Source organism: Podarcis pityusensis, assembly GCF_964106645.2.
Source record: "Podarcis pityusensis genome assembly, chromosome: 11".
NCBI lineage: Eukaryota > Metazoa > Chordata > Lepidosauria > Squamata > Lacertidae > Podarcis > Podarcis pityusensis.
In genome coordinates, this window is record NC_138036.1 from 16,887,786 (window position 1) to 17,125,996 (window position 238,211).

The 238,211-nt window shown below is 43.0% G+C and overlaps 6 protein-coding genes and 1 long non-coding RNA gene across 20 annotated transcripts; 3 read left to right on the forward strand and 4 right to left on the reverse strand.

Annotated features, from left to right (window-relative positions):
- Positions 1 to 2,041: 2,041 nt before the first annotated feature.
- On the forward strand, positions 2,042 to 19,940 carry IL7R (interleukin 7 receptor). Of its 2 annotated transcripts, XM_080973562.1 has the most exons (8): positions 2,042 to 2,379; positions 6,770 to 6,905; positions 7,675 to 7,832; positions 10,099 to 10,250; positions 11,999 to 12,155; positions 13,574 to 13,670; positions 14,916 to 14,991; positions 17,317 to 19,940. In XM_080973562.1, the coding sequence occupies exons 1-8, from the start codon at positions 2,286 to 2,288 to the stop codon at positions 17,809 to 17,811; spliced, it is 1,365 nt and encodes a 454-aa protein (XP_080829688.1). In that variant the 5' UTR covers positions 2,042 to 2,285; the 3' UTR covers positions 17,812 to 19,940. The 2 variants fall into 2 exon arrangements, with proteins under 2 accessions (XP_080829688.1, XP_080829689.1); XM_080973563.1 differs by lacking the exon at positions 2,042 to 2,379 and having other exon boundaries at positions 6,830 to 6,932.
- CAPSL (calcyphosine like) lies at positions 19,938 to 33,761 on the reverse strand. Of its 3 annotated transcripts, XM_080973690.1 has the most exons (6): positions 33,275 to 33,460; positions 30,155 to 30,200; positions 28,633 to 28,769; positions 26,446 to 26,623; positions 23,478 to 23,687; positions 19,938 to 22,147 (listed from the first exon to the last, which is right to left on the reverse strand). In XM_080973690.1, exons 3-6 carry the CDS (start codon positions 28,767 to 28,769, stop codon positions 22,046 to 22,048), a joined length of 627 nt encoding a protein of 208 aa, XP_080829816.1. In that variant the 5' UTR covers positions 30,155 to 30,200; positions 33,275 to 33,460; the 3' UTR covers positions 19,938 to 22,045. The 3 variants fall into 3 exon arrangements, with proteins under 3 accessions (XP_080829816.1, XP_080829814.1, XP_080829815.1); XM_080973688.1 differs by lacking the exons at positions 30,155 to 30,200; positions 33,275 to 33,460 and adding an exon at positions 33,570 to 33,761; XM_080973689.1 differs by lacking the exon at positions 33,275 to 33,460 and having other exon boundaries at positions 30,155 to 30,298.
- A 979-nt stretch (positions 33,762 to 34,740) lies between these two features.
- On the reverse strand, positions 34,741 to 62,098 carry LMBRD2 (LMBR1 domain containing 2). 2 transcript variants are annotated; one of them, XM_080973486.1, is made up of 18 exons: positions 61,676 to 62,098; positions 57,539 to 57,766; positions 56,129 to 56,217; positions 54,458 to 54,553; positions 53,915 to 54,082; positions 52,966 to 53,176; positions 49,198 to 49,272; positions 48,394 to 48,507; positions 47,610 to 47,793; positions 47,108 to 47,289; positions 46,161 to 46,294; positions 45,367 to 45,472; positions 43,184 to 43,281; positions 41,398 to 41,501; positions 40,710 to 40,756; positions 39,861 to 39,966; positions 38,799 to 38,928; positions 34,741 to 38,577 (listed from the first exon to the last, which is right to left on the reverse strand). In XM_080973486.1, exons 2-18 carry the CDS (start codon positions 57,710 to 57,712, stop codon positions 38,517 to 38,519), a joined length of 2,079 nt encoding a protein of 692 aa, XP_080829612.1. In that variant the 5' UTR covers positions 57,713 to 57,766; positions 61,676 to 62,098; the 3' UTR covers positions 34,741 to 38,516. The 2 variants fall into 2 exon arrangements, with proteins under 2 accessions (XP_080829612.1, XP_080829611.1); XM_080973485.1 differs by having other exon boundaries at positions 38,799 to 38,931.
- A 917-nt stretch (positions 62,099 to 63,015) lies between these two features.
- Positions 63,016 to 77,798, forward strand: SKP2 (S-phase kinase associated protein 2). Of its 2 annotated transcripts, none has more exons than XM_080973497.1 (10): positions 63,016 to 63,298; positions 65,962 to 66,212; positions 66,683 to 66,791; positions 67,275 to 67,418; positions 68,573 to 68,707; positions 69,953 to 70,051; positions 73,461 to 73,588; positions 74,132 to 74,183; positions 75,596 to 75,703; positions 77,275 to 77,798. In XM_080973497.1, exons 1-10 carry the CDS (start codon positions 63,291 to 63,293, stop codon positions 77,486 to 77,488), a joined length of 1,248 nt encoding a protein of 415 aa, XP_080829623.1. In that variant the 5' UTR covers positions 63,016 to 63,290; the 3' UTR covers positions 77,489 to 77,798. The 2 variants fall into 2 exon arrangements, with proteins under 2 accessions (XP_080829623.1, XP_080829624.1); XM_080973498.1 differs by having other exon boundaries at positions 63,079 to 63,298; positions 66,680 to 66,791.
- A 1,213-nt stretch (positions 77,799 to 79,011) lies between these two features.
- On the reverse strand, positions 79,012 to 104,531 carry NADK2 (NAD kinase 2, mitochondrial). 3 transcript variants are annotated; one of them, XM_080973546.1, is made up of 12 exons: positions 103,955 to 104,531; positions 96,027 to 96,115; positions 93,659 to 93,747; positions 93,144 to 93,225; positions 92,051 to 92,134; positions 89,103 to 89,239; positions 88,670 to 88,748; positions 86,861 to 87,004; positions 84,871 to 84,926; positions 84,721 to 84,774; positions 84,235 to 84,358; positions 79,012 to 82,772 (listed from the first exon to the last, which is right to left on the reverse strand). In XM_080973546.1, the coding sequence occupies exons 1-12, from the start codon at positions 104,393 to 104,395 to the stop codon at positions 82,634 to 82,636; spliced, it is 1,518 nt and encodes a 505-aa protein (XP_080829672.1). In that variant the 5' UTR covers positions 104,396 to 104,531; the 3' UTR covers positions 79,012 to 82,633. The 3 variants fall into 3 exon arrangements, with proteins under 3 accessions (XP_080829672.1, XP_080829673.1, XP_080829674.1); XM_080973547.1 differs by having other exon boundaries at positions 86,861 to 86,956; positions 103,955 to 104,530; XM_080973548.1 differs by lacking the exons at positions 96,027 to 96,115; positions 103,955 to 104,531 and having other exon boundaries at positions 93,649 to 93,747.
- A 3,004-nt stretch (positions 104,532 to 107,535) lies between these two features.
- RANBP3L (RAN binding protein 3 like) lies at positions 107,536 to 158,585 on the reverse strand. Of its 7 annotated transcripts, none has more exons than XR_013977612.1 (16): positions 158,075 to 158,584; positions 141,376 to 141,482; positions 139,963 to 139,999; positions 136,542 to 136,619; positions 135,952 to 136,026; positions 135,703 to 135,774; positions 134,290 to 134,426; positions 131,531 to 131,613; positions 130,031 to 130,115; positions 129,368 to 129,464; positions 127,425 to 127,558; positions 126,944 to 127,064; positions 125,664 to 125,806; positions 123,099 to 123,285; positions 110,971 to 112,851; positions 107,536 to 110,615 (listed from the first exon to the last, which is right to left on the reverse strand). XR_013977612.1 is itself a non-coding variant. In XM_080973518.1 (15 exons), the coding sequence occupies exons 1-15, from the start codon at positions 158,277 to 158,279 to the stop codon at positions 112,808 to 112,810; spliced, it is 1,605 nt and encodes a 534-aa protein (XP_080829644.1). In that variant the 5' UTR covers positions 158,280 to 158,584; the 3' UTR covers positions 110,847 to 112,807. The 7 variants fall into 7 exon arrangements, 5 of the variants coding, with proteins under 5 accessions (XP_080829646.1, XP_080829644.1, XP_080829647.1 ...); XR_013977613.1 differs by lacking the exon at positions 107,536 to 110,615 and adding an exon at positions 119,077 to 119,230 and having other exon boundaries at positions 110,839 to 112,851; positions 158,075 to 158,585; XM_080973518.1 differs by lacking the exon at positions 107,536 to 110,615 and having other exon boundaries at positions 110,847 to 112,851.
- Positions 158,586 to 159,268: 683 nt separating this feature from the next.
- On the forward strand, positions 159,269 to 180,475 carry LOC308458826. Its single transcript, XR_013977706.1, has 3 exons — positions 159,269 to 159,337; positions 168,532 to 168,655; positions 180,223 to 180,475. It is a non-coding gene; the product is annotated as an uncharacterized lncRNA (long non-coding RNA).
- The last annotated feature ends 57,736 nt before the right edge of the window (positions 180,476 to 238,211 follow it).

Consider the following 238,211-nt stretch of genomic DNA (forward strand, 5'->3'; position numbering starts at 1 on the left):
AAGGCTGCCTGGGAGTGGGCCCCAGCCAACAGAATGTGTGATGGGCTCTGTGGGGTGGTGAATGCTTCCCTCTGTGAGGGAGCCTTCCCAGACCCACTGAAAGAGATGATCATTAAACCACTTCTAATAATAATAATAATAATAATAATAATAATAATAATAATAATATTTGGACCCGGCCAATATGGCTATCGCCCAGTCTCAAATCTTCCATTCTTGGGCAAGGGATTGAGCGGGTAGTTGCTGAACAACTCCAAGCACACCTGGAGTATGTGGACCATTTGGATCCCTTCTAATCAGGATTCAGGCCTCATCATGGGACTGAAATTGCCTTGGTCACACTGGTCAATGACCTCTGACGGGCTAGGCACAAAGGTCAAAGCTGTTTCCTAGTTCTGCTGGATCTCTCAGCGGCCTTTGATACAATCAACCATGACATCCTCCAAACCGTCAAGAGGAGCTGGGAGCTGGGGGCACTGTTATGCAGTGGTTCCGCTCCTTCCTCCTGGGCCGTGTCCAGAAAGTGGTGTTGGGGGATGAGTGTTCGGATCCCTGGGCTCTCACTTGTGGGGTGCCTCAGGGTTCTGTCCTCTCCCCCATGCTTTTTAATATCTATATAAAGCCGCTGGGAGAGATCATCAGTGGGTTTGGGCTGGGTGTTCATCAGTATGCAGATGATGCCCAGCTCTACCTCTCTTTTAAATCAGAACCAGTGAAGGCGGTGAAGGTCCTATGTGAGTGCCTGGAGGTGGTTGGAGGATGGATGGCGGCTAAAAGTTTGAGGTTGAATCCTGACAAGACAGAAGTACTGTTTTGGGGGGACAGGGGGCAGGCAGGTGTGGAGGACTTCCTGGTCCTGAATGGGGTAACTCTGCCCCTGAAGTACCAGGTGCACAGCCTGGGAGTCATTTTGGACTCACAGCTGCCCATGGAGGTGCAGGTCAATTCTGTGTCCAGGGCAGCTGTCTACCAGCTCCATCTCAGATGCAGGCTGAGACCCTCACCTGTCCGCAGACTGTCTTGCCTGAGTGGTGCATGCTCAAGTTATCTCCTGCTTGGACTACTGCAATGTGCTCTATGTGGGGCTACCTTTGAAGGTGACTCAGAAACGGCAATTAATCCAGAATGCGGCAGCTAGACTGGTGACTGGGAGTGGCTGCTGAGACCACATAATACCAGTCCTGAAAGACCTACACTGGCTCCCTGTACATTTCCAAGCAAATTCAAAGTGTTGGTGCTGATCTTTAAAGCCCTAAACAGCCTCGGCCCAGTATACCTGCAGAAGCATCTCCACCCCCATCGTTCAGCCCAGACACTGAGGTCCAGCTCCAAGGGCCTTCTGGCGGTTCCCTCACAGTGAGAAGTCAGGTTACAGGGAACCAGACAGAGGGCCTTCTTGGTAGTGACGTCCACCCTGGGGAACACCCTCCCACTAGATGTCAAGGAAATAAAGAACACTCTGACTTTTAGAAGACATCTGAAGGCAGCCCTGTTTAGGGAAGTTTTTAATGTTTGATGTTTTATCGTATTTTTTAAAAAAAATTGTTGGGAGCTGCCCAGAGTGGGCAAGGTATAAATAATAATATTTTGTTTGTTTGTTTATTATTTTTTATTATTATTAATTACAGAACTAAAAAAAATGAAAGAAGAATATTGGTCTGGTTTCTGAGGATTCTGTTTATGTTCTTTCCATCTTTGGACCACCTTTTTTTATTCCTATTTAAACTATCTTTCTTAAGATATCAGTGCAGTTGGGCAATGAATGCTCTTTTCATTACCAGAGGACAGAAACTGCTTTGCTTATGCAGCAATATTTGTCATGGTTTCATAAACGCAAGCAAAGCAACACAGCAGCTGTGATTTTATGTGGGTGTTAAAAAAAATATCAACAGGAATACCCCTTACATGCACCTATTTGTTTATTTATTTGCCAGCCAGTGCATCCATTGGCCTACGCTGCAGAACTTAGCTCCGCTCCTGTCCTGACCCTGGAATTTATGATCTGCCTCTAGTGCAGAACCAGGAGGTGATGCTAAAGCTACGGGTGTGAATCTGTAGACTGTGGTGGTATCTTTTCATCTGATTTCCCTCTACAAGAACACACTCCTTGGTTTCCTGTTTCGCTCTGTGCCCACTCGTCTCTGTGTTTATGTTTCCCCCTGCCTGTGGTTTGCCTTATCAAAGGCTTCTCTCTAAGAGCGAGGATATAAAATAGCAAGCAAAGCTGTTTCTCCGCCTTTGTCTCTCTTTCACAGAAACAGGGGAGAGAAGAATGTGAAGTCAGGATGGCCGTTGCAAGCCCGGCGCTCTGTGCTTTCTTCTTCATTCTCCTTCCTGCCATTGAAGCTGAAAGTGGCCTGGAAGACTATTCAGGCTCTGGTGAGTCATCTCATGCTTTTCTCTAAAGTGCAGAATAATTCCGAAATTCAAAATTCAGAGGATGGCGGTGTTTCAGTTTCCATGTTGCTCTGGAAACTGTGAATTCGGTGGGTTCACCTTTAAATGTGGGTGGAACTGGATTGCTTCCTCCATCCCTACTCTAGAAGGTTGTGTGTATGACTTCACTCTAGTATGCCATTCCTGCCCCACTTGGTGGCCCCCCTGCTCATTCTAATTGGTGGGGCCTGGACTTCCACCCCACTGTGAAGGAAAGGAATCCAGTCACCCAAAATGTAACAATATTTTTTCTAGAAAAAGAGGTGTCAGAACTCACCGTGAACGCCTCCCTTGTTATCTTTATAATGCCAGCGGTACCCACCTGAGAGGTGCTGGAACTGAGTTCCTGTGAGTTCCCGTTGGGGGAAGCCCTGCCAATGGTATTTTTGGCTATGCCAAGCTGCCACAGAGTGGTCAGATTTGGGGCAAAACCCTCTAATCCCCAACAAATAGGGCACACAGTTTTTTCCCCTCCTTGACAGTATAACTTTCGGGGTGTTCACAAATTGACATTCAGCAAATATACGATCCCAGCACAGAAGTCAAACTGTGCTAATAAACATGGGTACACTTTTACCCAAACAGTGGTACATGTGTAGAGACATTTGTGTTCAGTGTAAACTGTGAACAAGCCTTCTGGTACTTGTTCTACCCTGGAGTTCTGCCAGAAAAGACCAGAGTTCAGCACTTCATGAATAAGCATTCATAGAAAGCTCCAGCCTTCTAGCTGAAAAGCTGTCTAGTCAGACCAACCTTTCTAAAGAGTCAGGAACCTGCAGCCTCACAGGTTTAATTGGACTCAAGCTCCTATTAGCTCCAGCCAACATGGCCAAGGCTCAGGGGTGATAGGGCTCTGGAGGGTCACAGGAAAGAATTAGTGGCAGCCAAAATTCCCATGACTTTATTTAACCTCCTTGATAACCTGAATTCATGTCATCCTTGTTAAGACTGTTGTTGTTGTTTAGTCGTTTAGTTGTGTCTGACTCTTCGTGACCCCATGGACCAGAGCACGCCAGGCACTTCTGTCTTCCACTGCCTCCCGCAGTTTTGTCAAACTCATGTTAGTAGCTTCAAGAACACTGTCCAACCATCTCTTCCTCTGTCATCCCCTTCTCCTTGTGCCCTCAATCTTTCCCAACATCAGGGTCTTTTCCAGGGAGTCTTCTCTCCTCATGAGGTGGCCAAAGTATTGGAGTCTCATCTTCAGGATCTGTCCTTCCAGTGAGCACTCAGGGCTGATTTCCTTAAGAATGGATAGGTTTGATCTTCTTGCAGTCCATGGGACTCTGAAGAGTCTCCTCCAGCACCATGATTCAAAAGCATCAATTCTTCGGCGATCAGCCTTCTTGATGGTCCAGCTCTCACTTCCATACATCACTACTGGGAAAACCATAGCTTTAACTATATGGACCTTTGTTGGCAAGGTGATGTCTCTGATTTTTAACCAGGGGCAAATGAGTACAGATCTCCTTGTATCTATGACAGTTATTTCAAAGGGCCAAACTAGATGTGGTATTTCCAAAAAGAATTGCTGTTACGCTTATTTATTTATTTTGCAAGAAAATAGCTGGTGCAGGGGAGTCTGAGCTGGATTGGGTGTGGAAATGGAGGCTTAACTTGGGGGTGGGGATCCTGTGGCTCACCAAATGTCATTGGACCCCAGCTGCCATTAGCCCCAGCCATAAACCCAACTGGAGGGAGGCAAATTCCCCAACCCTCCTTGAATCTTTTTCCCACCCACCTCTGCTGTCCCAATCCATCTTGCCCCCACACCAATTATTTGTTGTTTTACATCAGCTGCATAAGGGCAACTAAGTAGGTGGCAAACTCTAGGCCCAATTCAGATGGACATCGTGTCCAATTTGGCCCAAGGAGGTGCAGATGTTCTCATCCCTTGCTAAGGCTGTTGGTCCTGGTACAGCTTGGTCTGAAACGCCAAATCCTCCTTTTCTTGTGTGTCATGCTATGTATGCTGCAACTGGTGAGTTGCCCTTGATTTGCCATGAAGTGTACAAATGCACAAGCAATGCTGGTTGCTCCCAGGTCAGACTATAGGCTGATCTAGCCTGGTGTTGTGTATACCAGCTATGGGTGGATGAATCTATCCACTTCAATATTGCCCTGTTTCTAATTTTTCCTTTCTAAAAATGATTTCTCCACATTCCCAAAGACATTTGTCAATTATTTGTCGTTGTTGCTTTTTAAAAAAAATCCTCATGAAAATTCATCAGCATTTTAGTGCTCCTGATGAACATTTTTCTATGCAGTTTTGACACAACTTTGTGCAAGCAGATTTTCCTAATACAGTGCATTTTAAAATAATATATGACCTGTATGCACATTTTTATCAAATATATGCATTTTAATGCTCACATTTTCTTACTACGTGCACTTTTGTGCATATTGGTTGAAGATCAGCTTTGAAAAATTCAAGGAAGTGAGACTTTCAAAGGATATTTGTGTTAAGTCCGAATTAAGTTATTTCTCGCTCAAATGCAAAAAATAAATACCGGTAAACTTTCTCTTCCATTCCTACTGGCTGCAGCTCTCAAGGGACCTCTCTGGCCGAGATCTTACCTGCTTCCTTTTAACAAGCAATGCCACTGTCATAACCTGGGACCTGCTTACCATGTTGCTTCAGCCAAAATACTACCTTTCTCTGAGGATCCCAGTCCCCTTCTGTATCTGGTCACCATAGCACCTATCCAGAGGTGGGGATCCTGTGGGAGCCAAAGTCCCATCAGACTACAGCTCTCTTCAGCCCTGGAGAGCTTAGCCAATGGTGAGGGATGATGGGAAGTGTAGCCCAACCACATCTGAAGGGCCTCACGTTCTCCACCCCTTTCTCAAAGCTTTCAGATTAAATTAGAGGTAGGGAACCTAACACCTCTCACACGTCTTTACCATGTGGTGCTGAACTTGTTAATGCTGTGAATTTAAAGATAATCAACAGTGCTGTGCAATCATTCTAGGAAACATGCAAACGAAAGGTGTAATGCAATGACAATGAGTCACTGAAAAAAAATCTGTTGTTGAAAGTTCCCTTGCTACTCTCAGGTGCCTCTTCTAGAGGGAACACGTTGACTAAGAGAGAAGTGGTCATGCACCCCACATCATACCAAAAGCTGGTGCCCTCCAGATGTTTTAGACTACAATTCCCATCATCCGTAGCAATTGGGCATGCTGACTGGGGATGATGGGAATTGCAGTCCAGAACATCTGGAGGGCACGAAGGTAGGCTGTATCAGAGGATTGTCCTCTAGCTGAAGGACTGTCAGGGGATTTAGATTTACCAGTCCAAGTCTGGTTTGAACATAAAGAAGCATAAGAAGCAAGAACAGGAGGCACTTTGAAATTACCCCAAGGGGTGGCAAGCAGACAGGGGAAGCACCCAGTTTCCCCCACTAGGGTAAGATGTATTGTATTCCTTAGAATCTTCAGAAAGATTTGCTTTGAATGACAAAGACCCGGTATGGGTTTCCTCAAAAATGAGTCATGCCAGACAAATCTCATTTCTTTTATTGTTAGAGTTACAAGTTTGGTGGATCAGGGGAAGGCTGTGGGCATAATGTGCCTTGATTTCAGCGCGGCTTTTGCCAAAGTCCCCCATGATATAAATTATATTATTATTTTTTAAAACTAGTGTTTATACATACAAATTAGCACATGCAAATTAAATGCACATTAGTGCCTTGGCCCTTTTTTCTTGGCAGTGCATAAGCCGCTATCCACACCACCTCCCAGCCTAGCCCCTTTCCAGCAAGCAAGCAGTAAAAATTGCATTTATGTACTTATTAAAATATGATTTTCCCACACTTTTTTTTTTTTAAAAAAAAGAGTACAAAAATTTAAGAAGAGATAGGACTGCAGAAAGAGTGAATTGGGTAGACTTGTCTTTAAATGTGAACTGAGCTGCATTTCATCCCCATCTCCAGCTGTGTGCCTATGCTGGCTGCTCACAACGCCCTCCCCTCCCGCCGCCCCATACCATGGAATTTGGCGGGGCTGGGAAGGGTTAAGCACAGATGCCGGCACACAAGATTTCATGTTAGCTCAGCAAAGGCTCAAGGCAAACATGTGATTCTGCCAAGATTCAGGCAATCTGGCCCCCTGCAATCTCAATGGATATTTCTCAGCTTCCCACCACCACCATCTATAAGAAGGTAAATACAAAATGGAGCCATGGACCATCAGAGAATGCAAACAGAAGGGGGAGGCTGAACTCAAAAACTAAAATATTAACGGTATATTATCAGAGTGCATTCCTTAAGAAGTACTTACAACTTGTCAGACTGCAGTCCGCAGCATTCCTTTTATAGTCTTCTCTCCTCAGGCACCTGTGCAGAAAGTGAAATGGACATGGACTTCACGTGTGTCATTCGAATGCCAGCGATCCAAACAAGTATCTTGCTTTGCAACATCACGAAGACTGGGATGAACCTGAGTGAGGCTAACGCTCAGTTTACTCTGTAAGAAGCTTTCCAGTGCATTAAAATGTGATTACTTTTTTGTAATAATTCCTGAATCAAATTATCTTAATAGTTCAATGTTCCAGTGGACTTTCTTAGAATTTCTTGATCTTGACAGTTCATCAAGAAGAATTAATCCAGTATTAGATGCTACTGCAAGGATGTGCAATAATATTCGAAGTAGTGTTGCCATACGTCTGGGAAATCCTGGACATGTCCTCTTTGGGGGGGGGCAACATAACCCTCCAGGGGGATTTTTACATTTTAAAAGAAATTTAAAAGCGTTGAGAAATATCCTCTAACACAGGGGTCAACAAACTTTTTCAGCAGGGGGCTAGTTTACTGTCCCTCAGACCTTGTGGGGGGCTGGACTATATTTTTTGGGGGGGGGGATGAACGAATTCCTATGCCCCACAAATAACCCAGAGATGCATTTTAAATAAAAGCACATGTTCTACTCATGTAAAAACACACTGGTTCCCGGACCGTCCACAGGCTGGATTTAGAAGGCAATTGGGCCAGATCCGGGCCCCGGGCCTTAGTTTGCCTACCCATGCTCTAACGCCACTGACAACCACCCAAACAAGAGATTCCCCAACACCACATCCAACACTGTGATGAAAGGATTGTGCTGAAATCCTCTCCTATTCTGTATATTTAGGACCATTAGGTTGATTGTCAGTTTCCAAAAACAGAGTCATAAATTGTTATGTTTTCATAGCGTTTGAAAGCTTCAACTATTTCATTTCAGCCCTAATATCCTTCACAGGTATGGGGGGGAAACCTCCAGTTGCTTAATGGAGAGCCAGCTGCAAGGCAAATGTCCTTTCGAAAATGTTGAATTCATTAATCCCGTGGAAGTTTGCTTGAGCGTGACGACGATACAGCAATGTGTGGAATGCCAGACCTTGAAAGCAAGCGATATCAGTGAGCTCCTTCCCAATGTTATCATGTGCATGATTTAGATTTGTTTGCAATTTCTATACCTAACAGTTACCTCTTCCAAGCCCACACTTGACCAGTGTGTTCACAAGAATATCATGGGGGACTTTGTCAAAAGCCGTACTGAAATCAAGACACATTATGCCCACAGAATTCCCCTGATCCCTGATGCACACTGCCAATACATATAGCACAAATAAACACTCCATAGGCTCATGACCGGTTGAGAACTGTCACTTCCAACGCTACTAGGCTTTGCCATATCTGAATGTAGTCCCACATAACCACTTGTTGCATGAACGTTGGCTGTAGATTCACATTCACATTCCATCTCCTTTGCACGAAATCTGGAAATATGCAGTCTTCAGAAAGATTTGCTTTGAATGACTAAGACCCTGTATGGATTTCCTCAAAAATGAGTCATGCCAGACAAATCTCATTTCTTTTATTGTTAGAGTTACAAGTTTGGTGGATCAGGGGAAGGCTGTGTTCATAATGTGTCTTGATTTCAGTGAGGTTTTTGACAAAGTCCCCCATGATATTCCTGCAAAGACGCTGGTCAAGTGTGGGCTTGGAAGAGGTAACTGTTAGGTAGATTTGCAGCTGGTTGACCCAACCCAAAGAGTGCTCATTAATGGTTCCTCGTCATCCTGGAAAAAAGTGACAAGTGGGGTGCCACAACATTCTGTCCTAGGCGAGTTGTTGTTCAAAGGCTTTCTGAACAACTTGGACAACGGAATTGAGGGGGTGCTCATCAAATTTGCAGATGAAAACAAACTGGGAGGGGTAGGTAATGCTGCAGAAAACAGAATCGGGATTCAAAATGACCTTAATAGATTGGGAAACTGGGCCCCAACTAACTGAATGAATTTCAATAGGGACAGATGTCAGGTTCTACACTTAGGCAGGAATGACCGGCTGCACAAATATAAGATGGGGGGGGGGCACCTGGCTTAGCAACAGTACATGTGAAAAGGATCTAGGGATCTTAGCAGAACACAGGTTTCACAAGAGTCAAAAGTGTGATGCAGTAGCAAAAAAACAAAAGCAAAAGGATAATGCTATCCTAGGCTGCATCAACAGACATATAGTGTATTGATCCAGGGAAGTTATAGTCCTGCTCTATTCTGCCTTGGTCAGACCACACAGAGAATACTGTGTCCAGTTCTGGGAGCGAGAATTTAAGAAAGCTATTGACAAGCTGGAACGTGTGCAGAGGTTGGCAGTTAAGATGATCAAGGGTCTGGAAACCAAGCCTTATGAGGTTCAGGATACTACCAGAAGAGGCCTATAAAGTTATATGGATTAATAGATGCAAACAGTTGGATAAACTTAAAGCACCATACTCTGTGGAGTTTCCTGGAAATAAGTTCCACTATGTTCATTGAGGCTTATTCCCAAGTGAATGTGTACCTGAAAGATTATTGATGGATCAATCCATCAACCTCTGATGGATGATTTAGATGGATTGGGTCCGGCATCACTTTCATTGCGTGTGTGTGCCAGTATCCATACCCAGCAGAGTTACATCTCAACGCAGCTCCTTCCTTGGAAGCATCTTCGGGGTTGAAGGTACACACAGTAGACCACAAACACTCATGGAAGCCATGAAGATTCAGATTACTTGATGGGCATAAAAGCATATTGGTAGCAAATATATATAGACATTCACCACTGCTGTGGTCAAGGCATGCGTAGAGTCCAACAAGAGTCTCTCTTCTTCTCTCACTGCAAGGCGCAAGCAAGAGACTCACAACAAGTTACAACAAGTTACACAGAACCATTGTTATTGGTACTTTCTGTCACACTACACATGTCCATAGAACAGCTCCCACATAAAATGTCCTTGCATAAACAAAACAATCTCAGCCTTCTGCTGCTTCTTGAAACTATTTCTTTTTTCTCCTCTGTTTCTGGAACAAATTATTGTCTTTCACACACACAGAATATCCAACAAGTGCCACGTTCCTCATACACCCTACTGATCACTAACACTTCTCAGGTGAGGACCTCCTGCAAATGCCATCTTATCAGGAGGTCCGTTCTGCACAATATAGGAAACAGGCCTTTGGTATTGTGGTACGTGCCTTTTGGAATTCTCTCCCATTAAACATTAGACAGGCGCCATCTCTGTTGTCTTTTTGGTGCCAACTGAAGACCTTCATCTTCCAACAAGTCTCCTTACTAAAGAACTTTCTCAGTCCGCTTCCATACCAGAATTCTTTTTAGATTTCTATGTTCTCATTTACAGTTAAACCCGAAGCACCATTTGACTTAGGAATTATCTACGAAGAAGAGGCAGATGAGTATTTCATTAATTTCTCAACTCCACACAATGGATGGTATCTTGAGGGACATCTAACGCATGAACTAGCATACCGGCAGCAAAACAAACACTGGACTGTGAGTAAGAATGTGTCATTTTAATTGACCATAAGTGTGCTCTTTCCATTTTCAGTTCTGTATGTGTCAAAAACAGATAATATTTGAGATCTGTCTTTTAGTTGAAAGCTACATGCAGTTAGATCCAGAAATAGTTAGTTGCACTTTGTTCCCATTATAATGAACAAGATTGGAGTTAGTCATCATGGCTAATTTTTCAAATTGTTGTCAATGAATTAAAAAAGTGGCTAAATTGCAATGCAATCCTCTGGCTCCGGCCGGGGAGGGCAGGGTACAAATAAATAGATAAATAAATGATGACAATGATGATGATGATGATGATGTATAACTGCAGGAGTAAGTCCTATTTAATTCAATGAACCTTAGCCCTATATGTTTATAGGGTTGTGGGTGTGCTCTGGATCTAACCTGTGAAAAATATCCACTGCCTTATATATCCACAGTGGACTAATTTATGTAGAAAGTGGGCTCCTTAATTTAACCCCGTAGGTGAGGGAGTTGTAAGCAGGTAGTAGAAATGGTTGAAATCAATTTGGAAAAATTATTTAACATACACTAGAAGAAAACCAGTAAATGTATTTCAGCTTATGAGAGGTGTAAGCCTAACCCACAAATGATATTAAAGGAAAATCAGAAGTACTTTACAGTGGTACCTCGGGTTACATACGCTTCAGGTTACAGACTCCGCTAACTCAGAAATAGTGCTTCAGGTTAAGAACTTTGCTTCAGGATAAGAACAGAAATCGTGCTCCGGCGGCATGGCAGCAGCAGAAGGCCCCATTAGCTAAAGTGGTGCTTCAGGTTAAGAACAGTTTCAGGTTAAGAACGGACCTCCGGAACGAATTAAGTACTTAACCCGAGGTACCACTGTATACATAAATTAATTGTGGGGAAGGGAAAATACAAGGAACGATGTAAGCAGGGTAGGGTGGGATTAGGATACAATTATATGGAAGTGCGAAACAATTAAAGCATCAGGGAAAGAGGCTATTACATAGAAGGGCTACAGATGTGAAAATTGAAATCAACTACAATTTAACTATTGCTTTAGCATACACTGGACCACTTAAATCCCTCCAGTCAAGGCTTCTAAAGCTATGACATTAAACACATTCACTGAACGCCAGAGCACTTATTTGTGACTGAGCAGTGCCAAGGCCTGGTTAGAACAAGCCTTGTGAAATTTGTATTCCAGGTCTGTCCCTCTGTTGGTTCTCAGATGGTAGACCTGCGCTCTATCTATGGGTGGAACTGGCATCCAAACTCGGCATCACTGCTGAAACCCTGAATTCTTTCCCTGGCTCCCTTCATGTCCTCCAGGCCTTCATTCATTGCACTGCTGCTACAACCAACTTCACAGCCCTTTCCCCATTGCATTTCTCTAAAAAAACCAAAACATTCAATGCCACATTCCCTTCAATAATATGGGTAGAACAATACAGGGGTACTTTGCAGGGCTGGTGTAGCCCACACTTTCTCAGCCACTCTCTCATACAGGACGTGGGGTCAGCTCACATAAATATGAGGACCAAATCAAATTCCCTTCCATCCGTCCCTATAATCTGGATTCCAATAAAACAGCTTTGGAATGGGCTGTTGTTCCCACTGCCAGAAGGCTTCTCTTAGGCAGGAAGCTTTGAGGTAAATAAATGTTTCGCTATGTGCAAAAGCTTGGAAACCTACTGGTTCTCAAAGCGATTTTTGTTTCCTGACTTTTTGATAAGCAAAAATTTATTCCCCCTTTTTAGTCCAGACAGACCGATTTCCTGACATTAAAATTTCTGGCAAAGGAATTTCAGCTGGGAACATATGAGATGAAAGCCCGGTCAAAGCCCAATGGCAAACTTTTCAAGGGCACGTGGAGTGAATGGAGCTCTTCGAAATCCTTCGAAACTGCAGCAAAAAGTAAGTACAGACTTTTGCTTCACTGCAAACCAAAGTGCATCACGTGTAAGTATCTCATTACAAATATATGTTAAATGTAACGACACATCCAGTAAAGAGCTTCATTGCCATTCAGTTCGTAAAATTCTGATTGGAGCTTGAGACCGGGGGGGGGGGGAGCCTTGTTGCATAAATTATCACTGATCTCCATACCTCAGGGGCTTAGACAAAATCATGAAGCTATCGGTGGTCCTAGTAGCCATGTTCTCCCACCCTCTGAATACTAGTTGCTGAGCATCCAGTAACCCCTACCCCAACAGTTTAAAAGTCCACAGATTGTTTAATTAGCCAAAGGCATGGGAGAAGAGGAACTTTTTTTGGCCTGGCACCTAAAAAATGTGGTAGAGCTACTACAACATCCTCAGGCTGGCATCTGCACTGCACCAACCTCCCCAACGCCTTGATCCCCCATCCTGGTAAACAGGTCAGCAAGGCAAAATGGGACAGTCCTGAGCGTAGGTGGGTAGAGACACTGGTGGAGATTGACTAAGATCTACTACCTGAGACCATGGTCTCCTTGTGGCTAATGGGATGGCTGGCCATGCGGTCCATTAGACTCCCTCAACAAAATGGCGGTCGCACTGGATCAAGACAAAAGGCTTTAAGCGTTAGCACCTGAGCAAGAATGTGCCTGATATGGATTTATTCTTGAATGTAGAAAGCCGGGGCAATTGAGTGTGACATTTTACACCACAATTCTCTCACAGTTTCTCCTCAGAGATGAGTAGCAATTTTTGGCGGGGAAATGGCATGGTTCCTGATCCCTTCTGCAGTTTCTGTTTCAAAGGCAAAACCATTGGATAGGTGATGAAGTATTGAACATACGTCCAACATTCCTCAGAAAATAGGGACATTCTATTGTTAGGCCTGGGGCCTAGCAGAATCGTATTGGCCGCCAGAGGCATCTAATCCAAACGCCTGCAATGCAGGTATATTTTGTTCAACTTGGGGCTCGAACCCACAACCTTGAGATTAAAAATCTCATGCTCTACCAAGAAGCAGAGCAGCAGGTCACAACGGAGGTCTTATTTCAGCCTAGATAAAGTGAGGACCTGAGGCAGGACATGAACAGGTTGGAGGTCTGGCACTGGACAGGTATGGATGGCAGCTGAGGAACTAGCTGGGAGGGAAAGACTTTATAGCACCTAATGTGATGTCAGCTGGCAGTACTTAAGCTGCGACTGTAGCCTAGAGAGTTCCTTTGTCCCTATAGGCCTAGCCTGGCTGCTGAGAGCTGGTAGCACAGGAAGTAATGTTGCCTGCAATAAGTTCTGGTTCAAAACACACATCCTTGGCATACATGTTTAGTGTCATATCTAGTTTGGTTCTCAGTCATCATCATCATCGTCTATAAGCCTGTTTGGTTTTTGTTTCCTCAGATTATAATAGCAACATTAGAGAGGTGACTGCATCCATTTTATGCTTCTTTGCGCTCTTCGCTGTGATCGCTCTGATCCCAATACTTTGGAAAAACAGGTAATCCTAAACACTCTTCATCAAAAGAGTGGTCCTAAGAACACAATTCACTTCTGGAATTTCCTCCCATGCAAACCTTCATGTTGTGAAACCTTCATGTTGTGACGTTGCAAAAAGCAGAAAAACATGGAGTCAGTACAAACTAACGGCTGTTTCAGACATGAAGTTCATTGTAGCTACAGTAACTGCAAACCCAGAAATGTAATGAGAGGTGTTTCTCAAAAGAGATGCGTTACCATAGGGAGCTGGTCTTGTGCACCGGCTCTCAATTCCTATACTAGTAAGGGTAAAGGTAAAGGGGACCCCTGACCATTAGGTCCAGTCATGACCGACTCTGGGGTTGTGCGCTCATCTCGCTCTATAGGCCGAGGGAGCTGGCGTTTGTCCGCAGACAGCTTCCGGGTCATGTGGCCAGCATGACTAAGCCACTTCTGGCGAACCAGAGCAGCGCACAGAAATGCCATTTACCTTCCCGCCGGAGCGGTACCTATTTATCTACTTGCACTTTGACGTGCTTTCAAACTGCTAGGTTGGCAGGAGCAGGGACCGAACAACAGGAGCTCACCCCATCGCAGGGATTTGAACCGCTGACCTTCTGATCGGCAAGTCCTAGGCTCTGTGGTTTAACCTATACTAGTACGGGTGGACAAATCACAGCAAGCAGTTGGGGGTTGGCATAGTTGACTGCTGGCCTGGACTGTTTTGTGTGGAAGAACTTCCACAGATGGTCCAACCACTAACTGTGCAATGCACAAGGGGTTTAGGATATGGCATAACCAGGGTTTCACTGGTACAAGGGAGCCTAGACTGGCAAAAATATCCCCAACTTTTAACCCAGGGGCTGTCTAATGAGCAGAACCCACCGCCAATCTGTCTGGTGCAACATCCCTAAAAGTGGCATGCCAGGATGAGTTTGCTCAAAATATATCTCCAGTGGATACTGGGTAGACACTGGGTTTTCCATCCACATCTGAAAGTTTCATTGGTAGAATCCAGTATAGAATAAGATATTCAGTAAGAGGTAAGGCCTGCAATGTCCCTCACTGAGGAAAAGGGACTCTCAAATGGAGCTGCCCAAAAGATGTTCCCAGCAGGTTCTACTGCCACAGAATTTTATGGATTTAGAAAGCTGGGAACAACATTTCCATGGAGGGCTGTTGGTGTTCTTCATGGCTCATTCACAAGCAATGTTGTAAGAATGTTCGTCATCACTTCCTTTATTGTGTTATCTCTTCTTTTTTCCAGAATAAAGCCTGCTGTGTGGCCCACCCTCCCTAACCACAAGAAAACTTTGGATAAACTCTGCCACAAACTAAGAAAGGTTGGTGCTTTTGCCTCTTCTCATTGCAGGATAGTAGAAACTAGTACGATCAAGTCCTTAGCAGTTTTGTGTGGCAGGATGGGGGTTGGGGCAGATTTTCTCCCATTATCAGTTTTCTTCCTTGTAAAAATTGCCTTTTTTTTATTGGCTATATTTAAAAAAAACCAAAAAGATTCATATACCTCTTAATTGATGAAAGCTTTCAAGCCATTTACATAAAACAATATAAAATATGGATGGGGGTAAAAATCAAACTTTAAAAACAAGTAGATCCGAAGTATATCAAAACGTAGATAATATTTGCAGTTTTAAAACTGATATGTATAATAAAACTACATGTCTGGGTAGGCTTCCTGTCAGCTGTGGTGGAAGTGCAGTGGCAGAAGTGCAAGATTAGTTCAACCACTGCACTCTCTGGTCTCTCCACTGCCTCACTCTTCCAATAAGCACTGTATTGGGGCTGATTGGAGTCCAGGCATATTAAGCAAATTAGGATTAAAAGATGTGTGTATTTGGAGAAACGCATACTGACGTGCTGACGAATTTTCATAAGGGTTGGTTTTTGTTGTTGTTGTTGTTGCAAACTGATGCAGAAATGTAAGAATGAGAAAATGAAAGACAGCACAATCAACAGACTTGCCTTTCCCCAGCCACAGCAATGACGCCCTTATTCTGATTCCATAAAGGAGAGCTCTTAGGGCTAGGAAAGTGTCTCACAAACCTTTACTTTCCAATGGAGGAGGTTTCATGTGGTTTTTCAGGCTGTGGTACTTCCCACATAGGAAATTTACTGCCTGCGAAGCTCTCTCACCCTGAACTGGGTGAGTGGTCTTCTTCGTCACTCTCTCCCAGCCCTCATTTCCGATCCATAAAATGTGGGAAACAGAAAATGAATAATAGCTTGTTCATTTTGAGGATGAACTAGAGGAGGGCCCAGAACCGCTCAGCACTTGGGAAGTTCTCTCAGTAGAAACGATTATTGTTTATTTCAACTGTTTAAGTGGAATGCATGCGGAGAGCTCAAAGTGTAGTCTCATAAAATCATAGAAAATCATAGAATCATAGAGTTGAAAGGGACCCTGAGGATCATCTAGTCCAACCCTCTGCAATGCAGGAATACGCAGTTGTCCCATATGGGGATCGAACCTGCAACCTTGGTTTTATCAGCACCATGCTCTAAGCAACTGAGCTATCCAGCCTAGTCTCGTTTACCCTGAGCAGTAAATCTGCCAAGAGGGCCAGTGTTACGATCTCTGAACAGGCTGGGAGGACACAGCTTGCCTGAGGCGGCCCATCAGTGCCAGATTTACGTACAAGCTAAACAAGCTATAGCTTAGGGCCCCACTCTCTTGGGAGCCCCCAAACAAATTTAAAGGGGGGAAAACTGGATGCACAATTCCAAAATACAAGATGAAAAACAAATAAAATAAAACCTACATACAGCAACAATGTTTTGTTTTGTTTTGTTTTGTGTTGTGTAGGCTCCTATTTGTTATGTACAAATGGCTTTAGATACCTATTAGGTCCAACAAAATGAACTGGACTCATTGGCAGGTTTTGAATAAACATACACAAATTTATTATTGGTAACATATAGATAGATAAATTAAGGATCTTTACAATTTTATAATATGCAGAGAATAACTTGTGCTGAAAAAACAGAGAGAGGAGCTGAGGGAAGTCTGGGGGGAGGGGGGTTTCTTTTATGGAGGGGGTGGGTTAAATAGGGGGGAAATGAGGATGACATGTTTTTGATAAATTGTTATGTTGAAATTCCTAACAGATATATATATATATTTTAAAAAGATACCTATTTGGTCCATAAATTACCATATAGCATATATTCAACACAAAAAACAGCGACAAATTGTTGTTGACAAAGGACAGCGGGACATATAAAGGGCCCCATTACCTTCAGTAGCTTAGGGCCTCATCAAACCTAATCCGGCCCTGCTGTCCATAGAGGCCTACTCATGCCTTAGACTCAGAAGGCAGAATGCTGAGGTGGCAGAATGACCTGCTCCTTCAAGTTAAAAACTCCCAACAAATTATAAATCCATACAGCAGTCAAAGCCCACTGTGCCATGAGATGTTAGTTTCCATTTGCACACAGTTTTGTTTTGCTTTCACATCTGGAAGTAGCATTCTCTACCTGCAGTCTGAAGTGGTGCAGTCCATTCTCTCTCTTTTTCATATTAATTTTTATTAGATTTTTCAAAGGTTTTAACAAATTTACATCACAAAAAACTATAACAGTCACTGATATTTTTCTTTTTGACTTCCCACCCCTCCCCTGTCACACGAAATATCCCCGTATCCCGGTAGAATTCCGAAGTAAGCTTCTTCAGTCCCGAGAGTTTGGAATACGTCCCCATCCATAAGGTGGATAGCATTCGGGCCAAGTCAGAACGTTTGCTGCTTGCCTGGGATTTTGATGTTCCAGAAAAGATGGGGAAAGGACTGGAACAAAAGAACCTGGTTCATATCAACCATGGGTGGCTGAAACTGCCTCTGGCATATGAAGGAATGTGGCCAGCTGAGACACTGGATAAGCATGTGGACAGAAGACTCCTCGCTCCTGAGGATGACACATTAATCAATGCCAACCCATACGAGAAAGGTGGTATTGGAGACCAAGATGGCGGTAGTGATGCTCTCCTCAACCATGCCAGTTCTTCTACGCATCCCGCTGCTATCCTGCCTGGACCTGAGTCTGATAACTGTCTTCAAGCTTACGCAGATGTAACAGTTCCAAATAAAGAAGAGGCCTATGTCACAATGGCGAGTTTTTTCGAAAACAAGGGGAATTTTCAAAACTAGCAGTTCTGGCACATGGCATGATTGGACTCTCCAAGTATCATTTTTGGGCACTGATCAGTGAGAAGATTACACCAGTCTTGAAGTTAACCACTAGCCTGGTAACCATAGGTGACTCGGAATGCCATGCAGGTGAGTGCTCCCTGCATGGAAACCTTGGGGGTTGCTCGAGGAAATAAGTCTTGTCCTCAGTGTCCAGCTTCTGTCAGCCATCAGCAAGCGACTTTTCACAGAATCATAGAATTGCAGAGTTGGAATTGCGAGGGTCATCTAATCCAACCCCCTGCAATGCAGGAATCCTGCCCGCAGCCATCCCTGGGTGGGCTCGAACCTTTTTCCAGGCTAGTAACTTTTGTGGACTTGTTTGCAAGGCTGAATTACATGACCTGGTTTTCCATGCTGGCATCTCTTGCCCTGCCCTGGCTCTGAAGTTTGCTGCTCAGCTTTGTAATTGACGTGGGTCAGGGACAGGTTCTGGTTTTCTCATCATTGTAGCAACACTGGGAAGCTGCACCAGCAGAACCACCGCCTGCTTCAAAGCTCTTGAATGAAAAAGTACTATAGGTCAGGTGGGATCTGAAAAACCTATATTTTAGCCTAGCCTCCAGTCTTAGGCAGCAGTGCTTCCAAATACCAGGAGGGGAAAGTGTTATTGTGCTCAGGTTATGCTTGCAGGTTTCCCCCAGGCACCTGGTTGGCTCATCAGAACAGTATATTGGATTCAATGGGCCACAGGGCCTGATCCAGCAGGTCTTCTTGTGTTCTTATGTCTGCATTTAGCTATTTCCCTAAGGTCAAGTTGCCTGTTGCTGTAAACACGAGTCACTGAAAATATTTTCTTCTGAGCAATGCAGTAAAAATGCTCTGGAAAGAACAAGTACTTACAATAGTGCTTTGTCAGTTTTTTCAATGGAGACTTGCCAGAATAAGGGCTGCATTCTAAAATCATGGATGTGTACAAAACACTGGGATGTTTGCAGAGATTTCATTAAACCCAGACAAGTTTGCACCTCCAGAATACTGGATTGCACCACTTTGGAGTTTTTAGGACACCCATTGGCTGTATCCACCACCTCAATTGACTTTTGTGAAGAAACAGCCGAAAAGTTGCACAAGAGCTCGTTGGTCGAAATGGGGTTTCCATGGGAGAGGCTGCCAATGATTTGTACACAATCGGGGGGTTTTTTAGCCTTGCTGCAAAAATCCAGTTCTCCAGTAATCCTGAAAAGAGTGGCTGACAGTAGAAATATTTTTGATCTTTTAACAGCTCTCTTCCAAATCGGTCTGGCACATGTCATGCTGTTGAATTGTGTAGGATTTTTTTATTATTGCAAAGTTGGCTCCTGGCTGATCAACATAGCTCTGATAGATGGATCTGCCCTTTATTAATTTGTCTAATCCTCTTAAGAACACAAGAACAGCTCTGATGGATCCGGCCAGTGGCCCATCTAGTTCATCATGTTGTTCTCATAGTGGCCAAACAGGGGCCTGCAAGCAGAACCTAAGCGCAACAGTTCTTAGTGGTTGGCATCGCAACTTCGGCAATGAATTCTGTGTATGAATTGTGTTGTGTGAATAACTCTTGGTTACATATGTTACTTCACTGGTGCATTTAATATGTACTGGTTGATACAGCTATCAATTCATTGCCTGCTACTGTAGCAACAGTTAAAACTTGAATTCTGTCATGAATTGCTGCTTAATTTCTCACAAGGCCAAGGATCCTGGAGGCTGATAGTGCAATCCGGTGTGTATCTGCTCAGCCACATTCCAATCATTTGCTGTTTACTGATGATATGTTTTTGCTGCTGAAGATTTTGCTGAAAATGTATTGGGTTGGATATAAAGATTACTGTGTGGTTTTTATTGCAGCGTATTGATATTCTTTCTGATTTTATGGGCCAGAAGGGGCACATTCAGCTTCTAATATATATGTGTGTGTTTGTGTGTGTATATAAACATAAACACACAGACGCAGCCGGACGAATACAGATATGCTAGAATTTGCTAGCATGTATATGTGCTCATCTTTCTACTGGTGAAAAAGGTCTCAGGCATTTGAAAATGTTTTACATTATTTTTTTATGTATGTTTGAAAATGAAAATGAAGTAAACTCTTGGCGTCAGTGTTACCCAGTGAATGCAGTTTTAATTCATATGCACTTGACATTACTAAGGAGTACCAGAAGCGGTTTTTCTCTGTCTCCTCCCTGCCTCACTGAAAGGCAATGAGTCATCCTACCAACAGCCCGTTTAATTGTTTTGCTGACATATTGGACCATAAAAATCTGTATAAATGCAGGGACTTTGGAAGCAAGGGGGTCACATAGATTTCTGAGCCAAAGCAGATTCCATATGCAAAAGGAGAAATGGCAGGTAAAAACCAAAAGATGCACTCTGGCAAGGATTTCATCACTCGTCTTTTTTACTTCAGGTGCCCATCTTCTTGGGGGGAAACTAATTGTGGCTTCAGCAATCAGAGTGGGTTGCATTTCAACACTGGCTTTGCTTTAGCAGAAAGTAATTCTGCTTGCAAGGGATGCGGGTGGCGCTGTGGGTTAAACCACAGAGCCTAGGACTTGCTGATCAGCAGGTCAGCGGTTCGAATCCCCGTGATGGGGGACCCTTTGTTCGGTCCCTGCTCCTGCCAATTTAACAGTTTGAAAGCACATAAAAGTGCAAGTAGATAAATAGGTACCGCTGCGGCGGGAAGGTAAACAGCGTTTCCGTGCGCTGCTCTGGTTCGCCAGAAGCGGCTTAGTCATGCTGGCCACATGACCTGGAAGCTGTACGCCGGCTCCTTCAGCCAGTAAAGCGAGATGAGCGCCGCAATCCCAGAGTCGGCCACGACTGGACCTAATGGTCAGGGGTCCCTTTACCTTTACCTACTTCTGCTTGCACAAGTCGAAGCACCCCATTTTTACTGTTCTGCCCTCCATTCACCTACCACAAACCTGTGCATCAGTCTCCATGCTCAGTCCCACAATCCTCAGGAACAGCTTTTCAGTGGAAAGGGAAATTAAGTGGGTATGAGGGATCAACAAAATTCAGGTGCCCGGCCTTGTTCATGCACAAAGTCAGGAGTGGGGAACCGCAATTGCAGCCCTCCAAGCTTTTCTATCTGGCCCTCACATTCTCCCCAGGCCTCACACCCCTCTCCTCAGACCAGACCCCTCACTGAGCTTGCTTCCAACCCCAGGTGTTTTTTGCCTGGATGAAAATGTCCTCCAGCTCTGATAACGCCTCGTTTGTCTAACTAGAGCAGGGGTCAGCAACCTTTTTCAGCCATGGGCCGGTCCACCGCCCCTCAGACCTCGTGGGGGGGGGCGGACTATATGGGGGGGGGGAATGAACAAATTCCTATGCCCCACAAATAACCCAGAGATACATTTTAAATAAAAGCACACATTCTACTCTTGTAAAAACACACTGATTCCTGGACCATCTGCGGGCCAGATTGAGAAGGTGAATGGGCCACATCCGGCCCCCAGGCCTTAGGTTGCCTACCCCTGGACTAGAGGATATAGAGGGTTGTGTGAATTGTGTGCAGACTCTAGCCTGCTGCATACAAAGGTAACTTCTTCATTTGTTGCTCCACCCACTTTTGCCTCTGGCTCCACCCACCACTGCCATGTGGGCCCCCTGGAAGGTTGGCCAGAAGGGAGTGTGGCCCTGGGGAGTGTGAAAAAGCTTCCTCGCCCCTGCGCTAAGGCAAAACCATCATTGGATGCAACCCAGCATTCCCAACCTTGTGTTTGCTGAATAATGTACAGGGAGGAATTTCAGGTGTGATGCTTCCCCACCCACCACTTTTCTTCCTGCAACCCCTCCCCAGATATTGCTTCCCCCTCTTATTGCTGATCTCAGAGCCTGACTGAGGGGGTAGTAATGAGGCTAGGAAACTGGGGGCAAGGAAAGGAGTTGAGGAAAAGCAGCAGGTGGAGGAAGGGCTTATCATCCCTGACTCAAGCAGTACTTCTGTCCTCCTGACCCCTGTTCACATTTGTTACATTAGGAATCCCTGTTTGCTGAAACGAAAATCACAGTTCCTCAGTGAGTCTTCCCAAAATAATAGGCACGGTGATAATTTTGGCTATTGCTTCTTCTAATTCACTCCTAGGAATGGAGCAGCTGGTTACTGGTCTGAATACAGCAGCACTGTCCTGTATATGATGAGGCTTAGGAGATGTTTACAATGACAACAGCAGCAGCAGCACTTTGCATTACAATAACAAAATCAGATTTTCCAAGCGTTTTTCATCATCACAATGAAGTAGACATCTGTGTCTATTGAAGCGCTGACACCTGCGTAATAGTTCATAAATTCTTCTGGTGTAACCTAAAGTAGAGGAATTGTAAAGGGGAAAAAATTAATATCTTTATTTGTCTCGCCTTGTCTTACCACAGACAAGAAATCAAGAAAGAAATTGCTCCACATGGAATGTGTATTGATGCCTTTCCCTCTAGATGTTTTGGACTATAACTCCCATCATCCCTCACCACTGAGTCCTCCTGTCTGGAACCAATGGAGGTTGTAGTCCAACTACATCTAGAAGGCATCCGGTTTTCAGAAGGAACCTTATCAGAAAGGGGGAAATGCGGAGTCCATGACAGCAGAAAATAAAAAGCTTAACATGAGATGGGAATTCCCATTATGGAGTCCTTCTTTCCCTTTCCCTACAGGAAAGAACACCTCATGAGGGTCATCCAGCTATTATTTGCAATGGAAGGCCTTATTAGTAAAAGGCACATTGAGCAAGCAGATGTGTTGATCCTCCTTAGAGTCCCAGGGCACTGGAACATAGAAAACAGTTGTGTTGAAAGATAATGGTAAAAAAAAAGTGGGATGTAAAAGCCATAGGAATTTTGCATGTTAAGGCGTACAAACACAAAGGTTGTCTCCTCCACTTCTGCTCACTGGTCAAACCCCCATGGAGTTCACATACCCCATTCCCACCCCCCATCTGACTAATGTTCATGAAAGAGCAAGAGTATAAGAAGAGCTTGCTGAATCAGGCCCATCTAGACCAGCATCCTGTTCTCGCGGCAGCCAGCCAGATGCCTGTGAAAAACCTGCACGCAGGACCAGAAAGCAATAGCTTCCTCCTGTGGTTTCCAGCAACTGGAATTCAGAAGCCAGTCAGCATCCATCTGCATCATGGCTAGTAAAGGTAAAGGTAAAGGGACCCCTGACCATTAGGTCCAGTCGTGACCGACTCTGGGGTTGCGGTGCTCATCTCGCTTTATTGGCCGAGGGAGCCGGTGTACAGCTTCTGGGTCATGTGGCCAGCATGACTAAGCCGCTTCTGGTGAACCAGAGCAGCGCACGGAAACGCCGTTTACCTTCCTGCCGGAGCGGTACCTATTTATCTACTTGCACTTTGATGTGCTTTTGAACTGCTAGGTTGGCAGGAGCTGGGACCGAGCAACGGGAGCTCACCCCATCGCGGGATTCGAACCGCCAACCTTCTGGTTGGCAAGTCCTAGGCGCTGTTGTTTAACCCACAGCGCCACCCTTTAACCCACAGCGCCACCCATCATGGCTAGTAGCTATGCCTAATTTTCTGCACTGTGTGTAATTATTGTGCCAACTGTCTTGTTCTTTAAAGCAAAACCCTTAAATGTTACAAAGGCGCCACCTTTCTGTCAACCTGCAATATTTCACTTGCCTGTCCATCTTTATCATAAGGCGAATCAAAGTTATCCAGAAACAGCCTGAAAACTTGCTCTTCAGACCATTCCCCATTCTGGTACTTGGGATGGTGTTTTGCATTGTAGACTCCTCGTAAATCTTCAATGGTGACAATCCCATCCCCGGTCTTGTCTAGCTTTCGAAAGGCTTGCATGATGACTTCTTTTCTTGCGTTAGACATGGGTGGCTTTAAAACAACAACACCAACAAATGAACATAGTAAAGTCATTGGATTGTCACCCATGTCCAGCAGGGTCTTTGTACCGACCAACGCTATTACTGTAATAAAAATATCGGCAGATTGGCTGCATTTCCTTTAATGTGTTCATAGGGCTTTGGGTCACCAAAAGGAAGGTTGCAGGACCCATTTGATCATAAAGGACTTATATCCTGCTTTATAGACCTGGGATAAATGATAGAAAGGATAGGAATGCCGATTCACCATTGGAAGACTGTGTTCATAAAATCAGAGGGGTTGCCATCTGCAGGAAAAGCAACATAGTTGTATGGTACCTCACAGACTAATATATTTATTACGGTATAATCATTTGTAATCAGGGTTTTAAATTGTATGGAGAGCCTTCCAGAGTACAGGATGTTCAGAGGTTTGCCCTCCAACTTGTGGAGGGCACTCTCAGCCCCACTTCCCCCCACAAAGGGGGGAAATGTAACCCCGGAAGGAGGCTAGTTTGCATACAGTTAGATGGGCAGGCATAAAATCCTGTTCACATGACAACCAAGCAGTGTTTGAGGCAGAACTAACAAAACGAACCCCATCCCTTCATGTATGGGCATTTACATAGGGCATGGTGGAATGCATACAGCCATGTGAAAGGAGCTTAAAACGGATTTCAAAGGATTGGTTAATATACTGAGGCTACTAGCCTACATACACTTACTAGTGAGCAAGGCCAATGAACAAACTGGGACCTGCTCCAGAGTGAATATGGGCTGCATATGATTGTATTTTCATATAACTTACTTTGGCCTTTCATGACTGTTTCATTTCACCACAACGGAGCTTTTTATGAATCACCATCCACAAAAGGAAATGGTACATTGCAGGTGGGTTTTCAAAATAGAATTCATAAGCTTATATAGTACCATATTGGCCTGAATATAAGCCTCACTTTCCCCCCCAAATTCCGACTGTGAAATGTTAAAGTGTGGCTTATATTCGCGACCTTACGGTATGCAGCATGATTTCCAATCATCGTGGGAAAGGGAGGTCATTAATGAGGTTCAATCCTGCGGATTGTCTCTCCTTTACTTCGAGTCTATGACGTACAATCAAGCTAGAGCTGTGATCTCCCGGAGACTGAATGACATTGCCAGACAAGAGGACATAGCCCAGGTAAAACCAGGGATGTTCCTAGGGGACCAGATTTATCGGACCATACCAGCCCCCTACCTTGCAGAAATCCACTATGTGGAATACCGTAGACTTCTTACAGTGGCTAGATTAAATGTCCTTGACTCTGCGATATTGTGGGGAAGGTACAGGGGAGTACCATACGCCCAAAGAACCTGTCATTGTGCCATGGGGGTGGTTGAGTCCACCAAACACATTCTCTTGACTTGCCCTTCTTATGCAGAGCTTAGACAAAATTTTATAGACCCACTCCTATGTCAACTTAGCCTCCTACCCGGAGAAAACCAGGCTTTACACTTGCTGAATAACGCCACTAGAGCTATACCTTCCTTGGTGGCCAAATTTCTCTTCTTAGCTTTTAAGCGTCGCAAGACTATAATTGACTGTATTGATATGGGGCTATCTGTTTAGCCCATTTTAGTGTTGGCTAAGTTTTAAAATCTTCCTGGATGTTTTTAACTGTGTATTGACAAAATGTACTTTTTTCTGACTGACGGTCGAATAAAAAGGATGATGATGATGATTACGGTATGCAGCCAGGAGAGCATGGCAAACAGCACCAGGAGTGTGGCAAAGCAGTGCCCACCCTGTGCGTAGTCCCCGTCTTCCCCCAAGGCCGCCGCCAACGCAGCACAGTCCCCCCTCCCCAGTATGCAGCCAGGAGCAGCAAGGAAGGGAGCAGCTTATATTTGGGTATTTTTCCTTTTTTCCCCCCCTCCTCCAATTTTAAAGGTGCGATTTATATTCAGGTGTGGCTTATATTCAGGCCAGTACGGTAGCTATTGCCTGGCTCACATGCAATGGGAAGCCACTGTTAACATTAACTAAAGTTTATAAGCCAACAACAAACCATGGCCTATGTGTGTGGTTTGTTTGTGACTAATAAACCATGGTTAAGCTGCTGAACAGAGTCCAGGTGATCACAGTAAGCCATTGTTTATTAAACAATGGTTAAATTATATTTTTGTTACACTTAAGACCAGTGCTTTTTCCAAAAAATGTTTAGAGGTACTCTCATTTTCCTGTTTATATTTAAATACTGCCCCTCAATGAGGCCAAACTTAGATTCACAAAATGCTTAGGGGCATGAGCCCCCCTGTGTCCCACCAGAAAAAAAGCACTGCTTAAGATGCGGGTGGTGCTGTGGGTTAAACCACAGAGCCTAGGACTTGCCGATCAGAAGGTTAGCGGTTCGAATCCCTGCGATGGGGCGAGCTCCTGTTGCTTGGTCCCTGCTCCTGCCAACCTAGCAGTTTGAAAGTATGTCAAAGTGCAAGTAGATAAATAGGTACTGCTCCAGCGGGAAGGTAAACAGCGTTTCCATGCGCTGCTCTGGTTCTCCAGAAGCGGCTTAGTCATGCTGGCCACATGACCTGGAAGATGTACGCCGGCTCCCTCGGCCAATAAAGCGAGATGAGCGCCGCAACCCCAGAGTCAGCCATGATTGGACCTAATGGTCAGGGGTCCCTTTACCTTTACCTTTAAGACCTTTTTGCACTAAAGTTACCATTCTATATTTCTATGACACAGAAAGCATTTCTTTTAAAAATAAAATAAAATAAATTAGCCTTACCCTTAATGTTATGAGAAATTCATCAAAGTCTATTGTTCCACTCCCATCTTTATCAAAGATCTTGAAGATCTTTTCAGCTTCGTCTTTGTCAATCATCACAGCGTAATCATTGAGGCCTTTCAAGAACTCTTTGAAATCGATAGTCCTGCTGTTGTCATCATCCATGATTCGAAAGACCCTGAAGAAAAGAAGGGCCACTTTGAAGAAAAGAGTACAGTGGTGCCCCGCAAGACGAATGCCTCGCAAGACGAAAAACTCGCTAGACGAAAGGGTTTTGCGTTTTTTGAGCTGCTTCGCAAGACGAATTTCCCTATGGGCTTGCTTCGCAAGACGAAAAACGAAAACGTCTTGCAAGTTTGTTTCCTTTTTCTTAACACCGTTAATACAGTTGCGACTTGACTTCGAGGAGCAACTCATAGAACGCGGTGTGGTAGCCTTTTTTGAGGTTTTTGAAGACTTTGGTGATTTTTGAAGCTTTTCCAAAACTTCTTTTAAACTTTTAAAACTTTTTGGGGGGTTTTTGGATTTTGGGTTGGGGTGTTTGGAATTCAAGGACTTGGTGTTGGGGAGGGGTTTGCAAGAATCTGGAAGCTTGTGTGTTTTTTTTCTGCATTTTAATGATTTTCTGTGACCATTGGGCCACTCTGCTGTTTTTTTAAAAAAAAAATCTGGATTTGAATTACTGTGTGGTGGGTGGCTGGGGGAACAGTTGAGGAGGGGTTTGCAAGAATCTGGAAGCTTGTGTGGTTTTTTTCTGCATTTTTATGATTTTCTGTGACCATTGGGCCACTCTGCTGTTTTTTTAAAAAAAATTCTGGATTTGAATTTCTGTGTGGTGGGTGGCTGGGGGAACAGTTGAGGAGGGGGTTCTTCAGCAAGAAGCAAAGAGTGGAAGAGGAACCTTCTTCGAGTTGTCCCCCAGAGTCTTAGAAAATGTACTGTACACTTTGTTGATTTTTAAATGTTTTTCTGTCATGTTTAGAAACTTAATTTATTGTTCCTTCAATTTTTGAAATGCTCTTTACAGTATGTGTGACTTTAAAGAGCACTTAATAAACTCTTGTTGTACCAAATTTGGCTTTGTTTGGACTTTTTTTGACCATAGGAACGCATTAATTGAATTTCAATGCATTCCTATGGGATTTCGTGCTTTGCAAGACGAAAAATTCGCTAGATGAAAAAACTCGCGGAACGAATTAATTTCGTCTTGCGAGGCACCACTGTAATAAAATAACTCTATGATTCTATGATTCTATGATTCTATGAAAAGAGGATGGAAGAGGAATAGAGAGCAGACACTGATATCAAGAAGTTAGGACACAGGCATTCAAGAGAAAAGAAACAACACAATCCTTTTTCATCCAATAGGGCAGCTCAGTCAGCTCCTACGCAAAAATAAATAAATGTGTAGCATTCATCTGAACTGTTTCCATTCCATCCTCCCTCTCTCTTTCTCCTTTTGTGTCATGCCTTTTAGATTACAAAAGACCTGTCTTGTTCTAACTGTATATAAGTCATTCACGGAGCCCTATCGGCCAAAGACTAGCATACCAATAAGTAAATCTGGACTCTGTTTTCAGATATTGCAAATGAAATGTGCAGCTTCAAGTCCTATAGTCCCCCAAATAGTTAATAGTTAATGTTATTTCTAAGGTTCAAGGCAGTTGCTTGAGTTTGCTACAGAAAAAAACGCCTACTTTCATTGCTTTAATTCATCATCAGTACTTCTGACAATCATGCATTTTATGCTGCCTTTTGCAAGCTACAGTTGAATAGTTTTGCCCTAAGTGATGCTGTTAGGGGCCTATGACTTTCCTTCCCTCATTCCTCATTTTCCAAGCCCTCTTACCATTGCCTTCAGCCCATTTCTGAAATGCAGGGGGGTTGGACTAGATAACTCACTGGGTCCCTTCCAACTCTACAGTTATATTTAACATTACGTGAGTTCATGAGCTGTGAAGTGAATTCAGGTGTAATGAGGCCCCTGCAGCCTTCAACTGGTTCAGGTAAGTATTTTCTCTTTCTTGACAGTTTGGCTGCCTCATAACATCAGTGCTTGAGGGCCTCTGGAAACAGAACACGGAAATCCAAATGTCTATTAAGCAAGGCCAGCTGTGCTTCAGTAATCTCCTGGCCTACAGAAGAATGTGGGCTGGTTTAATAATTTACCTCATGAACTCATTTTACCTGGCGAGGCCTTTGATGCCAGCAGAGCCCCTTGCTAGGCACTGAAGGCGAAGTCTCTCGATTGGATCTGTAGTTTTGGCAAGGTCTCTTTTGGCCCGGATTGCCATCTCCCGGTCGTGTCTCGCTGTACCAGGCATCTAGGAGAGAGAAAAATGGCAAAAATGTTGGCAACCGTACTCATAAGAAGGAGCTTCATTTACTAGAGCGAAGATGTTCTGTTTGTATGTCCAGAAACGTACATAAAAAGTGCATATACATATCTGAGTCTGGTTGCAAAGGCTTTTGCAAGGGGAGTTTTAAAAATAAAACAGAATGGATGAATGTAAAAATGCAATGGATGAATTCTGAGATGCAATGTGTGAGTCAGTCAACTGAAGAAAAGGATTCAGTCACAATATTCGGCCACTTTTCCAGAATGTATAAGTTTTGTAGAATTTTATGTGCGTCGTTTGTCAGGCTTGGAGGGCAGCTTCCTCAAACCTGGCCGTGCCTCTGCAGCAACGGAGGTTCGGTGAATAGTAATTTACAAAGTATACAACCAGAGCTTCCGAATGTTTGCTTGAAAATGACTCCTCCTATATTTCACTGAAGCTTATTACCAAATCTGTGCATTATGTTGCAGCCTAAATGATTTAGCATCTCTTCACTTGGGAAATCTCTCATTTGGCAGAGGACGGATCTGGCATAGATCTTTTCCCATCCATCACCAAGATTCCCTTTCGCTAAATAATCCAGAATATAAATCTCTGTGTGTGTTGGAGTGAAAAGAAAAGGAGGATTTCTTCAAGGTGTGTATGTACAACTCAAGAATGTTTGCAAAATATGCAAAATATGTTCTGCTGTTATATCTAGCTAGCAGTGAAATGTAGATTTCTTTTTTCCCCAAAACAGCCAATTAATGAATTCTCAGAAATGGTTTTGCAACCCTCTGATAGTATCAGTCCAAAAGTTCATTGTGCTAAACTGGAATTTCAACCTTCCCTTAAGAAGAAATACAAAGATCTACTAAGAACATAGTACAAACATATTAGGTTTTGAATGATGCACACATTTTTTCCTCAGTGTAGCAACACATCTTAGACTTGGAAACCCAAGACGCTGCTGTAAGTAGTATTTAAAAAGTGGAAATCTTCTCCAAAATGCTAATTAATAATATATACATATAATATATAGGTTAAGATAGCCCCCCCCAAACAGAAATGGACTGGACTGGCAGCTGAACCTTACTTCAACACTGGTGATGGCGCATCCTCCTCCACAAAACCTCAGGCAGTAGGCCAAACAAGGGGTGCCAGGGCAAACCATTTGGGAATAGAAAGGGGGGTTTTCTACCCTGACTCAAAACAAAACATAATATTGATTTCCCCACTTTCATGTGGGATTTCTGTGTTCCACAGACTCTTTTCACAGCACATTTAAAAACATCTTTCTTTTTTTTACTATGTCCCTAGTCCATGTCAACTTCATTGTCAGCATACTCTCTAAGTTTGTCAAATAATAATAATATTATTATAATTATTACTTATACCCCGACCATCTGGCTGGGCCTCCTCAGTCACTCTGATCAGCTTCCAACAGGATATTGAAAACACGATAAAACATCAAACATTAAAAACTTCCCATAACAGGGCTGCCTTCAGAGGTCTTCTAAAAGTCAGATAGTAGTTTATTTCCTTGACATCTGGTGGGAGGGCATTCCACAGGGAGGGCACCACTACTGAGAAGGCCTTCTGCCTGGTCCTCCCTCATATATTTCTCTCTGCTTAATTTCTCCTTGGCCCAATCTTTTTCATATTGTGGAAGTCTCATTTTTCGTTTGTCTCTTGTATATTTTTAAAAATATTTATATTGTTCTTTTTTCTTTATACGTTTCTTGGACAAAACTTTTCTGACAAAACGTTTAATGTTTAAAAAGAAAGTACCATACTTTTCCGTGTATAAGACTAGGGTTTTTTTACTTTAAAATAAGGTAAAAAATCTGGGGGCGTCTTATACACGGATAGTGCATATGCCCATTTTCTAAATTTGGGGTTCCCAAAAGTAGGGGATGTCTTATACATGGGTGCGTCTTATACACCGAAAAATACAGTAGTTTCCAAAGGGATTGTGAATATAATCCTGTGGCAATTTTTAAAAGAAAAGAAAAATGTTCAAAGCACTTCTGCACCTAAGAAACTTAACAACAACCCCATCCTTTTTTGTTGGGGTCAGGGGTTGATTTGGGCCGAGATGTTCCTTTGCTGAGCTTGGCTGGCCTCCACTTGCAGATTGATGCCAGCATCATTCCACTGGTGCTAAGATCCTGCTTCCATCCACTGAAGTTGCAGGTGGATCGAAGGCAGCCAGTGGAAAGCCCTGAAATAGGATATTTAGGGGTAGGGGTGAGAGCAGCTGAGCTGCCCCGGGATCCATTGGATCTCTAGCAGGCCCCACTGCTATCACAAGACAGCCTCAGGCCTGAACTGGGTTCAATCACTATGCCAGCTTCAGATTGGGGCAGCAACCTGCCTGACCAGCTTCCACCACTACGTTAACCCACGCCAAGTGAGGATTGTACCCTAAGAAAGAAACATGGGAAGTAGTCCTATTCCGAGGCAGGCCTTCGGTCCATCTGGCCTAAGATTGGCTACTCTGGCCGTCGCTCTTCAAGTGAAGATGCTAAGGACTGAACAGGGGAACTTTTGCATGCCATGCATGTGCCCTATCACTGAACCTCCTCTATAACAATTTGTTAGTCTTTCTGGTGTCACAGTGTCTTTGTTGACTTTGCCTATACATGTCTATTCAGAATGAGTTATGTGGGACTTACTCCCACATGCATGTACATATAGGACGGCAGCTTCAGTGGCCACGGAAAGCTATTAAATTTCTTCAAATGGAAACCTTCAAAAGCTGCGTGAGAGAGGCTTGGTGTTGCTTCCTTTTTAAAAGTTTTGTTTCCTAGTCAGTTGTTCCGTGGAGACGTTATTAAAGAGCATGGCCACCTATGAAGGCATTTCAAAATGTGTGGCGAATAAAATAAAACTACTTATGGCCTTCAGGTTCTGATACTTCTGTTTTTAGAATGTGCATAGCTTTGAACACTGATGAATTTGCAGGAAATGTAGTATATAAATTAATTGATTAGTACTACAACTGGAATAGGGACGCGGGTGGCACTGTGCGTTAAACCACAGAGCCTAGGACTTGCCAATCAGAAGGTTGGCGGTTCGAATCCCTGTGACGGGGTGAGCTCCCGTTGCTCGGTCCCTGCTCCTGCCAACCTAGCAGTTTGAAAGCACATCAAAGTGCAAGTAGATAAATAGGTACCGCTCCGGAGGGAAGGTAAACGGCGTTTCCGTGCGCTGCTCTGGTTCGCCAGAAGCGGGTTAGTCATGCTGGCCACATGACCTGGAAGCTGTACGCCGGCTCCCTCGGCCAATAAAGCAAGATGAGCGCCGCAACCCCAGAGTCGGTCACGACTGGGCCTAATGGCCAGGGGTCCCTTTACCTTACAGCTGGAATAACATGGCCTCCAAGTATACGTAAGTCAGCCATTCCTCCTTTACGTTTTGGCTCAGATGCACTAAAAAGAAAAAAGTTCTAGAAAGTAGATCCTTACATGAGCCATCTCACTTAATATGGCACAATTGTGCATGCCTTTACTTCTGATGTTTGTCTTCAACATCTGTTATCCATAGAGGCGCTGCCATTGAACATGGATGTTCCATTTAGTCATCATAGCTAATAAAGGGGTAGCACAGACCCTCTGTTTATCCATTCTTTAAAGCCATCTAATATTAGTGGGCATCAGCATATCTTGTGGCAGTGAATTCCGTAAGTGAATCATAGTTGAGGAATACAGGAGCTGCCTCAAAGAGGCACCAGCTCTTAGTTCTTTGCTGCTTGATGCCATTAGTTAGCATGTTTGGCAGCATCTAGGGAACTGATGACGTGCTATAAATAAGTGAGTCTTATCTCCGTGATTTGGGAACAGTGCATTAATAACCCAGTTGAAAAGGACCAGATTCATCGTCCTATGCACCAGCTTCTTAAATACTTATATAACAGCCGAAACCACATAGATGGCTATTGCTTGAAAGCAAAACTGTTTTGTCGAAAGAACCCAGTGGGAAGCTGCTGGCCTTGGCTGCAGCCATTTTTACTGTTCCAACACAGCCTCTCTTTTTGCACTGGCATGGTGAAAATCCCGAGTCGTGACAAAACTCTTCCAAACACCTTTCTACATAGTGCTGCACAACCTCTGGACTCAACAGCCCTTTGAACGCCAAGTCTGATTTAGACAGATGGTCGATCAGGATGAACAGCTGCCTTTGCTTTGTCCCCCGACAGTAAGTCTGGTCTTAAATGAGGAAGCAAAAATGGGCAAGGTGGAAAACGTCTTTCTTTACACAGAATAATCCTGTGCACTTTCTTGTGCATTGATTTCCAAAAACATGCCATAAATCTCCCTCTGACTACATGGTAATATTTATTTACTGCTAATTCGACAGACGGTCTGCTTGTTGCATTTTATTGTGTTTTGTCTATTGTATTTTTAATCTGGTCTTCGCTGCTTTGGAGACCTTCGGGCCCAAAAGCAGAATACCAATGAAGTTTAATAATAATGTGGTGGTAAAAAAGTAGAGATAAGCACACTCACAAACTCCGAAGGCAACATGAGGAGGTCCCGTTTAAACCCAGCTTGGTTTCCTCCCCTAGCGCTAGAACCAGACCGGTTCTTCCTCCAATTTTGTTCACAGAGCTTATTCTGTAAATAGAAACAGCTTCCTGGCCCTGGAAGCATACGCTACTATATTTCTATATGCACCAACTTTTAAGATAGGCAGTATCTTTAAAAAGTAAAGAGCAGAGGAAAGCTGGACTATATCAACCTAAATTAAAGGATACTCTTCCTGAGCCAATCAATAAAGGAATGAAGAAAAAAAACCATTTACCTTTAATTTGTTACCTGTTGCTCCTAACCTGAAACTACAGACGCTCCCTTGTACAGTTTGGGGAAAGTGGGCCTGTCTCTTCCTAGCATCTCTTCCCGCCCCTGGTCTACACCTCCCCCTTCTGATTGGACAGACTGTGGTAATTAATGCAGAACCATGGAGAGCACCGAAGGGTGACTGGAAGACGGGAGTGTCCGTCCATCTCAGATTACTTGTTTACATAGTGCTACCCTGCCTAGAGTTTATCACCTTGTTTCCACGGAGACATGGCTTGCTGTGAAAGGCCTAGCACAACCTGCCAGGGATTTCATTGTTCCTGCGGCTTGCGGTGCTCCTCCCAGCCCTTTCCCTTCACTTTGGCTTTGCTGTATTCAGGAAGAAAACGCTTTCTCTGAAACACAGGGGCAAAGCAGCAGAACAGAAGCCCTTGTGTGCTTTTTGCAAGAAATGTAGTATTGTGCTCAGGCACAGAGGGAGCTGGAGAGGTTTAAATGATCTATCCGCTGCAATCCATATACAGACAGAAGTACAGAAACTTAACACTGCTCCTTAGCACATTCCATATCTTACTTGGAAGAGCCTTCTTTCCCATGGGATGTCTGTCAGCAGTGAGTGTGTACAAGTCCAAATTTAGTACAATAGAGCAAAACACAACAGTTTCAGCGATGTAAAAAATAAGTTGAAAGCGAGCTTCTTAAATGATATACAGTTGTACCTTGATTTTCGGACAGCTTAGTTCTCGAATGTTTTGGCTCCTGAACACCGCTAACCCAGAAGTGACCGTTTGCGAACTATTTTTGGAAGCCGAACGTCCGATGGGGCTTCCGCGGCTTCCGATTGGCTGCAGGAGTCTTGGTTTCCGAACGTTTTGGAAGTCGATCAGAATTCCGGAACGGATTCCATTCGACTTCCAAGGTACAACTGTATTTGGCTGGTACCAGAATGGCAAAGGGAACACTACAGATTCTTAAGAACAGGACAGCAAATACATTTGTCCCTATTTCTTTTTTTAAGGAAAAAACAAAAAAAGTGCATGGATCCTGCTCATGAATACGACTCTCATTGCATCTTAAGACTATATGCTCTGCTAATTTACTGAATTTTCTGTATTCAGTCTTGATAACCTTTCTGGCATTTCACAATTACACAGCAAACACTGACAAGGGAAGCATGATGTAATAAAGTTAATTTTAATTTCAACCAATATACAGCATTACATTTTAATTTATTAAGATAGTGATTCATTTATCCCTTGTTAGATATAAATAATTATACACTGGCAGCAAATATACATCTCACTGTTCATGACTCCAAATCCTAATGCTGTTTACATAGCAGTTATTCCTGTTCCCAATAGGAGAGCAACATGTACCTTAACCATGAATGAGGCATTAACAGGGAAATAAATCAGTGACAGTAGCAAAGACAAGTGTTGCATGATTGCAGAAGCTAAGAAAACTGTATTCTCGCTTATCTGAGTTGAAACAAGAAATCTAAAAATTCTTATAAACACATTAAGTGTAAGGTTCCAGAAAAATATTACAAGTTCAAAAAAAATTGGTCAGCATAGAATCTCAACACAGTAACATCCAAGTACCACTAGAATTTTTAGAAACTGTGACTTGAAAAACTACATTCCTGTGCATTATTCTGTTTGGTGGCATGTTTTGCTACCACCAGTGTAGATAGAGAGCTCTAAGCAAAAGCAAGAATGTTTTCAAAAACATAGGTTTTGGTTTGAAGTTCCACAGCGGTGTATAAAGAGGAAGACACTAGAATCTTGGAAATATTAGCATCATGCAGTTTAAGTCTCAGGGACACCACCCAAGCAGCCTTAGCCTCACTCTGAAAGTGACCTCAGACACAGGGCTGCCTTAGTATCACTGCCCCCCCAAGCCCCAGGCAGCTCCAGTGAGACACAGTGTGTTTCGCGATAATGTCAGTTCATCTCACTTGTATTGAAAACCATCCCATATCAACCAGTTTCAGCAGGACTTGCCCACCTTGAAGATCTCCAGTAAATCTCTGCTTACCTTCCAAAACATGAGAGGTAAACTACAATTTGGCGTTTCACCCAACATCATCCAAATCAAGTACTAGGGAGCTTTCAGAAGTCTTAATACATGTGTTTTCTTATAACAATGTTTTCATCAGTTGAAAGTTGAGTTGGGGAACCTGTGGCTCTCCAGATGTTGATGGGCCCCCAATCTGCATCAGCCCCAGGTGGCAGAGCTATTGCTCAGGGGTGAAGGGGCTTGTCCAGCAACACCTAGAGGGTTAAAGGTTTCACACCCTTGCTCAAAAGAAATGAACTATTAAAAACATGACATCTCTGGTGCAATATTTCATATATCCCCCCATATCAGTTTGCTGATTAGCACTAGTTAACACAACTTCATTAAAAGTCCCAGCATTTTCAACACATGAAAATCCTTTTTAATATCATAATCCATTGTTTTCCATCAGTGTTTTGGATAAATAAAACATTTAGGGCTTTTTATATTAAAAAAAAATAGCTTAAAAAATATGTTCTGTGCCATGTTTAATGGATTATACGTACTTAGGATATATGAGGAGCCCACTGATTTTCAAAGAGGTGCATGCACTGGGATTCAGCATCAGACCATTTATTGGATTGAATTCCAACATTTATGAAAGTGAAATCACAGTTAATTGAAGGGACAGATAACATGCTTTCAACAGTCATTCACTTTCAACATATGCATTACTTATATGACACTTCACTGAAGCTACTGTGAATCACATTAACACTGATTTCGCGCACCCCCCCAAAAAACCCCCTAAATCCTAAAATGCTTAACTACAATGTGATACGAGATATGGATAAATACCACTACTGTTCCCCCACTCCATTCCTTGTAACATCTGTGCATGACATCACATAGACGTGTCATGCCTTGTCCTCCTTTCCAAGAGCCAATGATGCAAGGCAGGACTGTAGCAATGCACAGTATGAAATCACACATTCTTTGTTTAGGTATGAAGAAGGAGAAAGCAGCAGAGTCTACCCATGCCTAATAACATCTAGTTTAAGCACTGCAATCCTGCACAGTGTTAGGCTCCTTAAGTCCTATCAAAATCAATGGAATTTGAACAGCCTGTCTGCAGGATTACAGCCATGCTATTCAATATACAAAGCACTCAAATCCTTTGCTTTCCTAAAATACCCAAGGGTCTTATAATAAGTTAAAAAGCTCCTCCTCATATATGAAACATGCTGGTAAGAAAGAGTGGATATCTGTCCTCGTAGCTTTACAATATATGGTCACGGCCAACCATTAGCCTTCATTTTAAGAAAGCAAGCAAGTGCAGTCCTATACGTGTCTACTCAAAAAGTAAACCCTATTGGGTTCAAGGGGACTTACTCCCAGGTGTCCTACGATACTGCCAAACATCCCTCAAAATGACATTTGCTTTTTATTTCCTCCAGCCCCATTTATAGTCACATATTTCCACCCAGCACTGATGAAGCCCATTATGTAGCACATTCACTGGCGTTTCCTGACAGACATTTCTGTTTGGAAAAAGGAAGCATTTATTCTTTTGCAGTGAAAATCTGCACTGAGTGCAAAAAGCACATGTATCGTGAAAATGTGGATTCCTTGTGAAAGGCAATAGAACTAGGTTGCCACCAGTGCTGTTTACTATTAAGGAATCTTACTCTGCAGAGTTCACTTCTTCAAAAGAAAAGGTCCAGTTTCATAAACTTCAAGAATTATTTGAACAGTGCATTATTTTTGAAGTGATGAGTTTGCCTCCAGTAGAAATTAACACTTTGCACAGACAGATCCATTAAGTGTGGTTTAGCTGAAATAGATTTTCATCTGCAGCTATTATACATAAAATCTCTGTGGTATATTTTTTCCTCTTCAGTAAGCATGTGCCAGTATCTATGAATTTAAGTCAGTGCTAGTGAACATTTAAGATTCTACTGGGTCTTTCCTATCATGCATGCTAATACCATTCAAATGCATATAAGGCTGACAGAAATCATTCTCGATTCAGATGGTTGATGTGCAGGCATTCCAGATGATGAAGGTATTTTGCAGAGATTTGCCCTTAAACCTCTCCAGCTTTTCCCAAACTTGAGGTGAAGGCCAGTCAATGATAGTCTATGACCTAACCAGAGTGGCTTCTTTAATCACGCCCATGGTTTGAATTGAAGGTAGGCCATGCAATTGCATCAAGCTATGACTAAGTTGCACTTACAATGACCCAGCTGCACTGCGATATTTTTTTAAAGAGCAACAGCCTTCTAAAAAAGAAAAGAGAAAGGGAACAAAGGAAAGGGGACAGAAAGAAAACCCAAATAACCTCCAACATTTAAGAATGGTAACTCCAGCTGAGCCCTACATTTGTTTATTTAAAACTGAATCTACAGTGACGATTGACAGACTGAGAATTATTTCCCTGATTCAATTGTAAAAGACCCAACAGAACGCCTTTATGTATCAGTGGCTGCCTACACACAAGTGAATCCAGGAGAGGATTCTAAGCAAAATCAACACAAGGTCTTCCAGTTCAGAACAAATCATACCCAGAATAAGACTGACCCCCCCCCCCAATGGCTCACTGCCTAGCATCCCATTCCCACCCTCCAAATCCCTTCATTTCCTTCCCTTCTGGGTCACTCTCTCTGTCGCCATACTGTTCTCTACCTATGGCTCACAATTCCCATATTATGGGGAGGGGCATTCAAGGAACGGGCAGAGATGGGCAAGGCACAGCTGAGGTGGTTCCAGTTTCAGAAGCCAATGCTCTAGCCCAGCACATACTGGGCAATTAATTACACAAAGTGCATTTTGAAAGGGGGAAAGTTTCTTATTTCCCACATTCTGTTTTCTGTTTGTAAAGTGAGGTCGTGTTGGTTGCAGAATGCATTACTGAAAGAACATTCACCACAGCAATGGATGCAAGACTGTTGGTTTAGACATCGTCAAAGATTCTGCTTCGCGACATCGACAGGTATCTTCCACCAGGCTGGTACCTGTAGAGTATATAAAGAAACTATATGAAGAAACTGTGTTAAACAACTGTAAGATATGAAACCTGAAAAGGAAGAACAAGCTATAATCTCTAAAAATTTATGCTCTAATTTTGCCTTATAAAAGATCCTAAATATAAGTTAGAATATAATGATGGCTGGAGAAAAAGAATAAGATATTTATAGATACGTGATCCCTTTGTATTTATTGCTGAATTTCTCACCTTCCTGAATCGGAGTCGAGAGGATCTTCACCAACTGAGTCAGCATTAAAGTCCAGAGGTTCGGCATCTTGAAGCAGCTCAACTCTGTCCCTTTCATTCCTTCCATTTGATCGGGTGTACTTAGAAGCTACTGCTGAAAGAAGAAAAATATTTTTAAACAAACAAACAAACACATAAATAAATGGTACTGTCAATACGCCATCAGGGTTTCCAAAGCTTGGAGCATATGGCTTTGAGGGGTTAAGAGCAGTTTTTTTCTCTTCTTCTTCAAATGAGAATGTGTATTTTCCAAAATCAGCACAGCATATCAACTGGCTTTAAGGCAGAACTCAGCACTGGTTCATAAACTTATTTAATTATTTTCAAACTTGATTCCAAGTTGCTCATACTCAAGTCTCATCAAAATCTCTAGGAGGCAGACTAATCCACGTATAGCTGATTGCGAGACCGGAACCAAAATACAGAAGACTAGCCATGATCCTCAGATAAATAAAGAGGTGGTCAGGCCTGAACTAGCAGGTCACTCCTCACTTAAGAAAGAGAAGAGATCATTTGCCAGGAAAGAGGTGAAAATGCTCTTGTCTCGGTTGCATGACGTTAATACAGAATGTAGAAGCGAGGAAAAAAGCTAGCAGGCAAAGGCCCTATCTGGGCTATCCATTGAAAGCAGTATCACACCACTTTAAACAGTCAAAACTTCCCCCCAAGAACAGCGTTAACTATACTTTTCAAAGGTGCTGAGAGTTGTTAAGAGACCTCTACTTCTCTCATAGAGCAACAATTCTCAAAGTTCCCTAGGAAGAGGGAATCGTGGCTCTGTGGGGGGGGGGCATAGAGGTCTCTTAATGACTCAGTACCCATTACAAACTAGTTACCCGGATTCTTTGGAGGAAGCTATGTTTGTTTAAAGTGCTAGGATGCTGGTTACACAATGGATAGTATAGATGCAGCCCAATTTACTGCAGTGCTGGGAAGTACCTAAATCTGAAATATAGAGGAGCACCATAATACCAGTACTACTTCTGTTAAGCAAAAGCCATGGCAAACAAGATAAGCTCTTACATCTAGTTGTATTAGTCTCTGTGAAGCTAGACTCTTTTTGGTCTGCTTGAACATTTCTGTTTCTAGAAGAATCTTCACGGTTGTTCCCATATCGTTCTTTCCACTCCTGGTCAAAAACAAAACAAAACAAACACATACAACAGACTGTATACATCCTCTAACACATGTAATAGCAGAATAATATTGTTTGACAATTATTCTTATTGCAATGATATTAAATCACTCTCTCCAATCTTCTGAAATCTTTATAGATCTCCGGGATCCTTATTAGAGATTAGTGGAAAGACTGGCCGGCATAACAGAGGGGTAGACCTGCCTGCTACAAGTCTAAAACCTTTCCTGTTCCTTAAGTAGGTCTGCGGTTGAACTCTGTGGGGCACAACTTCAGCTGATAAAAAAATAGCATCGCCTTATTTTAAACCACAAAAGGTGAGCAACTGATGTTCTACACAGAATGCAAGTTTCAAATGTGCAGTAATAACCTGGTGCACTCCTAAATCGTATAACTATACAAAGCTAGGCATGCCATTGAGGATAAGGCTACCTATGACTATAAGCCACAATGGTTATGTTCTACCTCCAGTGTCAGAATCTGCACACTTCTAAATACCAGTTGATGGGGAGTGTCAATTGGAGAGAGTACTGTTGCACTCAGGTCCTGCTTGCAGGCTTTCCTAGGACATCTTTTTGGTCACTGTGAGAACAGGATGCTGAACTAGGCAGGACACTGGCCTGATCCATCAGGGCTCATAGGTTTTTAAGTTTCACTCTGCACATAATTGTACTGTGTTTCAATTCTGACGCTATCTCTTACTGACTATGGAAAAATAATGAGCTGGTCATATATACCCTTCTCCTGTTTTCACCATCTTCCTGTCTTTGCCGTTTTCTTTTTTCTAAAGAGAGAGAAAATACTTTCATTTACTTTTGATTCCTCTGTAAATTTAATCTGAACTCGTACTTTTCTTTTTACTTATTTCTATGGATTCATATAAACTTACAGAATTTCAAGCAACAATGCTCTGTCCTAGGTGGTTTTTGCTGTTTTTTCACTTTAACAGTGAAAAAAGACAATCAGAGAAATGGGGGGGGGGGGGAGAGAAACCACAAACTTTTATAAAATTCACTTTTTCCTAAACTGCACTTAATGCTTCATATGGTCCTGCACCTTTGAGTTCCAGTGCACAATATACTCATTTTTCCATTAATGCATTATCAGCCTGTCTTGCTTCCCCGACTAACAAAATTAGATAATTCAATCATGCACAAAATGTTTCAAATTTGCAGTAGCCCTGAAAAGTCAGTTTATCTTTCTTTTCTCCCAATTTTGAGAGATGCTAGCAGAGGTACATATATAGTATTAGGTGCCATATTAGGTTACATTCCTAACCTTGCTTGTGTGGGAGTAAACTTTACTGAATTCAGTAGGACTCACTTCTGAGTTGAGATGGTTAGGACAGTGATGCTAGCTTCCGTCTATTTCCCTACAGTCGCTTACAACAATTAAAAACCATAAAATATTTCTTCTTCTTTTTACCTCTTCTGATTAACTCTTTTCCTTCATCAATTAAGTCCGAAGTCATCTCATTGTCTCCCATGAACTGCTGGAATCCCAAAAGATTCAAACATCGAGTTCCTAAACTGATAAAAGGAGGGGGGAAAGTTTTTTCCATTGCCAAAAAATAAAAGCATAAGACATCAGCCGCAAGGTGAGATTTGACCTACTGCCTTTTTGGGGGTTTGACTTCAAAACTGTTTTGACCTCAATCCTAGGGTGAGATTGGAAGGCAGCTGAGCTTATGACTTCCCTTTCCTGACCCCATCTCTGCTCTCTCAGCCAGAAAAAGAATAATATGATGAATGAAGGAGGGCACTCGTATGTTCACATAAATGCAAATGCACTAGATGATCCTTGGGGTCCCTTCCAACTCCACAATTCTAAAAAATGTGATTTGGGAAAAGTGATCCCCCAACTCACTTCTAAAGCAGAAATGAACATAAATTAAGTCAACCTATATGGTACATGAGGGACGCGGGTGGCGCTGTGGATAAAACCTCAGCGACTAGGGCTTGCCGATCGCATGGTCGGCGGTTCGAATCCCCGCGGCGGGGTGAGCTCCCGTCTTTCAGTCCCAGCTCCTGCCCACCTAGCAGTTCGAAAGCACCCTTAAGTGCAAGTAGATAAATAGGTACCGCTTTATAGCGGGAAGGTAAACGGCGTTTCTGTGTGCTGCGCTGGTGCCGGCTCGCCAGAGCAGCTTCGTCACGCTGGCCACGTGACCCGGAAGTGTCTCCGGACAGCCTCTTAAGTGAGATGGGCGCACAACCCTAGAGTCGGACACGACTGGCCCGTACGGGCAGGGGTACCTTTACCTTTACCTATATGGTACATGTGGAAAAACTGTGGGTTTTTGGGGGGGCAATCTGAAGTCCAGTTGAATATAAAGAAATGAAAGGCGAGATCCTTTAAAATCCTTAAAATACATTTTATGCTGAAGTGTATGTACCAAGAACCATCATCAACTTATGAATACCTACAATAGAATATAACTGCTTGAGTCACAATTTGTAAAATATGGGAGAAGACACCAGTTATGGGGTGGGTAGAGTATAGTAAAGGTAAAGGGACCCCTGACCATTAGGTTCAGTCGTGACCGACTCTGGGGTTGCGGCGCTCATCTCGCTTTATTGGCACAGCTTCCAGGTCATATGGCCAGCATGACTAAGCCGCTTCTGGTGAACCAGAGCAGCGCACGGAAACACCGTTTACCTTCCTGCTGGAGCGGTACCTATTTATCTACTTGCACTTTGAAATGCTTTCGAACTGCTAGATTGGCAGGAGCAGGGACTGAGCAACGGGAACTCACCCCGTCGCGGGGATTCGAACCGCCGACCTTCTGATCGGCTCTGTGGTTTAACCCACAGCGCCACCAGCGTCGGGTAGAGTATAGCTTGCTCTAAATTCTATGGTACAAATTCATTCTGGTCACTTATTACCTGACTATGAGCTTGTCTTGCATCCCATCTTTTTCTACCCACGCTAACTCAAGAGGCTTACTCTGCTGGTAAACACTAAGCCTGCTATCATAAATGAACTTAACTGGAAGCAGTGTTACAAAAACAAAGGAAGCATGGGTGACTAAGCACTTGAAGGTTGATGCTAACAAAGAATGTTGGTATTTCTATTACTGTGCAAGGATGGCATCTGTTTAATTAAGTTTTCCCAACCTTTTTGGAAACACCCAAATATACGGGTGAAGGAACAGACTAGCTATTTCAAATATCCCAGCAAACAAAATAAATCTGAATTACTTGTTACTTACCTAAAGTATGTAGCAACACAAAGAATGACAACCAGCATGGGATAATAGATATAAAATCCGTCTGCTATGAAGGACAACACTTTCATGGATCCCATAATCTGGAAGGCAAAAAGCAACAGAGGTTTAATATGGCGATTCTGATCACCGCTCAGGTGTTTTCGTTACTGCAACTTTTAGGCATTAGAACTTATATTGTACTAATGTACATCTTGCATATATTCCATCCTTCATATGAAAATCACAGGGCAGGTTACCCTTTAAATTAAATCCACAGCCAACAAAAGCAAACAAAGCAGTAACAAAATCAGTAATTAAAACCCCAGATTGCCATTCTAATTAGAGCTATAGTAGGCTAACAAAAACCCTTCAAAGGCTTGGGCTAACAGGTATGTTTTTACTTGGCGCAACAGTGCTAACAATGCTGGTACCTGTTGTGCAATTCCATAATTGGGACATTGTAGTACTACTGGCAGCTACTTACCAAAGAACAAAACTGGATTATAATTTGCCACAGATGACAACCAGCAAGGATGTTGGTTTTATGGTCTACCTCTTCATGAGCTTGTATCAATACAATCAACTGGAATGGGAAGTCTGATGCCCATTTTAAATAAAGCAACTCAAAGTACTATTTTTAAAAAATATATTTTTTATTAAAGATTTCTTGGTTTGCAAAAGTGTGTGCAATGTCACTTTTTTCAAGTTACGTTTTCTACAGGTCAGTTTCATTTGTTGAGACATTAAGTGTTACATTAGGAAGAAAAGGACGGAAGAGGTGGCCATGGTGGGTGTTTAACTTTTTTAACAGATAGCTTTTAGATGCAGATCTAACAACTTGCTCTGTGCTACCACCTGCTGGCAGAAAAGTGGCATGTTCCGTTTCCATGGCAGTCCTGATGCAATTCAAGGAGCTGCTGCTAACTACTCAATGCCTCAAGTAGGTGGGGGCTGCATATTTCATTGCAATGACCTTGATCTGCTGCAAGTGCCATTTCATTATTCTGTTTAGACTCAAGCTGTGTACAACAAAAGTGCACAGAGGGGTGCTTTTGGTAGTTACCGTCAAACCACAGAACTCTAGAACTAGAAAACATTCTTTTGTGGGGGCTGACCTTCAGCAGGAAGGATAAGCCGTCATGGAGCCATTTTGCACATAGTATTTTATTGCACTGGTTTTTATTAAGAATGGGCAGGCTAGAAATCTATGATTATGCTAGATGCCTAAATAAATACAACAAAAAGGGGTAGAGCAATGCAAATCATTGCACTGGACTTGGTGTTTATGTTTATGTTTATAGGCATTCCTCCACCCAACTCTGCTGGCCTCTTGCCAGCCACTACCAATGGAGTGATGCCAGCATCACTTTGCTAATAAAGGGCTCTCTCTTATGCTCTCCAGGACAGGTGTGCCGCTGGGAGATCCCTTCAGGTGGCATTCCAGAGGTGGGGAACGGCTGAGCTAGCTCAGGATCTATTCAGCTGCCTTTGTGTGGTAAGACCTGGGTGGATTACTGTGCCAGCTCCTGGCTGCTGCAGAGATCATCCTCCCACTGCCCCATATTTCATTCTGCCACTATGTACAGCAGGGCTGTGGGTATGGTCCTGCTGCTCCACAAAGCCCCACAAGTCAGTGGCTGGGCTTTGGATTGTAGCTGTAAGTTTTTCCCAGTTAATTCGGTGGAAGAGTTGGGCCTCTTCTATTGAGATTAATGGGATTTAAGAGCTTCACCGTGAATGGATGTAATATTATGTAATGTAACATAATATGCCAGTTACTGCTAGCAGAAACAATGTCCAGCGTAGAGGTACACATATTTGAACTAAAGAAGAGCTTCTATCTGGTATAAAGCAGCCAAAAGAGAAGTCAGATAAAACCCTACAAAGTTGAAATCTTGAGCTGAAATCAACAATATCCAACTGCAGCATTCTTCTTGTGCAATGGACTTCCACGTGCACAAAAGGAATTTTCCAAGCTTCTCCTTCCCAGTGGGGAGACCTTCCAAAGCAGGATGGGTGTGTGTGCAAAAGGCAGGAAAGGACAGACAGAACATCACTTCTGGAAAGTTGGCTCTTACCCAATGAAACTTTCATTTTTGGCAAAACACTTTCAACTTTGATCTGTGAACACCATTTAACATTTACTGTTGAAACGCATTACATCAATACATATTCTGTTTACTTACAGATGTATATGCAGTTGGCTGTTCTAAACTCTTTGCAATTGTTGAATCCATATGAGTCAAGCCCAAGAAATTCAGACACAGTGGAGGAGTCAAACGGCAAAACAGCCTGCGTGAAAAGAGTTGGCAATTCTGAAGCATTTTCTTCTGTATTTGGCATCTCCATCTTCCTTCCACATTACTAAGATCTTATCAACCAATGCTAACTATCAAAACATCTAGGAGCTGTATCTATATTTTTCATGTATGCCTATTGCATGTTTTGAGCACTCTTTGTCATAGATTCTTTCGATGTTTAGTAGTAAACAAAATAGCCAATATTTGTATCTGTTCAACATGCAATTGTCACCAACTATCAGCATTCATATATTGGGGTGGGAATCTATTTGGTTAGTTGGCCTGATGTTTAATTGAGGTCAGGACACTCATTTTCCTTTCCATGGAACTTTATGGATCCTGGTGATCGGTTGATTGGCAGTGCCTGCAAATCCTACTTTTAGCAGGAAGCTGTGTCTTCACCTGCCTCACATCTGACATCATACATGACCTCAAGTGTAGGACAGGTGGGTGTGGCTTGATGGTATCATTGGCTAAATGGGAAGGCCTGGCAGACCTAATTAGGCTAATGGACAAGAGACTTCCCAACACTGATATATTGTATTTGAGGTGAATCAAGGAAGATAGTGTTCTCTGGATGTACCTGGGTTATGAACTAAGTATGTTATAGTGTAATTTTTGCATTGCCTCACCTCTAACTATTTAAAGCTATCCAAGAAATACATTAATTAATTACTTACATGCCACTGAAAAGCAAACTATACGCATCCGTCTGATGGTGAGAAGCTAAATAGTAATAGTTGAATACACGGATCCTGAAGACAGTAGAGTAAACACAGATACTGAGGAAAAAGATGGTCAAGAAACAAGCCATCTGCAAAACAAAGATTGCATTCACAGTCAGGTAAGTATAATCTGCTTTGTTAGCTGCTTTATAAACTGATCATGCATTCTTTATACAAAGGGTTATAGCATGAGAACGGACTATGCAAATGTAAAGGTGCAAATAACACTGTTTGTATGATGCACAAAACAAGGGCCGACTTATTCATACTTCTACAGATGTATCTTGGATTCCAAACGCCCTGGAACTTGCAAGTTTTGGGTCGTGAATGCCACAAACCCGGAAGTGATTGTTCCGGTTTGTGAACGTTCTTTTGGAACCGGAACATCCAATGGGGCTTCTGGACTTCCTGCAGCCAATCAGAAGCTACGATTTGGTTTTCAAGCATTTTGGAAGTCAAATGGACTTCCGGAACGGATTCCGTTTGACTTCCAGGGTACAACTGCATATTTTTCTGCAAGGTGACAAGTCACTGTACTTGATTGCATGGAGAAAAGTTAGTGAGAATAAGCCTGTACCATGGGATCAGCTGCCAATCAGCTGCATGACCATTCTACTTTTTTTTTCCTGACAGAAATAGCTGTGGGATCACTATGTACAGACATTTCCTCACTTACATGGTGGGTAACATTCCTGTACCACACATATACATGAAATTGCATATTGTGGGGAACACCATCTGAAAAGCCAAACTCCACCCACAAAAATCCCCTGAACTCCACCACAATTGCTCCCTCCAAACATCCTTTCACCAGCTCTAAAACGATCAGAAGATACAAGCATTTAAGAAACAAGCAAATTACTCTAGAAGTCCCAAATGTCATTAAGAGTTGATAAACTGACCTCTATGTAGAAATAGTTGTAATTCTTCTCTGCCAGTTTTATGAAGACTGCAAACAGAGACAGAACTGGCCTTGTGCTGAAGAACGTGCATTCCGACCATACGACAATGATAGAAAATGTGGCCAAAATAATTGCAAGGATTCTGTGAAACCATGGCCTCAGCAGACACTCCCAGTACCACTCTGGAAAAATATACACGATTACTGAAGAGGTTATTAAACGAGGAAATAGCAAGGGAAGGAAATGTAAAAATCATTTCAAAGCAGCTCATTTCCTCTAACAGCCGCTGTAGAAATGAATAACTACTATTATGATGAGAAAGAGGACTTTAAGTTGGGAGAAATGAACAGACATCCTTTTTTCCCGCAGCCTATTGTAACTGCTTGTGCGTGCGCTGCTGGCACAGGTTGGAGTGATCTGGGCAGGGTGCTGTGACGAACTTTTGTTTTTTCTATTTGTTTTCTAGCATTTTGTATCCTATAATATGAAGAACAACACTTACCAACAGTTGGTGTATAAAGATACCGAGCAATCTTGTTTTCAGGTTCTTGAGATGGAAAAGTATGAACAAACTGATGAGTTGCACTGGTTTCATTTTTTGCCACATCCTCCAGGTAAAAGGCTTGCTCTAAAAGAATTCTCCACTGGACCTGCGTACGACGATGCCTTTGAACAGAATAAATTACCTACGGAAACAAAAACAACATTCTAATTATCTATGGCAATAGTTCCAGGGTGGCGGTAGAGAGATAAATAAACAGAACAAATGGCTCAAATATTCCACCAAATGAGTAAAGTACTCCTTAATTAAAAATGCACATTTTATTATTATTCTATTGCCTTACTCATATATCTCAAAGCGATGTATAACACACACACACTAATGCACACACCAAACTAAAACTGAAAACAGTTTCCCATGCACAGCAATGTCTATGGCCACCAGTTATGTCTTATGAATTCACAGTTCAAAGTTGCAAAGTAGAATTCTTACATGCCATTAAATGCACAGACTTCTCTTTCACTGTAACTTTTTTTTGGATTTATTAGTCTTTGATTAATTTTCTACTGCCTCCCCTGCAGCACAAGTTTTTACAACCGCACTGGAAATATTTTTTAAAAAATCAATTATTTGTTCAGATGCACACCAGCTCTATTAGAAAAACAAACTCTTTTGGAATGAGTATACAAACCACGTTAGTTGACTTCAGATGTCTGCACATGTGGATTTCCCTAGAAATGGAATAGCTCTACATAAATTTAAGACACTTAAGCTATCTTGTTACCTGCTTATGAAGTTTAGCCAGGTTTTTCTCTGTCGGATAAGTATTGGGCCTTTCTTCAAAGTCTTCATAGTCATCCATGTTCCTACCCATTCTTTCCTGATACTCAACAGGACACTGAAATGGAAAGATAATAGTCTCAATACATATTAACAGCACTACACATCACCGCAGCAAAGCTAGCTAGCCTGAAACCCTCATAAGAAGCAGCTGAAAGGACACTCGCCTCCTTCCTTTTTCTAGGCCAAGACTTTCCAGCCAGAAAGAGAATAGGGGTTGCCTCTCATCTTCTCCTCTTGACCCTCTAAAGTGGCAACAGGAGCCAGAATAGCTCCCTGTAGAAAAGAGTGTGTTATAGGATAACACCATTTCAGCCAGAGAAATTGCTGTGATGAGTGTTGCAGCACTCTTCTTGGCTACAAGCGTTTGCTGCTGAGATGGGGTAGTAGCAGGTAACAGCCATGAAACAGCCTTTTTGTGATTTTATTTTTGCTGCAAAAGCTGTTGGGAGGGGGACAGAATATTAAATCAATAAATGGAAAAACTCTACCTTCCATTCTTCCACACATTTTCCATGCATCCCAATTGCCCCAAAGTACTACTGCTGCTTCTGCACTGTGATTGGTTGATTGATTTAGGACAGACCCCAGCCAGTCAAGCTGACAATGTCATGGCATAAGGGAAAGAGGAGGGAGCAAACTCCTTGCCCAGGCAACTAGGCTGACAAGCCTTGCCATGCTGAGTGGTATTTTCATTACCCGTGATAAAACGTGATATTCAATAATATTGCAAAGATAAATTTGTTACCTTCTTTAATATTGTGTCCACACATTTTCTCAAAGGGTGGTTGTATTTGAAGCTTTCGTTAACTTTGCGAACCTCCTGTTTAAGAGAGAGACCAGAAACACTTATTAAAAGTATAAGGTGCCGGCCTTGCACCTTATATGGATCATTGCCTTGCCGTTGCGAAGGGGCTTGAATAACTCAGAGAAGCTATGAGCTATGCCATGCAGGGCCACCCAAGATGGACAGGTCATAGTGGAGAGTTTTGACCAAACGTGATCCACCTGGAGCAGGAACCGGCAAGCCACTCCAGTATCCCTGCCAAGAAAACTCCATGGACAAAGACAACAGGCATATAAAAGTTATGACGCTGGAAGATGAGCCCCTCAGGTCAGAAGGCGTCCAACATGCTACTGAGGAAGAGCGGAGGACAAGTACAAGTAGATTCAGAGCTGATGAAGCGGCTGGGCCAAAGCCAAAAGGACGCTCAGTTGCGGATATGCCTGGAAGCGAAAGGAAAGTCCAACGCTGTAAAGAAAAATATTGCATAGGAACCTGGAATGTAAGAACCATGAACCTGGGTAAGTTGGATGTGGTCAAAAGTGAGATGGCAAGAATAAATATTGACATCCTGGGTATCAGTGAACTAAAATGGACGGGAATGGGCGAATTCAGTTCGGATGACCATCACATCTACTACTGTGGGCAAGAATCCCGTAAAAGAAATGGAGTGGCCCTCATAGTCAACAAAAGAGTGTCAAAAGCTGTACTGGGATGCAATCTCAAAAATGATAGAATGATCTCAATATGAATCCAAGGCAGACCTTTTAACATCACAGTAATCCAAGTTTATGCACCAACTACTGGTGCTGAAGAAACTGAAATTGACCAATTCTATGATGACTTACAACACCTTATAGAAATGACACCAAAGAAGGATGTTCTTCTCATTATAGGGGATTGGAATGCTAAAGTAGGGAGTCAAGAGATAAAAGGAACAACTGGCAAGTTTGGCCTTGGAGTTCAAAACGAAGCAGGGCAAAGGCTAATAGAGTTCTGCCAAGATAACAAGCTGGTCATCACAAACACTCTTTTCCAACAACACAAGAGATGACTCTACACATGGACATCACCAGATGGGCAGCATCGAAATCAGATTGATTATATTCTCTGCAGCCAAAGATGGAGAAGCTCTATACAGTCAGCAAAAACAAAACCTGGAGCTGACTGTGGCTCAGATCATCAGCTTCTTATAGCAAAATTCAAGCTTAAACTGAAGAAAGTAGGAAAAACCACTGGGCCGGTAAGATACAATCTAAGTCAAATCCCTTATGAATACACAGTGGAAGTGAGGAACAGGTTTAAGGATTTAGATTTGGTGGACAGAGTGCCTGAAGAACTATGGATGGAGGCTCGTAACATTATACAGGAGGCAGCAACTAAAACTATCCCAATGAAAAGGAAATGCAAGAAAGCAAAGTGGCTGTCCAATGAGGCCTTACAAATAGCGGGGGAGAGAAGGCAAGCAAAATGCGAGGGAGATAGTGAAAGATACAGGAAATTAAATGCAGATTTCAAAAAAATAGCAAGGAGAGACAAGAAGGCCTTCTTAAACGAGCAATGCAAAGAAATAGAGGAAAACAATAGAATGGGAAGAACCAGAGATCTGTTCAAGAAAATTGGAGATATGAAAGGAACATTTCGTACAAAGATTTCCATAATAAAAGACAAAAGTGGAAAGGACCTAACAGAAGCAGAAGACATCAAGAAGAGGTGGCAAGAATACACAGAGGAACTATACCAGAAAGAAATGGATGTCTCGTATAACCCAGGTAGTGTGGTTGCTGACCTTGAGCCAGACATCCTGGAGAGTGAAGTCAAATGGGCCTTAGAAAGCACTGCTAATAACAAGGCCAGTGGAAGTGATGGTATTCCAGCTGAACTATTTAAAATTTTAAAAGATGATGCTGTTAAAGTGCTACACTCAATATGCCAGCAAATTTGGAAAACTCAGCAGTGGCCAGAGGATTGGAGAAGATCAGTCTACATCCCAATCCCAAAGAAGGGAAGTGCCAAAGAATGCTCCAACTACCGCACAATTGCACTCATTTCACACGCTAGCAAGGTTATGCTTAAAATTCTACAAGGCAGGCTTAAGCAGTATGTGGACCAAGAACTCCCAGAAGTGCAAGCTGGATTTCGAAGGGGCAGAGGAACCAGAGACCAAATTGCAAACATGCGCTGGATTATGGAGAAAGCTAAAGAGTTCCAGAAAGACATCTACTTCTGCTTCATTGACTATGCAAAAGCCTTTGACTGTGTCGACCACAGCAAACTATGGCAAGTTCTTAAAGAAATGGGAGTGCCTGATCACCTCATCTGTCTCCTGAGAAATCTCTATGTGGGACAAGAAGCTACAGTTAGAACTGGATATGGAACAACTGATTGGTTCAAAATTGGGAAAGGAGTATGGCAAGGCTGTATATTGTCTCCCTGCTTACTTAACTTATATGCAGAATTCATCATGCGAAAGGCTGGGCTGGATGAATCCCAAGCCGGAATTAAGATTGCCGGAAGAAATATCAACAACCTCAGATATGCAGATGACACAACCTTGATGGCAGAAAGTGAGGAGGAATTAAAGAACCTTTTAATGAGGGTGAAAGAGGAGAGCGCAAAATATGGTCTGAAGCTCAACATCAAAAAAACGAAGATCATGGCCACTGGGCCCATCACCTCCTGGCAAATAGAAGGGGAAGAAATGGAGGCAGTGAGAGATTTTACTTTCTTGGGCTCCATGATCACTGCAGATGGTGACAGCAGTCACGAAATTAAAAGACGCCTGCTCCTTGGGAGAAAGGCGATGGCAAACCTAGACAACATCTTAAAAAGCAGAGACATCACCTTGCCAACAAAGGTCCGTATAGTAAAAGCTATGGTTTTCCCAGTAGTGATGTATGGAAGTGAGAGCTGGACCATAAAGAAGGCTGATCGCCAAAGAACTGATGCTTTTGAACTGTGGTGCTGGAGGAGACTCTTGAGAGTCCCATGGGCTGCAAGAAGATCAAACGTATCCATTCTTAAGGAAATCAGCCCTGAGTGCTCACTGGAAGGACAGATCGTGAAGCTGAGGCTCCAATACTTTGGCCACCTCATGAGAAGAGAAGACTCCCTGGAAAAGACCCTGATGTTGGGAAAGATTGAAGGCACAAGAGGAAGGGGACGACAGAGGACAAGATGGTTAGACAGCGTTCTCGAAGCTACAAACATGAGTCTGACCAAACTGCGGGAGGCAGTGGAAGATAGGAGTGCCTGGCGTGCTCTGGTCCATGGAGTCACGAAGAGTCGGACACGACTAAACGACTAAACAACAACAACAAGGTGTAGTTGAGTCCCCGCCCCCACTTTCGATTCATGTGCAATTCAGCAAGATGCAATGCTGCTAAAGTTAAGAATATTTTTGAAAATAAGATTGCAGTAGGACTTCTACCAAACTGCCAGCAATGCATTCTTATTTATGACTTCATTTTATCCTGGCGGCAAAAAATGGTAGAAGAAATGGTGGAGAAGATGGGCAGGCGGAGATGGGGGAAGACACAACTTGGCTGCTTTTGGCTTATGAAACAAACTGGAATATCAAACCATCGGGGAGCAGGGAATTCCCCTTGCATAAGCAAAGCGTAGGATATAATCTCAGTTATTTTGTGACTTTTTTGCTTTAATGTACCGTAATTTCCAAAGCAAATGAGGGTCTTATCTACCATCCACACTTAGGTTGCAGAATTAACTTGCCTCCATTATATCCTCCAAGTTTTCTTCTGCGTCAGCCTTCTCAGTCATCAGTTTAGCAGCCTTGAAATAAGTCTTCATAAGAAGGTAACCTTTCTTTGCTCCGTTCCAGTGAGAGCGTGGAATTTCAACCAGGCCATACCCTAACAGCAGCACCAAAAGGAAAAGGCCCCAGGTGTTGGCAGCAGCTATTCCAATTGTCTGAAGTTGACTCCTAACATAGAAATAATTACTAATGATCTTTATACAAACAAAGCTCACTCATATATTTAAAAATAGAAATTCACTCTCTCTTAAATTATTTTTAATTTAGATAAACATTTCTTTTGCAGATGACCCCCATTATGTGTGAAGCATTAAATCAGGGATGGGGACCCTTTTGCCCACTAGGCCTGCCATCATTGTTGATCTGTGAGGCAGTTTCCCACCAGCTGTGTCCACCTGCTCCACACTATAATAATAATAATAATAATAATAATAATAATAATAATAATAATACCCCAACCATGTCATATGTAAGGCCACGGACTTAGAGGAACAATTAGGAGCCTTATAATGTGTTTCTGAGGGTTCTTTTGTGTCTGGCTTGCATTTGCCACCCTTTGAATTTGGCAATGCAAGCCCTGCTTGGATTGGTTCTACTTGCAAACATGATTGGAGCTTCTGAGTGGAGTCAATCCCTGCTGAAAACAGAGCATGCTGTCAGCACTGAAATGAAATTTCAGGGGCAAGGGGAGTGACAAAAGTTTGGCAATGCCCAAATTAGCTTTTGGTTCCCAGTCTGACAATTTCTTTTAAAATCCAAGTTATGAAAATACTAAATGTATTTCACTACATGTGACACAAAATATTTCCTCTAAACCCCATAACACAGATTTAAATCAACTGTGTACTAAAATAAAACCCTCAATATATAAAGATCTGAAGTATAAAAGTGTATGGCAAAACTTACCATTGCAGGTTGAATTTTGGATTTATAGCCACATATATTAAGAATGCTCCAAATATCAGAAGGTATGTCCCATAGTAGATTGCATTTTCAATTAGTGCTGTTTTAATCTTTCCAGTAATGGAAAAGCCTCCTGACCTAGCATATGACTGCATAAAGGGTAACAGAATCCTAGAAACAAACAACAAAATTAATGAACAAAACCATTTCATCTTACCTATCCACTATTCATTTGTTAGCATAACATGCTTGAAACAAAACATAACTGTAGGCCTTGGAAAAATAGTGACTATAACTTCTGAAATCTTATGGACTACATCTCCCATCTGCCCCAGCCAGCATTGTCAGGGATGTTGAGAGCTGTAGTCCAGCAACATCTGCAGGGCACTACATTGGCTAACCCTGGATTAAAGTAACCAAAAGTTCTACATTGAATGGTCAGCCACCTAGTACTACATATTAAACAATACTAAACACAATGTTGTTCCTTTGAATGTATTCATTTGAGCTGTTTCAAATATTCCAGAAGTTTCTCCAGTTCCTTACCATGTTAAGAACTGTGATGTCCAGTATACCACCCGCCAAAATATTGGCATAATTCCATCAGGAATATAACTCCATGGTTTGAAACATTCATGTTTTCTGTAAAGAAAGAAGGGCAGATTTACGTATAACAAAGAAGAAAGCATTGGTTTTTTTCTCCTAAAGTCATGTTTAGTTGTTTCAAAAAAAGATTATGTTATTGCAAAGTAACATTAATTATTTTGTTCAGAAAATCACAAATTAGTCAGAAACGGAACACTGTGATATTCAGAAATCCATGCTGCTTTGTTTTTTAAAAACCCCCAGAAACAACAATCATAGAAGCCTTTAAAAAAAGGCCGAAGTAATTCACATAATGGGCACTATTTAAGAGTCGTGAAAGCAATACATGCAAATTAAATTGATTTCTCTGAGTCAAGCTGAAGCTTAGAATAACACCTCGGCTATAATTATTCCATCATCACACATGAATGCAAATTTCCACCCTTCTCAATATGGGTTATACATCATAACTGTCAGGGAACTGACATCGGAGCGAGAGGCGAAGGGGAGGCTCCTAGATGATGCTGGAGAAGGACCCAGCAGCAGGGGGAGAAACAGCTCAGTGGAGGGGGAAGCATTTAAGCGCAACACCAGGGATAAAGGTGGGCAGATGGGGGAATCGGAGAGAGGGCTCCAGGACTCTTCACTGGAACTCAGTGAGGAGGGGACAGGTCCTCCGCTACCCACGCCCTCCCTGCGCAGAAGACTCCCGCGCAGTGAGAGGAGGAGGAGACTGGGTGTCAAACAACTCTTATGTTGGAAGAGGTTCAAGAAACGCCCACTGACGGATTCTGCCAGTGACTGAGCCAGTCACAATTAGAAAGGGCTGTGCAGTCAGAAAGGTTTAACAAGGCAAATTAGCCTAGAGAGGCACCAGTTTACGCACGAGTAACTCATACTCATCACAATAACTTTTGGATTACTCAGACTTTACAATGATTCTTTAACTTCAATCTTCTTCCTGAAATGCATGCCTATGATGTTTCATACAGCAGAGGAGGAATCAGAGAAGAAATTTGGTTCACAGTGATCCAGTGCCTACTCTGGCTTCCCGCAGGTTTGCAGGTAATCTTACTGGCCAACTAAACCTACAAGCAACTGATGTCAATGATGTGCCAAAGGCTTTGCAGGCTATAAAGATTGCCTTCCCCCCACTATATATCCCATCACAATAATTAAGAGTGGTGTTTTGCCACCTAGATCTCTTAGGTGCAGAGCATTTTCAGCAGCTACTCCACAAACTACAAACTGACCCTTCCTAGAGGGACACCAAGATAATCTTAGGCATTTGTGAAACCTTTCCACTTTAAGATGTGGTAGTTAGGAAATAAGCCAGGGGAAGAGGGAAGGGATACTCTAACTAAACGTTCCCCCCCATCCAAATTTTCCAGTTAGAGCAGTACTTGAAATAATACAACTTCTAAAACACAACCAGATTTTAAAATGCATAGAAACCTTTTAAAATGAGAGGTTTACCCTTTTCTCATTTGTATACTGATGAGTGCCCATGCCACACAGAAACTGAACTTTAGAAAAGAGTAGATCTTTTACTTGTTTCATAAAGTAACTAAGGCATTTTCTAGTCACAGAAAAGAAGTAGTTTAAGATTGCTGTGCATAAGAACATAAGTACCTGGGAGCAGGAGTAGTGTATGAAACATTACTGGTGGTACTTTCAGGTGGACTAGAATTCAGATTAACCTTGCATCGATTGTATATAGTCTAGAGGACAACAACAACAACAAAAGAGTCAGCCATTAGAGAAAAGTGAAATGATATTTCTGGGTGGGGGGAAGGGTTATAAAGAAGTCTGCTAATTTAGTTGCATATTTAAATCTAATACAGGCAACTCCCCATTTACGCATGCTCTATTTGCACGTGACCATGCACACATGCAGTATCGGGATCCCAGAAACATCTTGGAGAGGAGTCCTAGCTCGTAAGGAGACTTTTCCCAGAGGAGATCCTCTTCAGGCTATGGGGAGGGTCTCCTCGCGAGAAGGCTTCCCCACCTAACTGCTGACATGTGTGGTAGCGCAGCAGCAGTCGCTTCCCCACCCATCAACTGTGTGAGAGCCACAATGTCCGTCCACTCACACGCAAGAGCCAGGGGGACAGAGTGGCTCTCACACAGCTGATGGGTGGGAAAGGTTCTTCCCCACTCATCAGCTGAGCTGATACAGGCAACTCCCCATTTTACGAGACTTCGCATATGCGCATGGGGGTTCGGAATGTAACCTCCATGTAACTGGGGAGTGACCTGTACTCATTTTCACTATAAGGTCAAATAAATTAGCTTTACTTATAATGCACCATTTCCAGGTATTTTTTTTTACAGCCATGTATTAGCATAGAACAGGCATAGGCAAACTCGGCCCTCCAGATGTTTTGAGACTACAATTCCCATCATCCCTGACCACTGGTCCTGTTAGCTAGGGATGATGGGAGTTGAAGTCCCAAAACATCTGGAGGGCCGAGTTTGCCTATGCCTGGCATAGAAGGAATCCACTGATCAGAGCAGCAGAGCATGGGTCTGCATGTCCAGACCTGGTCCTGTTTACTGTGGATCATAACCATCAGCAGTCATGCTCATGCTGGGGAAGCTTCCTACATGCAAGCAACTTCGTCAGAATGGGGAGGGCACTGCTGGAGAGCTTCAAAGAGGTAGGGCTGGGAAAAGCTGGTGAATTGTGCCTCATTTTAACCACTGTAACTTTTGTAGCATAACAGCTACAAAAGGGATGGGGGGCTGTAAACACCAACGATCAAAATGGAGCCGAGCTGAAATTTCATTTTAGACAGAGCAATGGCATATAGTGGATGTCCAAATCCTCACTCACTCTTTATTTTTAATTGTTTCCAATATTGCCTGCTGACAAAGGATTATTTTGAAAATCAAAGCTTTTATGCAATTTGATACAACTTTTTAGAAGTATCAGTACTGCCCACTTAATAAAAGAAAATCTGCCACTCCTACCTAGAACACTTTATGCATAATAATCAACTTTCATACAAAGTGGGGAAATAAAATGAAATTCCTTACCGTTGTGACATCCAAAGGCAATATAAATACTATGAGAAAACAGAGGTGCCAAGCAAGTAGGGTAGCTACAATCACAAGCTTGTGCTGTTTTTTGAAGTCTCCATACCGATGTAGTATGATTAATGCCAGAAAGAAGACAACTACTATCTCAATGCCCAAAGCTGCACCACTCATTATTGTCTGCTGACTCCAACCAGGTCGTATAGCTCATCTATAATAATGTCATAGCTATAATAAAAACAAACAATGTTTAATTAAGTTCTCTGGTCGATGATTTGCAATAAACATCCTGGCTGCATTCAGATCACAACTTGGATTAATAGGTATGAATGAACCATATGGCCATGCATGCAGTCACTTTGCTACTCCCTTCACACAAACAAACATGGAAGTCTCCCGTTACCTATAAGTTCCCTGTTTTATCAGAACCAGAAAATGATGATTAACAGCTTTAGATATTAAGTCGACTGCAAACCATGGCTTAATGTCCTTGCTTGTTCTGTACCAGTTAATCATCACTGTGTGCACCCACCACAAAATACAGGTCTACTTTGAATCCTAGCTATTTCAGATGAAATGCTAAGGAAATGAAGAGCAGATGGCCATAAATACATCAAAGTACCCAAAAACCCTTTGCAGTCAGTTGATTTCATTGTTTGCCTAGTATTTAGTTTTGGACCACAATCCAAAGTGCTTTTTTTAAGGCTTAACTCATAGCTCTTGCCAATTTGACTTTGGGATGTGTATGATTGTGCTCTTAATCTGCATCTTGGCTGTTAATTCTCTCCCACGCTGCTTTACAGCACTTTAATTTGATTTCAAGTCATCTTACATTATGATGAAACAGTAACAATGCCTTCAGAATGGCATTAATAGCCTTTAAGTGCAATTTAAGTCTCTAAAAACACTCACCCTGGCTATGGAAGTATGTTTGAAAATAAGCAGCATCACTAGAAGTCCCCTTCTATACATGTTTATTCTATTTGGCTTGGGGTACCTTGCAATTCCCTGTCAGCTGAAGGAGTGGCCAATTTAAATGATAGAAAGGCAGAACAGATGGAACATGCACTCTCTCCCAGTTTCTTACTCAAACCCACTTATTTTTAAGCTGTTCTTCTTCCAGCAAGGCTACTTCCTGTTTCAGAGCCTAGCTAGAGGGAAAAAGGCTTTCTAAAAAGCAAGAGGGGTGTATAGGTTAAGCAAGGGTTCAGATTCCCGGCATGGTGTGCTCCAATCATCCCTCACCGCTTTATCTGGATTGTGGAAATAGACTTTATTCTATGTTCAGCATGTTGCCATCATATCCAGGTTGGGCCCCAAGAATGCTGTATAAACCTGAGTGGCTAACCTGTGGCCATCCAGATGTTGTTGAATACCAGCTCTCATCAGCTTCAGCCAACATGGCCAACAACCAGAGATAGCAGCCCAACAACATCTGACAGGTCACAGGTTAGTCATCCCTACTCTGAACTTCAACATTGCAGACATACACGAGAGCGGAAAGAGTGGGAAATAGTTCATCTAAAGTGTAATGCAGGTTGAAGGCAGTACTGGAAGTTACAAAGAAAGCAATTCTGGACAATTTCCATAATTAAAATATGGTGTTCAAACATTTTCCAAACAGCTTCAGACCAGGATACCTAAAGAACTGCTTCCCACCATAGTAGCATGTTTACTCTCTGAGATTGTCTGAAGAGGCCCTATCACATATCCTGTTAATATCTGAGGCTCATTTGACAAGAATGTGTAGTAAGGCTTTCCCTGTTGCTGTGCTCAGGTATCAGAATGCCTCAGGAGATCCATTTGGCTCCCTTCCCAGTGATAGTCTGATCAAGACAGAAAACCTTTGGTCTTTTAAGATGCTTCGATTTCTGTTCCTAACTTTTTTCCTGTTGTTATTTGCTTTAGATTTGCAGTGGGTTTTCTGTTTCTTTTTAATGTTTACATTTTATTGATTTTTTCAACAGCCCAAAGTTGCTTCCACCTGTCAAAGCTTATTAAGTCATTATGCAATGACTGCAAATTGCAGTTATATAAACAAGGCATACTTGGGTGTACAAAGGCAAAATTTACATGAAATATTAAAGTCTGGTAACATATTTTTACTCTACCATTTTTACAGCACAACGAAAAGGTGATGCAAAAATGCTAAAAATATATTAACAGCCTTCACAATGGGATGTGTTCAGTGAAGGTTAAGTGATTGAAAGCTTTCTGAATTGTAGGGTGAAGATTTCAACACTCCTTACCTGTATATAGGCTTTCCATGCCTTTGAAAAGGGAGTATCATAAACACACATGAAAAAATTGCTAAAATTAGACCTATTCCTATTCTTTTATTTCTGTTCTGTATTTAACAACTAGCCTGCCAAGCTATAGGCAACCACGAATTCCATAGAAGTGAGTGAGCAGCTGTTTGGCAGAGGAAAAGACAGATTGCTTCATCCTCCTTCTGCCAGCAGGCCAGACAGAAGGCAATTTTGTTTACTAGCTTGCATTTACTGCCTGGGGAGAAGGGGATTCTGCTCCTCCAGTAAGAAAAGGCAGGCAACTAGCCTCTTGGTCGACTAGGGAAAAGGAGCAAGCTAGTAACCTTTGGCAGCTTTATTTATCAGGCTGTTTTAGTCCCCTCTGGACTTCCAATATGAAACGTTTAAACTGAAACATCAAATTCCATGAGACCAAGGCAGCAATCCAAAGGGGCATATTTATCCACTTTTCATATGCATGTCCAATTTTCTGCCTTCACACAAGTTTGCCTTTCAGAAGATGCTCCTTAAGTTTCGCTGATCTGGGGAAAGGACTTTTCAAAGGGAGCATTTCCCTTCTTCTTTGTGCCAGAACCTCTCCTTTAAAAACTCACTAATGTTTAGGTTAGCTTTTCTCCGACGTACACGGACGGAGCTTTTACATGGGAAGAACTACGGGAAAAATAATATGACCCACTTCCCCTAGTGCCTGAAGTGGTAAAGTTAGAATTTGACCTAATGTTTTGTAGGACAATCTTCTATGCTTGGCCTAGGCAAGCTACAGAACAAGGTAGTGGATTGTGTGGCAGCAGAATAAGCTGTGCTATTTCGGAGTACTGATAGCGGGAATGCCATTTTTAAGAGATCCATCATGCTATTATGTATCCCCCTACAATTAAAAAGTTAAAAGCACCATAGATAAAAGTTCAAGCTTACCCTGCATACCTGCTCCACTAGTTTTCTACTTGTGGGAAGCTGGTGCTGAACATTTTGCTCTGATTTCATTTGAGCCACATCAGTGAGGCTGATCAGTGGGGTCTTGTCTTCTGGGCAGCCCAGGACCTCCATACATATCGGGGGGTATTATCGGGTTATTGTTCTTATTTTGATTTTATATATTGTGATCTTTTCTGTGAACCGCCCTGAAACCTCTGAGTATAGGGTGGTACATAAATTCAATAAATAAAAATAAAATAATGCCGCTGTTTGACTTCATCCCTGGAAAAGCACTCCATTGTCTCTCAAGACAAGATGGATGTCAACAATATATTATTACTATTACTAGTATTAATCACTCTAAGTCCACAGGGTGGTTTGCAACATAAAGGGGGGGGGCATTCAGAAATTCAGCAGCCAAGGGCACAACCCATTTTGCTGCAGAGTGGCTGGTGTGTCCTCATGTCCTCATTTTTACCTATCAGAACTGTTCTCTCTGTTGCAAAGGCTGTCAGGAGACAATACATACCAGACGTCCGCTACCAGAATTTAGAGTGGCCATACCCCCTGTATTAATTATTATTATTATTATTATTATTATTATTATTATTAATTTAGATTTACGTACCACCAGTCAATCCGAAGATCACAGGGCGGTTTACAAGAGTACAAATTGAAGACACAAAATACACAACAACAACGCCCCCTCCCCTAAGCACAGCTCATCTACAGTATTTTTTACACCTGACTCTCTCTTTCTGGCCCACGTTCACAGGACCACGAAGACGAGGCGGCGAAGCGGTGCCCCGAAGCCCACAGCGAGAAAGCAGGCTGAGCGGGTCGCAGCCTCCGCCGCTAGGATAGATGGGGCGCATCAGGGACCCGCTTAAGACTCGTGGCATCTGTTTCCCAAATTTGGGGAGAAACGTCTCTTCCCACCTCGGGAACTTACTCAGCGCTGACGGGGCGAGGCCTCTCCCGGCTCCATCGTCCGCCGCTCGCCTCTCAGCTGAGCCACTTGCTCCGGCTCCGCGCGACGAAGCGGCCCCGTCTCCCGAGTCGGCTTCCCCTCACAGCAGGCTCCCGCGTCTTTCGGCGGACTCTCCTCAGGCACCAGGCCCGGCTCTCGTCAGCGGAGCAGTAAAGCCGGCTGCCGGCAGAGCCACGGCCGCGCCTGACATTTCCTGTTTCGCCCAATCGCTCGCCGCCGCCTTCTCGTCACGACTCGGACTCAAGCCCGTGAGGAAGTATGGGTAAACGGGAGAGAGAGAGAGAGAGAGAGAAAAAAAATCAACCCACACAAATATACTTGGAAAAAAATAAAAACCCTTTCACAGCACGGGACTACAACACCCAGGAGCCATTGCGGGAGCTCCCCTGCTGTGCGCATGCGCAAGGAGTCTTACGCCCGTTCGGTTATGTAATAGGACTATAATGCCCAGGAGCCATCGCGAAAGCTGTTATTGTTGATGCCGTACCTATTTGTATTTGTTTTACTACGGCTGCAGCAGCCCTAAGCACGCTTACTTGATTGTAAGCCCCATCTGAAGTGAACGTGGCTTGCTTGTAAGGTGTGCAGAGGGTGGCCATATGTCATAGATGCTTGAGTTGACATTCCAGCATTGCAGGGGGTTGGACTAGATGACCCTTCCAACTTTACAGATCTAGGATTGCACTGTGAGGCTGCAATCCTATGCGCATTTAACCTGGCAGGAAGCCTTGCGTGACATGCATGGGAGACTATTGCTTGCTTTCAAGCTGAATGCCAAAAGTGCATCTTCAGCAAAAGCTAAAGATCTGTGTGGCAAGAGCATGTTGTTGTTGTTTAGTCGTTTAGTCGTGTCCGACTCTTCGTGACCCCCTGGACCAGAGCACGCCAGGCACTCCTGTCTTCCACTGCCTCCTGCAGTTTGGTCAAACTCATGCTGGTAGCTTCGAGAACACTGTCCAACCATCTCGTCCTCTGTCGTCCCCTTCTCCTTGTGCCCTCCATCTTTCCCAACAGCAGGGTCTTTTCCAGGGAGTCTTCTCTTCTCATGAGGTGGCCAAAGTATTGGAGCCTCAGTTTCAGGATCTGTCCTTCCAGTGAGCACTCAGGGCTGATTTCCTTCAGAATGGATAGGTTTGATCTTCTTGCAGTCCATGGGACCCTCAAGAGTCTCCTCCAGCACCATAATTCAAATGCATCAATTCTTCGTGGCAAGAGCATATTTATATTTATATTCAAAAAAACCATGTCTTATTGTTGCTGGGGAGCAGGGACGCATATGGCAGCCCATTGGTTTTGTTTGTTTAACGTTTTAACAGATAGCAAAGCAGAATGCGTTTCAAAGCGCTTTCCACCGCAAGGTACTACAACTCCCAGAAATCATTGCGGCAGCCGGGAGAACGTTGGCCCGGGCGGGTCGAGCGCGCGAGCTTCTGTTGCTGAGATTTCCGGAGCTGCCGGGGACCTGGGCTTTGCTGCGATCGGTGTTGCAACCGGCACTGCAGCGCAAGGCGCGGGAGCCAGGAAAGTGGAGGGATCGGGGATCCCAGCTCTCGGTGCATCTTCGCGTCCGAGCGCCATGCACAGGTAAAGGGCGGCTAGGTAGGGGAGCGGATGCAGAGAAATATCAAGGGCGAGCGGATCCCGCCGAAAGCTTAAGGCAGCTTGCGCGCGCTTTTGCCTTTCCTTCCTCCGCTAGGTTCTTCCAGTTAAAGGCTGCAGCCGTCCACACACAGGGTAGAGTAGTCCAGCTGCAAAGAGTAAGCCTGTGCCCATAGGATGGGGCTGCAATTCATTTGCGGATTGCACCATCCCGCCCACACTCTGCTATTTCTGTAAACACGTTAGCTTCTCTAGATTGATAGCATCCATAAACATCCCTGTTTAAAGTCCTGTCATTCTCTGCAGTCTGCAAGTGCACAAAAGCTAGACTGCGTAGAGTGCTACTGGTCACACTTCAGAGCTGTTGCATTGCCACTGAGTGCCAAAGCTTGGTCAGGTTTTTAGAAAACAACAACAATAAATGTTTATCTGTACCTAAAGCTTAATGGTTGTGTGGCTGCTCTGTATGCTTTCCTTCTCCCCTTTTCTTACACACCAGTGGAAAATGTGCATATGGGAATCTGCTCAGCAAAATAATAATAATTAGGAACAGATTGTGGGGGACCCTCTAAACCCTAGAAATTACGGTAATAAATGGTAGGATTTTAATGATTTGGGATTTGAAGGGAGAAATCTAAACTGCAAAGGAATACCTAAGCTAACTCATGCAAAACAACTTGGCCAAGCTAGGGCCATTAAGAAACAATACAAGGCTATTGAGGGCCATTGGCAATGCAAGAGAACTGCCCTCCCCCCTGCCCTGAGTTGTGAAGGGGGGGCTGGAAGGTTGCCAGGGTTACTGTGTGTTTGAGGTGACAGGGAAAAGGGAGCAAGTGGTTCTGGGAAGAAGGCTGGGGTCCATGTTGGGCAGGCTGGCTGCAGGCTGGCTTGGAGAGATGCCTTGGCTTGGTCTCCAGGGCTGCACTGCTGTGGGGTACAAGCCTCTCTTGAAATAACCATGCTGTAAGATCTGGACTCCCTCCATGCAGACTGAAGGTATAAATAGGTGAATAAACCATATTTCTTAAAGCTACAACAGTCTCTGCCGTATCTCAGTTCTCCAAAGGACCACGAACCCTGGGTGAGTGTCTGGAACCCCATGGGCTCTTGCCACCGCGAGGCACCCGACTTTTGTAACAATACAAAAATACTTTGTGTGTGTGTCAGAGGCCTCAGAACACCTGTCTAAGGTGTCTGTGCAGTAGCTGTATGCACAAACCCTTGATTCCATTTCTTCAGGGACTACATGTTATGGGGATCGTGCATACATGTATGTTGGTGTGTGCTGTCATATGTTACCTCCTGTGTGAAATGAAATGGATGTTCTCATGCACTCAGGCCTACTGCATAATTGCATGGGATGCTATTTTATACTGAGTCATCCCTTTTAGCCTCTACTGCATGGGTAGGCAAACTAAGGCCGGGGGCCAGATCCAGCCCAATTGCCTTCTAAATCCGGCCTGTGGACGGTCTGGGAACCAGCGTGTTTTTACATGAGTAGAATGTGTCCTTTTATTTAAAATGCACCTCTGGATTATTTGTGGGACCTGCCTTGTGTTTTTACATGAGCAGAATTGGTGTTTTTATTTAAAATGCCTCTCTGAGTTATTTGTGGGGCATAGGAATTCGTTCATATGTTTTTTCATAATATAGTCCTGCCCCCCCCCCAAGGTCTGAGGGACAGTGGACTGGCCCCCTGCTGAAAAAGTTTGCTGACCCCTGCTCAGCTGCAACAGGCAGCAATTCTCCAAAGTTCTCAAACACAAGCTTTTCTCAGTCCTGTGTCCTGAAGTCCCCTTAGCTGGAGATGCCAGGGTTTGAACTCAGAAACATCCAGGGTTAAAGACCATATTGCACCACTAACACATCCCTCCCTCATCCATCTATGAGTTCTGTCCAGCAACTCAGTCAATGCAAGGGCTGTTCTTGAGACATGTGAAACAAGTCATCAAAAGGCAAAAAGGGTGATTCCCTCCTATTCAAAGCAAGTCCAACTATTGACTTGCTAGCTGAATGCCATATTGTGCAGTATTCAATGGGTTTGTTTTTGGGTGTGTTTTTGGTGAGCAGGCAGCCTAACAGTTTTTCAGGCTGTCTAGGACATGTGTAAACGACCTGTCTAGTTTCATACAGTTCTAAAAAATGGATCCCTATTATCTGCTCCCACCACCATCTCGGCCAGTCCCTCTGGTACACCCAGTTTGCACAAGCAGTAAAGTCCTCATTGCCATATTTTGAAGAGCAAAAAAGAGGATGCTATGATGACTCATTTTAAATACCCCTACTATATGTAGGCTATAGAAGCTGTGATATATTGTTGAGGGGGGCAGGAGAAGAGAAGAGGAAAGCAAGTCTTTAGTCATCAGTTATGTCTGCGTCTCATGCCGAAAGAGAAGACATATCCTAGAAAATTACGATTAATTTGACCACCATGGCTGGAATATTTGACCACCATGGCTGGAATGTGTGACCACTAGCCTCCAGGAGAAGACCACATTTCCCTTTCATGCAATTTTAGAAAACTATAATTTCAGAGGCTATCTCTATAGTTCCTTTTTCTGCCTGTGTTGACATGTCTGCTGAATTGCAACCATGGCTTGATACTAAGAGTGTGTCAATCTGTGTCTGGGCCTTTTTATTTCTTGCAGGAGACATCTCCAGGAAATTCCAGATTCAGGCAGCAACGTCAGCGCTGGTTTCACATGGGGATGGGATCCCAGCAAGACTTCGGAGCTGCTCTCGGGCATGGGAGTGTCTGTTCTTAAGGATAAGCTAGGCAACGAGAACACCCCCCAGGAACTGCTCATGTGCGTGGGACCACCCGCAAAACGGCAGAAAGTGAAGGAAAAGGAATTTACTATTGCCCGCAGACCTAGGCTGCTTCGAGAGGCAGGAGCAGGTAAAATGCGATAACAACAATACATATTCAAGATATAGCTAATTGGTAATGTTAAAGATTAAATGGATGCAAACCTTGCTAAATAAATAAAAGAAGTTGTTCTCTATTTTGTTAATTGCAATACATCTAATGTTTTAATTATTTAATTATTAAGTATGTGTTTTTATTATTGTTAAAGGAAGATTTTATATTATTTTATGTCAACTGCTTTTGATTAAGCAGCATATAAATCTTGTTAAATAAATACATTTACAGAGCCCTTGGGTGTGTGTGTGTGTGTGTGTGTGTGTATGTGTATACATATATATATATATATATATATATAGGCTAAGGAGTGTAGGAGAACTTCACAGTTTGTGTGTTTTAACAGTATGAAATGGCTTTATTTTAAAGCTTTTAGCCTTAATAACAGTGTCCCCATTTACATTTTATGTATGGTATCTGTTTTCCCAAACTTCTGCACACAGGAGTCTCTTGGGATTCATTGCCTGATGAACTGCTTCTGGGAATTTTCTCCTATCTGTCCTTGACTGATCTGCTGAAAGTTTCACAGGTTTGCCGGAGGTGGCATCGCCTTTCGTAAGTGCTGGCTGAATACTTAACTCGTATTATTTATTTTTGAATTTATGCCCCAACTTTCTAATAATAATAATAATACACAAGTCAGTAGAGAGTGACTGACTGGGATTGCTGCTAGCCAGTAGGGAATGCTTGCAGGGGCTGAGACCCAAGAATATCTGTTGGACCGCAAGTTCCTCATCTCTGCTTTAGTGCATGAAAGAGGGCGTGGTCAGTATGCAAACAAAAACTCTAGAACTCAGCCAGAATGGGAGAGCAGTGATCTACTTCCATCAGAAGTTTTAAGCAGTGAAGAGGAAGCCAGAGCTTTGCTATCAGAATTAGGCTGCAATCCTTAAACTAGGGAGTGAACCCCAATAGACACAACGAGGCTCAACTTCTGAGTAAATATGAAGAGGATGCTGTTTCAAGAGCTTGCTAATGGCAACACCTGCTGAAGCTTCCAGTTTGTTTTCTAACCACCCCACAATTTTCCTCCTTTAGGATTGACGAGTCACTCTGGCAGACTCTTGACCTCGCAGGAAAGAATCTGCGGCCAGGTGTGATTGGCCATCTGCTGCCATTGGGTATAACTGCCTTCCGTTGTCCAAGGTCCTGTGTTGGCAACCCTTTGTTCAAAACAAGCAGGTAATACTGTTCCAAATCCTCCTTTTTTCCCATTTTCTTGCCTTGTATTCAGGCCTGTGCTACCTACTCTCTTGCAAAATAATAATAATCATCATCATCATCTTTTATTTATACCCTGCCCTCCCCAGCCAAGACCGGGCTCAGGGCAGCTAACACCAAATATAAAACAATTGATTGAAATACAACTTAAAAAACAAGATTAAAATACAACATTAAAATGCAGCCTCATTTCAGCAGAAACTCAAAAACTTTTTTGGGGATGAAAACGTCAAGTCTTCACCAAGGCTAACTATCCAGACTGGTCCTACGTGGGCCAGAAAAAAGCCAGGGAAGTCCCCAAGTAGGAGTTCCGTCACAGAAGGAAAAAGGAAAAAAGAAAGAGGGGGAGGGGATCAAGTTAATTCCAAGCCAAAAGCCAGGCAGAACAACTCTGTCTTACAGGCCCTGCGGAAAGAAATCAGATCCTGCAGGGCCCTGGTCTCATGAGACAGAGCGTTCCACCAGGCCAGAGCCAGTGTTGAAAAGGCCCTGGCTCTGGTTGAGGCTAATCTGACTTCCTTAGGGCCCAGGACCACTAGGGTGTTGCTATTTATGGACCTTAAGGTCCTCCGTGGGGCATACTGGGAGAGGCGGTCCCGAAGGTACAAGGGTCCTAGGCTATAATAGCATAAAACCATGATAGTAGTTATATTCCACTACACCGGGAGCCTTAAGAGAGCTTGTCTACATTTTGACACTGAGAACCAGTGTAGCATTTTGTGTTGGATGAGATAGTGACTGGCCCAAGGCCACCAGGGAGCTTCATGGACTGTTTGAATCTCCCTGGCCTTTGTCCCAAACTCTGACTACTGCACTACATTAATTGATGTTTCTAGATTAATGGTATTTCAATATTAATATGCATTAGCTTGTTGGGTGGCTCATTTTGAATCTTTTCATTGTGGACCCACATTGCTTTATGCAGCAAAATGAGCTAGTGAAGGCTTGAGATCAGGATTCTGTATTCTACCGAGAAGAATACACCACTTCAGATTGCAAAGAGTGTGTGTGTGTGTGTGTGTGTGTGTGTCTTCTTTTTTGATTATATTTTAAAATTGCATTCTAAAACTCATTTTGCTCTTCCCCATCTCCCTGCTTCTCCCTTTCTTTTGTAGACCTCTTCGGGTACAGCATCTAGACCTGTCGAATTGTACAATAAAAGTTGGAGATCTCCAAAGTATTCTGTGCAGGTGCCAGGAGCTACAGAACCTCAGCTTAGAAGGCCTTGAGCTTTCTGATGATATAATTAAGTGAGTGGGCAAAAAACCAATCTTTTAAACTTTTTGCACAAGTAGACCTTACCAAATAAATCTGTGCTCTTGGGATTGCTGCATTTTAGGCACACAAGAGTTAACAGATGAAAGCCCCAAAAGCCCAGGAAGCATACAAGAATGTAGACCAAAAAGAAGAAGAAATGTATTTCAAAGATGCTAAAACAATGGAATAGTTTATTGTTGAATGTACCCAACACATTTTGGCAATAATGGCTTATTGTCTCACTTGTGTACAGACTGATCCCAAAATCTGTGTTTCAAAAAATCTTGCAGGGCCAAAACCTTTCAAATTTTTGAAAAACAGGCTAAGCCAAGCTTGGGAAATTGTAGTTAGCTTAAACTATGGTTTGTTTAGGAGTTAGGATCAGAAACCATAGTTTAACCAAGAGTTCCTTTGAGGACATTCCCATCTCTTCCTCATTGTTGTGCCCCAGTAATGGAGGAGAGTGGAGAGCATGAGAGCTCAAAGCTCATAGTTCATTACTATAGCACTAAACTGCCTTATTTAGAAATCAACCAGTGTTTGCCTATATCACAGGTGGGCAACTGTTTCTCTGTTGAGCACTACATTCACTTAGGGATACTCTTTAGAAGGGGAGAAGTCAGAGCCAAAAGTGAATGGGGCAACCCTGTCTTTTCACCTGTTCCTTCCTCTGTACCCAGCAAGCTGCCAGGCCAGAGAAAGATCACACTCACAGATCTGAACTGCCAGCTTGCAGAGGGCTTTGGAAATATTCTGGCTTCAGAACATTGTAAAAAAGGTAAAGGGACCCCTGACCATTAGGTCCAGTCGTGGCCGACTCTGGGGTTGCGGCGCTCATCTCGCTTTATTGGCCGAGGGAGCCGGCCTACAGCTTCCAGGTCATGTGGCCAGCATGACTGAGCCGCTTCTGGCGAACCAGAGCAGCGCACGGAAACACCGTTTACCTTCCCACCGGAGCGGTACCTATTTATCTACTTGCACTTTAACATACTTTTGAACTGCTAGGTTGGCAGGAGCAGGGACCGAGCAACGGGAGCTCACGATTCGAACCACCAACCTTCTGATCAGAACATTGTAGTTAATGCTTTAAAATGTTTCCATGTGAAGGAGTGCAGTGTGGACATTGGAAGGTATATCATCAGCCTCTTGCAGTTTTCCCTACTGCTCCTGCAGTTGCTGGTGTGGTGACTGGCTTTGTGCACAGGCAGTTTAATGTCTTATTTCTTCTCACCTTTCAGAAATATAGCACACAACCCCTGTTTGGTGCGACTAAACCTGTCTGGATGCTCTGGGTTCTCTGCAGAAGCCTTGGAGACAATGCTGGACAGTTGCCCCAGGTAGTAAAAGTTCATTGACTTATGCAAGAAGCAACAGTAGATTTAGCACTGGCACGATGCAGACAAACCGGATATTGCAGAAACTCTTTTTTTTTTTTTTTTTAAATAATCTTTATTAAATTTTCAAAAGGTTACAAGAAGCAAAACAGAAACACAAAAGAAAACACACAAAAAAAACAACATAAAAGATTCCACCTTTTAGATCTCATTTTCAATTACTTCTTTTCAAGACTTCCCCACGCCTCCCCTTATTGTATTCCAACTCCAATTGTTTGTTCAAACAAGTTTTTATCCTTAATGTCCTAATCATAATTTGTTAGTTTACTTAACCATCATTTGTTAATATGATTCTTTATAATAAGTTTAGACCTTAATTCATTATTATCCATCAATTTAATTTGTTTAACAGTTTTTAAGATATATACCTTAATCATATATAAAAAAAGAAAAAAGAAATATAGCAACAAATAAAAAGATACCTTTCCTAAGATTGTCCCTGGTTCCCATCCACAGATTCCCCATTCTTATAATAATAAAGAACATATAAATTTACACTACAAAGTAAAAATCAAACCCCCTTTGGACTCCTAAACCCCACCCTTCTCTTCCCGGTTTCAATCCCAAATCAAAGTCCAATTAGTCCATCTTTTTAGCCTGGTGACCTTACGTCCGAGGCTCTCGAATCTCTCTCAGTCCCTTTCAACCGGCTTCTTCGAAGATCTTTCATATTGGACACCCCAAATCGAAGAGATACCTTCTCAATGCTGACCATATTTCTTCCAGCCAGGCCTACTTGTTTAAAGGTGGAGCTCCAACTCTGTTTCTTAAGTCTATATGTCCCAAATAGTCCAGTTTTCATCTTAGTCACGTTCGAATTCTTCTTAGCAGGTCTCCGGCTCTCTTTCATCTTCTGTAACTTTTCAACCATCCCTTCTTTCTGTTCCTCCTGTTCAGCTGATGTCTTAATCTTTGATTTCTTTTCTTGTCTAGCTGCCTGTGTTTTGAGCATCAAGTCCCTTTCCAGCTCAGTAAATATATTTTCTGTTAACTTCGGTTCTGTAGGACTTGTAGACAAAACATGGCCTTGCTCGATCCTCTCTTGCAGCTTTCCCATGAGAAAGGTAAGCTCTTGCAAATCGGCTCGTATTTCCCGACCTAGCTCCATTCTTGTAATATCCTAGAATCCCCTCTAGAGGGATTCTGGTTACTTAGTATTCTTTTCCCTTCCGATCCAAAAGTCAGATTTGTTTGTAACAGTCTTTCTTTACTTTCAATATTTTGTAGCAATATCACCGGTTAAAATTTAAACTTTGTTTTTCCTGTCTTTGACAGCTAGTTTGACAGCTGTCAAAAGTTCTCTAAATCCTCGCAGGCTCTTTTCACGGGTTACTCCCGGGCTTGAGAAAGGTGGTACTTAATCCAAACAATTAAACTCTTGTCCTCCGGCACTTTAACTTAGTCCAAATCTGTGGAATTTATATCTTTAATCCAATCACCACAATTCTTCTCACAACCTTAGCTGACAAATCCTTGCTTCAAACTGTTTACAATAAGGGGGAGGCGGACTTCCCTTTTTTTCACCTCCCTCACTCGTACCGAATCCAAAATCAAATTATTTGTAATCCAATTTCCAAATTACTCACAGGTTGTTGTTCTTGATTTTGAGTCCAAATTTTAGTAGGAAGAAGTCAGCGCTCTCCGACAAATGGCATGCGGCTTCGCTCGGCAGGGGAAGCAGAAGACTCACAGCACCACGCCACTCCCCGGCACCCGTTCTGTAGCCTTTAAAAAGGCTCCTTCACGCGTCGGGAGGGCGCTAACGGTGCCCGCCGAGTCACCATGTCCACGAGCTCCTATGCCCGTGGTTTTTGAGGGTCCCCGTGTCGCCGGCACGGCAAGACCCAGCCCCTGTCAAGCCGATTCCCTCCGGAGCTCGGAGGGAATCCGCCATTAGCCGATCGCGCTAACCCGGAAGTCCGGATATTGCAGAAACTCTTAACCAAGAAATCTGTTTTCACTCTGCTGTCGTTCTGCTGAGCCATAAAATGAGTGTTAAATAGTTTTGTGTATACAGTGGTACCTCGGGTTAAGTACTTAATTCGTTCCGGAGGCCCGTACTTAACCTGAAACTGTTCATAACCTGAAGCACCACTTTAGCTAATGGGGCCTCCTGCTGCCCCGCGCCGCCGGAGCACGATTTCTGTTCTCATCCTGAAGCAAAGTTCTTAACCTAAAGCACTATTTCTGGGTTAGCGGAGTCTGTAACCTGAAGCATATGGAACCTGAAGCGTATGTAACCTGAGGTACCACTGTAGACTGTTCTTGCTTATTTCTGCAAAGTTTTCTGCAAAATTTATTTCTGCAAATTAGTTTTTGCTCGACCTGTTTGTTCCTTTAAAGAAATCAGTTTTATTACAGGCCTTCAACATATAATACAATATAAACCAAACAAAGCTAACATCTAAAAAGAGCAGAATAATAAAAAGGAAAAGAGGACACCCACCCAACTTGTTTGCTCTGAATAGTCTTTTAAAGTCGACACTTAGTTCTGATTAGGCTTGTTCATTCACTTTCCTGGCAATGAACATTTCATCCACTTATTGGTAGGAACAAATTAGCCCATTTCTCTGTAAGCTTAAGAGCAAATGCAGCTTTAACATCTGGTATTACTGGGGCAAGAGGGATTCTCATTTGCCTTAACAACATGACAGTGTCTTGGAACATAGGAGGCAGCTTTATACATAGCCTGGCAGTTTATCCATCTAGATTAATGCTACCTACACTGACTGGCAGCAGCTGTCCAGAATATCAGACTGGTTTCCCCCCAACCTTCCTTGGAAATGTTGAGGCTTTGTCCTTCTGAAAGCTCACAAGCAGGACAGGAAAGTGATAGCCCTCTCCTTTTGTTTGTAAGCAACAATTTGGAGACATGCTGCCTTTGATCCTATAGGTGAAAAGCCATCCTGAATAATAGCCCTTGACAACTTTCTCTTCCGTGAATTTGTCTCATGTCCTTTTGAAGCCATCAGATTAGTGGCCATCAACATGTCTTATGACAGTGAATTGTGTACCTTCATTATGTGTGGGGAACACTTTCTATCGATAAACTTTGTTGTATAAACCTGGGTGTGTATTTTTTTTAAAAAAGTTAGTTAAGATTTCCATTTATATCGTGTTTGGGTTTTTGTTTCTTTCCGGCACCTAGAAAATGGATAGTGAAGCTGTGTCCCTCCAGTCTTTTTCTAGATTACAATTTCCACCATCCCTGACCATTGGCATTGCTGGCTGGGCCTGATGGGAGTTGGGAGTCCAGAACATCTATCTGGAAGGCCACAAACCCCCCACCATAATAAACAAATAATAAATGAACATGTGCCTTGAAAGTAATGTTTTCTCAACTTGTACACAGGTTGGAAGAGCTGAACTTGGCCTGGTGTGACTTCACAGTTGATCACGTGAAAGCAGCAGTCAGCCACATTTCTCCAACGGTAACACAGCTGAACCTCAGTGGATACAGACAGAATCTACTGATGCCAGGTGAGAGGCCAATTTCGGCTTGAAACCAGCTAGCTCAAGTAACCTACCATCCATACTTGGAAGCCTGCTGTGCGAATAACTCTAGTCTTCTATTACAGTAATTTTTAGGAATGAAGCAAACTTGCAAGAAGGAACGTTTTAAGATACCGTATTTTTTGCTCTATAAGACTCACTTTTTTCCCTCCTAAAAAGTAAGGGGAAATGTGTGTGTGTCTTATGGAGCGAATGCAGGCTGCGCAGCTATCACAGAAGCCAGAACAGCAAGAGGGATTGCTGCTTTCACTGCGCAGCGATCCCTCTTGCTGTTCTGGCTTCTGAGATTCAGAATATTATTTTTCTTGTTTTCCTCCTCCAAAAACTAGGTGCGTCTTGTGGTCTGGTGCGTCTTATAGAGCGAAAAATACGGTAATATGAAATGTATGCCTACAGCTGCAGGAATGAGAGTATTGAAATGCGTAACTTTAAGGCATTTTTATCTCTAGGCAAAAACTGTACTGCCTGTGGCCGTGTGATGACCAGATTGCATTTGACTTTTCATTTCAGATATCAAAACATTAACTGAGAGGTGTTCCAGTCTAGTCCATTTAGATTTAAGGTAAGAATTTGAGTGTTAACAACACACACACACCCCGCCCCATAGTTGTGTCTCTGAAGTCCAGTTCTAAGGAATAAATCAAGGTCATCAACACAAGGATTCCTGCTAGTGCAATGGGACTTTCCTGTGCCCTCCCCAAATTTGCTCCAGAGAGTTGGGGGAACCCATAGAACAAATTTATGGGTTATGCAGTGGGCGGAGGGGGAGAATGTTCCACTGTGCAAAAGTAGAAACCATTGCACCAACAGAATGTTTACATAGCGCTACTTTCGCTACAGCCCAATAGTACTACAGTCGTACCTTGGATCTCGAACGCCTTGCAGCTCAAATGTTTTGGCTCCTGGACGCCGCAAACCCGGAAGTGAGTGTTCTGGTTTGCGAACGTTTTTTGAAAGCCTAACGTCCGACGCAGCTTCTGATTGAGTGCAGGAAGCTGTGCCTTGGTTGTCGAACATTTTTGGAAGTTGAATGGGCTTCCGGAACGGATTCCATTCAACAACCAAGGTACGACTGTATTTTGAATCAAATCATGTACCAAGTCTGAGTAGCAGAGCAGGCTAAGGGCTGCATGGACTTGGGGTTCAACCCATAATGGTCTATATGTCAAAGTGGGTGTGCACATTTAAAATAACATTCTGTTTTGAAAGTGACAGATCAGGGGGTTTCAGCTGTCCAGATTTACAGCAGGGGACTCATGGGGAGTGATCAGTAAAAACCTGTTTTCCCAAAATTAATTTTCTTTTTTTAAAAAAAGGAATGGACAGATTTGTGAGGCCACAAAAAAACACTTTGGCATCGCAGGAGGGGAAGGGAAGCATGTTTCCTGCTTGGCAGGGGGTTGGACTCGATGGCCCTTGTGGTCTCTTCCAACTCTATGATTCTATTCTATTCTATGATTCTATGAAATGCCTGCAAGTTCCTGTGTGAGATTGGGAGGGGTGGTCAACGCAACTGTTTCTAAGCAGGCAGCGAGGGCCAGTCTTGCTGCTCAAAGCAACTGTGGAGCCTCTCTTCTCCAAAGGAAATCTCCTATTTCCATCATCTACCCAAAATCTGCATGAGTGCATACACAGCGTGAGGAACTTTTAAATGGGGATTATTTTGGATGTAGTAAGTGTCTTCTTGTGATGCCCACTTGCTCCAAGCCACCTTTTAGATGGATGAGAGGTTGCCCTTTAGTGACAGAGTGCCCTCCATAAAACGTCAGCTCCCATAGACCTCCCTTCTTCCAAGCAGTCTCCATAAATTCAGTTTCTGTACAGAGTCTGGCTATAAAAGTACTTGGGATAACTGGAAACTAGTCTGCAAAACTATGATTGTGCTAAATATGTTCCTTTATTATTCTACTAACCTGCCAGGCTTATATATGCAGAGGTTGGCGTTCTTAAATCAGTTGCTGTTTTTCATTACAGTGACAGTGTTATGTTGAAGCCGGATTGCTTTCAGTATTTCCACCATCTGGCATCTCTTGAACACCTGGGTCTTAGTCGATGCTATCAGATACCTCCTGCAGCCCTACTGTGAGTAATGTTAACTACTTCAAGTCAATAAAAGCAGAAGGTGTTATTCAACTTGAGTATACCTAGTGAAAATAGTCTGCTCCAGTCTTCAAGCGGTGTGAGGGTCACTCCACTATGTACTAGACCTTCTGCATGAAAGATAGCAAACATGGACTGCAACTCCTTATCAGCCCCAGCCAGTTTGATCAATGGTCAAGGATGGGAACTGTAGTCCAACGTCTTAAATTAGATACCCCTGTTTCAGAGTCTGATGTGGCGTTGTGAGTAGGATCACGTGTGCCTCTGTGCAACCCCAATTCCCAGGTATCCATCCTTTCATGCAAGCCATATCTGCTCCCCACCCCCCACAATATTTGCGCTCTCTCTTCCTACTAGCTTATCAGGGACATTTCACCATTGAAAGGCCTGCTCATCACCTTAAATCTTTGCTGCCAACGTTTATTTCCTAGCCTGTTGCACCAACACCTTCTCCTGAGTTGTTTTATATCTTAAATCTGAGTAGATGTATAAGACTGTGTTATTAAGGAACATGTAACAAGTTAATTGGGACGCGGGTGGCGCTGTGGGTTAAACCACAGAGCCTAGGACTTGCTGATCAGAAGGTCGGCGGTTCGAATCCCCACAACGGGTTGCTTGGTCCCTGCAACCTAGCAGTTCGAAAGCACGTCAAAGTGCAAGTAGATAAATAGGTACCCTCCAGCGGGAAGGTAAAGGGCGTTTCCGTGTGCTGCTCTGGTTCGCCAGAAGCGGCTTAGTCATGCTGGCCACATGACCCGGAAGCTGTAGGCCGGCTCCCTCGGCCAATAAAGCGAGATGAGCGCCGCAACCCCAGAGTCGGCCACGACTGGACCTAATGGTCAGGGGTCCCTTTACCTTTACCTAACATGTTAATAAAAGGGTGTCCATAGGCCTGTTATGAGTGCGTAAGTGCGTTTTGTCATTATTTAGTATAGTGGAACCCAGTTCTCATTGGCATGTCATCCTCCAAATGTCCACTTCGTTAGCAAAGCCCAAACCACAAGGTACATATTCATCAGTTTGCATGCCTTGTAATGTTGTTCGACAGATGGATGTTGGAGTTTCTGTAGCTTTGCTAACCTGTGAACCGCCTCCTGTTATGTGGCAACCAGATATCTCAGTTTCTGCCTAAGGGGTTTCTTGTTCATTTTAAGAGGGGAAGAGAATGAATATTCATCTCTCAGTAACATATATATTAACCAAGCTGTTTACAAGGAATGGGGATGCTGCAGAGCAGGGTGGGTTTGGGGTATCTTGCCATCCTCCAGTCTTTCTTTGTTTGGCACAGTATGACATGTGCTGCTGTACCCTTAATCCAACCCCCAAGATCACAAACTCCAGAAACACTGCAAAGCATTTGCTTGGGCGAGAACCCCCTTCTCATGCAACCCATTCTGTCATCTGGTAGTAAAATGGACCTTAGGCAAGGATGGTTAGGGGCACAGCCTTTGCTGTATGGCTCATGCTGCTACTCTGTATTTCAGATCTGACAAATTGCATTATCCAGTTCCCTGTGGTTCTATTCACTTAACTTTCCTCTTTTTTTGTTGTAGTGAACTTGGTGACATAGCCACACTCAAAACACTCCAGGTTTTTGGAATAGTGATTGCCAGCTCCCTTCAACTCTTGAAGGCAACACTTCCTCGCCTAAAGATCAACGTCTCCCATTTTACACCTATTGCAAGGCCCACCGTTGGCTGTAAAAGGAACGAACAGATTTGGGGAATCCAATGCAGACTGAGCTTGAAAAGTCCAGCTGGTTTTTAAAATGGCTTGAAAGACATTTTTAGCTACTACCAAGAGCTGTGATGCATCCTTGAAGGACGGTCGAGTTCATAGGTTGTGTTTTAATCTTGTTTTATTTTGTGACACGCGCTGCAGTCCACAACTTTCTAACTGGACTTAAATCAGTTTGTGTGCAAGCGCTGTCAATCATACTTCTGCTGAACTGTATTAAAAACCTGCTAATTATGTACAAATAGTTGACATTAAGCAACATGAACCCCATGCTTTTCGAAACACTATTGAAAAACAAGCTAAGTGTGATTTTTAAATATTAAAAGGCTCAAAAATTTTATATACTGTTTCAGCTCTGTAGCTAAACTACTCCTGTGGCAATCTATCAATGGTCTCACACACAACTGCACTCTTGTAAGAAGGTGGCTTCAAGTTCTTGGAACTACCATCTTCAGAGGTTCTCCCCTCTTTTCTGGTTGAGATGATATATTGATCTGAGCTAGAGAATATTTGGAGGGAGTGGGGGTAGTCTGTAGTTCTAACTGGCACTAGCATTTCTTACTGTGTTCAACCTTTTTCTCTGTGTGGAAAGTTAACTGAAGCCAACTTTGGAGAACTGTGCACACAATCCCAATATAGTCTTAGGTGAAAGAATAGCAGGCTCTGTTAAATAAAATAAAATAAAATGGAAAGTAATGATGGAAGGCCTTTAAAACTATGTGAGATGAAACTTTACTGGCAATAATCTGAATATGTACTTTGAAGTTTGTGCTTGGAATAAGGCATTTAAGCTGAACTCTTTTATTCAAAGCACCACTGAGATTTATGTTGCTCACTCCTCACTCATCCTTTGAAGTGTAATAGCTGTCAAATAGCCAACACTACTGCTCTTCTTTCTTAAGAGAGAGGAGTTAGTGCTGTGTTCACTCTTCATATGCTTTATAATTCCTCAGAATGTGTTTATCTGTTTCCTAAATTCACAGATACACTGAGGCTATTTAAATCTTAGTCAGTGTTCAGTGATGGCAGTTGAACATCACATCATAGAAGAAAAAATCTTCCACAATTGCACAGATATGTGGCTGCTCTCTTTCCCTGCCTCCAAAATGAATAACGAAGATGTGGGAGGTAAAACTGAAAAGCAGTGGGCAGTGTTAGCATTTTCTTTAAGATCTATTTGTTCTCCCCAATCTAGACCAATCTGTGTAGAATACTTTTAATTGTATACTTTATACTGACAATTGATGAAGAATCACTATGGGGTGGTTTTTCCCCCACTAGTAGCACTGACAAGTACATAATTTCAGTAGTAAAAGCAACTTTCACATTTAAGATGGTGCTATTGGGATTCATAAGGAACTGCATAGGTTTGTGTTTTTACCTTGTATTTTCATGTGAACTGCTCTGAAATTTACAGATGAAGGACAGTATTCTATCTATATCTACATCTGTATCTATATCTATATCTATATATATATGGCCAAGAACACGTGTCTAACAAGTATTGGAGATTTACATCTGAAGTGGTATTCAAGCATCAAAGACACATAAAATACTTCCAAAACACTAGCTCACCTTTATTACATTAATTGCTATCCACCTCATACATTATTTCTCAGTAACACCAAATATCAACGCCTTTATTTTTAGTAATATGCGGAATCCTGGTTAAAATATTAACAGGAACACTTTAGTCCAGGATGCTAGAATTAGACCATTTTAGGAGGGGATAGGTTGGCTTTCATACTTGCACACATTTCACATATAAAATTGCCTTATCAGATCCCTTAACACCAAACAATTTATATAGAAATACGTCTTTAAATAGCTTGAATTGTCTTTCTAAAGATTGTCTTGTTTTTATGAACATTCTTCACCCCCTGTTCCCATTAGAGCCAAAGTACATGTTAAGCTGTGAGACCTGTGATTGATCTGGATTTTTGTGTGTGTGCATTTTTTAATCACACCAAATATAGCCATGGTGGTTATAATTAGAGCAGTCCAACAGGGGACCAACACCACAACTGCCCACACCGCTTTCACATTCTATATCCTACTTTGCAGGGCAAAAGGGTTGGGGAAGAAACAGATGAGCCTGTAATGTAACCTGTATTTCCCCATTACTTGGAACCAGATTTGTTGTTTCTAGTCATCAGAACAAAGTAAGTGGATCCACTTCACAAGCAAACAACTTGCAAAGGTGGCGCTAGCACAAAGTACAGTCTCTTTCAAGCAAGGCTCAACACAAATTGTGGCTCATGTCCTACCTCTGTTCTTATACCATGCAGCACTAATTTCCAAAGATTTCTTTTTTAAACTAGAGGGGAAAGAAAAGGTCAAAAAGCACCTCCACGCACACAGGAAAGTGCCCATGATTTGTAGCAGGAAGTGCTCTAAGCATAATCTGCCGCCACATTCTCAAGTCCACAGGTACCTTTTCAATGGCTACTATCCCCACTCCCCATAATAATGATTTTTTTGGCTTAGGAAGGGGGTTGGCTGAAAGAGAGAGTGGTTGAATAAGCTCACTTTAACAAAACAGCCCCCCCCCCAAAAAAACCCCCACACCTTATGATTTTATAAATGTTTGACACAGACACTCAAAAAACTCTAGTACAATGCTTGCCTGTCACAAACCAAGACCAGTAGAGGGCACCCAGGAACACTTCAAATGTGCAATAATAGTATAGTATTTTATTTTGTCATCTGTGCAAATTCACATTTCAGATCACCCCGAAGGACAGCTATCGTTTGATCTTTTTTCCGTTTGAAGGTCTGCATTACATTTAAACTATTGTTTTTGGCTAATAGGTTTGAGTAAGCAATTTCCCTTGCTTACAACTTTGTAAGCTTCTTGCCTAAGTACTTGTCTTTATATAAAACACTTTAAAGACTTCATCACTTTGGCACAGTAGAAGATAATAGAGTATTTTATTTTGAGAGCCATGATCTATTTGCCTCATGGGTACAGAATCCCCACACAGCCCTGCTTCCCCATCCCTTCACTTTATGTGTATTGGCAGTGGGACAGAACACAGGAAACATGGGGTATGTGCATATGTAGGGGAAGGCTCTGGTGAGACTTATCAGAATTTTTCAAGTACAGGCATTAGCCCCATGGTGTGGGTTGATCATGCTCCAAGTTTAGTCATTTAAAAAATTTAGATCGAGAAGTTCATAAAACAGTTGCAATCTCGGTGGACGAATTTCACAGCTTTCTCCATTTCAAATTATTACAGCACCTTTTCACATTCTGTGGTTACTATTCCTCATCTTAAATTGATTTACTTGGAAGCAGGTTCCACTGAATTCAGTGGACCCACTACATTTCCAAACAACCTGTAAACCCCCAGCCGTACCAATACAGATCACTGGATACTTCGACTGATGGGAAATTTTGTACAATACATATTTTAAGTGGGAGCTTTCAAGACTCCATTAAGTTCTTCACAGTGCAGTTTAAGGAGCTAGTATAATGGCTTCACTTTTTCTTTTCTTAAAAGGTGGCCTTGTAAAATAGACTTACACCATCTTTTCAAAAATGCTTCTGAACTTTAACTTTTGATGTTATGTTCTGAAGACATAAGGTTATTTGAACTTCTTATTGTGTACTTTAAACAGGCCTCATCATTTACCTGACTCACGCTGAGGGTTCATCACCACTATTTAAAATGTAAACAGTGAATGCATTGGGCAGTATTCTCAAAAAACTGCACTGTGCATGGGTTTAGTAGCATCAACCAATAAACTACACAATACACTACTGAATACCGTGTTTGCAGATAATCATATGGCTAGTTCAAAGAAACAATGGTGAGTAGTCAGCTCTAAGTCACAGTTCTATGGTTTGTAATGCCTTATCTACATAGCAAAAGAACATGAGTTCCAGCAATGTGAAATTTGCTCAAATTGGTCACAATCATGTACCTTTAAAAAACACTGAATACAGGCTGCATTGAAAAATGAGTACTTTTCAAAATGTCCAAGTATTTCCTCAATGCACAAGTGGAGTTTTCCCCCCCGTTGTACCCATTTCCTAAAGCATTCAGTGTCTTACAAACTGCATTTTAAAAAGGAATGGTATGTATTTTCACTAATTAGCCCTGGTAAGCAGGGGACTTATTTGTGCGGGAAGGGATGGTAGAAAAGCATCCTTCTGACATGGCTGGGAGGCTTTGTAATTTGCCTTGTCACTTGGCTATGACATTGCTCACGCTCTTCCCCCAGCAAAAACAGGGCTTCAGCATGGACCACAGGAACCTCTCCCTTCTGGTCTACTCCTGGGTCATAACTTAGAGGCCCAATCAGGAACCCAGACAGTGCCGAATTAAATAAATGGAAGTTCAAGACCGAGTGCCAAAAATCATTACTATATGCTTTCTGGTGGGGAAATTTATCACAAATCTACCATAACACATTTTTCAAAACACAGCTGAAACTGTTGGCAAGCCAGATTTTCAACAGGTAGTGGGGATAATATCAAGTGAGTTTTATTCTTGCTATTGAACAGGTGGACAACCTGTGGCCCTCCAGATGTTGCTGGTCCCAGCCAGGGCTGATGGAAGTTGCAGTCCAGCAACATCTGGAAAGCCATAGGTTCCTCACATAGAAAGTAGGCACAACATCAAACTGGTGAGGTTGGGAAGCTTAGACACAAGATGCTGGGTTTATGGTACTGAACTGTAGAAAAACTAAAGCAATGGAAACCATTACAATCAAACATGACCAATCAGAAAAGTAAAATTCTTGGGTTTATACAAAAGGGTTACTTTTGGGTAGCTAAATTCAAAAACTGACCTAACCTTTTTGCTTAATTACTTTTAACATAATTTGCTTTTAGAAACCAATGAAATACATATGGGGGAGGGGGGAATCAAGGCATTTTGCAGAATCAGTACTAGATAGCTACTACAGAACTGTACAGTTTATTAACACCAATTTGTTCCAAGCCCTGTCTTAGGTTTTAAAGTATCCTGTCAGATTCATTAAGATTTTGAAGAGTCGCGATTTTGCTGGCTTCACAAACACTGGTTTTCCAAGAATTACTCATCCAAAAGGAATGAAAAGCCGTTTCAGTTGTTGCTTCCCAATGTCTGTCTATATGAAAGAGCAAGTTTCACATCTGAAATGAGGCAGCATCCCTTCTTTGAACTGTGAGTAGTTCAAACTTTTTCTTCATTCGTCTAGCAAAACAGTACGCAGTGCATCTTCTGTATTGATCAATATTGACGCTATTGCTCCATCATTAAATTCAAATGAAGTTCCTCCATCTACAACCATACAGGCATCCCAGCAACGAGAGCGAATGCAAACTCTGAAAATACATTTAAAGAACACTACTACAGACCTACAAATCAAGCAAACAGTTTCATTTACAATGGGAGCTAGAAGGAATACACTATTTTACAAAAATCATGCTTGAGTAATTTTATCACTATTAATCTCTACACTATTGGAAGTAAAATCAGGTCATACCTACTTAACCAATTAAAAATGAAAATCCATTTACTGGTATGCTAGTTTTAAGATCTCATCTGTCAAATGACACCTACTCAGCTGCCCAGTTTAACCAACAGCAAACTACAGATACTATGACAGAATCGTATTCCACAAATGTGCATTTGCTCCTGATAACTTATCTTTAAACTTTTTTTGGAGAGGGGGTGCTGTTGAAAAGCTTCATGCTTCAGGATGTGTAGAAATGAAAGCAGTATTAAATAAAGCTTCCAACCGTTGAGGGATTCATGACTTGTTCACATACATGTACATGCATTTGGGATGAGCAACAGTATTAAACCTGCAGACTGAAAGTCCCTCTGAACTAATGCAAAGTAAGATCACGCCATGCTGGCTGGGACTGATAGGAGTCTAACAACATCTGGAGAGCCACAGGCTTCCCATCCCTGCTTTAAAACATTAAACCATATTAATATCTAATGATATAATTACTATTCTGTGTTTTGGATGAGGGGAGGGAACCCTGGTGTAAAAACTTATTCATCAGAAAAACCAGGAAGATATTTTCTGCTTCTCTATAGCTAAGCTAAAATGAAGGAAAGATAATACTGGCAAAAATATTTTTTTGGGGGGGGGAAAGCAAGATTATAGGATAAGGCTAATGTTAACAGCCCTGCCTTTAGACTTGCTAGGCAGAGCTACCCACTCTAAAATGGCCTTCTCCATAGACGCAACAAGACAAGATCTGGCCAACACCATTAGGAAGGAAAGAAGAAGAAGAAGAAGAAGAAGAGTAGTTTGGATTTGATATCCCGCCTTTCACTCCCTTTAAGGAGTCTCAAAGCGGCTAACATTCTCCTTTCCCTTCCTCCCCCACAACAAACACTCTGTGAGGTGAGTGGGGCTGAGAGACTTCAAAGAAGTGTGACTGGCCCAAGGTCACCCAGCAGATGCATGTGGAGGAGCGGGGACGTGGACCCGGTTCCCCAGATTACGTGACTACCGCTCTTAACCACTACACCACACTGGCTCATGGAAAGATCCATGGAATGGTATACTATGAGTTAAGGAAACTCTAGATTTAACTTTTAAAACAGTATTTATTCCTCATGATTTCAAAGATGCAATGGGTCACCTTGATGCTTACTGGATAACAGCGTCAGTCAAACTGGGAACCATGATTATGATATGGTAAAATGAAATAAAAAATCCATTTCAATCACAGGATTGAAAGTAGGATTCCTATTCTCTGAAAAACTGTAGTTACATATTTTGTCACAATCTTGAATTTAAACCAAACACCTGCAGTCAATACTTACTTTGAAGCAAAACCCCGTTGTCGACTACTTGAAAAAACACGGTTTGAAATAGGTTCTCGTATACTAAAAAACATCTTGGGTTCCTCTGGACTATACAGTAGTGATTCATTATATCCATTTGTTACTGAAAGCACACAAATTAGATAATCAGCTTCTGCACGTGTGTGAAGCAATAAATAGTAAGTTCTCAAATCAGTTGAACTTTTAATGGCTAGACTTTTGTTTTTTAAATAACAAATGACTTACACTCCTATTCTGAAAGATTTGTGAAAATATATTTGCCTGCATATTCTATTTTCACTCTAATTATGAGGATTTAAAAAACTGTTAGCCTGTCCTATCGAAGAACTGAGTAACATTAGATGTGAAAGCTAAATACATAATATAATGTCCATTTCTACAATTCTGAAAAACAAAGTCCTGTGCAAAAGTTAAAAGGAAACATATTGCCCATAAGCTCAGAAACTATGATAAAGTCAAATATACCTTTCTGTACAAGTTCCTTGTTCAATGGAAGCCTTAAGCTCTCATAACTTTTAGCTGTTGAAAAAAAAGGAAGAATTAGACACAATTCTTCTATTAGATACAATTATCTTTTGCATTTGCTGGTCAATAGTTATGGTGCTGGTAACTCACCAATCTTAAGGATTTCTTCCACAGCCTGATTTGCTACCTTGTTGATATTAAAAGACCTACAAACAGAAATAAAAACAAGGATTTTATTATACAGTATTTTTATACGGCTGCCCACCAACAAATGTTCTTTGGGTAGCTTACTGAATAATATTAGGATACATTTAAAATGCAACAAAAACTGAATTTTACTGTCCAAAAAGCTTTGCACCAGTAAAATAAATAAATAAAATCATTAGCAGCTCAGATTAAAAGTTGTTTTTAAAGCCCTTCATCTGACACTGAAAAGATCACAGATGAAGTGCCAGGTGACCCCTCTTGGAGGCTATAATGTAGCTAGGATGCTACCATGGAGAAGATCTCCCCAGTTGCCACCTGCTTCCTTTCACTTGGCAGGGACACATGGAGCAGGGCTTCTGAATAGAATATTCAGATACAGGAAGTATTTATGTGGAAGAAGGTACTTCTTAAGGACCTGGACTAGCTCCAGCTGGGAGACCTCCCAAACCTTTCTCTAGCATTCTCTACTGTCTTAAATGTAGAGGATTTTAAAAACTGGGAGCCAATTTCTAGCTGAAAAGCAGGAGAGAAAAAAATACTTGCATAACCTCAATGGAACAGATTTTATGTCAACTGGAAGCAACACTAACATTTCCTTTCAACCCCTTACTACAACTTCTGACTTCAAAAAAACCCTAAACTTGAAATCTCCTAAACACTGGAAAGTATCAACCCAACAGGAATTTTTCTTTTATTTCATTATCATATTAAATGCTGTATTTTTCTTATTCAGTTTATATTCCACTTTTCAACTAGAGTCATCAAACTCACTAACCTTACAAAACACATGAAAGCTCATAAAACAAAACAACAAGCCCCACTGGAGAAGAATAATCCTTTCCAAAAGGTCTGATTATTATTTTTAATAGTAGTAGTAGAAGTAGTAGTAGTAGTAGTAGTAAATTTCTATACTGCCTTCATCCAAAGATCAGAGGCAGTACAATTTTCAGTCAAGTTACACCCAGCAGTGTGAAGACTGAGCAGCTATTTCTTTCCATAATGGGCCTGCTATCCATGTTTGAGGAGTTTGTGTTACATGGGGAGCATTCAAGCATCCTCACCTTAATTTTGAAGAGCTACAGTCCCAGAAGTGTACCATGTAAGGTAAAGGTAAAGGGACCCCTGACCATTAGGTCCAGTCGTGGCTGACTCTGGGGTTGCGGCGTTCATCTCGCTTTACTGGCCGAGGGAGCCGGCGTACAGCTTCCGGGTCATGTGGCCAGCATGACTAAGCCGCTTCTGGTGAACCAGAGCAGCGCACGGAAACGCCGTTTACCTTCCCGCCGGAGTGGTACTTATTTATCTACTTGCACTTGGACATGCTTTCGAACTGCTAGGTTGCATGGGGAGCATTCAAGCACCCTCACCTTAATTTTGAAGAGCTACAGTCCCAGAAGTGTACCAGGTATTAGCATTAAAATTGGTTATTTGTCTACACATGTAGCACACTCAAACGTTATTACAGAATTTAGAAACTAAAACCACAATTTAATGAATCACACAACTTTGCATACCCATTTTTAAAATTACCACCCCCCCATTTTCTGTTTCCCTAACAACAGTAGCCACCAGTCCTGCATTAACAAAATGCTTTGGAAGCTGGAATTTCAAAAGAAGCCACAATTTAGCATGGGGAAGTTGCATCCTTTGCAAAGAAAAAAAAAACCTGCTTGGCACCCAGAAGCCAAACAACTCAACACAAGACATGCCAACTCAAAATTAAGATTCACTGGATTTAATGGATCTAATTTCCAGGCAAGTTGGTATAGAATTGCAGCTTGATAGAACTCAAGTGGACTTGACCATTTCATGAGCTGGTTCTCAACTTCTTCAAGATGATACAACATGTTCTATCTTCTATGAAAATGTGTTTACCGATTACTCCTATTGGAAAAGCCAAAGAACTAACATTTTAAGGCTACACCAAACTTACCAGGCTTTTGATCCTGTTCCAGTGCATATGTTGAGACCTGAGCTCTTTTGTTTCTCCCATGGACCACCATCAACTGATATTTCATAGTAAGAGGCCCTATGAAGGGAGAATTTAAAACTGGGTTTGCAGGACTTATAGTTCACCCTGAATAAGACAGAACACAACCCCACATCAGGCACGTACCAATCTAAAAGGGCAATTTCAAACATGGCTGAAAATTTCACATTAAATTTAGTACAGCAGTTCTTTAATGAAGCAAGAAGGTTGGTTTTTGATTGGTAAGTTTTCATCAATTTTCAAAAATACAGCAAATTGTTAGTAAGATAGCAAGCCATTTTGAAAGCCTTTTAGAATTTTCTACCTTAATTCTGTGGGTTCGTCTGTAGTTAATTGGACAGGGTATAAGTATTTCCCACACTGCAGCATTAGTGCACACAGCTTTAGTAATTTCTTCCCATATGTATGTGCCATCAAAATCAAAAAGGAATTTTAAGACTGAACTGAAAGTAATAGAATTTGTGCCTGCAACTTGTATACCTCTGGCCCTCCAAATACTGCTGGGCTACAGCTCCCATCAGTTTTCTCCACTAACTATGATGGCTGGAGCGGATGGGAGCTAGAATCCAGACACTTCTGGTGGAGCATGGGTTGTCCACCCCCAGTTTTGCTTTTCCAAACTATTCATTTTACTTAAACCAAGGCTAGTCAACATGATGCCTTCCACATATGTTAGGCAATGACTCCCAGCAGCCCCAGCAAGCATGGCTTATGGTCAGAGATAAGGGAAGCTGTAATCCAACAAAATCTGAAGAGCAACAAACTGGCTACCAACAACCAAAAACTCAATTTGGCATCTAAACAGATATTTCTACCACACTTCCCTACTATACTTCCCAAATTTAGACCCCATAAAATATAAAACGTCTACCATGCCTAACATTCACCTTTTCATCCACCACTTGACCAAGCAATCCCATTCCATGATCATCATTCAATCATCTCCACACACCTCAAATTCTCAACTCACAAAACACTTATGGGCCTGCTCATTCAAAACTCTTCAATAATCCCCATTATTAGATGGAACTGGTAGTATTGCTCCCATGCTTAATCCCTTCCAGCAAGGGAAAAGGAATGATCTCCACAATCTTTCATGCCCTTCTGCTTAATATTTTTTGGGGGGGAGGGGGAGCAGCAGGCTTCAATTCTCCTTTCCTACATAAAACATACTGTGTTAGGAAGCACAAAGCAAGGAAGAACTGAAAGATGAAAAAGTGTCAGCAATTAAGAGAAATATGTCACAGTTTTAAACACTATGATTAAAAATAATTTCCCCATTTTTACTAATTATGTACAATGTATTATATGTTTTAGCCAGTAACATGCAGAGAGGTGTTGTCAGACACTGTGGAAATGGAGGGTGATAAATAGTTAGTGTACTATTAGATAACCCTTCAGGTTGTTTTACAGTTTGAGCCAGTTACGAAAAATGGTTGGAGTCAGTGATAAACAATGAAGACCAGAACTTCAATAACATATGCTTGATATGCAAGATGATACACTACATGCAGGAAAAGAATCCAAAGTTGAATGTGTGTGTCCAAATAAGACCTTTTGAAACATGATAGGAAAATATATATGTAGAACTATGCAGTTTTCTCACAGATTTGGGAAATTGCAGAAATGTATAATTTGGATCCAGTAATTAAGTCTGAATATATTTGCATACATTATTACACACAGAAGGGGAAAAAGGATATTGAAGTTTACAAGCAGTCCCAAACAAAAATGCTTATGATTCTAGCATACCTGGATGAGAGAGATTCTCCAATAAACACTTCATTTAATGATCTCACTGGCAAGAGGTGTGGTTCAGATATCTGAGACCCTGCAAATATAGGCAAATCAGTGCTGACAGGCTAACAGGATAAGCATCACCAGAAAGCAAAACGGTAAGATTATTATAGAGGTGTGTGTGGATACAGACAGATATGGAAGACTACCAGGAGCAAAATAAAGAGGTTCTTGATGTACACACTTGATGTGAAAGAAATCATTGTACAAAAGTCTGGCTATTCATTTATTGAAGAGGGCCTTGCACTTAATCGACGAGTTACCTTCTACTCTGAACATGTTTCTCTTACATATTTGAGATTAGCATTAACATCACATCTCAAGATTGAACAAAAGATCATTGCACACCAGTGAGTGGATTATATTTTAGGATTGAAACTGTACTCACTTTGATCCTGAAATCTTCCATTAACATGGGCCCTGCTGTGCTGTTCTTGACTCAACTGCTGTTCATGCAAGTCAACAGGGACAGGGTTAATGCCAGTCCCTTCAAGATATAAACGGATTCGTTGCCGCCATTGCCATCTTTAAAAAGGAGAAAATAGCACAAGAATCAAACAAATTGAAATGTCTGGCAATTTTTCTGCATGAATCAATAGTTCAAGAAAATAAAACCTTTACTGGGCCAACCAAAATGTTACAAAATACAATGTAAGCTTTTAAACTCTAAAACTTACTATGGGGGAAATTATGAGACATTCAACGGAGACCATTCCAGGGGTTAGGTTTTTTAGTGCAGGAGTTCCCAGTGAGGCTAGCTGTCAGCAAGCCCTGCTTCAAAGAGCCATCAGGAGTTTGTATGTTCTCAGATGTGGGCAAAGTCTGAGGGAAACAGTCTTGTGGGCCAAATAAGGACTAGTGTCCAGCCTAATTAGGCCCATAAGCTGGAAGATCCCTGACCCTGAAATGGAGGGTTCCTCATCTCTCAAATCAACAACTAGTTGTAATTCAGTTCTGCCTCTGCCCCTAGGTGAAACACAGAAGTTCTTGCGGTGAATATAAAGGTATAAAGAGAACCTAGGTAGTCCCTGATAATATCACCTAAAGGTTATCACTGTTATCTCTACCTCTGTTTATTGCACACAACAATAAAGTTATCTTTTAAATTTAATATTTATCATTACTGATCAAGTTATTTTAAAATTTAATATTTATCTTTACTGATTTTCATTACATACAAAACTTAGTAACATCAAACAAAAGCAAGTCCCAACTTCATTTATAAGATCACATTGCAGAAAGTCACCCTATTTAATTAACCAGTTTTATGGTAGTGGTGTTCAAGCTATACATATTAAACCAGTTGATAAAAAACAAATCCCAATCCCATTCGTTCTATATGAAGGTATTATGACTGATATAGAGTTAATGAGAAATCTGTGTCCCTCCAAATTTTGCTAGGCTACAATTCCCATCAGCCTTGGCTACTGGCCATGTAGGTTAGGGCTGAGGGAGTTTGAGTCCAGCAGTATTTGGAGGGCCACAGGTTTCCCATCCTTGGCTATAAAGATATCTCCAGTATCTTATGCTTCAGAATTAAATGTCTCTTGTTGTGTGTGTCAATAGTAAATGTTCCAAAACATGAACATCTAAAATTTGCCTTGCCGGGTATTGATTCTTGCACACCGATCAGCAATAGCTATGATGAAATCATTCGTGTCAGATATCTCTCTATAGTTTTACTCAGCTGATCTCCTAAAATGTGTCCATGCAGCATAACTAAACGCTGAGTCTTCAAGAGATTGGAATGAATCAGAGGCCGAGCTTCATGCTCCAGCACTGGGGGCGGAGAGCAGGCGGGAGTGTGGCTGGCGGCGTCCTGGGGGCGTGGCATGCCTCCCGCAGATGGGGGGGGCAGCCACGATGGCACCCCACCGGGATTGCGCTGCCGGGGGCAGTACGCTCCCCCTGCACCCCTCTTCCTCCACCAGTGGAATGAATATCCTCCCATGTAACTCAGCATGAACTAGACCACTCAAACATCAATGCATTTATTACCTAACAATCTTTAGTGAAATAAGTGATATTATTTTATCTGTTTCAATAATTAACACAAACCCCCAAATGCAACACATTCAGCAAAATGTCAACAATTCTGTAAATTCCAACATTATCCAGACTAAATGATGATTGATTACATTGTGCATTTAATGCCATTTTATAGCATTAAACTGATATTAAACAGCTTTTTTGTGTTTTCCTCCATCTGAACCAGAGGTTGTCAGAAGGCGTGTGAACCGGGAAATCTTGATAGCCTAGCAAGGTGCTCACCACAAAGTGAAGGATCACTTTCTTTTCCCATCCTCCTGAACAAACTGAGCTGTAATACTGGAAAGGGGGAGGAAGAACTCACCATCATTTAAAGCTATTTACAAGAGGGACCTGTTCAGCATTCCAGTCAAGTCCTCCTCCATGCTCCATTCCACTCCCGCATGCCTTTACAGATTCTTGGCATTCTGTGATCACTGAGCATGCTTAGTCCTCCTTAGGCTGTTTTAGGGTTTTCGTTCTTGCTGTTTTAAACCACACACACATACACCAATTCTTTTGTATTTTAGCTAACTCCGGGCTTCCTTTAAGTGTGTTGATAGCTCCCTCTTATTGCTCAGTGACCCTGCATTGTCTATAATCCTGCTGGGCACTTACAGTTTGCACAAAAGAATCAATCCTGCTTTAAGGCAGGCTTCAAGAAAGGAAGGTCTGCTGTTGATAACACTGTGGCCAGGCTGCTTGTAGGGTCAAGCATATATAAATATCTTATCTGTGAGATCTGCACTGGCTGCTTATCTGCTACTGGGTCAAATTCAGTATTTTAGTACTAGTATAGAAGGCTCTATATATGTATACATTCTATGTTTTAAATGCATTTTAATTTTTAATTTAATTTATATGCCATCCTTCATCCGAAGACCACAGAGTGGTTTAAAACATAAAAACACAAAATGATAAAAACAACAATAAAAACAATACAATAATCAGCCCAAGACCTGGTTGAGTATAAATGTTTTTGCACTACTTTGATATGGACTGCAGACTCAATAAATTCTAGGGATGTGCAGTGGCCCCTTGAATCTGTACATTTAAAAAAAAATTCTGCATCCGCGTAACTCCTTCAGCTTTCATCTGTGCTCCCAGTTCCAAGCCATTCTGTATAAAACAGAAATGTGTGACTGTTCCACAAATCACACTAAGTACTGTTTTGGACACATTGGTTCCCACATTAATGCAGAGCTGGAACAAATAGTCTTCAGGTCTGTTCCCTACTATAGCTGTATTAATACAAAAAATTACATTTCTTTAAAACAATTGTCTAGAGATATGTAAGCTCTAACCTACCTGAACTCACCACGATAGAGTTTCTGTAGGGCATCTGGAAATGAGTGTGTATATCGTACAGGTAAACACAAATGGCCTTCAGATCTGAATATAACATAACAAGGCGAGAATAAGGCATGAAATCACAGTATTCTGTTACCTCCTTCAGGCAAAGATCTGTTCCCTCTCACCCATTCTAAAAAAAGGGAGTAAGTAATACAATACTGGATTACATTATTGTAGCTAGCTGGGCAATTTTCACTTTTAGACAGCATTCTATGCAAGATATGCCTAGGCACTCTATTTTCCAACAATTGTTGTTCATGTATTGAAGTGACTAAAAACAACAAAATGGCTGCCATGGGGGCATAACGCTAAATTAGAGAGTGTACAATCACGGTGAAGCCTTTCACATAATTGTGTTTCCACACGAGAAAAGGATTAACCTGTTGAAATTCTGCCTAGAAAATAAGCAGGGAAAGTGTATTAATTGGGAGGGGGAAACAGCAGCTCCTTAGGGTCCCAAGGATTCATATTGTGGGCTGTCTAAACAACTCATTTATCAATCACTGCTCTGACTTCACTCATTGGCTAAAAGCACTGACAGGCAGAAGCAGCCAGGCTTGCTCATTTTACAGAAATGTACCTGCACATTTTGCTTTATAACTTTTTTTGTAGGAGGTTTAAAGTCTTGCTATGTTTTAAAATGAAAGCTAGGGCCCTGCCTGAGGACAACAATGAAGGTCTTTGCAGGCACCATGGACCCTGTGGGCGCCAGTCTGGCAATCCCTGATCTACAGTCATAGTTAGCATACTACACAATAGCCCAGTTAAAATATATTCTAGATTAGCAGGACAGTATAGTTAAAATTCAACTTCTGTCCATGCTACTCTTACCTAGCTTTGACCATTTAGACCCATGCAGAAGTCACAAATATGCAATCAATTTTGTGATAAATAAGGAAAAACTATGAATAATGTGCATAATAAACTGGCAAAGGAAGTCACTGTATGCATATCAATGACAGAAAATGCCCCACATGGCACTCACAGGCCACTAGACTTTTAATGATGTGGCTTACAATATGACAAGGTATCTAAGTCTTAGGCTCACCTATCTGGGTCAGTGTTTATTCCAATAACTGGTTTTAACCGATCCAACACCTTACTGGCTGCCAAAAGCATTGTGCCATCACCTAGATGAAAAATAGTTTGAGATCAGATTACTTTTACATAAGATTTAAATATTCCAATGGAAGTATCAAGTACAAAGAATTTTGTGCTCAAACTTTTAAACCATTATTGTATAAAATTAAGAGTGAAAATAGATTTTGATGTGGAACTCAATTTGCCATAAGGAAATTATACCTTTGAAGAAAAAGAAAAACAGGTGCACAAAGCCTAGGTAACAACCTCTACAGAATGTTTCAGAATTTGTATACAGGCAATGAGTGTTTTGTGCAAGGGTTAGGTTCCAGACCCCTGCATGTGTTGACACTAAATCAACTTTATTCTGGTAGTTCAGGTTAAGACTTATTTATTGATAAGCCAACTGTTCATACTGCTAAACAATTATTGCCACAAGTTTGTTGTAATTCAAAATACCCATCCCCACTCACAAGTTAATACCTCCTGCTGCTACAACAGCATCTGCCCACCGAACTGTCTCTTCATCATATTCTCTGCGCTTCACAAGTCGGACCTCAATCTTCTCATTCCTGAAGATTTATGGAAATGCAAGTGATTATTAGTCAGGTTTGAAGGGCTTAAAAGGAATGCAAACTGTCAAGTTAAAAAGCTAGTTTATATAACTTTGATAATGACCTCAGAAAAGGGAAGCAAAAAAAACACCACAAGTATGAATATTGGGTTATTGTGACTTTTTATATAGGATCTGATTGTTACTATTAATGTTCAATGTTTTATTATGATTTTGTGTGTGTGTTGGAAGCCACCCAGAGTGGCCAGGGCAACCCAGCCAGATGGACGGGGTATAAATAACAAAATATTATTATTATTAGTCCCATGGAAGATAACTATCACTTGCATCAAGTTATAGTTACTTACTATCACTCTACTTACCAGTTCCCTGAAAGATTATAATTATTTTACACCAGGAACAGCTGGCTTGTGTCACTCCAGATATTGATAGACTACATCCCACCTTCCCTGTCTATCAGCCATGCTTGCTGTGGCTGAAGGGAGTTGGAGACCAACAACTTCAAGGCCAACAGGCTTACTACTCTTAATTTACACAGAAGGGGTTTTGCTATAATGCTTCCCTTTCATCACCTTCCTCTGCTAAATCCGATATACTAACACAGGATTATGTATCAAAAGTTTTTGGGTTGTTATTCAGGAAGAGCTCAACCTAGAGTCAGCAAAACCTGCGCATATATACATCAAAACCTATAGTGTAAACTGTAGTTAAAATTGTAGTTAGATTATTGCTGACTTTAATTATCTTTTGAATTTTTTTAAAACACCTGCTTCTAACCATCTTTTAGTAATTGTAGGGCTTTTTGTATAAACCACTTGGAGGTTTTATGACAATCAGTGAGAGTGTGTGTGTGTGTGTGTTGTTGTTGAAAGAAAAACAAACAAAAATAGTTTGTGGTTGTTATTATGTTGTTCAATTTAAAACTAACTCAAGAGTGAAACTGCCGGTTATGTTCTACTGATTACAAGGTCAGTCAAAAACTCAACAATATCCTACTGTTGTCCAGTTTGGTTAAATGATGCAACAATAGCTTTGAATGCACACTGACACTTGTGTATGCAGAGAACTGCATACAGATAACCTTTGTACATCTTTTTCGACAGAGAAAATAAGAGCCCTGTGGGATCAAGCCTAACGCTATTCTGGTCCAGGACTCTGTTCTCACAGTAGCCAAACAGATGGCCATGGGAAGCCCACAAACAGAACCTGAGTGCAACAGCGCTCTCCCCTCCTGCGATTCCCAGAAACTGGTATTCAAAGCAACACAGTGGGGGTAGAATATATCCACTGGTGGCTTTTTAAAAAGGATTAGATAAATTAATAGAAATAAAGCTATTCAAGTTGGTGGCAATCACAACCTCTTGTGGGAGCAAATTCCATGATTCAACTATATGCTATGTGAAGTATTTTCTTTTTTCGATCCTGGATCTTCCAATATTCAGCTTCGCTGTATGTCCCTGAGTTCTAGTATTATGGGGAAAGAATAATTTTGCTCTCTCCATTTCATCCGCACCAAGCGTAATTTTATACACCATTATCATAAGTTTATATATCATTATCACGTCCCCTCCTACATGCCTTTCTCTAAACTAAAATGCCCCGACTATCTTGTTTGAACTACAAGAAACTTCTGAAACTGAATGTGGAGGGCTGCTAACAGAAAAAGAAGCAAAGAGTCAGTTTTCCCTTTCTTTTATATATACAGTCCCCTTCATATGTATTAGGGCTGGATGATAAATCACCCCAAACCGTCCATATTGTGATATCAATTTCATACTTTTTGACCTAGGAATGTATCGTGAATCATAATGTGTGCTATGCAAAAATCACAATGTGGGAAAAACTGTGAAGCCAGCCAATGCTTCTCTCAACTCCTGCAGCTCCCATTAACTCTGCCAGCTCAGCTCTCCCCTGCCTCCTGCAGGGTGCAGCAAATCAAAAGAGCAGGCACCAGCAAAAACCATGATGTGGGAAAAACCATGAAGCCCCCCAATGCCTCTACACAGCTCCATCCTTTTTTAAGACATTGTGATATATCGGTATATTGTGAAGTTTAGCTGGTGATATATCATGATGTTGAAAACCAGATATCGCCCAGCCCAAATATGTATAAACATGGTTATGAGTAATTATACATGGTTATAGAGTAATTATAATTTCATATACTGGGCATTAGAATAATGTGCCAAACTTCTAGAACCTCTGCTCTCTGAAATTATATATTATATTATATTATATTATATTATATTAATCATTATTATTGATACATACCCTTACCTTAAACTATCTACTACATGCTCCACGTTTTTTGTATGAATCCGATGTCGCTCCAGTAGTCCACTGTAATTAGAGCCTTTTAATGCAAGCTGTGAAAGACAAAAATCAAAATCTAATGAAGTTGGCAGTAATTTTCTAAGCATGTGAAAACAGTATGTAAACAGCTAAGCTTGAAAAAGCTAAATTTATTTATGGAAAATTGGAACTGTCAGAAACATGAAAATGATTTATTCTCTAAAACCAAGAAAGAAAGAAAGAATTTAAATGTTGCCCAAAATTCAGAATCTGCATATAAGCATGTGGAACACTACCATTTTAATGAAAAGTTCCAGTATACAATTCTGTTCTACCAGCCATATGTATTCTGACATACCAATCAACCAGTGTTAGAAACTCAAATACATGAGCTAGGTGCAAAACGGCTCCTTAAACCAGGGTTATAGTTGCCCAAATGGAATGCCTAGTTGCCATTTGGGGGCATTTTCAATACGACTTTTTGGTTCCCAAAATTCATTCTGATTGTGCCGGTAAAATATAACTAATAGTATTATATAGGATGTGTTGTTAATGTGTGGAAACAGTCAAGATCCGAGGCATGCACCTCCAGATCATTTGGTCACAAGTGGTCAATAGCCAGGTGCAAAATGTGCCTGGTGAATTTCAAACGCTGCAATCAACTATAAGATATAACCTAAAATAAGTTTTACTAAGAGTTCTGAATTGGGATGAAATGAGAGCATGCAGTTTAGAACAAATTAGGAGCAGTATCTCCTGTCATGGTGCATTATAGCATTTCACTGGTAACTGTTTCTAGTCACTAAAGAAGCTTGGCTTTGTTACTTCTCTATCTAATACCTGGCAAGAGGATACTGCACGAAAAGCACGATGACACCATACTGAAAGAGGCACTCTGTGTACCTATACTATTGCCAGCTTTTAAAAAGTTCTTACTCCTGTGGTTGTGTATTTTGAGGCCTTTGTCCTCTAGTAACGAAATTAAATTTCTGGCCACCACTGGCAAGCTTTTCTGGGGACCACGGAATATACACAAAAAATATTTAAGTAAATTTTTATCCCAGTATAACTCTTAGAAAAGTGCCCAAGGTGACAAAATGATCGAAAATAAGGAAAACATCAGCAATTAAACCACTAAATGCTTAAGAAAACTTGTAGAGAGTAGGGAGAAAACCTGTAGAAAGTTAGGAGTTTCACATGCATCAAAGAATAAAAAAAGAGAAACATCCACTGATGCCTGCAAGATTGCACAAATGATTTCTGTTTGCACAACATGACTTCCTCTTTCTCTCCTTCGCTGCAGCATTCTGAGCACCAGAAAAATCAGCTCCAGAAAAGCCACCATCCTTCTGGAGCAGATTTTGGAGGAGCATGTATGGAGGAAAAGAGGAAGTCTGTTCATGTGAATGTCACCCAAAACAAAATATAAAATAAAATCAAGTAAGTCACTGAGCTTACAGAAGAGAAGAGGGAAACAAAATATGCCTAAATTTGTTTTTACGAATGTCACCATCTTTTGTGAGAACACTTCATTGTAATTCTCCTTACCCTTCAGAATTTTGGCCTGCCAGCCTGTTTACTTGATTGCAATTCTTAGCAGGTTTCAATCTGCTTACAAATACTTGCCTGGATAAACTGAGAATTTTGTCTCAATTCTCTCAGTACTGTGTGTTTAAAGTAAGTTATATTCTTAACATACAAGCTGTACATGTTACAAACATATAGTAACAGCACATAGGTCTGTGGGAAGGTGGATGAAAAGCTGCCACTTAATTTTGTCTTAGCTCTGTAAGTGTACATTAGAGTACAATGTGTGACAGAGTACAATGAACGCCAGGGCAGGAACTAAACTGAAAAGATAGGAACAGAACCATCTGCTTCCTTCATGGCACATCTATGTTCTCTAAAAATCCAGCAAATGTATCACACTATACTCAGTGGGGAGATGAGCAAAAAGCCAAACAGCAGCGAGTTGTATACACAAGGCGAGAATGAAATGGAACCATGTAACTTAAATGAACCAATCTCTAAATTAATCCTTCCACAGGAACAGTGGAATTTGCTGCCAAGGAGTGTGGTGGAGTCTCCTTCTTTGGAGGTCTTTAAGCAGAGGCTTGCCAACCATATGTCAGGAGTGCTCTGATGGTGTTCCTGCTTGGCAGGGGGTTGGACTCGATGGCCCTTGTGGTCTCTTCCAACTCTATGATTCTATGATTCTATGATTCTATGAACACCCCAACAGAAGTAACACACATACTACATTACATTCTCAATTGTTTTCATCCCAGCTAAAGAAGATTGGCAAGTTAAATTAAAGGAATATGCTGAAATGGCAAAACTGACAATGAAACTATGTTGATAAATAATAGAACCAAGGAAGGGACTAGAGGGAAGTCAATTTGTTTTGTTTTGTTTTTGTACTGTTGTTTTTATTTTTGGAAAAGTAATAAAATGTTATAAAAAACAACAACATTTTCAATTGCTTTAAAAAAGAATTTTAGTGACCATAAAAATTCTGAACACAAAAGGATGTGTGATAATGTGATGCTAATGACCAATACCAAGATGGTCTACAGGCTTGCGTGCTGAGCCCGCTGCTGTGGACAACTTACACCCGCCAGGAGCGATGCCTCAGTGCCTTCCAAATGAACTGCATCAGAAAGATTTTGGGCATCACATGGCAGGACATTCCACAACCTTGTGTACAGCACCTTTGTTTAAAGAGAGTTGCCATGACAATAGTTTGAAGATCAAGTCAATTCATGTACGTCAAAGATTCCAAAGATTGTAATTTCAGAGGTCAGTTTCTCAAACAAACCACACAATGAAATGAATTTTGTTCAGTGAAAATATTGCTTCACTTGAAAATGATGTCTTCAAAGAGTCTGAATGTTGGATTGTCCTGTCAGAAGACAATGTAAACACTCATTATCACAATCTTTTTCATGAACTGCGTATGTACAAACCAAAGTAAACTCACAGTGTTAAGAATGTCCTGGCAGAAACAAACTCCAGAAAGGAAAGAGAGTCCCAGTCTTTCTGTAATCTATCCTATCATGTTCTGCTTTTAAGATGCTCAAGTAGGAACACAAGTGGAAAATTTGCAAGAAACCAAATCAGCAAGGTTAGCAAAGATTTTAAAATATTAGTTTACAGCTATGCTACATGCCAAGGCAAATAAAATAAAAATTGGAGCCTCCGTTCTTTTGCATGGTGTAGACTCCAGACATATTTTTTTAAATCACCTTTTTTTTTTTTTTTTTTTTTTTTTTTTTTTGCTTATTAGGTCTGCGACTGCAACATTATTTGAGCAAAGTTAACACGATAAAAGGGCACAATGTAAAAAACCAATCACAATATGTGCAAAGAACTGAACTAAGGTAACTTAACAGCAAAAAGCCTGTGATATCCTGGGATACATCAAAATACCAAAAATATCAGTGGTGAATATGCTATGGAAGCACACTCACTATGTTTGCACTACATATATGAACTTCTCACCAGGATGGGATTTGCAGTCCAATTTACAGTACTGATTGGCTGACCAATATATCAAGCAAAAAAAGTGCAAGCCCTTCTCACCTAAAAGTTTATTTAGAAGGGCTGGGAGAGTGCTTAAAAAAAAAAAAATTTAATGCTTCAAGCAAGTTTTTGAACAGCCACAAAGGAAGGTACTTGCAACCCACTGCTTCCAACCCCTCAAAACAGAACAGTCCGTTGAAGGATAGGAATGATTAGAATAAGAAAAACTGAAATGTTTGACAAAAACCAGTTGAGAGGCTAAGCATTTGGAGAAGTACATCACAAAATAACAAATACACCCCTACGAAACTGTATGAAGAACATGCAAGGTAGGAAGAAAAACTCTGTGCTTCTCTGTTAGTATGATGCAAGATAAGGAAAATATGTAAAGAGAAAACTACTGAGAACAATGAATATGGCAAAAATTCTGAAACACCATACACATTTCATAAGATAATGCAAAGAAGACTACAACAGTGTTCAAAGAAGTTACTTTTGTATCTACTTTGCTGGGAACTGAATATACAAAAGTGTTTCACATCAGTAAGAGAATTTCTTAGGCTGTGGGAAAAGAAAGCCTAAGAGATTTTGCCAACTGGCAGAATCAGAGCAGAATGAATATCACTGATTAAGAACTACTGTTTCCAAAGCCAAGGCAGCCTCTGAAGAGAATAGAACCTGAGGAGTTATACTACTTTAAAGGGCTGCCACCACAATCCCCTCTGCTGCCATCTCAAAAGCAGAGCAAGACTAGAATGACAAGAGCGAGCTTAATGGCACCATATTTCCTACAAAGAAGCCAGTCCTTGGCTCCACAGCAGCCAGTCACTGATGACTGTGTGAGAGTACTGCTCTATAGCAAGCCACTTATTTTGTAGACACAAATTGTTTTGAAGCTCACAGAAAAGCAGTAGTCAAGCAACTGGAAAACCTAAAATTTCCAATTTCAAAGCAGTAGAAGCAGCTAGCAAATGACGTGGCAGAACAGTTTTATATGACAAAATGCCTGTTCACCGAGGTGAGCACTGTGTATGAACCTCCGCAATCCTATGCATGTTTGTTAAACATTTTGATCCTGCTGTTCATTTTAAAAAGTATCACACGGATAAGACAGTCTGTGTTCCTAGGCTTACAATGTAAAACACAAGACACAAAGGAAAAAGCATTGGGAGGGAGGAGGAAAAAATAAGTTAGGCCTAAGACAGGTAAATGTGTATACATTTAGAAACTTAATTATAAACAGTGTACATTATCCTATTATACAGGATGCCGTTTCCTGGGAATAAAGGGCTGGATCCTAGTGCTCCCAGTATCAAGCCCACAGTGTAGTACAGGAATTCCCAAACTGCGGAGCTTCGTGCAGGTGGTCTACAGTATGTCTGTAAAAGTACAATTAAAAACATCCAGCATCTAGCATAGTGCATTACAATTGCTACAACAGACAAGGAAGGGGAAAATCATTAAGTGGTCTGCAAAGACTCTCAGCAATTTCCAAATGGTCCATGGAGGGGGGGAAGCGCCTGAGAACTATTGCTAAGTATATGACTAGTTGTGTGACATTTATCATGCTTGACCATGCTTCTTTACATACTTAGAAAAACACACTTTAACCCTAATAGAGGCCACTGATTCAGTGTTGAGATATTATAACAGTTTAGCATATTATGATTTAATTCTAACAAGCTATTATTTTTAAGCCATCATTTTTATCCATTCTGATCAGAAGATATTATTGAGAAAACCTAATGGTCATAACAATATATATTTCATAAAGAATGAACCAGGAAGCCTCACTGACATTGCTGGAAGTTTCATGAATACAGAGTCTCTAGTGCAGTTTGATAGTTCATTCTGTATACCGACATGAACCAAGCTGCTCTCAATTTTTTTTCCTAACGTGTAAACCCCACCTTCCCCCTAGCAATCTGATCATTGTTAAACTGCCTAAAATTGTTAAAATAATACGTGCCCTGCTCACAGAGTCACTGTACAAAAGAAAGGACATAATACATTAGATGAAAAAGGGAAACAAGACAGAAAGTGGGTCAATCAGGAAAAAAGCAGGATGAACAGCTGTGTCTTTATAGAAAATATAGCTGGAATTATCAGATTACTGGCTAACAACATAGTGAATCTGGCCTGTGATATAATTTTGCGTGGGTGGAATGAATCTTTGTCAGCAGCATACAGTAGTCTATGACTGCTATAGAGAAGGTGTGCTAAGATGGCATGAGGTAGTAAATGTATTACATACACTATACTTATGTGATCAATTATCTCTTTTATAGCCTCAAAGTATATATTTAAGACCAGAAGGGAGAAAGACAGCACTATACACACATCGGGAGTATGCAACAGTTCATTTAACTTGCCTTCCCTTCAGAGCCAATAATTTTAGCCTCACATGGCTGCAAGTTAGGTAGTTGGACTGGGGCTGAGTGCTACCAAAATAGATGGTACTTTCCTGAAGAGTAAATAATCAAGATGAATCTGTGTTAGCAGTCACTGCCATGTGAACCTGTGGGTGTGGAAACATGTATAACTGCCACTTCCTTAATCAAATGATTCTGTATTAAAGTCTTGATCTTTCGAAGCCTGAGTGCTGGCCAGATAAAACACCTATTTTCTTAGTAGTAAAAGTTATTAGATGTATCAAAGAGCAAATAGCTGATGGTACTATCATAATGTTGTGAATGGTACTATCATAATGTTGTGACAGTTGACAATATCCTTGGAATAAATAAATCTGTATGCAATTAACCAAATAATAGATGGCAGCATAAGGTCAAACTGCACAAGTGTTAATACCCTGTGGTCATTTTTTGTTCTTTTGTTTTATTAACCCTCAGATGCAGCCTTGAGTAGATAAAACTAGGAACAAAAGGATGAGGTCTTTTCCTTATTAACTCATTTTCTGCTCCAGTTGTACACATGCCCTCCAAAAAAGTTGCAAGGGGGAAAAAGATGGGCAACCATATCCAAATACTCCAAATTGTTTTGCTAGTTAGGAATTTGAACTCTGAACCACCCATCCCAAAAGTGTTCTCTGCCAAATTCTTGTACAGTGGTACCTCAGGTTACAGACGCTTCAGGTTACAGACTCCGCTAATCCAGAAACATTACCTCGGGTTAAGAACTTTGCTCCAGGATGAGAACAGAAATTGCGCTGCAGCAGCAGTGGGATGCCCCATTAGCTAAAGTGGTACCTCAGGTTAAGAACGGACCTTCAGAACGAGTTAAGTTCTTAACCCGAGGTACCACTTACACTTAATGGGCAGACACATTTTTATTTGTTTCTCAAGTTAAACTGATTTATGGTAAGCATATAGAGCACGGCTCTGGAACTTGTGTCCCTTCAGATGTTGCTGAACTACAATTGACCATACTGGTTGAGGCAGATGGAGCTGGAATTCAACAAATTTGGAGGGCCACAGCTTTCCCATTCTTGATGTAGTAGACGATGGCTTCATTCAAATTATACCTGTTGATACTACACAATCACTATAATAAGGAGGGAGTCAGTTTGGGTGGTCCCCACTACATTTATGCTTCTTTCATACTGAGTTGGTACGTAGTATAAACAGGCAATCACCAAATACTGTTACTAAAAAGGAACTCCTCCCCAGCCACACACCAGCTTGAAAAATTGCCACTACTACAAACCACAAAAAGTGTTGTTGATTGGGTGCTGTTTGGGGTGTTAAGTATCTGCCGCCAACAGTCACCTCCCTGTGCTAACTTACCTTGTTATCAGAGAAAGAATGTGTGTTCATGTCAAGGTCTGGCTTTTACATGCACAAAGATGAGGCTGCCTACTGGACTGCAAACACCAAGACTTATTGTGGTATAAACTTTTGTGCACTAAACCCATATACAAGCCCAGTTAAGTGGGCTTGCTCAATGAAAGCGCATGCTACATCTGTTTGTATCTATTGCCTCTTTTTCCTGTATGGACACAACCTCTTCCCAGTTTTGTTTTTTTTTCCCTTTAAGAGGAATATTCAGCACATACACAGCCAGCATTTCTCCCACCCGTGGAAGTCAAGGCCATAACGGTTTCCAGGTGACATAGCTGTCAACGTTTCCCTTTTTTTAAGGGAACTTCCCTTATTCCGAATAGGATTCCTCGCAAGAAAAGGGAAAAGTTGAAAGCTATGCCAGGTGGTCTCCCAGCCAGCCTGAATAGCTCAGTTGGTGATTGTGGGGTGCTGATAACCCCAAGGTTGCAGGTTCGATCCCCTTAAGGGACAACTGCATATTCCCTGCATTGCAGGGGGTTGGACTAGATGACCCTCAGGGTTCCCTTCCAACTCTGCCATTCTATGATCTCGGCCCATTCGCAGGCCGAAAGGGGAGATTTAAACACGCATTTCCCCGAGACCTCCACTCACCAGCTGCTTGAGGTCTTCCTCGGAGAGCCCCGCGTACCGGTACCGCTGCTGCTCGAACTCGTAGCGGGTCGTCTTGGCCACCACCACCACCCGGGCCGGGCGGAACCCGACGCCGCCTCCCGACCGCGAAGGGAGCTCCGACGAAGAAGCATCCGAGCTGAGGCAGCGCTGCGAGGAGGAAGGGGCGGACGGAGGCGGCGGCGGCGGCGAAGACCCTCGCCCCGCCAGCGCTAACGGCTGAGAGGGGAGCCCGGACGCGGCGAAGGCGGCGGCGGCGGCTGAAGCCACCGACGCGGCCAGGCGGGCTGCGCTGGGCGCTAAGGCGAGGTGGCTGTGAGGCGGCGGCGGGGCAGGCGGCTGGTGCCTCCGGGAAGGCTTGAGCAAGGCGCGGAGGGCGGCGGAGGGACTGCCGCCGCTCAGGTAGCTCGGGAGGCAGGTCATAGCCCGGGCTCGCGGGGTTCCTGCTGGAGCCGCCGCGGCCGCCACAACCACCACAGCCGCGAGGGAGGCGAAGGGACAGAGCGGCGACCTTCCCTCGCCTCAGGTTTTTGCGCCACAACAGCGCGGCGCGCGCGCTCGGGAAAGTGGCGGGGGCGGGGTGAGGCAAAGCAACACACAGGCACGCACGCACAGCCCCGCCCCCTTCTGCTCAGCGCACGCCGCCTGACGCACGGACGCATCCGACGTGAGCGCTCCGACCCTCGCAGGCGTAAAGGGGAGAGGGTGTTAGTGAGCGGGAGGGAAGGGACACTGTGCGCAGGCGCCGCGAGCCCGCTCTCTCTCGCTCTCTCCCCCCTCCCCGTTTTTGCCACAGAAGTAAGACATCGCGCTCCCACGCGTTCTAAAGCCCGGCTGGTCCAATACGAGCCTTCGACGTCGATTTGCTTTCTGCGCCTGCGCAGCCGTCGCCCAATCCAGAAAACGCCCATTGGTTGATGGCTCCTCGGTGCGACATTATAGCCGCGCGGGGCACGAAACGGGCTCGAGCGCCTCCCGCCGCGACTGACCAATAGGAAATGCCCTTGTCCAGAGCGCGCCGGCGGAGAACGTTCCGTAGTTAGGAAAAGAATAAAACGGGGAAGATTGGGAGAGGCGAAGGCGGCCGGTGGGCGCCGTGAGCTGTCCAGTTCCACCTTCCTGCAGGAAGCTGCCGCCTTTATACAAAGTATTGATCTCCCTCGGTCTATCATCTAACTCAGTACAGTATTGCACGCACGGACTGGCAGCAGCTCTGCAGGGCTTCACACACGGAGAAGGGAGGCTGTTCACTGAAAGAAGGAGAGAGGCGCTCACAACCGAGAGCCAATTGTGATTGGAGCAAATCCCTTCCAGCCCTGAAAGCCAGGACCGACATAAAGGATCACTGAAATACACCAAGCCTAGGGTGGGTGGGCTGTTTGGAGGCTATGCAAAATCTAGGAGCCAGCAGTGCTATCCCACAAATTGGCTGATGGTGCGCAAGGGTGTGTGGAACCATGAGTTACTTGCAGGAACAGTGTACAAAACTCGTTTTGATATATTTTTTTTAAATCCCGTGGACATATATTTCCAGACACAATAAAAGTATACATTTATCATAAGCAACAGCCAAGCACTCAGTTTATTAGCACTGTACATTTCCTACCTAAGAGCTATTTTTACAAGATAAAAATTCCTTCAAGTAGTACCTTAGAGACCAACTAAGTTGGTCTGCTTTGATTTTAAAGAAAAAAAACATTGTGGCTACAATCCAGAAAATGTGTTCAGTTTAATTATATCTTCCATGCTATAAACAAAGCACACATTCAACAACCCTGCTGGTGATTTAAAAGGTGACTAAATCTGGGCTGGGTGAAAAATGCCACTTCACGATCTAAAAGGCCAGAAGAAATTGAAGCTGTAACTTGCCATAGTTACAGTGATAAAAAGAAAGTCTGCCAACATTCTGGAGCGAAGAGAAATGTATGCCATAGGTCATTTGCTCATAATTCTTTTTAAAACTGCCTACCGAAGTTAAACAAATATCAACCAAGCAAAGGTGGAGCTCAAAAAAGTGATCTGTTGGCTTAAAACCAAGGGGAGAAGATTGCGCAATTAACCTTCATTTTCTGTATCCCTGTGATCATCTATCTTAATGGTTTTTTTTTTTAAAAAAAGGAACACTTTCACATACTATTAAAACTGAAAGAGGAAGGAAATGGGATTACAGCAAGGAGGGAAAGAAAGTTTTAAGCATTGGAATGCGTAAGCAATATGTTGCTTTTTTTCAAAATTACCAAGAGCATTCTTTGAGCCAGCTGATGAGCTGGTGGATATGGGACAAGTGCTGCTGAGTAGCAGGGCAGGGGACAGGTTTTATACTACTGGAGGCCTCCAGTACAGCCATACTCTGCCAGAGTTTGGAACCCAAGCAGAAGCATATTAGTGGTGCATCAAAGGAACATAAGACACTGTCTTGTACAGTGGTACCTCGGGTTACATACACTTCAGGTTACAGACTCCGCTAACCCAGAAATATTACCTCGGGTTAAGAACTTTGCTTCAGGATGAGAACAGAAATCATGCTCCAGCAGCACGGTGGCAGCAGGAGGCCCCATTAGCTAAAGTAGTGCTTCAGGTTAAGAACAGTTTCAGGTTAAGAATGGACCTCCAGAACGAATTAAGTACTTAACCAGAGGTACTACTGTATTGTTAGACATTGGGTTTATGTCTCATCTTCTGCAAGGAGCCCAGGGCAGCAAACAGATACGCAATTTAAAAACACAAACATTATAAAACAGTTAAAGCACTCTTTGAAAAACCAATTACAATTAAAGACATCTAAAAGTAGTTACAGATGAAAACTTTATTCCATCCAATGTTCTTGGGGTTGCCAGGAAAAGTATTCTTCAGCCACTAACTGATGGCTGAAAGTTAATACAGCAGTAGAGATAGGTGAACCTCACTAATGAGGGTCTATGGTGCTGGAGGAGACTCTTGAGCGTCCCATGGACTGCAAGAAGATCAAACGTATCCATTCTTAAGGAAATCAGCCCTGAGTGCTCACTGGAAGGACAGATCGTGAAGCTGAGGCTCCAATACTTTGGCCACCTCATGAGAAGAGAAGACTCCCTGGAAAAGACCCTGATGTTGGGAAAGATGGAGGGCACAAGGAGAAGGGGACGACAGAGGATGAGATGGTTGGATGGTGTTCTTGAAGCTACCAGCATGAGTTTGATCAAACTGCGGGAGGCAGTGGAGGACAGAAGTGCCTGGCGTGCTCTGGTCCATGGGGTCACGAAGAGTCGGACACGACTAAACGACTAAACAACAACAACAACATTGGGGAAGGAAGTTTTTAAGGAATAGTGACTAAAATAGTGACTCGGACCTTTGGTCCACCTAGTTCAGTATTATCTACACCAGGGTTGGGAACCTTCTCAGCCTGAGGTGGTGAGAGAGTAAGCACCCTCACAGGTCACTTTGACAATTTAGGAAGTTCAGGAGGAACCACATACAATGTTTAAAATGATGTATTGCAGAAGATAGACATGCTATACTTTATTGAAAATAAAAGCCAAGGCTTAATTTTGCCACTCTTATTTTGCCACTGTTATTTATTCTGTTTATTATATAATAATATCCAAAACACAGCATATGGAATACTTTCCTAACTTCTTGTATATGAATAATAGTATGTTACCTTTTTAAATACCTTCATAACAATGCAATAGTACTAAAGCAGCACTTTTTTTAAAAAAAAGTATAAGATGGTCAAGAATAAAAGCTGATCCCATTCATGTAGGGACCTTTCAGCACAGTATTTTAACTTTTCCCATATGGTTAAAGTGTGGGGGCAAGTAGTAAAATACTTGCATTCCTCTGCAACCAGTACAAGTAGATTATTCAGTGTTAACCTACACTGATTTATTAGTAAGCTTCAGTGAGAAATTAACATGTATTTGGAACTAGGGATGCACAGACCCATTAAAGTCCAGTCTATCCCAGTTCTGCATGGGTGCAAAGCCATTTCCGTCTTCTCAAACCACCTTGTAAAGAAATCTGCTGAACTGCAGTTTCAGAAGTGCACTCATTCTGATCCAAGTTACAGTCTGCCCAAACTGAATTACACAAGTTCAGCCAATTTCTGGAAGTAAGTGCAATTAAAATCTGTAAGACCAACTTTGTGCTTATTATTTAAATATTTTATTTAGGGACTAGAAATTTGTTAGAGTCCTATTCCTGGACTCTGATTGGTAGCTTAACAAATCCTGAATTAGGCTGAGAGTGCAGTGGAGATGCAGCTGAGAGACAGATTTGATGGACCATATCCTCAATATGACTGGTTACAAAATAAACAGACCGTTTTGCTTTGCAAACATGGTTTATGGCTTTGCGTTTTGATAGGAACTGTTCAAAAACTGTTCTGGAATTAATCTGCTTGTTATGGGTGGCAACTTCTACAGAAGGGACATATAATAGTATGATCTAGTTGGGCTTTGCTTTTGCTATGTTTGATCATCCATATACACATTCTAAAACTGTGGACCGCCTTTACAATTTGATAGTTGTGCTCTCCTTGTCAGTTTGGGGATGATAAGAGTAGAGTCTTTGTGGAAACTTAACAACACTTAAGTCTTGCCAATATTATTTTTGGCCAAATATTTAATAAGCAAATATTTTTTGACTAAGCACAAATAAAAAGTTTGTTTGAAAATTGATTGCCATTGTGGTTGCTGGCAGGAGGCTCTTCTCTCAACTATCCTACAGAAAGCGTGATTTGAAAAAGTAATGTTTGATGAAGAAAGTATCACTCGTGGTGTGCAGGAGCATCTTTTCTGACACCCCACCCCCCTTTCTAAATCTTTAATTTGTTAGAGGTAGATTGCCTATAAGTTATCAAGAAGAGTTCAACAAAATTAACTGATTGTGTCTATATAATATAGTGGAGTGAGCTGGTTGTGGCAGAGCTGCCTTATGAATTTGCTAGTTATTCTTGAGCAGATCACTCACTGTTAGATGTCTGGGTTGTGTTAGCACCTGATAAGGCTGTATAGGACTCAAGACCCATAGATGGTTCAAGGGCTTTGCCCCTGTGCACCTAACATCAGGCTCTTCTGATTTTCCCCTAACAGTTGCATGAGCCACTTGTCCTTTTTATACAGGATGCCTAGAACAAATTATCCAAGACGAGAGGCTAGCAAGGACGATGGATTAAGGATGACTAAAGCGTGAAGCAAACAGTGCAGTCTTTCTGAGGTGAACACCCATTGTCTGGACTCAGGCCACTTTCTTATTTGTAATAGGATTGCATATAGTTGAACTATGGAACTTACTGCCACAAGATGTGATTTTGCTGGAGAACGCAGGTGGGGACAGTGCTCTTCTGCTCGGGTCCCGTTTGTGGGTTTTTCATAGGCATCTGGTTGGCCACTGTGAGAACAGGATGCAGGAGTAGATGGACCACTGCCAAGAGGCTGTTCTATGTTCTTAAGTGATGGTCACCAACTTGGATGGCTTTAAAAAAGATTTATAAAATTTCATGGAAGATAGGGCTGTTGACGATAACTAGTTGTGAATCATGGCTGTGTACTACTTCCAGTGCCACTGGCTATTTCTAAGGAGGCTTTCCCTGTTCCTGTTTGGAGAAAGATCTATGTATATCAGTGGGTAGAATCACAGAATCATAGAATTATAGAGTTCGAAGGCAACACTGGTCTTCTAGTCTAACACCCTGTGATGCAGGAATCTTTTGCCCAATGTGGGGCTCAAACCCACAACCCTGAGATTAAGAGTCTCATGCTCTACCAACTGAGCTATCCCAGTGAATACTAGTGGCTGGGAAGCATGATTGTGGCACCCCATAACCAGCTTGCGTGCATCTTACATTCCTATGAATAGCAGCCTCAATTCCTCATACAGCATGGATGGTATTGGGGTTGCAATCCTGAACACATTTAACGATCACAGTGGGATCTGCTTCCAAGTCAAGAGGAGAAAGGTTGCACTGCATGAAACACTTTATATACGAAAGGTGTCCAAAAAACAGGAAATGCAGATGACCAGGAAAACCATGGCTCATTTGGAAACACAAAGAGCACAGCCCTGAACATATTTCTTCCAAAAACACACAGCAACTTGTGGAATTATGGATACCAATACGAGCTTTGGAAATACTCTTTGGACTGTTGCATGTGCTAGGCTGACAGATACAGCCTTCGCAAACAAAAACTAGCTTTTAAGTGTTCATGTAGTTAATGATGAAGCTTTTACCTTTGGCAGCAGGATATCCCTCACATCAGGCAAAGTTTTCAGCAGGATTTCAGAAGCATTTTTGATGCGTTCCTTTGCATTGGAAAAATATTTAACTGTCTACATATCTAATGATGGCAAATAGGTGTGTTGGCAAACATTTCTGTCTTGTTTCTTGCTGGTTTTGAAAGCTTGAGGTATGATTTTCAGAAAATGGTATTTATGCAAAATCTGGCCTCTGCTCTGTGAGAAAAGGTTACAATATCTGGGGCTTTTTGGATGAGAAAAAGGCAAATCCGGGGTGTGGGGCATGAGGTATAAAGTGTGTAAGGTTATGCATGGCATGGAAAAAACCAGACAAAATATTTTCTCCCTCTAATAATATGAAAACTCAAAATCATCCAATGAAGCTGCATGGTGGGAGATTCAGGACATAGGAGAGGAAGTACTTCTTCATACTACTACTAATAATAATTTATTATTTATACCCCACCCATCTGGCTGGGTTTCCCCAGCCTCTCTGGGCAGCTTCCAACAGAACACTAAAATACAATAACCTATTAAACATTAAAAGCTTCCCTAAACAGGGCTGCCTTCAGATGTCTTCTAAAAGTCTGGTAGTTGTTTTTCTCTTTGACATCTGGTGGGAGGGCATTCCACAGGGTGGGTGCCACTACCGAGAAGGCCCTCTGCCTGATTCCCTGTAACTTGGCTTCTCACAGCAAGGGAACCGCCAGAAGGCCCTTGGCACTGGACCTCAGTGTCTGGGCAGAACGATGGGGGTGGAGACACTCCTTCAGGTATACTGGACCAAGGCCCATAGTTAAACTATGGAACTGACTACTGCAAGATGTGGTGATGGCAACCAGTTTAAATGGATTTACAAAGAGGATGGATAAGGCTATAAAATGGCCACTAATCGTGATTGCTATATGTTGTCTCTAGGATCGAAGGAAGCAAGTGATAGGCATGGTTGGTATATAATGCTAAGCCATAGTTTGTTTTAAAAAACCACGAGTTTACCATGCATCAACCACAGATGCTTTTCATTTCCAGCTGCTGTTGTCTCCTACCTTTATAGTTTGGTGAGCACCTGAGACGGTTAAACAAACCATGGTTAAGGAAGGGTGCTGTTCCCATGTAACATAAGCCACTATTAAACCAAGGTTCACAAGCCAACAACAAGCCATAGATTCAGCTGTAAGACATGGTTCGCACATAACACTAAGCCATATCTTAATAAACCATCCGTTTAGCCTTATGATTGAACCAGGGTGAACACCACTTGCCAGACAATAACAACAGGAGTTTATTGTGCTTATATACTGCTTATGGGCTTTCCATAGGCATCTGATTGGCTGTTGTGGGAAGCAAGATAGATAGGCTGGCTAGAGAGGTCTTTGGCCTGAATCTGTACGGCTCTTCTTACATTTTTAATCCATGGCATGCAAGTTATGTATACAGTGGAACCTCGGGTTACATACGCTTCAGGTTACATACGTTTCAGGTTACAGACTCCGCTAACCCAGAAATATTACCTCAGGTTAAGAACTTTGCTTCAGGATGAAAACAGAAATCGTGGAGCCAGCGTCATGGTGGCAGCAGGAGGCCCCATAACTAAAGTGGTGCTTCAGGTTAAGAATAGTTTCAAGTTAAGAATGGACCTCCGGAACGAATTAAGTATTTAACCCGAGGTACCACTGTACCTTCTTATATGGTTACATATCGAAGGAAACAAAATGGCAATTAAGTGCAATTGTTGCTTAATTGTTGCTGGCTAATTTGCAAGCTTGTAGCTTAATCCAGTGCTCAGATTAGTTACTTTTCATATATACAAAATTATTTTAGAGATTTTTGGCCCATTTCAGAATAGGCTGCTATCCTCCCTAGTTTAAAAAAAAAGTTCCCAGAGCAAAAGTTTTGGTTACATGGGGGATCCCTACGTAATAGGAGGTTTGTTGTTGTGCATACATTACTAGGTTGCTGAATGCACACACACACCCCGTGCCCCACATACACACAAACATACACCAGATTTGTGCACATAGTACAACCAATTGCAAACAACTATTTCTACATTCATATTCTATTTTTCTGGATCGGGAAAATTCCCTAAAATAGCTTACCATGCCGAAAACTTCGCAGAAATATCAGCTGCTGAATGCTATGCTGTGACTGCTAAGAAAAATATTTATTATATAGCTGTACTCATAATAGATTTTTGTGGACAGTCATTGTGTAGATAAATCTATGTGGAATTAACACAGTCAGTAATTCATGGATAAATGATGGATTCCATCAATATGATGAAAGAACTTCAATTAGGATTCTCTTTTTCTTTAAAATTGTCCTTAAAGATCATTTGTTCAAAAAACTGAAGTCTTTTTATTTAAAAAATTCTTAAAGAGCTGGGGCCATTCTCTAATTCCTGTATAAGTAAAAGGAAGGACGACTGGAACCCATAAAGTGCTTGTTTTGTGTATCCTCTGTGTGCTAAGTCAACCCTGAAAAGTTTTTGCCCCTTAGTCATACAAAAAGTGTGCAGAATTTCCTCACACACTGATGTCGTAAGAGCTTCTTGGGTATTTTTTTTTAAAGATGTTTCTGGGTTGTTTTTTTACTTTGATTGGAGGTAGCAAGTTGTCACGAACAGACCACAGGCTGTCGGCGAATCCACTGAGAATGATCTGGAGAAGAATGGAAAGCAGTTGGTTACTTCCATGGTAAGCGATTGGTACCACGTCATCTATATGTGCTAATATCACTTGGAGACTTCAGGAGCTTGTGCTTACGCAGCCCAAACAGCACCACTGATACACGAGAGAGAAGGACAAGTACACTTGGGGGTAATTTCAAGATAACCACAAGTACCAAAATAATCTGCAAAGATTATTTCTTTAAACCAAACCATCCCCACAGTGCTTTGGAATGTGGCTTGGAATGTACACAATCAGCTTTTTCCTATGAGAACAGGTTCTTCCTGACCTCAGCTGTTGAGAGAAAAGAAGAAGAAGAGGAGTTTGGATTTGATATCCCGCTTTATCATTACCCGAAGGAGTCTCAAAGCGGCTAACAATCTCCTTTACCTTCCTCCCCCACAACAAACACTCTGTGAGGTGAGTGAGGCTGAGAGACTTTAAAGAAGTGCGACTAGCCCAAGGTCACCCAGCAGCTGCATGTGGAGGAGCGGATACGCGAACCCGGTTCACCAGATTATGAGTCTACTGCTCTTAACCACTACACCACACTGGCTCTTAATTTGTGCAGAACATGGTGATATCTATCTATCATCTATCTATCTATCTATCTATCTATCTATCTATCTATATCATCTATCATCTATCATCTATCTATCATCTATCTATCTATCATCATCATCATCTATTGAGTCACACTGACTCATAGTCAACCCTTCAGGAGCCACATGTTAAAGGGGGCATGACTGAAATGTAAAAAAGCAATTGAAGATTGATGGTTATATTTTTTAAAAATGGACAAATGGTGTCATTCCCAAAACTACAAAGAGAACTTATTCATAACTTGTGACATACATTTCCGACAATGAAATAAACATGCAAATAAAAAGCTACGAGATTCATTCCTCAAGATGTAGTGATCTTTACAAACTTGGATGGCTTTGAAAATGAGGTTAGATAAATTAATGAAGGATAAGGCTATTATTGGCGACTAGCCAAAGGTGGCCGTGTACCACCTGCAGTGTTGTAAGCAATATACTCCTGAAAAATACCACCTCCTGGGAATCACAAGTGAAAAGAGCGCTATTGCACTCAGGGTTGGCTTGTGGATTTCCCATGGGCCTCTGGTTGGCCACTGTGATAACAGGATGCTCAGCTAGATGGGACTTGTTTTGATTCATCAGGGTTCTTTTTATGTTCAGGTGAAGGAAAACTAATTTTGAAGGATGAGCTGATTAATCATTTTTAGCACAGCCTAAGGGATCGATTTATTGAAAGAAAGCAAATAGAATTGCATAGAGTATGTCTATATCTAATAAGATGTTTCAACTGATGCCAACGTTTCGTGGAAGGGAAAGTTTCCAACCACGTCATTCTCAGAGTAAATTCACTGAAATAAAATCCTAACTTGAGTCCACTGCTTTCAGTGAATCTACTCTGAGCATAACTTAGTCACGATATTGGTCGAAATCAGGACATAAATGAAGTGCAAGTAGTCATTTATCTGCAAGGAATTTTCTTTTTCTTTAATGCCATCAGCCTTACATGAAGTGTGGGGTTACTGATTATGCTTTTCAGGAAGAGTGTTTCATAAACAAGTGCATTGCTCTGGTTATTTTTTCCTGTGGGAACCTAGCAATGGGGGGGGGGGGGAAATATAGATAAGCTTTTCATTTGTCAGCATACAGAAGCTGTTATACATGACTATTTTCAGATTAATGGAACTTTCCTGCATATCACAGTGCAGCCCAGTTGAAGCTATCTATTTAATAAAGCTATTTATTATTTATCATTTTCTCTATTTTGCAACCTTTGCAGCCATGTCTCCACCAGAAGAAGGAGGAGTTTGGATTTGATATCCCGCTTTATCACTACCCGAAGGAGTCTCAAAGCGGCTAACATTCTCCTTTCCCTTCCTCCCCCACAACAAACACTCTGTGAGGTGAGTGGGGCTGAGAGACCTCAGAGAAGTGTGACTAGCCCAAGGTCACCCAGCAGCTGCATGTGGAGGAGTGGAGACGCGAACCCGGTTCACCAGATTAACAACTCACTTCCACCATTAATTTAAAAGTGGCTCAATCCCATACATTTTTACTATGCACTGTGTGCATAGGATTGCAACATTAGTTTGACTGGCATCAGAAATAAGGCTGCCAGCCAATCAGAAGAAAGAGGCCTGGCTGGGATTTTGCTAGTTGCCAGAAAAGAAAGGGGGCGGTGCCAGAAATGGCAGAACTCTGGCACAGTCCTTCCTGAAACGACAGGGTTTCATTTCCTGGCTCCACCATAGACCTGAGTCCCTGGATGTCATCATCAGGGAAGTTTAGGGAAGATTTTAATGTGTGACATTTTAATGTATTTGTAATCTTTGTTGGAAGCCGCCCAGAGTGGCTGGGGAAACCCAGCCGGATGGGCAGGGTACAAATAAATTATTTATTATTATTATTATTATTACTATTATTATTATTATAGCCCCCCAGGTACCATAATTTTTTTTAATCTCAAGAGTTATCAGCTGTAGCCACAGGGTTTCATGCTCACACATCTGCTGCTATGCTCACAGAACAACTTTGTTTTCAATTGTATCAGTGGCCTATTATGATTCATGTTATAGTTGCATTTTTACTTTATTTTTTCTGGTCCTTTATTAAAAATAAGTGTAATACAACAAAACACACAATTATTATTCACTTGGCATAAAAGATTCCTGCATTGCAGGGGGTTGGTCTAGATGACCCTTGTGGTCCCTTTCAGCACTAAGTAAAGGTAAAGGGACCCCTGACCATTAGGTCCAGTTGTGGCCGACTCTGGGGTTGCAGCGCTCATCTTGCTTTATTGGCCGAGGGAGCCGGCGTACAGCTTCCGGGTCATGTGGCCAGCATGACTAAGCCACTTCTGGTGAACCAGAGCAGCGCACGGAAACGCCATTTACCTTCCCGCCAGAGCGGTACCTATTTATCTACTTGCACTTTGACATGCTTTCGAACTGCTAGGTTGGCAGGAGCAGGGACTGAGCAATGGGAGCTCACCCTGTCATGGGGATTCGAACCGCCAACGTTCTGATTGGCAAGTCCTAGGCTCTGTGGTTTAACCCACAGCGCTACCCGCGTTAGCACTACAGCTCTATAATTCTGTTATTGTAATAACAGTTCTCTGTATGCTGGCCCTTAAGTAGCCTTAACAGGACCATCCATACACAAAAGGGATATTTCAGCAAGCTCAAGGGAAACCAAAATTATATAATGGTACAAAATGTTTAGAAAAAACCCTGGGGTGTAAGAGCCAAACAACCTGTAATGGTTCTAGGGGTTGCTCGTGCGTAAGCCGGTGCAAACACCTGGCTGGGTTGCCTGAGTGAACCTTTCCTGTCCGGACAGCCACTCACCCGTGGCTGCCTCAATCGCTGGCAGAATCCGTCAGTGGGCATTTCTTAAACTTCTTCCAGCAAAGAAGCTCTTTGACGCCTAGTCTCCTCCTACTCTCTCTGCGCGAAAGCCTTCTGCGCAAGGAGGGCGTAGGCAGCGGAGGACCTCTACTCTCCCCGCTGGTCCCCGGCAAGGAGTCATGGGACCGCCTCGCCGCTTCCCCCATCTGCCCCCCTTCTGCACTGGTGCTGCGCTGATTCTCTTCCCCAGAAGATGGGCTGCCTCTCCCACTCCCGGGACGCTCTCCGGAATCCCTCTGGATTTTGCTCTCTCCCTCCGGCACTGATGGCAGTTCCCTGACACAACCCAATAATGGTTGAGCATGCTGAATGGATGTGGAATGCAGACTGGCCAGGAGGAGGGGGCGCAAAATGGAAAACCAGGAGTATCTTGAACAGGAGGATTTCACACTGCAACATTTTGTTGCAGATCTCCCTTGTGTATAACCTACAGATCTATAACACAGAACAAGATCCGGATATAATCAAGGACAATAATAGTGTATCTTTGTGAATGGAGCAATGAGCAGGAGTATAGACTGTTGGGGCTTGTAAACAGGCAAATTTTCCAGACTGGAACAAAGGAACTCTTGAGAACAAAGCGAAGAGGAATTCTGAGCGCTCGAAGCATGTTGAGCATTCTCGCCTGCCAGTTTTTCAAAGACTTCATTCATCTCTTACCTCTCTCTCTCTCTCTCTCTCTCTCTCTCTCTCTCTCTCTCTATCTCTCTCTCTCTCTGTATAACTTTTAGATCAGTAGTGGTTGTTTGTGCACTTTCAGGTGATGCCCAAAGCACTTTAATAAAGAAAAAAAAGAGTAAGAGCTTTCTTTGAAGTTTCCTGCCACATGCTGAAGAGGAAGAGTTTTTTCTGTTTAATTTTAAAATGAAACAGCTTGCCTTGTCAGCAGCACAAGCAGCTGCTGTGGAAACCTTAGAGAAAACCCTGACTCTTTTTGTTCACGAACAAAAACAATCCCAAATATACACACAGATAGCTTCGGCAAATCGTAACCAAGGAGCTGAGTTTTAATTTGGAAGGATTTCAATTATCATCTCATGTGGTGCTTCTTTTAGCTATAAACCAAAAGAAAATGTGGTGGTCCACAAACTTAGAAAATAGCCCTTACTGCATTAATGTTTCCACTCAGATGTACAATTATGAGACATCAATATGAGAGGCATCCTCAGAACTCATTCACTGGCTTACTCCTCCATGTGATATATGCTTTCACTTGCAAACAATGCCATTCTTCCGTCTGCAAGTCATTCTCTACAATAAAAATGACTTCTATAAGAACCCAGGGTGGGAATATTTAGTCTCCCAGGATATTCTGCTGCTAGCCAGCAGGTCATATTATCTAGTGAAGGAACTTCAAAGCGACACTCCTGCATGAAATTGCTAAACTAGAATTTATGGATACATTTGATTCTATTTGTTCAGGACCCAAGCCAGACAATGGTTGGCTTTCCCACTATAGCTGTTAAGAAAGAATAGCAAAGGTAGGATGATTACTGTTGTGTACGCTCATTGTGCTTATCGTGTACATATTTATTTTGTTTCTTACATGCTCATTTCCCCATACTCATGGATGAGTTTCTCTGTCCCCCGCTACCCCCACAATTTTATCATCAAATTAATTTTAGGTTGTTGGTTAGTCTGAGCAACACTGACTAGCTTAGCACCACCCAATAAATTTCATGGCTATGTGGGGATTTGAATCTGGGTCACTGCAATCCTAGTACAATATTGTATCCACTGTTGCACACTTGCTTTCTATTTAGTATTTTGGCTTCATTCTACAAAAGCTTATTTCCCAAGATATCTGATTAGCTTTTTAGGTGTCTCAGCACTCTTGCCATTTTTGAGGCAACAGCCTAACACACCTGCCCCTCTGGAAGTTGGACAAAAATTCCCAAACAACTTATCCATTTTGGCTACCATAGCATGTGCCTGAATAAAGTCTGGGAAAATACAGAGCTGTCTTCCAAAGGCATTACAGGCATGTAATAGCTGGGTAAACAGCCTGGAAGAGTAAAAATGAAGAGAAGCTCAAGCAGTACCCACCCATTTCTTCCAGTATACCTGAAGGAGCATCTCCACCCCTATTGTTCAGCCACTGAGGTCCAGCGCCAAGGGCCTTCTGGTGGTTCCTTTACTGTGAGAAGTGAGGTTATAGGGAACCAGGCAGAGGGCCTTCTCAGTAGTGGTGCCTGCCCTGTGGAATGCCCTCCCATCAAATGTCAAGGAAATAAAAAACTATCTGACTTTTAGAAGAAATATGATGGCAGCCCTGTTTAGGGCAGTTTTTAATGTTTGAAGTTTTATTCTGTTTTTAGTGTTCTGTTGGAGGCTGCCCAGAGTGGCTGGAGAAACCCAGCCAGATAGACGGAGTATAAATAATAAAATTATTATTATTATTATTATTATTATTATTAGCCCCTTTTCAAACTGCAAAAAGATCATACATTAAATCAGAGCCATGTAAACGTGCCCTGATACAGTATGTGTGGAGTTGCAAGACTGACACTTGATGACTCCACTGCCCCAGTTTTTATCTACAGAGGGTTTTAAAAAAAAAAAATCTCTAATGAATGAGTCAGAATCACCAAGTGAGCCTTTTTTTCTGGCATTGAGATGCATTAATGGGAAAAACTGCACCCACTGATGTCTACCTGCCATGCATCTACTGAAAACACAGAACATAACAAAAGCTGGCAACTTTAGAGCAGCAGGAAACATTTTGCAAATGGTGTTTGGAGTGAAATCTCAGCAAAGGTTGGGCTGCGTACCTTGATAGTATTACAACAGGATCAGCTGGCATGAAAGATAAGCAGACTGAGGTGGACATAGTCAGGATAAATAAAATAAAGCAGGGGCCGTCAGAGGACCTGCCAAGGTTGCTTGATAACAGATGGGGCCTGGGTTGTCAGCAATCTCTGGGACCTGGATGGAAGAGGAATTTGGACTCACTGGCTGCAGGGAATTGTAAGGGTTTATATAACTTCACTCATTTTTTCTCATGCACCACACACACACACACACACCCCCTCACTGCGAAGTCCATCACAGTGAAAAGAACACTGTATGTACCACAGTTTGGATGTCCCTCAAGGATTGTGGCCTCAGTTATCATCACTGGCCACTGACCCTTAGCTGTTTTTCCCAAATCTGTGTCAGAGGCCTTCGCTTGTCAACATGATTGTTTAACTTGCAAGTCGGCACATAGATTGGAGAGTACCTTCAACTCGCAAATAAATTCCAGCCTTTTATTATCTCCCTCTGGGAAGTCACACAGACAAGTTGAAGGGGAGAGGTTCTGCATGAATGCTGACTGAAGCGGCTGCTGTTTGGTGGGCAGAGTGAGCTGTATATAGTATACCATAGTCACAGTTTAAAAATAAAAACGCTTGGTTCTTCAGGTTTATCGCAGGTCTTTTTGTGCCCTCCTTACAAAAGCAATGGTTCAGCACACTCCTATGCATGTTTACTTGGAAATAAGTCCCACTGTAATCAATAGGGCTTACTTCAAAGAGAGGGTCCATAAGACATGCATTTTTCCTTCAGAAAATAGCATAAAATCAGTATGCAGTAGACAGGAACTTTGGATATAGTCAGTTCCTCTTCCATTTTTTTCACCTACTCAGTTCTCTGCTCTAGCACACATTTTTATATTGTCTCCTGTTGTAGCATGAGCACCACCATGTTGTGGTTGCATGAAATGGTCTTTTGCTGTCCTTTTATACTGAGTGGTCTTTCCCTATCCTGATACCAAGGACCCCTCTAACTGGAGAGGTCACAGATTCAGCTAAGCATGCACTCTGCCACTGGCTACTACTTCTACTTAACATCTGTTTAGTGCTTTCAAGTGTTCAAATCATTTACACGCATCATCTTGTTGAAATCCTTCCCGAACTCTGTCAGTCTTATTGTCCCCATACTGCAGATTAGGAGAGAGCAGCCTAGTTAATTCATGGAACAGATGAGTTTCAAAACAAGGACTTCCTGACTTGTCCCCCAGTTTCTTAGCTACTGCTCACAAGTCATTTAAATAATGTGCTTCTTTCCCACATCAGTATCAAAAACTACATCATTCGTTTGACCCACATTGCTTCCTCTTTTGAGGAACTGCAGGTGTGTTTGGGGATCAGACCCAATGGAAATTGCCCCACAACAATAATGCATGTTAGGACCATTTTGGGTGCAAATCCCCAGAGACACGGTGCGAGATTATGGCTTGAGCGTAAGCACATGCCTCACAAGCTGAACAGAATAGATGCCAAAAAGAAACATAGGAAGAGGACCAGAATGAAATTAATGGGAGTGGCACCAGTGAGGTCAACACTGTGCAGTACAACAGATGTGTAGCAGCTACTGAAACCAGCACACTTCTGGTAACACTTAGCAATACAAAACCTGCATTATTACGTGCTCTGAAATTCTCAGCCCCCTCAGAGCAGCAGCAGTCAATGAAATGGAAGAATGAGGAGGAAAGTCACAAATTTTGTATTGCTAGGCATTACATGGAAAAGTGAAGGAGGAGTTGCTACATTTGGTGGTAGCCACATGTCTGATGTAACATCTAGCTGCACCCAGAGAACTATGAAGACCATCCAGTCATGGTAACCATTCAGCAGACACTATTTATGTTGACAAAAACTAGGTTTTATCTTAGGAACATAGGAAGTTGTTGTGTTCAGAGTCAGATAATGGGCCAGCATGGCTCAGTATTGTCCAACACTGCCTGGGAAGAAGCTCCGCAGAGTTTCAGGCAATGAGTCTTAGCCCTGCATGGATATGTGAGGGATTGGACCTGGGACCTTCTGCATGCAACGCAGATGCCGTACCACTGAGTTATGTGCCCTCATGGGAATGCTTGCAAAAATGTGTATAATAGTCAAATCTGCATACAAAAGTGTCTTTGTCAGGAGAAATTGACACTAAAATGTTGAAGAATTTCCAAGAGGAGTTAAAAATGGCAAATGGCTGCAGAAATGTGAAGAAGTGAATTTAAGAGTGGAAAAATTAGAAACAGAGAGAACATAAATGGACAGATCCTTCCATCCCTACTTCTCCATGAAAGGACCTGAGGACATGGTGGTTTGTTTTCCTTTCAGGAACCAATAAGAGCAAGAACCAGAGGCAGAGTTGAAAGGAGTCCATAGCTGTCAACTTTTCCCTTTTCTTGCGAGGAATCCTATTCGGAATAAGGGAATTTCCCTTTAAAAAGGGGAAATGTTGACAGCTATGAAGGAGTCACCCTCAGATAGTCTATCCAAGCAGGAAGCAGGAAGTGATGACGGAAAAGGAGTTCAGGGTAGAGGCAGATCAGAAAGGTGGGCTATGAATTTGACTAAAAAGAGAGCTTAAGGTCAAGGACAGGTGGAATGTTCACTCAAGGAAAGGAAATGGCAGGTGGTTGGAAACCTTCGACAGTGGCCTATGCAAAGCCGCCACAGGTAGGAGCCAGCCAGGCAGAGACGTGAGGAACAATATGCCCTCTGGTGGCAAAGGTCCACAATTTCTAGTGACTTCTCTAAGGAAAAGAGTACAGTGGTACCTCGCAAGACGAATGCCTCGCAAGACAAAAAACTCGCTAGACGAAAGGGTTTTTTGTTTTTTGAGCTGCTTCGCAAGACGATTTTCCCTATGGGCTTGCTTCGCAAGACAAAAACGTCTTGCAAGTTTGTTTCCTTTTTCTTAACACCGTTAATACAGTTGCGACTTGACTTCGAGCAGCAACTCATAGAACGCGGTGTGGTAGCCTTTTTTGAGGTTTTTAAAGACTTTGGTGATTTTTGAAGCTTTTCCAAAACTTTCCCGACACCGTGCTTCGCAAGACGAAAAATTTCGCAAGATGACAAAACTCGCAGAACGAATTAATTTCGTCTTGCGAGGCACCACTGTAATATTGAAGCTAAGATTCTATCACATACCAGCAAATTCAGGTTGCACAATTAAAACGGATTGGAGCTCCTCCTCCAAAACCAGATTTTTCACAGTAATTAAATTGATGGGGAAATGCACCAGAAAATATGGGACAACATTTCCTTCAGTATAACCACAAGCAAGAATGAACGCTCAATAAGTAGTCAACCCTTTTTAATTTTTACTTTGAAAAGCAGTTGCTTCAGAATATCTCCCACTCACCCTATTTTTTTCAGAAGCAGGAAACTTTCAGGAGTGCGGTAGCTGCTTATTATTACAGTCCTTATTTTGATAGGCAGCAAAATCCTAACCATGTTTGCTCAGAAGTAAATCCTGCTATGGTTCAATGAGATTTAACCCCTTGTAAGGAGTGAAGCATATGATTTTAAATTAATATGACTCATTTTATCTTGTGAAGCATATGATTTTAAATTAATATGACTCATTTTATCTTGTATTGATCTTCCCACTCCACTCCTAGAGGGTGATTTAATATTCATTCCCCATTTTTCTAGTAAAATATTACTCCAAATAGCTTCCGATCCAAAACAAGAATACAATATAGCACAACGACTTAAAATACCGGATGCATTTATCGTTTTCTGTTTTCACAAAGTCGTGATGAAGGCAGTGCAATCTGTTCTACCGCCTCATTGTGCCTCTATTTTTTTTTTTTAAAGAAAATATTGGGGTGTGTATAACCCCCTTTTCCTACGGCAATGCACATCCCACCAAGTTGTGGGTCTGGGAAAGGAATGTGAACAGCAGCAGAGCTACTTCTCACTTTGCAGCAAAGCCAGCCCCCATTATTTTTTATGTAGATGGCTTAGGATAATGGTTATGAAAAATACAGCCTTTGTCTGGTCCTGCAGAGAGCTTTGCTCACCTGATTTGTTGTTGCTCACTTGAGTTATTTTTTCATTCTCGTCCTCATCACTGTCATAATTCAGTGGTTGAATATCTGGCTCCTGCTCCACGTGGTTTACATCACATTCCTGATCAGCAAAGCTCCTCATTGCAACAAGGCGGTGGTGGATTGCTGCGTATAGAGAAGCTGCATCCTTGGAGCTTGCCTGTGTAATGCACAAGACAAATAGGTCTATTAGGTACTGTTTTCCAGTTGACCAGTGAAAAACTGAGCACACCAAAGAGATTCCAAAGTTACTGAAAAGAACTGGAGTGACAGGTGTCCCTTCCAACTGAGCAATTCTGTGATTCTATGTTATTTATGCACTGCCTTCAAATGCTCAGTGTGGTTTTACATAGTAGAATTGTCAGGCGTCGGAGTCGGGAGTAGGTCAGCAATCAAAATCACTGGTGTCAATGAAGTTAACTCATTATTCAAAGAAACCAAAACATTGCAGGCCTAGCGATCACAGCAACTCTTCCCAGTAGGTCTTGCCCCAATGTAGCAGTTGTGAGGATTGAAGGTCTCGCCTTCCCACTGCTCTCTAAGGCTCTCTAAGGTTCCTTCCCTAGCAACCTAATGTTCTGGCGTCTTGCCTCTCATTGCTTTACCCTCTTCATTCCTCTGCTTGTTCTAGGAGACCAACGGGGAGAGGAGCTGATCACATCAGGAGGGGGAGACTCCCTAGATTCTTCAGCAGCCTGCCTCACTTCTGTCGCCTAGCCCCTCTCCTCTCCTGCCTCCTCTTCTGCCTCCGAGTCTGGGCTGCTCTCTGCCACAGCCTCTTCCTGCTCACTGACGCTTGTTACCTCTTCAGCTTCCAACATCTCATCCTCCCCGTAGTCTACTCCCTCTTCTCCCTCTGACCACTCATCATCATCTCACCACCAATCCCCTGGCTCTGAACCTTTCTTCCCCTGGGGATTTCCTTGGGGGGTTCCCCAGCTGGAGCCTCCCACCACACCTCTGCATCCAGCTAGTCCATGGCAAAAAACGGGGCAACAGTTAAAACATCCTATGTAAGTTTTCACTAAGACTCTTCTGGAATACAATAAAACAAGGTTTAGGCATGGATGGGGAACATGTTGTCCTCCTGATATCGCCCTCCAGATAAGAGGACAACTCCTATTATCTTCTTGACCATTGGCCCTGCTGACTGGCGCTGATAATAGTTACACCCCAACATCTGGAGGGTCAAGTGTTCTGCATCCCTGTTGTAGGGGGCAGCAGTAGGCAGTGCTGGGGAACCGGCACCTTGGATAAAGGTAAAGGGACCCCTGACCATTAGGTCCAGTCGTGACCGACTCTGGGGTTGCGGCGCTCATCTCGCTCTACAGGCCAAGGGAACTGGTGTTTGTCCACAGACAGCTTCCGGGTCATGTGGCCAGCATGACTAAGCTTCTTCTGGTGAAACCAGAGCAGCGCACAGAAACGCCGTTTACCTTCCCGCCGGAGGGTTACCTATTTATCTACTTGCACTTTGACGTGCTTTCGAAATGCTAGGTTGGCAGGAGCAGGGACCGAGCTCATCCCGTCGCGGGGATTCGAACCGCCGACCTTCTGATCGGCAAGTCCTAGGCTCTGTGGTTTAACCCACAGCGCCACCCGCGTCCCGGCACCTTGGATACAAGTCATCAAAAAGCAATGAAACTACAGACAATAAATATGCAAACAGAAGTGTGAAGCAATTAAAATTTTAAAGCTAAGCAAACAGAAAGGTCTCAGCTGAGGGGGTAGCAAAACAATCTGGCCAGGGACAGTGGTAGAGGAAGGGGGGTGCGGGCCGCCCCGGGTGTCATCACTGAGGGGGTGGGGTGACAAAGTGACAAAAATATTAGGGTTTTTTTTAAAAAAAATTGGGCTCACAAAACTTTTTAGAAGAGAAGAAGAAGAAGAGTTTGGATTTGATATCCCACCTTTCACTCCCTTTAAGGAGTCTCAAAGCGGCTAACATTCTCCTTTCCCTTCCTTCCCCACAACAAACACTCTGTGAGGTGAGTGGGGCTGAGAGACTTCAAAGAAGTGTGACTGGCCCAAGGTCACCCAGCAGCTGCATGTGGAGGAGCGGAGACGCGAACCCGGTTCCCCAGATTACGAGACTACTGCTCTTAACCACTACACCACACTGGCTCTCTTTTAGTTCAGTCAACAAACGTAACAAAACGTGGCTGGCACTGGGCACCCCACCACGAGGGCCGGCACTTACTGCGGGGCCTGCAGTGTGCCCAAGCCACGTGTCTCTCCTGGAAGTGACGTGGCGGCTTGGGCGCCTGCAGGCTCCAGCTCCAGCTGAGGGGGAGGCAGCGGAGAGGCTCCACGCAGTGTGCCCTGTCCCCATGGGCAGCTCGCCCCGCCCTGGCTGCAGCACGCTCACGCCGCACCGGGCACCCGAGCGTCTAACTACACCACTGGCCAGAGAACAGTGAAGCAGAGTAGCAAATCAACCACTGCATCCCAAACATTGATGCTTGTTCTGGCCAGGGCAGAAGGTGGAGGCAGGGAGGTTCAGGAATTTTTGCTGCAGCAGCTCCTGGTTGGCTCTACCTGTATTAGAAACACCTTGACACAAGAGTCCTCCAAATCTGTAGCCGTGATGCACAGACTCTTCCGGTTTGCTCTTTCTATGACCATCTGAGTCCAGAGTCTGGTGTTAAGAATGAGCCTCATGCTCCCTTGATTTCGCATTACTATAAACAGGAGAAAAGGAACATTAGAAAGAAAGGCAGATAATATTTAAATCCCCTTTTCTTAATGGGGGAGATTTCGTCCAGTAGCACTGCAAAACTCAAGTTACTCAACTTCTGAAACTTAAGAACATAAGAAGAGTCTGCTAGATCAGGCAAATGGCTCAACGAGTCCAGCATCCTGCTACCCTGGCTTTTAAAACCATGAGAAGTTTGGAATTCCCCATCTCCCCACCCCATCTGATGTCTGGGAATGCAATGTAGTAGAATAAATAAACTCAGTTATCCACTATTCCTAAATCGTCTAACTCAACTACTCACCATTTGTGACAAACACTCCCATTTCTTGAGAATGTTCAATGTTTTGAATATCTCCATAGCCTGTCTGAATACATGATGGTGTACTATAAACCAAACTTTATGTCTGCAAATGACTCTCTCTAAAAGAGGAAGTACACAAAATTGATGAATATGTTCCTATCTGCACAATACATTCATTTATTTATTTTTTAAAATCTACCCTTTATAAATGTTATAGTTTTGTCAATGGAGTATCCAAGTTGTTTATACGCAATTCATTTGTAATATATGTGATTCAATAATGTATTAGAAATGAATTTCAAACAAATGACTTGGATACTGCATTAATAAAGTTGTAAAATTTATAAAAGTTAGGATTTTTAAATGAATGTATTTTGCCAATATGAACATATTCATAACTTTTGCAGATGTAATTGAATGTGTCAGTGTTTAATGTTTTAATGTTTGCACTGTGCACAAGGAGTGCCTTTTGTCTTGTGTATGTGTAGGTTTCTTGCATGTGTTTATTTACCTATTTGGAAAAAATAATAAAAAATACTGCAGCTGAATCATATATAAACCATGATGTATGCAAGCTTCCCAAGACATAGTGTGAACAATTAATAAATCAATTACTGAATAGGAGTTCATTTGATTAATTGACCCCTAATTTGACCCCCAATTTAAACAAATAAAATGTCTGCTGGATTGTGATGTTTATATTCTAAATCCTTTGGCAATATGTTATAGCTGTAAATACAATTTGCTCGTCTTTGCACATTTTTCACATTGATAATTGCCTATGGGGAAGCTGGACTTAATGGTGAAATTAATTCTTACTCAGTCTTGACTGCAGCATTCCACACTGATTGCTGGATGTATCATTAAGTCTCAGAGAGCCACTGCCTCTTTCAGTCCAGGATGATGATGCTTTATTAAATAAAAAGAGCCTGCAGTTGATCTAAAATGGGAAAATTTGATAAAATGGTCAATTCGGACATACACATATATTTTTTAAAAAAACTAAAACTTCTGTGTCATTTATATTCTTACTATTAAATAAAAATGTTTGTTTGTTTTTTAAAAAGAAATGGCAATTAAATGGATTACTATAGCTTATTCACAAAACTTGAAAAGAAAAATAGAACAAATGTCGGAGAAACAACCTGTGGGTTATTTTATCACCTGTCAGACAACTATTGGGTACCTCACGGTTTGTTTTAACAAACCATGGTTTGTGTTATGTGCAGACCCGGCCATGGCCTGTTTTTCAAATATAACAGAAATTCCCCACCAATAAATATTTTAGGAAAAGATATACCTGTAAGACATTGTGCTCTGTTTCTTCTCCTGTAGTAACTTCAACTTTATCCAATAAATATCTTTGTGTCGGTTTGCTAGATACATAAGCAGCAGCTGATTCAACTAGTGTTGTATCCTTGGCAAAAAATGGTGCTATAGAGAAAGGAGAATAATGGAAAACCCTCAGGTTTCTATGAAAGGAAAACATTGCAGTTTTATTGGCAGCCTGGCCACCATTTTGAATTCTCCACCTCCATCTAGTACGCTGGCTGAGACCCTACCTGCCTGAGCACTGTCCCACCAGAGCAGTACAAGCTCTGGTTATCTCGTGCTTGGACTACTTCAATGGGCTCTATGTGGGGTTACCTTTCAAGGTGACTTGGAAACTACAATCAATCCAGAATGCGGCTGCTAGACTGGTGACTGGAAGCAGCTGCCAGGACCATATAATACCAATCCTAAAAGATCTACAGTGGCTCCCAGTACGTTTCCAAGCGCAATTCTAATTGTAATAAATAATAATAATAATAATAATAATAATAATAATAATAATATGTTGTTCCTGGATGCCTGATTATCGTCTTCCAAAGCAACTACTCTATTCCGAACTTAAAAATGGAAAGTGTAATGCTGGTGGTCAACAAAAGAGGTTTAAAGACTGTCTCAAGGCAAATCTAAAAAATGTAGTATAAACACCAACAATTGGGGAAAAGAGTTTGGATTTGATATCCCGCTTTATCACTACCCTAAGGAGTCTCAAAGCAGCTAACAATCTCCTTTTCCCTTCCTCCCCCACAACAAACACTCTGTGAGGTGAGTGAGGCTGAGAGACTTCAGAGAAGTGTGACTAGCCCTAGGTCACCCAGCAGCTACATGTGGAGGAGTGGAGACGCGAACCCGGTTCACCAGATTATGAGTCCACCGCTCTTAACCACCACACCACACTGGCTCTTGCCTGCAAGCACTCCAACTGGAGAACAGCCTTTACCAAAAGTGTCATGGGGTTTGAAGACACTCAAACTCAGGATGCAAGGGAGAAACGTGCTAAGAGGAAGGCACGCTTGGCAAATCCACACCGTGATCAACTCCTGCCTGGAAACCGGTGTCCCCACTGTGGAAGGATGTGTGGATCCAGAATTGGCCTCCACAGTCACTTACGGACACAATGTTAAAACTGTGTTTATGGAAGACAATCTTACTTGGTTATGAGTGATTGCCAAAGAAGAAAAAGTATTCTTCTGAGGAGCTGAAGAATGGCAGCCAACTCACAGACAAAAATGCTGGAGACTATTCAAGTAAAATCCTGAAGAGTGGCTTTTTTTCAGGGTGGGGGGGAAATTTCAGAATTTTTTTCAGAAAAATGTCATCTGAGAAATTTCCACTCAGTTCTGAGAGAGAGAGCATGATTTGTATGTAGTTGGACACAGGCTCAGACCCAGCATCTAGAGTCTGAAAAGGATCAAGCAGTAAGGGATTGGAAAGTCACTACCAGCTAGAGCAAAGAACACTGGTCTCAACTCTAGATGTTGCTGAAGAAAACACACATCAGCCCTAGGAAGCATGGCCAGTGGCGAGGGATGTAGTTGTAGTTCATCAACATCTGGAGGGCTATAGGATCCCGACATCTGCTGGAGTTGAACAGCAGAACAGTCTGAGGGCAAATCCACACCAGAAACTTGAAGCACATCCCACATGTGTTTGAAGCACGTGACCTCACCCAGAGAAACCTGGGGACTGTAGTTTTCACCTCACAGTGCTATGATTTGCAGTTCCCTTAAACTACATTTCCCAGGTTTCTTTGGGGGAAAGTCACGTGCTTTTAAATGTGTTTTTGGCTACGCTTCATAATTAAGTGGGTCTTTTCTCTTGGATTACCACATGCAATCACAATATCATGAAGCGCAAAATGAAAGCTGCACGGTAACAAGTTAATGTTATTTATTTGGTAAGAAAGATACCTACTTGTCTGCGGAGACCTGGTATGAAAACTTATAGGAGACGTGGATTTTTTCCCATTGTTGCCACTTTCAGAATGCAGCTCTGAGGATTTTGCTGGCCTCTAGGAAAATTACAGGAAGGCATTGCAAGTGACAAAATCAGAACTACAACTGGGAGCATTTCAGATGCTGACATTTTACTTATTTTTAACAATTTAAAAATGAATGGCATTGTAAAATATGCAATGAGACAAGGAGCAGGTTATACTTGTATGATAGTATCCTGATTTTAATAAAGCAGGATAATGTGCAACTTTTGCAAACATCCTGTAGTAAAATATTCCAGGAATATTTTAGTAGTAAAATAATCCAGCAGATAATTCTCCTCCACAAGAAGCCTTGGTATACATAAGATTCTGGCCCATGTAAATTGAATTGGGTATCATTTTACTCTGATTTTAAAGTGTGATTTGTTCACTGTACTAAGCCAAGCATTATATCAATCTTTGCACAGAACATGAATAGTATCCTGCCTTAACTAGAATTATGAGAGCTTTTTGAACTGTTCTAAATTAAGGGATATCTATAGTAAAGTCAGAACTTATAAATTACTGTATTGGAACGTTGGATACAGTCTTTTTACATGGTTTTCCCTCCCCAGAATGAGAAACAAATCTTTAAAACATACCAAAACTCTTTCTACTATATTTTCTCCAAACACAAAGTCAGAATGTCTACTGCTTGAGAAAGTTCTGCCTTCAGGTAGTTGGTTGCTTGAAAAGGAAAAAGAAAGAGTCAGGGGGAGAAGAAGCCTAATCAACTTTAAAAAAAAAGAAAATACAAGTAAATCCGATTCACATATATGTGTATCTGTGTTTGTTTTCCTGGAGTCCTGCCAGAAAAGCCTAGTGTCAACAATTATTATTTATTTTATGAATTGCTTATGATGGGGCATCCATTTATTGAATGCGCTTAAAGCAGATGGAAAACAATTGCATATATAAAAACCATTAAAACATTTGGCTAATACGAAAACAATTTAAAAATAAGGAAAAAATAACATATAAAACAAATTTTAAAACCAACAGGTTCGTATATAAAATCAATTTCAATTCTAAAATGGATATCAATACAAATATCAAATCCAATACAAATGCAGACTACTTTGAGTAGACCGTATTGAAACCATTTGGATTTTATAGGACACCTCTTTAGGGCAATAGCTAGAGTGGCCAAGTTTCAAAGCCAGATGTTCTAAAGCCAGAGAAATGATAACTGGGCTGTTCAGAAGAGATCCCTCCATAGACTGATAGCCTCTGAGGTCCTCTAGTCCAATCCCTTTGCTCAGCGCAGGACTCTGACAACTAGAGTTTCCCTGACAGATGGACATCCAGCCTCTGCTTAAATACAGCACAGCACCTTCCAAGACAAACAGTTCTTGTCATTACACAGTTTCTCCTAATGTTCAGCAGAGATCTGCTTCCTTGCCGTTTCCACCCATGAGTTCTAGTCCCACCATCTGGAGCAAAAGGGAACAAATCTGCTCTGCCACCTGCGATGACAGCCTTCCAGATAATTGAAGGCAATGATCATATCTCCCCTTGATCACTTTGTTCTCCAGGCTAAATGTACTCAGCTCTTTCAACTGCTCCTCATAGGACTTGGTTTCCAAAACCCTTTGTCATCCCGGTCATCCTCTTTGCTTAATGTCTAGTTTGCCAACGACTCACATAACATGTAGCATCCAGAACGAGGCAGAGTTCCATGCATTTGGTCCATGCAATGTGGAAGCCACATTGGGGCCAGAACCACCAATCTTGCCCCCAAATATTTCTGCTCAGGATGCCCACATACCACTGCAACGTCAGAAAAGGGGAGTCTTCATGTGTACAGTGCAATTGTACACCTGTAGGTTCTCCTTATTATCGGGACCCCTGTGAGTTTGGGGTTTCTGATGGTGTGGGCAGCCTATGCATTTATAGCTCTTTGTGTGTGGACTTTGCTTTCTGATATTATGTGGGCATATGGGAGTGTGGCAGGAATGTACACAGACAATCATGGACAGGGTCCGTTGGCAAAGGGGGTCTTTATTATTAAAGATACCTAAAAAGAAGAATTAGGCTACTTGGGTGAATGTTTCGTTTCTTCCAGAACCATTCGCCACCCCAAAATATTTCACTTTGCTTACCTTATTGTTTGAAGGCCTGAAATATGAAGAGATGGAAGCGGTCTTTCTGAGTCATCTGCCCACAAACAGGTGTCTCCAGATACCTAAAAACAATTAAACCAATTTGGCTTTTCTTGTTTTCTGAAAGCGTACACCGTCGCTGGATATGGCGAGTGGCACCTTCAATTACCCTACCATAGGGGTGTCGTGATTGCGGGCCACTATCCACCCCCCTTTTTCAATTTTTTTTATTAATGTTCCAAGTTTATAACAAATAAAACACACAAATAAAGATAAAAGACATTACAATACTAAAAAAGGCAACAAAAACAAACATGTAAACACCTAATACTTTAAGACCTAATTTGATTTTCATTGTTAACTGACTTCTTCGAATCCCTCCTTACTGAGTTTCATTGAATCACTTTTTTTAACAGCTCTCCAATATCCTCTTTCTAATCAAATTGACACCTTTAATTTTCAATCTTCTTCTCTTTTCAAAATTATCTAAATCCATAGTATTTTACAATGCATTCTTACTCTAGTCCTAGGCCCATTTGATACTTTCAAGTAACTTTTACTTATTGTAAGTTACAATATTTGGCTAAATAGTCTTTAAATTTCTTCCAATCTTCTTGATATTCCTCTTCTTTCTGATGGCGGATTCTTCAAGTCAGGTCAACTAGCTCCAAAAAGTCTAACATCTTCATCTGCCATCACTATCCACCCCCCTTAACCAGTCCTCCAAACTCTGGCAGGACCCGACAGGGAGAGGGAGAGGACATGAGGTGTTGCAAGTCGCAAGCCAAATGGTATAAAGCTGCTGCCACCACCTCCTTTCCTGGGTCAACCCTCAAATGGAGTCCAAGGAGGAGAACCCCCCTTCGATATTTACCAGGTTGCCTGACCCTGTGTCACTTTACCGTGATGCAGACAGAAATCCAACAGGTAGTGTGTATCAAGTGGTCAGGCACCAGTTCAGCTTCTCTGGCAAAAGGCACAAAAGTCCTTTTCCAAATTTATTGAAAAAGTCACTCAGTAAGTAAAAGCTTGCACGTTTCTTAAAAGGTTACAAACAAGAAAAATAAAAACATTGCACACAATAACTGACTAAAACATACTCACAAGGTAACAGTTCAAAACATGGCAAGTCATCAATGTTTCTTTGCTGGTCAAGCGCCCTCAGGCGCAAAACACCAGGGCATGGTGGTCTGCAATTTGCATCTCAATTCCTCAAACTTTTATCCTTGAGGATCCCACGTGGAGAAGGGGTTTAGGGACCAATCATTTCTTTTGGTTAATTACCAAATACCAATGGCTGTATGATGGGACTATAACTCCTGATTGTCAGGAGACCAAGACAGCTGAACTTTGTTTATGCTCAAAGGACCTTGAGATCAAAAGGTACTCCCTTCGGTCCCAGACTTCTACCAGGCTTTTTGAGCTGTAAATTGCCTGATAGCCTTTTCACACCCATTCCACATCCCAGCTCCCCAACTGTCAGAATTTACAAATCAGATAACATCTTCTTCCTGCCCAAAGACAGGAGGCAATTTGATTCTCACTTTTAAAGACAGGGAGTCTGCAGTTAAAGAGACCAGACCTCTGTTTCCCAGAAATCCGCAGCTTTACTCTCCCACAATTCCTCACGCCTACATGAACCAAAGCTTTAACATGCTAAGATTTCCCAACTTCACTACAAGGGGCATTAAAAATAGATGGAATGCTAGCCAGAACAGCTTTAAAATGCCATTCACACCAGAATACAAACTGGTCCCCTTATTTTAATGGAACTCAGGAAATACCGTATTTTTTGCTCTGTAAGACTCACTTTTTCCCTCCTAAAAAGTAAGGGGAAATGTGTGTGCATCTTATGGAGTGAATGCAGGCTGCGCAGCTATCCCAGAAGCCAGAACAGCAAGAGGGATTGCTGCTTTCACTGCGCAGCGATCCCTCTTGCTGTTCTGGCTTCTGAGATTCAGAATATTTTTTTTCTTGTTTTCCTCCTCCCAAAACTAGGTGCGTCTTGTGGTCTGGTGTGTCTTATAGAGCGAAAAATACGGTACTTGGCTTGGGTTGGTCATCTGCCCCCACTGCCAGTGTGAGTGCCTTTAAGAACAGCATCTGCTGCACGAGCCTGTCTATTATGATCTGCCTCAAGGCCAAACTACATGCGGAATCCATCACACGGTTTGCCCATCATTTTTCTTTTGCAAAGGGCCAGTGTGTGGTCCTCAACCTGGATCAGAAACAATGGCATGGAGATGCTTTAAAAAAAGAGGAGGAGGACACAACTTTACTCCCTTTTGTGGTCCAGCTTCAGTAAAGGGGCTACATGAGTATCGTCAGCTCCCACTTCAGATCTTTGCCTACCACATGCCCTAACGGGGTGCAGCATGGCTTCATGTGGCTAATGTGTGAGTACAGTGGTACCTCGGGTTAAGAACTTAATTTGTTCTGGAGGTCCGTTCTTAACTGAAACTGAAACTGTTCTTAACCTGAAGCACCACTTTAGCTAATGGGGCCTCCCGCTGCCGCCGCCGCACCACCGCTGAGCGATTTCTGTTCTCATCCTGAAGCAAAGTTCTTAACCCGAGGTACTATTTCTGGGTTAGTGTAGTCTGTAACCTGAAGCGTATGCAACCTGAGGTACCACTGTATTGCAATACTGAAGTAGTACCCAGTCCTTGTACTTCTTTGCAAGACACCTGGGTGATAAAAACCCACTTCCATAAGGTATTATGTATGGAACAAGGCTTCCTATGTGTGCTATATTTTACCTCAGTGTCTGATTCGTGTTTATCCTCCAGGACATTTTCAATCTCAATCTTCTCTACCGGTTTGTGCAAAGGAACTTGCGGCGGTTGTAAGATGGCAGGCCTTAAAACATCCCATTGTACATTTGTTGAAGGAAGACCTTGCAGAACAGAGAGAAACAGGGATTTTAAAAAAAATGGTTATTTCTTGTTGCACACCCTTCTTGTACAAGGGTTTCTTAAAGTCAAATGAATGAAGGAGAAACTAATCCTTCATTATGATAGTCATGCCAACTGAACTTCTGTCATATTTTCACACTAGGAACATTGAAGCTAGGTCACAGAATCACGAGGCTATACATGTACAATATATTTGAATCACACATCCACTCTGGATAAGAATCATGGGAACTGTAGTTTGTTAAGAGTTCTAGGCATTGTAGCTCTGTGAAGGGTAAACTACAATCCCCAAGATTATTTGAGGAGAATGTAATTAAATTGATAGGGACGTGGGTGGCGCTGTGGGTAAAACCTCAGCGCCTAGGACTTGCCGATCGCATGGTCGGCGGTTCGAATCCCCACGGTGGGGTGAGCTCCCGTCGTTCGGTCCCAGCTCCTGCGCACCTAGCAGTTCGAAAGCACTCTTAAGTGCAAGTAGATAAATAGGGACTGCTTTCCAGCGGGAAGGTAAACGGCGTTTCCGTGTGCTGCTCTGGTGCCGGTTCACCAGAGCAGCTTTGTCACGCTGGCCACGTGACCCGGAAGTGTCTGCGGACAGCGCTGGCTCCCGGCCTCTAGAGTGAGATGAGCACACAACCCTAGAGTCTGTCAAGACTGGCCCGTACGGGCAGGGGTACCTTTACCTTTACTAATTAAATTGATGGTTTTCTGCACTGCCATAATTTGAAGGATTTTGAGCAGAGTCTGGGTGGACACTTATTAGGGAAGCTCTAGTAGGAGGTTTCCTGCATGGGCATGCAGTTGAACTAGATGACCTTGAAGTGCCTTCTAACTCCATCGTAAGACTTTCTAGATTTTTGAGGGGGAAGGTGGTTTAAAACATATTTTGCTCTTACATCTGTACACTAGAGCCAAGGCATATTTCAAAATCCCACATGCATGGAAAAACAAATAGGTCACAAATGAGGTGCATGGTATACATGGTAAATTGAGAGTTATATGATATGCCTGAACAGTGGGTTTAAATGAGGTTCATACAACCCTGTCTGCACAGTCTACAAGTCCTAGAAACTTTCTTCCAGTCTAGTTCCATGATCATCCACAAGCTAGGGGGCAGTGTGACATACATGGCAGGATTTCATGTACAATAGAGGCTTTTCCATAGTTATGCCCTCTATTTCCTTCACTTCTAGACCATATAAAGTGGCCTATGTAATAGTCCCATATATTGGTTCCATTACACTGTAATAACTGTACCTTTTTCTGTTTCTTTCACAGCAGTGTTCTTTTGTAGTAGCGCTGAGGTCATGAATATGTTATTCTTCTTTACTGCAAAACAGTGCAAAGTGTTTAGCTAAATTGGTTTTCTTTTTTCCTCTTTCCTCTTTTTGTTTATTTTGTACTGAGTTTTACCAGTGAGTCAAAACTCCCTCAAACACTGACAAAATAATAATAATAAAACTATACTGGCCTACTAAATCACTGTTTAGTCATACTTTAATTTACCTGGCTGGGGTGGTGGAAATGTTGGAAGGATGTTAAAGGAAGATGATCTTGCTCGTTTGGGGGAAAGAACATTTTCTGGAAACACAAGAAGCAAATCATAAATTTCCCCAAGGGTATTTTACACTTATAACTTAAGCAAATGTAATTATGCCAGCATGTAAACACAATTATAGCACCATGTTTCTTTGCTAAAAATTTTTGGCAGATATATAGACTAAGGCAGCCTTCCCAAACTTGGTACCTTCCATATATTTTTGATTCCAACTCCTATCAACTGCAGTCAGGGTGACCATCCCCAATGGTCAGGGATGATGGAGATGTTATCCAAAACATCTGGACACTCAGTTGGGGAAAGCTGAACTAAGCATGAGATTATTCTTACAGTTTCTGGCCTACAACCATTCACATCCCACTGTCGTCCATTTCAAGCTATGCTTAACTAAGTACCTTTGAAATCAGTGGGAATTAAAACGTGCTGTTCAGCATTTAATTCCAACTGAGTGAGTACAATTTGAAACCAGGTAGAATAAGGGGTTTACTCTCAATCTACAATACAGTACTGGAAAGGGAAATGGGCTAAGAAGTCATACCTCTGTATGACTGGGAGTCGGAAGTTTGAAAAGAAAAAGACGACGATCTTGCACGTTTTCTGGAATAATCAGCGGAAACTAAAAGGGGGGAAAACACAGCACACATCATCATGCACTGCAATTCCTTTCAACCTTAGCAATACAACAGCCCAAAGGAATCAAATCCAAGGCTACACAGCGTGGCATAGTGGTTAGATTGTCAGACTAGGATGTGGGAGACCAAGGTTCAAATCCTCCCTCAGTTCACCGGGTGACCTTGGGCCAGCCATTGCCTCTCAGCCTAACGTACCTCACAGGGCTGTTTGGGGGATTAAATGAGAACCATGTACAGTGGTACCTCAGGTTAAGTACTTAATTCATTCCGGAGGTCCGTTTTTAACCTGAAACTGTTCTTAACCTGAAGCACCACTTTAGCTAATGGGGCCTCCTGCTGCTGCCGCGCCGCCAGAGCACGATTTATGTTCTCATTCCGAAGCAAAGTTCTTAACCCGAGGTACTATTTCTGGGTTAGCAGAGTCTGTAACCTGAAGCGTATGTAACCCGAGGTACCACTGTATGAGACCTTGAGCTCCTTGGAGAAACAGGTGGGAAATAAATGCAAATTTTTTTTAAAATAAACAATAAAGACTCTACAACCTGAAAAAAGAGACAAAGCACGTGCTTTTGTAACCCCCCCAAAAAAATCTTTAATACAATTATTATTAAAATAAAAAAGATCCTTGCCACTTCCCCCAGGTGGTAAGGATCTATGTGATCAGTCCTCTACGTGGGGAGAGGCGGGGCTGTTGCAGGGATTAAATGATGAGCAGGAGAACCGTGTATGTCACCTTGAGTTGCTTGGAAAAAAAGATGGACTATAAATGCAATAGTAAATAAATAAATAAGGCTGTCTTGTGATTGTCAGAAGACGGCTGATAAATCAAGGGTTCTCCCTAAACAAGGGTAGATTATCCTAGGGTTACAAGTATATTATATTTGAATAATTAAAATTATAATTAAAATCTATTGCGTGTTGAGGAAGTTGTCCAAGAGAGAGCACGCTCTTGTCCATATCCCACCGATGACTAAGATAATCACATGTCCTGGTTTGCAGAGGGCAGAGAACAGCCCTTTATTCAAAAGGCTGAATAAAACGTGTTTTGTAGATATGGCTCTTTTTTATAGGAATGCAGGCGCTGGGTGTGCAGGGGCCCTACTTCCAAAAAAAAGGGACAAGAATATATGCAGCTGCTTAGTCTCAGGTTTGATGCCATATCAGATTTGCTGCCAAACCAGAAGCAATACAGGTATTTATTGGCATGAAAAATCCTGAGGCAGAGGATTGAATCTAGGTGATGTGTTGTGGGAACTGAAATCCCAACATGTTGGTGCCCTGGGTTGGTGACTAAGGTGAATACCTATCTGTTAAATAAAAACGATATTATGTACTTTACAACCAGTTGGTGTTGGAAGCTTTCTTAACAAAAATAAATGATTACATTAAAAATACATACATTGTTATTATTTTATTTTTAATAAAGTAATAATAATAATTTTATTTTATTTTTTTATATAATATTTATTAGAGTTTACAATAGAAATACATGTAACAGACAATATAGCAAATATCTTTACATAGTTTCACATTTTTTTTGGACTTCCTCACATCTCCCGCTCCCACTTTCATCGTTATAACTTTTTAGCAGCAATTTGTTATCTTATTTGCATTCTTATATCCCTTCTATATTTCATAGTCTTCTAGTTCTAAAAAAAAAAAAGAGTTATATTTTCTTAATCTCTCTTATTTTCTTAAATCATCTAAGTAAGTGGTGCTCAATTATTTATGATCTAGCATCCTGCTTAGCATTCACTCAAATTGCAATGTTTTTGTAAATAGTTCTTAAATTTCTTCCAGTCCTCCTCCATCCTCTCTTCTCCCAGGTCACGGATTCTGCCAGTCATCTCGGCTAGTTCCATATAGTCTATCAGTTGCATCTGCCATTCTTCCAGTGTGGGTAGATCTTGAGTTTTCCAGTACTTTGCGAGAAGTATCCTTGCCGCTGTTGTTGCATACATAACAAATGTCCAATCCTTCTTTACCACCCCTTGGCCGACAATACCCAAAAGAAAGGCCTCTGGTTTCTTAGTGAAGGTATACTTAAATACCTTTTTCAGTTCATTATAAATCATTTCCCAGAACGCCTTCACTTTAGGGCAAGTCCACCAGAGGTGGAAGAATGTTCCTTCGCTCTCTTTACATTTCCAACACTTATTGTCAGACAGGTGGTAAATTTTTGCAAGTTTGACTGGGGTCATGTACCATCTGTATATCATTTTCATTACATTTTCTTTCAAAGCATTACATGCAGTAAATTTCAATCCAGTACTCCACAACCTTTCCCAGTCCTCAAACATAATATTATACCCAATGTCCTGTGCCCACCTTATCATAGCCGATTTGACCAATTCATCTTGTGTATTCCATTTTAACAGCAAGTTATACATCCTTGAAAGTACCTTAGTCTTTGGTTCTAACAATTCTGTTTCTAGTTTCGATTTCTCCACCTGGAACCCTAGTTTCTTATCGTTTTTAAAAACTTCTTTAATCTGAGCGTAGTGTAACCAGTCTCGCACTTTATCCTTCATTTTCTCCAAACTCTGCAATTTCCAATTGTCTCCATCTGTTTCTAATATTTCCCAATATTTAGGCCATTTAGCCTACATATTGGGTCTTTTTCGGGCCTTAGCTTCCAAAGGTGAAAGCCACCTTGGAGTTTTATTTTCCAGCAAGTCTTTATATTTTGTCCAGACATTAAACAGTGATTTTCTGACAATATGGTTCTTAAAGGCCTTATTTGCTTTAACCTTGTCATACCATAAGTATGCATGCCATCCAAAAGCATTGTTAAACCCTTCCAAATCCAACACGTCAGTGTCTTCAAGAAGTAGCCAGTCTTTTAGCCAGCAGAACGCTGCGGCCTCATAATACAACTTTAGATCTGGCAGGGCAAAGCCCCCTCTTTCTTTCGCATCGGTTAATATCTTAAACTTAATTCTGGGCTTTTTGCCCTGCCAGACAAACTTAGAAATATCTCTTTGCCACTTCTGAAAGCACTCCGTCTTGTCCAAAACAATAATAATAATTTTAAAAATGTGCACCCCACCCTCAAGGCCATTATTTATCATAATTATCCTACTTGCCAAAAATGTAACACTTCTTGAGATGGTTTGGCCCCTTTCTGTTTTAACAATACAAATTCCACAAATAGTTTCCATATCTCCTCAAAGTCATTTCTCTTCCATGTTCCCCTTCCTACTTTGACAGCACGCGTTAATTTATCATTAATCGCTATATCCCACACCTCTTTATACCACTCTTCTATTTGGAATCAACCTTGCTTTCCCCATTTCTTAGCTAGGATAATTCTTGCCGCCTGATTACCTTTTTCGGTCTTGCACACAGGATCTTCTGCAGGCCTCTGGACAGAAAAAGAGAGTAGTCAGCCCTCAGTTGAGGATTGCCAGATGTCAGTTATTTTAAGAGAGACCCCTAGTTGGACACTGGTTTTTGCAGGCCCTGGAAATATGTGTAACAGAATGCATAGCAGAAACTGAGGCTCAGTCTAGATCATGAACAGATGATGTTGGAGAGCAGTTTTCATCAGCCCCACCTCAGTGGCAAAAGTAGACAGGGCAACAAATGTGACTCTTAGCCTTGTGCAATAGACTATTTTCTACACACACTCACACTTTCATCTGTCTCCTCCATCCAGACCAGCAAGAGATATTAACAGAGCTTAACAACTTATTCTAGCCACACAAAAACACTCAGTGTGTAAAACACAGTCACCGAGGGGACATGGGCTGAGGAGAGGGGAGTGTCCTAGGAAGACTTCCAGGGGGCAGAGACCTTGAGGGTTGCATTTGCCCCCAAGACCTGAGATTCCCCACCGCTGCTCTGCACGCATTCAGAGTACAGTGGTACCTCGGGTTAAGAACTTGATTTGTTCCGGAGGTCCGTTCTTAACCGGAAACTGTTCTTAACCTGAAGCACCACTTTAGCTAATGGGGCCTCCCACTGTTGCTGCGCCGCCACCGCGCAATTTCTGTTCTCACCCTGAAGCAAAGTTCTTAACCCGAGGTACTATTTCTGGGTTAGCGGAGTCTGTAACCTGAAGCGTCTGTAACCCGAGGTACCACAATACAGTCATACCTCAGGTTAAATATGCTTCAGGTTGAGCATTTTCAGGTTACGCTCTGTGGCGACCCAGAAGTAACGGAACGCGTTACTTCCGGGTTTCGCCACTCACACATGCGCAAAATGACGGAAGCGGCGAATTGCGACCCGCGTATGTGCAGATGCGGGTTGCTTTCGCTTCAGGATGCGAACGGGGCTCCAGAATGCACCCCGTTCGCATCCAGAGGTACCACTGTAACTTCTAAACCAGGGGTAGGCAACCTAAGGCCCGTGGGCCGGATGCGGCCCAATCACCTTCTCAATCAGGCCAGCGGACAGTCCAGGAATCAGCATGTTTTCACACGAGTAGAATGTGTCCTTTTATTTAAGATGTATCTCTGGGTTATTTGTGGGGCATAGGAATTTGTTAATCCCCCCCCCCAAAAAAAAAATATAGTCCAGCCCCCCACAAATTCTGAGGGACAGTGAACCGGCCCCCTGCTGAAAAAGTTTGCTGACCCCTGTTCTAAACTCTGCTACTATGACTGGGAACCCAGGTTTTCCATGATTCCTGATTGCACATCTGCCCCAGGTGTGTACAGATGTATCTATGCATGCAGACTCTCTGCTGAATCCACATAGGCCTGCTGCTGAGGTCCTGTACCTCCCACCTTGCACCCCAGATGTGTTCTCAGGAGAAATGCAAGAAGGGGAGGCTTCTGTTCGTACCTTGCAAGGGCGTTCCTTCTTGAAAACAAATATGGGCTGTGCAATCACGGATCTGCCTTGGGAAAGAAGAAAGACTCTATATTAAACAGTGTGTGAATTCAAATAATGTTTCCTTTTGCACAATATAAATATAACATGTTTTCAATGATTTGGGATTTCTGAACAGAACTCAGCTATTCTGGGAACGCAATATTTCATCTTTTGATACCATGCCCTCTTCAAATACACACCATTGCTTTTTCTGTTATCTTTCAGGGATGCAGCTGTACTAGATGAAAAAATGTATTTATTATCGGGGACGTGGGTGGCGCTGTGGGTTAAACCACAGAGCCTAGGACTTGCTAATCAGAAGGTCGGCGGTTCGAATCCCCGCAACGGGGTGAGCTCCTATTGCTCGGTCCCAGGTCCTGCCACCTAGCAGTTCGAAAGCACGTCAAAGTGCAAGTAGATAAATAGGTACCACTCTGGTGGGAAGGTAAACGGCATTTCCGTGTGCTGCTCTGGTTCTCCAGAAGCGGCTTAGTCATGCTGGCCACATGACCCGGAAGCTGTACGCCAGCTCCCTTGGCCAATAAAGCGAGATGAGCGCCGCAACCCCAGAGTCGGCCACAACTGGACCTAATGGTCAGGGGTCCCTTTACCTTTACCTTACTTTTACCTTTGTATTCTCTAAAGCAGCTTTGTACTAGATGGGGAAAAAATGTGTTTGTTATTGTGTACTTTGATGTTTCTATTCTCCAAAACAGGTTTGGGACCTTTGCCTAATGACAGGGACGGTTCTGGTAGCAGGAGCAGCTTAGATGGTGCTCCAGTTGCCCCGTAATCACCTTGTTTCAACATAGGATGTGTGGTCCAATTCAGCCATTTGCCTGACTGGGGCCTCAGAAAGTGGCAGGGAAACAGCACCCAGAAACACCTCTTACAACGACTTGTTCATCTTGAAGGACAAGTTGTGGCTCATCCTCTCAGCCTCAAAGAAGTGCCTTTGCCCCACCTGTGCAACATTAACATACATCCACCCAATCGCTTGGCTGTTTCTTGGCCCACCGGTTTCCTTTGCAGTGGAAACCTGAGCTTCAGCCTGAGTCCATTGCCTCTGGCTTCTCTCTCTCTCTCTTTTTTTAAAGATATTTATTAGGAGTTTGCAAATTACAAAAAGAGAAAAAGAACAATAGAAAATTAAACAAAACAAAACAATACCTTACAATACATCAAAAAAAACAAAAAGGAAAAAACAAAAAACAATACAATAAAACAAAAACAAAAACAGAACAAAAACATTTAAAAACACATCCAGCCTTTCCATGTCTTTACCTTTCATATACTTGTTTCATCGATCTCCTCACACCTCCCTTTTTTGTATTCTAGTTCAATTAGCTAGTTCAGCAAGTCCTTTCCATCTTTCTCAATTTTCGTTCTAAAATTTAACTTAAGACACTCCAACCTTAAATTTTCCACTTTGGTCCATTAACAATCTATTTTTACTTAATTCTTTATAACATTTCTGCTAAAGCCATATAACTTCGTTCCAGCATCCTTCTAACATTCATTAATTTTGCAATATTTCTGTAAATATACTTTAATTTTTTTCCAATCTTCTTCCACCGACTCTTCTCCCTGGTCTCGGATTCTGCCAGTCATTTCCGCCAGTTCCATGTAGTCCATCAGCTTCATCTGCCATTCTTCCCTGGTGGGTAGATCTTGTGTCTTCCAGTGCTTTGCGATAAGTATTATTGCTGCTGTTGTGGCATACATGAAAAAAGTTCTATCCTTCTTTGGCACCAATTGGCCGACCATGCCCAGGAGAAAGGCCTCTGGTTTCTTCAGAAAGGTATATTTAAATACCTTTTTCATTTCATTATAGATCATCTCCCAGAATGCCTTAATCTTTGGGCATGTCCACCAAAGGTGAAAGAATGTACCTTCAGTTTCATTACATTTCCAACATTTATTATCGGGCAAATGGTAAATTTTTGCAAGCTTGACTGGTGTTATGTACCACCTGTAAATCATTTTCATTAAATTCTCTTTTAAGGCATTACATGCCGTAAACTTCATACCAGTGGTCCATAACTGTTCCCAGTCAGCCATCATAATATTATGTCCAACATCTTGTGCCCATTTAATCATAGCAGATTTCACCGTTTCATCTTGAGTATTCCATTTCAACAGCAAGTTATACATTCTTGACAAATTCTTAACTTTAGGGTCTAACAATTCTGTTTCCAATTTTGATTTTTCCACCTGGAAGCCTATTTTTTTGTCCAAATTATATGCCTCCATTATTTGGTAATAATGGAGCCAATCTCGTACTCTGTTTTTTAATTTTTCAAAGCTCTGCAATTTTAATCTGTCTCCCTCTTGTTCCAAGATTTCCCAGTACTTCGGCCATTTGGCCTCCATATTGAGTTTTTTCTGAGCCTTTGCTTCCATTGGTGACAACCATCTTGGGGTTTTATTTTCTAACAAGTCCTTATATCTTATCCAAACATTATACAGTGCTTTTCTGACAATATGGTTTTTAAACGCTTTGTGTGCTTTAACCTTATCATACCACAGGTATGCATGCCAACCAAATACGTTGTTGAAACCTTCCAAATCCAACACATCCGTGTTTTCAAGAAGCATCCATTCTCTCAGCCAACAAAATGCGGCTGATTCATAATAAAGTTTAAGGTCTGGCAGGGCAAATCCACCTCTTTCTTTAGCATCTGTTAATATCTTAAATTTTATTCGAGGTTTCTTGCCCTAATTGCCTCTGGCTTCTCTTTGGGAGTGTGTCCCATGCATGCACCCTCTCTTCATCCTCACTCAACGGCATGGGATGCCTGCACAAATGTCTGATTTCCATGTCATACAAAACTATTCTATTTCAACATCCTCTATAGGACCTTCTGCAGATACCATTTTAGCAGGTGATCCATTCAACACACTATTGCAGGGGTCAGCAAACTTTATCAGCAGGGGGCTGGTCCACTGTCCCTCAGACCTTGTGGGGGGCCAGACTATATTTTGGAAAAAAATATGATTGAATTCCTATGCCCCACAAACAACCCAGAGATGCATTTTAAATAAAAGCACACATTCTACTCATGTAAAAACACCAGGCAGACCCCACAAATAAACCAGAGATGCATTTTAAATGAAAGGACACCTGATTCCCAGACCGCCTGTAAAAACACGCTGATTCCCAGACCGCCTGCGGGCCAGATTTAGAAGGCGATTGGGCCGGATTTGGCCCTGGGCCTTAGTTTGCCTACCCATGCGCTATAGGAATTGGGCCTTTAGTGTCCTGACACCTACCATGTGAAATTCTCTCTTATTAAATATTAGACAGGTTCTGTCCCTTTCCCAGTCTGCATCTGTATTGGAACTATTTCCAGATGTTTTTGGGTGTATCAATTAATGTTTTTGCTGCCCTGGGCCCCTATGGGAGGAAGGGCAGAATATGAATTTAATTAATAATGATAATGATAGTAAGTGCTGTTCTCAAATCAACAGCAAGCAATTTTAGGTGCTTCTCTTCATCTTCCTAAAAGTAACTTAATAGACGTAACGGCAGGGTTAAAACTGAGCAAGGATGCAATTATGGCCCATATACCCATCTTTAAACAAACCACAGTTTGGTATATATGCAACTCTATTTAAAGAAAAGGAATAATGAACTATTTCTCCTAAGCTGTTAATGATTACAGCTCAGTCAAATTGCACAGAGGCAGAATTCTGCATGTGGAGGTAGTTATTGATAACTTAACCGCATGTTTAAAAAAACAGAGATAGATTTGACTGCACCCCACAAAGGTATAATTTGTGAAGCCACCCCACAAGCTTGTATAATTTATATGAACATTGCTCAAGTGAAACTTATTAAAATATTCATCAATTCACCACACAGACAGTTAAGAAACTTTATATAGAGCTTGGCTTAGCTAGCATATCCATTTAATGTTGGAACATTCTGAAATAGTTGCCAAATACAGATTGGACACTTCCTTTCCAGGGTATTTAAAAATATTTATAAGATATATTTAATCTTTCAGTGTACAGTATATGTGTGCATATATGAATAGTCTCCAGAGTATCTGGGATCCTCCTTACAAAACCTATGCAATCAAATATATTCTGTTCTCATAAAACCAGTTGCAAAAATGTGGAATGGGTGGTTAATTATAACATGAAATAATATTATAGCCCAATGGGGAAGTGACTATGCACAGCACTGCAGGAAAGCAATAAATCAGGCATTTGGTATTTGCCTATGCATGCTCAACTGTGTGTAGCATTCAGACGTCCCATTTCATCAGATGGTAGAGTAATAATAATAATTTTAATAATAATTTATTATTTATACTCTGCCCATCTGGCTGGCTTTCCCCAGCCACTCTGGACAGCTCCCAACAGAATATTAAAGACACAATAAAACATCTAACATAAAAAACTTCCCTAAACAGGGCTGCCTTCAGATGTCTTCTAAAAGTCAGATAGTTATTTATTTCCTTGACATCAGATGGGAGGGCATTCTACAGGGTGGGTGCCACTCCCAAGAAGGCCCTCTGCCTGGTTCCCTGTAACCTCACTTCTCGCAGTGAGGGAACTGCCAGAAGGCCCTCGGCGCTGGACCTCAGTGTCCGGGCTGAACGATGGAGGTGGAGACACTCCTTCAGGTATACTGGGCCGAGGCCGTTTAGGGCTTTAAAGGTCAGCACCAACACTTTGAATTGTGCTCGGAAACGTACACTGGGAGCCGATGTAGGTCTTTCAGGACTGGTGTTATATGGTCTTGGTGGCCACTCCCAGTCACCAGTCTAGCTGCCGCATTCTGGATTAGTTGTAGTTTCCGGGTCACCTTCAAAGGTAGCCCCACGTAGAGTCAGGAACAGTGTGTCAAGTGCATGGCAAGGATGTTGAACTAGCTGGGCCTTTGGCGCCTGATCCAGGGAGGCTCATCTTGTGGTCTTAAAAATGCCTTTGTTTTTGTTCGTATTAATATGTCGAAAAATCAGAAGGGAGCTTTCATTCTCATCTGCTCTTCCAATGACAAGTGCTTCTGCCGTGATCTAATATATAAGGCAGTCTTCATGCATACACACACTCTCAGATACTGTCTGGTCTCAGCCAAATGAAGGGAATCCTCTTCAATTTGTCAACCCACATAGTTTTAAAGATCCTGCAGCAGGATGTAGGTGCTTCAGGGTGAAATCTGAAGTACGACTCTTAAACCCAAATGTCTGCGACATCAGTCCTTTTTATGTTCTCTGTAGCAACTTGCATTCTAATATGCAAACCACCTTGACCTGGAGTAAAATTAATTCTTTTTTTTAAAGTAGTAGACATAAGTAGCTGAAGATGGTTCGAAATGGGAGGATATGTCCATTTCATTTTATCCTTTTTCCAATTTTAAGTTTCGTTCTCCGCATTTCCACATCACTCTGCATTTTTAAAAAAAATCACAAAAATCTACGTGCATTTTAGTGCGAATTTTTCCTAATATACAGTGGTACCTCGGGGTACATATGCTTCAGGTTACATACGCTTCAGGTTACAGACTCCACTAACCCAGAAATAGTACCTCGGGTTAAGAACTTTGCTTCAGGATGAGAACAGAAATCGTGCTCCGGTGGCATGGTGGCAGCAGGAGGCCCCATTAGCTAAAGTGGTGCTTCAGGTTAAGAACAGTTTCAGGTTAAGAACGGACCTCTGGAATGAATTAAGTACGTAACCCGAGATACCACTGTACACACAATTTTTTTGCAAAGCAAAACATGTAGAAAATACTAATATAATGTATTTTCAACAATATGTGCAATTTTATGCACACCTTGCTCTGTGCGCCTATGCATTTTTAGATACATTACTTGGTTGCTTTGCAAAACTTCAGAGAAGAAGAGGTTCTGAAGGGTTTGTGTATTATTTTGCAAAGAGTGACTTTGGCATGCTCTCCTTCAAACGCGACCTGAATCAGATTTCTCTACTGTGTCTACTTAGGCTAGAGCAGTTCTGGTGCTGCTCAAACTCAGCAGAGGGCAGTAGTGTCCAGCCCATTGCAGATGCCTTACAGTTTTCTCATCTTTGACTGTAACCTTAAAACTAGAATGCGGAAGCTGCGGGGAACCTAAAGCAGCTGTTGGATTCCAGTTCCTTCAACCAGCATGGAATGATATTCAGGGATGATGGGAGTTGGAGTCTGACAACATCCAGAAGTCTGCAGGCCCCCCCATGCTTACCTACAAGGCTTACTAGCCTCATCATTCAGAGTTTTCTTTTAACAAGAACAAATTCTATCATCTTTCCCAGTGGTCTCTTCCTCCGGCTTTCTTTAGGAAGGCTAAAGTTCAAGCATTAGATGGGACCACCCATTTTTATCATGGAAAAGCAGAAACGCTTTAGCCTTGTGACTTTAAAACATATTGCACTAACGAAACAAAACAAAATAAAGGGAAGGAAAAAAAGGATGTGGGAAACCAAATAACAGACTCACTTTGGACAACCATGAGAGAATGACTGTTTACTAAAAGCTGGAAGGCCGTAGGAAGCTGGCAAGGATCAGAAAAGTTCTGTGCCAGAATTAGGAGCAGGGGAAAACAAACTGTTGCAATAGCTGAAAGCTCAGATCTGGGAGGAACTGAGGGAGTGTTTCTGAGTGGCTGCATTTCTGACTGGCAGAAAAATCAGGAGACTAAGATATCACAGTATGTTATAAACAGTAAAGGACTTATTCTAGTCAGGGTGGGTAGGAGGAAACACATATGTCTAGGGTAGCCACTTATACATTACTCCCAAAAGGAAATGTATTATCAAAACAGAGGGCACATTAAATTTTCATATGCTAACATGCATATTGGTGCAAAGATAGAAACAGGGCCCCTCCAGACCGCTGGCGTATTGTTGGTGCATTCTGCAACATATTCTTCGCACAATGCATTAGTACATTAGTGGTGGATTTCTTCTGCTTTATTTTTTTCTGCTGTGATACATCCCCAACGCCACCTCATTATTGCTGCCTATAGCAGAACAAAAGTGGAACAAAGGTGAACCAAAAGATTTATGGTATAAAACGTGGCAGGGTCTCAGCAGGAAGCTATGGGATATGCACAGACTGGAAACAAAGCAGTGTGACCTTCCCAAAATTTCTGCAGGTGCAAAGTATATGGAAAGCGGTATCTGGTATGACCACCCCAGTAGCACAAATCATCCAGAATGCATGATAACAATAGCATCCGGTCCACGATTTCTCTAATTTAGAAAGAAATGCAAAACATCTCACCACAGTGTGAGCAACTGAAACATGGCAGTAAACTGCTAGTTGTTTAGAGTATTATTATTGTGTATGTATATTTTTAACAGCCAGGGAAAAGGAGAGGTGTTGTGGAATTTTCAACCCCAGGTGCCAAATTAAGTTGGCTGGCTTTGGGTACTGTGCACCTTTACCGGAAACAAGACTACCGTTTGCAAACAGTCTTGGGCCAAGCCAGGAAACATACAGGCACAAACCTGCCGGCACATTTTATATTATAGTTAAAGCCCACATTTGCAAGCTCACGAAAGCATCAAGGTTATACAGGGTTGCCGAGGTTATATAGGGTTGGACATATATAACCCCCAAAGGGATTTGGCCTTTGGAAGCAGGATTCAGCGGAAATTGATGCTATGTCCAGGAAAATCAGCGGGTTTTTTTGATATTTTGCAAAACAACAATAACTTTGCCCAAAAAAAGTTCAACAACTTTTGTGTCCAGATGTTCACTTTTTGAAATATGGCAACCCTAAAATAATTTTATAATTTTTACCCCGTAAGAAACAACAACAATCCAGTCTTGAGACAACCTAGCATGTAAGGAGGTGACCCCAGATGACCAAAACAGTGAGGCAAGTCCAATGCATCTATATCTATATGTACTGTGTTGTCAGCTGATTCTCCCATGCAAATATTCCCACCCACACACCCACATGGCTATTTTCCTCTCCATTGGGCTTGCTTCTGTTTTCTAAACCTCGCTGACAGGGACACAAGAAGCTGATTTTTAATGAATCAGATTATTGGCCCATCTAGTTCGCTATTGTTTATACCAGGGGTAGCTAACCTGTTGCCTTCCAGATGTCATTGAACCACAATCCCTATCGTCCCTAACCAATGGCCATACTGGCTGGGGGTGATGGGAACTGCAGTCCATCCATATCTGGAGGACACCATGTTGGCTCCCAGAGGTCTGGGAGGTGGCTCTCCAGCGTTTCAGAGATAGGTCTCTCCCGGCCATACCTGGAAATGCCCAGGATTTAAATTAGGACCGTCTGCATGCAGAGCAAATGCTCTCCCACTGAGCTTCTACAGCAAGCATAGCCTTAATATGCATTTGGAGTGAATCTTTGTTCCAGAATGAGAACATCTCATGTGCATGGGGAGAAGAAAAGCGCTTTAGTGATGGCTGCAGAATGAAACTATGGTGGGACAGATGGAAGCAAATAGAAAGGACTGTTCTCCTTCTAACAGTGCCAGCTCACTTGGCAGCCATCTGAGACTATCAGCCAGTTTTAAGGGAGGCAGAAGAGACACGTGGCCTGATCTCTTCTGTTGACAAAAGCAGGAGTCGTCCACGAACAGGCACAGTCGCTCACAGAGGCACTCCGCCCTACGAGGACCCATAGGGAACAAAAGGCAGCGAATGAGGCAAAGGAAAGGGGTGGAGGCAAAGGATACAGGGGCTGCTCCTCCTAGTCCTCCTCCTCCTCCTCCTCCTCCTGAACAACAGCAGGACGCACACTCTCGGCAGGCTGGTTTCAAAACTGGTTGAGACCGGATTGCTCCAGTCCTGAGCAGCTCAGCTACTTTGAGTGCAGGAGGCTGCTGGAAAAGTCACTGCAGAAGCCTGCCAAATAGGCCGCCTCTGGCTGGTGGGACTGGAATAACCCACTCCTTTCTGCCAAAAGAAGACCAGAGCTCGTAAATAAAGCCAGCCTTGTAAACAATCCTGGCATAACAGGGCTCTTGTTTTGTTCCCCCCCCCCTTCCTTTACATAAATATATTGTATGCACCCTGGCCTGCAGCAAACACATTTTCTTTGGTTGCAGCTTTCCCCAACCAGGTGCCCTCAAGTTGTTTAAAACTACAATACCCATCAGGGCCACTAAGGCTTGGGAAGGTTGCTTTAGCAGAGACTAAAGAGGAGTGCAATTTATACCTGTGCTGCTCAGACTTTCTCTCTGCATTCCTATTCTCCAAAAAAACAAAGATCGTTTTCCCAGTACTTTGGGCATGGAACTCCCAGTCCAAAAGTAGCTCATCAAGAAACCTGCTTGCCTTTTTATTTTATGAAGTGTTTGGAAGACATGGCTGTGTAGAGTTGTTTTAGTATGCTTTTTTGGGCGCATGAGCTGTTTTATCTTGGTTTTATATTAATTTTATTAGTGATTTGTTAGCCTGGTTTATACATAGCACTAAGCCAGGGTTTCCCAATCTTGGGTCTCCAGCTGTTTTTGGACTACTGTTCCCATCATCCCTGACCACTGGTCCCACTAGATAGGGATGATGGGAGTTGTAGTTTTAAAAAAACAAGTGGAGACCCAAGTTTAGGAAACCCTGCGCTAAACCCAACTTCCACCAGCATCAACCAATATGGCTAATGGTCAAGGATGGTTGGAGTTGTGGTCAAGCAACATCTGGAGGAGCACAGGCTCTACATCCCTGGTTTAAGCTATTCCTCCACTTGTACCCAACCTCTATATTTGTAAACCTTACAAAATTCTAATAAGCCTCCAGTGACCTCCTTCCACGGGAACCAAACTCAGGATAAGTGCTGTTTGACCCTGAAACTATTCAGTATTTGGTGATAGGGAGGGGGTGGAATTTGGTTCACCTTGCCTTTAAAGGTGATTGCACTATAGTTGCACTAAAACAGTAAGCAAATCAAAACACAGCCACACTTCACGAATCACACTTTCACGAATTTTGCAATGCAGTTCTGCAACTAAGAAATGCATACCAAAAAGCATGTATTGGGGTGGTGTGCATATAAATGCATATATTGGTAAAAATAATGTACAAAAATGCATTTATATTAGGGGAAGTTGTTTGCAAAATGTGCATATTTGTTAAAACTAAACACAAAAGAAAACCTTATTGCGAGGAACTTGCACTACAATGCTGATGAATTTCCATAAGGATTTTTTTTTTAAGCAAACATAGAAATTCTGCAGAAATATGTGGAACTGAATTTACGATTGGGGAAATCAGAAACTGAAATAACATAAAATTGAACAGTCCTCCTCGTAGAAGTGGGCTGAGTGTCACAATATGTTACATATTGAGAGCTGAGGATGCTCACAGCAGCTAAACTGCTTTCTTTGGCATCTCTCGTGGTGACCGCGGTGTGCGTTCCAGCTGTTAGTAAGAACAGTGCCGGAGTTCAAGCATGTTAAGGGTTTGTTAAACTGAAGCAGCTGTTCATGAATTTGGTCCAGTTCACAAGAATATTGGGCTGAAGACCCTAGCATGACACAGCTATGGTGAGGGAGCAGTGCTTAAATGATACAGCGGCCAAGGTGGTGCGTGGCCCCCTCAGCTACTGTTTTCAATAAAGTTGCATGGGGTGTGGAGTTAGTGGGTTTCATTTAGTGTTCCCTACCTATCTCCCAAAAGGGACACGGGTGGTGCTGTGGGTTAAACCACAGAGCCTAGGACTTGCCGATCAGAAGGTCGGCGGTTCGAATCCCCGCGACGGGGTGAGCTCCCGTTGCTCGGTCCCTGCTCCTGCCAACCTAGCAGTTTGAAAGCATGTCAAAGTGCAAGTAGATAAATAGGTACTGCTCCGGCAGGAAGGTAAACGGCGTTTCCGTGTGCTGCTCTGGTTCGCCAGAAGCGGCTTAGTCATGCTGGCCACATGACCCGGAAGCTGTATGCCGGCTCCCTTGGCCAATAAAGCGAGATGAGCACCGCAACCCCAAAGTCGTCCGTGACTGGACCTAATGGTTAGGGGTCCCTTTACCTTTACCTTATCTATCTCCCCCTATAACTCAAGCACTGTAATGGAGAGCTGAAAGCAGATTATACGGCCTAGGACCCTCGTACCTACGGCCTAGGACCCTCGTACCTACGGGACCGCCTCTCCTGGTATGCCCCACAGAGAAACCTACGGTCTGCAAATAATAACATCCTCAAGGTCCCAGGCCTCAGAGAGGTTAGGCTGGCCTCAACTAGAGCCAGGGCCTTCTCGGCTGCGGCTCCAATCTGGTGGAATGCTCTGTCACAAGAGACTAGGGCCCTGCGGGACTTGACATCTTTCCGCAGGGCCTGCAAGACAGAGTTGTTCCGCCAGGCCTTTGATCAGGGCGCAGCCTGACTCCCTCCTCTGGCAACCTGCACAGAACTTTGCTTAATTGGTTGCCATCAATTTGATTTAATTAATTTTTATAATGAAATATTTTTAGATTGTGTGATTATTTGATTTTTTGATTATTTGACTGTTGTTAGCCGCCCTGAGCCCGGCTTCGGCTGGGGAGGGCGGGATATAAATAAAATTTATTATTTATTATTATTATTATTATTATAAAGAAGAATGGATAAGAAGGCCCCACTAGACCTTGGAGCCCTAAGATCAGAGGTGAGCTAAACACTGATTTAAAATTTCCTTTAGCCTATATACTTGTGCTCGTCTTTTGTTGAACAGTCCCCAGTTCCCACTTATGGAAGCTGGGTAGATTAGCCATGTGCCATACTTCACAGAGGAAAAGCCCTCTATTTGAAAGGATGTTGGGTCCAGCCTAGACATAAAAAACTTTAAGAAGAGAGAGTAATTTGCCTATCAACATTTAACACCTGGAGAGCAAGCAGCCAACCTGAACTAATAATAATAATAATAATAATAATAATAATTTATTTCTACCCCGCCCATTTGTCTGGGTTTCCCCAGCCACTCTGGGCGGCTTCCAACAGAAGGTTAAAAATACATTAAACTAGGATGAGATATTGCTCTTTTAATTACAGAAATTATTTATAAAGTTGCACCTAAACATCCGTATTAGCACATATCTTATGCAGATCTGTCTCCTTTTTTTTTTTTGGCAATGAATTGCCTCTTTTAGTATGGTAAGGAAGGGGCCACCCTCAATGCCATCTGGGCAGAATCTTACCATTCCACTTGCACAATTGAACTTCTCCCCTCTTTCCCCCCTGTGGCCACCCCAGGCACTCCCCAGATCTGCTCCAGGTGGTTGATGGAATCTAGAGCACATTTAGGGGCACACAGGGAATGGAGAGGGGGAGAACGTTGTGCAAGCAGAAATCCTTGCAGTGACAAAACTTTCTCATTAGAACTACACTGCATTCCTCCCAATGTCTTTTGTTTGGTAACCAGCATCAGAGGCTGAAAGCTTGCAAATGGCATGTTCTACTCTGCCTCCACTCCTAAGCTATCAGGTTCCTTTCTGGTTCTGTCCCAGACCAACCAGGTTCTTCCAGCCTCTACCCAGAACCTACCAAATCTTGCCTTGTCTCCAGTGTTCCACCTATCCCGGCCTTATCCATTGGGTTTCCCCAAAGGACCAGTATTTTGAAAACAAAAAAAAATGGAAATCATTCAGCCCAATGACCAACACAGGCTTCCTACTAGCTTCACAGATGAAATAACAGACACACACATCAGCAAATCAAATGCTGATTCAGCCATCAGTTTTGCCAACTCACTCACTTTGGAGAGGTAGCTTTTGGATATCACAGCTGCCAACCAATCGACATCATCTATAGCTGACTTCTGATGCAAATATGTGGAGCTGGCTTTTTCAGAGCTTGACCTTACCTTTCAGAGGAAAGGTATTTCAAGTGGGGACACTTCCAAAAGACCTGCCATGTGATAAAAATTGAGCATCTTTCCCCCCACCCATAAACACATTTACTTGGAAGTAAGCCACACACTTCAATAGAGCTTGCTTCTGAGTACATGGTGCATAGGATCACAGCCTTAGGATCAGAGAAGTACATTGTTTTCTTTCATTTCCTTCATGAAGCTCTGGTGTATGGTTGTCAGGAAAAATAGATTGCTTTCTAGGCACACGTCCCGGTGGTTTTCCACTTACCCAACTCCTTTCCAAGGGGAAACTTGCTCTTTAGCAATAGATCAGAACAAATGGCAATCTAGGGGAAACTGGAATTGCCTTTTGCTCAAACTGAGCGCTAAAGAGCAGTTTTCCCCCAGGGAAAGCAGGGAAAGTGTAGATAAGCCCATATTTAGCATTCTGTTCAATGCATGCTACTTTCTTTGGTCTAATAGTGGTGCCTTGCTTTTTCTTTTTAAATTAAAGATAGTAAGAAATAACACTAAACTTTTCAACATTCCCGTTTTGAAACTAAGCTGGTTGCTGTGTATTCATGGCCTGCTTTGATGATTGAATATTTAATATATTTCACTTTACTGTTCTGCTGCTGCTGCTGAGTTTATCTCCCCTATTAATTTATGTGCTTATGGTTTTAAGTAAGCCGCCACAGCCATCAAATGATAAGGTATATATGTATAAAATAAATACAGAACTCCTCATTAATTTCCAGTCTAAACTTGAAATACTCTCATAAATTGATTACAATTTATAACCATCTTGGTTCCGTTCCCATTCAGCTTGTAGAGAAGCCATCCCCTTTTCAAAAATAGCTCTGATTACTTTTACATTTAGCAGGTATTCAGGCACTTTAGTGCATTAGCTGCTGGTAGTTTGTGAAATAGTATATGTTTAGCTCGTTTTACCGACACCTACATTGTTGCCAAGAATCTCACTAAAGCCTTTGAGCTGAAAGCACGACTTGCCTAAACCTGTAGCGACACAGACAATAGGGTTTATTTTAGAGATGGTAATTAAACTTATCGCAAGGTAAAGACTATTATTACTTCTCATTCATGTGTGACTACGCTATTGATTACATCATATATTGTAACCTTATATTGTAAGGGACATTTAGGGTTGCTAGACCAAAACATCAAAAATATGGAACGATTGGAGTATAATGCAACTGAAATAAAGGACATTTATTGGGTTCGGAAGCTTGGTGCTGCTTTGAAATTCTTCAACCTGGGGTACCCAAGCCTTCTTCAACCTGGGGTACCCTAGATGTTGTCGCACTACAATTCCCATCATCCCTAGCCATCAAATCCAAAAGTTAGGGATGATGGCAGTTGTAGTCCAGCAACATTTGGCGAAGGTGAAGGTTGAAGAGCAACTATGACATTATTTTTAAAGCATACTTTAAAAATTTGATGCTAAAGAATTTAGATCCTTCAGCATGAAAACCCTAATAATTAATATAGAAAGGGATATGCTGCGATATATGATGAAATTTGCAGTATATTCACACTTGGCAGGCAACGAACACTGTCAACTGAAATGCTTAATGAAGTGTTTGGAAGAACAGGTCGTCTTCTAACGATCGGAGATATTTTTGGATGCTGCATCAGAACATCATAATTTAATCAGAGGTGCTCTGGCAGCACAAACTGGGCCACTAGATCACAGAGTTCATGCCAGACATGAAACAGGGAAGACTCTGACATCTACAGGATCACTAGGACTTTAACTTTGACCTTGCATTGCAGCTTATCATGTCATGCTGAGAGATCTCAAATATATACTATAACGAGGTACCATAAGGCTAGAAAAAGTTGGCACCATGCAATTGGTCCCAAGCGTCATCAAACAATTAGGGAGCCAAAATATTCTATCATTGCACAATTCACAGTGAGCTTCATAGCCAAGAGAAATTTAAAGGTGGGTGTCTCTGTGTCTAGTCTGAGACCCTACCTTCTGCACTATACTGGTTTTCATCTTAGTGCAACTGGGCTATTCTTCCTTATCTGTGAACCCCATTGGGTATCTTTGGGCTAACCGCCATCTCTCTGCCTAAACTACTTCACAGAGTTGTTGTGGATATCCAACCTATGCTGTTCTAAACACCTTGGAAGAGAAGGAAAAAACATATTTAGCAGTACAATCATAAATGGGCACATGTGCTGCAAAATATCTAGGATATTTTACAAGACATCTTTTAGAAGACATCTGAGGGCAGCCCTTTTAGGGAAGCTTTTAATGTTTGATGCATTACTGTATTTTATTATTTTGTTGGAGGCCGCCCAGAGTGGCTGGGGAAACCCAGCCAGATGGGCGTGGTATAAATAATAATAAATTATTATTATTATTATTATTATTATTATTATTATTATTATTATTTAATAGAAGTTGGTGCTTGGCAATGATGAAAGAATGGCAGTCTGAACATAACAGATTAACATTTGAAGAGGCAGACAAATCTTCTGAGTAAATGTCAATTTCCCTGACATAGCAAAATGGATTGAGGGGTTCATAGAAAATGGGCAATGCCAATCCATAAGGTGTTTAAACGAAGAAGAGCTGAAGAAAATTTTCTTCCTTGTACACTGATCAAATTTTTTTTTATTAAAAAAAATCACTTTCACTGAAAAAAAATACAAGAAGCAAGACAAATCATGCAAATGCATGTGTAGTTTATTCAAGAACCAAAGAGGTGCAGCAGGTGGAGATGAGCTGGAATGTGAAAGGTCAAGCGTCAAAACCCCACTCAGGCATAAAACTGATTGAGTAGCCTTGGGCAAGCCATAATACGCAAACCATGATCTTTAGAGTATTCCTATTGCACCAGATCATGCTGCTTTAGATGCCTGTGGCTTGTGGCAACTTATTACTGGTCCATCTAGCACAGTATTATTTGTATTGACCGACAGTAGATTTCATGGGTTTCCAAAGTTTTCCCTTCCCTTTCTGGAGATGCTGGCAATTGAAACTGGGTACCGTATTTTTTGCTCTATAAGACTCACTTTTTCCTTCCTAAAAAGTAAGGGGAAATGTGTGTGCATCTTATGGAGCGAATGCAGGCTGCGCAGCTATCCCAGAAGCCAGAACAGCAAGAGGGATTGCTGCTTTCACTGCGCAGCGATCCCTCTTGCTGTTCTGGCTTCTGAGATTCAGAATATATTTTTTCTTGTTTTCCTCCTCCAAAAACTAGGTGCGTCTTGTGGTCTGGTGCGTCTTATAGAGCGAAAAATACTGTACTTCTTGTGTGCACAGTTTGTGCTCAGTTACTGAAATACAACCTTTTCAGTGGAAAGATGATTGATATAATTTATAGATAAATAAAGCAAGCTTTCTCTCAAAGTAACTTGAGGACTGAAAGTCAGGGTTGCCCTGTTGGATAAATGAAATTGCAACAGTAAAGTATACAGGGCTAAGTTAGTCAACATGAAACACTTTTAAATCCTATTGATTTCAATGGAAGAGTTAAGCATGGACTCCAGTCAGGAAGAAACCATCACCCTCAAAGCAATGAGAGCACAGCATACTCTTCTAATCTGAGTTAAGGTGCACAGGATTTCACCCTAAATCACTGGAATAAATGGGTTCTAAAAATGTTTAACTTTGGCTTTGCGATGTAGGCAAGCATAACCATAATCCAAATAGCGTTCATGTTAGTATATGTAATCTCCATAGTTTATTACGAGTACAAGGTATGATATTTATTTCTGCACAATCTGATTGTGACGGTCATCATTGAAGGTATTTGCCTTGTGAAAGCACACAAGGCTTGAGCTGCAAATAGGGGGGGGGGAGTCATTTTAAACAAATGAAAAAATAAAATGCTTACCTTCATCTTTGTGTTTACTGTTGTCCAGCGTGTGGAACATGTACACGTTCGTTGTGGCGTCAGCTGCTTGGTTCATGGTCCATGTGTCACTGGGATCTCTTCTTTTGATGAAATGAGACAATTGAGACCTGGGCTCCGTGCAGGAAGCACCTATTCCAGCACACAAGTCATTTACCCTACTTGCAGGAATTTGCTGATTCCTCATCACTGAAGTCCATAGAGCTTTGCAAATGCAGCTGACAGAACACTGAAAAGATAAGACTTATTTTCTCGCCCTCTAAAAGTGGTGGCTGCAGCTTCCCAAGTAAGTAGCTGGCCAGATGTAACTTTGTGCAGTCGTCAGTGATGCTGCAACCTTCTCCAGAATCCCAAAGCAGCTTCTTGCAATTGAACGTTTAAAAAATAGTAAAGCAACTTTAAAGGGCTGGGGGAGTGTCGCAGTTCATAGGAGAGCAAGCTGCTCGGTCAGCAAGGTCTGCGCTTGCTGTTTCTGACAGCTCAGACTAGAGTACTTAAGAGAGAGGCAGAACTCTGGGAGGGGATATGTAAAGCCACGAAGATTAACATAAAGAGGGTGGGCCAGTAGGGAGACTTAGATTTCCTCTGCCCGGGATTTACCAGTGGTGAAGTGGGAGATCAGCTTTCCTGCTCTCTCAGCTGCAGATTTGATAGAGGAACGCCTTTGAAATTAATAGGGTTTCCTCGTTCCTTGCTTGTTGGAATTACTATAGTAAAATAATTGTGCATTCTGAAAAGGGAGGGCTTGGGCAAAGCTAATAACGTACAGGAACATCTGAAAACAAAATACGGTACACACCCTCCAACCTTTTTCAGATATAATAGGAATATACACTCAGAACTCACCTAAGTGTACCATGTTTACAGATTGCTAACAGTTCTGCTTCATCTATGGGCTGTTCCAGACTTTGTTCTTGCACCATGCCTAGAAAGCGCAGTTTCCCACTTATCCTGCACTTTCTGGACACAGGTCCAAGCAGTTTTACCTTTGCCGCAACACTTTCCCCCAGAAAACTCATGATAAATCACAGCAGGCGTCAGTCCACAGAAAACCCAATTGACATTTGCTCCAATTCAACTGGAGGGTTGTGTTTGGGGAAACTCCCTTGAAGGCATGAATAGCTCTTGTGTCTGATCTGGATTCGGAGCAACTGAATATTTCAGTCGCAAGTGATGCAGCTGAGCAGACCACTGTAGCGGGTCAGGGAAGAAAAGATTCCTCTCTTCTTCCATGGCCAACTTATTGTGAGTTTTCTGGGGAAAAGTGGAATGGAAGAGGCAGGAGGGGCCTGGGAAAGGGGTGTGGCCTGGGATCAGTACCTGGGGTTTAGAGGCCAGGTGTTCCCCATACCTGGAAGGTGTCAGAACAGGAAGATGCAAGGGCATTGGCAATGAAGTAGGTTTGAACATCGCCCATTTCAATTTATTCCTCCAGGAGCAAAGGAAAGCTCTGTCTCTTTGAGCAGTATTATTATTATTTTATTTAAGCCCCAGCCACTCTGTATGCTTTACTAAATGGCAGGGTGATTATCTAGAAGATGCCAGCCAAGCATCTGATTTTCAACACCTCATTTATTGCTTCCAAATCTGACCCAGTGATATTTACGTGCACACAAGTGAGGGGTACTCCAGTTACTGAGGTTGCTCAGTTTAACGCGAGAGTGTTTTGAAAAACAGCACGGATGCCTCAGCTAAAAGGAAGCCAAGGAAAAGCTAGGTTGAGTCTTGACAGGAAAAGTAGTCAACATTCCTGTTGTTTTACATGTTTTTAAATATGCTATTTTATATTTAATTGCATTGTTTTATCGCTTTCATGTTTGCCATCCTGGGCTCCTTTGCGAGAAAGGGCATGTGGCGTTCGTACAAAGCCCCCGGTTGTTTCACAGACTAGTGACCTGTACACCACTATTTTATTCTTCCACTACCGCCAATTTTGTGGGGGGGAAACCCAGGGCTACCAAGTGAACTACTGAGTCTCAGTCAGGTAGAGTTAACAATGAAGATTAAACTTTATTTCAAACACAAACAATTTTTAAAATATATTTGAAACGCTGTCACTCTATTCCCTCTCAGTCTTGTCCCTGTCTCTAACTCACTCTGACTCCTCTATCTCCCCTCCCAAAAGAACCAACCAAACTAACTGTCAAAACCTCTGGGCTGAGCCTCAAAATCAGGTAGGCTCCACCTCTGGGCTTTCTTATTGGTCAACCTATTAACCCTTTCTCTCCCCCAATACAAACGTATCCCCAAATAATGGGCAAACGCCACAGGGCAATATATAGATATTTGTTATTATGGGTTGCCTCCAACTAACTTATAGCTCCACTGAAAATTAAAGGGCTTTAATCATGTCCATTCATTTCAGTAGGTCTGCTCTGAGTAGGACTTACCCATGGGATACAATCCTATGGGTACAAAATGCATGTTACAATTTAGCAATTGACCTAGGCAAGAAAGTTGGTGGAAGAAGGGAAACATAGCTTCAAACCTACTTATTTTATTGTATTTCTACCTTTCTCCAAAAGGAACCCAAGCAATCAGAATCCAGGAAGATGCCAAATAATCATCACTATAAATATGGGAGAGACTGACTAATTTGGCGGCCAACAAAAACAGGGCTGGGATATTGTTAAGGGCTGGCACAGGCAAGAGCAAGCGCATCCCGCTTCACTGATTGAGGTGAAATGGGAAGTGCCGCCTTGCCCTGCCACTGCCACCACTGTACCTGTTGCTGCCACTGCTGCTTCTGCACCAGGATCAGCTCCAATTTTGGGTGTGATCCTGCTGCAAGAGCTTGTGCAATTTCAACTGATACTGGTGCCACTTCTGCACGAGCAATGGGGCAGGCAGGGTGTCTGCGAGGCTGCTGCTTTGGGGACTTCAGCCACCTCAGTTCACCTAATGGCTGAGCCATGTCTGTGCGCAGGACACCTAAGTCTCGGGTCTTTTGCACTGAGCCCAAGATCTCCTGCCCCTTTCCCCCTTTTAATACTTTTTAAAAAAAATGCTTACAGGACAGGTGGACAAACTGCAACATGCAACACCAGTGAGACCCCACCCACCCACGTTCTTAACTTTGGGGCCCAGAAAATCCTGTTGGCTCAGAGGAAGCCCTGACAATTTGCCCCCACCCCCGGAACGTTGGTCTAAATGTGCACCTATGCATATAAAACCAGCACATGCAACCTTTATGCAAATTTGTGTCATGGGCTTGTGCACCCTAAGTCAGTTAAAGACCTAATAACACCTCTGAACATGATATAATAATAATAATAATAATAATAATAATAATAATAATTCCACCCAAGCATCTCCAGTTGCTAGCTAGAGGCTCATCCTCACGGGACCCCTTCTGTTTCTATTTAAGCTACGAGGTGAAGGTTAGGAGGTGCATTGCTGGTTGGCAATGGGCCAAGTAATCCTGGAATGATCTTTGGTTCAGCAAGTTCAGCAACATCTGTCAGACTGTTGATAGGTGTACCAGGCTCAGATTCTGGAGATACATCCAAGTTGGTGGGACTTAACTGTATGAAAATTTTTCACTGGTGGTACGCTATCTCCCACTTCTAGCACCTGTGCAACTGAGAGCTCAGTAAATGCCGTAGGACAAAGCTTTCCCAACTTTTCATGTTGGTGACATGCTTTTTAGACATGCATCATTTCGTGAAACAGTGGTTCAGTTTTCCTAGCAAGCCAGAGGTTAAACTAACCCCTTTCCAGCCCCAGGAGGAGAGCAGGGAGCGTTTGCGCGACACACCTGCACACTGCAACCAAAACACTAACGTGCCGCGACACACAGTTTGGAAAGCTCTGCTGTAGGAGTTGCAAAAAGCAAAGCAAAACAAAAAACAGCTCCCAATTCCCTGTCTATGTTCAAGCCTATTATATTTTTCTGCATAGCCAGAGATTTACAGTACAATACCCAGCTGCAGTCCAATGTGATACGGTCTAGGAAAGGTATCGTCACATTATATTGCTGCGCATTTGAAGTGGTGTGGTTGTTTCTTCTGCGAGTTTCAGGTGTAAATGGCTGGTAATATCCAAATCAATCTTGATGTGGGAGAACAGAAAGCATAGAGTAAGTATGGGGAGTCTGTAGACCTCGGTATGTTGCTGGACTGCAAGTCCCATCACCCATGACCAATGGCTATGCTAGCTGGAGCTGATGGGACCTGAAGTCCAACAACACCTTGAGGGCAATAGGCTCCACACTCATGGCATAGGGATGACAAGTTTCCCCACAGAATTACAGTAGTACCTCGGGTTACAGATGCTTCAGGTTACAGACGCTTCAGGTTACAGACTCTGCTAACCCAGAAATAGTACCTCGGGTTAAGAACTTTGCTTCAGGGTGAGAACAGAAATCGCGCGGCGGCGGCAGTGGGAGACCCCATTAGCTAAAGTAGTACCTCAGGTTAAGAACAGTTTCAGGTTAAGAACAGGCCTCCAGAACTAATTAAGTTCTTAACCCGAGGTACCACTGTACGGAGAGAATTAAGAAAGGGAAGAAAGGATACGAAGTGGGGAGGTGTTGTGCAGACTAGACTGGGGTGGGAGAATGTATGCATGTTTACTTACATATGGAGCTAAATAAGGAGCCCCTAAAGACATTTCAGAAAGTCGTTTAGATTAAAGCAAGGCATTTTTGTAGGCAAGGTATCAATATTATCTGTTCAACACAATAGAAGCAACACAATGACAGGCCCTGACAAAGAGAGCTGCTCCTTCTCAGCAAATATTTGACTGCCGTGAGACAGCTTGTAGCCTTACAAACTAAGGGATTTATGGTAGTCATTGGGGACTGATGTGGAGTTGAACAGAAAGGGAAAGAAATGTATACGTTTTTCAGTTTTTCATATAACCAGCTTTCCATGGCCACAAGATATATGCTATTATCTGTATCAGAACTGTCTTTTGCTACTGGGCCTAAAACAATTTGTTGATCTTGGTCTATAAAGTCCTAAGGTTCAAATATCTGAAGGACTGCCTCTTGTCTTACCTGTGAGCCTATGTCTTAAGAACTGTGGGAGAGATCTGCTCATAGTTCCACCAATATGCACAGTTCACAGAGCAGTGCCTTCTTCACTGTGGCACCCCAGCTGTGTAATTCACAAAGTTTCAGTTGTTCCCAACGTTCATTTTCTCAGGCATATAGAACTGGTTGATAACTGGGTTGCTGCTGGATCATCTGCAGTGTTGGTAATTCCCCACCCCCCATTTTATATTGTTGGTTTTGTGAGTGGGTGTGCATATCTGGTCTATTGTTATGTACTGCCCTAGGAATTCTTGAGTTAAAAGCCAGGATCCAAATTCAGTAATAAATAAATAATATGTTAATCTAACTTCTATTATCATATCTGCCCCCACACATTTACCTAACTGTTTCAAACATTTATTTCTCCTGAAATGCAAACCTAATGCATGTTTACTCAAAAGAGAAGTCTAGATGTTTGCTATGATTACCAGGTGGAATTGGGTTGTGTGGATGTCACAAGGTCGTAACACATTTCTTATTTTATTTATTTTTCTAAAGCATTTTTATACTGCCTTTCATCATATCAGATTTTAGGGCAGGGAACAAAAAATAAAACATGAGAAAACTGCAGATAAAATTTTATAACAGACCAAAACCTTTTTTCCTTTTCCCCTTTCTTCAAAAGCAGAGGGCATGCACATTGCTTCTGAAGTAATTAAAAGTCACACTTCCCTTTAATTTCCAATCTCTATATTTACCTAATATCTATCTACATACAGTAAAAATGCAAGAATGTCACCATGTTCAAAAATTGGTCTTAAAATCTGTAGGAAGTTCTGCAGCAGAACCCAAAACACGTCCTCATCAAGCAAAGTGTTCCTTATATTTCTGGGAATTTTAAGATCCTTAGTTATTACTGTTGCTTGAAGAGCTTTTTTAGTAAACTTTCAAAGGAGATCGCCACTCCACTCCAATGTGTTTTATTACAGAGCTTCAGTGTCACTATTTTATTCTGTGCATTTTTTTCTTCTTGCTCCTTCTTGAAGCCTGTGGTGACAACATGAGTAGCTTTTACATATTTGATAACTTATTTAGCTCTTCTATAAATCCTTTGAAGGGTGTCCAGTTACATGAAGTCACTAAGAAGTAAGTTTAGTCTATGAGATGCACATCCTATTGCAGTAATATGTGGGTACTTGTCCATTGTGATTTCCCATGCAGCTTTCATATTACCTGCTTTGTCAGTTAGCAAAGCAAATACTTTACTACTCTCAATTTTCTTCTAAAACTGTACATATTTCACTGCTGATATACTCTGCAGTATGCCTGTTCTCGCCAGTTTCAATGCTTCTATAATAGACTGGTTGAGGTGTTGTTGTCACAAAGTTGATGATTCCTTCTCCCCAAACATTTGTCCACCCATCTGTAAGTACTGCAAGACATAGTGTTTCACTGATTTTTCCTTGCACAGATTCCATCACACGCTCATGTTCTGACTCCAAAAGGGGTTTGATCAATGTAATGGTTCTAGGGGTTGCTCGTGCGTAAGCCGGTGCAAACACCTGGCTGGGTTGCCTGAGTGAACCTTTCCTGTCTGGACAGCCACTCACCCGTGGCTGTCTCAATCGCTGGCAGAATCCGTCAGTGGGCGTTTCTTAAACTTCTTCCAGCAAAGAAGCTCTTTGACGCCTAGTCTCCTCCTACTCACTCTGCGCGAAAGCCTTCTGCGCAAGGAGGGCGTAGGCAGCGGAGGACCTCTACTCTCCCCGCTGGTCCCCGGCAAGGAGTCATGGGACCGCCTCGCCGCTTCCCCCATCTGCCCCCCTTCTCCACTGGTGCTACGCTGATTCTCTTCCCCAGAAGATGGGCTGCCTCTCCCAATCCCGGGACGCTCTCTGGAATCCCTCTGGATTTTGCTGTCTCCCTCCGGCACTGATGGCAGTCCCCTGACAATCAAGGAATGTCTGCTTGGCAAATGATATGATGGTCTTAATAATTTAAAAACTTCCTGCCAAAATGCATTTTCAGTTATTGACAATGCTGATCCAGAAGGATATATTGCTCTTGCAAGGGCACGATCAATTTTCTACTGATTTTCAGGTGTCATTTTATCTTTAAATGAAGATATGGTGTGTTTTTGTGAGGCAGATGGTTTGCAACACTTCTTTACGTGAAGAAACAGCAGCAGAAATAGTATTTCTGGAATTAGAACTCTGGAAGGAAAAGCTACTTGTACTTTCATTCTGGTCATCATCATTTAATTCCATAAAGTATTTTTTAATGTCTTTAGGGCACCTCTGGCGTGCAAGAATGTGTTTTGTCATTCTTGTAGCATTGGAAAAGAATATTTCTTCTCACAATATGTGCAAATTGCATCTTTGCTCTCAGCAGAAACTGCCTTGTGGAAATGTTTCCAAACTCTAGATGTTGGTCTCACCATTTTACTGAGAGGAGAAAAACCAATTTACTGACCAGACTATAGATAAACATTCTGCTGTGATGGTGAGGAACTTTAATAGGAATCATTTAAGGGCTACAAAAAAGAAACTAATTTGTCAGACAAATTTACCCTCTTACCTGTCAGTTAAGGCCTGAGAGGAGGACAGAAAGTATCACCGCCTGTATACCAACAATTACTCAACTGTAGGAGGTTCGAGGTACACGAGGAAACTAAACTGGAGGCTTTTCCATGAGGAGCCCCCTAGTGCCACAAATGCATATTTCTCCTGTTTGAGAACTGCATATAGAAGTACTGTACACTGTTACTTGAATTCTATTCCAGCATTTGCTTGTCTCCAGCTGAGAGAACTTGCAATAATGTAAGACTTTACAAAAAAGTCTCAGAAATATTTCATTAAGGTCTTCATGTTATACAGTTTGAATACCATGTCATAGATATATTGTTTATCATTGAGGAACTGTTGGTTGAAAAGACTTGTGTACGCTTTATAAATGAAAAGAAGGCTAAAAGCAAATCTCTTAATTGGAGTGGTTGAAAATATAATGGAATTTTAGATTGATTGATTTATTTTTTAAAAAATGAGTATGTTTCAGGAATTTGGTTAATTTCTACTTTCCCCTCTTTCAAAGATTCTAAGCTGCAGTGAGGTTTTGCAGTGATTCTGAGGTCATGCAGAGATTCTAAAGCATTTGAGGTCATGCTGGATACTCTTCGGAAACACGCTGTTCCTACATCGGTGACAGTTCAGCTCCTGTCCTGAACATTTCAACCATCATAAAAACAACACCCCCCACCTCCAGTTAGTTCTGATGCTAGCAAACCCCAGCTAAGTTTACAAAGTGAACCGGGCATTACAAGCAAATGTAATTCAGGCAGGCTGACTGAGACGCTACCAGTGCCCATTCTTAATGTGAAGAGACCTTTCAGACAGCCAGTATTTTGTGGGAGGGATTCAAGCACACATGTAAACTTTAGGTTTGTGCAGTTTAAGTGGATTAAAGTACTCTGCTGCTATTTGCACAAGAGAGTCACTTTTTAAAAAAAGAGAAGAAAAGAAAACTTTTTAAAGGAACTTTTTTTCAGTCAGAGTGCTGTATTCTTTCCTGGGCAGCCTGCCAAGAGCCACATGCAGTGGTGGGAGGGGCCAAAGGCAAAAAGTGGGTGGAGCTGTGAATGCGGTCCAGTTCTGAGGTCCAGTGCCGAGGGCCTTCTGGCGGTTCCCTCACTGCGAGAAGTGAGGTTACAGGGAACCAGGCAGAGGGCCTTCTCAGTAGTGGCACCCACCCTGTGGAATGCCCTCCCATCAAGGCAATATGTAACTTGTGTTTAATCATTTAGTAGTGTCCAACTCTTCGTGACCCCATGGACCAGAGCACGCCAGGCACTCCTGTCTTCCACTGCCTCCCACAGTTTGGTCAAACTCATGCTGGTAGCTTCGAGAACACTGTCCAACCATCTTGTCCTCTGTTGTCCCCTTCTCCTTGTGCCCTCAATCTTTCCCAACATCAGGGTCTTTTCCAGGGATTCTTCTCTTCTCATGAGGTAGCCAAAGTATTGGAGCCTCCGTTTCACGATCTGTCCTTCCAGTGAGCACTCAGGGCTGATTTCCTTCAGAATGGAGAGGTTTGATCTTTTTGCAGTCCATGGGACTCTCAAGAGTCTCCTCCAGCACCATAATTCAAAAGCACCAATTCTTCGGCGATCAGCCTTCTTTATGGTCCAGCTCTCACTTCCATGCATCACTGCTGGGAAAACCATAGCTTTAACTATACGGACCTTTGTCGGCAAGGTGATGTCTCTGCTTTTTAAGATGCTGTCTAGGTTTGTCACTGCTTTTAAAAGACATCTGAAGGCAGCCTGTTTAGGGATGTTTTTAATATTTATTGCTGTGTTGTGTTTTTAATATTCACCTGAGAGCTACCCAGAGTGGCTGGGAAATTATTATTATTATTATTACTACTACTACTACTACTACTACTACTACAGAGGGGCCCAGATGCATCTATACATATATGTATAGCAGATATGTAAATTTTATGCAATTCTGTGCAATAGGACTGTGCCCCAAAGGCCTTCAAGCGCCAAACACTCCTGAGATATTTCAAAATGCTCAAGTCTCAAGTTCCCCACACGTCCCAAGAAGCTACGCAGATGATGAGCCCCTGATGTCTAGGGCAGAGAAAGAGCAGAGCTCTATTAAATAGGAACCCCCAGTTTTGGGATTCTCATTTGGTACCATTTGGTACCGCAAGCCTTATGTTTCGTGGAGCCCCCCAAGCTGAGTAACTGAAACATCAAACCGGGGTTTGCAGTTAACACCCCCAAATCCAACATTGTCTGATTCACTCCAAACTGGTGCCAAAATTTTGCACTCGTTTTGTGCTGCGAACGCTGTCTTTTGCACTGCCCCCCAAACTGAGTAATTGATACACAAACAGGGGGTCACAGGTACCCGCCCCAAACCCAGCATTGTCCGATTTGTTTCTATCTAATAATGCTGAAGAGGAGCTTGGAAGCCAGTCTCTGCCTGCCTCTTGTTTCTCCTATTACTGCTTGAGTGTACAAGGAGAGTCCTTGTCGCTGACGATGGACTCATTCGGCAGCCTGAGGTTTTGTAAACACAAACCAGCTCCCTGACATGGGTGAAGTCACGTAGAAGAGGGACACTTTCCTGAACCTTGGGTCATGCCCAGGGCTCTCTCCAGAGGAAGCCTGTTGAAACCAGAGGGAACAGCACACAGCATACAGAGGCAGGAACCTGAGCCAGTGGCAGTGAGGAAAGAGCGGCTTCAGTCTGTTCCCTGAGAGCCCAGGACAAACACAAAAAAGGAGCAAGAAACAAGACCGTGTGCTTGTAACATATTTAGCTGCATCATTGACACATGTGATCGATGCACGGCTAGAATTTGAACCCACTGGACTTTCCCTTCCAAAAGGCAAGTTCAGGGGAGCGATGGCAGGCCACTCTCTTGACTGCACTTTTTTGAAAACGTTTTCATTCAGACAAAGACCACCACAAATGAACAACCACACCCTAGGCCAACCCCAACCTCTCTCGTCACCAAAGGAACACAAGTGAACAGCAAAGAACCTGCACAAGCAACGCTGACACCAAACCCTACATATAGTAAGTAAAATAGAAACATCGCCACCCGACCCCATCCCCACCCATCTTTCCCCCCCCTCTCCACATCTTTCCCCTTTTCTTCCCAATGTCTCGACAAATGAAACTGATTTGTAAAAATGTTACATGGGAAAAAATATATACGAGAGAGAGACATTGCACACACTTTTGTAAATCAAGAAAATCTTTAATAAAAAAGGGGGGGACCACGTTTTCATTCAGGGCCAAACTGGATGCAGCAATAAACATGTCTTCGCTTTTAATGTGCAGATTTGTTTGGTTTAAAAAAAAGCTCCTAGCACCAAATGAATGGCGAGGGGAGGGTGCTGATAATAGTTGAAATCGCAGGGAGGGGATTTAAACACCCCCCCCCCCTCTTATGGACTTGAAGAAAACCCCTCTTCTGAAGATGATGCCAATGGCGGTTTTCCTCCCCATGCAAATAGCAACTGGGGAGAGGGGGGTTTTGTCAGGGCAACGGAGGAAAGAGTTAAATCCCACTCCTTGCTTGCTGTCCACTGTTGGAGGCAGGATACTGGATCAGATGGAGCTGTGGTTTGATCAAGCAAGGCTCTTACTTTGTTATATGAATATTACAAGCAGGGCCAGCCCAAATGTGAGGTGGCTGCTTCATGCAATAAAAGCCGGGGGGGGGGGAGAGAGGGAGAGGGAGAGGGGAGAGAGAGAGAGAGAGAGAGAGAGAGAGAGAGAGAGAGAGAGAGAGACTATGGTGTAGCACTGTTGGAGGACATAGCTATGCCCACAAAGGAGAAAAACGCCTTGGTTCTGATCTTGACTACAATTAAATAGGGCCAACTTGAGAGCAGAATCAAGGCAAGCAGTCACACAGGGGAGCAATATTTTTAAGGGTGGCAACAAAGCAATAAATAATCTTGTAGCAGGCATCCTCCAGGGCACCGAAAAGGGACTCTGGGTTGCATCACTTTGATTGTACTGCACTTAACCAGGGTAGCAAAATGTCCACAACTAGCCCCAGGATTAAGACTACATTCCTGTACACATTCACTTATAGGTTCCACAGAACTCAGCGGCACTCACATCCAAATGAACATGCATCTGCCTTGGTAGAGCATGAGACTCTTAGTCTCTGGGTTGTGGGTTCAAGCCCCACGTTGGGCAAAAGATTCCTGCATTGCAGGGGGTTGGACTAGATGACCCTCGTGGTCCCTTCCAACTCTACAATTCTATGATTCTATGTATAAGGTCAGGCTGAACATGTGCTAAAATCATTCCAAATAGTAGCCATGCAAAAATTAACCCTTTTACTTACATTTTTGAGATATATATATATAGAAGGTGCAGCATTTTTATCTCTCACTTTGGCATTTTCCAACACAAAGCCAGAATTTCCATAAAGTAACATTCTAAATGAATTAAAAGGGGAGTGAAAGCAGGGAAAGAAGCACACCCCGACGTCTTGGATTTGCACACAAAAAATTCGGCTGTTGCTTAGAAGCTCTCTGGACCCAAAGTGAAAGGCTCACCCTCTGAACCATTCAGCTTACAAGAACTGGAATTTTCCATAATTATGTGTGTCACTGTGCTGATGGAAAGCTACATAGCTGTTTCCAGAAGGGAGTACCACTCCCTGGGCAGGGCAATGGTATTACCTAGGAGGGTGCTAAGAGGCAGGGGGCAGCAGGAGGGCACTGGAGGTGTAAATGGCTATCAGATTTTGAAAAGCTTGTATCACTGGCTCAAGTTCATTGGTTTTATTGAATTAATTAAGCTAAATAGTTTTAATTGTATTTTGAATAAATGTGCAATTTAATGTTACAGTGTTTAATTTTATTGTGTTATTGTCTTCCTTAGTGGGCCATGCAAACCACTGTTCTGAATGTTTTTAATGGGGCAGGGTAGTATAAGGTTACCAGATTTTTTCAATGAATCCAAGGACACTTTTCAACTTCCTACTAAACAGATGGATTTTGTCAGGGGACTGATTTGTAAATCCAGGGACTGTCCCCGGGAAATGGGGACGTCTGGTAACCTTAGGGTAGCAGGCACTGGGGATGAGTTTATAGAGTCAAATTCAACATGTCCAAAGAGGAACTAACTCCAGTTCACAGTCACCCCTTTTACAGTTCACATTTTGTTCACAGTTCTATTCAAGTTCATCCAAACCATTCTCAGTGATTTCTTTTTCAACATTCAGAACGTGACCGCCTGCTGTGCTGAAGTCTAAAATATACTTAAGAAGGCTAACGAAACATCAACACACACACATACAGAGCAAAAAACATGTTATGTATACAGTGGTCTGCGGTTGCCTGAACTTGAGTCTGGACTAAGGATTCTGAGCTCCTGTGTTCTGATTCGATACATGATGTCCAATCACAGAACATTTCAGGACATTTGGGCCTCTGCCATTGGCCCTTGAACTCTGAGTCATGATTTGCAGCTTGGAAGTTTAGACAGCCAATCGTGTTGGGGGTAGGAGTGGCCTAGGCCTTCAGTTATGTATATAGGCAGTTGCTTTGCCCCTGTTTCCTGGTTATGTAGTTCAACAAAGGTTCTTGCTGTCATCGTTGTGTCTTGCCTCGTGGGAACCCACCTATACTTCAAAACGCATGTAAGAGAATGAACTTGGAAGATGAATCAGAAACCATTCAAAGTCATACCCTCAGATGAACTCAGTTCACATTCAGTTCACCTGGAAATTATGGAAATCACTTTCAAGTGTAGCTCAGAGCTTTTTGAACTAATTTGGTGAACTTTGTTAAATCATAGTAGTTCATTCCAAAGACCTCTCCAGGGTCTCGGGGAGGCATTTTCCTTCTGCATCAGATGCCATTTGATCCTTTTGTAAAACTAGAGCTACCAGGAATGTCCCTTGGGGAATTCTACATGCTAAGCATTTGCTCTGCCCAGCCTTCCTCTCCCTTTGGCCAGTCCCCGTTGTCAAACTTTAGACTGTAAGTTCCTTGGAACAGGGACTTGTCCTTTTTCGGGTTTCACGCTGCAAAACGCCATGTGCACAGATGGTGCGACATCCATCATCGTCCTCATAATCCAGCCATCTGTGAACAGGCGGAACATCTCAAACTCACAGCGAATAGCAGATCCAGCCTTTTTAGGTTGGCAAGAACCCGCTTCAGGAAGCATTATTGCTGTGTACTGGAAAAGGATTCCCTTTTGCTCGCTGAAGCAATTGCTTCTGCTTTTATTCAGGTTTTCTTTCCACGACTCTGATCGTTTTCTTACCTTGCCCCATTGCAAAATGTTTACATAGGTCAGTGAACTTACACCATCCCTGCGGCTTTTGAAACAAAAACATGTTTCTTTTGATGTTCCCTTACAGGGAGACACATTTTATTTACTGATCCTGCGCCGCCCCCATCTCCTTGCGTTGTAGGCTATGTTTCCTTCTGGAAAGTGTGTTTCAAAAAGCCTGCAACTCAGAGTGAGCTTCCCAGGGTGTGAATGAGCATGTGGCATATTCTGAATTCCTTTCCCATCTTGGATAACACTCTTAAGTATCTCTGGAAAGAGACGAGGCTTCTTTTAAATCAAACTCTGACCTCTTTTACTAAGGGTCGCTTCAACCGTTAAATGCAGTTTCCAACACAGAAGGCATTTTCTTGTGGGGTGTAGTGAGCAGAGTGTCATACGAGACTTGGATTCGAAAGCTGTGCACTAATCACAGCGATGCGTTTGGGGCGTTAAACTGTATGCCAGACCCCACTAATCCCTGGATCCAGCAAGTGTTAAAATATAAGGCAGGCTAGCTTCCTGATGAGGTAATAGCCTGGGTGATGAGCCATTAAGGGGAACAAAGGAAAGAGGTTCTGGGTGAGATGGCAAAAGGGTGGGGTCCCTCCTGCAACTTACAGGTAATTAAAAGGACAAAGCCTGAGTGTAGAGTTGAGTTGTAGTTTTTTATAGTAAATTTTGTTGAGGTTTATGAAAGGAAATACAAAGCTTAATATAAAGTACCTTTTTTTATCCAAACCATAGCATTAATCTAAATAAAATAAAAGCATAGAGAGAATTGGGGGGGGGGAGAGAGAGAGAGAGAGAGAGAGAGAGAGAATAAGAAGTAGAACAGATATTAAAAGAGAGAGAGAGAAATACAGTTAAGAAAATATAGAACTTCCGATGTCTGCCCACTATATATAAACAATATTCACTTAATCCAATATAACACCCAGCAACACCACTTTCTATAAACAAACATTATCTTCAATCTTCAAATCCAAACGTCATGATTTCATTTTCTTTTTCATGAAAAAGGTTTATGAGAGGTTTTCAATCTCTAGTAAATGTTAACAATGGCTTTTGTTTGATTAAGCATGTCAATTTCTCTGTCTCAGCTAAATCCGTTAATTTTTAAAACCACTCTTTCATTGTTGGTAATGACGAGTCATTTCCAGCTTTGTGTATATAGAAGTCTCAGTGCCATGATTATATACTGAAGTAAAGTTCCATAGTCCTTTTCTAACTGTTGAGTTGTAGTGATCTGACCTGGAAGGAAAGCAGAGAGCTGGAGAAAGAGTGACAGAGAGCAATGTTTGAGAGTTAACTTGAATTCAAAGCTGTGCCTATGGGAGAAGCAAATGCCTATTGGGGTGATTATGCTGTAAAGCAGAGACATCACCTTGCCAACAAAGGTCTGTATAGTTAAAGCTATGGTTTTCCCAGTAGTAATGTATGGAAGTGAGAGCTGGACCATAAAGAAGGCTGATCGCCGAAGAATTGATGCTGGAGGAGACACTTGAGGACTGCAAGAAGATCAAACCGATCCATTCAGAAGGAAATCAGCCCTGAGTGCTCACTGGAAGGGCAGATCCTGAAGCTGAGGCTCCAATACTGTGGCCACCTCATGAGAAGACTCCCTGGAAAAGACCCTGATGTTGGGAAAGATGGAGGGCACAAGGAGAAGGAGACGATAGAGGACGAGATGGTTGGATAGTGTTCTTGAAGCTACCAGCATGAGTTTGACCAAACTGTGGGAGGCAGTGGAAGACAGGAGTGCCTGGCGTGCTCTGGTCCATGGGGTCACGAAGAGTCAGATACGACTAAACGACTAAACAACAACAACAAATGCTGTAAACCCCAACATCATAGGCTCAGATTGTATAAATGTGTAAATACACCATATCATAAAGACACCACAAACTCTGCTGTGCTTCATTTCCAAACCCCTGGAATTTCTCACTGCTCCAAGGTTGGCATGCTGTGCAATACCTGTTTCTTAGGCTCATCAGCCTACCTCACAAGGTTGTTGGGAAGATAAATAAGCCATTCCTTCTCCCCAGATTACCCTCAGAACTTGAGATGGGTATTTTATGGATCTTCAACATTTCTCTCACAAAACTATTGTTCTGTAGTGGAAGTCATTCTGACAGTTAAGTGCTTCAGTTTATTTTTTATTTTATTTTATTTTAAATAATATTATGTAGTGAAAATATGTAGCAAAAGCCATTGTGGCCATTATGGCCACCCAGTGGGAAGCTGCAAATAATTATGATTTCTTAATAAGTGTAGCGGCAGCAAAATAGATGTGATCTACATTATTTTCATGAGTTATTTTTCTAAAGGCTGAGCAAAAAGTTTTCATTTCCCCCCTCCCCCCAAAAAAGCACATTTCCAGCAACTGGCTCCTTTTCCCTAGTGATTTTTTTCAGCAGTCCTGTGGAAAAGTTTGCTTATTTCAATTGCCTTCACTTGCCCTCCCTCAGCTACCTTCACTTGTTCTGACTGACTGTGTAACACACACCCCAACTTCCAAACAATCCTGGGATCTATAGTTTACCCCCTCGCAGTTTAATTTCCAGAATCTCCAGTTGAGGTTGGTAATGTCTGAAAGCCTGGAGAGCAGCTGCCAGTCAGTGTTCAGGGTACTGAGCTAGACGAGTCAACGGTCTGCATAAGGCAGCTCCCTATGTTTCCATGTGTACATAATAATATAATAATAATTTATTATTTATACCCTGCCCATCTGGCTGAGTTTCCCCAGCCACTCTGGGCGGCTCCCAATCAAGTGTTGAAAACAGTACAGCGTTAAATATTAAAAACCTCCCTGAACAGGGCTGCCTTCAGATGTCTTTTAAAGATAGGATAGCTGCTTATTCACATCTGATGGGAGGGTGTTCCACAGGGCGGGTGCCACTACCAAGAAGGCCCTCTGTCTGGTTCCCTGTAACCTCACTTCTCGCAATGAGGGAACCGCCAGAAGGCCCTCGGCGCTGGATCTCAGTGTCCGGGCTGAACGATGGGGGTGGAGACGCTCCTTCAGGTATACAGGACCGAGGCCGTTTAGGGCTTTAAAGGTCAGCACCAACACTTTGAATTGTGCTCGGAAATGTACTGGGAGCCAATGCAGATCTCTCAGAACCGGTGTTATGTGGTCCCGGCGGCCACTCCCAGTCACCAGTCTAGCTGCCGCATTCTGGATTAATTGCAGTTTCCGGGTCACCTTCAAAGGTAGCCCCACGTAGAGCGTGTTGCAGTAATCCAAGCGGGAGATAACTAGAGCATGCACCACTCTGGCAAGACAGTCCGCGGGCAGGTAGGGTCTCAGCCTGCGTACCAGGTAGAGCTTGTAGACAGCTGCCCTGGACACAGAATTAACCTGCGCCTCCATGGACAGCTGTGAGTCCAAAATGACTCCCAGGCTGCGCACCTGCTCCTTCAGGGGCAGTTACCCCATTCAGGACCAGGGAGTCCTCCACATGCGTTTTGTTTTAAGCTTTCTGGGTGCTCTTACTTTTTCTTGGCTCAGTCCCATAATCCTGCATGGGGAACCTGCTTACCTGGAAAGCAAGCCTGCATATATATATATATATATATATATATATATATATATATACTGTACACAACACCAGCAACAGGTAAATTATTACTTCTCCTCTTGTACCACCTAAGAGCTGGGGATTTTCCACTACAGTGTCATAGCTTAGGGAAATTTTTCAAAGGGCAGCAGAATCTCAAGCTATCTGATTCTAGTGCTGATAATAGTGGCACTTGATTTGCTTGACTAAGGAAGCTGTTGGCAAAAAACGTTACAACTGGCCATTTGCTTCTCTCCGCACGCATACTTTGGCTCGATTTCAACCAACGGAAGCTTTTTCCAGACGTGTTCAGAATAATCCGACAAGCTATTGCCTGGCCAAATACAGAAGCGATGAGAGCAGTTTTATTTTTTAACATTGAGAGAGCAGGATGCCAAAATGTAGCCTGATAGCCTATCTAAATAAAGTACCGCGGACCAGTTTTAGTGATGAAAGTTATATCCTGCTTTAGAAGAAAGATGCATTTTGTTCTGTCTTTGGGTGCCTCCTCACTGCCAATATTTTGCAGGAGGGATCCAGGCATATACTGGAATTTTAGGTTTGGGCAAGTAAAGTGGATTGAAAGGCTTTGTTTCCCTACTGCAACAAATTCATTTCTCTCTCTGTCTCTCTTTTTACAAAGGACTTTTTGCAGACAATATCATCACATGTTCATAAATCATCATGAATGAACAACCAGAACAGCTGGAGGTGCCCATAGCCTAACCACTACATAAATTTTGTGCAAGGAAATTGGGATGGCTGCTGAATAAAGAGGTTATCTGGAAGAGCCCTTTCTCTATGCTCTCCCCACCCAGCTCAGTAAATTAAATCCATGGAGTTTGGTGGCCGTTTTGCATTTCTAACCCTGTGCTAGATTAGGGGCAGATTATTATCTGTATCAAGGGACACGGGTGGCGCTGTGGTCTAAACCGCAGAGCCTAGGGCTTGCTGATCGGAAGGTCCGCGGTTCGAATCCCTGCGACGGGGTGAGCTCCCGTTGTTCGGTCCCAGCTCCTGTCAACCTAGCAGTTCGAAAGCACGTCAAAGTGCAAGTAGATAAATAGGTACCCCTCCAGCGGGAAGGTAAACGGCATTTCTGTGCGCTGCTCTGGTTCGCCAGAAGCAGCTTAGTCATGCTGGCAACATGACCCGGAAGCTGTCTGCAGACAAACGCCAGCTCCCTCGGCCTATAGAGCAAGATGAGCGCTGCAACCCCAGAGTCGTCCGCGACTGGACCTAATGGTCAGGGGTACATTTACCTATTATCTGTATCAAGATCCTATTTACCATCAATTCAGTGTTCAGATATGAATGTTAACATTATGGCTCAGCATAAGCTGAAAGTTGATTTACTTCGTGTCCTTATAATAACTCTTTTAAAACACACACACACAACTAGGTCACAGAAAGGGCTTCTTGGATTAAATAACTGAAATCTATTCCTGAATTATTTTAAAATTTTAGCTTTTATGAGTCTTGGCTTTGCCCATTTTATTCCTAGAAGGTTGTTCAAGCAGCTGGAGGAGAGAGAAAAAGAGGGAGGAAGAATTATATATGAAATTAAGAATTGCACAGAAGTCCAGGGCTTGTGTACTGTACCTTTGACAACTGTATGGAAGTGGGCATTTAATCAGGTTGAGCTTGTCATACAAAGGTGGGTTAAGTGCCAGGCTGAACTCCGAAATAAACTTACCTGGAAGTATTGTCCCCCTGAAGTACAGGGCCAGTCCTACCATTGGGTAGAGCGAGACTGCCACTTCCGGCAGTGGATGCTGGGGGTAGGGGCTCAGCTCATCCTCAGCCATTACTGCTTCTGAGCCCACCTGCACACCTTGCACTTCCCATCCTCCCAAGCTGGTACCCCAGCAGCAGAAATTTATATGGTCATCTTCACCACCTGCAATATCTGGAAATGCACAAGGCGAGGGAGGGAGGTGGAAGACAGGACAGCACAGGAAATGGGCAGATGGAGTCATCCGCTGTGAAGCCATGCCTGTTTTTTCTCCCACCTCCATGGGAGCAGGGAACTTGGGATGCTAGAGAAATTTGATCCCACTTCCATTTAAAGGTGTACCTACCTAATTCACACTTAATGAAATAATACGCAGATTAATGCACAGACCATCCTTCAAAATGCAAAGTTCTCCAAATGCAGTTCTCCTGCAGGGCTGGGCAATATCTGGTTTTCAACATCACAATGTATCACCAGCTAAACATTATGATATACTGATATACAGTGGAACCTCGGGTTGCGAACGTGATCTGTGCGGAAGGCACGTTCACAACCCGCAGCGCTGTGTCTGTGCATGCACGGGTTGCGATTCGGCGCTTCTGTGCATGTGCGAGCACCGAAACCCGGAAGTAACCCATTCTGGTACTTCCGGGTTCAGCGCAGTGCGCAATCCGAAATCACGTAACCTGAAGCATCTGTAACCCAAGGTACCACTGTATCTCCAGCCAAGAAATCCATAGAAAAATGCATCTACATGTGTTAAACTAGGGGAGATTGCCTTGCAAAAATGCATGTGCCGCAATATGCTCAGACCCACAAGCATGACTTGCTGTAAATGTTCATCATTCCGCACTGATATTTTTGAGAGGGAGAAACCACGGTGGAAAAGTCAGTTTGATCATTTAGACTCTCCATTAGGAGTGAGGGTCGTGCGTAGAGATCAGGAGGGCAAGCAAAGCTGTCAATCAGCAAAACTCACCTACACATTAAAAAAGGGGGAGGGGGAGGGGCAACAATCACATTTTTCCATTTATCAAAATCCTGGCTGGCTTCTAAAGAGCCATCAGTCTTCACAGCTGTCACTCTGTTCCACTTTGCCAGGCAAAACTCCTAGCTGGGAATTGAGCAAGTTACCTTGATCTAGCAGTGGTATTGACATTGGGAGGGTCTTCAGTTGGTTCGCCTGCACCCCAAACTACCCCATTGCGATGTACAGGTCTTCAAAGCATAGATCTCTTGATATACCCTTGGCTCTGCTGTATCCATGGCTCTCATGGTTGAATACTGGGGACTTCTGGGGATGATGTTTCCCAGGCTTTACACGTCAGTATACCTGGCTCTGCAGCCAAGCTCAGTCACTGTGCTTGTGAACCTCTGTGCCTTTCCTACCTACTCCAAGCTCTGTGCTACTACCCATTCTGCAATAGTTGTAGAGCTGGTATCAGCACCCTGGGCAAGGCCCACTGCTGATGCCTGCCTGCCTGTTCTTTAAATCTAGCCACCATTTAAATTTCCCACCTTAGTGTTACTCCAAGTCAGAGTGAGAAATTAAACTGACAGCTAGAGCCAGTGTGGTGTAGTGCTTAAGAGTGGTAGACTCGTAATCTGGTGGACTGGGTTCGCTTCCCAGCTCCTCCACATGCAGCTGCTGGGTGACCTTGGGCCAGTCACACTTCCTTGAAGTCTCTCAGTCTCACTCACCTCACAGAGTGTTTGTTGTGGGTGAGGAAGGGAAAGGAAAGGAGATTGTGAGCTGCTTTGAGACTTCTTAGGGTAGTGACAAAGCAGGATATCAAATCCAAACTACTACTACTACTTAGGAAAGCTGCTGTCCTCCACCACCAGGCCTCACTGAGAAAGAGGAGGTTGGGCCCATCAGAGGGCAATTTGTCCAGGGCCCTGAGTATCTTCTTCTCTGAAAGATGGGATGAATAGACACCACCCCTTTCATCCCACATTACAGAGAGGAAGAGTTTTTTAGCACTGCAGCACGAAAGAGCAGGAGGGTGTGGAATGGCAATGAGGGCGTCCTGCAGAAAGCCTAAGGCATGGGAGAGAGACCGTGGGAGAGAACATGGCTGGGGAGAAGTTTCCTGAGTTAAGAAGAGGGCTAAAGGATGAGATTGCAGTCAAATCCAACAATTCTTGCTTGTTAGTATGTTTAGGAGCTAATGACCATAGAGCTATATTGCTGATAGGCAGAGACTTAGACTGTAGAAATGTAATTGGTAGAGAGGGCTCTGTGTGATGTCATTTCCTCTCCTCTCTTGAGCGGAAAGAATTGAATAAGTATTTCCTGTTCCTTTCCCCCCTCTTCCTTTGACCGATGATGGGGGCAGACATGTCCTCCACTTGCTCCAGCTCCAGCTCATGTCTGCTTTTATTGCAAATATATTTTACCTGCATAGTTTTTACTGCTGCTGTAGCTGAGAACCAATGCCAGACTATGAGTAAGTAAATCATATTTTAAACTTACTTTACAGTCTGTTGTCTGATTCTTTGTTAAACAGGGTAAGGAAACAGGGAGCCAGCTTACTTCATAGTTAGTCTTGTTCGAAAGAAGGCTTCACAGCCTTATTCCTATGCTTCAATTTTGCTGCTAAGGATGGGGCTTTAAACTCTGTTCAACTCACATGCGTGGGTGCCTGGATGGATAAATTGCAATCAATAAAACAAGCAAACAAGTGCTGACTGCTGATGAGTCACATCAAGGCCTCTTCTTCCTGCTTACAGTTCATAGTGAGAGAAGACAGATGTTTTGTGACGTGTGTGTGTGGATATGAATTTTCTTGCATGTTAGATAGTTTTCATTAGGAATGAGAAATAGGAAAATGCAAGCAATGGGATTCACACACACACACGTCACAAAACATCTTCCTTTTCCAATATTAGAAAGGTGTGTCTGGAATTCTCTCCCTCTAGAACTATGGCCCAGAACTGTAAGATGGCAGAGAAGAAGAGGCCTTGATGTGACTCATCAGCAGTCAGCACTTGTTTGCTTGTTTTATTGAAATCCTGCCATCTTTCCATTTATACCACAGCCAAGGTGACTCAATTAGAATGGCGATGTCTCTTCTGCTTGGAGGACAACCCTCTGTCTGAAGGAGTCTTCTTTGGTGAAAGGCTGCCTTCAACAGTGCGCACTCGAACAATAGACTGAGCAGGCATGCAGGCCACCTGGTCACGATTTTCCTCACGATGGTGAATATATTTCCATTTAAATGATAGCAATTGTTTATAAATGTGCATCCATGCATGTAAATTAGCATAGGTAAATTTTGTGCAAATCTGCACACTCTTTTTGTGATGCTTTTCCTCCTTTTGGTCAATGTGTCAATCAATGGACACCTTATCAATGGACACTGAGAGCCTGTGTGGTGTAGTGGTTAAGAGCGGTAGACTCGTAATCTGGTGAACCGGGTTCGCGTCTCCGCTCCTCCACATGCAGCTGCTGGGTGACCTTGGGCCAGTCACACTTCTTTGAAGTCTCTCAGCCCCACTCACCTCACAGAGTGTTTGTTGTGGGGGAGGAAGGGAAAGGAGAATGTTAGCCGCTTTGAGACTCTTTGGGTAGTGATAAAGCAGGATATCAAATCCAAACTCTTCTTCTCTTCTTCCTTAGCCTGGTATAATTCATTCAAGGAACATGACATTTGCATAAGCTTTACACATGTAAATTCCATGGCCTGTAGGCTTCGTTTGCAAGGTCATTCCCCTGTATAAAATCCAGCAAAACAGAAGAGCCATAGTTCAGCAGTTGAACACATTATTTGCATGTGAAAAGATTCAGGTTCAATTCCTGGTATCTGGAAGGGCAGTGCGGTGAGGGTACAGCGGCAGAGCCAACCCACTGCTCTCACCACTGCACACTGCCAATCTTATTGCCTTGCCCCTCTCCGTCTTGGTTACTGGCAGCAACCTCCACATTGGGAAGCCAGATAACCAGAGCCTTCCCTCCCACCCACCCACTCTCCACCATTATTGCAATTCTCCAGGAGGTTTTGGATCAAACTTTCTTTTTCAAATGTAGCCTGCCATTCTAGGCCAGTAGCTAAACCTGCTATATCACTTCTAAGAAGAATTAAGACATTCCGGTAAACATCAAAGAGGTTAATTACACCTTCACTCCATATTCCACTTCATGCCATGTATGAAGATATCATCTCATTTCCTTTGATATTTGGCACATTCTTAATTGCTGTCATTAGCATTCCTAACATACCACTTTCTCTAGACCTAGCTATACCTGCCACTGCAATTACAGTGGTGGTGGTGGTTGTTTGTTGTTGTTTGTTGTTGTTGCTGCTGCTTTGATTAGAGGGGCAAAACCAGCTGTTATAGGAGACACAGAACTGCTTCCAGTCAAAGTCTCTTCTCTGTGTTCCTTCCCATTGACACACTGTATTGTTTCCCACTGTAAGTTTGATAGCCAGTGTGGTACGGTGGTTAAAGTATTGGACTAGGACTTATTTCAGTAAGTAAATTAAAATAAACAACATGCATGCAGTGACACTGTGCATCTTCCAGATCCCTGATAGCCAGGAATGTGAGAGGGTTAGGGTTAGGGGAAACAATGACATCACATCCTGTTAGAGATTAAAACAAAAAATACAAAAAAGGAAAGAGGCATGATGGAATGGCAGCAGTCCCATGCCTCTCTACAAAACAGTAGCTTGGCATTTCCAAAGCAAAACAATTTAATTCAAACCTACCTAAAGCATATTTTCCAAAAACAATTCACAGGTCGAAGTGCAGCTATCCTTTAAATGCGCACTTCTCTGAATTTTTCGGTGCACTTCTCTGACCAAACAGGTGCAAAAAAAAAAAGCATATATTAAGTGGAAAGCGTGCACAACATGCAATATATTATCAAAAATACCATGAAAATGCCTTTTATTGCAGAAGATTGCTTACAGAAATGTGTGTTTCAGGGGGAAATGCACTTTAGAATGCTGGTGAATTTTTCTTTTAATTCACAAAAACATGGAAATCTGGAGAACTGAACATCAGATTGGGGAAATGAGGAAGTGAAAGAAACCTAAATTGATAGTTTTGTCCCCCGCTAGCCTCAGGGCATCATGCACAGCATGTGACCCTCCAGACCAAACACGGTCAGCGGCAGACTTAGGGTTCTCAAATTTCAGCAGCGCCCTGTGCAATGCTAAAATTCACTCCCAGCCTCTTGTGCTCCATTCTACAGCATGGTTGTGGCAGCACTGTGCCCAGTGCAGCCAAAGCGGTCACGCTACCTTAAAACCACCCCACCAGTTATGTATTGTAGCCTGCCCTGAATTTGACACACATACACACTCTTCCGTTCTGGACACCCAGCCCAAGCTGGCTATTGATACATGGCAGGTGGTCTGCTATTCTGTTGGTAGGCTTGTGTTTGGCTTGGTGTGTTGCAAGTTGCCCAGATCTGCTGTAAGAACATGGAATGAAACTGATGGAAGTAAAAAATTCTTTCCTGTAGCACCTTAAAGACCAACTAAGTTAGTTCTTGGTATAAGCTTTCGTGTGCATGCACACTTCTTCAGATACACTGAAACAGAAGTTACCAGATCCTTCTATATATTGAGAAGGTGGGGAGGGGTATTACTTAGAAGGGTGGTGGGAATCGGAGATTGGCAGATAGCTGAGATGAGCCTGTTGACGACTCTTAACGACTGTAATAGGTCTTACAGGAAAAGGCAAGGGGTGAGAAGGTGAGAAATGGCTTAGTCATGTATAATGAGATAAGAATCCGATGTCTCTGTTCAGACCAGGTTTCTCTATTGTTTTAAGTTTGGTAATGAGTTGTAATTCAGCAGCTTCTCTTTCCAGTCTATTTCTGAAATTCCTTTGTAGTAAAACAGCTACTTTGAGATCTTGTATAGAATGTCCTGGGAGATTGAAGTGTTCTCCTACTGGTTTCTCTGTTTTGTGATTCTTGATGTCAGATTTATGTCCGTTTATTCTTTGGCGTAAGGTTTGGCCTGTTTGTCCAATATAGAGAGCTGAAGGACACTGTTGGCATTTGATGGCATACACAATGTTAGACGATGAGCAATTAAATAGTCCCGAGATGGTATGTGTGATGTTGTTGGGGCCAGTAATGGTGTTGTCCGGGTGTATGTGGCAGCAAAGTTGGCATCTGGGTTTATTGCAGGCTCTGGTGCCAGTGTCCGTGTTAAGTCTGGTTGTAGTATTATTGTGGGTTAGGAGTTGTTTAAGATTGGGTGGCTGTCTGTAGGCAATGAAAGGTCTTCCTCCCAGAGCTTGAGAAAGAGAACTGTCATTGTCCAGGAGAGGTTGTAGATCTCTGATGATGCGTTGAACTGTTTTAACTTGGGAGCTGTATGTGATGACTAGTGATGAGATGAGAAGTGATGTGATGAGAAGCTGCTGAATTACAACTCATTACCAAACTTAAAACAATAGAGAAACCTGGTCTGAACAGAGACATCGGATTCTTATCTCATTATACATGACTAAGCCATTTCTCACCTTCTCACCCCTTGCCTTTTCCTGTAAGACCTATTACAGTCGTTAAGAGTCGTCAACAGGCTCATCTCAGCTATCTGCCAATCTCCGATTCCCACCACCCTTCTAAGTAATACCCCTCCCCACCTTCTCAATATATAGAAGGATCTGGTAACTTCTGTTTCAGTGTATCTGAAGAAGTGTGCATGCACACGAAAGCTTATACCAAGAACTAACTTAGTTGGTCTTTAAGGTGCTACAGGAAAGAATTTTTTACTTCGACTATGGCAGACCAACACGGCTACCCATCTGTAACTGAAACTGATGGGTCAGTGAGACCAGAGTACAGATCCTGGAACCAGCAGTTCATTAATAATAATAATAATAATAATAATAATAATAATAAAGTTATTATTATTTGTACCCCGCCCATCTGGCTGGGTCTCCCCAGCCACTCTGGGCGGCTTCCGACAAAGATTAAAAATACATTAAAATGTCACACATTAAAAAATTCCCTGAACAGGGCTGCCTTCAGATGTCTTCTAAATGTCAGGTAGTTGTTTATCTCTTTGACATCTGATGGGAGGGCGTTCCACATGGCGGGCGCCACTACTGAGAAGGCCCTCTGCCTGGTTCCCTGTAGCTTTGCTTCTCGTAGTGAGGGAACCGCCAGAAGGCCCTCGGCGCTCCATAAAGACTGAATGAGTCATTTGTAGATGGTTTCTGCTCAAAAGATCTGGGTCTACTGCATCCATAACACTTAACCAGTAGCAGCCAGCGTGGGTGGGACTCCGTGGCTGAGCTGGCTTCTCAGCACTCTGTGCCACAGACAGTTATGGAGAGGTAGAGGAGCAAGACAGCAGGGAGCTTGACATGGTGTGGATTCAGCAGAGCCAATCCATGTGCTGCAACAACACCATGCTAAGCTCCCTACTGCCTTGCGCAAAGTCCCCCATTCCTCTTTGGTAACCAGTGCTCACCACTGGGAAGCCACGTCAGTAATGCAGTCCTACTCATGCCGCTGAACCAGCCAGTACAGTTGGTACTGGCTGTGATGGTGCTCTGATGGTGTTTCCTGCTTGGCAGGGGGTTGGACTCGATGGCCCTTGTGGTCTCTTCCAACTCTATGATTCTATGATTCTATGGTACTAACTGCGATGGTTTTCTGCCCTAACTTCGGTTAAGATTTCTTCTCTCTTTTTTTGGAATATTTTTTATTAGGAATTTCAACATAAAGTTTATCACAAATACATCATCCTCATTTCCCCCCCCCCCCATTCCCCCTCCCCCCAAAAAGAAGAACCAACCTCCCCCGCACCCCGACTTCCCTCAGCTCCTCTCTCTGGTTTTCCAACACATGTTATTCTCTGCATATTATAAAATTGTAAAGATCCTTAACTTATCTATCTATATATTACCAATAAAGAGTTTGTGAATGTTTATTCAAAACCTGCGAAGGAGTCCAGTTCATTTTGTTGTTTCTTTAAGTACTTTGTAAAAGGTTCCCATTCTTCTTTAAAGTCACAGTTGTCCTTATCACGTAGTTTGTGTGTTAATTTTGCCAATTCCGCATAGTCCATCAGTTTCTCTTTTTTTTTATATAATGGTATTTAATAAGCATTTTAAAGTTACAGAAAAGACAAAGAGACAAAGAAGAAAAAAAGAAAAGAAAAAAACAAGGGAAAAGCAAACAGCCATCAAACAGTACAAATCAATAAAAATAAAAAAGCAAAAACAAAACACATCAAAATCCAAAAAACAAAAGTAAACCACAAACATTTAAAAACAAATCCAATATTCCCAAATCCTTAACTGTCATTGCCTTATCTCACTGACCTCCTCACACCTCCCTTTTTTGTATTCCAGTTATTAATTATAACAGCAAATCCTTCCCATTTTTCATAATATTCTGTCATTAAATTACCTTAATCTATTTTAACCTTATCTTACTATAAAAGACCCTAAAACTTAAAGCTTAAATCTTATTTATACCAATTTCTCATAACCATAACATATTCTTGCATAGTTCTTTTTAACATTTCTGCTAGAGCCAAATAGTTTCATTCCAACATTTTTCTAATACTCATTAATTTTGGAAAACAATCCTAAATAAAAAAAATTTAAAACTTTCTTCCAATCTTCATCCAACGTCTCTTCCTCCTGGTCCCGGGTTTTGTCAGTCCTTTCTGTCCCATCCATCTAGTTCATTAACCTGGTAATCTTATGTCCGAGGCCCTTAAGTCTCTTCCATGTCCCTTCCGCAGATCTTCTTCATATTTATACCTGTACTTTACTTTGTCTCCTGGTCCTTTCACTCGTGGAAACTCCAACTTGACAGTATTTTTGTCCCTTCTCGACAGATCAGCCCCTTTTCCATAGTCCACACTGAACTCCATGTAGTATTTAAAAGCATGTTTCAAGGTCCCTCCAGAGTTGAGGACCCCCACAACCCCAAACTCCTCACGGCCCATTGCCAGACTTGAAAAGTCAAGACATCCCTGCATAGGGGGGTCTATCCAGCCCCCCATCTCCAAGCCCAACAAAACTCTATCTCTCCAAATCTGGCTTTTTCCAAGTTCATTTGCCAAATCCAACAACTCATGTTCCTGCTGGGCCACAGCTCCCTCCATCAAGGTCCAACAACAATGTCCTCCCTCATCTGATCTGTCAGAGCACACTCCTGAGTTGATTCCTGAGTGGGTTCTATATAGGTACCCACTACGTGTCCAAAATTTCTAATCGCAACAGTCATCAAATCCGTCTTCTCATGTAACTGTTCCAATAAAGCACTTGTCTTACAGAAGGCACGCACCAGAGCCTCTGAATACATTGTTATGCAAGGTCAGAAGTCTGTTCCCACGATCTTAATCTGTTTGCAGCTGCGAAGCTCCCCAGTTCAAGTTTAATAACAGTTTCACAAGCTCCCTCTAGGGGAAGAACTTCTATTTGTATCAATCTCTTTTCTTTTCTTTTTTTTACCAGCAGATCTAACAACAAAGTTTCCTTTTTCAGATATTTTGTCAGTATTTGTTCCTTTAAAATGCGAAAGAGAACAATGGAATCACTATGTTTCTCTTCTTTTAACTGTCTGTCAAAAACATTTGTCTATAGTCAATGAACTTTCCAAAAACGTCTGTCCTGACACCCCGCTCCCAGGTTCAAGACGGTGGAAAATTACTTTTCTTTACACTCTCTCCTGCAAGTTTAAACAATCCGGAAAAAATCCCCCCTCTTCTCCTGCTTCCGAAGGGGGTTCAGTAATTTTAGATGATGAAAGTTGATCCTTTACAAACAATTTTCTGAACTCTAGTTTGCCATGTCTTTGCTTTAATCTATCTACAAGAAACGGAAGGCTGACTTCCTGTTTAGACCTTCCTGCTTCAGTGCCAAATTAAGAAGAATTTCCTAATCCAAATTTTCCCTTCTACTCACAGATCGTTGTTTAAAGTCCAATTGTCCAAATTTGATCTGCTCATGGGTAGTTGTTTTTGTAACCAAATTGTCCCAGGAAAAAGGTAGCGCTCTCCGGCAACGGCTGTGCGGCTTCGCTCCACGGAAGAAGCAGTTGACTCTCAGCACCGCGCCACTAGCCCCTCTTCGCTCCGGAGCCCGTAGTTGGGTTCCTTTACGGATTGGGGGGGCGCGAAAGGTGCCCGCCGAGTCCCATGGTCACAGGCTTCCTCCGCCTGTGATTTTTTGACGGGTCCCCGCTTCGCCGTAGCGGAACAGACCCGTTTTCCGTGGAGCCAGTCCCTCCGGATCAGAGGGAGTCCGCCATTACCGATGGCGCCACCCCGGAAGTCCATCAGTTTCTCTTGCCACAGTTCTTTGGTCGGGATTTTCTCATTCTTCCATCCTTGTGCTATTAAGACTCTTGCCTCCGTTGTCACGTACATGAAGATGTTTTTCAGTTTCTGAAATATACTCAGAGTCGCAAAGTGATTTCATGCTCTTTATTCAGATCATAGTGGTGAGGAGGAATGAATGAAAATCCCCTCAAAGTATCTGCTTTATATACATTATTTACACAATGGGCTGCACATGATTGGCTAATTCTGGAATTCTACTGTAAGCCAATCAGGTTGTGGATTCACTTATATCTGGAGCATGATTGGGTGGTTCCTGCCAACCAATCATACTGCTGCATTGTTCTAGGACCAATCAGACTGCTGCATTCTGAATCCTATTGTTCTAGGACCAATCAGACTGCTGCAATTTGGATCCTATTGTTCTAGGACCAATCAGACTGCTGCAGTTTGGATCCTATTCAACTCAGTACATAACAGTTTCCTTGGCAGGTCTTTTCCCACAATCCCTAACAAAAATGCTTCAGGCTGACTTTGGTTAAGATTTCAACATTGCAACGGGAAGAGGTACGGTTTAGCTTGCCAAGCCAGGCCCACTTCCAGAAAACATCTCCAGCGGGGAGAAACCACGCAGGCTTGCGTGTCACCTTTGAAGCAGAAGGGCTGGAGGAAATTACTTTAACCATGGTTTGCGCAATGCAGATGTCAACCTTGGTTGTTCTGCAGAAAGGCGGGATAGAAATGTAAAAAATGAATGAATGAATGGTTCACTGTGCTTAATTACAACCATGGTTTGCAAAACCTGCAGCAAACCATGGTTTCACAGAATAGTTTGTGTCCAAACCTAAGCCAATGGGGGGGAAATGTGGTGAAGGGGAGGTCTGTCAGAAATCTAGTGGAAGGCTTGACTACCACCCTTTGCCCTGCCTGCCTGAGCCTGGCAGGGTTTTGTATTTGGCAGCTTGAACTCTACAACTGCTTCTGCTAACTATATTGATTGGTACTTCTGTATATGGATAAGAATTTTGAAGCAGACTAAATTCTTCTTGTGTGGACTGTTTACCATCTTAGTAATATCCTCAAAAGAAAGGAACAAACAAACAATTGGTTTTAGGGGTGGTATGTCACCCCTCCTTCAATCTTTTCAAAGCTGCACAGCAGAGATTGATACTTATTAAACAATGCAATCCCACCCACCCCATTCTGAGTTTAGCTATTTTTTCCCTAACAAGCTTAAGCAACTTGATTCCCTCCCCCCAGCCTCGACCAACGTGTTAAAACGTTTTGTCTGGAAAAGGTTCAAAACTTTGCTTTCACGATTTTCATCCAAAATGTGCTGCCTTTGGCTGAATTCCTGATTCTGTTTTTGTTTTTTGTTTTTTCCAATTCTCAGTGAATGCCAGAAATAAAGAAAGAAAAAGAAGGAAGAAAACACAGGGCAGAGGGGGCAAGACAGTGCTCACTGGCTGAAAAGTTTGACCCAGTTCTAAACATTTTACAAGTGATTGCTTTGTTTGCTCAAGTTTATAAGAATAGCCAGTACACGGCATGCTGTTTCCCTGATCTCACTGGGAAGGCTGATAAGTGCTGGGCATACCTGTAACTTTCCACTTTGCAAAGGTGATCAAGTGTCCAGCTTCTGCAAATTGCGTCTGCAAATATGAAGCCTGGGATATCGGAGTTTTGTGTTTTTAAAGCAGATTTCTTGACTGCAGAACTTCTCCATCAGAAAACCCGCACTTAAAAGAAAAGCCAAACCGACACAAAGTGTGCTTTGCTTCTTTCTTGCTTGGACACTGAATGGGTGGCGGTTTCTCATATACATTCGTAGTTCTCTACTGTATGATAAAGATTCCTTTATTTATCTGCCTTAGTTCAGTAACTGACAGGTGCGCGCAAACATTGAGCAATTTAAGGTTATTTACAAGGATGTGATGAAACCTTACTAGCCTGAAGATGAAGGTGCAGCACAGGGGGTTCTGGCTGAAAAGGTTTTTTAATATTCTCTAGGCACTTTGTTCTAAGTATGGAAACTGAGAACATTCTGCCCTTATATAATTGTGTACATACACTTTGTGTCCAACTGCATAACACCGGTTCTGAGAGATCTGCATTGGCTCCCAGTACGTTTCCGAGCACAATTCAAAGTGTTGGTGCTGACCTTTAAAGCCCTAACTGGCCTTGGTCCTGTATACCTGAAGGGTCATCTCCACCCCCATTGTTCAGCCTGGACACTGAGATCCAGCGCTGAGAGCCTTCTGGCAGTTCCCTCATTGTGAGAAGTGAGGTTAAAGGGAACCAGGCAGAGGGCCTTCTCGGTAGTGGCGCCCACCCTGTGGAACACCCTCCCTGCAGATGTGAAGGAAATAAGCAGCTATCCTATCTTTAAAAGACATCTGAAGGCAGCCCTGTTCAGGGACGTTTTTAATATCTAACGCTGTACTGTTTTTAACACTTGATTGGAAGCCACCCAGAGTGGCTGGGGAAACTCAGCCAGATGGGCGGGGTATAAATAAATAATAATAATAATTATTATTATTATTATTATTATTATTAAAAAAGAAACCCTGTGGATATAAAATCTATATTCCAGAAAGCATCAAGTGCTAGTAATATTTCTGGGAGCTAAAACCTCCCAATGGTATTATATTATTTGGTAATAATGGCAAATCTATGGATTGCAATGCACATGGTATTTGGCCTGAGAAATTAACAGTACAATCCTGTGCATGTTTACTTGGAAGTAAGACACACTGTGTTCAATGGCCTTACTCAGTGGTAGGGTATCTGCTTTGCATGCAAATGATTCCAAGTTCAAACTCTGGCTCCTCCTAGCAGAACTGGGAGAGACCTGTCTGAAACCCTTCCAAGCTGCTGCCAATCCGTGTAGGCAATCCTAAACTAGATAGGCTAATGGACTGACTCAATAATATAAGACAACTTCCCATGTTCCTAGATGCTTTCGAATGGCAGCATTCAATTCAGTGCAGTCCCAACTAGGAATGGTACAGGAATCTAATTCAGTTAAAGGCGAACCTAGCAAATTCACACCTTTCGAAACAATACGTGAGCCAAAACACAGCCATACTTTGAAATTTGCACCCCTGCGAATTTTGTAATGCAGTTTTCCACTCAGTTGATGTGTACACAAATGCATATACTTGTGTAGTGTGCATTAAATGTGAATGAAAATAACATACAAAATATATTTGCTTTGCAAAAATGTGTATACGAGTCAGCATTGCTGACTATATGTTTATTAGACAACATTAAAATACCAATGAGTTTTCCTGAGGGTTTTGTAAATTTCAAATTGTTGCAGAAATGTGGAGATCTGAATTTAATATTGGAAAAATCAGGAATTTGGTGAACCGAAGCTTACAGAGTTCCCCACAACACTAACTACAATTTGCACTGAAAAGGGAAATGTGATGAGATAAAGGAGGAGAAGGAGAAGGTGTGACTGAATGGGGGGGAAAGATACATCTGATTTGTCAAGCCAGTGTTTCCTTCCTTCCCCAGATTATGAAAGGAATGCTGAGAATGACTTCTGCCTTGGGAGAAGGAATACCATTCCCTGGCCTTATCCAATTATGTATGCATGCATGCATGCATGCAACAGCCAACAGGTGGACAGCCAACCTCCTAGAAACTGGCAATTGGTGGGGATAGGAGAGTGGGAGGAGATTAAATCCAGCCCCACCCATCACTCGACAGCTGGTCAGCACTACCACTGGCTTCTTGAAAGTCATCTGCACATGCAATACCAGCAGCTGCAGCAGCAGGAGAAGAACCATACATGTGCACCCATTTACATCCAGGTAAGGAAAGAGACGTGGAAAGCTGTTTTTTCCTTCTCCTAGCTTAATCCACCAGAGCGGGGCATGCAGGTCCATTCATTTTAGTTGAATGATAAGGGAGAAGTGAACAGGAGCACCACAAATTTCTTGGCTCTTGGATTTGATTGGGGCATAATTGGAACACTTGAATAAACAACAACCACGGCTTCTTATGGAACCCAACAGTTTAGATGAGAACATGAGACCAATCCTCATTGGAACTAGTAGGGTGGAAAGCAAGGAGGCCAACAGTAGGTGGCGCCAGAGCCAAGGAGTGGCAATCCAAACTAGTTCTAGTTTTGTGCCCTTCCTCCCTGCTGAGTTCTACAAGGGCAGCACTGAGACGAAGGAGGAGGAAGCTGGCAGGCAGGGCCACCCCCTGGCCTGGTTGTAAGTAAGTAAGAAAGCAGGCAGGTGGAGGCAGGCTGGGGAAGGACTGAAGTTGGTGGGGGGAGCAGCCCATTTGCCCAAATGGATCAGCCTCCACTTAGAAGATCTCTGCTGGAGCGGACCAAGCATCCCACATCCCACAGTAGAACATCAGAACCTGTTATCTGGCTCTCTTGGTCCATCTAGCCCAGATGTTTTTGGCCTATAACTCCCATGATCCCTAGCTCACAGGACCAGTGGTCAGGGATGATGGGAGTTGTAGGCCAAAAACATCTGGGGACCCAAGGTAGAGAAAGGCTGATCTAGCTCATCCAAACTTCCTGGCAGTGGTTCCCCATGGTTTCAGAATGGGGGCATTCCCAGTTCTATCTGGAGATGCTCAGAACTGAGTCTAGGACTTTCTGCATGCTGCACCACTGAGCTGTCCCCCATCCCCTAAGACAATCTGGTGCCCCTTAGAAGACCCAAAGCGGTGCATGAAGGCAATAGCTCTTCCCTCTCTGCTGTTAACTCCCAGCAACTTGCAGGGAGGGGCAATGGCATATGGCTTCTGAACATGAATGCTGCAATAGGAAATAGCCACCGATAGACCTTTCTTCATGCAGCACATTGCTAAACTATGGAACTCATGTGCACAGGAGGCAATGACAGCTGCCAACCTGGATGGCTTGAAAAGAGGATTGGACAAAGGTTTAGGGAAATGTGACTGCTTCTGCCAGCCACTGGATGCCAAGCGTAGGGGTGCTGCAGGGCGTCGCAACAGTGATGTAATAGTAATAGTAATAGTAATAATAATAATAATAATAATAATAATAATAATAATAATGAATTTTATTTATACCCCGCCCTCCCCAGCCAGAGCTGGGCTCAGGGCAGCTAACACCAGTAAAATTACAGTAAAAACATAATGGGGGGGGGGGACAATTTAAAATACAGGTTAAAATGCAATTTAAAATGCAGCCTCATTTTAAAAGTAGCCCATAGATCAAAACCATAAGGGGAGGGAAACATAAGGGTCAGACTGAGTCCAAACCAAAGGCCAGGTGGAACAGCTCTGTCTTGCAGGCCCTGCGGAAAGATGTCAAGTCCCGCAGGGCCCTTGTCTCTTGTGACAGAGCATTCCACCAAGTCGGGGCCAGTACTGAAAAGGCCCTGGCCCTAGTTGAGACCAACCTAACCACCTTGTGACTTGGGACCTCCAAAGTGTTGTCATTTGTGGACCTTAAGGTCCTCCGCGGGGCATACCAGGAGAGGCGGTCCCTTAGGTATGTGGGTCCTAGGCCGCATAGAGCTTTAAAGGTCAAAACCAGCACCTTAAACCTGACCCTGTACTCCACCTGATGTAGTGAATTGAGCAGAAGGGAAGGTGACTGGCAGGGGGCACCGCTGAAAATGGAAAGATCAGAGCCTGCACCTGATTGAACAAATTCCTGGAGGAGAGGGCGATCGGTGGCTAGTAGGCCTGGTGGCTCTGCTGTGCCTTCACAGTTGGAGGCAGTGATGTTTCTGTGTAGCAGTTTCTGGAAACCACAGGGTAGGAGAGTCTTTTGTGGTCATATCACGTGAGAACAGGATGCCAAACTAGATGTACCATTGGCTGGATCCAGAAGAAGAAGAAGAAGAAGAAGAAGAAGAAGAAGAAGAAGAAGAAGAGGAGGAGAAGGAGGAGTTTGGATTTGATATTCCGCTTTATCACTACCCGAAGGAGTCTCAAAGCGGCTAACATTCCCCTTTCCCTTCCTCCCCCACAACAAACACTCTGTGAGGTAAGTGGGGCTGAGAGACTTCAAAGAAGTGTGACTGGCCCAAGGTCACCCAGCAGCTGCATGTGGAGGAGCGGGGAAGCGAACCCAGTTCCCCAGATTACGAGTCCACCGCTCTTAACCACTAAACCACAATGGCTCTTCTTATGTTCTTTATCTTCTTATCCTGTGCCATACATAGTGCTGTAGCAAAGTACAGTGATCATAATATCAGTTAATAATAGAGTGGTACACATGTTCACAACAAAATCATCACTGTGATATTTTGCCAGATGTATCCCAACAAACTTCTTTTTTTGCAATTAAGAGCTATATTTGTATAAAGCAATTTTGACTGTGGCAGTGGGGAGGAGAGCTGAGTTGCGGAAAGTAGATAAGGTGGTTCAGATCATCACAGCTAAAGGGTACATCTCAATTTATTTTAAAAAAAAAAATTCAAAAATGATTTTATTATTGGTCAGCTGCGAAGGTTAGATTAAAAATGGGTTGCAAATCATTATCTTTACTAAAGCAAAGGTTGTGCTTTTCAACCATCACTCGAGTTGCAACAGCTCAGGAAGTTTAGGGTTAAATGCTGGGGATGGGGTGTGACTTGCAGTGGAAATTTCCACTGTGTGCTTTCTTGGTAAGTGGAACAAGCCATACCCATCAGATAGGGTGCCTATGCATGTGTGTGGTCTCTACATAAACACCCTGGAATGCTGGATCACATTATCTTTCTCAGCTTTTTGACTACTTTTTGTTTTTGTGCTTTCCTGGAGTTTTATGGGGTCACAAAGTACATATTTGCAGAATTACAGATGGTGGAAGGGGGGGCTGTGTCTGCCTGGGTAAAGGATGCCGAAGACCACCCCTTTCACTCAGCTTCCTATGTTCTCAGGCTGCTGTCTTCCCCTCTGTAAAATAGGAAATACTGTATCCTTTGTCGATGTATAATTTGGGTGTTCTGTTTATTACTTAACCAGATGGACTGCATCTCACTAGTACAGTGAGGGACGCAAGTGGGGATGGAGGTGAATCGATGTGCTTTTCGTGTTCTAAAAAAAAAAGCCACAGGTTCTGTTTCAGGTAGAATGCTTTCCTAAATGGGTCTGGAACTACCCTGTTCCAGAATCAGCAGGGAAACAAAGCACTGTACACCCCAAGGCAGTGACCCCCATGCTGGAAGATTCAGCACACACACAGTCACCCCCTGGCTAAGTTACGCCTCTCTGCATAATAAGCCCAGAGTACTTTGCAGATATCGGCACTCCCTTTTGCTGAGTAGCAGGATTTCTGTTTTCCCTTTGCTTCATGATGTGCAGAGGCGTACACGGGGGGGGGGGGTGAAACCAGCACCCGTCAGGGGTGCAGGCCCAGAGGGACTCAAAATCACATGTCAGACTATGATAAATAATAATAATAATAATAATAATAATAATAATAATTTTTTATTTATACCCCACCCTTCCCGCTTCAAAAACCGGGCTCAGGGCAGCTAACAACAAATTTTAAGCACTTTAAAATACAGTATAAAAACATGAAGAACAATAAAATTCAAAAATCAATTAGATAATCCCCAGGGCTAGCTGGCTGAATTGGTCCTACTTGGGCCAGTAAGGAGGCCAGGGGAGAATTAGCTGTGGGGTCTCAGAGTGGGTGATCTTCATAAAAGGGGAGGGGGAAGGAAGAGAAGAGAAATAAAAGATTAGGCTGATATGGAGTTTATGACGTGTGTGGCAATGTTCTGCTGCTATCACAGCAAGATCAAACGCAGGAGAAGCTTCCCATCCTTCTCACACCATGGCACAAAGATGTGCGGCAAAGTGAGGTTTTTTTTCAGGGGGTGCCGAATACAGCACCCCTCTGATGATGTGGGCAGAGTTGAGGGCAAGATTTGCTCTGATTTGGCTTGTAATGATGCTACATATAGGGCAGGAATCAGCCAGAAAGCCAAGTCAGTGGAAGCGCTTGCGCAATGGGTCATTCCTCCCCTCTGTGCCCCTTCCGCTCGATTTTGGCTCTGGGGAGGGCCAGGAGAATCCTTTAAACAGCACACTGAAGGAAGCGAGGGAGGATCGTACCATCTGCTTGCCCCAGCAGGATGATCGCCTTAATGTGACATTGAATTCCTCCCATAGCTAATTGGCTTGGCAATGTAATGATGTCACCAAGCCAAATAAGAGCAAGGGCAATGTTTCATGCCGTCACTTTGGCATAACCGAAGTGAGGGAGGGAGGGAATTGGCACTGGCAGGCAGTGCAGATATTCTTGTGAGCATGTATACCACTGTGTCGTTCATAGATATTATAATAGCACATCTAAGTGGAATAAATGTGCTGCCTATAAATCAACAACAGCAATCTTCAAACAGCCACAATGGGTAGCAGGGCTAGTACATTACATAAGGGAAATTCTAGACCTGTGCTAAAAACAAACAGGTATTACACCACTACGGAAAGCAATGTTGTTGTCTCACATACAATCTTTCTCTGAGGATCAAGCACAGGGTGAACAAGTTTTGCCACCTCAAAGTAGGAGGGGCTTTTTTTCAGGAGTGCTGATTGGTTAGGAACTTGTGATATCACAAAGCAATCTCTCCCACTCCCCAGAGTGATTTTCCTGTTTAAAAACAAGCCATTTGTGTTTTTGAAAGAATAATAACAATTGGTGCTGCAGATTGTTTAAATGTATTACAGCAATTTTTTAAAAAAGCACCCCGAAACATTGTGGGGCAGGCAAACTAGTGAAGAAGTAAGGGCACATGGTGGACCCACATTTGAAGGGGAAGTGGAGAGGGAATCGTGGCTTATTGCATAGGATCAAAAAGCAAATGGGCAGACTCCTGTTATTCTGCCTGTGAACTCCTGCTAAATAGAAATGCCATCAGAGTGAAATTGGGGGCACATCCCAGCCATACATAGAATTGTAGAATTGTAGAGTTGTACAGCATAAAGAATGCTAATTGCCGAAGAATTGATGCTTTTGAATTATGGTGCTGGAGGAGACTCTTGAGAGTCCCATGGACTGCAAGAAGATCAAACCTCTCCATTCTTAAGGAAATCAACTCTGAGTGCTCACTGGAAGGACAGGTCCTGAAGCTGAGGCTCCAATACTTTGGCCACCTCATAAGAAGAGAAGACTCCCTGGAAAAGACCCTGATGTTGGGAAAGATGGAGGGCACAAGGAGAAGGGGATGACAGAGGATGAGATGGTTGGACACTGTTCTCGAAGCTGCCAGCATGAGTTTGACCAAACTGCGGGAGGCAGTGGAAGACGGGAGTGCCTGGCATGCTCTGGTCCATGGGGTCACGAAGAGTCGGACACGACTAAACGACTAAACAACAACAACAAAGACTTGTAGAGGTGGAAGGGACCCTGAGGGTCATCTAGTTCAACCCCCTGCAATGCAGGAATTTCAACTCAAACATCCATGACAGATGGCCATCCAACCTCTGCTTAAAAACCTCCAAGGAAGGAGAACCCACAACCTCCCGAGGGAGCCTGTTCCACTGTCGAACAGCTCTTACCGCCAGAATCTTCTTCCTGATATTTAGTCGGAATCTCTTTTCTCGTAACTTGAAGCCATTGGCTCAGGTCCTAGCCTTCAGGAGCAGGAGAAAACAAACTTGCTCCATCTTCCATGTGACACTATTATACCACTCTCAGAGTCATTTGGAATCCTGTAGTTCCTTAAAGGTGCTGGCCTCACAGAGCTACAATTCTGAGCATCTTTAACAAACCACACAATGGTGCAAAGTGTTACAATAGTGCTTGAATGGTTGGGGTGAGACTTTGGCAGTAGATTACAAGTTTTGTTTCAAATAGATAAAGCGATGCCGCTACCTGTTAAGGAACTAGGGATACGCTTGTGGAAATTCATTGTGGAGCATTCAATAAATCTTTGAAAGGAGCCTTTCAGACCCAAGCAAGGATGCCATCAGAATGCACCAGGGCCAGTTCAAAGCCTGCAAACCTGTTTGATATGAATGAAGGCATCCCTAGAATCTCCACAGAGACAATTGGAAAGCTGGGGCTTTTGCCAGCGCACAGGCATTCTTGCCCTAATTGGGATTTAGAGTCTAAGCAGTAGTAATTATAAGTCCACGAGGATCAAGGAAATGCAAAAACGTAAGAGAAATCCCAATGGGATGCCAGGAAAATGGAATTTTCCAGTTCAGAAACTATCCCCTGCCCTTCATTTTGCCGGTTTCTATGGATACCTAATACCTGTTCTGCCTGGCCCTGGTACCACAGACAGGCTGTTTCAGATGGTGAGTGGGGCTCAGAAGTTTTTGGGGAGGAGATCAGCAACAGAGCCAGTGTGGTGCAGTGGTTAGAGTGTTGGACTAGGACCTGGGAGACCAGGGTTCAAATCCCCGCTGTGCCATGAAGCTCATTGGGTGACCTTGGGCCAATCACTCGCCTGGTCTCTTAGCTTCACCTAACCTACCTCAAAGGGTTGTTCTGAGGATAAAATGGGGAGTGGGGGAGAAACCACAAATACAGTGGTATCTCGGGTTAAGTATTAATTCATTCCAGAGGTCAGTTCTTAACCTGAAACTGTTCTTCACATGAAGGACTACTTTACCTAATGGGGCCTCCTGCTGCTGCCGCGCCGCCAGAGCACGATTTCTGTTCTCATCCTAAAGCAAAGTTCTTAACCTGAGGTACTATTTCCGGGTTAGCGGAGTCTGTAACCTGAAGCGTATGTAACCTGAAGTATATGTAACCCAAGGTACCACTGTACCTCTTTGAGTTCCTTGGAGGAAAGGTAGGATATAAATCTAATAAATAATAAAAATCATAGAATGAAGGATATTGTTGTTGTTATTATTAGTTTTAAAAATTGTATTTAGGCTTTCCACTTAAAGCACACACACCCCTGGCAAAGGTGGCTGATGCAGATTTAAAACCCAATAAAACCCAATAAAATGAACGGGCAAATGAAAATGTGATTAGCAATAACAGCCACAGCCACAGTGACATCAGCTCACATTCAGGTCAGCAAACAATAGTCAGGTTCGGCTTATGTCAAAAAGCCTTCCAGGAGAGGCAGATGGTCGACACTAATTGCCAGATGGCTGGCAGTGATGGGGGCCCATGATTTTCCCCCAGGAAGGTGTTCCATAGCCCAGATGCTGTAACGAAAAAGAGACCCAGAAAAGACATGCCTTCAGTAGCCACCCATTGGCCTCAGACATATGTTGCATATCTGGCCCTGGAGGACTGGAGGAACTAAAGAAAATCTCTCCCCGCCACACATACAAAAAAGCAGAAGAACTTGCATTTAGGCAAAAGTACTCTGCTCTCAAGTTGGGACACGGGTGGCGCTGTGGGTTAAACCACTGAACCTAGGACTTGTCGATCAGAAGGTCAGCGTTTCGAATTCCCATGACGGGGTGAGCGCCCGTTGCTCGGTCCCTGCTCTTGCCAACCTAGCAGTTCGAAAGCACATCAAAGTACAAGTAGATAAATAGGTACCGCTCCGGCGGGAAGGTAAACGGCGTTTCCGTGCGCTGCTCTGGTTCGCCAGAAGCGGCTTAGTCATGCTGGCCACATGTCCCAGAAGTTGTCTGCGGACAAACGCCGGCTCCCTTGGCCTATAGAGCGAGATGAGCGCTGCAACCCCAGAGTCATCCGAGACTGGACCTAACAGTCAGGGGTACCTTTACCTTTACTCTGCTCTCAACTACCAGCTTCTAAAATGGTGGAATCCGCTGAATTAAGTCTCCCTTAAGTTTCCCAGCAAAGGAAAAAGAATTAGGATGCACCAAAAAATTTAAGGTTTTTTATTAAATTTATATACCACCCTTAATCTGAGGGTCACAGGACCGTATAAAGTATTGGGGGGGGTACATAACATCCAGGGCTGAATTTAGGTTTGATGAAGCCCTAAGCTACTGAAGGTAATGGGGCCCTTTATATGTCCAGCTGTCCTTTGTCAACAACAAATTGTCACTGTTTTTTGTGTTGAATATATGCTATTTGTTAATTTATGGACCTAATAGGTCCATCCACAACACAAAACACTGTTGCTGTGTGTAGGTTTTGTTTTATATGTTTTTTTATCTTATATTTTGGAAATGTACATCCAGGGTTTTTTTTTCCTTCAAATTTTTGGGGGGCCCTCAAGAGAGTGGGGCCCTAAGCTATAGCTTGTTTAGCTTATATGTAAATCCGACACTGATAACATCAGAGCTTTTTCTAAAAAAAAAAATGTTTAGGGGTACTCTCATTTTGACCCAAGGAAATCACCATTTTATAGTTCAAATCCGAAAAAATAAATACAGTAAATGGACAGAAGTACAAAGATACCCCCCCCCCCCCCGTTTAGAAGGCCATAGATTGTTAGCCGAAGGCCTGAGATAAGAAGATATGTCATGAAGGCACCGTGTGAATCATTTTGTTTGATTGGTTTTATGCAGGTTCTATGCAGGCAGCTAAGACTTTGGGGAAGTAAGTTGGTAAGCTTTTCAAAAACTCAGAAAGGAAAGACTGACACCTGCTGGCTGTTGTGTGATTCAAGACAAGATTGTATGCTACCAGCTACCTTGAGATGATGCAACTTCCATTATGAAAAGCAAAATGATTGGCAGATGCTTTGCAGAGTCTGCCTGTATTATTATGATTATGATTGGTATTACCCACCTTTTACCCTGAGGTTCCAGGGTGGATTATATCAAATAAAACCTAATATTAAAACAGTTCAAAACAACTTAATTTGCAAAAATAAGGTAGGTGCTAAATTTATACATCTCAGGTGTATAATGAAATGCAATGATAGACAGACAGACAGATGTATATACTTACTATGCAGGCTAGTAGTTTTATGCTTCTTGTGGAATTTTTGCTCCTGATTTTATTACCCCATGGCTGTGGCACAATGGGATAGTACATCTGGCTATTAACCAGAAGGCTGGTGGTTCTAGCCCACCCAGGGATGGCTGTGGGCATTGCAGGGGGCTGGACTAGATGTCCTTTGGGGATCCCTTCTACTTTCCGCTTTGGGCAGTGCACAGAGAATTTATTTTACAAGTCATTTCATGAATATTTTTTTAAAAAGATAGATCAATAAATCCCTATCCAACGGCATGTCTGGCATGGCACCACAAGAGACTTTAACCCCGACATTCTGTGATATATAGGGAAATGTACCCAAGCAAACTGATGGCATAAAACATTCAAAGCTAGGTCCAGGGAGGAATGTCTCAAAAGCACTGAAAAGGGATGTTTATTATGATAATATTATTGAAAGCATTATGTCTCACTTTTCTGTCACAGTTGCAATGCTCAGGACATCCAGGAAGAAATTTAAAAGACCTAACTTTTTGACCTTTTCACCTTTTTGCTAAGATCGTACTCTATTTTGATTTATTTGAATTTCATCCCATTTCTGTTTTTATGGGCTTTAGTACTACTGTTTTACTGGTTTCATGTTGCATTATTTTGTTTAATTGCATTGCTTAGTGTATTTTGTGTTGCATACTGCTTAGAGATTCAAAAAGCAGTAAGCAGCTTATAGCTTCTTTAGAGGAAATGAAAACACCTGCAAAACCTCAAAAAAATAATGATGAATAGCACCATGAAATCTTCAGAGAGAGGAGCTGCTGGGGAAAGAAAAACCCCAAACACAGGGGATCAGCTTCTTAAAACTACTTCATCCAATAAACCAAACGTCTTCAAGAATAAAAGCAACTTGACCTGACACTGAAAGTTAGGACAGAGGGGGCTACATGGGAAATTCTAAGTTAAGCCATTGTTATGTACTGAGCTAGAATAATAGGATCCAGAATGCAGCAGTCTGATTGGTCCACAGAAGCCACCCAATCCAGCTCCAGGTGGAAGTGAATCAGTGACCTGATTGGCCTGCAGGAGCGGCCCGGAATTAGCCAATCACGCTGGGCCAATTGTGTAAATAATGTATATATAGCTAGACGTTTTGGGGGAAGTTTCATTCATTGCTACTATGAGCTGAATAAAGAGCATGAAATTCACACTCGACTCCGAGTATATTTCAGCCATGGAGGAATCCCTGTACCAGAAATCCCTGTACCAGGCAATCATCCACCTTGAGCACCTGATGAACTTCTGGGGCACCATATTGCAACTTAGACTAATTCCAATGTGATTTGGAGGTCATGTGATCCGATGTAGTGAATCACTGTTCACTGTTTGCTTTACATACATGTACAGTGGTACCTCGGGTTAAGAACTTAATTCGTTCCGGAGGTCTGTTCTTAACCTGAAACTGTTCTTAACCTGAGGTACCACTTTAGCTAATGGGGCCTCCCGCTGCCACCGTGCCACCGCCGCGTGATTTCTGTTCTCATCCTGAAGCAGCAGAAGAGGAGGAGTTTGGATTTGATATCCCACTTTATCACTACCCGAAGGAGTCTCAAAGCGGCTAACAATCTCCTTTCCCTTCCTCCCCCACAAAAAACGCTCTGTGAGGTGAGTGGGGCTGAGAGACTTCAGAGAAGTGTGACTAGCCCAAGGTCACCCAGCAGCTGCATGTGGAGGAGCAGGGAATAGAACCCAGTTCATCAGATTACGAGTCCACCGCTCTTAACCACTACACCACACTGGTTCTCGCAGCAAAGTTCTTAACCTGAGCTTCTGGGATCCGTCCCTTGGAGCTCTCCGGGCCCCAAGCTGTTATCTGGCTCTGCTCAATGACCCACCCCTGCATCATGGTGTTCACCTTCTGGTGCCGAATATATCGGTCTTTATGCCTCTGTGCTTTTATGTTTGTACATACTTTATGGGCTAATAGCCGTAAATAAATAAATAAATAAAAATTCTTAACCTGAGGTACTATTTCTGGGGTAGTGGAGTCTGTAACCTGAAGCGTCTGTAACCTGAAGCATCTGTAACCCAAGGTACCACTGTACTTTGATGCATGCACAGGTACCGTTTACTTAAACTGGCATAAGGGTGCCAGGACTCTGCAGATCTTGACATTGAGTTGTGCAAGCTAGACTACCATACATCTCAAGAATAGTGTGAACCCCCTGTACCAGAGAGCACTGAGTGTAGCACACTCACATCGTATCCTCCTGTAGTAATTCGGGAAGATGCTGTGTCCTATTGTTGAGAGAAGAAAGACAGTGGAGTACAGTAGGGGCAGGGATAAAACTGCATATAAACAAGGGGGAAAGAGGCAGGAAGTTATGTAAACTGTGATGCAATGCAATGTGAAAGAAAAAGAAAAAATAGTGTGTGTAACCCATCCAGAAAACAGCCCAGAGCAGTCAATGTGGCAAGCATAATTGCTGCAAAGGTAGATGTGATTAGTCTCTCTGCGTAGGAGCCCATTGGGGAAATGAATGTTAGCTGTCCAAGCAAAAATGAGATATAGGTATAAAAATAAATAGAAAAATAAATGATGCAACATACAGTGACCATCGCAGTTGATACAACAGTTGAGCTCATCTTCCCTCAATGTAACTGTCCCTGCTACTTGCTTTAAACTTCAATCAGTATCAGCATGAGAGAGGAAAGGAAGATCTTACGCTTTCTTCAGCTCAGCCTGGAACCTTTGGTTTCTTCCTACCACCTGAAAAAACACGAACCGCCTAAGCGGTGCCCCAGTAATTTAAGTCATCTGCTCTTTGCGAGCGAAAAAACAAACAAACCTGTTAAGCGAATTGAAAAGCTTTGCCGTAAAAATCATGTTTGCTGTCTGTGCAACCTGGAAGAGGGCTGTCCTCCTCCTGCTGCCTGCCTCTTTAGCGGCTGGTGCCTTTGAGGAGCTGCTCCCTGGTGCGCGCCTGTTTGCTGAAATATTTAAAACCTCTTTTGTGCTGCCAAGTGTGCTCTGCTTGTTCGCAGTTCAAAGACATTTCCCCATAGGACGCAGCATTTCATAAGTCATTATAACTGCTTATTATTTCACAGCCCCACAGAAAAATGCCTGGGATATTTCTCTGACGATATGCCGGCGAGACGTAGGATTCCAGCTCAGCAGAGCTAACTGTTCTTTACAATGAAAGCAAAACATGGATAAAATTTTGTATGCTATATTCTGCCTTTCCTTCAAGGAGCTGAGCATGTCTTTTTGGTTGTGTGCACATACATACACTGAAAGCACATTTAAAGCAGATTATCACCACTAAGGAATCCTGGGGATTGTAATTCACCCCTCACAGAGCTATAGTTCCCAGCACCCTTAGTAAAGTACAGTTCTAAGGATTCATTTGGGGGAACTGATGTGCTTTCAATGTGCTTTCAGTGCATGGTTATGGGAGGTTTTATGCAGCCAAACATAAGAAGAGAAGAAGAAGAGTTTGGATTTGATATCCCACCTTATCACTACCCGAAGGAGTCTCAAAGCGGCTAACATTCTCCTTTCCCTTCCTCCCCCACAACAAACACTCTGTGAGGTGAATGAGGCTGAGAGACTTCAGAGAAGTGTGACTAGCCCAAGGTCACCCAGCAGCTGCATGTGGAGGAGTGGAGACGCAAACCCGGTTCACCAGATTACGAATCTACTGCTCTTAACCACTACATCACACTGGCATAAGGGATTAAGGATGAGTTGAGCATATAGCACAGATCCTGGTTCGACTTCACTAGCTGCCAGTTCATTTCTGGGCCCAGTTCAAAGTGCTGGTGCTGACTTATAAAGCCTCACATGGCTCAGGACGTCAATACCTTAAGGACTGCCTCTCCCCATACAAACCAATCCAGACCTTGTTCCCTTCATCCAAGGCCCTTCTCTGTGTCCCTCCTTCCTGTGTGGGGAACTGAAGCTGGGTCTTCCCAGCCATGGATCTCACATTTTGCAGTTTCTTGAAACATCCTGCAAATACTCACTGTATCTTCTGAAATTATCATAAAGCCAATAAATCAAGCTCTCAGAACAGAACTTCAGTGTTTTCTCATGCAATCACTACAGTTTTAATGATTTGAGACGGACACCCTCAACGGTGGTTCTTATCCAGCTTTCTACTTTTCATAGAACTTTTCCCACAGCAATTTGCCTGCCGTGAAGCTGCTGGGCCTTGCTGCATATTCTGGGGAATGTGCCAGGGCACACACTCAGGTGTCTTTTAGAGGAGCACAATGGGAGCTGTTTTTCACTAAGCTCACCCTGCAAAATTGCCAAAAACGTTAGGGTTTAAATACACACACCCAAACTCAAGAGAATGAAACCAGTGCCAAAACATGTTAACTAAGATCATCGAATTAAAGTGATTTTAAATTCAATCCTGATCCAGTGTATCCACATGGAAGTCAAGCCTGCCAGTGGAATGCAAGACTGCAAGGAAATGCCCATTTCCTTACCCACTGGCATGGCCTATGGAGTTGCTAGGTTCTCCCAAATTCTCTGGAAAGTCTGTTCAAAAGGCACAGGGGACAGAAAAGCAGAGGAAGGGAAAGGTCCATCTCACCAGCTTGCCTTCTGCTTGTGTAGTATTGGACGCACCACAGTTTCCATACTAGCTACTTGATTTCATCGCATTGTTAAAATATCCTTGGTGCTAAATCTTTAAGTTTGTATCAGTTCTGAAATTGGGTAAAGTCCAGATTTTCAACCATTCCTTTTTCACATAAATATTTATAGCTGGTGGCCTTATTCATCAGCATGCCATTTTACATTTTCCTTCTCCATAGGTTGAAAAGAGCCATTTCCCATGTTTTGGCTAAAAATAAGTAGACTACGCTAGCATGTGCATAACCATCACCATGCGATCTCTTACTCTTCTTTTAACTAGTCCCAAAGTGCTGGTTGTGGATTGTGTTGGATTTCATAACCTAATATGCCTAACATGTGAGAGAGCCAGCCACTGTTTTATAACCAAAGTACATTCCCACCAAATGTGGGCAAAGGTACCTGTTCTTCCGCCACATCTTGAATGTAAATCAGAAACACTGGGATACATTTCCCTACGCACAATTCTAACCGGGAGATAATTCCTGTTTGATATAATATATTAAAAGCATTTTCTCTCATGGACAGGTTGATTCACATTAGCTGTTCATATTATTCACATTAGGTATTCACATTAGCTGTTGCTTGTAGTATTCTATATCCCTCTAACAATAGTTTTGTTTTTGTTTTTCCTTTTCCAAGATTTACAATCTTTTAAAAAAAGTTTTATCCCCTCACAACATTTGGGTTAATGCTTTGTATTTGCACATATGTGGGGGGGGAATGGCTGCTGAACATTTGAATTTGTTTGTACAAGCTGAGCCCAGAATAAAATTATACCTTGGAACATGGTCCATAAATCTAGTGGTGCTACTCCCAAATCCAGCACTGATGTAACATTTAGAGGCCCACATGTGGGTGGGTGGGGGGTGGGGGGTGGGGGATATCACACAGGTCTTTCCCAGGTATGAAAGACTAGTGTGTACCTAAATCCAGGTCTCTTATCCCCATATTCAACACTCTGCCCACTGCATACACATAAACCAATCTTAAAATTATATTTGATCAAGTTGTCTTACCTGAAGGTGGCGCCTATGTGCTGTTAACCAAGCCCTGGCTTTTGCCAATACCCACGACCTTAAAAAAAACCAAAAACAAAAAACCACCCTCCAGGCTGAAAAGCAAGCCATAAAATTTATCACTTGCTATATTTATAATTCTGGCTGTCTCTTTGAGTAGGCAGCTCCTGACCGCAGCTAATAAAGGAAACGAAGTTGGTCACAATGTGCACAGATTCTTGCAAAACCAGGGACAGCAAATCTTAATACATCCGTGGCAGCTTCGTGACAAATGAAAATCCCCCTTTGGATGCTACCAAAATTGTATTCTTTATGCAACATGCACAGTGGTGTGCTCATGCAGAAAAGGAGGAGGACTTTTATAGATTTAGGATGTGATTCTAACCCTAGATCTCCCAGGATGAGTGAGCCAGCAGGTTCACGGCTCAGCAAGGCTGTGCTGTTGCAAATCCCCAACCCTGACTCACAGAATCATGCAGTTGTAAAGTTGGAAGGGACCCCGAGGGTCATCTAATCCAGCCCCTGCAATACAGAAATCTCAGCTAAAGAATCCATGACAGATGGCCACCCAACTTCTGCTTAAAACCCCCCAAGGAGAGCCCACAATCTCTCAAGGGAGTCCATTTCACTGTCAAACACCTCTTACTGTCAGAAAGTTCTTCCTGATGTTTAGTCAGAATCTCCTTTCTTGTAACTTGAAGCCATATTTCTCACCCAGAGATACCTGTTGTAAGTTGCTCAACTCAGCTCAGCCATGCCTGAGCCAACACAGGTGGGATTTATATAGAATAAGACCTGAATAAATGGGTGTTCCAGCAAAATGGGTGGTATAAGTCAAACCCAATTTTAACAACTTGTTTTCCCTCTGCCAGGCTCGGTCTAAGGCAGAAGCAGCCCCACTTATGGAGTTCGGATCTACTTTATGCCAGTTTAACTTAAGCCAACTTAACTTAACTTATGCTGGCATCCCTTGGAGAGATAAAATCGAGATATGGAAATATGGAAATATCGATGAGAGGCAGGACTGAGATTTGGATATGCTTCGAGGTTCAGACTGTGGGAAGCCGTAAAATCAAAATTACAATTCGGAAGACAATTTGATCTTTTTTTATTTTAGTTTTTTAGTTTTATTGGATTATGATTTGATATGTTAATTGGATATTTTTATTGGAAAATTAATAAATGCTATAACAACAAAAAAAAAACTTATGCTGGCATCCCATACTTAGTATTGCTCCCTTAGTGGCAGAACAAAAATTTGGCAAGCCCAGACCTGAGGTATTTCATATTTATCTATATTGTACATGCTTGATAATAGGCCATGGAGAATTAGGCTGAACGAATATTTGCTCTGTTAACACACAAACACAGAGTGAAAAGCTAACTTTGGTTAGCCAAGTATGGGGGGAAGGCTTTTGCGTGGTCTTCGAAGGAATCCCATTTGCCCCCACAAAACTGATAACAACCCCCTCGCCTTATTCCCTTTCTTGGGTTCACTTCTCTGCGATCTTGGCCAGTGTGCTTTCTGCAAAACAGTTATGCTATGCTGGCGTAGCTAATGCAAAAGAGCTATTGGCATATAAATGGCAGGTTTAGGTAGCTGTTTTGAGATTCAGCTAGAGAATGGGTAGAATGCCAGGCACTTAGATCTGTATGCTGGCAAGTTCAGTTCCGACAGCTGGAGAGGCAGTCCGAATTTGGAATGCAGGAAGCGCTTGGTTGGCCCATAGGTGGGTATGGAGCTCAGTGCCTTCTCTGAGCAATGTTGCTGAGATTGAGTTGGCATGGCAGATTTTGCCATGATGCTGCCATGTGTTATATGTGGGGCTGCCTTTGAAGACCGTCAGAACTCCTCCACAGAACAGGAGAAGTAAGACCTCTGCCTGAGACCCTGGAATAATACAATAAAAGATTAGGTAAATTTGTAAATACCGTATTTTTTGCTCTATAAGACTCACTTTTCCCTCCTAAAAAGTAAGGGGAAATGTGTGTGCGTCTTATGGAGTGAATGCAGGCTGCGCAGCTATCACAGAAGCCAGAACAGAAAGAGGGATTGCTGTTTTCACTGTGCAGTGATCCCTCTTGCTGTTCTGGCTTCTGAGATTCAGAATATTTCTTTCCTTGTTTTCCTCCTCCAAAAACTAGGTGCGTCTTGTGGTCTGGGGCGTCTTATAGAGCAAAAAATACGGTAGTTTAGAATTTAATGGATCCATTAAGTGTCTTCTACTATCTGTCTTAATGATTTGCCCTAATTCACACTTCTTGAACCGGTATACAGACAGAAACACAACTCTCCTTCAAAATTTCCACTTCTCCAGATTTTCTGATGCAGTCCTTCAGCGTGTACACCTTAGTTAAAAGTGGGCATAAAAATGTACATCTTAGTGTAAATAGCATACAGAAATGCATTATATTATCAGAAGATGGCTTGCAAAATGCATATATTAATCAAAACTGCATACAAAAAAGTGGTTACTAAGAGAAATCTGCACTAAAATGCCGAAGAATTGTCATGAGTGTTTTCTTAAAAATAAAAATCACATATTGTTGCAGAAATGTGAAGAACTGGATTTAAGACTGGAAAAAAACAGAACTTGAAGAGACACTGAAATTGACAGATTTTCCCTTCACTGCCAGTGCCTCTGTTTGCTGCACAGCAAATGGTTATCTGTGGAGTCCTTGCATTCTTTAGCGGCAGGAAATGGGGAGCTGTGAGTGCGTGTGAGTGAGTGACAGGAACGGAACTGAAGTGGGGACGTTTGTTGTGAATGGCCTTCATCATTAGTCATAAGAGACAAAGACTGTCTCATTACCTCTCAGCAGAGTTTGCTGCCCAGAGTCCCACAGTGTCTCAGTAAATTAGTCATTCTGCAAGGCACACAGTTTTTGCTCCAGAGGTGCTTATTTCCCACAATGCCACTGAAATCTGCAGAAAGATTTTTTTAAAAATGTTGATTTTGATCCTAATTGTTAAAAGTTTTATTCAAGAGTCGGGACATATTTGACAACTGTGTTAGCCAAAGGACAGAGCAGAAAGCAGCAATTTGCAATACATGATTGATGTTGTTGTTGTTTAGTCGTTTAGTCATGTCCGACTCTTCGTGACCCCATGGACCAGAGCACGCCAGGCACTCCTGTCTTCCACTGCCTCCCACAGTTTGGTCAAACTTATGCTGGTAGCTTCAAGAACACTGTCCAACCATCTCGTCCTCTGTCATCCCTTCTCCTTGTGCCCTCAATCTTTCCCAGCATCAGGGTCTTTTCCAGGAAGTCTTCTCTTCTCATGAGGTGGCCAAAGTATTGGAGCCTCAGCTTCACGATCTGTCCTTCCAGTGAGCACTCAGGGCTGATTTCCTTAAGAATGGAGAGGTTTGGTCTTCTTGCAGTCCATGGGACTCTCAAGAGTCTCCTCCAGCACCATAATTCAAAAACATCAATTCTTTGGCGATCAGCCTTCTTTATGGTCCAGCTCTCACTTCCATACATCACTACTGGGAAAACCATAGCTTTTACTATACGGACCTTTGTTGGCAAGGTGATGTCTCTGCTTTTTAAGATGTTGTCTAGGTTTGCCATCGCCTTTCTCCCAAGAAGCAGGCGTCTTTTAATTTTGTGGCTGCTGTCACCATCTGCAGTGATCATGGAGCCCAAGAAAGTAAAATCTCTCACTGCCTCCATTTCTTCCCCTTCTATTTGCCAGTAGGTGATGGGACCAGTGGCCATGATCTTCGTTTTTTGATACATAATGTGAAATAACTCCAGCCTACCATGATTAACTTTGGAGTGCACCAGATAACTTTGGGCTATACTTTCCACCAACCCCAGACAGCATGACCATTTCTCAGCGATGATAGGATTTGTTATCCTATCAGGGATGATAGGAGTTGTTATCCAAAACATCTGGTGAGCACCAGGTAAGGGAAGGCTTATATAACCCAAGCATAACATCCTCTATCCCCACCGTTATATTGGGTTAAACAGCAGAAATCATGGCCTTTTATCCATTTATCCATTAGATTGAATAGCAGAGATTTAAAGAGATGCTTCAAGGGAAAAAACTGCTGGTGGAAGACTGAAGCCCACCTACCCCCGCAGAAGACCCCTGGGCAATAGGCTTCCTCCACCCAGACGTTTATATCCATGCAGCCTATATTCCTTAAATTCTGCACATGGACAGGAAATATGTCTTCTGGTCACGTGATACTTGCAAAAGATTGCATGTGGTGAGCAGGGGCAGCAGACAAGATCCTGCTCCCATGCACTCAATGTGTTCATATCTGCAGAGATGTTTCATTAGCAAGGCTAGAGGGGGAAAAATACTGGCCATCAAAATAAATGTAGCACATACTAATGGCACCTTTCAGTAATGCCTTAGTCAACTTTTAAAGTGCATAAATTCATCATGGCAATTCCCATAGCTATGTTTCCAGAGAGGGTCCAAAATGGCTGCTTATTTGATCCATTATATACTAGCAACGTCATATCTGGCATTGCTCAGGAAGTCTAAGGAACAACAGCAAAAAATCTGAGCTGATTTTTTAAATTAAAAAGTTCAGTCTGCCATCTTGATTCAAAATGGTGCCCAACTGTATCCAAACGTAGCTGGAAAACTGCTCCTTGGTCTCAGGAAGCATTATGCAAAATTTGGTCCTGAATCAGTTTTGAAAGGTTTAGCCTGCTCTCTTGATTATTATATCTTAAGGTTTTCACTTTTTGAAATAGGGCAACCCTAGTTCAACTTGTAAAATACGCTGTGCTTTCAGGAAAGAGCTTCAGCCAGTGTCACGGTCTGGTTCACGGGTGGTAGAAGTCCCGGCTGAGGGCCAAGATAGCGAGGTGGGAGCAGGAACAGGAGTCGAGAAGCCAGGAGTCAGGAAGCAAGGAGGCACGAAGCCAGGGGTCCGAGGATCAAGAAGTCAGGAGTCAAGGGTCCAGGGATCAAGAAGCAGGGAGTCAAGAAGCCAAGGTTCAAGGATCAGAAAGCAAGAAACCAAATGCAGCAAGGCAGGGAGCATGTTGCTGCAGCAAAGAGCCAAAGGCAAAATGCTGACCTTATATCCCTTCCCAGCTCTTGCCACCAGGTGCTGTGAGTTACCAATCAGCCTCACCTGTGCGGCCGCGCCTTGCCTCTTCAAAACAAACTTAGGAAGGCCCCAGTCCTGCAAAATCCTACTCGTCACAGGGCCTGGCTCCTGTACGCACACCTGAGAGCCAGCTGAAGTGCAACTTTTAGCTTTAAATTAGTAATGCAAATAATATTTCAAGAAGTGTTAGTATTTAAATTGCTAGCATGAAGTAGGAACCCTATCAAAGAAAGGGAAAGACTTACCCAGCCTCTGCTTAATTCTTCTCCTCTTTCTCCGATTTCTTCTTTGCTGTTCTGTCACAGACAAACTTGAAAGTTTATTATCATCTCATTCCCTTGTCAGAGGAGGGAGGATACATCAATTACCCTGGTGCTGCAGGAGATGACATAATCACTGAGGGCCCACCCCCAAAAAAGAATCATGTCCGAAAACTGCACTGCCCTGAATTCTCCCTTCACTACACCACTGGTGTCATTAAGAATTATCAAACCATTGTTTTTTATTGTTATTATGGAAAGAGATGGAGAATAATTGAGATAATAAAACTGAATTTCAGATGCAGGCTTTGCCCTGAGTGTTTGCTGCATTTGTGCAGAATCTGGCACAGAACTTGCAGTAAGAGAATCTCAGGTGTCACATAAAAAAAAGAGGGAGGAGAGATGTTATCCCCCATGCTTGCAGAAAAAAGCTCGGAGACTGTTACATATTATTTGCTTATCCAGTAACTAAGAATAAGATGCAATTTGCTAAGCACTTTCATATGTCTTTTTTTAAAAAAAATAAATCTTCAGGCACTTTACATATATTAATAACTTAAACACATGTAATCCCCCTTTAATCCTTTCAATTAATCATTTAAGTACTCTGTGTGATTTCGGTAATTATCCAACAGCATTAGGAAATGTAAATGGAAGGGGTGGTATAGAAAAAAAGAACAGTAACCCTTCAGCAACAGAGTAGCACCAGATCTAATTCCTGCTCCTGAGATGTTGGGGGGCGGCGGCATTGTGCCCCAGCGATTTCTTGACATTTCATATGTCTAGAGTTCCTTCATTTCATTGTTCATTTGTTGGTCTCTTCTCTTAAGGACAGAGCTGACCATAGTTATTTCAGAGAGCTGAAAATGGTACGAAAGAAGCATTTGAGAACCAGGCAGAGGGCCTTCTCAGTGGTGGTGCCTGCCCTGTGGAATGCCCTCCCACCAGATGTCAAGGAAATGAACAACTATCTGACTTTTGGAAGACATATGAAGGCAGCCCTGTATAGGGAAGTTTTTAATGTTTGATATTTTATTGTGTTTTTAATACCCGGTTGGAAGCTGCCCAGAGTGGCTGGGGAGGCCTGGCCAGATGGGCGGGGTATAAGTAATAAATTGTTGGTGGTGGTGGTGGGCTGCAGTCTGAGGTGGACCAGGAACCAAAGGCCAGACGCCAGGCCTGAAGAACTAAGTTGGAACCCAAGGACAAACCAGAATGCTGGGTCAAAGAGGAAGCTAAAAGTCAGGGCTGAAGGAAAAGGCAGAAGTTAGGACTGAGGAGGAAGCCAGGAGGCAGGATTGTAGAATAACCAAGAATATGGGAGCACACCAGAACTCAGGTAGACCATATTGCTCCAGTAAGGCTCAAATGGAATGGTAAGGAGGATCCCCAGTAGGATCCAGTGGCCATTCTGGGGGCCGGCAGGGTCCACCCACAGCCTGGAAGTACTCAATGAAGAAGCTGCCACCTGCAGTTTGGTGGTTCACAGTTTGGAGACCAGCCCACACATCCAGCCGCTCCTGACAGCATTGTTGCATGTTGTGTATCTAACTAATATCAGATGGACAAACAGGTTTGGCAGGATTTTCTGCTGCTTCAGAAACCTGCAAAACCTATTTGACAGAGACAATAGTGGGATTGTCGATATGAATGCATACACCATTGGTAGCAGCGCTTCAGTTATGATACCTTCTTTTTAAAAAAATTATTTGATTTTACAAAAGTAAAGTTGTAACAATACCAAATACATAATCATATTTAGAGATTTCTCTGAATCGTCAGACTTCCCACCATCCCCTCCATGGATCCTAGTGTCAGTGTTTTCAACTGCATATTATTTCATAATCCATATAATATATCTCTCCATGTTGTCCATAGTGTTTGTTACATTACAAGTGTTGTTAAAATCCTGCTCGTGTTTTCATCTGCTTACAATGGTCTCGTAAATAAATCATATTTCACCCCCCAGTCTTTCTTGAAGTTTTTGTCTTCTTGTTTTCTGAGCTTTCCAGTCGGCTTTGCCATTTTGACATAGTCCATCAGCTTGGTTTGCCATTCCTCTCTGGTAGGGACTTCATCTTCTCTCCATCTCTGGGCCAGTAGCATCTATACAACTGTTGTTGCATACGTAAGTTCCACAAATGACAACATTTTGGAGGTCCCAGGTCACAAGGTGCTTAGATTGGTCTCAACTAGGGCCAGGGCCTTTTCAGTACTGGCCCCGACTTGGTGGAACGCTCTGTCACAAGAGACTAGGGCACTGCGGGACTTGACATCTTTCTGTAGGGCCTGCAAGACAGAGCTGTTCCTCCTGGCCTTTGGTTTGGACTCAGTCTGACCCTTGTGTTTCCCTCCCCTTATGGTTTTGATCTATGGGCTACTTTTAAAATGAGGCTGCATTTTAAATTGCATTTTAACCTGTATTTTAAATTGGTTTTCCCCCCCTATTATGTTTTTACTGTAATTTTACTGGTGTTAGCCACCCTGAGCCCAGCTCTGCTGGGGAGGGTGGGGTATAAATAAAATTTATTATTATTATTATTATTATTATTATTATTATTATTAAAAGTCTTTTCTGCTCCTTTGGTATGTCGGTATCAGTTACGATACCTTCACCTCTCTTGGAAAATGTAATAAGAGTCCTGCTGGATCAGACCAATGGCCCATCGTGGTCCTGAAAGCAGGCCCTGAGCATAATAATGATGATAATAATTTATTATTTATACCCCGCCCATCTGGCTGAGTTTCCCCAGCCACTCTGGGCGGCTCCCAATCAAGTATTAAAAACAATACAGCATTAAATGTTAAAAACCTCCCTGAACAGGGCTGCCTTCAGATGTCTTTTAAAGATAGGATAGCTGCTTATTTCCTTCACATCTGAAGGGAGGGCGTTCCACAGGGTGGGCACCACTACCGAGAAGGCCCTCTGTCTGGTTCCCTGTAACCTCACTTCTCGCAATGAGGGAACCGCCAGAAGGCCCTCAGCGCTGGATCTCAGCATCTGGGCTGAACGATGGGGGTGGAGACGCTCCTTCAGGTATACAGGACCGAGGCCGTTTAGGCACCAACACTTTGAATTGTGCTCAGAAACGTACTGGGAGCCAATGCAGATCTCTCAGGACCAGTGTTATGTGGTCTTGGCAGCCACTCCCAGTCACCAGTCTAGCTGCCGCATTCTGGATTAATTAACAAAAGCATACTCCTCACTTGTGCTTTCCAGCAACTGGAATTCAGGGGCACACTTTACAACTATAGTCTCTTTCCACCTTCAGATACCTTGCCATCAATCCTGACACGAGAGTGATGCACTGAAACATGTCTTCAAAACTCTGCTTCCAGTTGCCGAATGACATTTTGCGCTTCCCACAGCCTCCATGTCTTGTTGCTTCCTCATTTTGGCAGGGGATTTTGGTTGAGTGCTTTATTCTATCCTTTAGATTCCAGAGAAAATGACAAGTACCGGTACATTGAACACTTTCCTTTCTTGTTGTTGCTTAATGCCCATTTCTCTCTCTAAGCCAGCAAAGAAAACAGAAACAACAGCAAAAAAAATCTCAAGACAATATACGCCACTGATCAGGCCTCTTCCCTCCAAATGAGATCTTGTTCTCAGATGTAAGAACAAGCTGCAGCCATTTTCCACTCAGCAATAATTGAAGGGAATGGCTCATTTGAAGTTTAATCCATGAGAATCACCGTCCCGGCATGCTGGCATTGTTTTTTGTCCTCGCGGTGACCTCTCAGGGCTCCAATCCCACGTCTCGGTATCAATGCAAACTGTCCCGTGGGATTGGGCACTCCCTAATCTACCTTCAGGAACCCAGCAAGATTAAATAAAAGATGCAAGATTTATTTACAGGCCGAGTGGGATGCTGCAGTCTTACATTTCTCTCTTGCGTGGTTCAAAAGGTCTTGCCAAAACTCCCGCCAGTAGCGGAGAAGTTCGAATGATGTTGTTTAAGTCATCCATCTAGGAAAAGATGGCAAAGATCAGGGAGGATAGGAGTGGGTGAGACAGAGATAAATCTTCCAAGAAAGAATCTGTTCTTCAGAAACTATATCACTGTGGCGATCACACAGGGTCCCCGGATGTTTAACGGTCTATTGATCCCTGTGCCACCACTGTGCTCGCTTCCCCACTGCCACCAACCCGTTACTCTCTGGTAAAACACTGAGTCCAGACAGTTGTTAAAAGTGAACCAAAAAAAAAGTTTATTTTACAGACATTAACAAGGTTATGGTTTCTCCGATAATATTCCTGTCAGTATCTTAATTTTAGTTTCTTACTGGCCTATAACTTCCTAATACCTTCTGACTGATTATCTCAACTGTTTGACTGACTCTTCTTAACACATTCTCTCACTCTCTCACACCAGACTAGCCCAACCCATAGACTTATCTTATCGGTCTCTTCTAACTCCAGACTGTCTTCTCCACCCTAACTCTAACTCTTTCCAAAAAAACCCCTCTGTGCTTAAACCTTATACACAGTTAACTCTGCCCCCTGGGTTCCCATTGGTTGGTCATTTTACAATTAGTTAACCCTTTCCCTGTGAACTCGGTATGATGTCACACACCTAGGAGGGCAAACGTCACAATCACAATTACCCTTAAATAAATAGCCATTTCTAAGGGCAGAGCCACTTCCAAAATCACCTCTGCCATGTTAATTTGAAGCCTGGTAACCAAAGCTGGATTAAGACATGCTGAAACCCTCGCTAGATCCAGACACATCAAAGAAGCGTTTCAGTTAAACACGTTGTAATTTTAAACAGGGAAAACAGGTAGAGAAAAATGGGACTCCACAGTGCCATCTGGTGGCACAATGTTATATCACATGGACAACGCATATAAATCGCTTTTTCTTTACAGATCTAGCTGAGTCCCCTAAGGCATGTCATGTTTTAAGAGGACCCACAGAATTAACGCCCACCCTGCAAAAGTATCTTATTTTAACAGGAATGTCAATGAAAAGGATAGTGTCAGTTTCCCGTGTACTAAGTATGTAAAACTTGTAATTCAGGTTTTTTGAATTGTATTTAGAGGCCCCTTATAATCTGAATCCCTAAACTAGTGCTTCTCAAACTTTTTCCTCCAGGCCACACTTTCAGAATAAAACTTTGCTCGCGCCACACCAAAATTTTAATTGAGAAGAAATATATTGGAAAACAGAAAGAAGCAACTCTTAGCAGTGGTTGTTTTATAACATAGAACACTTTATAATATTATCATGACACATTCAGAAAATATAAAACAATGCAACTACAGAAGAACATGAATCATTTCAAAAATATAGTTATAAACGAGTCTCTTACGTTTGTACCTTAAGTATTTAGGCAAACTCAGTAAGAGGTCTGGGCTTCCTTTTGCTGAGAATCTCATTTATATTAGGTCTAATTTGAGACAAACAAATTTTCATCTCGTCATCAACACAAAGAAGCCTTTCTCTTTTCTGATCTCTCATGTTTGTCACAGTTGAAAATCCCATTTCACAACAATATATAATGTAGAACTGTAGAAGAATAGCCAATGCTCTTGAAGAGCAGTGTGGATACTGTTTTTGGTTGTGTGTGTGTGTGTGTGTAGCTATTATACTATACTACTCTGAAATGTTTAGATGTTTCTTTGATTGTCCTTGAATCCCATGCACACCAGTGGGGCACGTCAGACGCTTTGAGAAACACTGCCCTAAACTGTAGCTTATTTAACTTGTGCATAATCTGGCACCGCTTGTAAATGGATTTTGTGCACATTATGCCCATGTTGTGATGATTGCTGGGAGCACTTTCTCATGAGGCTGTACGTGAGAAAGGTTCTCACTGTTCGGTTCTTGTAGGACTTTGAGCAAGGCCTGGGGGTGGGGGCGACTCACCTTTCCCAAGAATTTCCAGCATTGGACCATTTGGGGATAAGGATGCAGTGAAGAGGTTCAAAAGCTATGGGGTCTACAGCACGATTCGTCAACAGATGGGTTGGGAACCTCTACTAGGTTGTGGTGGGTCACAGCAGCATAATAAAAGGCTGGAGGCTGTTAGTCTACAGGACCTAGGACAGCTCCTGGAGATGACAAAACAACTTCAAAGCTCAACTGATGGAAGGCACTCTGTGCCACTGAGGCCACCAGTGCCTCAAACAACATACAACAGATTTCGGAGTACCTCCAAGCTACATACCTGCTCCTTCAAAGGGAGTGTAACTCATCAAGAGCAGAACACTTCCTATCCATCCAGTCTAGGGAACTGCCCACTAACAGTCACCTCAGTCTTATCTAAACACAGTGGTAGAATAATGTAACATAAAACATATGACAATGGTACAAGATTACACACACACACACAAATAAACATATTTTGCATACATCAAAACTTAAATGAGCAGAAAGCTGGTCATTATGTTACATAAAAATGTCTGATAACCTCACATCCAGAAGTACCCACAAGTTGTTGACATTAGTACCTAGCTGCCACCTTCCCAATCTTTCATGCCTCAACCCAGAAGGGCCCTGCAATTTTTTTGACAAGCAGCTGACCTAGAAAGACCCTCCAAATGCTATCCAAATGCGATTTTGGATTTAAACGCAATGTAAGGTAGTTTCTATGGGAGTATATTGTATTTAATTATGGGGTATCAGAGTTTTTAGGGGGCTAACCAGGCTGGGAAAGCTGGGATAGTAGGCTTGTTGGTTTTTGAATGTCTGATGTAGATTTTTTCAATTTCGTTGACAATAAAGATTATTGTATCATAAAGCTGGAGGGTGGGGTAAAGCACTTGCCCCCTGGTAGTAAAGGCAGAGTGTATGAAACACACAAATTGGTGTTCTCCGGTGTTCAGAGACAGGCAAATGTTCTGTTGCTCTGTTGAAACGAAGCGCTTGCTGGAAGATTCCCACGTTACTTTGGTTAAGCTTTTCCATTTTCTTTTTTTTTGCTGGAGAGGATCACCGGATCCGAATCTGTCATTACTATTTGCAGAATAGTAATGTTCCCATGGTACACTGTCCCTTCTTAAAAGATGCTGCACACATGGAGTACCACATGTCCCGGCAGTTACTATGGCGATGGGAGCACAGGTCTCTTGCCAAACTCTAGAGAGGGGACCGAAAGAGAAAGGGATATGAAGCATGAGGAGGAAATTGAGCAGAACGTGGAAGGGTGTCATTGTTTTTGCTCAATTGTTTATAATAGCAGCCTTTATATTGGCAGGGGCAGCTCAGAGAATGAGCTGCTCTCTGGAAGGCCACCAGTTCAGTTTCACTTGGTGGCCAAGAGCAGTCTACTATCTTTCAGCCTCAGTCTGTCCCTTCCACTTCTGCAGTATGGTGATAATAATAATAATGCTGGAATACTGTTATAAGACTTGCTATGAGAGTTTTATGCTGAGAATTGCCTTGAGTTCTGAATGCGTACTATATGAATTCTGGATGTTATTAAAGTCTGTTACTGTCAGGGACTGGGCAGTGGAGAGGAGGAATGGTGGATACCACCTCCTCAGCCTGAACCTGCCAGCAAAGAGGGAGACAATATAGATTTGCAGCAGTGGTTTGTGGAAGGTCACAGCTCAGAGGCTGCAAAGGGGAGAAGCTGGGAAATATTGGGAGAGGAGCAGGAAGAAGAAAAAGAAGAAGCACCAGGCGAGAGACAGCCGACAGACTCAGTGTGTTTGGAAAGCATGCTGGACTCCCCCTCTCCCAGAACACAGCAGGCATTGAAAGTAGGAGAACAGAAAGCTCAGAGGCAGAAAACGCAGATCAGCCAACGTAGAGATGGCGTATAGTAGGAGAGACAGAGAGGGTGGGGCTTTACTTGAAGCAACACCATTACCCAGAGAGGCCACATTTCTAAGTCTCTCTCTGTGAACATTGAATAAAAGACATTGGTAAGAGCTTCTTGTATATCTTTACTGGCAGCCTGCTGTGAGGGGGAGAGATCAGATTCCCTGAAGCCTGATAGTTACCTTGGAGAAAGGAAAATAGCTCAGTGGTTGGGCATCTGCTTTGGGCGCAGATGGTTCCAGGTTCAATCCCCAGCATCTCCAGGTAAGGCTTACCTGGGAGAGCCACTGCCAGTCAGTGTAGACAGTGTTGAGCTAGATGGAACAATGATCTAACTCCATTGAAGGCAGCTTTCGTGTTTCTATATTCCTGTGTAGCCTGAGGTCTTGTGGATAGGGAACCGCAGAAGACCAAAGAAAATATATAAAGACTAGAACATTACATTTTGAAATAATAATAATAATAATAATAATAATAATAATTCATTATTTATACCCCACCCATCTGGCTGGGTTTTCCCAGCCACTCTGGGTGGCTTCCAACAAAAGATTAAAAATACATTAAAACATCAGTCATTTAAAACTTCCCTAAACAGGGCTGCCTTCAGATGTCTTCTAAACGTCAGATAGTTGTTTATTTCTTTGACACCTGATGGGAAGGTGTTCCACAGGGCGGGCGCCACTACCGAGAAGGCCCTCTGCCTGGTTCCCTATAACTTCACTTCTCGCAGTGAGGGAACCGCCAGAAAGCCCTCAGTGCTGGACCTCAGTGTCTGGGTTGAACGATGGGGGTTGAAAATAAGGTTTAAAAATGTTGTCTTCACTACTCCTGTTCAGAGATAAGTGCTGTTGCTCATGCAGCCAAAATGGCAACGCATCGAGACAAGAGGCTTGGGATGATGCAAAACTCAAGAGTTGAAAAAGGACCACCCAAATTTAGAGGGGAACCCTAAAAGGTGAGTAGAGCAAAACAGCCCAGTGAAGACGGAGCATGCTCAGTGGGCATGGAACGTTGAGTGACATGGGGAATCTAGGGAAAGGTGAAATGGAAGGAGTGGTGGTAATCTGGAACAGGGTGACTCCACTCTCCAAGAACCACATGTTAGTGCAGCAAAAGCAGTCCAGAGTTTCCTGATAGCATTCAGAATGCTCCACTTTAATGAATGGCATTGTCAAGCATGGAGAATCCTCTCCTCCCCCAGTAGCCTCAGAGTCAAGAAGAACAAACAGTTCATATTTTATGGCTTTTTATTCAGTCATCTGGCTGCAAGGCAGAAGATCCAGGTTTCCACGCATAGGAGATGTTGGCTACTCAGAGTCCCTCCTCTTCAGTTTTCAACAACATCTTGGAAACCTATGGGAAGTTACAGGAATCACATCCGTCCGCATTCTCTGTTCTTGAATGCAGAGGGACCTGTGAGCCTTTGGACTAGGAGGGTCTTCAGGGAGGTCTCTGCTATCTGTTCTCTAACTTCCCCCTCCTCATCCTCCACTATCACGTAACTAGGCAATTCCTCATTCACCTGTACATTATCCCTGTCTCCTTCTCTTCCTGAAACTGCTGGAGACAGGGAGGGAGAAACTTCCCACTCCTCCTCCTCTTCTGAGATTAGCCAATCAGACTGAGGGCTCGTTTTCCATTCCTCCTGTTCAGTCCAGTCCCTGACAGGTAATAGGAAACTCTGGACTGCTTTTCATTCAGTAACGCGTGGGACTTGGGCAAACTGAGATGATACGCTATGTTCTTCAGCCATCTTGAGACTATCATGTATTTTAATGTATTTTTAATCTCCTGTTGGAAGCCGCCCATAGTGGCTGGGGAGGCCTGACCAGATGGGTGGGGTATAAGTAGTAAATTATTATTATAGTATGAACAAGACCACATAGCTGGTCCAGTACTGATTTTTACTGTCATTAGTAGAAGAACCAGCAGTACAGAACATGTGATCTTCAGATGTTGCTGGACTCCTCCAACTTCCATCAGTGCCAGACAGCATGGCCAGTGGTCAGGGATGATAGGAGTTGTAATGCAGCTACATCTATAGCAGGGGTGTGTGTTAGGAGATCTTGCATCTTGGGTGAATTAGATTGAAGTAATTGCTAACACTTACTGGAATTCAAAGGCTTTATTCATGCAGAAACAATTTAAAGGAATAATAATGATGAGAGATAGAAACAACAGACATTTTGTCTCAACAAGCTAGGAAGGAACAACAAACAAAAAGCTCAGCTTTTGTGAGTGGAGTTAACTTCGACCGATTTATTATTATTATTATTATTATTATTAGTGCTATTTTTCTAGAAAAAGAAGTGCGGGAACTCACCATGAACACCTCCTTTGTTCTCTTATAATGGCAATGGCCTTCACCTGAGAGGTGTTGCAACTGAGTTCCAGCGACTTCCGGCTGAAAAAAGCTCTAATGGTTATTATTATTAAATTTATATACCTGGGCTAATCATGCGCTCCCAGCTTAGCCTACATAACAGGGTTAATGTGAGGAAAGTGAGGAAAGTGGGGTGGGGGAGACCACTGACATTGCTTTGAACTCCTTGGAGGAAAGGTGGAATATAAATAAAATATATTAAGAATAAATCAGATGAATTAAACATTTTTAAATTAAACATGTTTAAATTGGAATGAGCACAATCCAGTCCAAGGGGCATATTTCTGTCTCATTGTTTTCAGCTGGAGAGATCTAAGCAAATGCTCCCACTGAAAGCAATGTGATTTACAAACATTTGCACACACACATCAGCAAATCAGTATCGTTCATTTGCACAAATTTGTGATTCTTGTCTCTAAAAAAATAATAATAAAAAGGGAAACTCTAAAGACAAACATTCAAAGCCAGGCTCTTTACTTCCTGTCTTTTAGATTTTTCTAACATGTAAATCGACCATTACAAAGAGGATTAACTACCAGAATTGAGTGACTGGACTGCAACATTCAACCCCATTTTCTATTCACAGCCAGGCAAGACCAGGTGCCCAGAATCCTAATGCCCATCTTTTGAGTTTGAGCTTATCTGATCTGCATACTAAACACAAACTTCAATTGTTTTTCATCTTTAATCCATTGGTGGCCTTAAGAATGGAGTATTTTAGTGCTAATTGTCCTTTAAACAGCTAGAAGAAAATCTGAAAGCAATTGGGAAGCCAAACACACATTTTACTGAAGGACAGGGATTTTAAAAGAATCTACTTACTTGGTTTCATGTTGCCGTTTATCCGTGACACCACAGTTTACAGGAAATTAGGAGATTCTTATCTCTTAGCAAAACTAGTCCCAATTTCAGTCACTTTTTCTTGAAAGTTCATTGTTAAATTATTGTGCCATAGTTAATACGTACACACACACACATACCAGTGTCACTCAACACTTTTGTGTAACAGTAATGATACATACTTTGCAAACTTTTTTTCACAGTTTGTTTTTCTTCTTATGGCATGCTAATTTTGATTTAATTTGTTTTAAGTGTATGCATTATTATGCCAATAATTATGATGCATATCCCAGTTCTGAATAAATCTGTTTTTAAAAATTGCCTAGGTTTTATCATCCCTCTGTAACCCATGAGATTTGTTATCATTGCATGTTCATGCATATATATATTTTTACTCTGCAGAGCACATATTTGTAACTACAATCATATACGTCATGAGATTAGTTCTCTTCATTGTGTGGTTTTTAATGTAAGGTGCTTCAAATACAGAGACAGCAGCATATAACTATTGCTTGGAAATTCTTTTTTTAAAAATCACTGAAGTTTTGAAATCAGTGGAAAAATCAATGCAGTTTTGAATAGTTCAGCCCACCATCTTGATTCATAATGGTGTCTGGTTGTATCCAAACATAGATAAAAGCCTGCTCCTTGATCTCAGGAACCATCATGCAAAATTTGGTTACAATATCCTAAGAGGTGTCCAAATACATAGACAACAGACAAACAAGGTCATTTCCAAAATATATAGTAGAAAATAAACAAGTAAGCCTCCACTGATTTCAGTGGGATTTACCGGTACTTCTAGTGGGAGCTAGAGATATGCTTTCCAAAGAAATATGCTTAGCATTGCACCCTCTGTTACTGAAGTCATTATTCGGGCTCAACATTCGTATAGGACTTTCTCTTGTTCTAAGCTCTTTACACAGCTCCTTGTGCTCCTGTTCTTACAAGAACCCTGAAAGGCAGGCCAGTATTTACCGTATTTTTTGCTCTATAAGACTCTATTTACCGTATTTTTTGCTCTGTAAGACTCACTTTTCCCCTCCTAAAAAGTAAGGGGAAATGTGTGTGCGTCTTATGGAGCGAATGCAGGCTGCGCAGCTATCACAGAAGCCAGAACAGAAAGAGGGATTACTGCTTTCACTGCGCAGCGATCCCTCTTGCTGTTCTGGCTTCTGAGATTCAGAATATTTTTTTTCTTGTTTTCCTCCTCCAAAAACTAGGTGCACCTTGTGGTCTGGTGCGTCTTATAGGGTGAAAAATACAGTACCTCTTCAGTGATGCTGCTGCTTAAGATAGCATTGTGTCAAACTAAGTCATAATCTGAGTAAATCCATTGAAATAAATATATATGACTATATTATAAAGTCCATTGGTTTCAGTGGGTCTACTCTGATTATGACTTAGCTCTGTACAACTATCTATGAACACTTACCTAGGAGTAACCCACTTTGAACACAATAGGGCATGCATAAGTACGTGCTCTTAGTCACGAGACATAACATTAGCCCTCAACACAATAAAAGCAAGGCCATCCCTTTTAAAAGACTCTCTTGGTCAATTTTGTGGTATTCTGGTGTCTTTACAAGGTTTCTTTGGACTTGTGTTGTGATCCTAATAAAACGGCTGAGCAGCTGACTTAGGAAGTGGGTGGGCAGAATAAACCAGCACTACCACAAAGTTATGGGGCTATTTATTGTCTGCTGTTCTGAGCTGTACTTGTGCAAGTGTGCGTTGGGGAATGTGTTAGTGCATTGTAAGACTTACGGCAAAACACCGGAGGAGTATCCAGTGATCAGGTACTGTAAAACATTCGCCCACACAGCTTCTTGGTTATCAGACTTTCGAAATGTGACACTGTCACATGATAAGAGTTCTGGCATGGCCACCGACAGACACACAGTAGTCCTTTTGTTGTTATCTAGGGCTGAAATCAGTTGCATTAGGAGCCACAAATCTACAGTTTCTTTCTGTGCTTAAAGCTCATTGTATGTAAATGCAAACAGATGCGAATGTGTAGAGGGGAGATCCCGAGATTCGCCTAGGTGCTGGGATAAAATGACTCATGAATAGTGCAAAGGCTTAATCTTTCTGCCAAAGCTCTCCTGTCGAGGATGTCAGTACTGATACCTTTTGTCAGTTTTTTTATGAGACTTGCCAGACCGGCTTCAAACATACAGTCTGTTTATTCAACTGAATCTACAGCACTTGGACAGCTCTCCTCATCCTTCAGCCTGCTGGAAAACATTGCCATCAGTCTAAATTCAGTTAATCTATCTGTTACTGAAAGATACGGGTGATGCATGTTGGAACAACAGTGTGGAGGGGGAGGGTTGAGCAAGGAGAACACAGTTTGAATTCTAATATTAAAAACAGGTCTGGCACCAGCACAGGGAAGATGGGCAAGTGACAGGCAGGGGCAGAAGAAGGGGGGAGCGGTCGGGGTGTCACCACTGAGGGGGGTGACAAAATGGCGGCCAGCACTCACCATGGAGCCTGCAGCATTCCCAAGCCAAGCGTCTCTCCTGGGAGTGACACGGAGGCTTGGGCGCCCGCAGGCTCCGCACTGCCCCAAACAGTCCACTCGCTGCCTCCCCCCAGCTGTAGGGTGGTTGAGTGGGAGGAGGCAGGCAGACTCTTCAAAGGCCCCACAGAGCATCCTGCCCCGACTCGCCCCACCCCGTGAGTGGCTGGCCCTGTCCCTGGTGCAGGGCACACGCACCACCCCAGGCACCTGACCGGCTTGCTCCGCCCCTGGTGACAGGGCCCCAGCAAGAACCGATAGCTCCTGTCATTGCTAGGGATGTAGTTCAGCTGGGAACTGTAGCCTTGTCAGGAGAATACAGTGGCACTTCTGGTTGCGAACGGGATCCGTTCCGGAGACCCTTTTGCAACATGAGCAGAACACAACCCGCGACTGCACAGGTCGCAATTTGCCGCTTCTGCGCATGCGCGTGACATCATTTTGAGCGTCTGCGCATGCGCGAGCGGCGAAACCCGGAAGTAACCCCTTCTGTTACTTCCGGGTCGCCGCAGGACGTATCCTGAAAGAACGTAACCTGAACCAAACGTAACAAGAGGTATGACTGTAGTGGCCATCTATTAACTCTGAGCATCCTTAATAAACTACAGCTCCCAGAATCCTTTGGGGGGAGCCATGGCGGTGTAAAATGTACTATGGTGATTTAAATGTATGGTGGGCATGTCCCTTAAGTTAGCTCTGTCTTTCACCTACTCTCTGCAGTCTCAACTGGCAGCAGCCACCACTGCCCCAAAGTTATGATCTGCATCACGAAACAAAATGTGTCACAGCCCTGGACTCTGGGTAGGGTTTAAAGGCTTGGGGTTTTTTTGTTCACAGGAATATCTGCTTGTATTTTGTGCTATATGACCATCCTCCAGAGCTTCCAGGAATTTGCAGTCTCACTGGCAATCAGCCAGCACTTTGTAGAGTGAACAGCTGTGCGATGGGTCTGCTCACTTACTATGGATCTCCCTTGAGGCAGATCAAGATGCATTATATGAAACCAGAGTAGGCACTCCGCCAGCCAAGCTGATAGCCTGCAGAAATGAATGAAAAGGCAACAAAAGCCAAACAAAAAACAAAACCCTCAACAGGGAACATGATGAGGTGAGTGCATAACTGCGTTGCAAGTGGTCTGTTACAAGAAACACAAGCAACGGGGGGTGACAGCTTGCGGGGGGGGGGGGACCTTAGTAGAAGAGTGCTCCGGAACATATATATCCCAGCCCTAGAGGACGTAATGATTTCCCCATATAATATGAGGGGTTTCTACCAGATTGTAAGATTATTGGAAAATAAGAGGAGCCTGCTGGAGGCAGAACATACCTATCATACCTAGTAACCATTGATACGAGGGATGCGGGTGGCGCTGTGGTCTGAACCACAGAGCCTAGGGCTTGCCAATCAGAAGGTTGGTGGTTCGAAGCCCCACAACAAGGTGAGCTCCCATTGTTCGGTCCCTGCTCCTGCCAACCTAGCAGTTCAAAAGCACGAATTGCAAGTAGATAAATAGGTACCGCTCCGGCAGGAAGGTAAACGGTGTTTCTGTGCACTGCTCTGGTTCGCCAGAAGTGGCTTAGTCATGATGGCCACATGACCCAGAAGCTGTACGCCGGCTCCCTCGGCCAATAAAGGGAGATGAGCGCCGCAACCTCAGAGTCGTCTGCGACTGGACCTAATGGTCAGGGGTCCCTTTACCTTTACCTTTAACCATTGATACTTTTATTCACTATGAATTTGTCTAGTCCTGTTTTAAAGCCATCCCAGTCAGTGGTCATCATTGTCTCTTGTGAGGGCAGATTCCATAGTTTAACTCTGCACAATGTGTTTTAATTGCAGAATGCACAAAAAGTACACATTTCCTGCAAAAGACACACAAAACTCTTGTGACTCCATGCATAAAGCAAATGCTCATATTTACATTTGTTTGCCGCCACGGTTTGTTAGCTCATGAATGCAAATTGAAAAAGTTTATAGTGTTTTAAAAGAAGGAGGAGGTGGTTACAAAATTAGGAACAAAATGGGGAACCAGAGCTCCAACTGTCTGGAGCTAGAAATCTGAATATTTCAGCTCACTCTGAACAGTTGTAAGAAGAATCCACTTGCTTGGTGCATTTTCTGAGTGTGTGAGTATATTAATAGTTGCCATGCAACCCCTTGTTGCCATAGCAATTGTAAACAAATTAGTTATGTGACTGAAGCTTCCATTTGGTTTGAGAATCGCCCTATGGGCAATTCCTGTCATTAGTGAAAAGTGAAAGAATTTTTTAAAAAAAGAAACATGCTCTCCCATCCAAGACACATAAAAGCCTGCTTCTGAGAGTCCTTTTCAAGCTGTTGAGATGGCTGGATTCTAACCAAGTTCAATGGAAGAGCAAACGTCTCATGAAAATATAAAAAAAATTGACTGTTTAAAGCCAAAGCCATGAATCTCCATCTTTTTTTCCCATTTTTCCTTTTTAAAGAGGGGAATATATTTTTCCAGAATTAATATGTACACAAGAAAGCTGCACACAAAGCAATACCACTTGCTTTAGCACACACAGCAACCTGGGGGGTAGGTCACACTGAGCGGTGGCCCATTCAACACAGCTATTTTCACACATTAGCTAAACATGGCAGAGTGGGAGGGAGTTTCCATTCCTAAGCTGCAACTATTTCTCTGAAGCTGTGAACAGATCCCACGTACATAGAGGGCCCTCGAGGACTGGTGGGGTTTTTGTGGGGTGGGGTGCATTCTGCAACATGTCACTGACAGAGTAAGAACAGACCATTCACACACAATTCCGCTTTATTAGTTGTTCTGTCATGGTTCCCAAATGGCCACATTCACACCATACATTGAAGGCACTATGACACCAGACCCTCCAAATGTCCCTATTTTCCAGAGACGTCCCTGATTTAGAGAAGCCGCCCCGGTTTCTGAGTTGATCCTGGAATGTCCCACTTTTCCTTAGGATGTCCCTATTTTCATTGGAGAAATGTTGGAGGGTATGGAATTATCCAACCCCCGAGCAGTCTGAAGGCAATCCTGTGTAGGGAAGGTTTTTTTTTTAATGTTTAATGTTTTACTATGTTTTTATATATGTTGGAAGCTGCCAAGAGTGGCTGGGGCAACCCAGTATGATGTGTGGGGCATAAATAGTAAAATTCTCATTATGGAATGGGACATCCCTATTTTCATTAGAGAAATGTTGGAGGGTATGTGATACCACTTTCAACTGGAATGGTTTCACCCAAAGAATCCTGGGAGCCCTATTTTTTTAAGGGTGCTGAGAGTTGTTAGGAGACCCCTATTCCTCAGCCGGAATTACAATTTCCAGAATCAATCCCCTTTCCTTGGGAACTTTGGGTACTCTCAGCAGCCTTAATGAACTACAGCTCCCAGGATTCCTTGGTGGAAGCCATGATTGTTTAAAATGGTATCATAGAACTTTTAGAAGACATCTGAAGGCAGCCCTGTTTAGGGAAGCCTTTAATGTTTAATAGACTATTGTATTTTAATATTCTGTTGGAAGCCACCAAGAGTGGCTGGGGAAACCCAGCCAGATGGGCGGGGTATAAATTAATTATTATTATTATTATTATTATTATTATTATTATTAAATGTACAGTGTGACTGTGGTCAGTGTTATCACATTAATGTTGTCTGGAGGGGCTCTCCTGCCATTATAGCACAACAAAAGCATCATAACCCCCTTCCTCCAGAACATTTGCGGTATGAAAATTCACAGGTCATCACAGCAGGATATTATGAGATATGCACTGATTGGAACTGAAGCAGTACATCCATCCTACAGCCTCTTCAAGTGCAAATAGTATTGGAAGTTAGATCACATCTAACCACCCCAATACCACCATGAGCACAAATCATCATGAATGCACACAACAAAAAAGGACATCTGGTGTGGGGAACAAGTCTCTTTTGAAATGACCATGCTGTGAAATCTGGACTCCCTCCATGTAGACTGAAGGTGTAAAAATCTGAATAAATCATATTTCTTAAAGCTACTGCAGTCTCCGCCACGTTTTCAGTTCTACAAAGGGTCATCCTCACCCTTCAATGCCACACACTGAGGAAGGGGTCTGAAATATACTTGGAGTCAAGTGTGAATTTCATGATCTTTATTCAGCTCATTGTAGCAATGAATGAAACTTTCCCCAAAACGTCTAGCTATATATACATTATTTACACAATGGACCCCGCTTGATTGGCTAATTCCAGGCTGCTCCTGTAGGCCAATCAGGTTGCTGATTCACTTCATCCAGGAGCCTGATTGGCTGCTCCTGCAGGCCAAACAGGTCACTAATTCACTTCCACCGGGAGCTGGATTGAGTAGCTCCTGCAGACCAATCAGACTGCTGCATTCTGGATCCTATTGTTCTAGGATTCAGCTCGGTACATAACACCGGGTCCTTCCTCAGAGTGAGGAACTGTGGTTGAGATGGTGAGAGAGAAAGACTGTCCTGCTCTCAGTTTGCTGCATTTGTGGCAAATAATGTTATGAGTAGAGGAGCAGTGGACCTGGAGAAGCCTTTGGGAATGCAACAGGACACTTACCTGCAACAGCCATCCTTTGAAAGTCTCATTTCTCTGAATTTTCCAGCGCGGTTTCCCAGCCAAGTAATGTATACATGAATGCGTACACGAGGGCAAAGTGTGCATTGAAATGCATATATTTGTGAAAGTAACATTCTAAAAGTGCATGGTATTAGAGAAAATTGCTTTGCAAAAATGTGTATATTAGGCAAAATTGCATACCAAAAAATGTGTTTATTAGGCGAAACTCATACTACAATGCTGATGAATTTTAAAGGAGATTTAAAATAATAATAATAATAAAATTGCTGCAGAAATGTGTAGAGAAGAATTTAAGAATGGTAAATGAAGAACTTGAGAGAACTGAAACCAACAGATCTGACCATCTCTAATTCAGATCTAGCCCACCTTCACTCCATACAAACCATGACCACTTAAAGTGGTATCATAGTGCTTTTAATATATGGTGTGAATACAGCCCTAGCTTCAACTGTGATGCTCTCAGCCTAACCTAGCCAACAATGTTGTTGTGAGACTGACATGTTTTCCGGGCTCTTTGTTTCTTACACTTTTATCTAGCTCCTTCTCCAAAGCTGTGGAAGATCAGCAGAGAAATCAGCTGAAATGTTCTTGGACCCTCCGAATGGTAAAGGCTTGTCATTTATCACATGCAGGACAAAAAGTTGGCAGCCTGTTGCATCACTATTTACCCCCTCGTATTCAAAGCCCAATCAATAACTGAGATGAAAGGGCTTGTAATAACGATGAAAAGTAGGACAGACAAAGTAATCATTGCTGCCAAGGCAGTCGCAAACTGAATGGCTGGACTGAGCGTGTTGCCCAGAGTTGTAAAGGAAAGAGAATGCCCAGAGAAATGTGGTCCAGTCAGTATTAGTCAGCTTGCAAAACTCATGTTACATATACTAGGAAGATAAGTGTGCAAGCTGCATAATAAGAAGCTATAGAAACAGGAAGCCCCATAACTTCTTTCTTAACTTATTATGGAATGTACCAAGTAGATATTATTTCATACTTGGCTTGGTTTTCGTGGAAGGTTCTTGAGACCCAGTCTCACTAAATTCATTGTTGGTGGGTATTACTACAGGTGGAATTAAGACAAAACTGCTTTGGACGTCTAGTATCTGGATGATGCAGACTTTTCAAAAAATCCAAATGTTCAAAGTAAAATTACTCCTCAATCACAGAATCCAACTTCATCAAACCTCTGTCAACAGCCTTCATACTGGAATCAAAACTTTCTAGCATTCTCCATTGGTCATGCCAACCTGTAACCACTGATCTCCATTAAATATTTCTTCACAGAAGTCACAGAAGTTTTCTGCTGCTCCAGAGAAGCAGACACAGAGCAATGGATCCAAACTACAAGAAAGAAGATTCCACCTAAACATTAGGAAGAACTTCCTGACAGTAAGAGCTGTTCAACAGTGGAATTTGCTGCCAAGGAGTGTGGTGGAGTCTCCTTCTTTGGAGGTCTTTAAGCAGAGGCTTGACAACCATATGTCAGGAGTGCTCTGATGGTGTTTCCTGCTTGGCAGGGGGTTGGTCTCGATGGCCCTGGTGGTCTCTTCCAGCTCTATGATTCTATGATTCTATGATTCAAATTGAATAGCAGCTACTAGCTCCTCCTTAGATTTGAACCAGTTTCAGTCCTAAACATGATGCATTCATCTTGGTGTTTTCCAATTTCGCACAGAATGAACACCCTCCCTCTGATGCTTCTTATAGAAACCAGGTTTCTGCATATTTGTATGATGACACGATTAATTGAGGGGTGGAATGATTTACTTCAGTTAAAACCAGCATTCTTTCCCCCCAAATGGAATTTCTTGTGAAATATTTGCATTTATATAGTACTCTATTCTAGTTTGTCTGTAAACATGGGTATCGAGTGAGTAAGTATACTGAGCGAATGGAATTCTGAATTATGGAGTTTGATGTTTTATAAATTGCATTACAGTGGTACCTCGGGTTACAGATGCTTCAGGTTACAGACGCTTCAGGTTACAGAATCTGCTAACCCAGAAATAGTACCTTGGGTTAAGAACTTTGCTTCAGCATGAGAACAGAAATTGTGTGGCAGCGGTGTGGCAGCAGCGGGAGGCCCCATTAGCTAAAGTGGTACCTCAGGTTAAGAACAGTTTCAGGTTAAGAATGGACCTCCAGAACAAATTAAATTCTTAACCTGAGGTACCACTGTATTTATGGCATTTGATGTTTTCCATACGGTATTTAATTTTTATTGTTTTCCATATTATTTTTTGCTTTTTCTTCATATATGGCTTTGCAATCATTTCTGAAGAAAAACAACCTATACATATTTGAAACAACCAACCAACCAAACAGGTGTATCTATATGTGAACATCTCTGTTTCCAGTATTTTAACAGTGGGATGCAGACAGCAGACAGAAGAGGTGAGTCAGCCATCAAATGAGAGCCTGTCTTCTTTGCCCACCTAAACTGAAAAGGTAGGGAGAGGGAGAGGGAGAGGGACCCAAAGAAGAACTTCCAAACGTGACGTTCATGACCATACACAGGTTCATATGGAAAGAAGTTGTCCCTTACTCAGACAACCTTCAGCCAGGAAATAGAAATAAAAGCAAACATCAGCCTCTCCTTGGACTTAAATTTATTTAAACTTTAAATATATTTTATAAACATTTCAAAGCCCCCCCCCTTCTTACCACACCCTTTTGGTGACAAGCTCTCAGAACAGCTTGTATATGATCAATGAAAACGAATAACCAGTGATTGAAACAATACAATGTTCCATGCAGGACCAGCCTGGGACAAGATGGTGCCCCTCGCTATTGCATAAGCAAAAGCTAAATGTACCTCCAGCTGGGCCTTACTCCAGCCCTGGCAACAGGACAGCACTCCCATTATACCTGAGGGCAGAGGCATATGTTAAGAGGTGCAGGGCAGGCCATGTGGCACACACAGCTCTGTTTTCCAGCACCTCCCTACCACTCCCTGCCTCTCAGCATCTGCTGCCTGAGGCAGTTGTCTCACTCCGCCTAATGGTAGGACCAGCCCTGGTCCCATGTGGCTTTTCAAAACTAGCCTGATGGTAGCAATTTAACTCACTGGCTGCTTTATGGTTTCTACCTTGCAGGGCAGTTGGTTCTGGTGGCCTCTGAGAGGGGAGGAAGGGCCCAGCACAAGCCAGGGAAGAAGCAGCCAGTGGAGATGATGTTGTAAACAAAAATTGCCCTTTTCCCTTATGGGGTATCCAAGAGCCCATATAGAGTCCTTACATAGTTCCCTATTGGTAGGAGAGAATAACAGAGGCCAACCAGAGAACATTGAGAAGCAAAGCAGCTAGTAAGCTTGATCTTTATTGATCTGTTGCAACAGGGTGTTCCCCTCACCCGCAGGAGAGGAGGAGGACCCAGAAAAATGGCATGCAAGGCCTTATAAAGACTTTTGAAATTCCCATCCTGTAGATCAAGACCACCCCCGGAAACATCATACATACATCACAGAAGGGGTGTAACCTAAGACCACCCCTCAGATACATCACACCTACATCACAGAAAAGGCAGTCTAAAACAGAAATTTGAATAGTGCCACTGTATTCTGCTCTGGTCAGACCTCACCTGGAGTACTGTGTCCAGTTCTGGGCACCACAGTTCAAGAAGGACACTGACAAACTGGAACGTGTCCAGAGGAGGGCAACCAAAATGGTCAAAGGCCTGGAAACGATGCCTTATGAGGAACGGCTAAGGGAGCTGGGCATGTTTAGCCTGGAGAAGAGGAGGTTAAGGGGTGATATGTGGGCGGGGAGGGGGGGTTTGGTTACAATAATCCAGTGATTTTTAGGAAGTCATTAGTTTGCACCAGGCGTCCTATTGAAAAGACCCAGTTCTCTGAGTGCATGTTCTGGAAGTTGGGCAATAGGGGCAGTACAGGATTCCTATTGGTGTACCGACCTCCCCGCTGCACCAAGGATTCCCTGCCCGAGCTGCTTCAGGTCGTGGCGGATGTCCTCCTGGAGACACCTAGTTTGGTTGTCCTAGGGGACTTTAACATCCATGCCGACACGACCTTACAAGGTGTGATGGCCTGGGATTCCGAGTCTGAGAGTGAACCGGAGGAATCCCAGCCGGCACAGGAGTCCCCGCCTCCAGGGCCGGCTGAACTGGGGCAAGGCCTAGATGCTGAGGAGCCTGCACCTGTGCCAGATCCTCAGGGGCAGGCACCAGGTGAGACCATTCTGGCCCCAGAGGTGCTGGAGGACTCAGTGGCTACAGGTGAGCCTCCCCCGGGGCCCAGTAACCCTTCGGCCTCTCCTGAACTGCAGAGGCTTAGGGCAGAGAGGCGAAGGGAACTGGTCTCTCCCAGGAGGAGTGCTCGCCTTAAGGCCAAGAGAGGCGGGGCTCCTGGGGGCCGGGACCGCCCCCGGCCTTAGAAGAAAATAAAGGTCAGGCAGCCCGGTCCCAGGTTGCGGGAGCAACGTCGTTGTGGAGTACCTGCTTTACCCAGACCTAGATCTGCACTCCCAGTGTGCCTGTTCCACGCCCGGCTTCCTGCTCCTGACTCTCCGGTGTTCCTGTTCCTCGCCCAGCTGCCCGCTGCTGACCCACCAGTGTTCCTGTTCCCCGCCTGGCTCCCTGCTTCTGCTCTACCAGTGCTCTTTGTTAAAAAGAAATGTGGGGAGCTCCGCCTTTGCCATGATTACCGGGCCCTGAACAAAATTACCATCCCAGACCGGTACCCCTTGCCCCTTATTTCGGAGTTGCTGGAGCGGGTGCAAGGGGCGCAGGTGTTCACCAAGCTAGACCTCCGGGGTGCCTACAATTTGATTTGGATCCGAGCCGGGGATGAGTGGAAGACAGCATTCGGGACCCGGTACGGGCAGTTCGAATACCTGGTTATGCCCTTCGGTTTGTGCAACGCGCCTGCTGTGTTTCAACGGTACATCAACCACGTGTTCCAGGACTTGCTAGACAAGTACGTGGTGGTGTACCTGGATGACATTCTTGTTTACTCCCGTGACCCGGCGCGCCACGAGGGTCATGTCCGGACCGTGCTGCAGCGCTTGCGCGAGCACCGTTTGTATGCAAAGCTCAGCAAGTGCGAGTTCCATCAGCGGTCAGTGGACTTCCTGGGTCACCGACTCTCACCAGGTGGGGTGCAGATGGATCCTGGGAAGGTGGCAGCGGTTCGAGAATGGGCGGCACCTCAGAACCGCAAGGACCTACAGCGTTTCCTGGGGTTCGCCAACTATTACCGGACCTTCATTGCGGCTTATGCTCATCGCACCACCCCGTTGACCCGGCTACTGCGCCCCAAGACACCGTTTTCCTGGGACAAGGAGGCAGAGGAGGCATTTCAAGGGTTGAAGGCCTGTTTCCAGAGAGCGCCAATCTTGCAGCATCCGGATCCTTCTCGACCCTTTGTGGTAGAGACTGACGCCTCCAGTACGGCTCTCGGTGCCGTCTTGTCTCAGCAGTGCGGACCGGAAGCGCCACTCTTACCCTGCGCCTTTTATTCCCGCCAGCTCCTTCCAACGGAGCGTAACTATACCGTCTGGGAGCGGGAACTACTGGCCATCAAGGTGGCCTTTGAGGTTTGGCGCCACCATCTTGAGGGGGCACGACACCCGGTGGAGGTGAGAACCGACCACCGGAACCTGGAGTACCTCCAGACCACCCGCAAGCTGAACCAAAGGCAGATCCGGTGGGCGTTGTTCTTTTCCCGGTTCCAGTTCCGGATCCGCTACATCCCTAGCTCCCAAAACCAGAAGGCGGATGCCCTGTCCCGGAAACCTGAAGACAACGCAGACACGGTACAGCAAGCAGCACCCACCACGATTCTACCACCAGCTGCATTCCTGGCCACCCAGGAGGTTGAGCCACTGCAGGCTCGGGTGCGGGAACAGCAGCGGGTCGACGCTTGGGCCCAGGAACGACTCCGGGAACTGGCCGAAGGGTCATGCCCTCAGTATCCAGGGCTGGTCTTGCATCAGGGTCTTCTGCTGCACCACGGGCGCCTGTACATCCCACCAGGGCCGCTGCGGGCTGAGGTTCTCCGGATGACCCATGATGCTCCAGCAGCGGGGCACTTTGGGCGGTATCGGACCACCCATCTGGTAAGCCGTGAGTTTTGGTGGCCCCGTCTGAAGGCTGACGTGGCTCACTACGTCGCTGGTTGTGATGTCTGCAGGCGGGCCAAGGGGCCTACCGGGCGACCCCCCGGCCTTCTTCAGCCGTTGCCGGTTCCACCACGTCCTTGGCACACAGTTTCTCTGGACTTTGTAGTGGAGCTACGCCCGTCTCGGGGCTACACCTGCCTTCTAGTTTTCTCCGACCATTTCACGAAGGTGGTGCACTGTGCCCCCTGCCCATCCGTACCCTCAGCTAAGGAAACCGCTCAGCTGTACCTTCAGCATGTCTTCCGCCTGCATGGTCTACCTGAGCGTGTGGTGTCCGACCGTGGCGTTCAGTTCACGTCCCGGTTTTGGCGTGCTTTGCACCAGGCCCTCGGAACAGAGGTCTGTCTCTCATCTGCTTACCACCCACAGACTGATGGCCAGACGGAACGGGCGAACGCGGTGCTGGAGCAGTACCTCCGGTGTTACTGCAGCTACCAGCAGGATGACTGGGTCGACCACCTAGCCTTGGCGGAGTTCGCTTATAACAACGCGGTGAATGCGTCCACCCAGCAGACCCCGTTCCAGGCCAGCTACGGTTTTCATCCACGGTTGTTCCCGGATGTGCTGCTGGCATCTGCGGTCCCTGCGGTGACAGAGTGGCTTCAGGAGCTCCAGTCCCAGCAACAGCTGTTGATGGAGCAGCTGCGCCAGGCCAAGGAGGCGTACAAGGTCCAGGCCGACCGCCACCGCCAGGTGGGGCCGGAACTCCACATCGGTGACCTGGTATGGCTCTCCACTCGCCACCTCCACCCTTCTCGACCTTCGCGGAAGCTGGACGCCCGTTTCACCGGCCCGTTTCCCATCGTGCACCACGTCTCGCCGGTGGCATTCCGTCTCCGGTTGCCAGCAACCCTGAAGGTTCACCCGGTATTCCACAGGTCCCTTCTGAGTCCGGTGGCCCCACCCGACGAGTTCCACCCGAACCGTCCCCGACCGCAGCCAGTTTTGGTTCAGGGAGAGCCTGAGTACGAGGTGGAACGCATTCTGGACTCCCGATACCGCAGGGGAAAGCTGCAGTATCTCATAGACTGGAAGGGGTATGGGCCGGAGGACCGTTCCTGGGAACCAGCGACCAACGTCCACGCGCCTGCCTGCCTCCGAGAGTTCCATGCGGCGTACCCCAACAAGCCGGGTCCGGACCCTCAATTGAGGGGGGGGCCTGGGAGGGGGGATGGTGTGATGGCCTGGGATTCCGAGTCTGAGAGTGAACCGGAGGAATCCCAGCCGGCACAGGAGTCCCCGCCTCCAGGGCCGGCTGAACTGGGGCAAGGCCTAGATGCTGAGGAGCCTGCACCTGTGCCAGATCCTCAGGGGCAGGCACCAGGTGAGACCATTCTGGCCCCAGAGGTGCTGGAGGACTCAGTGGCTACAGGTGAGCCTCCCCCGGGGCCCAGTAACCCTTCGGCCTCTCCTGAACTGCAGAGGCTTAGGGCAGAGAGGCGAAGGGAACTGGTCTCTCCCAGGAGGAGTGCTCGCCTTAAGGCCAAGAGAGGCGGGGCTCCTGGGGGCCGGGACCGCCCCCGGCCTTAGAAGAAGATAAAGGTCAGGCAGCCCGGTCCCAGGTTGCGGGAGCAACGTCATTGTGGAGTACCTGCTTTACCCAGACCTAGATCTGCACTCCCAGTGTGCCTGTTCCACGCCCGGCTTCCTGCTCCTGACTCTCCGGTGTTCCTGTTCCTCGCCCAGCTGCCCGCTGCTGACCCACCAGTGTTCCTGTTCCCCGCCTGGCTCCCTGCTTCTGCTCTACCAGTGTTCCTGTTACCCGCCTGGCTTCCTGCTGCTGCCCTACCAGCGTTCCTGCTCCCCCGCCCGGCTCCCTGTTTCGGACCTCGCGTCTCATCTAGTGATTGTCTACCCTGCTAGTGACTCTGGACTGAACTTCGGCTACGGTATTAGTACCTTCCCCCCCCCCCGGGACCAGCACACAAGGGGCCGCTCGGGACTTCGTGGAAAGCATGGCCTCCATGGGGCTGTCCCTGAATAAGTCTGGCCCAACTCATAGCCACGGGCATGCCTTAGACCTGGTGTTCACCTCTATGGATGTTGGTGATCTGACATTAAGTAAAAGCGAAACCAAAGAAGTGCCATGGTCAGATCACTTCCTGGTGCAACTGGACTTCTCCGTGACCCTTCCCCTCTGCAGGGAGGCGGGACCGATTCAGATGGTCTGCCCCCGCCACTTAATGGATCCAAATGGTTTCCAGAGAGTGGTAGGGGATGTTTTATCCCATGTTGATGGCCTTTCAGCTGATTCCCTGGTGGCCCGCTGGAATGTGGAGTTAACCAGGGCTATTGGCTGTTTGGCTCCAAAGCGCCCTCTCCGATTGCATGGAGTCCGGACAGCCCCGTGGTTTTCCACGGATCTGAGGGCAATGAAACAATCGTTGAGACGGCTAAAGCGCCGGTGGCGGATAACCCATTCTGAATCTGACCGGACACGGGTTAGAGCTCAATGTCGAGCCTACCAAGTGGCGATAGCGACGGCGAAGAAGACTTTCTTCACCGCCTCTATTGCATCTGCGGAAAACAGCAGCAGGAGACTCTTTCAGGTGGTTCGCAATTTAGCGGAACCACCTGCTCCATCAGGGCCCAGTAGCGGCCACATGATCTCCTGCAATGACTTTGCAAAGTTTTTTGCAGATAAAGTCGCTCAGATTCGAGAAGAGGTAGACTCCACCGTGGGAGCAGGGCCGGGGCGGGAGAGTGCTAGAGTCCTGTCTAGTCAAGTTGTGTGGGATCAATTCCAATCTGTTACCC

Coding starts and splice junctions, on each gene's coding strand:
- IL7R (XM_080973562.1), top strand. CDS start 2,286: ATGGCCGTTGCAAGCCCGGCGCTCTGTGCTTTCTTCTTCATTCTCCTT. Junction 2,380..6,769: donor GGAAGACTATTCAGGCTCTG/GTGAGTCATCTC, acceptor TTCTCTCCTCAG/GCACCTGTGCAGAAAGTGAA. Junction 10,251..11,998: donor AGCAAAACAAACACTGGACT/GTGAGTAAGAAT, acceptor CCCCCTTTTTAG/TCCAGACAGACCGATTTCCT.
- CAPSL (XM_080973688.1), bottom strand. CDS start 28,769: ATGCCTGGTACAGCGAGACACGACCGGGAGATGGCAATCCGGGCCAAA. Junction 26,624..28,632: donor GGCATCAAAGGCCTCGCCAG/GTAAAATGAGTT, acceptor TCTTTTCTTCAG/GGTCTTTCGAATCATGGATG. Junction 22,148..23,477: donor CTTATGATAAAGATGGACAG/GCAAGTGAAATA, acceptor CCTCTACTTTAG/GTTACACCAGAAGAATTTAT.
- LMBRD2 (XM_080973485.1), bottom strand. CDS start 57,712: ATGAGTGGTGCAGCTTTGGGCATTGAGATAGTAGTTGTCTTCTTTCTG. Junction 48,508..49,197: donor TGGACACAATATTAAAGAAG/GTAACAAATTTA, acceptor TTTCCATTTCAG/TGTCCTGTTGAGTATCAGGA. Junction 47,290..47,609: donor TCTTTATACACCAACTGTTG/GTAAGTGTTGTT, acceptor ATATTTTTCCAG/AGTGGTACTGGGAGTGTCTG.
- SKP2 (XM_080973498.1), top strand. Junction 67,419..68,572: donor CCTTTGTTCAAAACAAGCAG/GTAATACTGTTC, acceptor TTTCTTTTGTAG/ACCTCTTCGGGTACAGCATC. Junction 70,052..73,460: donor ATGCTGGACAGTTGCCCCAG/GTAGTAAAAGTT, acceptor ACTTGTACACAG/GTTGGAAGAGCTGAACTTGG.
- NADK2 (XM_080973546.1), bottom strand. CDS start 104,395: ATGACCTGCCTCCCGAGCTACCTGAGCGGCGGCAGTCCCTCCGCCGCC. Junction 96,116..103,954: donor AGGAAGACCTCAAGCAGCTG/GTGAGTGGAGGT, acceptor TGTCTTTCACAG/CTTGCATTAAAAGGCTCTAA. Junction 84,927..86,860: donor GGAACAGGATCAAAAGCCTG/GTAAGTTTGGTG, acceptor TTCTGTTTGTAG/GTCTTTTAATATCAACAAGG.
- RANBP3L (XM_080973518.1), bottom strand. CDS start 158,279: ATGAGGAATCAGCAAATTCCTGCAAGTAGGGTAAATGACTTGTGTGCT. Junction 140,000..141,375: donor CTCCTGAGAACACATCTGGG/GTGCAAGGTGGG, acceptor TTTTCTGTCCAG/AGGCCTGCAGAAGATCCTGT. Junction 130,116..131,530: donor TCAGGCCTTCAAACAATAAG/GTAAGCAAAGTG, acceptor TTCCTTTTCAAG/CAACCAACTACCTGAAGGCA.